The sequence below is a fragment of the Canis aureus genome, chromosome 3, assembly GCF_053574225.1.
Source record: "Canis aureus isolate CA01 chromosome 3, VMU_Caureus_v.1.0, whole genome shotgun sequence".
Taxonomy (NCBI): Eukaryota; Metazoa; Chordata; class Mammalia; order Carnivora; family Canidae; genus Canis; species Canis aureus.
In genome coordinates this window covers 12,811,681-13,063,404 of record NC_135613.1, presented here as the reverse complement: position 1 = coordinate 13,063,404, position 251,724 = coordinate 12,811,681, and the positions used below count along the sequence as shown (strand labels likewise).

General features: G+C 40.2%; 2 protein-coding genes, 1 long non-coding RNA gene and 4 pseudogenes across 6 annotated transcripts; 3 read left to right on the top strand and 4 right to left on the bottom strand.

Annotated features, from left to right (window-relative positions):
• The first annotated feature begins 35,026 nt into the window (after positions 1-35,026).
• Positions 35,027-75,837, top strand: RFWD3 (ring finger and WD repeat domain 3). Of its 4 annotated transcripts, XR_013375400.1 has the most exons (15): positions 35,074-35,182; positions 36,412-36,558; positions 38,591-39,113; positions 45,881-46,083; positions 51,399-51,469; positions 53,297-53,488; positions 53,588-53,679; positions 61,994-62,108; positions 62,623-62,851; positions 66,471-66,621; positions 68,354-68,530; positions 70,169-70,383; positions 71,428-71,639; positions 72,572-72,695; positions 73,434-73,574. XR_013375400.1 is itself a non-coding variant. In XM_077890467.1 (14 exons), exons 3-14 carry the CDS (start codon positions 38,593-38,595, stop codon positions 73,575-73,577), a joined length of 2,322 nt encoding a protein of 773 aa, XP_077746593.1. In that variant the 5' UTR covers positions 35,075-35,182; positions 36,412-36,558; positions 38,591-38,592; the 3' UTR covers positions 73,578-75,837. The 4 variants fall into 4 exon arrangements, 3 of the variants coding, with proteins under 3 accessions (XP_077746600.1, XP_077746593.1, XP_077746604.1); XM_077890467.1 differs by lacking the exon at positions 72,572-72,695 and having other exon boundaries at positions 35,075-35,182; positions 73,434-75,837; XM_077890474.1 differs by lacking the exons at positions 36,412-36,558; positions 72,572-72,695 and having other exon boundaries at positions 35,027-35,182; positions 73,434-75,837.
• Positions 75,838-95,440: 19,603 nt separating this feature from the next.
• GLG1 (golgi glycoprotein 1) lies at positions 95,441-243,907 on the top strand. Its single transcript, XM_077890457.1, has 26 exons — positions 95,441-95,929; positions 187,225-187,257; positions 197,269-197,355; positions 201,057-201,272; positions 207,002-207,205; positions 208,045-208,116; positions 209,051-209,234; positions 211,672-211,886; positions 216,396-216,517; positions 217,938-218,039; positions 219,832-219,985; positions 220,751-220,888; positions 223,310-223,396; positions 224,687-224,749; positions 225,477-225,590; positions 226,586-226,674; positions 227,472-227,589; positions 229,541-229,633; positions 231,854-231,991; positions 234,489-234,612; positions 235,487-235,629; positions 235,819-235,920; positions 236,650-236,757; positions 238,541-238,661; positions 239,257-239,363; positions 241,405-243,907. The coding sequence occupies exons 1-26, from the start codon at positions 95,468-95,470 to the stop codon at positions 241,570-241,572; spliced, it is 3,564 nt and encodes a 1,187-aa protein (XP_077746583.1). The 5' UTR covers positions 95,441-95,467; the 3' UTR covers positions 241,573-243,907.
• On the bottom strand, positions 121,725-122,506 carry LOC144309356 (proteasome subunit alpha type-2 pseudogene; annotated as a pseudogene).
• Positions 130,189-130,477, bottom strand: LOC144311584 (large ribosomal subunit protein eL36 pseudogene; annotated as a pseudogene).
• On the top strand, positions 177,720-179,768 carry LOC144304867 (STING ER exit protein pseudogene; annotated as a pseudogene).
• Positions 190,558-190,671, bottom strand: LOC144311654 (U4 spliceosomal RNA; annotated as a pseudogene).
• On the bottom strand, positions 234,493-251,028 carry LOC144309387 (uncharacterized). The gene is made up of 8 exons (XR_013375393.1): positions 250,256-251,028; positions 249,873-249,922; positions 249,563-249,788; positions 248,849-249,138; positions 248,435-248,503; positions 246,977-247,831; positions 239,914-246,554; positions 234,493-239,761 (listed from the first exon to the last, which is right to left on the bottom strand). It is a non-coding gene; the product is annotated as an uncharacterized LOC144309387 (long non-coding RNA).
• Positions 251,029-251,724: the final 696 nt, after the last annotated feature.

Below are 251,724 nucleotides of genomic sequence, written 5' to 3'. Positions count from 1 at the left end.
AGGCCCATAGACATTAGTTTTGTTTTTTGTTTTTTGTTTTTCGCGCTGTGCTTGTACTTCCAGATATGCCATCTTTGAGCATTTCTGGTCTGACCTGAAGAACTGCCCTCTTAACTCCACTCTGTTCCATTCCTCCATTGGCTCTGGCTTTGAACTTTGCACCATTTCTTATTGTGCCCAGCACAATGCCCAACTTGTAACAGGCCCCAATGAATGTTAGTCTTGTCTCTGTCAGATCTCTGGCGGGTTACACTGTTGGATGAACAGGTGCCTCTCCACCTGTTCCCTGGCCTCTGCTGCCCTCTGGTGACACTATGAGGCTCTGCCCCTTGTAACTGCCCTCCCAGTGGCTGTTTCGGAATCAAATGTCTGTGGTTGTAAAATTCTAGCCCTTTTCCACCTTACCTGTTCTCTTGACTTACCATTTTGTCTCATCGACTGTTCTTGAGGGACATCTAGAACCATGTGTATGGATTTCCAGGTCTAATTTTCCAGGAAGATATGATAGTTGCTGAAATTTGACTGGAGCTTTCATTACAGTGAGGTGATAATGGCACAATGAATACATTTTATCTTCTAAGAATGCTACAAGTTGAATGTGAAATTTGGAAAATGCCAAAACTCTCATCTTCACTCCATCCCAAATACCTTATAAGCTTGTAGCAGGGAGAAGGAAGAAATGATTTAAAAAGAAGAAGGAGGAGGTGGGGGAGGAAGGAGGAGAAGGAGAAAGAGGAATCTTGTTTTGGCAAAAACATAAAGGTGGAATCCTGTTATCATTTAGATTAGCCCTAAAATGAGAACATGGATGTGGTAGTAAATTTGGAAGGCGATTGCAGGTATAGTGGAAAAGTTGGGAAGGATTAGAAAAGGAAAGTGGGGTGTCACATAAGGATGAGTATGTGAGGTTCCCATGCCGATTCTGCAGGGGCATCCTGAGAAGCATACAGAATACCTACCAGGATTGTCCACCTAAAGGACAAAAGGCTGGACTATTTATCCACCAGCTTCCTCTCCTGTTGGTTGAGGATGGTATTCAGGGGTGTCAACTCCCTCCTCACTTATGAGCTGTCCTGGCACACAAGGCGACCAGATTCTTTAGCTTTGACAAAGGTCCTGGAGCAAAAGCAGGAAGATGGATGAGTGCACTTCAAGAGGACTGCAGTTAGTACAAATTGAGCAAGAGCTTGGTAGGAAATATCTGCAGACCTGTGGCTGAAATTAAAGCTGAGACAGTATTCAGACAGAACCTTCCACCACAACTGAAGTTAAGACGAGAGGAAGACAGAAGGGATATGACAAGGATAACCATAGGTATCTGCCACAAAACCCCCCTTCCCAGGACCTTGCCTGCATGGAGAAGAGAAAGGAGAATATAGAATCACAAGCATAGAGAGTCCTTAAGGAGCTCTGAAGGCTGAATTTATGCAAACTGCATGGTCTGAAACACCTCAAGTCAAAAATTTAGCATAAAGTAGTCCTGGCTGGTAAAACCTCAAGGCTCTCAGAAGGATTTACAAATTTCTGTGGAGAGCTGCAACATCAATCATAGACCTCAAAAAACTCCCACAGATAAAATTTCAAGGACTATAAACTCACAATAAAAACAAATCACACAAGGGAAAAAGGCCCCATGAGTAAAAGCTGGTAGAAACGGCATGTCAGAAACATGCTCACAAAGACATCAAACTTTGGAATTATGAGATGTCCTAGTTATTTCCTGTTCTTCAGATTCACTCTGCATTTTTCCCCATCCCATTCTGTACCCTATGCGAACTGCATCAGTGTGTGTTCTCTTGTTTATTGGCTGCAATCTCCTGCAAGAGATTGGCAGGATAGAGAGGAGTGGGGTCCAGGTATTCATTCCTACAGCTCTTTCATTTTTTTCAGCAATATTTTGTACTTTCCCATGTACAAGTTTTTTCATCCACTTGGTCATGTTTATTCCTAAATAATTTATTCTTTGGACTGCTGTCCAAATGGAATTGTTTTCTTAATTGCCTTTTTATATTTTCATGACTGAGTTATAGAAACACAACTATTTTCTGGTGTTAGTCTTGTATTCTAAAACTCTGCTGAAGTCATTTATTAGCTCTAGTAAAAAAAATTTATAGATTATTTGAGTTTTCTATGTGTAAGATTATATCACCTGTGAACAGAGATACTTCTACATCTTCTCTTCTAGTTTGGATGTCTGTATTTTTTTTTCTTGACTAATTGCTCTGGATAGAACTTCTGGTAATATTGAATAGCCATGGTGAGAATGGACATCCTTGTCTTGTTCCTGATCGTAGGGGAAAAGCACCCAGTATTTCACTATGAGGTATGATGTCAGCTGTGAGTTTTTCATAAATGTCCTTTATCATATTGAGGAAGTTCCCTTCTATTCCTAGTCTGCTAAGTGTTTCCATCATGAAAGGGTGTTGAGCTTTGCCAAATGATTTTTTTTTCTTCCTCAAGTGAGATGATTGTGTGGATTTTTCCCCCCTTTGTTCTATTAATGTAGTGTATTCCATTGACTTTAATATGTTGAACCAACCTTGCATTCTTGGAATAAATCCCATCTGGTGACAGGTTATAATCCTTTAATATGCTCTGGAATTCAGTTTCCTAAATTTTGTTGAAGAGTTTTGCATCTATATTCATCAATGATATTGTAGTTTTCTTTCTTGTGGTGTCTTTGTCTACCTTTGGTATTAGGATAAGGCTGGTCTCCTAAAATGGGTTAGAAAGTATGCTCTCCTTTTCTATTTTTGAAAGAGCTTGAGAAGGATTGTTATTAATTCATTTTTTAAAGATTTATTTTATGTATTTGACAGAGAATGCAAATAGGGGGAGGGACAGAGGGAGTAAGGAGAGAGAGAATCCCAAGCAAACTCCCCGCTGAGCATAGAGCTTGATGCAGGGCTTGACCCAAAGACCCCAAGATTGTTACCTGAGCCAAAACCAAGAGTCTGATGTGCAACTTACTGAGCCACCCAGGCATCCCCTGTTAATTCATTTTTAAATGTTTGGTAGAATTCACCAGTGAAATCATCTGACATGGACTTCTCTTTGTTGAATGGGTTTTGATTCTGATTCAGTCACTTTACGTGTTATAGGTCTGTTCAGATTTTCTATTCTTCAGTCCTTTAGGTAATTTGTGCGTGTGTCTAGGAATCTGTCTCTCTCATTTAGATCATCTAATTGATTGGCATACACTTGTTCATAGTAATACAGTACTCTTATTTCTTTTCTTTATTTGTGGGAAGAATCTCTAACACTAGATTAACCCTTTTGACAAGTTATTGAGTGTACAATGTGTTACTGTTGACTATAGGTACACTGTAGTATGGCACATCTCTAGGGCTTATTCATCTTACTCTACTGAAACTTCATGTTCCTTAATTAGTAACTCCCCATTTCCCCCTTACCCCAAACCCTGACAACCACCATTCCATTCTCTGAGTCTATGAATTTGACTATTTTAGATACCTCATATAAATGGGGTCATGCAGTACTTGTCTATGACTGGCTTATTTCACTTAGCTCAAGGTTCATCCATGAGGTTGCATGTTGCAGAATGTCCATCTTTTTAAGGCCCAATAGCATTCCACTATACCATATTTTCTTTATCCATTCATCTGTCAATAGACATTTACGTTTTTTTCACATCTTGGCTATCTGAATAGTACTGAAATGAACATAGGAGTCCTAGCTCTTTGAGATCCTGATTTCAATTCTTTTAGACAAGTACCCAGAAATGGGATTGCTCCATCATATGGTAGTTCTACTGTTAATTTTTTGAGAAACCTCCATACCGTTTTCCGTAGTGACCACCATTTTGCATTCCCAATAGTATGCAAAGGTTCCAAGTTCTCCACATCTTTGCCAACATTTCTTGCCTTTTTTTTTTTTAAATAACAGCCATCCTGACAGGTGTGAAATAATATCTCACTATGGTTTTGCCTTGCATTTCCCTGTGATTAGTAATGTTGAGCACTTTTTCATATACCTGTTAGCCTTTTTTAGAGAAATATCTATTAGAGCCCCCCCTTTTTATATGTATATTTTTTATTGGAGTTCGATTTGGCAAGATATAGTGTAACACCCAGTGCTCATCCCGTCAAGTGCCCCCCTCAGTGCCTGTCACTCAGTCACTCCATCCCCCCACCCACCTCCCCTTCCACTACCCCTTGTTCATTTCCCAGAGTTAGAAATATCTCATGTTTTGTCACCCTCTCTGATTTTTCCCACTCATTTTCTCTCCTTTCACCTATAATCCCTTTCACTATTTTTTATATTCCCTATAAGAGTGAAACCATAGAATGATTGTCCTCTGATTTACTTACTTCACTCAGCATAATATCCTCCAGTTCCATCCATGTCGAAGTAAATGGTGGGTATTTGTCCTTTTTAATGGCTGAGTAATACTCCATTGTATATATAGACCACATCTTCTTTATCCATTCATCTTTCGATGGACACCGAGGCTCCTTTCACAGTTGGGCTATTGTGGACATTGCTGCTATAAACATCAGGGTTCAGGTGTCCCGGTGTTTCACTGCATCTGTATCTTTGGGGTAAATCCCCAACAGTGCAATTGCTGGGTGTAGGGCAGGTCTATTTTTAACTCTTTGAGGACCCTCCACAAAGTTTTCCAGAGTGGCTGTACCAGTTCACATTCCCACCCACAGTGCAAGAGGGTTCCCCTTTCTCCACATCCTCTCCAACATTTGTTGTTTCCTGTCTTGCTAATTTTCACCATTCTTACCAGTGTGAGGTGGTATCTCATTGTGGTTTTGATCTGTATTTCCCTGATGGCAAGTGATGCGCAGCATTTTCTCATGTGCTTGTTGGCCATGTCTATGTCTTCTTTGGTGAAATTTCTGTTCATGTCTTTTGCCCATTTCATAATTGGATTGTTTATTAAAGCCCTTTTTAAAAAATCAGATTACTGTGGTTGTAGAAATTCCTTATATATTTTACAGATTTACCCCTTATCAAATATATGATTTGGAAATATTTTCTCCCATTCCATTGGTTGCCTTTTCACTCTGTTGGTTGTTTCTTTTGTTGTGTAGAAGGTTTTTAGTTTAATATAATCCCACTTTTTTGGTTTTGTTACCTGTGTTCTTAGAGCTGGATAGATGAAGTCATCTGCCAGGATCAATGTTACAAAGATTTTCCCCTATGTCTTCTTCCAGAATTTTTATAGTTTCAAGGGTCATGTTTAATAAGACTTTAATTCATTTTGAGTTGATTTTTGTATATGATATAAGGTTCCAATTTAATTCTTTTGCATGGAGGTGTCTGGGTGGCTCAGTTGGTTAAGTGCCTGCCTTCAGTTTAGGTCTTGATCCCAGGATCCTGGGATACAGCCCTGCATCGGGCTCCTCTCTCAGCTGGGAGACGGCATCTCCCTCTCCCTTTGCCTGCTCCTCCTCCTGCTTATGCTCTCTCTTTCTCTGTCAAATAAATAATCTTAAAAATACTAAAATAATAATAATTCCTCTGCATGTGGATATCCATTTTTCCCAACACTATTTGTTGAAGAAACTATCCTTGCCCAAGTTTGTATTCTTGGCACCCTTGTCAAAGATCAGATGACTGTATATATGTGGATTTATTTCTGGGCTCTCTGTTCTGTTCCATTGGTCTGTATGTTGGCCATTATTCAGTACCATAATGTTTTGATTGCTGTTGCTTTGTAATATATTGTGAAATCAGAAAGTGTGATACCCACAGTTTTTTTCTTCTTTCTCAAGAATAATTTGGCTATTTGTGGTCTTTTATGGTTCCATATTAATTTTAGACCAGTTTTTCTATTTCTGTAAAGAAAAAGACATTAGAATTTTGATAGGGATTGCATTGAATCTGTAGATCACTTTGGGTAGTGTGGACATTTTAACAATATTAAGTTTTCTAATCCATGAACATAGTATGTCTTGCTATTTGCTTAGGCTTTATTAAATTTCCTTCATTAATGCTTTGTAGTTTTCAATGTACAAGTCTTTCATTTCATGAATTAATTTATTCCTAAGTATTTTTTTTTGGTGTGATTGTAACTTGGATTGTTTTCTTAATTTTTTTTCAGATAGTTTGTTGTTAGTGTATAGAATACAATTAACTTTTCTTTTTTTTAACTTTTCTATATTGATTTTGTATCCTGTGACTTGACTAAATTCATTTATTCTAACAGCGTTTTTCTTTTTTCTTTAAAGACTTATTTATTTATTCATGAGAGACACACAGACAGAGGCAGAGACATGGAAAGACGGAGAAGCAGGCTCCTCACAGGGAGCCCGATGTGAGACTCTACCCCCCAACCTGGGATCTCGCCCTGAGTCTAAGGCAGTCCTTAGGTCACAAAAAGTCACTGTCCTCTAACAGTGTTTTTCTTAATGGAGTCTTTAGGATTTTCTACATATAAGATATGTTGTCAGGACACCTGGGTGGCTCAATGGTTGATTGTATGCCTTCAACTCAGGTCATGAGCCTGGGGTCCTGGGATCGAGTGCCACATCGAGCTCCTCACAGGGCGCCTGCTTCTCCCTCTGCCTGTGTCACTGCCTCTGTGTATCTCTCATGAATAAAGAAATTTTTTAAAAAGTAAGATCATGTTGTCTACAAACAGGGACAGCTTTACTTCTTCCTTTCCACTTGGATGCTTTTTATTTCTTTTTCTTGCCTAATGGCTCCAGCTAGGATTTCCATTACTATGTTGAACAAAAGTGGTGAGAATAGGCATCTTTGTTTTATTCCTGATCTGGAGGAAAAGCTTTCAGTTTCTCACCATTGAGTATGATCTTAGCTGTGGGCTTGTCATAGGTGGTCTTTAGTAGGTTGAGATAATTTCCTTTTATTTCTAGTTTGTTGAGAGTTTTTATCATGAAACAATGTGGAATTTTGTGAAATGTTTTTTTCTGCATCTATTAAAGTGATCATATGTTTTTATTTTTTATTTTTTTAATGTGATGTATCACAAAAACTGATTTTCAAATGTTGAACCATTCTTGCATCCCAGGAATAAATTCTACTCGGTCATGGTATATGATCCTTTAAAATGCTGTTGGATTTGATTTGCTAATATTTTATTGAGGAATTTTGCATCTATATTCATCAAGGATATTGCCTCTAGCTTTCTTGTGGTATCTTTGGCTTCAGGGTAATACTGGCCTCCCGCCAAGGAAGGTGCAGAACTTGGGGAGAGTCCCATTGGCCCCTGGAGGAACTGGCTTGGGGGTATTGTCCAAGCAGAAGCAGCTCCTGACAGAGGAACTCCAGGTTGTCAGTGGGAAATTACCGAGATAGATGGTTCCAGTTCCTAACGACGAATGCCCTCTTACTTTTCTGGGGACCATTTTATTGACTGACTGATTGATTGATTGATTGATTGAAAGTAGCCTCCACGCCTAGCCTGGAGCCCAAAGGAGGCTTGAACTCATGACCTTGAGATCAAGGGTCAGATGCTTAACCAACTGAGCCACTCAGGTGTCCCTCATTTATTTATTTTAATCCTGGTTGTCTCCACTAACTTACTCTTTCAAATAAGCTTTAGGATCATTTGTTTTCAATTACCAAAATATACCATTGGGAGTTTTATTGGAACTACATTAAATCGGGTTTACATTTAGGAAGGATTGCCAGGTTGGTCTTTTTGTTTGTTTGTTTTTGTTTTTTACATTTTTAATTTTTTTTTTTCCAGCGGAGCGTCAGGTTTAATGGTCACTCTAAGGGATATCGTACATCTTTCAGAGCCCAGCACACACCCCTGCCCCTCCTTCTGCTGAGGGAACAGCCAGGTGTCCTCAGACCCAGGCTCTGTGAAGGGGGGCTTGCCCCCGAGCCCCAGCTATATACAAGAGCTGGCCCAGAAAGGGCACAAGCCCGCAGTTCACTGGCTGCTCAGAGCTGCGGGGGTCCCCGCCCCCGGGACCCAGCCCAGCCACCCCGCAGAACCCTATGCACTGGGAGAGTGCTGCAGACCTGGGCGAAAAGCTGGAGCTGAGCCACACTGCAGCACTGGGGCGGAGGCTGCTGGAGGCCGGGGAGCAGGCAGGACCCCCCTCGACCCAGAACCTCCTCCAGGACAGTGCAGACGCGCCCCCTCCACCGCTGCCCAGGTGCCCCCGACATTTTTTAAATTTAAATTCAATTTGAGGTTGGTCATTTTTAATCTCCTTTCCTTGAACTTTGTTTTGTGTAGTTTTCCTCATACCATGCTTGTAAAATTTGTTTTGCATTGCCCCTTTGATGAGTGGAATATTTTTTCCCATTATCGTTTATGGTTAGTTATTGCTGAGGTATAGCTTTTGGATGAGGCTGGAGCTAGAAAGCTGAAATACACAAATTCCTCGAGCAGCACTTTCACATCTGCTTGTGTGTCCACTGGACCAGAAAAAGGTGTAAATCCCAGTGCCCTAATGAGTCCCAAGTAAATGACCTTGAAGGAATCTGCTTAGCAACTGGGAATAGCTGGGTAGCCCAGATCCACTGAATCTTTTGAGATAGGCCCTAATACCTATTACTTCCTTTGCTATATCAGTATAACTATGGCAACTATGATACACAAAAGTGTATCAACCAGGTTGCTTATTTGGTTTCACTTCTGCTAGTTTCTTACTCAGGTTTTAAAGGCAGATTTGGGTTTCAGACCAATTACCTTTACCAAACTGTTATTCAATTTATAAAATGGCAATAATACTTGTCCTACTTACTTCATCTAGCTGTTGAAACTAGTTTATTTTAAATTTAAATTCAATTTGCCAAAATACAGTATAACACCCAGTGCTCATCTCATTATGTGCCCTCCTTAATGCCTGTCACCCAGTTACCCCATCCCCTCCACCCACCTCCCCTTCTGCAACCCTTTGTTTGCTTCCCAGAGTTAGGAGTCTCTCGTGGTTTGTCTTTCTAATTTTTCCCCACTCAGTTTCCCTCCCTTGCTTATTGTCCCTTTCACTATTCCTTATATCTCACATATGAGTGAAACCATATGATAACTGTCTTTCTCCAATTGACTTATTTCACCTAGTATAAAACCCTTACTATGGAATAACAGTTCCATCCATGTTAATGTAAATAATAGGTATTCATCCTTTCTGATGGCTAATAGTCCATTGTGTATATATGTGTGTATGTGTATATGTGTGTGTGTGTGTGTGTGTGTGTGTTTATACACCACAATCTTTATCCATTCATCTGGATCATCATGGTTTCTTCCACAGTTTGGCTACTGTGGACATTGCTGCTATGAACATAATAGGGGTGCAGGTGTCCTGTTATTTCACTGCATCTGTATCTTTGGGGTAAATACCTAGAAGCACAATTGCTGGGTCATAGGGTAGCTCTATTTTTAACTTCTCGAGGAACCTCCACACTGTTTCCAGAGTGGCTGCACCAGCTTGCATTCCCACCAGCAGTGCAAGAGGGTTCCCCTTTCTCCACATCCTTGCCAACATTCGTTGTTTCCTGTCTTGTTAATTTTAGCAATTCTCACCAGTGTAAAGTGGTATCTCCTTGTAGTTTTGATTTGTGTTTCCCTGATGGCAAGTGATGTGGAGCATTTTTTTCATGTGCTTTTTTGGCCATGTGTAGGTCTTCTTTGGAGAAATATCTGTTCATGTCTACTGCCCATTTCTTGACTGGATTGTTTCTTGGGTGTTGAGTTTGATAAATTTTTTATAGATCTTGGATACTAGCCCTTTATCTGATATGTCATTTGCAAATATCTTCTCCCATTCTGTAAGTTGCCTTTTGGTTTTGTTGACTGTTTCCTTTGCTGTGCAGAAGGTTTTTTGTTTTTGTTTTTTTGTTTTTTTGTTTTTTTTATCTTAATGGAGTCCCGATAGTTCATTATTGCTTTTGTTTCCCTTGCCTTTATAAATATATCTTGGAAGAAATTGCTGTGGCCGTGTTCAAAAAGGTTACTACCCCCCCCCCAAAAAAAAGGTTACTACCTGTTTTCTCCTCTAGGATTTTGATGGATTCTTGTCTCACATTTAGATCTTTCAACCATTTTGAGTTTATCTTTGTGTATGCTATAAGAGAATGGTCCAGTTTCATTCTTCTGCATGTGGCTGTCAAATTTTCCCAACACCATTTATTGAAGAGACTGTCTTTTTTCCATTGGATGTCTTTCCTACTTTGTTGAAGATGAGTTGGCCATAGAGTTGAGAGTTTATTTCTGGGTTCTCTATTCTGCTCCATTGATCTATGTGTTTTTGTGCCAGTACCAAACTTTCTTGATGATCACAGCTTTGTAATACAGCTTGAAATCAGGCATTGTGACGGCCCCAGCTTTGGTTTTCCTGTTCAACATTCCTCTGGCTATTCAGGGTCTTTTCTGGTTCCATACAAATCTCAGGGTTGTTCCAACTCTGCGAAGAAAGTCCATGGTATTTTGATAGGGATTGCATTGGATGTATAAATTGCTTTGGAGAGCATAGACGTTTTCACAATATTTATCCTTCCAATCCATGAACATGGAGTGGTTTCCCATCTCTTTGTGTCTTCCTCAATTTCTTTCATAAGTTTTTAGAGTACAGATCCTTTACCTCTTTGGTTAGGTTTATTCTAGGTATCGTATGGTTTTTGGTGCAATTGTAAATGGGATCAATTCCTTAATTTCTTTCTTCAGTCTCATTGTCAATGTATAGAAATGCAACTGATTTCTGCGCATTGATTTTGTATCCTGCCATGTTGCTAAATTGCTGTATGAGTTCTAGCAATCTTGGTGTGAAGTCTTTGGGGTGCTCTGTATACAGTATCATATTATCTGTGAAGAATAAGACTTTTACTTCTTTGTGATTTGAATGCTTTTTATTTCTTTTTGTTGTCTGATTGCTGAGGCTAGGACTTCTATTACTATATTGAACAACAGCAGTGAGAGTGGGCATCCCTGTTGTGTTCCTGATCTTAGGGGAAAAGCTCTCAGTTTTTCCCCATTGAAAATTATATTCACTGTGGGCTTTTCATAGACGGCTTTTATGATATTGAGATATGTTCCCTCTATTCCTACACTTTGAAAAGTTTTAATTAGGAAAGGATACTGTATATTGTCAAATGTTTTCTCTGCATCAATTGAGAGGATCATATGGTTCTTGTCTTCTCTTTCATTAATATGATCTATCACATTGAGCGATTTACAAATGTTGAACCAGCTTTGTATCCCAGAGTCGTGGGATAAATCCCAGTTGGTCGTGGTGAATAATCTTCTTAATGTAGTGTTGGATCCTATTGGTGAGTATCTTGGTGAGAATTTTTGCATCTGTGTTCATCAGGGATATTGGTCTGTAATTCTCCTTTCTGGTAGGGTCTTTTTCTGGTTTTAGGATCAAGGTAATACTGGCCTCATAGAATGAGTTTGGAAGTTTTCTTTCTATTTCTATCTTTTGAAAGAGCTTTAGTAGAATAGGTATTATTTCTTCTTTAAATGTTTGGTAGAATTCTCCTGGGATGACATCTGGCCTTAGACTTTTGTTCCTTGGGAGGTTTTTGATGACTGCTTCAATTTCCTTACTGGTTATGGGTCTGTTTAGATTTTCTATTTCTTCCTGTTCAGTTTTGGTTTCCAGGACTGTATCCATTTCTTCCAGGTTGCCTAATTTGTTAGCATATATTTGCTCATAATACATTCTTTTTTTTTCAAGATTTTATTTATTTATTCATGAGACACACACACACACACACACACACAGAGGCAGAGACATAGGCAGAGGGAGAAGCAGGCTCCACACAGGGAGCCTGATGTGGGACTTAATCCCGGAACCCAGGATCACGCCCTTGGGCCAAAGGCAGGCACCAAACCACTGAGCATCCCAGGCATCCCTCATAATACATTCTTAAAATCATTTTTATTTCCTTGGTATTGGTTGTGATCTCTCCTCTTTCATTCATGATTTTATTAATTTGAGTCTTTTTTTTCTTTTTAATAAATCTGGCTAGGGGGATCCCTGGGTGGCGCAGCGGTTTGGCGCCTGCCTTTGGCCCGGGGCGCGATCCTGGAGACCCGGGATCGATTCCCACATCAGGCTCCCGGTGCATGGAGCCTGCTTCTCTCTCTGCCTGTGTCTCTGCCTCTCTTTCTCTCTCTGTGACTATCATAAATAAATAAAAATTAAAAAAAAAAATCTGGCTAGGGGTTTAACTATCTTATTATTTCTTTCAAAGAACCAGCTTCTAGTTTTATTCATCTGTTCTACAGTTCTGGGTCTCTATTTCATTGAGTTCTGCTCCAATCTTTATTATTTCTCTTCTCTTGCTTGGTTGAGGCATATTTGCTGTTCTTTCTCCATTCCTTTAGATGTAAGTTTAGCTTGTGTATTTGAGATTTTTCCAATTTTTTTGAGAGACGCTTGCATTGAAATGTACTTCCCTCTTAGGACTGCCTTTGCTGTAACCCAAAGATTTTCAACAGTTGTGCTTTCATTTTCGTTCATTTATATGAATCTTTTTAATTCTCTAATTTCCTACTTGACCCATTCATTTTTAGTAGGATGCTCTTTAACCTCCAAATTTCTTCTTGTTATTGAGTTCTGATTTCAAAGCATTGTGGTCTGAAAATATGCAGGGAGGGATCCCTGGGTGGCGCAGCGGTTTGGCGCCTGCCTTTGGCCCGGGGCACGATCCTGGAGACCCGGGATCGAATCCCACGTCGGGCTCCCAGTGCATGGAGCCTGCTTCTCCCTCTGCCTGTGTCTCTGCCTCTCTCTCTCTCTCTGTGACTATCATAAATAAATAAAAGTTAAAAAAAATTAAAAAAAAAAAGAAAAGAAAATATGCAGGGAATAATATCAATCTTTTGGTATCAGTTGAGACCTGATTTGTGACCCAGTATGTGATCTATTCTGGAGAAGTTCCATGTGCAGTTGAGAAGACTGTGTCCTCTGTTGGATTAGGATGGAATGTGCTATATATATCCATGAAATCCATCTGGTCCAGTATGTCATTCAAAGACCGTGTTTCTTTGGTGATCTTCTGCTTAGAAGATCTATACTTTGCTGAGAGTGGAGTGTGGAAGTCTCCTACTATTAATGTATTATTATCTATGTGTTGCTTTACTTTGGTTATTAATTGGTTGATATAATTGGCTGCTCCCACATTGGAGGCATAAATATTCATAATTGTTAGGTCTTCTTGTTGAATAGACCCTTTAAGTATGATATAGTGTTCCTCTTTATCTCTTACTACAGTCTTTAATTTAAAATCTAACTTATCTGATATGAGGATTGCTTCCTCAGCTTTCTTTTGAGGTCTATTTGCATGGTAAATGGTTCTCCACCCCCTCATTTTCAGTCTGAAGGTGTCTTTAGGTCTAAAGTGAGTCTCTTGTAGACAGTATATAGATGGGTCTTGCTTTTTCATCCAGTCTAATACCCTATGTCTCATGACTGGAGCATTTAGCCCATTCATGTTCAGAGTAACTATTGGAAGATATGGATTTAGTGTCATTGTATTACCTGTACAATTCCTGTTTCTGCAGATTGTCTCTGTTTCTTTGGGCTCCCTCTTCGCTTACAGGGTCTTCCTTAATATTTCTTGCAGAGCTGGTTTGGTGGTCACATATTCTTTCAGTTTCTGCCTATCTTGGAAGCTCTTTATCTCGCCTTCTATTCTGAATGAGAGCCTTGCTGGATAAAGTATTCTTGACTGCATGTTTCTGTCAAATAATACCCTGAATATATCATGCCAGCCCTTTCTGGCCTGCCAGGTCTCTGTGGATAGGTCTGCTGTTAATCTGATATTTCTATCCCTATATATTAGGAATCTTTTGTCTCAAGCTGCTTTTAGGATTTTCTCTTTATCTCTGAGATTTGCAAGCTTCACCATTATATGTCAGGGTGTTGATCAGTTTTTGGTGATTTTGGAAGAAGTCCTCTCTATCTCTTGGATATGAATGTCTGTATCCTTCCCCAGATCAGGGAAGTTCTCAGCTATGATTTGTTCAAACATACCTTCTGGTCTTCTCTTTCTCTCTTATGTCCTCTGGAATCCCAATAATACACATGTTATTCTTTTTCATATTATTACTTAATTCTTGGAGCCTCTCCTCATGGGCTCTTAGTTGTTTTCCTCACCTTCCTTCCTTTTCATCAACTTGTATTCTATGTTACTTGCTCTCTCTTCCACCTCATTTACCCTAGCTGTTAGAGCATCCAGTTTAGACTGCATCTCAGCTAGGGTATTTTTAATTTCACCCTGATTAGATCTCATTTCTGCAATAAGAGGTTCTCTAGAGTCTTTTATACTTTTTAAAGTCCAATTAATTATTTTTTATAATTGTTATCCTGAATTTTATCTCTGACATATTACTTAAATCCATTATTAGATCTGTGGCAAAGAGTGTTGCCTCTGGTTCTTTCTTTTGTGGTGAATTCTTCCTTCTGATCATTTTGTCTAGTGCAGAATAGCTTGCAAGGAGTAGTCACTTTTCTATTTGTAGAGTTTCAGCTGTTCTTTCTTTACATCTCAGGTTGAATTCATAGGTGTTCAGGATGGTTTGAAAGTTGCCCAGGTAATTTGGGAGACCAGATGAAACGAGGACCCCTACTCTTCCACCATCTTGCCTCTTGCTGAAATTAACTGGTTTCAAAGTCCTTTGCAAACTTTTCCATGGCCTTGTGCTTATTTAAATGCAACCTCTCTGAACTTCAGTATCTTCATCTATAAAATGAAGGTAACTGTGGTAAGTTCATGGTTCCAAAGCTTTTAGCATGTGGTGGGTGAATAGAGAGATTTATGATCATCATTATAACCATTCATTACTGAACCCAGTTGCCTTTAGTTGCAAGTACAGCAAACATGATTCAAATCGGTTTAAACAATAAGGAAGGTTATATGTGTCATATCCTCTGTCCTTTTTTCATCCCAGCTGCTGTCTTTGTCTTGTCAACATGTAGAAGATCCTCATATATTATGGAAATCAATCCCTTATCAGCTTTAGATATTTCAAAGGTCTTTTCTCATTATATTAACTGTATTTTAACTTTTCCATGGTGTCCATTATCAAACAGCTTAAATTTTGATGTGTTTTAACTTACCAGAATTTCACCTTAATATTTGTGCTCTTTTTTTAACTTTTATTTTTTTTAAGATTTTATTTACGAGAGAGAGAGAGAGAGAGAGAGAGAGGCAAAGACACAGGCAGAGGGAGAAGCAGGCTCCATGCTGGGAGCCCAATGTGGGACCTGATCCCGGGTCTCCAGGATCACGCCCCGGGCTGCAGGTGGCGCTAAACCGCTGCGCCACCAGGGCTGCCCAATATTTGTGCTCTTAAGGTGCCCTTCCCCACCCCTAGTGTGCAAATGGAGTCTAAATTTCCTTCTCTTGATTTTATGGTTTTATTTTTCACATTTAGACTTTAATCCTCCTGGAATCCATCTTTGTATGTGATAATGTGCAAGGCCTCATTTTATTTTTATCCATAACAGTCCATTTTCTTGACACTATCCATTAAATGTCCTTCCCCATTGATTTGTGTGCCACATTTACTGTATATGAAGTTTCTATTTAGACATGGATCTGACTCTGATCTCTCTAATCTGCTCAACTGGTCAATTTGCCTGGCTTTGCACCCAAAACACAGTGTGTTTTGTTTTTGTTTTGTTTTTTATTGTAACTTTGTAATCATTCTCAATAGCTAGTAAGACGTCTTCCTCCTGACTCTTCTTTCTCAGGTTGACTCAGTTGAGTAAGCATCAGAGGAAATTTCATCACACTCTTCAAAACACACACTGAGATTTTCATTGTGATTGTATTATTTTTAACAGCTTTCTGAGGATATCATTTACGTACCGTAAGATTCACCCATTTAAGTGTACAGTTTAATGGCTTTTAATACATTAACAGAGTTGTGCTACCATCACCATAATGTAATTTTAAAACATTTTTATCATCCCCAGAAGAAACCCTATGCCCATTAGCAGTCATTCCCCACTTGTTCCCATCCTCTCCATCTCTAGCCCTAAGCAACCACCAATTTGCTTCTCAATAGAGTGGCCTGTTCAGGCATTTCATATAAATGGAGCAATACAGTGAGTGGCCTTTTGTGTCTGGTTTCTTTCACTTAGCATGATATTTTCAAGATAAATTTATGTTGTAGCATGCATTGCACATGCTAAATCTGTTGCCAAATATATCCAAAGGATTCCACACTCTGTCATCAGTGACCGAGCTCAACATGGCACCAGTTCTCACCTCAGGGATGCTGATAGTCCCTCACACATCACCCAAACATAGGCAGGCATTACACTAAGGGTTCTCTCAGGCACCTTCTAGTCCCGAAATCCTAGTTTCCCCTTTTACCCTCATAGAATAGTGAGGCATACGTTCAATAATGAGACCAGAATCATGAAGAAATTTGATTATCCCAAAATCCTGTGACTATTTGGGATTTGCATTGATGAAATGGGTAAAGGGTGCTTCTGGGGTTGGTCAGGCTTCTTTCTGGTGGTCTGTCATATGTCTTATGTGTTATAGTGCATTGCATTTTTCAAGAATAACTGGAAAAGGATAGGATCTATACCGTGTTATTATTATCACTCTCTTTAAATTTTTTTGCATTCTAGGATACAGGTTCCCATCTTCTTTCAGGAGAGGAGGACTTGAATTTGGCTTTAGCCTAAGGACTAGTTTGCACTAACTTGGCCAAGTCTCTTCCTGCCAGTCCACTGGAAGCCAAGGGGGTTCTTGTTCAGTGCTGGCCTGGAGGATGTTTTGTTATATATATTGAAACATATAGGGGATCCCTGGGTGGCTCAGCAGCTGAGCGTCTGCCTTCCACCCGGGGCGTGATCTTGGAGACCTGGGATGGAGTCCCACGTCGGGCTCCCTGCATGGAGCCTGCTTCTCCCTCTGCCTGTGTCTCTGCACCTTTCTCTCTCTCTCTCTCTTTCTCATGAATCAATAAAATCTTTAAAAAATAAATAAATAAATAGGGACACCTGGGTGGCTCAGTGGTTGAGCGTCTGCCTTCGGCTCGGGGTGTGATCCCAGGATCAGGGATCGAGTCCCCCATCAGGCTCCTTGTAGGGAGCTTGCTTCTCCCTCTGCCTGTGTCTCTGCCTCTATGTCTCTCATGAATGAATGAATGAATGAATGAATAAATAAATAAATAAATAAATAAACAAACAAACAAACAAATAAATAAAAACATATAATGTTTTGTTGCTATAAAACATTATAAAGCTTTAAAAAAATTATAAAGCTGACTGGCCAGGAGTGCCTGGCTGACTCAGTTGAGAGAGCCTATGACTCTTGATCTCAAGGTTGTCAGTTCAAGGTCCACGTTTGGTATATAGATTACTTAAAATCAAGAAAGAAAGGAAGGGAGGAAGGAAGGAAGGAAGGAAGGAAGGAAGGAAGGAAGGAAGGAAGGAAGGAAGGAAGGAAGGGAAAGAAAGAAGAAAGAAAGAAAGAAAGAAAGAAAGAAAGAAAGAAAGAAAGAAAGAAAGAAAGAAAGAAGGAAAGAAAGAAAGAAAGAAAAAGAAGAAGAAGAAGAAGAAGAAGAAGAAGAAGAAAGAAAGAAAGAAAGAAAGAAGAAAGAAAGAAAGAAAGAAAGAAAGAAAGAAAGAAAGAAAGAAAGAAAGAAAGAAAGAAAGAAATTTTTTTTAAAAAGCTGACTGGCCTGAACAAGGAATCTCCCTTGATCGTTATTAGTGCAGATCAAACCTAAAAACCAAATTAATCTGTCCCCTTACCAAGAACCTCATGTGTCAGTTTCTTTTTAAATTTTCTATTTTAATGTGGCTGCATTTTCTCTCTTCATATGGCCTCTTCTGCTGATTATTATTATTATTATTATTGCTGCTCTTGTCTACAGAGAGAACAGAGCAACTCTTATCTTATTCCCTCTGGAAGTTTCTCCACAGCCTCCAGTGACCTGATTTGGGAGCACAGAATTCCAGCCTACAGGAAAGCTTCCAGTGTTGTTTATTCTCCGAACCATGGTTGAGGGGACTGACTCACTTTGTATGTGTCAGTTATTTCTGGCTCTACACCCAGTGTGGTGTCCAATGGGGGGCTTGAACTCATGACTCTGAGATTAAGACATGAAATCAAGCGTTGGACACCTAATCCACTGAGCCACCGATGCGTCCTATGTGTATCAGTTTTTTTTATCTCAGGCCCATGACCTGAGACCTCGACTTCTGGCCCGAGCCCCTCACCAGTCCCCACAGCCTGAGCATCATTCATTCCTCCCACACGTCTTTACAGAGCTCCTTGTGAGCACTGCGTGAATACAACAGACTCTATCTTCTTGGGGATACAGTTGAGTGGGGGAAACAATATGAAAATAACTAAGAGAGGAGTAGAATTATGAAATGGCAAATAAACAAATACTACAATGAAGAGGTTTGGGAAAAAAAAAAAAAAGAGGTATGGGAATTCTGTGGGTACTTGACCCATTCAGGGAGGTTGCGGGGCAAACCATGTGAGACAGAGATGGAGAAGCACAGCAGAGCCAAATCTGTCCTGTAGAGAGAGGGAGGAGGGCTGCAGAGAATAGGGCCTTTGAGTGAAGCTAGGCCTTCAAATGTTTGGTCCCTTTCCATGAGTGAACCTGCCCCAATTCTCCAACATCATGGAATCCTCTGAACTTGGGACCCTGAGGAACTACTGGTTTAGGAAAGGGACCTCATATTTGCTGTGGGCATTGTCCTGATCCTGAGGGCAGCCATAGGCTTGTAAGGTAACAGGTGGAGTGAAAGGATGCTAAGAACAGAATAAGTCTGTCTCCCCTACCGATAATCCTAGAGATGATGTTGCCTCCCTTTCCATAAGTGGTTTTGATTACTTATTCTGATTATGACCCCTTAGGCAGGAGGGAAAAGGAGGCTTAACCCAGGGAGCACCAGCTCACAGAATTGAGGGTGGAATTTAATGTCTGTGGCTGTTCTTGTGGAGTTAGGGCTTGCTCTTAAGGTTGCCAGATTTGGGATCCCTGGTTGGCGCAGTGGTTTGGCGCCTGCCTTTGGCCCAGGGCGCGATCCTGGGGACCTGGGATCGAATCCCATGTTGGGCTCCCAGTGCATGGAGCCTGCTTCTCCCTCTGCCTATGTCTCTGCCTCTCTCTCTCTCACTGTGTGCCTATCATAAAAAAAATAAAAAATAAAAAATAAATTAAAAATAAATTTAAAAAAAAGGTTGCCAGATTTAACAAATAAAAATACAAGATACCCAGTTAAATTTGAATTCCAAAGAAGCAATGAATAATTTTTTAGTATAACTATGTCCCAAATATTACATGAGACATACTTTTGCTAAAATTTCAGATATACACAGTTTCAGATAATACATAATTTTTTTAGTAAAAAAAAAAATTTAATGATTATCCAAACTTCCAAATCAACTGGATGACCTGTATTTTATCTGGCAACTTGACCTACTCTCACATGCATATTCTATGGTGCCTCTAGCCCAAGGATCCCAAAAGGCCAGTCACACATAGACCACTTACATGGATTTTAACATATCCACCATAGTGCCAGTATGATGATGAATATTTTTCTTTAAATGAGCTCACTTTGGGGATGCCTGGATGGCTCAGCAATTGAGTGTCTGCCTTGGGCTCAGGGCATGATCCTGGGATCCAGGATCAAGTCCCACATCGGGCTCCTTGCAGGGAGCCTGCTTCTCCCTCTGCCTGTCTGTGTCTCTTCCTCTGTGTGTGTGTGTGTCTCATGAATAAATAAATAAAATCTTTTTTTAAAAAAAGACTATGAAAGTAATAAGCATAACAAAACAGCCCCATGGGTAACTGAGGCAGTTAACTATTTAATGCCCACAGTGGGCCCCACAGGCAAGGTTGCCAGACTTAAAAAAAAAAAAAATGATCTCACTTTTTAAAAACCTAAATAAAGTAAAAGAAAATGGTATTTTCTATTACTACTATAATTTGGAAAACAGAATAAGTGGCCACAAATGAAACCAAAACCATGTTATTAAATTCTGGCTGGATGATGCTGCCTGCCCAATAGTTCAGACCCACATTGTCTTTGTGCAAAGGAAATATTAGCAGATTTAAAGAGGTTTTAAAGACACCTGACACCAAACTGAGACTTTCTCCTTGAAAGAGAGACTAGAATAAATTGAAGGGAGAACAATTTTCTCTCAGTATCTCATCTTACTTGCCACTTATCCCATATGTTTGACAATACTGTCTTGGCTATTTACTGAAATAAAGTTTATTCTTCTTGACTCTCTACACTAGTATGTGTTTGTTTGTTTGTTTGTTTGTTTGTTTTGCACTAATAGGTTTTATGGGAAGTAATTTTCAGGGCACCTGGGTTGCTCAGTGGGTTGACTCTTGGTTTCAGCTCAGGTCGTGATCTCAGAGTCATGGGATCAAGCACTGCATCAGGCTCCACACTGGGTATGGAGGCTGCTTGAGATACTCTCCCTCTGCCCCTCTCCCCACTCATATTGTCTCTCTGAAATAAATAACAAATATATTTTAAAGATTTTATTTATTTATTCTTGAAAGAGAGAGAGAGAGAGTCAGAGACACAGGCAGAGGGAGAAGCAGGCTCCATGCTGGGAGCCCGACTTGGGACTTGATCCCGGGTCTCCAGGATCATGCCCTGGGCTGAAGGCAGGTGCTAAACCACTGAGCCACCCAGGCTGCCCAATAAACAAATATTCTTATAAAATAGAAGTAATTTTGGACTGCAAGAGACACTGTTAGTACCCCATCCAGGGAGCCTCTCCGCTAGCTCTGCATGCTCAACCCCCAAACTGCATGCTTTGCTGCTAGCTGAAGGCTGCCATCTACAGAGGAATATCCAAGAGCACTGAAGACCCTTTGCCTTAATGGATTTTATGTTCATAATTTCATATTCGTCTGTCGCTGTCCCAGGCCCCCTCGCCTTCGGCCCATGGCCATTGAACATCTGGTGTAAGTACATAAGTCCAGCTCCTCTGCTTCATGCAGAAACAAGCCCTGAGGGGTAATTATCCCCCAGAAGTCCCTAGTGGATTAGGCTGAGGCTAGAACTTCACCTGAAATTACACCGCTTGATATTTTCTCCTCCTCTGTGCTGCATCCCTGACTCCTTTGCCAGTTTCCCCTGGGAATGGAATACCTTCTTGATAAATCACTTGTACCCAAAACCTTGGCTCATGATCTGCTTCTGGGAGAACCCAGCCTAAGTCCCACAAATTGGGATGCAGGATCACCATTAATTCAAAGCGCTTACCACCTACCAAGTTGATGGAAACCTCAGATTCACATTCTGTTTCAACTAGAAGGCTTGTAGGCATGTTCCAACTGTCCAGCTGTGCTTTAGAACTCTTTGATCTGTCCAGTGCTTCCCAGGCAGAGCCCCAGACAGGCACCTTCATCCTGCCCTGCCTAAAGTGACCTCTAGTATCAGGTCGCACACACTTCACAAGGGTCACCACTTGTCCAATGGACACTTAAGTCGCATCTTAGGTCTGCTGAATATCATGCACATAACTGTCCAATCTTGTTGCTGCAACCTGCTTTCCCCATCAATCCATGGATAGTTACCAAGAGGAAGGCATGATGCTACCCAACCTTGTTATCCTGTAATGACTGTCAAGCCCCCCAAGAAAGTCTGTGCAGAGGTCACTGATGCTCCTTGCCTTTCATTGTGTCAGATTGCACCATTTGGAAACACCTGCAGAACAGCATAGCAACATCAGGAGCTTGAGCCTGCTGGTAACTGGTGGCTACAAAATGAAGGTGAGTGTGGCCTTCCAGGGGACTCTTCGACTTTGATGTGTGTGACTAATGCTGGGAGAAGGATGCACGTTTCCCAGAAAGGCTGTGCCTGTTTGTTTCACTGCCTTCACCTTAGAACTGGGCTCACCTCTACACCTGCCTGGACAGCTTTCCATGTGCTCACCACAGGACAGACTCAATCCTGCCTGCTGTTCTGATGGCAGTTCTTCCCACACTACCTACCTAGCAGGGATGGGCTAAGAGTCATTTCCACTGAAATGTCTGGACACTTCTGTGTCCCTGCAACACCCTCCAGTGGATCTTCTTAGGCATACAGACTCACGGGACTACCATAAACCACATTTGGCATGCAGGGTCACATAGAAGGGCATCATGCAGGATACACAGCTTGCCAGCACATCCCTCTCTCCTGTGGGGGTCCCTACAGCTGTCCCCACTGTCATCCAGGAGATATTCTCTTTGCTCTTGCCCCAGGTACTGCAGAAAGAGGCTCCCCTCAGGTGGGTGTGGGGCCATACAGGCCTAGAAGACATCTGACCCACAGGAGTCAATATTCTCTTAGAACAACTCTGTGGGCATAGCTTCAGGTGTCCCCACAAGGTGTGTGTCATAATAAGAGTTGCCAAAGTACCCAGCATCCCTATCATTTCTTTATAGTTCCCATACCCTCCACCCCCACTCCCCCATTCATAAGCAATTTACCAATCAGTGATCTTTTTTCCTCATCAGTAATATTACTTGGGAGCATAGATAACCATCATCTTTATCAGGTTCCCAGGAGGATGGAGCTTAAAAATTACTTGAAGGTGAGATCCTCATACAGAAGAAGAATAGGTTTTGTTAACCTGATGTCTACAATTCCCAAATGCTAAGAGAATATTTTCTTTGTCATCCACAGATGGCTTGTTTTCTTCTAGCCTTATGAGTGTCAGGGACAGCCCTTAAATAACACAAGGCAGGTCTTTCCTGACTTTTTTTCAAAGATTTTATTTATTTATTCATGAGAGACAGAGAGAGAGAGAGAGATAGAGAGAGGCAGAGACACAGGCAGAGGGAGAAGCAGGCTCCTTGCAGGGAGCCTGACGTGGGACTCGATCCCGGGTCTCCAGGATCACCCCAGGCTGAAGGCGGCACTAAACTGCTGAGCCACCTGGGCTGCCCTCTTTCCTGACTTTTAAATGCCTTTGTCCCTTGCCAGTGTGATAGAAGTGATTTCAAAACACCGTGTCTACCAGTGTGATAGAAGTGATTTCAAAACAGCGTGTCTACACCACTACACCACCGTGTCTACACCACGGTGTCTACACCACCAGCTTTGTCCTCACCACCCTGGAACATGTGCTACTCAGCCCTTCATCTCTGATATCTAGCACAATACTAGATGTTTATAGTTTATAGATGTCAGAGGATGTCAGTGCTTAGTAAATGTGTGAATGAAAGGTGGATGAGCCATCTAAGTGCCTACTCCTTTTCCTGGGACCATGCCTGCCTGCCTTCCTTCCTTCCTTCCTTCCTTCCTTTCTTCCTGGCTGATTTTGGGGCTGGCAGCCCTCTGACTGGTGCTGCTAATAACCAAAAAGAACATTAGTTGTGCTGTGGCTTTTTGAAAATCATGGTGTTGGCCAAGAAGGGTCAACAGGGTAACTCATAGTTGTCAGATAACATCCAAAGGAACAGGCTGGCTGTCCTGTAGGGTCAGATAGAACAGAGGGGATGAGGAGATGCCCTCTGTCATTGTTTCATTTGCTTCTGAGAGAAGGCAACCCACATAGTGGCTCTCTGTACCCCTGGTCACCCTCACTTAATGGAGTTGAGTCCTCATCCGAGGAAGTCCTGGATCTAATATAGTCATACTAGAACAACGACAACTCATCAAGTCTTATGGGTGCTTTATAGCCACTATCTTAACCAATCCACATGGCCCCATTTCGCTAGAGAAGAAACCTCTTTGTGTTCCTCGTGGCTGCTATACTATAATAAGTAAAATTCATAATTCCAGCCACTAGAGTGGCCACACAGACAGTAAACACCACTGGCAATACACCCCATAGATAAAAGAGTGTTCCTTGATAACCATGTGTAGCACCAAACTCCTGCTTTCTATCCCCCACCCAAGATGGTGCTGTTTCTGCAAGTCCCTGCTCTATCTAGCTTGTAGGATTTCAGTTGAGCAAATCACAGACTTCCATCAGTTGAGAAATTAAGAGGAAAAAAAAGCAAATAGAGTCAATTCTGCAGCATACTTCTCACCTCAGATACTGGAAAATGTGTATAATAAAAATGTCATAAAAGCTGAAATCTACAGGTATGTCCGTGCACTTGTGAAGATTCTGATTCAGGTGAACAGGGCAGGAAAACCCAAGTCAAACCCCACCTCTGAGGACCACCATAACTCAACTCTGTTGAATGGAATTGGTTGGTGATCAGAAAATTCAGAGTTTTCTGGAAATAGAAGAGCATGGAAAAAGGGAAATTGGTCATGGTTGTTCAGTTTCTTAGTTTTCTTTCGACTTTGAAATCGTTCCCTGGGAAATCATCACTGAGAAGATCCTGTTTGAAGGTAACAAGTATGAAGGCTGGTTCAGATGGTGCTGGCTTTGGGTTCCCCTTCTAGTAGACTAGAAATTCCCATCAGTGCTGTCCTGGGAGCTTTGTTCTTCAATGTGGGCAACTGCCTGGGCTGGTTGAGGGGGGTCACTGGAAGCTCTTATTTCTTCAATACTTAAAGTCTCTAGTTCTGATGCCAGCCATCACCATCCAGAGAGATCTGTCAGTGCCAGAACAACTTTGTAAGCCTCCCATGCTATTGTTTTCATGCCAGGCTGTGATTCTAAGATTTTGCCACCTGGTGTCAGTGGACTGGCACCAGAAGCCACTGGTTGATAACTGCCCTTCACAGTTACAGGGGATTACTGATGATTACTGGGCATATGAGTCCTCCAAGCAGCCCTCTGTTAAATGCGGTGGGGGGGCAATTTTCTGGTCTAAAGAGCAGGAGGCACAGGTGTTATTTCACATTTGTGAAAGATTTCCTTTGAAGTTTGCAACCAGGGGTGGTTTTGCTTCTTGGGACATTTGGTAATGTCTAGAGACATTTTTTATTTTCACAATTTAGAGGAGGTAGGGTAGGGTTGAGCATGCTACTGCCATCTAGTAGACAGATGCTACTCAACATCCTACAAGGCATAGGAGAGCCCCCCTACAACAAATTATCCAGCCCAAATATCATTAGTATAGGAGTTCAGAAACCCTACCCTAAGGTCATTGCTTAGTCCAAAGTAGGTTGGAAAGTCAGTATATATATGTATATATATATATTCCTTCCCTCCCTCCCCCTTTGTCTTTCTTCCTCCCCTCCCCTCCCCTCCCCTCCTCTTCCTTCCTTCCTTCCTTCCTTCCTTCCTTCCTTCCTTCCTTCCTTCCTTCCAGAACCTTGGATAATTTCCCCTACTCAGACTTTCATCTCACCATGTTATTAGCTGCTTATCCTTAGTTCCCTTACACCATCCATCTCCCTAGGACAGTCTCCTTCTCCCACTAGATCCACATCTCTCAGGCTTTCCACAAAGCTCCAGACACAAAAGAGCATTCCTGGATTGCGGAAGTGTTTCCATTAAAGTTACTACAGAATTCAAAGGCACAGAATATGTTTTCCTTATCTTTATAGTGATATATATCATACTGCAGCAGTGTATAAAATGTATATGTGAAGTTTCTTTTTTTAAAAATCCAAGTAAGGGGTATTTGGGTGGCTCAGTCAGTTAGTGTCTGCCTTTGCCTCAGGTCATGATCCCATGGTCCTGGGATCGGGGCTCCCCATCGGGCTCCCTGCTTAGCTGAGAGTCTGCGTCTCCCTCTCCCTCTGCCACTCCCCCTGCTTGTGCTCATGCTCTCTCTCTCTCTGTCAAATAAATGAATAAAATCTTAAACATATATATATAAAATAAAAAATCCAAGTAAAGGAATATCACTCATCCATTCATTGGTTAAGGAATAGAAATAAAATTGCCATTAACTCAGAAACCACCTATGTGTTCCTTGCCTTTCACAACGCTCTCCTTTCCTCCAAAGGTAATTGCTGTCCTAACTTTGGTTGTAAAAAATTTATTTATAGTTTTACAACCTAGATATATTACACTATTTGGTTTCTCACATATGAGGACTTTTGATAAATGATATCATATTATAATCATCTAGAACTTGCTTCATTTGCTAACCATTATGATTCAACATTCATCCTTGCTAATGTGCTAGTTTTAATTCATTCATTTTCACTGCTCTGTAGTAAACCATTAAATGACCAAACTTATGACTTACCTATCCCACCACTGATGAACATGTTAGTTGTCTCAGTACTTTGTTCTTAGGAGCCACACCCCTTTAAACATTATTGTGGGGCAGCCTGGGTGGCTCAGCGGTTTAGTGCTGCCTTCAGCCCAGGGCGTGATCCTGGAGACCCCAGATCGAGTCCCACATCAGGCTCCCTGCATAGCCTGCTTCTCTCTCTGCCTCTTTCTCTCTCTGGTCTCTCATGAATAAATAAACAAAATATTTTTTAAAAAAAAAAACATTATTGTGTATACATTCTGGGGCACACATGTGATAGTATCTCAAGTTACAGACCTAGAGGTGGAGAATACTGATTATTGCAGATGGAATGACTTGAGGAAGGAGATAAAGAAACAGTATCTAGCCTTTTGAGGCAGCTCTCCAAGGACGTCATCACTATCTACAGAAGTCTCTGACATGACAACTGTCTTTCAAGGCCTTCTGATAGGTGGGTGGTCCACTGGGAATCATTCTAACAGACGGTAGCTCATTCCTCAGCCTTCTCCCATCCCTACTTTTTGGAATGAAAAATCAAAATCATGGCCTGGCTTCTATCAGGAACCTCCTCTTTGCCACAGAGCAGAAGAGCAGACTCATTGGTGCTTCCCAAAGAATTAGCCTTTAGGGGAAGCCTGGTGGCTCAGCGGTTTAGCGCCGTCTTCAGCCCAGGGCGTGATCCCGGGTCTCCAGGATCGGGTCCCACATCAGGTTTCCTGCATGGAGCCTGCTTCTCCCTCTGCCTGTGTCTCTGCCTCTCTCTATCTGTTTCTTGAATAAATAAATGAAATCTTAAAAAAAAAAAAAAAAAAGAATTAGCCTTTAGGATGGACAAGAAGCTGACAACATTTTCTACTACGTAGCTGACTCTCCTTTGTCTTCTTCCTTACTCTTCCAGGCTCCAACATGTGAGTTTACCCCTCCCACAAGTTAGTTGTATTTTAAAAGTTGACCAAGTAAGAAGGAACCTGATGAGTGCAGATGGTGGTTTAGGCTCCAGTCAGACCAAGGGGAATGCAGTTTCTACATTATCATGCAGTGTAGAAATGTCTTTGTGTTTTTAGCTGGGCTCTCAGCTCCCTGCTACTGTCTAACTTTCTGTTTATTCATTCACAGAAATCTTAAAGAAATGATCTTTTACAAAGCTATATATTGAAAGGGAAACTAAGGAAACTAAGGAGTGTCCCTGGAGGCATGAGCTGGGCGTCCTTCTGTCTCATATCCTTTGGCATGGAGTTATTTGTGGGTGCAGAGAGGCAGCATTTCCTTTTTACAAGCAGAAAACAATTCCAGTCATGCAGAGTCCATCCCACTCCAAAGGATAGGGTCAAAAATACATCTCTGTTAGTAACCGTGATAGATATTTTACAAAACATATCCACACCACTTGGCAATGTGACTTTCCTATCAGGAAGTGGGGTCAACAGCCTCATCATTGGAATCTGGGCTGGCAATGTGACTTGCTTTGGCCAATAGAATGTAGAAGAAATGACAATATGCCAGTTCTAAGCCTAGCCCTTCAGAAGGCCTCACAAGCTTCCAGTCCTCTTGGAATCCTGAGCAGCCATGAACAAACTGGGCTAGTGTGCTGGAAGATGAGAGACCACATAGAGAGAGACAGCCTGATGCAGCTGAGGTCATGAGACTGGCCAGACCAGCAGCTTTCACATGAGCAAGTCCAGCTGAGACCAGAAGAACCACACAGCCAAACCAGCTCAAATTGCCCACATTCAAAATCATGAGCTAAGTGAATTGTTGTCTTAAACCACTGTTTTTAGGTGCATTTAGGTGCATTACACAGGGTAGTAACTGAGCAAACATTGTTCAATCTTTCTTCTTGCCCATAGAAATGGGTGCCAAACACATCTGGATACATTTGGCCTTGTATCTCTGACCCGAACCTAATTTCCACTATCATGTCAAAGAGCTCTGCTACCAGAGACTGCAAACTGGTTGCCTAAAGGGTCTAGGGAGGAATCTAAATGAGTGAGTTGAGCCTGAAGGGGCTTCAGTGAACAGATGAACTTTATGAAGAAGGACAGCCTCCAATCTACTCCAGCCTATTTTTATTACATAGGAATGGGATTCCAGTGTTTTCAAAGCTTTCTATTTTGCCCCCCAAAAAGCTGAAAATTCATATTTTCCTGTAAATTGTTCATATTTTTTAAAAGATTGGCATCTAAGAATTATTTTAATGCTGAAGAGGACAAACACAATATGCCAGCCTATGAGATTTCAGATTTTAAGCTCTACCAGACTCAGATGTATCTCCTGTGCCTCCTGCACGTGGCCCATTTGTTCTGAATTTTTACACCTTTGCTCATGGGATATGCTTTACGAAGGGTACACTAACACCTCTACATGTTGCTTTTTTTTTTTTTTTCCAGGACTCATCCCAACTCTTTCAACAGCAAATGTGCTGGGCATTGTTCCAATCACTGAAGAAACAACAGACAAAACACATTTGGAGCTTATATTCTAGTAATCATCTCTGGGGAATAAAATTATGGCTTATTTCTATTTTTTAACTTTTTACTTATTCTTGATTTTTAAAAAATCCAGAACATATTTTTTCTATAAATAAAAACATGGAGAAAAATATGACAAGTCAAACACCTAAAATTATCATTTTGGGGATGTCTGCGTGGCTCAGTCAGTTAAGCATCTAAAACTGGATCTTAGCTCAGTTCTTGATCTCAGGGACATGAGTTCAAGTCCTCTGTTGGGCTCCAGGCTGGGCATGGAGCCTACTTTTTTTTTTTTAATTTTTAAAAAAGATTTTATTCATTTATCCATGAGAGACACAGAAAAAGAGAGAGAGAGAATGGCAGAGACCTAGGCAGAGGGAGAAGCAAGCTCCATGCAAGGAGTCCAATATAGGACTCGATCCTAGATCCCGGGATCATGTCCTGAGCCAAAGGCAGAAGCTCAACCGCTGAGCCACCCAGGTGGCCCTGGAGCCTACTTTTCTTTCTTTCTTTTCTTTCTTTCTTTCTTTCTTTCTTTCTTTCTTTCTTTCTTTCTTTCTTTCTTTCTTTCTTCTTTCTTTCTTTCTCTTTCTTTCTTCTTTCTTTCTCTTTCTTTCTTCTTTCTTTCCTTTCTTTCTTTCTCTTTCTTTCTTTCTTTCTCTTTCTTTCTTCTTTCTTTCCTTTCTTTCTTTCTCTTTCTTTCTTTCTTTCTTTCTTTCTTTCTTTCTTTCTTTCTTTCTTTTTTTTCTTTCTTCTTTCTTTCCTTTCTTTCTTTCTTTGATTTTATTTATTTATTCATGAGAGACACACATAGAGAGAAAGAGAGAGAGGCAGAGACACAGGCAGAGGGAGAAGCAGGCTCCATGCAGGGAGCCCGACCTGGGACTTGATGCCGGGTCTCCAGGATCACGCCCTGGGCTGAAGGCGGCGCTAAACCGCTGCACCACCGCGGCTGCCCAGGAGACTACTTTTTTTAAAAAAGTATTCTTTTCGAGAGCTAATCAGGTACTACTATTTTTATCTTTAAAATCCTTTGTTGTCTTTGCTGTAGGAGTGCAACAAAAGTCTTTGTTGTAGATTTATTATTTATACTCTGGCAGACCCACAGGCCGAGGGGGAGTCACTGCACAACTAATGGAACTTAATCTTCAGCGTCCTACTCTTGCACAGGGTATCTTCTAAGGCCCTGTACCTAATTTTTTCTCTAACATTATTTTTTGAAAAATTTCAAATGCACTGAAAAGTCAGTAGAATTATATTCTGAACACCAGTAAACCCCTCACCTAAACTCTACACCTGGCAATGTACTATATTTAGCGCATACTTACCCAAATACCCAAGCCTCTTTGTATACTTTTTTTTTTTTTTTTTTTTTTTGAGAGAGAGAGAGAGTGCATGCGCACATGCTAAGCAAGAGTAGGGGAACCAGAGGGACAGGAGGAGGGAGAGGAAGAGAATCTTAACCAGGCTCCACACCTGGTATGGAGCCAGTCACGGGCCTAGATCTCACAACCCTGAGATCATGATCTGAGCTGAAACCAAGAGTTGGACACTTAACCAACTGAGCCACCCAGGAGTCCCTAATCCATTCTAATTTTCATGCATTTAAAAGAAAATATCAAATATCAGTACACTTTGTTTCTAAACACTTCAGCATTTCTGTCATGAACTGGGGTTCAGTGATTGTTTATGGGGTTTTGTGGGGGAGGGTGGGCAGCTAAATTTTCCATGTTGTGAAATGCACAAATCTTAAATATATCACTTGATGAGTTTTGCCAAATGTATACACAAACGAGTAATCCAAACTCCATCAAGATAGTAAACGTTATCATGCCAGAAAATTCCATTATGCCCATACAACCCACTCCACCCCACAATTCTGATTTTTAACAGCATTTTTGAGGTATTATTGTCACACAAACAATAATACTTAATGTGTACAATTTGGTAAGTTTTGATGTATCTTTATACCAGCACAACCAGCATAACAAATATACCCATCAAATCCCAAAGTGTCCTCATGCTCCTTTAAAATCACTGCCTTCCACTCCCCCCACCAGGCAACCACTGATCTGCTTTCTTTCACTATAGATTAGTATACATTTTAAAGTTCTATATAAATTAAATCATATGGTGTACAAAAGTTTGCTTTCTTTTACTCAATATAATTATTTTGAGATTCATCCCTGTAGTTGCATGTCTTGATAATTCATTCCTTTTGACTGTTGAAAATGTTTGCAATGTATGGATTTAACATAATTTATTTTTCACCTGTTGATGAAAAGTTGAGTTGTTTATCATTTTTGGCATTTACAAATAAGGCTGCTATGAACTTTCAGGTGTCTTTATTTGAACATATGCTTTAATTTCTCTTGGGTAGGGCAGCCGCTGTAGCTCAGCCGTGTAGTGCTGCCTCCAGCCCAGGGTGTGATCCTGGAGACTGGGGATCGAGTCCCATGTCAGGCTCCCTGCATGGAGCCTGCTTTTCCCTATGCCTGTGTTTCTGCCTTCTTTCTGTGTGTGTGTCTCTCATGAATAAATAATAAAATCTTTAGCAAAATAATAATAATAATAATAATAATAATAATAATAATAATAATTTCTCTTGGGTAAATAACTAGGAAAAATAGCTGGATCATATGGTAGGTGTACATTTAAAGAAACTGTCAAACTGTTTTTGCAAAATGGTTGTGCCATTTTCCATTCCACTGGGAGTATAGAAGAGTTCTAGTCCTCTATATCCTTGCCATCATTTGGTATGGCCAGGCTTTATAATTTTGGCAATTCTAATAAGCACATGATGAGTGGTATCTCACTGAGCCTTTAGTCTGCATCTCCTTAATGATTTAATAATAATGTCAAGTAGCCTTTCATTTAATTTGTTTTCTATACCTCTTCTTTGGTGACGTGTCTGTTCAAACCTTTTGCCCATATTTAAATCTGGTTGTTTTGTTTCGCTATTGAGTTTTGAGAGTTCTCTGTGTATTGTGGATACAAGCCCTCTTTCAGATAAATAATTTGCAAATATTTTCCACCTGTACGCAGTTCGTCTTTTCATTTTCTTAACAATGCCTTTTGAAGAGTAGAGTTTTTGCCTAACCTAAGGTCATGAAGATTTTCTCCTGCTCTCTTCCAGAAGTCTTTTTCTTTTTAAATTTTATTTATTTATTCATGAGAGACACACAGAGAGAGGCAGAGACATAGGCAGAAGGAGAGCAGGCTCCCTGCAGGGAGCCTGATGCAGGACTCAATCCCCAGACCCAGTGATCACGACCTGAACCAAAGGCAGATGCTCAAACCCTGAGCCACCTAGGTGCCCCTCTTCCAGAAGTGACATAGTTTTAGAATTTACATTAAAGCCTATGATCTTTTTGCTATGGGAATCAGCAAAAGGACTTCAGGATGACACTGTTCTGGTTGTCAATATTTGGTGTCATTCTTTTCCCCCAAACTGTTTTGAAGCTCTGCATTATTTTGCAGTTTCATAGATTTCCTGCACTTAAACAAAGACGTTTTCATTTGAGTCCAGCTACCTAATTTTGCTATGCAAAAAAATGATATCCAGGGGTACCTGGGTAGTTCAGTTAGTTAGGTATCAGACTCTTGGTTTTGGCTCAGGTCATGATCTCATGATCGCAGGATAGAGCCCCCGACCGGCTCCAGGCTCTGCTTGGAGTCTCTTGAGATTTTCTTCCTTTCCCTCTGCCCACCTCGTCCCTCTCTAAAATAAATAAATAAAATATTTTTAAAAATAAAAACAATGAGATCCAAAAATGGGCAGCACCTTATAGATATTAAGCTGTTGGTTGGGGGAGGAGAAAGAGAACCCGGGTGTCCTGAAGTCCTATCAAGTTGTATTATCTGGGGCACTATTATATGTATCACAGCACTCCCCTTACTGTATTTCTTATTATGGTCATTTATGGACTGTGCACCATTTCTCAAACTGTTCCTCTAAAGTGGATAGATGTTAGCTGTAATATCAGCACCTCAGACAGTCCTGTCTGACCCTTCAATTGAAAGTAACTTTCCGGGATCCCTGGGTGGTGCAGCGGTTTAGCGCCTGCCTTTGGCCCAGGGCGTGATCCTGGAGACCCGGGATCGAGTCCCACGTCGGGCTCCCGGTGCATGGAGCCTGCTTCTCCCTCTGCCTATGTCTCTGCCTCTCTCTCTCTCTGTGTGACTATCATAAAAAAAAAAAAAAAGTAACTTTCCTAAGCACTTCCCGCTCATGTCCCTCTGCTTTGCTGTTTTTATGATACTTACTACTTGAGATTATCTAATTAATTCTTGATTATTGGTTGATGATTTGCCTCTCCTTAGGAAAATAGAAGAGTTTTTTGTTTTGTTTTTCTGGCTTGTATTTTTATTCTGTTTTTAGGGGTGAAATTCCCACCTTTTTTTTTTTTTTTAATGATAGTCACACACAGAGAGAGAGAGAGAGGCAGAGACACAGGCAGAGAGAGAAGCAGGCTCCATGCACCGGGAGCCCGACGTGGGACTCGATCCCGGGTCTCCAGGATCGCGCCCTGGGCCAAAGGCAGGCGCCAAACCGCTGCGCCACCCAGGGATCCCCTCCCACCTTTTTCTTTAAAAAAAAAAAACAAAAAAACAAAAAAAACAAAAAAAACCCTCTTATCTCCAAACATCATTTATTATGCTAATTCTTTTCTTTTATTGAGAGAGAGAGCGAGCACATGAACACGAGTGGAGAGCAGAGGGAGACGGTGAGAGAGAACCTTAAGCAGATCCATGCCCAGCACGGAGAGCAGCGCTTGATCTCACAACCCTGTGATCATGACCTGAGCGGAAATCAGGAGTCAGACCAACTGAGCCACTCAAGTGCCCTAGAAGTTCTCTAGGTCAAGGTTTTCTCTGTCTTATATACCATATCCATATTATACAGACCAGAGCCAGGATTATAGTAATTGTTGAACAAATATTTGCTGACTGAATGAGTGAATGAATGATGGTACTCATAATGGTAGAGGAAAATTAATGACTTTCCTCAGAGCCTGAGCATAAAGTTTTCCACTAAAACTCTCTTTTGGTATCTTTTGTTTAACTTTGATAATTCTTTCAAATTTTACATTTGAAATTACATTCAGGCCTTAATTATTATCATCCAGTATAGAACTCATTAGTCATGTCTTTTGGTGGAGAAAAAGAAAAAGACATCCATCCAAACACCTCTTCTATGAAGTAATTCTTAGTGCATTTTTTTGGTCTTTTTACAAATGAGCCATTAGACATGTTGGTATTTAAATAGTCACCCATAAAAGTGGGAATATCACCCCCTAAAATGGGACATAGCCAACACCTTCTCCCTCTAGCTATATATAACTCTTGGAAGTTGGAGACAAGACTATAAATTTCTGGCGTGTATCTTTATTCTGTTTCTCTCCTAGCTAATAAACATGGCCATTGGGTGAATGAATATCAGAATCATTTAGAAACATCCTGTATACTTCTCACAAAGTAGCCCTTCCTGTTTGTCCAATTTATTTACCTTGTGATAATTTACCTATTTTTATTCATTTTTTTTTCAAAGAATCACTCAGTATGTGATGATGTGTTAATGCATTCATTAACATGGGAAGCAATTCAATATATATTTTAAGATTAAAACACTATCCCAACCTATAACACTATCCCAACCAATCTAAAATAGATTTAGATAGATGAAGATTTTAAACAAAACTTTGTTTTAAGTTGATGACTTCTCTGGATAGAGACGATTTTTCTATTTTGCTTCTCTGTACCCTTTAATTTTTCTCCACTGAACATGCAGGATTTATATGAGTGCAGACGTTTTTCATTCTATAACATACATGTTTGTGTACAAAAGAAAGTTTCGTTTCTCCTCATATTATACACGCCAGGGCTTAGTAGCAGGTTCCTTAGATGGCACCAAAGGAAGAAAAAAATAAAAATGCTAATACCGACTTTAGTGGCAGTTTCAGAAGAGAAAATAATTGAATTATCCATGACTTTCAATTATTTATGCCCTCCTCTGCCATCAATTCCACCGAAAATTGACAGCTGAGTAAATAAAATGTTGGCAATGTGCAGTCTCTGCCTGAGGTTTAGATTTTCTAGGTCTTCCTGGAAGTGGGATTTCGACTTTCAGTGAGATTCCTCAAAAATGTTTGCTGTTAGGTCACGTGACGATAGTTTATAGTAGCAGGCAATTTATTGCAATGGTTTTGGGGATTAAAGACATGGTGTAGGTCAGTTGTTTTGCATGAGCTCTTCAACGTCTGGAGAGGATATACAAGAACGCGATGGTCCCACGCCGCAGGCTCCCGAAAGATCTTATCCTTACAACTTTCTCCCGCCAGAAAGTTCAAATAAAGAGTGGTGAAACCCTGGTTCCGCTTTCCTCCTTGTGGGCTGGGCACCAGGTGACTGACGCAGGGTTCTACCAATCGTCCGAGACCCCGTCACACGACAGTTTACGAAGGGCCAGCCAATGAGAGAGCCGCTTTTTCAGGGAGCGGCGACCAAGAGAAGAAGAAGAGAGGCTATTGGCCGCCGTCCAGGACTGCTGCCCAATAGGAGCAGGCCCCGCCCGCGACTCAGGCGGGCCGCATGAGATGCTCAGGAAGTGGCTGTTGGCCCGGGTCCCGGCGAGCTGTTTCAAAGAAGCGGCCGCCTCTGCGGCGATTTGGCAAGCCCCGCAGCGCCCTCCCAGCCCCAGGTAAGATGGGCGCTTGCCTCCGTCGGGGCCTTGGGCCTCTGGCTCCAGAGTAGCTTCCCGGGCGGGACTCGTGGTTGCGGGGTCTGAGAACGCCCCACGAGCGGAGCCGCGCGCGGGCACGGACCCCGGCGGCCTGGGGAGGTTCGGCTCCGGGTTGCCCAACCGTCGGGCCCGAGGCGCCCGAACCCGAGCTCTCTCGGGCTTGCTCGGGGAGGCGCCCGAGGGGGGGGGAGGCCGCCGCCGGCCGCGCTCGGGGGAGCCCAGCCTCCCACTCTTCAAGTCCCAGCGCTCTGAGCTTGAGCGCCCATTCCTTGCGCTGCTTTCCGGTTCACCGAGGAACCCGCTCTTTGTCACCCAGCTTCATCTCCCAGCGACACTGTGGCGTAAATACTCTTATTATCCCGGTTTTAGAAGCCAACAAGATGAACAGAGCGGCCAGGAAACCCGCCCAAGGTGCCGCGGGTGGTACGCGCCGGGCGGGGGGCGGGATTTGAACCGAGTGGGCTCGCCGAGGTGTTGGGGGGCGGGGGCGGGCCTTAGCCGGTTGATTGGCGGCCGTCGTCCCGCCTTTTGCGCACGTCGATCTGAGTAACAAAGCTTGGAACGGTGACGCGGTGGGAGGTTACTGTTGGAGCGGCCACTCTCGCTGCCCGCGCTTGTTTGGCGCGAGGAGGTCAAGGCCGAGGCTGCTCGAGATCGGCTCTCTGCCTTATTGTTCTAATCAGAACTGACAGATGATGGGAAGAAATTTCCTGTCTAATATTTAACCATGTGAAAAGTGTAGAGAATAATAAAAAAAAAAAAAAGAAAAAGACCTGTGCACTCAACATCTAGATCTAACAAATCTTGGCCTTGACCTTTTGCTGTAATTATATAATTGCATCCTTTAAAAAAAAAAAAAAAAGTATATGTAGTTGAAGCCCCATGTGTATCTCTGAACTCTCCTCCAGAATTTATTTTTCATGCTTGTTTTGTACTACTCTTGTATATTTTTAAGTCCAGTTAATAGCATGGTTTTGCATGTTTCTAAGTGTCCTAAGAATGGGATTGTAGCAGATTCCTTTATATAACCTGCTTTTTTCTGTTTGATGTAATTTTGGAGAAAATTTACTGTGTTGGAATTTTTTTTTTTTCCTGTGTTGGAATTCTTAATGGGAAGAGAGCTTATGGTTCCATCTTGACCAAAGGTTTTTTTATTATTATTATTATTTTTAATTTATTTATGATAGTTAGAGAGAGAGAGAGGCAGAGACACAGGCAGAGGGAGAAGCAGGCTCCATGCACCGGGAGCCCGACGTGGGATTCGATCCCGGGTCTCCAGGATCGCGCCCTGGGCCAAAGGCAGGCTGCGCCACCCAGGGATCCCTTGACCAAAGGTTTTGTTTTACTTTCTTCTCTACTTTCTGAGTTCACTTTCTGGGAGTTCAGTTCATCAAATGTCCCACATTTTAATTTTATTACTGCCTTTTTCAACTGTCTCTTACTCTGCTTTGTGGAAGAGTTCCTTTATCTTCAAATCTTTCTGGTAAATATTTTATTTTGACTGTCATGTTTCATTTCCAAGAGCTCTTTCTTGTTTTCTAATTTGTCCTTTTTCCCCCTGGCATTCTTTTCTTCATAAGTTTGGGGGAGTTTTTGTTCTGTGTTTGGGTTTGTGTTTTTGGTTTTTGTTGTTTTTTGTTTTTTACAGTTTTTCTTGCATTGTTTTCCCTTCCAAGTTTCTTCTGTTTGTCTGCTTTGGTCTCTTTCTCTCATATTGGAGGCTTTGCTCAAATGTCAATTGATCCTTGCCTATTTGTTTTAAAGGGGGGAGCCCCTCCCTCCCCTACAAAGCTGATTGGGAGCTCTGTTTGAGTGGCTAAACCATATATAACAACCATTGGGCTTTTACTATTAAAATGGTACTCCTTGACTCCTACTCCCCAAGGCAAATAGCAGGGTATTTTATTTATTTATTTATTTATTTATTTATTTAAAAGGTTTGTTTGTTTATGAAAGATACAGAGAGAGGCAGAGATTTAGGCAGAGGGAGAAGCAGGCTCCATGCAGGGAGCCTGATGTGGGACTCCATCCCAGGACCCCAGGATCATGCCCTAGGCCGAAGGCAGACGCTAAACCGCTGAGCCACCCAGGCGTCCCCACATTTATTTATTAATTCATCCATTCATTTATTCATTCTCCCATATGCTAGAATGTAAAATCTGTTACACAGCTTTATCCTGTCATCACCTCTGTAGAGTATCTGACTACTTAACAGGTATTTAATAAATATTTCTTGAATGGATTAACATAATGGAATTAGAGACAAGAAACAAATAATGAAGGGGACATGCCAGGCCCTTGATAAGTATGTATGTATGTATGTATGTATTTATTTATTTATTTATTTTGATAAGTATTTATTAAATGGGCTAACAAATAACATTAGAGATGGGAGACAAAAAAGGACAGAGCAAATAAAGTTTGGTCAGCCTTTTTGGACAAATTAGGTAAATTTCAATTTTGAGTTAGTATTGAGTTAATTTTGCAACTGTAAAAGTGTCCTTTCTCTATTTATCCTTTGTAACTTGGTGCTGTGAAGTTAAATATTGCCTACTAAAATCAAATACAGGGGGATCCCTGGGTGGCTTAGCGGTTTGGTGCCTGCCTTTGGCCCAGGGCGCGATCCTGGAGTCCCAGGATCGAGTCCCACGTCGGGCTCCCGGCATGGAGCCTGCTTTTCCCTCCTCCTGTGTTCCTGTGTCTCTGCCTCTCTCTCTCTCTCCCTCTCTCTCTCTGTCTATCATAAATAATAAATAAATAAATAAATCTTAAAAAATAAAATACAGTATTATATGCATTTGTTTTAGTGAATATCTGTGATTGGGTCACAATAAAGAGCTGCTAGAGGTCTGGGAAATTCCTTTCAAACACAAAAGTTCAGTCTTATTATTTCATAGATCTTTCTGTTTTAGAAGATAGTGCTATGATCACATGCCTTTTTGTTTTCAAAGGGCAAACTGGTTAACTAGTTATAAGTACTTGTTATGGAGAAAAAAGTTACTGATTACCAAACACTTCTGACTTAAAGAGAAGGTTTTAGTTATTTATTTTAAGATTCTCAGTTTTGTCAAGAATGATTTTTTTAAAGATTTTATTTATTCGTGAGAGAGACAGAGAGAGAGAGAGAGGCAGAGACACAGGCAGAGGGAGAAGCAGGCTCCTCGCAGGGAGCCTGATGCGGGACTTGATCCCAGGATCTTGGATCACGCCCTGAGTCGAAGGCAGATGCTCAACCACTGAGCCATCCAGACGTCCCAAGAATGATCTTAAGCAGAAGTTCTAGAAGACTTAGATATAATTATATCATGGACATATAGCATGTTTTATCTATTTTACTGATACTTTTTATGAATGTTACTTCCCCAGTGATGGCTCACGAAGCAATGGAATATAACCTTCATGGGCAGTTAGACCATCATGTTGCAGAACAGCCTGTTCCTGCTGAAGTGGTCATCAGCCTAGAGGGACCACCCGTGCTCCAGGCTCTACCTGCAGAAGTGGTCATCAGCCAAGAGGGACCACCCGTGCTCCAGGCTCTACCTGCAGAAGTGGTCAGCAGCCAAGAGGGACCACCCCTGCCCCAGCCTGCTCCACACGTGTCTGTTGGCCTGACAGAGGAAGGGGAGCTGTTGGGAGAAGATCGTGTGGAGAGCATTAATCCAGGAGCTTCGGAGGAGCATAGTCAGCGATCTCGTGTTAACCCCCCTGTCCAAGTGTCTTCATTGGATTCGATGAACAGCTTCATCAGTGGGCTGCAGAGACTTCATGGCATGCTGGAATTCCTGAGACCTCCATCAGACCACAACGTGGGACCAGTGAGATCCAGAAGGATGAGAGGATCTTCACGCAGGTCAAGAACTACAGGGTCACAGAGGACAGACAGTACCAGGTAAAAATAATGTTAAAAATCTTGGGATTCGGGATCCCTGGGTGGCTCAGCGGTTTGGCGCCTGCCTTTGGCCCGGGGCGCGATCCTGGAGTCTCGGGATTGAGTCCCGTGTCGGGCTCCCAGCATGGAGCCTGCTTCTCCTTCCTCCTGTGTCTCTGCACACCCCCCCCCCCCCCCGGGTGTCTTATCATAAGTAAATAAATAAATCTTTAAAAAAAAATCTTGGGATTCGTGCCAGATTGGGACTATGAGCCCAGTGCTGCCAAGGTGTGGCACTATGACTTTTGGCAAGTTATATGGCCTTTCTGAACTCCCAATTCCTCACAAGTCAGGTGAAAATAAAAGGTGCTTGCCTTATTTACTCACAAAGTCATTGAGGGATAATTTACCCTGATGTGCTTTGAAAACTAGGTGGTAGTTTATCAGCAACGGTTTCTATAGGGGCTGGCACTTCTTCAGATCATTTGCATATGAAAAAAGTATATTTTGACTTAAAAGTCCACACTCCAGTTACCCAGGTTCCATTGTTCATTGGCATTCCTTGTAACGATGCAGTAGACTTTGGTGCAGTAGACTTTGGAAAACCGGCAGGCTGGACTTAGAGAAGCCTTGTGAAAAGTAAAATGTGAATTAATTTAGGGCTTATCTGACTAAGTGGGGAAACATTCCAGCCCTCCTCATCTCAGAAGGTGTTGCAGAGTTGAAAATAATTTTCTTTCATAGTTTTTCATTTGAACTTTTCTCTGAAAGAGCTTAGCTATATCAAGTCTTGACATGGTTATTTTTATAACCACCAGCTATGCCTTGCCTGTTTTTTAACTTCATCCTGCTTTATTTAAAATACTTTATTTCTTTTTTTTTTTTTTTCCATTTTTTTTTTTTTTTTTTTCATTTATTTATGATAGTCACACAGAGAGAGAGAGAGAGGCAGAGACACAGGCAGAGGGAGAAGCAGGCTCCATGCACCGGGAGCCTGATGTGGGATTCGATCCCGGGTCTCCAGGATCGCGCCCTGGGCCAAAGGCAGGCGCTAAACCGCTGCGCCACCCAGGGATCCCCCTAAAATACTTTATTTCACATTTGGCCTCCTAAATGTTTTCATAACGTTTTAAGAGATTTAACACCATGTTCATTTTATATGCAAAGGAAATTGGACCCTGAGAAAGCCTTTTGTTCAGGGTCAAGGTCGAGTTGATAAGGGAACCTGGATCTGACTCATTTTCTGTGCAGGCAGATAGAGGACACTTCAGTCACATCCATTTGTTTTCTTAACATTATGAAAATAATGAGACAATACTAAAAAGCAGTAACTAGGCCATCTATTGACTATGTCTTGGAAATAAGAAAGCCAATAGAATAATTTGTGTTCTGACTAGGGTAGCTCTGGAATTGGGATTGTGCCTTCTGATCCTCGATTCAGCATCCTTTTCCATGGATTCTGCTGATTGCTGAATGGAGGAGGGAGATGGTGCTGCTTTCCCTCTGGATCTAGTCTCTAGCCTGGTCAGTTCTGGATGTGACCTCTCAGGGATGATGTGCTTAGTCATGTGTTGATAAGAGTTTCAAGGGCATGTAACTGTTATTTTAAGGCATCATTCCCTCTGATTATGAAGGCAGAATAAGATTTCATGTTTGTGTCCTAGGTCAAGGTACCCTGTAGCAGAGTTTGGGAACCCTTTCAAAGTGTGTGGGCTGAGGGTTGAGAGTGATGGCCCCAGGAACTGGCTGACTGCCAAGAGACCTCACCATATTCCTCAGCCTTGGTTGTTCATATACTCATCCATGGGGAGAGGGGAGTCGGGGCGGAGTTGATTACTTCTGCGGGAGACTTGGGAACCCACTCATAGGGGTTTAACACTTAAAAAACAGTTGCCAGTTTACAGAGAGAACTAGAAGTGCCACAGGGATCAAAGTCTCTTTCTGGCATGGGCAGCATGATTCTCCTAAAAGAAATTTCTGATTAGAGTCTAGTCTAGAAGCTAGACTCTAATCAGAAAATTGCTTGATGCATATAGAATCTGTGCTCAGGGGGATCCCTGGGTAGCGCAGCGGTTTGGCACCTGCCTTTGGCCCAGGGCGCGATCCTGGAGACCCGGGATCGAATCCCACGTCGGGTTCCCGGTGCATGGAGCCTGCTTCTCCCTCTGCCTGTGTCTCTGCCTCTCTCTCTCTCTCTCTGTGTGTGTGACTATCATAAATAAATAAAAATTAAAAAAAAAAAAAAAAAAGAATCTGTGCTCAGGGACTGGTCTAGATTCTAAATCTAAATTACAGAATTTAGTTGTTAAAGGATATCAGTTGAGCTATTTGACTGACAGTTGTATTTGTCTCTACCAAAGGAATAAGCCTAAAGGGCTAGAGATTGTGTGGTTCAATGAAGAAAACATGGATTCTGGAGCCAGATAAATGTGGCCTTAAAACTTTTTTTCCCCTAAATACTGTGTTGTAAGCAAATTCCACACTAAATTCACAAAAAACAGGAGCTTTTCCTAGTACTGATTGCTTTTTTTTTTTTTTTAAGATTTTATTTATTTATTCATGAGAGACACACACACACACAGAGAGAGAGAGAGAGAGAGAGAGGCAGAGACACAGGCAGAGGGAGAAGCAGGCTCCATGCAGGGAGCCCGACACGGGACTCGATCCCAGGACTCCAGGATCATGCCCTGGGCCAAAGGCGGCGCTAAACCGCCCAGCCACCCAGTCGTTCCACCTACTGAATTTCTTTTTTTTTTTTTTTTTTTTTTTAAGATTTTATTTATTTATTCATGATAGTCACACAGAGAGAGACAGAGAGGCAGAGACACAGGCAGAGGGAGAAGCAGGCTCCATGCACCGGGAGCCCGATGTGGGATTCGATCCCGGGTCTCCAGGATCACGCCCCGGGCCAAAGGCAGGCGCCAAACCGCTGCGCCACCCAGGGATCCAACCTACTGAATTTCTTAACGTGAATTCTTCATTATGGTGTTTGGCACTTAATCACCTGACAGACCCTTTCTGGGTCAGGTGTTGAGAGCCTGAGCCAGGGGGAGCAGCTTTTGCCTCAGACTCCACTGAGAAGCCAAAGTTGGGGGAAGCTGAGTAATGAGATATTTTTCCAAACAGCTTCTCAGCCAAGATCACAAACACCTTTCCTGTTTCTTTGTTTGAGGCTGCTTGATTCTGGCTGTCAGCGTCACTCATTCATCAAAAATTTCTAATATTCCACTATGTGAGAGACTGAACTTTGCCTGGAGATATATTGTGAACAGGACAGATAAGGGTACCTGTTCTCATGGAGCTTATGGAATGTAGGACTACTGAGGGTAAGCAAGGGGCAAGAACTCATTATACTATTATTTAATTCAGAGATGATGAGTGCAGGCAAAGAGGAGGATCTCTTGTTGTGAAGGTTGCACTCCCAGAGAGAAAACCTAGGTCTGTCTCCTAATGATGATAGTTCCTCTTTCCTTTGTCCCCACCTGACCTTGGAAATGGCTTTTGCTATATTAATGTTAATTAGTGGGGTTCTTTTAACCACTTAATTATTAACCAGTTTCTATGCAGCATGCTCATTATGCATCTCAGTAGCCTAATGAATGGCTTAACTTTAGTCTGGATTTCATTTGATTAAAATGACCTTAGGAGATACTGTTCTTATGTGCTTGTTGTCATGGTAGTCATAGCTGCTATTAGCACACAGTTGCCGAAATTAGCTGGTAAACTTACTTGTTAGCATTTTTTAAAAAAAGAAAACCTGACATCAGCAAAAAAATAAAGACCTCCAAAAAAAAAGAGCAAAGTTTATAAGACTCTGGAAATTAAGTAAATGCTTAAAGTAATTCAGGGAATAAATGTTAAAAAAAAACAGCTGAACATCAGAACAGTAAGCTTCAGGCATTCCCTGTTCCCATATCGTTCTCCACCTCGATGGTAACTGTGAAAACCAAGTGCCTGACAGCCACTTAGAGGGAGTAGATTGGGATTCGAGCTCCTTCAAAGCTTCGTTCCCAGAGAATTCTCTTTCTTTGGTTTCCTGGAAGATCCCACTTACAGAGTTCTTTCTGACTTAGCACTCTTCCCAGTCTAAAAAGCTGAAAGCCTTTTCCTCAGGCTGCCTGAGGTTGTGCAAAACCACGGGGGGAATCTAAACTAAAACATTTAAAAGGAAAAGCTGAGAAATGAGATCTTCATGGAGTATTGAAAAGCTCTGACATATTCTTGGAAATCTAGAAGGCTGCATACATGTCTAGGGCCGTGTACAGCTGTGCTCATGCCCAGGAAAGACCTAAGAAGGCACTAACTTCTCAATCCTGGCTGATCTTGGGGCTCTGCACAATCAAGAAGAATTGTTGCTTGTCTGGCTAGTTCCTGAAGGTTTGCCCCAACATACACACACAGGTCAGAATGCATTTGAGTGGCCTGTTCAGAGGTTTGTTTGGTTTGTTTGCTGAAAGAGAGCACTTGTGTTTGGGGATGGGGAAGGGCAGAGGGAGAGAGGTAATCTTAAGCAGGCTCCACACCCAGCATGGAGCCAGATGCAGGGCTCTAACTCATGACCCTGAGAGCATGACCTGAGCCAAAATCAAGAGTCAGACACTTAATCACCCAGGTGCCCCCAACCTGTTCAGAGTAATAAAAAAAAAAAAAAAAAAAAGGTAAGAATTCTGTGTCATGCAGAACTATCCCTCAAATATGAAGGAACAATGAGGCATTCTAGGATTAAAAAAAAAAAAAAAAAAACACAACCCAGAATTTCTTTAGAGGAAACCTAACCTACAAGAATTACTAGAGTCCTTAAAGAACAACCCCCCCCCAAAAAAAGAACACCAGACATAAATTGAATCCACATGAAGAAATAAAGAGCACTAACAAAGATAACTACGTAAATAAATATAATAGAAAATACACATGGGTTTTTAATTTGTAATTTTTTTTCTTTCTAATTTAGAAAAAGCAGCATAAAAAAATAACTGTAGGGTACCTGGATGGTTCTGCCTGCTAGGTGCCCCTATCTGTGTTTTATTTTAAAATAAAAAGGTTTTAGGGGTGCCTGAATGGCTCAGTTGGTTAAGTGTCTGCCTTCAGCTCAGGTCATGATCCCAGGGTCCTGGATCCAGTCCCTCATGGGGCTCCCTGTTCAATAGGGAGTCTGCTTCTCCCTCTGCCCCTCCACCCTGCTCATGCTTGCTTTCTCTCAAAATAAATAAATAAAATCTTTAAAAAAAAAAAAAACTATGAACCTGTGTTGATGGACATAAATTCAGCAAAAGTGAGGAGGGAATGGAACTATAAAGATATGTAGTAAAAAGTGAAAATTAAAATGGTGCACTTGAAAGTAATACAAAAGAAGGCAATAATGGAAAAATAAGGCAGGCACTAAACCACTGAGCCACCCAGGGATCCCAATATTTTGTAATTCTTTTTTTTTTTTTTAATATTTTATTTATTTTTTCATGAGATACACACAGAGAGAGGCAGAGACACAGGCAGAGGGAGAAGCAGGATCCATGCAGGGAACCCGACGTGGGACTTGATCCCAGGACTCCAGGATCACGCCCTGGGCTGAAGGCAGTGCTAAACTGCTGAGCCACCCGGGCTGCTCTATTTTGTAATTCTTAATTAGGAAGTATGTTCTAAAGTATACAACACCTTTTTGGTTTTGTTTTGTTTTGTTTTGTTTTGTTTTTTTAAGATTTTATTTATTTATTCATGAGAGACAGAGAGAGAGGCAGAGACACAGGCAGAGGGAGAAACAGGCTCCATGCAGGGGGCCCGACGTGGGACTCGATCCCGGGTCTCCAGGATCACACCCTGGGCTGAAGGTGGCGCTAAACCACTGAGCCACCCAAGCTGTCCCACCTTTTTGGTTGTTAATATTGTATGTCATTCTGTACCAGAAGTAGGGTGTGGTTGATTAGCTTGGATGTGAGAGAAACTGTGGAAAGGTAGTGGGTGTGGTTAAAACTCAGCCAGCCAGAAGAGACTGAAGTGTTAAAACTGTTCCCAGCTCTTCTCATCTTGAGGTAGTTTTTGATTTCATGCTGTTTTTAACCTTAATTTGACGTTATTTAAACATAAAAAGAAAAATAGTGTTTTAAAATAAGAGGTAAAGGGCAGCCCCAGTGGCGCAGCGGTTTAGCGCCGCCTGCAGCCTAGGGCATGATCCTGGAGACCCTGGATCGAGTCCCACGTCAGGCTCTCTGCATGGTGCCTGCTTCTCCCTCTGCCTGTGTCTCTGCCTCTCTCTCTCTCTCTCTCTCTGTGTCTTTATGAATAAATAAATAAATAATCTTTAAAAATAAAAAATAAAATAAGAGGTAAAGCAATGATGATTGAAGCCAGACTTCATTTTTGTCCCAGAAGACCTTGGTCTTGCATTGTTACAGCAGCAGAATCCTGTGAGGCTGTATTTTATATTTGATCAACAGAGCTCTTTTTCTTCTCGTCCTCTCTCTTTCAACCACATAATAATACCAGTAGACAGATTGCTGCATTACGTTCTTTAAAAGATATCGACACATAGCCAGAAGCCAGTAAAGTAGAATTTGCTTTTAGCAAGAGTCAACCTCCAGTGTGGCTAATGTCATAATTGAGTGGATAAGAGAATGTCTAGGCCAGCCAACATCTGCCTAAAAGTGCTATTTCTGCATCAGTTTTCAAAGGCAACATTCAACAGTCTGGAGTTGGGTTGAAATAACTAGGATTTACCTTCAGATTGCTGTGGATTTTTCTTGTGATTATGGTCCATTGTGCTGTAATTCTGTTTTTACTCTGCTTATATATAGGTCCAGAGCACCATTGGATGCCTACTTTCAAGTGAGCCGGACCCAGCCTCATTTGCCAACCACCTCCCGTGATTCAGAGACCAGAAATCCTGTTTCTGAAGACTTGCAGGTCTCAAGTAGTTCCAATTCTGACAGCGATAGCTCCACAGAGTTTGAAGAAGTTGTTGCCCAGGCAGAGGAGACTAGAGATGCTGTTTTAGAAGGTGAGTGTTTGAGCAGCCTGGGTGGCTCAGCGGTTTAGCACCGCCATCAGCCCATGCATGGCCTGATCCTGGGGATCCAGGATCGAGTCCCATGTCTGGTTCCCTGCATGGAACCTGCTTCTCCTTCTGCCTGTGTCTCTGCCTCTCTCTCTCTCTCTCTCTCTCTCTCTCTCTCTGTGTGTCTCTCATGAATAAATAAATAAAATCTTAAAAAAAAAGGAAGGTGGGTGTTTTATTCACAAGGCTAACATCCAGGAAGCTTAGCCTCCAGAAAGCTGGAAACACTAGGCTTGTGTTTTGATACTTTACCGTTTCCTCCTACATGTCCTAGATTCTGCTTTATGTACCCTCCTTGGCCATAATATGTATGTACAGGATTTGCCCTAACTTGAAATTTAGTGTGATTTGTGACCTAGTGCACTGGTCACTTTGTAATGGCATTTTCTATCCTCTTGCATTTTCTTTGACATCCAATAAGGAAGTAGCTTCTTTATTTAAAAGAAAAGTTTTGTAAATTCAGTACCCTGTCTAGTCTGCTATTTGTGATGTCCTAGTATAATATATATTTTGCAAGTAGAACTTTATTTAGCAGTAGTGGGCAGAGACCCCTAGAGCATATGCCCTGCTTACCCTCTGATACCCTAGATTGTGATCTTTTCCCATTGAAAGGAACCAGGACTTCTTGGAGAAATGGCTTTCCAAGCTTAGGATAGGAGACAAACAAGGCAAGCCTACAGCACTTGATTGTGTTAGAAAGCAAGGAAGCCATCTCTCAGAGCGTCATCATGTCTATAGGTATAAGAGCAACCTTGAAAGGGCTCCTAGTGGCCTAAAATGGGACAATTTAAACTTCAAAACAAATAATGAATGTACTCTTCAATTATGGATTGAAATTTACGTTGAAATGATACATCAAATCTGTGGAAAATCTATAAATTCATAATCATGTACTTTTTAAAAATCTCATTTATCAACATCCTATTAGAGCCTTAATCATTACTCTGAAAACTGGTAAATTAAACATTTATTCTGTTTTTTCTGTGTGAATTGTATTCAGGAAAACCAAATAGTTGATGAAGGAGGGGGTTTGTTTTGTTAAGACTTTATTTTTTGAGAGTAGTTTGAGGTTCACAACAAGACTGAGAGGAAGGTCCAGAGATTTCCCATATACCCCTGTCTCCACACATGTATTGCCTCTTCGTTATCAGCATCACTCACCAGAATGGTGCATTTATTACACAGAATATTCACTCAAAGTCTGTAGTTTACCTTAGGGTTCACCTTTGGGTTATATATATTATGGATTTGAATAAATGTATAATGAACTATCCATCATTATATAGGGTATTTTCACTGCCCTAAAAATTCTCTTTGCTCTGCCTATTCATTCCTCCCACCTACTCCCACGGAAGTTTTTTTAAATGAAAACTCCCAGCTGATTAATATTGGAGCAAGATTGATAGAAAAAAGTCATAATTTCATGCATGTAATGAAATTATGTATGTAGGCAAAGTAGATCCTAAAACCATTAGGTTGAAAGGTTGATGGGGGATCCCTGGGTGGCGCAGCGGTTTAGCGCCTGCCTTTGGCCCAGGGCGCGATCCTGGAGACCCGGGATCGAATCCCACGTCAGGCTCCCGGTGCATGGATCCTGCTTCTCCCTCTGCCTATGTCTCTGCCTCTCTCTCTCTCTCTCTCTCTCTCTCTCTCTGTGACTATCATAAATAAATAAAAATTTTTAAAAAAGAAAGAAAGAGAGAGAGAGAGAAAGAAAGAAAAGAAAGAAAAAGAAAGAAAGGTTGATGGGATTCCCTTTAATTGAGGGGCCGAGCTGATATCACCAGACCTTATATGCAATCAGAAATATCCAAAGGGTGCCTAACTGGCTCAGTCAGTGGAGCATGCAACTCCTGATCTCGGGGTTGTAAGTTTGACCCCCATGTTGGGTGCAGAGATTATTTAAAAATCAAATTTAAAAAGAGAAGAAAAAGAAAGAAATATCCATAGCACTTAGAAGTACTGTTGCTGGGATCCCTGGGTGGCGCAGCAGTTTAGCGCCTGCCTTTGGCCCAGAGTGCAATCCTGGAGTCCCGGGATCGAATCCCATGTCGGGCTCCCAGTTCATGGAGCCTGCTTCTCCCTCTGCCTATGTCTCTGCCTCTCTCTCTCTCTCTCTCTCTCTCTGTGTGTGTGTGACTATCATAAATAAATTAAAAAAAAAAAGTACTGTTGCTGCCCAAAAAAAACCATGAATCTACTTAAGATTCTAGATATAATAACCAGGCTGCATAGTTTATATGATGTAGAGGAACAGGTAAATAATACCTCAAAGACACAACCATTCAAACCTAAAGTGTGGGACATTCTACAAATGGAACATCTAGAAAAAGATGTAAATATGTATGAAAATCTAGTGTAAAGGGAATATCTCAAATCAGAGGGGAAAAGATAGACTTCAATTAGAACTATTTTAAAAACTAGATTGTTAACAGGAAAACAAAACTGCATTCATCTCTCATACTAAAAAATAAGATATAAGTGGATTAGAGACCTAGTGTAAAAAAAGAAGCCATCCTGGTATTAGAATATATATGTGATAAAACCCAGAAGTAAGGAGTACTTTGAAATTTAGGGCAGCCAGGTGGCTCGGTGGTTTAGCACCGCCTTCAGCCCAAGGCCTGATCCTAGAGATCTGGAATCGAGTCCCACGTCAGGTTCCCTGCATGGAGCCTGCTTCTTCATTTCCTGTGTCTGCCCCTCTCTCTCTCTCTCTCTCTCTCTCTCTCTCTCTCATGAATAAATAAAATCTTTAAAAGAAAGAAATTTAGAGGCAATACAAGAAAATTGCATTAAAAAATTCTTTTTTCGTTTATGACAGCGAGCCAGTGTATATACTTTATGATACCACTTACATAAAATGTCTAGTAAGGGCAAGTCTATAGAGAAAAAGTAAATTAGTGGTTGCCTATGGCTGTTGGTGCAGATGGGAAATGATTCTAAATTGACACGAGAAATCTTTAGGGAATGGTAGAAATGTTTCAAGTTGGATTGTGGTGATGGCTATACAACTCTGTAAATTTACAGTAAATAAAAGTTAATATATGAGGAAGCAATCGGTCATATCCAGGATGTAGAGATTTTACAGGACAAATGACCAGATTTCTCAAGCAAATCAAGGACAAATGAGGTGAATTTTAATTTAGAACTTATTCATCAACAGACATCATTAGAAGAGTGAAATGGGAATCCATTGACTGAAGGAAACATAATACATATATCTGAAAAAAGGCTTATATCTACAATATGTAAATAACTTCTACAGCCTTAACAGAAAAATTGGCACAAGATTTGAAAAGGTACTTCCAAAGGAGAGTAGTCAAATGGCCACTAAATACATAACAAGAAGACTTCATCAGTCATCAAGGAAATACAAATTAAAACCACAGTGTGGTAATAATATGCATCCACTAGTAGAGCTAGAATTCAAGACTGACAATATCAAGTATTAGGGCGAATATAAAGCAATCAGACCTCTCATACACTGTAAATTGGTACAGACATCCAGATGGTATCCTTACAGACTCATCTGTACATATAAAGCCTACAGCTCAGCAATTCTACTACTAGGCATGTAACCAAAGAAAGGAATATACGTATTCAATAGAAATGTACAAGAATGTAACAACATTATTTGTAATGGCAAAAAACCTCAAAACTACCCAAGTACCGATCAGCAATAGAATGGATAAATGTTATATAGGTACACAATAAAACACGATACAGCAGTGAAAATAAGTGAACCACAACTCCATGTTAGTAGGAAAGAATATTATGAAAATGTAGAGTAAAATTAGCAGATACAAAAAAGTGGATAGCTCTAAAATGCTGTTTATTTGCAAAAACAGGCAAAAGTCAATAGATGGTGCTATAATTTAGTAAGGTAGTCACCTTTGGTGGGTGCAAATCATCTCCGCTGTACTCCCCAAAAGTAAGGAGGACATAAGGTATAAAAGGCACTCTTGGGGGTTTTGGTGATGTTCTGGTTTATAGTTCAGTTTGTGAGAATTCACTGAACTGAATACTGAGGATACACGTTTTTGTAGGTTTTGTTGGTTTTTTTGTTTGTTTTAACAGTTTAAAGGGGCTCCCACTGGCCTGTGATGGGATCCTTTGAACCTTCAAAAGCAAAATGACTAAAAATTAAAAATCACCTCCTTGACCTTTAGTGGAGGTTTTAAAAGGTTGATAAGGAACCTGATAGTCCAGAGGTGAAACTGACACCACCAGAACCCAGTATGAGCCTCCTGACATGCTGCAGGCAGGAGCATACAGCCAAAGAAGTATTCTTGCTGTCCTTCTTCTTGCCAAAAAACAATTGAATCCACTGAAGCCCCCAGATTTAACTGCCAGTCTATAGGAAATAGAGGTGATAGAACAAATGAGTGAGCAATACTTCAAGGAGCAGTCAGTCCAGTCTGAGATACAGGGCATTTCATAAGACTAGTGACCAGACACCCTCCAACAAATCAGTGACAAGGAAGGGGTGAAAATGGAAACGGGTGCAACAATGAAGTTCGTCAAGTTCGTCTTGCTTAGATTCTGACAATGCCCTGTACAGAGCAACTTGAAGACAACTGGGGGGGATCCCTGGGTGGCGCAGCGGTTTGGCGCCTGCCTTTGGCCCAGGGCGCGATCCTGGAGACCCGGGATCGAATCCCACATCGGGCTCCCGGTGCATGGAGCCTGCTTCTCCCTCTGCCTGTGTCTCTGCCTCTCTCTCTTTCTCTCTGTGTGACTATCATAAATAAATAAAAAAAAAAAAAAAAGGAAGACAACTGGGAAATTTTGAATATGAACTGGGTGGACATCAGACAGTATTAAGGGATTATTGTTATTGTCACTCGTTTGGTATGATAACGATAGTGTTCATGTAAAAAAGAAATCCTTATCAGTTAGTATTACAAAAATTTTTATAAGTGAAACGACATTTTAGAGTTTGTTATTAAGCATTCCAAAGGAAAATAACGGGGCGGGGGCTTAGGAGAAGATTGGTGGAATAGTGATTTTGTTGAAATTAGGTGATGAGTACTTGTGTACTTGTACTGTTCTGTCTACTTTTATGTATATTTGATGAAAAAATCCAAAATATGTTAAAAAATAAATCCACTATTACTAGGGGAAATTTACAGCAATATTACCAATTAGAAATGGAAAACTGGGGTTACCTAGGCCCTCCTGCTAGCCTCTCATACCTGACTTCTGTCTTTTTTTTGTGTGCATTGCCTATCTTATCATTTCTGGAAATGACTTGGCAGAGCAAGTAGAAGGTTCCTCAGCACAGCAAGAAGTTACCTGTATCAGTGGAGGAGAGACCTTCCCCAAACAGGTAATATGAGCATCCTTTTAAATGAAATGTTTGGATTTGCATTTAAAGAAGAGGCTGCTGGCAGCCCCAGTGGATTAGCGGTTTAGCGCTGCCTTTGGCTGGGGGCATGATCCTGGTTCCAGGATCGAGTCCCATGTTGGGCTCCCTGCGTGGAGCCTGCTTCTCCCTCTGCCTGTGTCTCTGCCTCTCTCTGTGTTTGTCTCTCATGAATAAATAAATAAAATCTTTAAAAAAAAAATAAAGAAGAGGCTGCAGGCTGAAATGGAAGCTTACAGACTTATGTAGGCAGGAGGTCAGGGGAAGTCCAATCCAGTTTACTCATTTATGTGGCCACTCCTCATGGGTTTAGAAAGGCAGGGATAGATTGAGGATAACTGGTCCTGCCTACCTAGCAGTTAGGTTTTGATTAAGATAGTGGATATGAATGCAGTTTCTGAAATACCTGGCAAAATACAATTGCTATGTGTTACACAGCTTTTATTTACAAAGATAACACATAATAATCCTTAATATGAGAGTTTATTTACATCACCTGTGGACTCGGCCACTCTCAAAACATTGACCCACTTTTGATGTATTTCTGTAAGGCCTCTCTTTTGTTTTTTTCTTCCAGAAAAATTTTGTGTGCATGTAAATTTGTGTACATAAATGTACAAATTTACACAAAAGGAATCATATTATACCTTGTTATCAGTACATAAAGTTGAATCTGTCTTTTTTTTTTTTTTTAAGATTTTATTTATTTACTCATGAGAGACGCAGAGAGAGGCAGAGACACAGGCAGAGGGAGAAGCAGGCTCCATGCAGGGAGCCTGATGTGGGACTCGATCCTGGGTCTACCAGGATCACGCCCTGGACTGAAGGTGGCGCCAAACCGCTGAGCCACCCGGGCTGCCCAAGTTGAATCTTTCTTATTAATCACTACATAGGTTCAATCATATAAATAAGTTTTTAGTTAATTCTTACTTTGTTGTGTACACTATACTTGTTCTTTCTTCCTTCCTGCTTTCCTTCCTTTCTAATTTGTTTTCCTGGTACAAATCAAGCTGCACTAAGCATCTTTGTACAGTTGTCTTGCAAGTATTTGTGACTATTCATGGGATAAATTTCTAGCAGAGAGATTGCTCTGTGAGAGGACAGATAGATGTATTTAGTTTTGATAGGGAATGTCAAATTGCCCTTTGGAAAATTTGTGTCACTTTCTTACCTGTAGCAACAATATAGAAGCATTCCTCTCTGTTCCTTAACCTTCAGCATTGCTTGGCGTCATCAGACATCAGTCTATACTGTCTAATAAATGGTCTCTTACTTTAATTTGCATTTTTTAGTTATAAGTGAGCACTTATGAACCATTTATAATTTTTTGTGAGTTCACTGTTAATACCCTTTCTTTGCTTTTCTGGGTTTCTTTTACGTGTTTTCTATTCAAGTATTTTATAACTACTTGACTTGATTATGAACCTAATTTTGAATATATAACAAACCCACTCTTCCTTGTTGTTTATTATCCAGGTAACTTCTAGATTTGTTTTATGTTTTTATGTCTTTGTAAAGATAGCTCCTTTTCTTCGTTTGAATGAAAAAAAAAATCCCAAGAATTTCGTAAGATCAAAGGGAAGTAAATATTTCTATAGCTTGTATGAAACATTTAGCCAGGTGCATTTTACAAAGAATAACAAGTGATTTGGAGGTGTTGGGGTTTTTCCATAGTGTTTTCCATTGAGATTGTGTTTTTGCATGGTTTTATTGATTTGATAGAGCTGTACATCCTCGTAAAAACTGATTTTGTATTTTCTCTAATGTGAATATATTCTGGTTTCCACCCAGTCTCCCCAGAAGACGGACCCCCTTCTACCTTCTGTTCCTATGGATGATGAAGAAGGGGACACTTGCACAATATGCTTGGAGCACTGGACCAATGCTGGGGATCACCGCCTCTCAGCATTACGCTGTGGGCACCTCTTTGGGTATAAGTGCATTTCTAAGTGGCTAAAGGGACAGGCACGAAAATGCCCCCAGGTGAGAACCATAGATAAAGACTGAGCATATGTACAGTTGACATGTTAAATCAGGAGGATTCCTAGACTCACGCTAATTTTATCTTGTTGTGCTCTTTAGTGCAACAAGAAAGCCAAGCACAGTGACATCGTCGTTCTTTACGCCCGAACCCTAAGAGCTCTGGACACTAGTGAACACGAGCACATGAAAAGGTAGGTGGAAGAATTTACCTACCGGGCAAATTCTGAAAAGGAGGTATGAATCATTCTTAATGTGGTTCTGAGGCTTTATTTGGACTGTGATGGGGGATCTCTGGGGATCACTGGCAATCTCTCTCACCTTGTGTTTTTTTTTTGTTTTTTTTTTTTGTTTTGTTTTTGTTTTTTTTTAAAGATGTTATTTGGGCAGCCCGGGTGGCTCATTGGTTTGGCACCACCTTTGGCCCAGGGCATGATCCTGGAGTCTCAAGATCAAGCCCCACGTCGGGCTCCCTGCATGGAGTCTGCTTCTCCCTCTGCCTGTGTCTCTGCCTCTCTCTCTCTCTCTCTCTCTCTCGAATAAATAAATAAAATCTTTAAAAAAAATGTTACTTATTAGCGCGCGCGCGAGAGAGAGAGCACACGAGTGGCAGGGAGGGGCAGAGAGGAAGAAGCAGACACTGAGTGGGGAGCCTGATGCGGAGCTCAATCCCAGGCAGGACTCCTGGATCATCACCTGAGCCCAAGGAAGATGCTTAACCAACTGAGCCACTCAAGTGCCCCTCACATTGTGATTTATAATACATATCTGATATCTTCTGAAGGAGGTCTACATGGTTTGCTCTCCGTGCATTAAAAATGAGGTTTTAGGGGCACCTGAGTAGCTCTCTGATCAGTGAGGGGCCTACTTCTCCCTCTCCTCTGCTCCTCCCCACCATCCCCCTCCCGCTTATGCATGCCCTCACTCTCGAGTGTACTCAAATAAATAAAAAATGAGGTTTTAGGGTAATAACTAATTGTAACTTTAGCTAGCTCAATGAACATGGGCCCCGGGCTTATTGAATATATACCTGAGATCTCAGCCATAGAATGGGGGAACCAACCTAACAGTGAAGTTGATTCACAAGAAAGCAGAGTTGAGAAGTGGAAAGATAGATTCCTGGCCCTCAATTCAGCCATGCCTGAAGTTAGACTCCATGGATTTCTCAGTTGTATAAGTCAGTACATTGATTTTTGATTTTAATTTGCCAGCTTAAATAAAATTTTTATCATATAATCTAGGGAGCATTGACCGATATTTCATCACATAACATTTTCATTCTGGGGAGACTGACACCTGGGTCATGGAAAACTCATTCCTTGAAAGGAGGGGAAGATAAAAGAAGGATGATAGATAGCAGACCATGCCACCTATTCCTTTTTGTGTTCTGTACTTCTGACAAGCCTCAGCTTTCAGAGCCTGAGTGCTGTGTGCTGACTGGGACAGGTAGATTCAGAAGGAATAGAGCAGCTGTTCCTTCTGCAGGAGCACTTAGCTATCCTTACCAACTTAGAATCAGCTCTGATACTTAACCTGGCAGTAACATAACCTGGGAAGCCAAGACCAGGGTGTCTTTAGCCCTCCCCAAATGGAAAGTCCTAGTGAAACCTACAGCCCTCCAATAATACCTCACACCTGGTGTGGGCAGTAGACCCAAGCAGAACAATTCCTTGGAATTTTTGTAGCTTTTTCAGATGTCTTCTCTAGGGATTATATTTACTGTGTGCCTCTGCTTCTAAATACCATGAACGTTTAATAGGGATTTCTTGTCTTACTCTTTGACAAATTATGACGACTTGGAACATTTTCCAAGTCTTAGTCTCCTCTTCCCTACAATAGACTTAATCAGACCTTAAACAAAACAACAACAAAAAAAGAGGATCTGGCACATTACTTAAGTGTTGCCATATGTTGTTGCTCGTGTCCCTAAGCCCTCCTACAATAGCACCCTACGCGGAAGATTCATGAGTGAAACTTTGCACATGTAGTACAATGTAAGAAATTCTCAGGATTTTGGAAGCCAGAGAACAATCGCAAATAACACTGTTTAAAATAAACTTTTAAGAACATTAAAAATAAAAATACCCACCAAGAGAGTACAGGGACATAGATTTTTTTCACAGTGCCGCTGGTAAGAATATACACCGACACAACTATTTAGAGAGACCCTTGGCACTGTGTTTCAAAAGCATTTAAAAGTAATTCTAGGGCAGCCCAGGGCGTGATCCTGGAGCCCGGGATTGAGTCCCACATCAGGCTTCCTGCATGGAGCCTGCTTCTCCCTCTGCCTGTGTCTCTCTGCCTCTCTTTCTCTCTCTCTCTCTCTGTGTCTCTCATGAATAAATAAAAGCTTTAAAAGAAAAAAAAAGTAATTCTACTTCAGGCATTTATTCTAAAGAGATGATTTGTGAAGAAATGTGTGCAAAGACTTCATGAGGGGCACCTGTCTGGCTCAGTTGGTGGAACATGTGACTCTTAGTCTCAGGATTTGTAAGTTCGAGCCCCATATTAGGGAAAGAGACTACTTAAAAATAAAATTGTTAAGGGTACATGGGTGGCTCAGTTGATTAGACATCAGGCTCTTGGTTTCGGCTCAGGTCATGATCTCATAGGTGGAGAGATTGAGCCCCATGTCAGGCTCTGCACTCAGCAGGAAATCTACTTGAGATTCTCTCCCTCTGCCCCTTCCCTCTCTTTATGTGCACACACTCTCTAAAATAAATAAATAGGGACACCTGGGTGGCTCAGCAGTTGAGCATCTGCCTTTGGCTCAAGGTGTGATCCCAGAGTCCTAGATCAAGTCCCACATCAGGCTAAAATAAAATAAAATAAATCTTTTATTTTTTTTAAGATTTTATTTATTTATTTATTTATTCATGAGAGAGAGAGAGAGAGAGGCAGAGACACAAGCAGAGGGAGAAGCAGGCTCCATGCAGGGAGCCCAACGTGGGACTCTATCCTGGGTCTCCAGGATCAGGCCCTGGGCTGAAGTCGGTGCTAAACCGCTGAGCCACCCGGGCTGCCCTAAAATAAATCTTTTAAAAAATAAATAGGGGAACCTAGGTGGCTTAGTCAGTTAAGCATCTCCCTTTGGCTCAGGTCGGTCCTGGGTTGAGCCCTACATGAAGCTCCCTGTTTGGCGGGGAGTCTGCTTCTCCTTCTGCCCCTCCCCTTGCTTATGTTCTCTCTCTCTCAATCTCTCAAACTAATAAATAATAAAATCTTACTTAAAAAATTTAAATAGGAACACCTGGGTCGCTCAGTGGTTGCGTGTCTGCCTTTGGCTCAGGGTGTGTTCCTGGGGTCCCAGGATTGAGTCCTGCATCAGGCTCCCTGCAGGGAACCTGCTTCTCCCTTTGCCTGAGTCTGCCTCTCTGTTTGTCACGAGTAAATAAATAAAATCTTTAAAAAATAAATTAATTAAAAATAAATAAAAACACAATATTTATTTCATGAGACTTTTCATTTAAGCATTGTTAATCCAAACCAAGAGAATTCATCGGTTGAGTAAACTCTGGCATAAACTGATATTAAAGTGCACATAATATTTTGTCATGTGAAAGCACATTATGGTGATTGTTTTTGCAAAGTAGAAAAAATACAGGTAGTCACTGAATAGTGAAATTACAGATGGTTTTAATTTTCTTACTTATTTTTTCTCATTTGGCCTAACAGATGCTTATTTGGTCCAATAAATATTTAGTATTTTTACATGGCAGCTGTGTGGAGAGGTTAATTTTGTTGAAAATGCTGACTTTGTAGGCATGGTTGTTAATATATGATTATATTTAAAACTTTGCTGATTACTCAAAAAACTCTCAACAGAGTCCAGGACCAATTGACCTTACAGGTGAATTCTACCAAACACTTAAAGAAGAGTTAATAGCTTTTTTTTTTTTTTTTTAAGATTTATTTATTTGTTTTAGGAGGGATGAGCAGAGGGAGAGAGAGAGAATCCTGAAGCAGACTCCCCACTGAGTGTGGAGCCTGATGCAGGGCTTGATCCTAGGACCCCAAGATCATGACCTGAGCCAAAATCAAGAGTTAGCTGCTTAACCAACTGAGCCACCCAGGTGACCCAATACCTAATTCTTCTCAAACTTTTTCAAAAAATAGAAAAGGAAGAAAAATTTCAAATTCATTCTATGAGTCAAGTGTCACTCTGATACCAGTACCACATAAAGATACCACCAAAAAAGAGAACTACAGATCAATGCCTCTGATGAATATAGATGTAGAAATTCTCAACAAGGTATTAGCAAACCAAATCCAACAATACATTAAAAAAAAAAAAAAGAGGGGATCCCTGGGTGGCGCAGCGGTAGGCGCCTGCCTTTGGCCCAGGGCGCGATCCCGGAGACCCAGGATCGAATCCCACGTCGGGCTCCCGGTGCATGGAGCCTGCTTCTCCCTCCGCCTGTGTCTCTGCCTCTCTCTCTCTCTGTGACTATCATAAATAAATAAAAATTAAAAAAAAAAAATAAATCATTCACAAAGATCAGGTGGGATTTATTCCCAGTATGCAAGGGTGGTTTGTTATTTACAAAGTAATGCAATACATCATTTCAGTAAGAAAGAATAAAAACCATATAATCATTTCAATAGATGCAGAAAAAGCATTTGACAAAATACAACATCCATTTATGATAAAAATTCTCAACAAGGTAGATTTAGAGGAACGATACCTCAGCATAGTAAAGGTCTTCTATGAAAAACCCCACAGCTAATATCATCCTTAATGGAGGAAAAAGTGGGAGCTTTTCGCCTAAGTCAAAACAAGGATGTCCACTCTCACCACAGCAATCAGACGAGAAATAAATAATAAAAAGGTGTCCAGATTGGTAAGGAAGAAGTAAAACTATTAGCTGATGACATGATACTATATGTAGAGAACCCAAAGACTCCACCAAAAAACTACTAAAACTGATAAATGAATTCAGAAATTTGCAGAATGAAAAATGAGTGTACAGAAAATCTGTTCCGTTTCTATGGAACAATAATGAATCAGCAGAAAGAGAACTTAAGAAAACGATCCCATTTACAATTGCACCAAAAATAATAAGATACCTAGGAATAAACTTCAAGAGAAAAACCTGTACTCTGAAAATTATAAGACATTGATGAAAGAAATTGAAGATGACACAAATGGAAAGATATTCCATGCTCATGGATTAGAAGAACAAATATTGTTAAAATGTCTATACTACCTAAAGTAATCTACACAGTTAATGTAATCCCTATCAAAATATCAACAGCAGTTTTCACAGAACTAGAACAATCCTAAAATTTGTATGGAACCATAAAAGACCCTGAATAGCCAAAGCAATCTTGAAAAAGAAAAAACTGGGGCAGCCTGGGTGGCTCAGTGGTTTAGCACCTCCTTTGGCCCAGGACATGATCTTGGAGACCCAGGATCGAGTCCCACGTTGGGCTCCCTGCATGGAGCCTGCTTCTCCCTCTGCCTGTGTCTCTGCCTCTCTCTCTCTCTCTCTCTCTCTCTCTCTCTCTCTGTGTCTCTCATGAATAAATAAATAAAATCCTAAAAAAAAAAACTGGAGGTATCACAATTCTAGACTGAGTTGTATTACAAAGCTGTAGTAGTCAAAACAGTATGGTACTGGTACAAAAATAGACACATAGATTAATGAAACAGAATAGAAAAACCAGAAATGAATCCACAATTACATGATTAATTTTTGACATAGCAGGGAAGAATATGCAGTGGGGAAAAGTCTCTTCAACAAATGATATTGGGGAAAACTGGACAGCAACATGAAAAAGAATGAAAACTGGATGGACCGCTTTCTTACATCATACACAAGAATAAACTCAAAATGGATTGAGGACCTAAATGTGAGACCTGAAACCATAGAAATCCTAGGAGAGAGCACAGGCAGTAATTATTCTGACATCAGCTGTAGCAACATCTTTCTAGATAGGTCTCCTGAGGCAAGGGAAACAAAAGCAAAAATAAACTATTGGGACTACATCAAAATAAAGCTTCTGCACAGCAAAGGAAACAACCAACAAAACTAAAAAGCAACCTACTGAATGGGAGAACATATTCGTAAATGACATATCCAATAAAAGGTAAGTATCCAAAATATATAAAGAACTTACATAACACATTAAAAACAAATAATCAAATTTTAAAAATGGACATGAACAGACATTTTTCTAAAGAAGACATCCAGATGGCCAACAGACGCAAGAGAAGATGTTCAGTATCACTCATCATTGGGGAAATGGAAATCAAAACTATAATGAGATATCCTTCACAACAGAATGGCTAAAAATCAAAAACACTAGAAACAACAGTGTTGGTGAAGATGTGAAGCAAAAGGTACCCTCTTGCAATGCTGGTGGGGATGCACACTGGAGCAGCCACTGTGGAAGACAGTATGAAGGCTCTTCAAAAAATTAAAAATAGGGATCCCTGGGTGGCTCAGCAGTTTAGCGCCTGCCTTTGGCCCAGGGCGTGATCTTGGAATTCCGGGATCAAGTCCCACATCAGGCTCCCTGCACGGAACCTGCTTCTCCCTCTGCCTGTGTCTCTGCCTCTCTCTCTGTCTCTCATGAATAAATAAATAAAATATTTTTTTAAAAATTATATTTGGGGTACATCTTCTAGCTAGGCTTGCTCTAGCTTATTCATTCTAACTTCTGTAGAGAGTTATAGTTCTCTTAATTTAGAATTTCCTTGTATGTGTTTTGTATTGGTGGACAGTTAAGTTGGTTTCCAGTTTTCGTTCATATAAGCCATGGTGCAGAGAGATGGGCAAGATTTACTTCTTTCTTTTCCAAATTATTACAACACCCCCCCCCCCCCGAAAATTTCCAGTGTATTTATTGAAAAAAATCCACAGAAAGTGGACCAGCACAGTACAAACCCATGTCGTTCAGGGGTCACCTGTACTGATTGTTTGCTGGTTGTGTATATTGCAAATAGCAATATACATAGCATTATTTTACAATAGCCAAATTGGTCTGTGGCTTATCTCTGTTTATGTTATCTTTTGTTGAACATGAATTTTTAATTTTAATATAGTACTGTATCTCTTGTTTTGGGTTTTGTCTCCATTTCTGCAAGGTCATAAAGATATCTAAAGGTCTTTAGAATTTTTGTTTTTATGTAGGTTTTAACTTTTTTAAATCTAATTTTGTGGATAACCAGGTATTGTAGCATAATTATTAAGTGATACGTTCTTCCTGTGTAAGTTTTCATTGCTACCTCTATCATAGATTAAGTTTTTGTATATGAATGGACTACTTTTAGGTTCCGTGGTCTCTTTGTTAGCTCTCGCCCCAGTATTCTGAAGTTATAATTTATTGTAGCTTTAAAATACCTCCTCCCACCTTGTTCTGCAAATTGACTTTAATATTCTTGGCATTTTGCTCTTCCATATTAATTTTAAAAATAGTTTCCTAAGTTCCTTTTAATGCAATTTCAGTCAAGATTTCAAAGGGAACTTCAAAAGTTGATTGAAATTGATTGAAATTTTTAGAGTAACTTGAGAAGTTCTATCTTTGTGATTTCAAATCATTCTAGCCATGAGTATTATGTAATATCCTTCCACTAATTCTCTGTCTCCTTGTGCTTTTTACAAGTATACCTTGTTTCATAAAGGTCTTGCATGCTCTTTAACTTTATTCCTAGGTTGCTATTGTTAGAATTGCTCTTGTGAATGAACTTTTTCTTATTACATTTACTAATCAGTCATCTGGCATATGGGAAGTGCTATTTTTTTTAGTAATCTTTATGCCCATCATGGGGTTCAAACCCAACAACCTTGAGATTGAGGGTCCTGTGTTCCTTCAACTGAGCCAGCCATGGCCCTTATCTAATTTTCTTGATCTTAATTCCAGTACCTTGCTAGTTTATGGCTTCTCTTGAACTTTCCAGTGTTCCCCCTTTGCAGTTTTCATCTTTTTCTGAGTGGAAATCTTTTTTTTTTTTTTTTCCCTTTCATATTTTGAAAGTGTCTTTAGGTATATGCAAATTTATAATTTTTGTTCTTGATGAATGTATTTTTTCATTGTGCATTGTTCCTTTCAACTTCAGCTTCATTTTTGTAGTTTTATTTAATTTCAGTATCTGATGAACAGAGCTGGTAGCTTATTATTTTCTTTTAATCCAGTGGATAACCTTGGTCTTCTAATATGTCATTTTACTCTTAAAATTTGGTACTAACTCAAGCAGTGGGCTTGGCTCTGTTCTCTCAATCAGCATTTTTGCATTTTTAGTCTCATTTCCTAGTAAAAGCCAAACTCCTGGCTATAACTGCCGATGTTCATGCTGAATCCCAGTGACTTGTGAGTTCAGCCCTGCGTGCTACTTTTTTGTAGTGTTTCTGGATGTGAGAGATTTTTCTTTTGTTACATTTTATTCACCATTGTGACTATTTACAGCATAACGTGTGTATCATAGCATGAACTTAATCTGATGTCTTGATGAGAAGTGTTCTGTAGCCCTCCTAATCTTCTCCTGTTGTTGGCTCCCTCTTCTAGTTCCTTACTAAAGGAGCAGATGCTAAGGAAGCAGGCGGAGTTAGAATCAGCACAGTGCCGGCTCCAGCTTCAAGTACTCACTGACGAATGCAGCAAGCTTCATAGTCGTGTCCAGGTGAGTCTGCCCTTTCTAATCCAGAGAACTTGGAGATAGGAATGGCAAAGGGATCTAAATACAACTTTGGTTCATCTCACATACAAGTAAGAATTTACCAAGTTTTTCAGGAAGTAAGCAAGACTAACTCTTGATTCTGTTTTTGATTAAGAGCATTTGTCTGAAGCGTATACACTTTAGGATCAATCCTGCAATTTGAACTTTTAAAAAATTAAACAGCCCACTGATAATTCGAATTTTAAGTCATTTTACCTCCCTGAATGTACCAATAGAATGAGGGCTTTAGACAAGGTGCCTAGTAAAGACTTTCAGCCCTAGTATTTTATGATCTGTGCTCTCTTTAGTTCAGCTGCTTGTTAAAATACTGTGAAAACTGCAGCAGTGCTCTGGAATTCATGTCAACATTTTTTCCATGTAATAGATAAGAAATGTCCCCATGTTAAATGAAGGAATTATACATGAGGGGAATAGCAAATGGAAAGGCTTCACATTTACAAAATCTTTTTCGTTTTAGGACTTGCAGAAACTTATCGTGCAGCATCGGGAGCAGATTTCACAGCACCCCAGGGGCTCCCAAGCATGTTTCCCAAACTGCTTGCCCTCCAGCCAGAGCCAGCACAAGTACCATTTCCAGAAGACCTTCACAGTGTCTCAGACAGGAAACTGCCGAATCATGACATACTGTGACACTCTGAGCTGCCTGGTGATGTCACAGCCTTCCCCTGAGGCCTCCTTCCTGCCAGGTGAACAATCCAGAACCTCAGCTTTCATGTTCATTGATCTCCTTAATTGAGACTTCACTGATCTCCTTTTTTTTGTAGAATCCAGGACTCACTAGTGGGTGACCACTGGCCATGGCCCACCAAATCAGCTGTTCTAGTCTGTTAATGCAGATGTAGCACTCTTAAGGTGCTACAAAGATATCTTTAGTGTCCCTTGGTTTCATTCTGTAAATATATTCACTAAGAGCTCAGAAATGCTAGTTAATAACTGTGATAAAGAGAAGATGAGGTACTTGGAAGCATGGGTTACTGATATCATCCGAGGAGAAGAACATCCCTATATGTCCTGTTAAAGTCACAGATTGATGGGGGCACTTGACTGGCTTAGTTGGTAGAGTATGAGACTTGAATTTGAGTCCCATGTTGAGTTACAGGGTTTACTTAGAAAAAAATTTTTTTGATAAAAAATAAATAAATAAAGTCAAAGATTGATTTTAGACTAGAAATTTTTAAGATTTTTTTTTAAAGTAATGTCTGCACCCAACATGAAGCTCATACTTAGAACCCTGAGATCAAAAGTCACATGCTCTACTGATTGAGCCAGCCAAATGCCCCTAGACTGGAAATATTTTTAAAAACACTATCCAAAAAAAAAAAAAAAAAAACCACTATCCAGGGATCCCTGGGTGGCGCAGTGGTTTAGCGCCTGCCTTTGGCCCAGGGCACGATCCTGGAGACCCGGGATCAAATCCCACGTTGGGCTCCCGGTGCATGGAGCCTGCTTCTCCCTCAGCCTATGTCTCTGCCTCTCTCTCTCTCTCTCTCTCTCTCTCTATCATTAAAAAAAAAAAAAAAATACTATCCAGAGGTGCGTGGGTGGCTTAGTTGGCACAGCATCCAACTCTTGATTTTGGCTCAGGTTGCAGTCTCGGTCCTGGGATTGAGCCCCACATTGGGCTCTGCGTTCAGTGGGGAGTCTGCTTGGGATTCTCTCTCCCTCTTGCTCACTTGTACTCTCGCTCGCTCACTCGCTCTCTGTCTCTCTAAAATAAATAAATCTTCAGAAAAGAAAAGCAAAAATTATTATCCCAAGGGCTAATTCAAGTTGAAACAAGATTTAATACTTATTTTCAGTAGTATTCAAATTGACAAATTCTAAATAAAAGAATTTGGCAATGCATTGATTAAGAATTGATAATAATACGGGGATCCCTGGGTGGCGCAGCGGTTTGGCGCCTGCCTTTGGCCCAGGGCGTGATCCTGGAGACCCGGGATCGAATCCCACGTCAGGCTCCCGGTGCATGGAGCCTGCTTCTCCCTCTGCCTGTGTTTCCGCCTCTCTCTCTCTCTGTGTGACTATCATAAACTAAAAAAAAAAAAAAAAAAAAAAAAAAAACAAAAAAAGAATTGATAATAATACGGTAAATACTAATTTTTTTCATGTTTGTGCTTTTTAAAAAGCTTAACTTTAGATTGTCTTAATGTTGAAAACCAAATCTCATATGCCCAGTTAAATCATTCTAATTGTTGTAAATGTTTCTTTCCACGATCTTTAGCGTGTGATTTCTCCCAGCTGCAGGTCCTTTGGCTTCAGCCTGATTTCCTTCTTACCCACTTACAAATTCCATTCAAATGCTTCAAAACTGTGTCCTGGGGATCCCTGGGTGGCTCAGCGGTTTAGCGCCTGCCTTTGGCCCAGGGCGTGATCCTGGAGTCCCAGGATCGGGTCCCGCGTCAGGCTCCTGGCATGGAGCCTGCTTCTCACTCCTCCTGTGTCTCTGCCTCTCTCTCTATGTCTATCATAAATAAATAAATGAATGAATGAATGAATGAATGAATGAATGAATGAACGAATGAATAAATGAATAAGTAAATAAATAAGTAAATAAATAAATCTATCTATCTATCTATCTTAAAAAAAAAAAACCTGTGTCCCCCTAAACTTAGGTATATACAGGATTAAAAGTAGATTCCTAGACTATTGTGTATTTTTCTGTTTACTGATAGCTGGGAGTTGAGAGAAGCTCTGGTTAAGGGGAACATAAAAGAATTGTTTCGCTGAGTGAAGTAAGTCAGTCGGAGAGGGACAAACATTATATGTTCTCATTCATGTGGGGAATATAAATAATAGTAAAAGGGAATATAAGGGAAGGGAGAAGAAATGTGTGGAAAATATCAGAAAGGGAGACATAACGTAAAGACTGCTAACTCTGGGAAACGAACTAGGGGTGGCAAAAGGGGAGGAGGGCGGGGGGTGGGAGTGATTGGGTGACGGGCACTGGGGGTTATTCTGTATGTTGGTAAATTGAACACCAATTAAAAAAAAAAAAAAGGCAATTTTCCAAACCAAAAAAAAAATTGTTTATAATGTTTCTATTCCCATCCACATCTTTAATAAAAGATTTATCAAATAAAACCTTTCGTATAAACTGGGAAAATACTTACTTTTTAAATTGTTCTCCCAATTGAGTATGATCTGTTCCTTTTTCCGTAATACATCTATTCCACACAGCATAGCTAGCTCTTGAAAGCCTTTTGGTACTAATATATCTTTGTTTCCTTTGATAATTAACTAGGTCAGTATTCGTGTTCCTTGTTGATTGAAGGCCTGTAGTTTCCCTGTTTGTCTCTCTAGCTCTCCTAATTAATTCTGTTTCAAGAGAAAACACAATAAACTTTTCTCACTTTGTTCCCCAGATAGGCTGAAATGTGACTCAAGGCTATCCTGAATTCTAGGATTTGACAAATTCTGTTTGTGGATAACTTGAATAATAATAGATACTTAGTAAAAATAAATACATTATCAGAGCCTAGGAAGAGAAGAGAGTAACAAATAAATTAAAAAGGACAAGTTTGGGGGGGAATTTTTTTCCCCTTTGGAATGCTGCAAATTGATTAGAATACTTGAAGTGTCATCTGTTTTTATTCCATTCAGATAAATGCCATTTCTTGACCACCTGACATAGAAATCACATATCTCTATTCCTTATTGTTCACTCTCTCTGTATCTTCACTGGCTGTGGATCTCTATATTAATAGCTTTATTGAAATAGGACTGACATGGAATAATTTGCACATATTGAAAGTATATAGTTGGATGAATTTTGATATATGTATATACCTCTGAAACCATCTCCACAATCAAGATAACATACCTCATGGCCTTTATAATCCATCTCCCCCATCTGCCCTTACCCCCTCTCCTCATCCCTAGGCAGCCACTGATCTATTTTCTGTCACTATACATTAATTTGCATTTTTTAGAATTTTACATAAACACAATCATACATAATCATAATCATTTTTTGTCTGGCTTCTTTCAGTATAAAGTTTTGGAGATTTGTCCATATTATTGTGTATATCAATAGTTCATTTCCTTGTATTGCTGGGTAGTTATTCCATTGTATGTTATATACATGTACGTATAGTGGTTTACCCATTCACCTCTTGTCAGATATCTGGAGTGAAATATACTTCTTAAAATAATTATGACCTTGGGGAATTTTTATTTTCTTCGTTTAACCAGCTGTTTTCCAGGAATTTAGATGCCAGGAAAGCTGAACAGAGAGCTACTTGAAAAGGTAGTTTACTTTGCCTTAAATTGACTTTCAGTGATTTCATGCTCTCTCGTCATTGGCAGGCTTTGGCGTTAAGATGTTGAGTACTGCCAACATGAAAAGCAGTCAGTACATTCCCATGCATGGCAAACAGATCCGAGGACTGGCTTTCAGTAGTCGGTCCAAAGGCTTACTACTCTCGGCTTCCCTAGACAGCACTGTGAAGCTAACCAGGTGAGTGCCTCAGGGAGGAAGATGGGGCCTGGGCTTTTAGTGTTGAACTGCATAGAAATATGGCAGTGTTTCCGTGTTAAGATGGCCTTAACTCTTTTTTTTTTTTTTTTTGGTCTGAGGCGTTGTCTTCTGAGATCCAGAGTCATTGAATTTTTTTTTTTAAGATTTTATTTATTTATTCATGAGAGACACAGGCAGAGGGAGAAGCAGGCCCCATGCGGAGCCCGATGTGGGACTTGATCCCGGGTCTCCAGGATCAGACCCTGGGCTGAGGGTGGCACTAAACCGCTAGGCCACCCAGGTTGCCCAGGGTCATTGAATTTAAAATGTATTGCTTTTCAAAGTAGATACAATAGGCTACAAAACAGTATATGCAATGCCCTGTTTCTTTAAAAATGATCTGTATCACAACATACATCTTAAGCCAGGCAGATGAGAGAAACACCCTAGAGATGGTTGAGTGACAATATGGAGGGAGCCTTGGTACTGGGCACCACGAGGTTACCTACCAGCTTGGAACTGCTTATTCCTGGTCTGTTACTGGGATCCTCCTGCTAAACAAAAATACTCTCCAGGAGCTTACTGTCTTGAGGTGTCGTGATTTCTCTCTCATCAGTAACCCTCAGTTACTGTATTTTATCCTTCATGTGCCCTGCAACTGCTATGACCCAGATCTGAATGTGCTGAGTGCCTTCATCTTTTAGAAAGTAGTTCTGATCAGACATCTGATGGTTGGCTTCCTGTTCTGCAGTTAAATCTGAGGCACATCATGATATCACTATCAGGCCTGATAAGCCTTCTGACTTTTTAAGAATGCTTCAGCTTGGGACGCCTTGGTGTCTCGGCGGTTGAGCTCCTGCCTTCAGCCCAGGGCGTGATCCTGGAGTCCCAGGATCGAGTTCCACATCGGGCTCCCTGCATGGAGCCTGTTTCTCTCTCTCTGCCTATGTCTCTGCCTCTCTGTGTGTGGGTGTCTCATGAATAAATAAATAAAATCTTTTTTTAAAAAATGCTTCAGCTTAGCCCCAAAACTCAATATAACATTGTTTTATATTTATGTATGTGTTGTGTTTTTTCCTAGTGGTGTTAAAAAATAGGTGAAAAAAGTGCAGGTTAAACACCAAAGTGACATTAATGACTACCTCTGGGTAGTTATGGGTAGTTAGTTTTGTTTTTCTTGTAGGTATATTCTAATTTTTTAGCGTTGAATATTTTACCATTGAATACCTGTATTATAGATAATTATGGAGAATTGAGGTAGAGTGGGGAATGTGCTGTTTAAATACCTTTTTAACTTATTTTATTTTCCTTACATTTCAAGAGGAAAACTTACATCCCCCAAAACAAATAATTTGTAATTAAAAGGGGTTACTAGGCAATCCCTAGAGAAACTTAGAAATCCCAAAATAGTTTGGATGTGTGGGTATGTTCTTAAGATTATCATTGGGGGCATCAGGGTGGCTCAGTCAGTTGAGTGTCTACCTTTTGCTCAGGTCATGATCCCAGGGTTCTGGGATTGAGCCTCACATTCAGCTTGCTGCTCAGCAGGAAGTCTGCCTCTCCCTCTCCCTCTGACCTCCACTTCCCCCCCCCTTTGTGCTCGCTCTCTCACTCTCTCAAATAAATATCATCTGTTTTTTTAAAAAGATTATCAGTGAAATGATAATTTTTATATCTTTTTATATATTTGATTTTCTTAATGCGTAATTGTAAAACTCTTATATCTCCACAGCCTAGAGACAAATACAGTGGTCCAGACATATAATGCAGGACGTCCTGTCTGGAGCTGCTGCTGGTGTCTTGATGAAAGTAATCATATGTATGCCGGACTGGTCAATGGTTCGATTCTGCTGTATGACCTTCGAAACACGAGCTCTCATATCCAGGAGTTAGCACCCCAGAAAGCCAGGTAGGGAGCCACTTACTTTTCCCTGTAGGTAGCAGCTTTCTGTTGGATATGAATCCTCTCTTTTGAGAATGTTTACATTTGGTCAGAATTTCTCACAGAGGGCAGTTCTCTGAGTCCAGTGATGTCTTCTCATTTTGGACTCCCTAAGATCCTTTGTATGTGTTCATGATATTTCTACATGGTAGAAAGTCCTAGTACCAAGTACAGCCAGGTTCATACAGTCACTCATCACCCAACATGGCAAAATGAAGTCAGATCTGTGTTCAAAACCCAGTTCTACTGCATAGGAGCTGTGTGACCTTTGTCACGTTTCTTGGCTTGTTAGAGCTATTGCAGAGGAAGAGATCAGTAAAAGGCCTATAAAAAAAAATGATTTAAAACTTCCCTAACCTCCAGCTAAACAAACTTGGTCTAAAGATACCATGTTACTATGATTTATCATTTATAATCCAGTTACAGAATTGGGAGATTTTTAGAGTCAGCCCAAATTCTGAGGATGGGTGGCCACCTGCACCACTATGACTCTTCAGAATGTGTTGAGTACCATTTGGGTGTAATATTCTCCTAAAGGCATAAATTTCTCAAAAGGAGAAGTGGTGGAGTCTGACTTAGGCCAAAATGAGAAGTATCTTAAAAGAGATTTCTATTTCCAATGTGAATATATTTTGAAAGGGGGGCAGGGAATCTAAACAGAAAAATACCACTATAGTAACGATACAGTAATTGGTTACTAAACCTAGGCTCAGCACTTTGGAGTCTTTTCATTTGGGTGGGGTAGACTCATGCTACCCCAGTTATGCGGGCCTGAAGACAACTGATGTAAACTTTTACAGATGTCAACTCCTAACAAACACGCTAACTGCCATTGATGTAGAGGGATCCAGACGGAGTAGGCAAGAACATGGAGCAAATAGCAAGGAAAGGGTATTTGTATGTAATGTTCATTTCTGCTTTAGTTTGCTTCATTGTGATAGGGCAATGAAAGAAAGCAGACCAAGTGACCCCTTTGGCAACTTCAGCAGAAGCAAAGTTCATAGGAATATAGTGGCAGGCTAATAACTTCTGAGAGAATTCTTGGCATACAGTTCTGGTCATATGCTTGCAGAAAGAGATTTAGAATATGTCTAAAGAAACAATCTTGTTTCTGAATTAAAATGTGGTTGCTTCAGGGACACCTGGCTGGCTCAGCTGGAAGAGCACATGACTTGATCTTCGAGGTCTTGAGTTGGAACTCCATGTTGGGTGTGCAGATTACTTAAAAAGAAAAATGCAATTGCCTCAGGCTATATTTTAATTGAAGGATCTGTCAGCTATAGCTCTTTATTAGATGTGTGAGCTGCATTTCCTTTTTTTTTTTTTTTTTTCCTGCGTTTCCTTTCTGACTTTACTTATGTCTGTGGCCAACCCCTTTACCAGAAGCTTCACACCAGTCAAGCTTCTTGGATTTATGATCTTGTACTGTTAGAGTAGGTTGGTAGTTTTGATCCAATGTCAAAGGATAGTGACCCACAGAAGGTCTTTGTTTAACCTCTTCTGTAGAGGTAGGACTGCTCGGGGGCTCCTGACACGGGTCTGGAGTCTGGAATTGTACAAGTACTGGAATGTGAAACATAGTTTTCTTTCTTTCTTTCCCTCCAGATGCCCGCTGGTGTCCCTATCCTACATACCCAGAGCTGCCTCATCTGCATTTCCATATGGTGGGGTGTTGGCTGGAACTTTGGAGAACGCTTCCTTCTGGGAGCTAAAAATGGGCTTTTCTCATTGGCCTCATACGCTGCCCATGGAGCCAGGGGGCTATGTAGACTTTCAGACAGAGAGCAGCACACGGCACTGTCTTGTGACCTACAGGCCCGGTGAGTGTTAGGATGTCCTGGTCGGACTTTCTGTGGTTTGTCTGGGAGCACATTGGTTCAAGGGAGAGAGAGAGAGTTTGCCCTGCCCTTCAGGTAGCACCAAGAAACCCCTCACAGACTAACAGCTCTTGCTACTGCATTCAGGATGGTGGCCCCACCTACGGGATAACTGGGTAGCTCAACGGTTGAGCGTCTGCCTTCGGCTCAGGTCATGATCCCTGGGGTCTGGGATCGAGTCCCACGTCGGGCTCCCTGCATGGGTCCTGCTTCTCCCTCTGCCTCTGTGTCTCTCATGAATAAATAAATAAAATCTTTAAAAAAAAAAAAAAAAAGATGGTGGCCCCACCTTCCTCCCTAGATCCTTCCTCTGCTCCTCACTTGTGTGAGGAATCCACCAGGTACTCTGTGGAGTGAGCTGGCCGCTTTAGGAGCCCCTGTAATTTAGAACAGTCATGAATTCAAGCCAGTGAGTCACCCTCAATGCAATTTTGTCTTCTGTTGCCCTTAAGGAAGATAAAAACCTGAGCCAGGGGTTTGGCAGGATATAGTGATTTCACTAAAAAGGATAGCTTAGGGGCAGCCCAGGTGGCTTAGCAATTTAGCGCCGCTAGCGCTGCCTTCAGCCCAGGGCGTGATCCTGGAGTCCCGGGATCGAGTCCCAAGTCGGGCTCCTTGCATGGAGCCTGCTTCTCCCTCTGCCTGTCTCTCTGCCTCTCTCCCTCTCTCCCTCTCTCTCTCTCTCCCATGAATAAATAAATAAAATCTTTAAAAAAAAAAAAAAAAAAAGGAAGGCTTAGGCTCAGAACTATTTCCCCCATAGGCAAAAATCTATTGGAAATAACTTGCTTTATCTTAGCCAGGGGTTCTGAATTTCATTTGTGCTGTATTATTTTGTTCTTGTTATTATGGTTGCTTTGTAGCTCTTCTTGTTGGTTTAATAAATTGTGGCTCTTCCACTCAGTCTGTAAGCATCTGCGGTTCAGGTACTTCGTGAATTTCTTTGGATCATCCCCATGGAGCAACATTGATTTCTCTGTCTCGTAGATAAAAATCACAACACTTTACGAAGTGTGCTGATGGAGATGTCCTACAAGCTGGATGATGCTGGAGAGCCAGTCTGTATCTGCCATCCTGTACAAACGTTCCTTGGGGGACCCACTTGCAAACTACTGACCAAAAGTGCCATTTTCCAAAACCCAGAGAATGATGGCAGCATCCTGGTGTGTACTGGGGACGAAGCATCAAATTCTGCCTTGGTGAGCCTATTATCTTTTTATATAGAAATGTGCAGAGCGGGATCCCTGGGTGGCGCAGCGGTTTGGCGCCTGCCTTTGGCCCAGGGCGCGATCCTGGAGACCCGGGATCGAATCCCACATCGGGCTCCCGGTGCATGGAGCCTGCTTCTCCCTCTGCCTATTTCTCTGCCTCTCTCTCTCTCTGTGTGACAATCAAAAATAAATAAAAATAAAAATAAAAAATTAAAAAAAAAAGAAATGTACAGAGCAGAAAGCCAAAGTTCTCCATAATTGCACATTTCTGTGTGTGTGTGTGTGTGTGTGTCTGTAGGATTGCTTATTTTTATCCAAGTCACACTTTACATACTGCTCTGTAATTTGCTCTTCTTCCATTTAACTTTCTAGCATAGATATCTTTTCATTTTAGTATCTATCGATCCACCTCATTCTTTTTTACATGAGCTATAGTGTTCTATGGGCTGCCTTATGAATCTTTTTTTTTTTTTTAAGATTTTATTTACTTATTCATGAGAGGCACAGATTGAGAGAGAGGCAGAGACATAGGCAGAGGGAGAAGAAGGCTCCCTGCGGGGAATCTGATGAAGGACTCGATCCTGAGACCCCGGAATCATGACCTAAGCCAAAGGTAGACGCTAAACCACTGAGCCACCCAGGCATCCCCCAACTTATGAATCTTTAAAAAATAAAAATAATAAGGAACTACTGAAACACCTATAAAATAATGGATTCAGGGAGGCCTGGATGGCTCAATTGGTTAAGCATCTGCCTTCGGCCTGGGTCATAATCCTGGTGTCCTGGGATCAAGCCCCGAGTCCAACTTCCTGCTTAGCAGGGAGCCTTCTTCTCTCTCCCTCTTCGGCTCCCCCTTCTTGTGCTCTCACTTTCTCAAATAAATCAAATCTTTTTAATAAATAAATAAATTAATTAATTAGTTGATTCAGGTACCAGTTTCATCAGTTCAGGGTGAAACCAACAGATGAATGATTGATGGGGAATTGTACAGTGGAAGAGTCAGTCTGTCGTGACCTGAACACATTGATCAACATTAACCTCACTGTAAGTGGGTTAACAAATAATTTGCCTCTTAATATAAGACAGTAAGAAGCTCATGGCGCCTTCTATAAAATGCCCTTGAACCTAAATCTAATGAAGCTTTGGAGCATTGCTGACTGATAAAGTTACACTAGCCACATAAACACTTGAAATGTGATTAGTGTGAATGAAGAACTTAATTTTTAAATTTTAATTTAAATGGCTTTATGTGGCTAGTGGTCACCATATTGGATAACACCACTATAGAATAAGGGTAAAATGACATGAAGTAAGCAAAATATATATAGATATAGATATAGATATAGATATAGATATAGATCCCTTCCATCAAGAGTTGCAGGCATCTTGATGGAAGGGCTGAATGCTAGGCTTGGTTCCTAGATCCTCTCATGAGTAGACTCTTTGCTAATTACAGTGGCAAAGGCCACACCTAAACTATGCTGCATATCCTGGCTTTGTGAAGGTTAGGGACGGTCTGGTTTACTACCCAGGCAGTGCTCTCTGCAGCTCTTTGAAAGTTGTCTGATGGGATTAAGGGGGGCACTTGGGATGAGCACCAGTGATGTATGGAACTGTTGAATCATTGTATCGTATACCAGACACTAATATTACACTGTATGTTAACTAACTAGAATTTAAATAAAAACCTTTAAAAAACCCACAAAGTTGTTTGATGATAAAGCAAGCAAGTCCCCCAGGCTGAATTGAATGACTCCTGACCCTTATCTCTGTCTTTTTTAGCTGTGGGATGCTGGCAGTGGCTCGTTGCTGCAGGAACTGCAGGCTGGCCAGCCTGTCTTGGACATCTGCCCATTTGAGGTGAACCACAGTAGCTACTTGGCTACCTTAACAGAGAAGGTGGTCCACATCTATAGGTGGGAGTGACCGTGTCTGGAACTTAGCAGGCATGCTGCCGGTTTATATCAGATGTTTGCTAGCAGCTAGAAGCCCTGACCAAGATCTCTGCTTATTACCTGTGGTCTAGAACTTCTGGGATCATGATTCCTTTGGGTTGATGTAACTCTAAGACTCCAGGTCACTGAAACACTACAGATTGTATAATTGCAGTGTCCATCGAAAAAGTGACGGGTACTCCCATCTACATTATTCATGTCTTGGGTTAAAATCCTTCGTGAATCTGTTGGGAAGCTCTATTTCTGATCAGATGTTCTGCTGGACCTCATTTAGGATATGAGTGTACACCAAGCATTTTCTGAAGGATGTGACACCCGCCTAAGTGGTCTTGTCACTTGAGCTCTATGACTTGGGAATGAATGCTTATATCCCAGAAGGGACTAACCATCTTCATGTTGCTTGGATGCACTATGGATGCAGAAGAGTCTTCAGTTGAACACAAGAGGGCACTCTACAACCTGGTGAAGAATTTGCTCTATTTCTGACCTTGTGTGTTGACAACCTTTTAGTAACTTGGTCTCATCTCTGCAGAAGTGTGTGGTAGAACACATCTGGTCTGCTTTGTGGCAGCAACAGATCTACTCCAGATGTGCAGTGCCAGGATATTGGCCAGGCCGGAGATGGAGGCAGCTGATAATCTTACAGACCCTTTCCTAATGCTGAGTGCATTAAGTTCATCACATTGTAGGAGCCAAGGAAAGGGACCAGTTGTTTGAGCAGTAGAGAAGCCTCATTTTTTCTATGTAGCGTGGCACTTCGTGATTGGTTTTATATAAGCGAATGCCCTGAAAAACCACTCCTTTTCCCTCACACTAGGAAAAGATGAGTGATATGTCAAAGCTCTTACTCGAGTCTCCTAGTAAAAGAGATCAAGAGCAAAGGGCTAACCAAGAGAAGCTTACAAAAAGAGAAGCTGCTTAGACCACCCCTGAAAACAGGAGAAGGGCATGTCTCTTCCCTTTTGAAAGAGTTCCTGAGTAGAGCCAACCTCTAAAAGTAAGAGGTCTATTCTTGAGCGTCTTTAGAGTTCCCAGGTAGAGCCTTCCTCATGTGAAACGGATGTTTGGCTTTAGCTTTCTCTGATATGCCTCCCTTCCTAACCTTTTTTAAGAAGTGTTGTTAGAAAAATAGTTATGCTCAGGAAGATAATAGAGGTTGGAAGCTGGTGTGGATTGCAAGGAGAAGCCCGCCAGCTCTTATTCCAACCGTGGACTGTCCACCATCGCGAGCTGCACTTCTCTCCAGTAGAGGGCTCACTTATGTCTTTCGCTTTGCCTACCTCTACTCTGCTAAGCCACAGTCCACAACAGAACAGGCCTCAGGTATGGGGGTCAGTGCCCTGTTCTTAGAAACAGTATGGCCCACAGTGTGACTTTCTTAAATAATTGTTCTGGAAATGTTATTTTTTTAATTTTAAAACAGTTCCGGCCTGGCACCTCCTGAGCTATTGCCAGCATTTCTCACCAGCCAAGGGGTTATTGCAGTAGATTTCCCCAGAGTTCCAAGTTATAGTCGTGCCTTTTAAAGAATGTCCTCCTATTTTAATACATCTTTCCAAAAGCCAGTTTCCAGAGCCTGGGAAAGAACTTCCTTTTCTCAGAAGAGATAACTCCTTTCAATATGTTGATTCAGCATGACTACCGGGGCCTAGAGCATCAGTGGCAGAGAGGGATTTGGATTAAAGAGCAGAACTCCTCTGGTTTCAGAAGATTGTTAGAGACGATGCAGTTGGCTGGGACAAAACCTGGAGCGGGTTTAGGATGAGACTCGGGCTGAAAGTACACTCAGCTGATGCTGATCGGCTCCCCTGAGCATAGGAACCAAGGGACTTGTTACCACAGAAGTTGGGTGAATCTCAGGTCTTGCCAATTCTTGCATTCCTCCAGTAAATGTGAGTGCTTAAGAAACAAATTGATGTAGCTTTTAACTGATTTCTTCAAAGGAAAAGACTTTGCCCCCAGCCACCCTAGCCCTGCTCCCTTCAGCCTGCAGGGGAGGACGTCTGGAGACCCCAGCCCTGGGCTCTCATGCAGCGCCAGGCTCTGCCCCAACATGTTGCCTCACCCCTGTCTCTAAGGTGGTTTTCCCATTTGAGAGTTTGGAGCTAAGGAGACTTAAAATACCTTGTACCTGCTTTGACAAACAAGGCCGTGGGATCTCTGTTCATGTTCTGTGTTTTAATGTTTGTGTACATGTTAATATGAAAATAAAGCATTTGCCGTGTGTATGAGCTCCTGGTGTCTTGTCTGACTGCCAGAGGTGGGAACATGTCTGCCTCTTGGGAAAGTGGTACAATCTCAGCCTGGGAGACTCCTTCATTTCATGCAGTACTGGGTCTGAATTACACAGGATGGTCTCTGGACCTGAAGTAAACATCTTATTTAAATTGATGAGATGATTTAACTGGCAGTTCTCTTCTGTTGCTAATGCGAAACTGTGTGTTTGCTTAAGAACTTGCCTACGTTGGTTATTTGTCTGTTTGCTCTTAGATCCAAGGGGATTAATCTTGGAAACTACATTTCCCAGACTCCCTTCGCCCACTGGCTTCCTTGGTACTTTCTTTGAATCCAGAAAACTAATGTGGGAGGAGAGGAGTGGAGGGGAGAACTTACCCTTTTATTTCTTTTAGTCTTTGGCAGCACAGGACAGTGACTGCAGCGCTGGGCAAGCATGGACTCTGGGTTCCTGCTCAGCACAGTTCTGGCCTCTTGCCTCGGTGTCTTTGTTCTGTTTAGTTCAGGAATTTCTGTGGCCATAAATCATGGTTCTGGGATTAGATGGGAAAGGCTGAAAATGCTTTCCAGCTGAACAGCGAATGGGGTATACTAGACTCCAGGAGGACTGTGCCGTTGTCCTGGGGCCTGGTCCTTCAACAGCAAATGACTGACACGGGTCCCAGGGTGGAAGGAAGCCCCGTGTTAAAAACCCAACGCCATATTTTTCTTTCCCACAGTACTCATTTCCCATGTCCGATTGGCTGCCAAGTGAAATCCTGGAAACAGACATTTGTGTGTCCTTGTCTTTTAATGAGTCAACTTCGATGTGTTGGTAACAACTGCTTCTATTTATCCCCTAAGTCCCATCCTGATCTATTGGTTAGAAAGCAGGGTGCGGAGTTGGCTGAGGGAGGAGCCTGCTGTGGAAATGGGAAGTGAGGATGGATGCCATGGACCCTCACCATCGCCCTGAAAAATTAACAGTAGCTTTATCCAAACATGGCTATACTAAGCAGAAGGGCTCACCTAGAAGCTGGACATGGGCCGAAACTAATAATATCTGGATTTGGTTAAAAGGAAATGTTCCCCATTGAGAGGAAAACAAAGGAAGTTCAGAACTTCACTTAACAGATGATTGGGTAAAAAGACCTGGAGGTTTTCTGTTATGTAAGCTAAGCTCTGTGAGCTGCCAGTGGTTCAATGGACTGTGGGTTAATGTAAGTGGGGGCTTGGCAGACCACTTGTTCCTGGAATGAAGGAGGGAATATCTGCCCCTGGATAAAGACCCTGCCATCTGATTAAAATGCCAACACTACGAAAAAATAAAATGCCACCATGAGGTTAAAGCAGCACTTCCAGAAAGGTCCTGGTAAATTCCAAGACTTGAGCTCTAGTAGGGATGTTAGATGTTGGTGTGGTTCCACTGCTTCTCTTAAACATGGTGTAGAAAATTGGCTGTTTGGGGCACTTGTGTGGCACAGTGGTTGAGCGTCTGCCTTCGCCTCAGGGCGTAATCCTGGGGTCCTGAGATTGAGTCCTCCCCCCAGGGGGCCTGCTTCTCCCTCTGCCTGTTTCTCTGCCTCTCTCTCTCTCTTTGTGTCTCTCATGAATAAATAAATAAAACCTTGAAAACAATTGATTGTTAATCAAGAGGTCCTTGTTCATATCTGTATGCCCCCCTCAAAAGAAAAACCAAAAGATTATTAGATTAGCCAGCAACAGGCAGGAAGAAATGAGGTTCTGATGTAAAGGGTATTGAGGACAGGAGGAGAAATTGTTCTGGAAGCTTACGTCCTTTCAAATGCTAAAACCTAGCTTGTACCCCAATGGAACCTCTAGAACTGGCCCGGACACCAGGTCCCCTGATGAGGACGGTATCCTAACTGCTGAGAGTGACTACTCCACTAGGCAAACATATGCCCCTTTCTCAGTTCACATGAGTCACTTTCCACTGGAGTAAAGGAAAGGAAGCCTACATTACCAGATGCTAACATTTAAGTCTAAGACCCCTCTTCCCAAAAAAGGACATGAAATTCATTTGCAGGAAGGACTACAGTTTGTGCAACATGGCAAGTTGTTGTAAGGGAGGGAGGACATCCGAATGTTGGTTCGTCTCTGGGTCTTAGATTCTCATAATCACTGACGTTTCTGCAACAGACATGTTCAGGTCCCTTAGCTACCTAGTTTGGGGGTGCCTGGAAGCATGTTAGGACATTTTTCATCCCTCAAGTCCTAATGGTGTGGTACACATTTTGTATGAAAGTAACGCTCAGAGAAGTTACAGGACTTGCCCCAGTGCGGTGGCCATGAAAATGAGCCGCTCACAACTCCCACCGATGGCAAGCCTAACTGCTTCCTGTTCGAGCTGCTAAGCTCTGAAAACCCGTTAGTGCCTCCACAGCAAGACCGCCCTTCCCAGTGACTGAGGATGGCAGGGATACTGAGGCAGGCCCATTTCTAGGAGGAGCTGAACTCCTGACAGGCTACTTTAGCTTGAGGAATCTCCCATGGCCTTAGCCAAACCTTTTTTTTTTTTTTTTTAAGAGTTAATTTATTTCAGAGAAAGAGTGTGTGCATGGTGGGAGAGACTGGAGGAGAGAAAAGAGATGAGAGAAGCAGACTCCCCGCTGAGTGCAAAGCCAAGCACAGGGCTTGATCCCAGGACCCTGAGATCATGACCCGAGTAGAAATCAAGAGTCCAGTGCTTAACTGACTGAGCCACCAGGCGCTGCCTTAGCCAAACATTAAGAGTGGAAGTGCAGGCGGGGCATCTGGGTGGCGTAGTGGTTTAACAGTTATGTGCTGTTAAGTTTATTTTTTATTTAAGTAATGCCTACACCTAGAATGGGGCTCAACCCACAATCCCAAGATCAAGAGATGCATGCTTTTCCCACTGAGCCAGCCAGGCTCCCCTATCCTATTTTCTGGGTTTTTTTGTATGGTAGCCATCCTACTGACTGTGAGGTGGTAACTCACTGTAGTTTTGATTTGCATTTTTCTGATGTTATTAATGTTGAGCATCTTTTCGTGTGCTTATTGACTATTTGTGTATCTCCTTTGGAGAAATATTCAAGTACGTTGCCCATCTTTTAATTGGATTGTTTGGGTTTTTGTTGATGGTTAATTCACTTTTATTGTCTGCTTCCTGGCAAACCTAGACTGCTTCCTGGCAAAACTAGATGTAGTGCTATTAGTATTCCAGAAAATGGGATGATGGAACCCCAGAATAAATAAATGTAGTGCTATTAGTATTCCAGAAAATGGGGATGATGGAACCCCAGAATAAAACTTCAAGAAGCCAGGAGGCCACAATTATCATGATTACTAGCAAGACTGAAGAGGTAACCAAGGGGCCAATCAGCAGGTAGTTGTGGAGTGGGTTACTAAAAGATAGCATCCCTAGGGGCAAAATAGACTCAGTCAACAAGGGTGATTTTTAACATCCATAATCAAAAAAAGCCCACAAGAGTGGAGGAACAGGAGGCCAAGGGTGGCCATCACCGGGAAGTCATGCTCCCATGCTGTTTCTAGACCTGAGCCAATTTTCAGATCCAGAACCCATTGATGAACAAGTAGCTGGGAGCCTAGGAACAAACATCCTGCAACACCATGGCAGATACATACCACGACAGTGATTCCCTCTGTCCTTCCCCCAAAGAGATTTATGGCCATTTACTTGGGTGACCATACACTGGCAAAAGGGAAACAACCAAATATTTTGAGGCGAGTTGGACACTTGGTCTGAGTTGACACTGACAGAGACCAAAAGCATCATCAGCTCCCTAGCCTCTGGGGGCCAGTGATGAATGGAGTCCTGGCTAAGGTATGGCTCATAGTCCCTCCACTGGATATGTGGATGTACCCGGTGATCATTTCCCCAGTCCCCAAATATATAACTGGAAATCTAGAATAAAAACCACATTGTGTTTCTGGCCTGGGCGGTAAGAATTATAACAGGAAAGGCTAAGTGTAAACCTTGGAAACTGCTCTCATCACTGGCCAAAATAGTAAATTAAAAACAATGTCTTATTGGGGGGATGGAGGATGGTGGAGATTAGAGCCACCATTAAAGACATGAAGGATGCAAGTGTGACCCTGAGTCAGGGTGAAAAATATTCCTAAGGAGTGGAATTGTAAGCTGTACTTTGACTTTCCACTTTGTATAGAAGGACAAGTCGGGGACACCTGGGTGGTTCAGTGGTTGAGCATCTGCCTTTGGCTTAGGACATGATCCTGCAGTCCCGGGATCGAGTCCCACATCGGGATCCCTGCATGGAGCCTGCTTCTCCCTCTGCCTGTGTTTCTGCCTCTCCCTTTCTGTGTTTCTCATGAATAAATAAATAAATAAATATTTTTTTAAAAAAAGGACAAGTAGGGACGCCTGAGTGGCTCAGCAGTTGAGCACCTGCTGGTTGGGCCCAGGGTATGATCCCGGATTCCCAGGTTCGAGTCCCACATGGGGCTCCCTGCATGGAACCTGCTTCTCCCTCTGCCTGTGTCTCTGCCTCTCTCTCTCTCTCTCTCTCTCTGTGTGTGTGTGTGTGTGTGTCATGAATAAATAAATAAAACCTTAAAAAAAAAAAGGACAAGTGGTCTAAAGTGAGATTATATAAAGGTTCCTGGGTGGGGTTCAATGGCTTGGTGGATGTGGATGAATTATATGGAAGAAGGCATACCATGTAATTTTTATCATATGACAATGCTTACCAGAAAACCTACACCACGGAAGAGGTCCTGAACAATCAAACAGGCAAGATGACTAGGTCAATTCACAGCCAGTCTTCAGCCCCTGCAGAACTTGACATGCTGGGTGCATGAACAGATTGGCCATGGTGACAGAGATGGAGGCAAGGTATGGACTCAAAGTCCATATGGAAGAATGGATTCCCACTTACCAAGCCTGCCTCTGAATGTCCACCTTGTCAGCAGTAGAGACAACACTGGGTCTCTGATATGCTCTACTCCTAGAGAAGATCAAGCAGCTATGTGCTGTTAAGTCAGCTACAATGTGCTCCTTCCCTCCGAAAAGGCCAGCAACTCATCCTTAAAAGGCCAGATCCCTATTCTGGGTATGGATTTGCCTTTCTTGCTCTCAGAACTTCAGCGAGCAGAATGCCTGACTGAGGCACAGATTGTCACACAGTATAACATCTCACCCAGGGGACCCACTTTATGGTGAAGGGATTGCAGAAGTAAACCCTTGACCATGGGATCTGCTGGTCATATCATTTACCACACCATCCAGAAGCAGCCAGCTAATGGAATACTGGTAATGACCTTTTTTTGTTTTTTAAATCTGTTCTTTTTTTTTTTTTTTTTTTTTTTTAAGATTTTATTTATTTGGGAGAGAGAGAGAAAGCACACCAGCAGGGGGAGTGGCAGAGGGAGAGGGAGAAGCTGGCTCCCACTGAGCAGGGAGCCCGATGCAGGGTTCTATACCAGGACTCTGGGATCACGACCTGAGCTGAAGGCAGACGCTTAACCAACTGAGCCATCCACCCAGGCACCCCTGGTAATGATCTTCTAAAGGCACAGCTGAAGCACTAGCTGAGAAGCAACACTCAAAGAACGGGGTGCCATTCTTCAGGATACAGTATTAAATAAAAGACCTTTATTTTTTTATTATTTATTATTTATTTATTTATTTATCTTTATAAAAGACCTTTATATGATGCTGTTACCCCAGAACAGGTAATCCATGGGTCCAGGAACCAATATGGGGAAACAAGAGTGAACCCACTTACCATCACTCTCGATGATCTGGGTAATTTTGTGCTTCCTACCCAGCAACTCCTGTCTCCACATGGTTGAAGTTCCTGTGTCCCTATTATAGGGAGTACATCTTGCCAGAGGAGACACCAAGGGTCCTACTGAACTACAAGTTATGACTTCAACTTTAGGACCTTGTGCCCAAGGATCAGTAGGTGAGAAGAGGAATCACCAAACTGGCAATGGAAACTAACCCTGATTAACAGGAGGAAGTAGGGCTGCTTGTGCATAATGGGGGTGGGAAGAAATTCCCAGGTAGTCCACTCAGGTGCCTTCTGGGTCCCCTCTGTAACTATAAACAGACATGTGCAACAATACTACACCAGACTGAGAAGGGTGTGATGACCAAGAGTTCAGACACAACCACCACCAACAACCACAACCACCACCCAGCAATGAAGGCTTCAGTCACATTATCAGGTAATCCACCAAGACTTCTAAGGTGCTAACTGAGGCTAAAAGTAATTCAGAATTGAGAAAGAAATGGGTGACTACTAGTTTCAGGCCCGAGATCATTTGTGATGATAGATGTTACTTTATCCCACGAATCTCCCTCATCTGAGTTTTTCCCTCAGAAAGAAAGATCCATTGAAACTATGGAGTAGGGGCATCTGGGTATTCAGTGGTTGAGCGTCTACCTTTGGCTCAGGACGTGATCCCGGGGTCCTGGGATCAAGTTCCGCTTCTCCCTCTGCATATGTCTCTGCCTATCTCTCTGTGTCCCTCATGAATAAATAAATAAAATATTTTAAAAAAGAACTATGAAGTAGCTGTTCACCAAACTAATGTAGAGAAATAAATCTGTGGGATCCAAAGGTTAGAATATCATGGTCATGAAAATTTGCCTCTCACTCAGGTCTCCAACTGTGAACATAGCGTTGACCAATCTTCCCAGCTGCTGTGCTCTGAAATCTGCCACCTTCACTCTGAGGCCACATTCCCCATGGCTTACTCCCAGCCAATGAGTGGGTGTGGCGGAGGTGCCCAAGCCGGCTCATTCCTGGGAAGTTTTCAACCTAATAAGTCTCTTCCATAGCTAATCCTGTCTGGAGAATGCTTTTTTTTTTTTTTTTTTTTTTTAGGTCTTATTTATTTAGTAACCTCTACACCCATTTAGTAACCTCTACACCCTACCCAACATGGGGGTTATTTAGTAACCTCTACACCCATTTAGTAACCTCTACACCCTACCCAACATGGGGCTTGAACTCAGGATTCCTGAGATCAAGAGTCACATGTTCTTCCGACTGAGCCAGCCAGGCATCCCTGGAGATTGCTTCTCATAGAAACCAGAATAACCCACCAGTAGGCAAAATGGTGGAGTAGATAATGAAACCCAGACAGCCTATTCCGGCTCTCCTAACCTACAATGCTATCCCTCAGCATGAAATAGGAAGTGTTCAGAAATAATTGCTGTATAAACAAACAAATACAAAAATGACATGTTGATAAGCAGTTAATTTTCCCAGGGAGGTTGAGACTTTTGAGATGAGTATTGAGGGATAAGAAAAGAAGTTTTAGGATGAAAGTGTTAGAACTTCATGGGTCAATGTTACTTCTATTTGATCTTGAAATCTTGGGTACACCAAAGGTCAGAAGGCTGCCCGGGGAAAAGGAGACCACCCATGCAGTCCTACACGAGAGCAACTGTTTCCAGCGACCCGCAGGAATCAGTGTTGGTTTGGTTGTTGGGAAAAGCATACTCCTGGCTACTGTAATTAGAAATATTTGAAAATTGCTCCAGGTGATTCAGCTGCACAGTCAAGTTTGGAAATGTATTGCTGAACTCTGGAAGCTGCCAAAGTCTTTAAATCAGAGTAAGAAGGGGCGGGGGAGTGCTCTGACCAATCACCTCCTTTCACCTTGCTGGCCCAAACAGCAGGTGCGAGAGCAACTGGAGGGCTTCCTGGAAGTAGGAACTTTTCAGATGTTCAGCAGTAGGAGAAGCAGCTCGGCCATTTCAGTAAATCCTCACTGATTGCCCTCCGCATACACAGCACCATGCTGAGCACTGTGCAGGTGTTGTGAGGGGGTTAAGACTCCACCTTTACTAACTCTTAATTGGCAATTAAATCATACCCCTGCTGAAACTCTCCAAGAGCGTCCCATTGCACTTAAAGTGGACTTAAACTTCACGCAATTGTTTTTCTATTTATCCCACGTGTTATTTTATTCCTACCCCTTTTGTCTTCTTTTTTTTCTTAGAGATTTTATTTATTTATTCATGAGTGACACACAGAGAGAGGCAGAGACATAAGCAGAGGGAGAAGCAGGCTCCCTCCAGGGAGCCTAATATGGTACTCAATCCCATGACCCAGGGATCACGACCTGACCCAAAGGCAGATATTCAACCACTGAGCCACCCAGGTGCCCCCACTTTTTGTCTTCTTTTGGATTAATCATGTGCTTTTTATTCCAGTGGGTTTGCTTTTTTCTTCTATTAGCTTTAGACATACACATTCTTGTTGTGTTCTTTTAGTGTTTACCCTGGACTCTAAGGCCTAGAGAGCACAATCCACGTCCTAGATTATATACTATGTGAGTTATATAGCTCACTGTTACATCTGTTATAAATCCCTCATTATCATTGTTTATAGCAAAATTAATTGTCCACATATTTATTCCATCACTGCTCTTTATTCCTTCCTGCAGTCCTATGCTTCTGACGAATTGTTTTCCCTCAGCCTAGAGTAGGGTAGGTCTGCTAGCAATGAGTTATCCATCTTAGCTTCAGCTTGTCTGAAAATGTCTTTAACCTTTTTTAAAATGGCTGCAATTGGGGGCACCCAAGTGGCTCCGTCAGTAAGTGTCTGCCTTCAACTCAGGTCTTGATCCTAGGGCCTTGGAATCAAGTCCCACGCTGGGCTCCCTGCTCAGCCGGGAGTCTGCTCCTCCTTCTCCCTCTGCCCCTCCCCATGCTTGTACTCTCTATCAAATAAATAAAATCTTCCCCAAATGAATGAGAACATATAATGTTTGTCCTTCTCCAACTGACTTACTTCACTCAGCATAATACCCTCCAGTTCCATCCACGTTGAAGCAAATAGTGGGTATTTGTCGTTTCTAATGGCTGAGGAATATTCCATTGTATACATAAACCACATCTTCTTTATCCACTCATCTTTCGGTGGACACCGAGGCTCCTTCCACAGTTTGGCTATTGTGAACATTGCTGCTATAAAATCGGGGTGCAGGTGTCCCGGTGTTTCATTGCATCTGTATCTTTGGGGTAAATCCCCAGCAGTGCAATTGCTGGGTCATAGGGCATCTCTATTTTTAACTCTTTGAGGAACCTCCACACAGTTTTCCAGAGTGGCTGCACCAGTTCACATTCCCACCCACAGTGTAAGAGGGTTCCCTTTTCTCCACATCCTCTCCAACATTTGTGGTTTCCTGCCTTGTTAATTTGCCCCATTCTCACTGGTGTGAGGTGGGATCTCATTGTGGTTTTGATTTGTATTTCCCTGATGGCAAGTGATGCAGAGCATTTCCTCATGTGCATGTTGGCCATGTCTATGTCTTCCTCTGTGAGATTTCTCTTCATGTCTTTTGCCCATTTCATGATTGGATTGTTTGTTTCTTTGCTGTTGAGTTTAATAAGTTCTTTATAGATCTTGGAAACTAGCCCTTTATCTGATACGTCATTCGCAAATATCTTCTCCCATTCTGTAGGTTGTCTTTGAGTTTTGTTGACTGTATCCTTTGCTGTGCAAAAGCTTCTTATCTTGATGAAGTCCCAATAGTTCATTTTTGCTTTTGTTTCTTTTGCCTTCTTGGATGTATCTTGCAAGAAGTTACTGTGGCCGAGTTCAAAAAGGGTGTTGCCTGTGTTCTTCTCTAGGATTTTGATGGAATCTTGTCTCACATTTAGATCTTTCATCCATTTTGAGTTTATCTTTGTGTCTGGTGAAAGAGAGTGGTCTAGTTTCATTCTTCTGCATGTGGATGTCCAATTTTCCCAGCACCATTTATTGAAGAGACTGTCTTTCTTCCAGTGGATAGTCTTTCCTCCTTTATCGAATATTAGTTGACCATAAAGTTCAGGGTCCACTTCTGGATTCTCTATTCTGTTCCATTGATCTGTGTGTCTGTTTTTGTGCCAGTACCACACTGTCTTGATGACCACAGCTTTGTAGTACAACCTGAAATCTGGCATTATGATGCCTCCAGATATGGTTTTCTTTTTTAAAATTCCCCTGGCTATTTGGGGTCTTTTATGATTCCACACAAATCTTAAAATAATTTGTTCTAACTCTCTGAAGAAAGTCCATGGTATTTTGATAGGGATTGCATTAAACGTGTAAATTGCCCTGGGTAACATTGACATTTTCACAATATTAATTCTGCCAATCCATGAGCAGGGAATATAAATAATAGTGAAAGGGAATATAAGGGAAGGGAGAAGAAATGTGTGGGAAATATCAGAAAGGGAGACAGAACGTAAAGACTGCTAACTCTGGGAAACGAACTAGGGGTGGTAGAAGGGGAGGAGGGCGGGGGGTGGGAGTGAATGGGTGACGGGCACTGGGGGTTATTCTGTATGTTGGTAAATTGAACACCAATAAAAAATAAATTAAAAAAAACAAATAAATAAAATCTTTAAAATAAAAATTTAAACTATATTACTATATTAACTATAGTTAAATAATTTTTTTATTCAGGTGAAATTCACATAACTTAAAATTCACTACTTTAACCATTTTTAAGGGTATGATTGAGTATTTTTTTTACTGTATCCACAGTCTCCTGTAACCATCACCACTATCTGATTCCAGAATATTTCCATCACCCCCAAAAGAAACTCCGTAGTTTTCAAGTATCCCCTTCCCCCATCTCTTGGAAACCATTAATCTACATTTTGTCTCTATGGATTTGCCTGTTCTGGATATTTCATATACATGCAATCATATAGGGGCACCTAGGTGGCTCACTCCCTTAAGTGTCTGCCTTCAGCTCAGGTCATGATCTCAGGGTTCTGGGAGGGGAGTTTGGGCTCCCTGCTCAATGAGGAGTCTGCTTCTCCCTCTCCTGCTGCTCCACTCGTGCTCTCTCTCAAATAAATAAAATCTTTAAAAAGAAAACTAAAAAAATAAATGCAATTATACAAGAGGTGATCTTTTGTGTCTGGCCTCTTTCATCTTGGTTCATTCACATTGTAGCACGTATCAGGACTGAATTCATTTTCATGGCAGAGTAATATTTCATTGTATGGATATACCACTTTTATTTATCCATCCATCAATTCACAGACATTTGGGTTGTTTCCACCTTTTGGCTATTATACATAATGCTTCTATGAACACTTATGTTTCTGTATGAACATGTATAATTTTGGGGATGCCTGGATGGCTCAGTGGTTGAGCATCTGCCTTTGGCTCAGGGCATAATCCTGGGGTCCTTGGGATCAAGTCCCTCATCAGGCTCCCTGCAAGGAGCCTGCTTCTCCCTCTGCCTATGTCTCTGCCTCTCTCTGTGTGTGTCTCTCATGAATAAATAACTAAAATCTTAAAAATAAAGAAGTGGCTATTCAAATATTTTGTCCACTTTAAAACTAGATTATTTGGAGGCACCTGGGTGGCTCAGTTGGTTAAGCATCTGACTTTGGCTCAGGTCATGATCTCAGGGTCCTTGGATCGAGCTCCATGTTGGGATTCCCCACTCTGGGGATTCTGCTTCTCCCTCTCCCTCTTCCTTTGCCTCTCCCCCTGCTCTTGTTGTCTCTTAAATAAATACATAAAATATTTTTAAAATTGAATTATCTGTGTTTTTATTATTGAGTTGTAAGATTCTATACATATTCTGGATGCAACAGATATAATTTGTAAATATTTTCTCCAATTCTGTGGATTGTCTATTCACTATGATAGTGTTCTTGATGCATAGAAGTTTTACATTTTGATGAAATCTAAGTTATCTGTTCTCTTTTTTTGCTTGTGCTTTGGATATCATATTTAATTTACCTTCATTTATGAAGTACATCTTCCCTGGGTATAGAATTTTAGGTTAGCAATAGTTTAAAATTTTTTCTTTCAGTATTTAAATTATGTCATCCTACTGTTTTCTGACATTCATAGTTTCTCTCTCTCTCTCTTTTTTTCCCAAAGAATTTATTTATTTATTTGAGAGAGAGAAAGAGCAAGCACAAGCAGGAGGGGGAGCAGAGGGAGAGGGAAAAGCAAATTCCCCACTGAACAGGGGCCTAACACGGTGCCAGATCCCAGGACCCTGAGATTATGGCAGAGCTGAAGGCAGATGCTTAACTAACTGAGCCACCCAGACACCCCTGGCTTCCATAGTTTCTACAGAAAAGTCAAATATTAGTGTTATTGTTCCTTTAGAGATAATATGTCTTTGTCTGCCTTTCAGATTTTTTATCTTTTTGATTTTCAGCAGTTTCATGATGATGCGCCAAGATGTATTCTTTGTGTTTATCTCTTAGGGTTCCTGGAACTTCTTGAATCTATAGGTTGATATCTTTCATCAGTTTGAGGAAATTCAAAGCATGTCTCTTCAAATATTGAGCTATACCATTGTCTTTCTCCTCTCCTTTTGGGATTCTAGTTATATATGTACGTTAGAACTTTTGACTATGTCCCACATATCTCTTCCACTCTGTTCTTTTTAAAAATCTTTTTTCCTTAAAATAAAATAAAATCCAAGACACCCAGCTGACTGAGGCACCCAGGTGTCCCCCTTTTGGTTTTCTATTGACCTGTTTCCTGGTGATAATTCTGTTTTCTGCTATATCCAGTACCATAGACTAAATATTTGTGTCCCCCAAAAATCATGTTGAAATCCTAACTCTAATATGTCTGTCAGCTTTTAAGATTTTTTTCTTTCTCTTTTAATGAGATGGATCTCTCATGATTGGGAATAGCATCCTTCTAGTAGAGACCCCAGAGAGCTCCCTAGTGACTTTATGTCATGTGAGGTTATAGTAAAAAGACAGGGCTGTCTATGAGCCAAGAAGTTGGCCCTCACCAGACCTGGAATCTGCCAGCATCTGGATCATGAATTTCCCAGCCTCCAGGACTGTGAACAATAAATTTCTATTGTTTTAAGGCACCAATCTATGGTATTCTGTAATAGCAACCAGACTAAGACATCCTGTTAAAATCATCTAACAAATTTTAATTCTGTTCTAAAATGTCCATTTGATTATTTGTATAGAATCCAATTTTCTGTTGAAATACATTTTTTCATTTATTTTTTCTTTTCTTCTCTTTTTAAAAAAAATCCTTAAAGGTTTTATCTATTCATGAAAGACACAGGAAGAGGCAGAGGGCGAAGCAGGCTCCATGCAGGGAGGCCAACGTGGGACTCAATCCCTGGTCTCCAGGATCACACACTGGGCCGAAGGTGGCGCTAAACCGCTGGGCCACCTGGGCTGCCCTCTTCTCTTTTTTTAAAAGTAATCTCTACATTCAGCATGGGGCTCGAATTTACAACCCTGAGATCAAGAGTCACATACTCCACCGAGTGAGCCCACCAGGTGCCTTTATTTGATATTTTATTTTCTATATATACTAGTCGCAGCTATTTTAAGGTCCTTATCTGATTGAGTTCAATATCTTTGAATCACAGGGAGTTTGTTTTTGTTGACTTTTTAAAAAATTTATTTTATTTTTTATTTATTCATGAGAGACACAGAAACAGAGGCAGAGACACAGGCAGAGGGAAGAGAAGCAGGCTCCATGCAGGGAGCCCGATACAGGACTTGATCCTGGGACCCCAGGATCAAGCCCTGGGCTGAAGGCAGACACTCAACCTTGGAGCCACCCAGCCGTCCTATTGTTGACTTTTTTTTGGTAAGATTTTTTTTTTTTTTTTTTTAAGTAGTTTTCAGGATCTCATGACCCTGAGATCAAGAGTCACATGCTCTACCAACTGAGCCAGCCAGGTGCCCACTGACTTTTTTGTTCTTTTTGGCTTTAATTATTCAGCTCAGTTTTGTTTGTTTTTAGCATGCCTCGTAATTTTTGATTCAATGCTGGATCATGCAGATTAAAAATTATGGAGACTTTCGATGACATTATCTGTTTCCAGAAAGATAATGTTTTCTTCTTGTAGACAAAGTCCTGGTGGGTCACTGACCCATTGAGGTATGTTTTAGGCTTTATTAGGGTTAGACTATTGTAGTTTTTGCCTTTTATTCTAGGGCAGTATCTCCTCAGGTGGTGTCCTTTCTCCTGGGGTGTGACTTTTGTTCCCAGGGAGTAACCCTTCTGAGGCCTCAGCTTAGAGCCTGGGGTGTTTACCAAGGCCTATATGCCTCAGCAGGGTTTAAATTCTAACTTCTATTTCCCGGAGCACACAAGAGGCTGCGGAAAACTCTCGATTTATTGCTCTCTCAGCTATTATTTTCTTCTGGGTTTGCAGAGTCTATCCCTATGCTTGCACAGCTTAAGAGTCAGCCAGAGACTTGAGAGAAATTTATTCACAGATTTTTGGCTCTTTCTCTGTGGTTTTCTTCTCTCCAGTCCCAGCCATTTCGGGGGGCTCTCCACTCCTACCTGTGTGTTTTCGGCCCGATGAGATTGGTACTTTCTGCACGGGCTCAATTCTTTTGCACTACAATTTAGATAGTCCAACTCAGAAAACATCTGGGCTGTGTAATTCCCTTTTCTCAAAGAGTGCAACCCTTCATTTCCTGATTGCATTGGTTACTTTCTAACTCCTTTCAAAGATATTTTATATATTTTGTTAGCTTTTATGTTTTTCTTTCAATGGAAATACAAACTCTCTGTTTAGTGTCAGAATTCTCCTTCAGGGGACACCTGGGTGGCTCAGGGGTTGAGCGTCTGCCTTTGGCTCAGGGCGTGATCCTGGAGACTCGGGATCGGGTCCCGCATGGGGCTCCCTGCATGGAGCCTGCTTCTCTCTCTGCCTGTGTCTCTGCCTCTCTCTCTCTGTATCTCTCATGAATAAATAAATAAATATATCTTAAAAAAAAATTCTCCTTCACTTACATGGATATATATGGCCTAAAGGGCCCTCTCTCTATGATCTGCTCCCTGGCCAGTTCCTGATTCTTTCTCCTTCCCTTTTTTCATTTTAATTCAATAATTTAGGCCTTTATTTTGTTGTTGTTGTTGTTGTTTAAAATTGCATTTATTGGGATGCCTGAGTGGCTCAGCGGTTGAGCATCTGCCTTTGGCTCAGGGCGTGATCCTGGAGTCCTGGGATCGAGTCCCACATCAGGCTCCCTGCGTGGAGCCTGCTTCTCCCTCTGCCTATGTCTCTGCCTCTCTCTCCATGTCTCTCATGAATAAATAAAACCTTTAAAAAATAAAATTGCATTTATTTATTGAGAGAGAGAGTGCAGATAAGAGGGGTGGAGGAAGAGGGAGAAGCAGACTCCCGCTGAGCAGGGAGCCTGATGCAGACTCAATCAATCTCAGGGTCCAGGGATCTTGACCTGAGCTGAAGGCAGACGCTTAACGCACTGAGCCACTCAGGGGCCTGATAGACCTTTATTTTGAGATTTTATTTATTTATTCACAAGAGACACAGAGAGGCAGAGACAGAAGCAGGCTCCAAGCAGGGAGCCCGATGTGGGACTCGATCCCGGGACTCCAGGATCACACCCTGGGCTGAAGGCAGGTGCTCAACTGCTGAGCCACCCAGGCATCCCTAGACCTTTATTTTGAATGCTTATTCCCACATTAGGGTCTTGAATTTGTTAATCTCTGCTTTTGCAACCTTTTGGCTCTGGTCTAAATGTTTGTGTCTGCCCCTAAATGTACATGTTGAAATCCTAAGAGCCAATATGACTGTATTGGGAGACAGAACCTTTTGGAGGTGCTTAGATCATGAGAGGAGAACCCTCATAAATGGGATTAGGGTTTTTATCCCAGAGCTCCCTAGCCCCTTCCACTATGTGAGAAAACAGCAAGAAGTCAGCAATTTGCAATCAAGAAGAGGCTTCACCAGAACCTGGCCATGCTAGCACTCTGATCTTGGATTTCCAACCACCAGAACTGTGAGAAACAAATGTCTGTTGTTTATAAGCCACACAGTCTGTGGTATTTTGTTATAGCAACCTGAGCAGGCTAAGACAACTTCAGATCCAGATTTTTTACATGGCTGGCATCTTTATGGTGATTAGCTCTTAGTTCAATTATCACTCAGAAAGTTTTTCCCCAGCTGCCTTTATTTTTTTTTAAATTTTTTTTTTAAATTTATTTATGATAGTCACAGAGAGAGAGAGAGGCAGAGACACAGGCAGAGGGAGAAGCAGGCTCCATGCACCGGGAGCCCAATGTGGGATTCGATCCCGGTTCTCCGGGATCGCGCCCTGGGCCAAAGGCAGGCGCTAAACTGCTGCGCCACCCAGGGATCCCCCCAGCTGCCTTTATATAAAAGCCTCTCCCTACCTCCATCACCCCATATATCTTATATTTTCTTCATAGCACTTAAATGGTCTGAAATGATCTTGTTCTTTGTTTACTGTCTTATTGTTTATCTCTCATATAAGTTAATTTTTAAAAAATATTTTATTTATTTATTCATGAGAGTCACAGAGAGGCAGAGAGAGAAGCAGGCTCCCTCCTGGGAGCCCTATGTGGGACTCGATCCTAGGCCCCTGGGATCATGCCCTGGGCCAAAGGCAGATGCTCAACCACTGAGTGACCCAGGTGCCCCTCATATAAGTTGATTTTTGAGCAATGCCTATCATAAAAAAAGAAAGATAAATAGACATCTATTGAGTGAATCAAGGAAGTCAGGATCAAGAAACAAAAGGTACAGGGATGCCTGGGTGGTTCAGCGGTTAAGTGTCTGCCTTTTGATTAGGTCATGATCCTGCATTCCCAGGATCCAGTCCCACATCAGGCTCCCTGCAGAGAGCCTGCTTCTCCCTCTGCCTGTCTCTGCCTCTCTCTCTCTCTCTCTCTGTCTCTCATGAATAAATAAAATCTTAAAAAAAAAAAAAAGGTACAATAAAGGGTGAAATGAGTTCATAGTTTGGGATAGTCTTTTTTTTTTTTTAAGATTTTATTTGAGAGTGTGAGCAGGGGGAGAAGCAGAGGGTGAGAGAGAAGGACAAGCAAACCCTGCATTGAGTGCAGAGCCTGACCTGGGACTTAATCCTAGGACCCAGAGATCATGACCTGAGCTGAAACCAAGAGTTGGTCACTTAATCACCTGGGCCACTCAGGCAGCCTAGAGATAGTCTATCTTATATTGAAAAGTCATTGTGGCTGGGAGACCAAGTTAGGTCAGCCCTCTTCCCACTGGCTTAGGGGTTTGTATCTTAAATAAAGTCTAGACTTGCCTGACACAGACTGAACTGGCGAGGTTCCCAGATTTCTCTGGGTTTTCTTGCTTCTTGGTCATTGTGATTTTAAGATAGGCACATATACTCCTCCTTATCTCCAGAGGCAATCTGTGGCTGGGTTTAGGGTTTCCTCAGAGCAGGCTGACAGATAGGCAACTGCTGGCTTCTCTTAACAGATTGCCAAATTCTAGCCTTAAACTAGTTTATTTTAAAATTGTTTTAAACATTTTATTTATTTAATCTCTACATGCAATGTGGGCCTTGAACTCATGACCCTGAGATCAAGAGTTGCAACCTCTTCCAACTGAAACAGCCAGGCCCTTCTAGCCTTAAACTACTTTGTTTTTTGTAAAGATTTTATTTATTTATCTTAGACAGAGTGCAAGAGAGCAGAGGAGGAGCAGAGAGGGAGGGAGATAATCTCCAGCAGGCTTGCACTGAGTGCAGAGCCTGATCCCAGGACCCTGAGATCATGACCTGAGCCGAAACCAAGTCAGTGGCTCAACTGACTGAGCCACCCAGAAGCTCCCTTAAACTAGTTTAAAATAATCTCCCATTTGTTGTCTAATCACATGCAGACCCACTATTGAAAATTAATGGCCCCTGGTGACTTTTCAACAACTTCTGGTAATGTCTCTAGCCTGCTGACTGACAGTTTACCTAACCCATTTATCTGTTAACGAACATGTATGTTTATCTGGTATACTCTGTGCTGCCTTAGTCAATGCTAAAGTTTGGCAGCAGCCTCAGGACCATTTTATGGCAGTAGCAGGAAGGAGTGTTGGCAGAGATGCCAATGTACCCTCATTCCCAGAGATAGAGGCCTGCTGTCACTTATAGTGGGCAGTTTGTACCCCTAGAATATTCTCAGTCATCCTTTATGGGGTGTTCGAGTCCCCACCTGACTTTTTTTTTTTTTTTAGATTTCTTTATTTTATTTAAAGATTGTGTTTATTTATTCATGAGAGACACAGAGAGGCAGGGACATAGGCAGAGGAGAAGCAGGCTCCTTGCAGGGAGCCTGACGCGGGACTTGATCCCAGGTCTCCAGGATCATGCCCTGGGCTGAAGGCAGACGCTTAACCGCTAAGCCACCCAGGCATCCCTGATTTCTTTATTTTAGAGAGTGAGCGTGAGACAGTATGCAAGTGGTGGGAGGGGCAGAGGGAGAGAATCTTCAAGCAGACTCCTGACTGAGCTTGAGTGCAACATGGGGCTTGATCTCATAACCCACAAGATCATGACCTGAGATGAAATCAAAAGTCCCATGCTTAACTGACTGAGCCACCCAGGTGCCCCACCCCCTTGACCTGACTTCTTAGACTCTAGTTATGTCTGATCTTATCTTTACTACCCATTTGCAGGTCAGGACAGAAGAAGTTGCATTTCTGAACACAGATCACCAGTTGGAGATTATATACTCCTCGCTGTCCTTATTCTTCAACATGCGGTATTGGGAGAATCTGCTCAAAAGTGCACAAGGGCAGTGGGAAGCCACACAGATCCTAGTCCCAGGCTGGCAGAGTTCATTCTGGGTAGGTCATTTAACCCTGCTGTGCAGAATTGGTTACCATCACTGTGCCATTCCTCAGTTGAATTAGAATCCAACCGAGGCCTGATACAAGGTTCAAATGATGCAATGGATATGAAGACCTTTGAGAAGGTATCACTTCTCCTAGGGAGAGAGAGGGGACACAGATGTGAAGTGAAACAACCAATCCCTGCCTAACATGCTGAAGACGCTGCATGCAGGTCACCAAAAACAGCTCCCCAAGGTACAGACTTAACCTGAGACCACAAAGACCAGTTCTCTTATTTTCTTCTCCTCTTTTAAACACGAGGTTAAGTTCTGGTCTACAATCAGGACTCCCGCACAAAAGGCTTCCCAGTTTATAAATAATATAGGCTATAACTTTTGGAGTTCTCTATTGTGGGCTAGGCACTTTGCTCATTATTTTTTCTAATCTTCACAATTTAGAGTTCCTCCACTTTTTCACGGGACGAGAAGGGAGAGGTCCAGAAAGTTAAAGGACTTGCCTAGTCTGCAGGGCAGCAAGAATTATAACTGGGTCTTTTCTTATTCCGGAACCTAACCATCATTCAGTGCTGCCTTCCTCCCTGGGTAAGAAAGATTCTGAGGCAGGTGCAGAGCAGCAGGGAGAGATGCAAGAAGAGGATCTTAGATTTCGGAATACACCTGATCGTGTAGAGTTCATCTCTACACACAAAGTTTTTTGGTTTTGCCCTCCCCCCGCCCCATCACTGAACAGACGACATCCTCTCCCAGCCATCTTGGTTGTGGCAATCCCAATTCCTCTTCTTTTTTTTTTCTGTGACGACAACCGAGGGATGAGGCAAAGCAGCCCAGCCCAGGCTTTCTAAGGAGCTCCAGCAATCGCCCCCGGGCAAAGAGCCTCCGGGGCCCAGGGCGTGGGCCGTTTCCAGCACAGCCTGCTCCAGGGCTTTGCTCCGGGCTCCCGGGTCTGCGCGGGTCGGGGAGGGGCTCAAGCTGGCCCCGCCGGGCCCCGCCCTCGGCCCCGCCCCCTCATTTAAATACGCGGCGCCGGCGGGTGCGTCGAGCTCGCCGCGGACCCAAGATGGCGGCGTGTGGACGTGTACGGAGGATGTTCCGCTTGTCGGCGGCGCTGCAGCTGCTGCTGCTCGCGGCGGCCGGGGCCCAGAAACTCACGGGCCAGGGCGGCCACGGCCAGGGCCAGGGCCCGGGGGCCAACTTTCCGTCCTTTGTAGGGCAGCCTGGAGGCGGCGGGCCGGCCGGTCAGCCCCTGCTCCAGCTTCCTCAGTCATCTCAGCTCCAGCACCAGCAGCAGCAGCAGCAACAGCAGCAGCAGCAGCAGCAGCAACCGCCTCAGCCGCCGCAGCCGCCTTTCCCGGCGGGTGGGCCTCCGGCCCGGCGGGGCGGAGCGGGGCCCGGCGGGGCCGGCGGGGGCTGGAAGCTGGCGGAGGAAGAGTCCTGCAGGGAGGACGTGACCCGTGTGTGTCCCAAGCACACCTGGAGCAACAACCTGGCGGTGCTCGAGTGCCTGCAGGACGTGAGGGAGGTGAGGAGGCGGGCCGGGGCCGGGAGGGCCAGGCCTGGTGCGGGCCCGAGGGTGTTGCCGGCCTTGGGAGCCGCTGACGCGGGCCCGCTGCTTCTCTGTCTCCCTCTGTGCGGCGCCCGCCCCTGCCCTGCGTCCCTAACCAGCTCCCCCGCGCCTTCCGAGACGACCCCACCGCCACTGCCACCCCTCGTTCGCTCGCTGGTGCGGGGTCTGAGACTTAGACCCTGGCTCCTGGCCGCCGCCTGCGAAGGCCCAGAGCGTGTTTATGTTTGCTCCGGTCTTTTGTGTGATGCTCTAAGCACAGTGGCTCCTCGCCGAAGACCTGCTTAGAATTTGGCTATTTGTTCGACTTGGACAGTTGGCAGCAGCGCTTTTAAATATGAAAAAAAAAATGGTTGGCGTACTTAAGCTGTTAAGAAATGATCTGTTTATTGGCAGTAGGTAACGTTTGTTTAGGTAACTCGGGTTCTGTTCTGACGTGTATTGTAGTCAATACCGAATTTACTGTCTTTACCCCATTCCTTTGTAATTCGCGAATTCTTAGTATCCATAGGGTGTTGAAACTAAGGTGTGTCTTTTTTTTTTTTTTCTTTTCTTCCCCTTAATTTCGTTTGGTCAGTTTGTAGTGAATCTCAAGTTTAAGCTATTACTCCGAATAATTTATAGAGTCCCACAGCTTGAAAAGTTGGGACACTAGTCGAAGCGGTAATACCTATGCAGTATTTGTGATTGGATTGTGGGATCTTGCCTTTCTGATGTCTGAATATGATTTTAGTATACCTTTTACTGAAATCTAGATTTGATGTTCTTTATGTGATTCAGCTAAGTGACGTGTCTTCTTTAGGTTTAATGCTGCAGGCATATTTGACAATTCTGAAAGTTTGGGAGCAAATCTGGTAGGGTTGTAGGGGTTTTCTTTTCTTTTCTTTTCTTTTCTTTTCTTTTCTTTTCTTTTCTTTTCTTTTTTCTTTTCAGGATTTTAGGTGTATAGAATTAGACCTAAAGGTTGACAAGTAGAATGAAACTGCTGCTTGATACAGTTTTGTTTGGGAAATTGTATCATCAGTTGTCTAAGGTGTTCATGATCATGGGAAGGCCACTGATTCGTAGAAAATTGCTAGTCTTGGCAGTACTCCCCCCTACCCCCCAGCACTGTGATACCTGCTCTAGTATTCCATACAGAGCAATTCACAAGAGGAAAAATAAAACATAATCAAAATACAAAGAGAAAGGAAATTTTCTGAGCCAACAGAAATGTGAGGCCACAGATGACTTCTCATCTACAACTTGAAGACTAGAAAGATAATCCATTATTAGTCTTTATTCAGCTATTTCTCTAGTAGATGCAGCTAAGATTCTTAACTGTTGGGCTTTTTGAAATTTACTGTTTGGTCTTTCTAGGATATGTTATAGATGTTGTTCCCTCAAAGTAAGACCTTAATATTGGTGACCAAAAACCTTGTTAGTGGTTTGTGGCAGAAATAGGATGTTATTATTAGGGAAAGTGGCAAAAAGTGGCCAGTTCATAGAGTACATGACTCTTTTCTTTGTATGCATTTGGGACATTTGGAAACCTCCACTTACAGGAGCAGGCTTCCTTTGTCATGCAGTAGAAATGTGTAGCAGCGTATGTAATCCATAAATAACAGATTTGACCACTTTTGGAGTCTGTTTAATTTTGTGGGTACTATCTTACATTACTTAGTGCAAAGCACCTGGCTTGAAAATGGAGTCCCTGCTCCACAATGGACTGTAACATTCTTAGCAAAGATATTTTTTCAGTAACTACATTTTTCCTCCTTTATGGAGATGAAGGATAAACTCTCAGGGTAGTTACTAGGCCCTATATTTCCTTTGTAACTTCCCAGAGTACCTAATTAATTGCTGAGACTCAGTAAATATTGACAACAGATTGAAGATGAATAAACTAATGAAGTCAGTTTTATGCTCCAGAGGAAGAAAAAGTGTCAAGTAAATTGGAAGTGGGGGTATTTTGGGGAGCAAGGTTTCCAAATTTACAATTTAATTTTCCTCTAATTCTATATACATGAAAGTTGAAAAAGTACCACAAACAACTGTGTATATCCTTCAGCAGGTGGAACTATTTTTTTATTTAAAAAAAATTTTTTTTAAGTAGGCTCCATACCCAACGTGGGGTTCTAGCTCACAGCTCTGAGATCAAGAGTTGCATCCTTTAGGGATTGAGCCTGCCAGGCTTCTGAAGGTGGAGCTATTTTTAAACTACTCTTCTTTTCTTTAAAGAAGGCAACTGCCTGGGTGGCTCAGTTGGTTAAGCATCTGCCTTCTGCTCAGGTCATGATCCCAGGGTGCTGGGATAGAACCCCATGTCAGACTCCCTGTTCATTGCTGAGCTGGGAACCAGCTTCTCCCTCTCCCTGTGCTGCTTCTGTGCTTTATCTGTTAGATTAATAAAATCTTTAAAAAAAAAAAAAAGAGGGCAAAAGGACATTTTAATCCACTTAGTTTGAGAATTAGTTAAATCTGATCTGTGTGTTTGAAAGAACATACCTTAATTAAAGAAACTGCCTTCAAATGTGCCATTTGAAGTGAAGTTATGGAACATATTTTGTATTTGCTTTTTGGTTAGTAGTACTATTTGATAGGGAAGTTGATATAACGTGGTTCTTTACCCTTTTGAGTTTTCTTTTGTTGTTTGTTCCCTTTTTCATCCTTTTGGATACACATTTGGAGAAGACTGCTCTCTGTATACGCAAAAAAAAAAAAAATAATGAAAAGGCAAAGTATGTGAGTATTTAAATGGTAGTATAGTAAACATTTTTTATTTTGAAACAACATGAGGATATAGTATGTTAGGTTAAGTCTTAAGCTCAAATGTTTTAAGGTTCTCTCTACTGTAGTTTCCAAAGTTATGTAGTAATTTACTTACAAACTTTATTTGAAGATGTTTATGGTTGTCTTGAATAATTTCAGCTGATATTTTCACGTTCTCTAATGCATCATATGCTAACAAATTAAAAATCTATGTGTAAACTACAGTATATATGGACTATAGTTCACAGCTTTTCTCCTCAGTCACTTTGGCTGCTATTTTGAAGGTTATGTGTTATTGAGAGATTTTTTTTTTTTTAAACCTCTTCAGATGAGTCATGCTAGTTATTTATTTATTTATTTATTTATTTATTTATTTATTTATTGTCATGCTTTTTAAAAGGTCAAGTATACCCAGTGGGTCCACTGTTAAATAGTAGATGAAATAGCAGTAATGATGGGAATAGTCCTGGTTATACGTGCATTTATACGTTATGTGTGTTAGGTATACATACATGTATATACATATAGAACTAGTTGTAGTGCTAGTCATGAAAAATATGACAAGAATGTATAAAGGTGAAAAAGGAAAAAATACCCTGGGCTCTTTTACTAGGTGGAGGAATAATAAACCAAAGAAAGATAAGATACTACTGTGTAGTTACTATTTAATAAAGAGATAAGACACGCTTTGTGTTGAAAGTAATTTTAAAATACTTTATTTTTGGCTGAAATGACTGGTATTATCTTGTGTTTAGAAGTTTCAGATGGAGACATTGGTTTCTTGGGAGAAGTTTATTCATGATACACAGAGTTTTTCTTAGTTTTTTTGTTTTGGTCTGTTTTTGTTAGGTTTTATAACAAAAAAAACTTTCTAAAATTGAAAATTTCAAGCTGCATAGAAGTAGAAACTATGGGGATCCCTGGGTGGCGCAGCGGTTTGGCGCCTGCCTTTGGCCCAGGGCGCGATCCTGGAGACCCGGGATCGAATCCCACATCGGGCTCCCGGTGCATGGAGCCTGCTTCTCCCTCTGCCTGTGTCTCTGCCTCTCTCTCTCTCTGTGACTATCATAAATAAATAAAAATTAAAAAAAAAAAGAAGTAGAAACTATGGTGATTCTCCATATATGCATCAGTCAGCTTCAGCTGTCTGCATTTTTTGTTCGTTTGGCACAAGAGTTGAGAGACTGGCATATTTTTATTTATTTATTTTTAACGATTTTATTCATTTATTCGTGAGAGACAGAGAGAGAGAGAGAGCGAGAGAGAGAGAGGCAGAGACACAGGCTCCATGCAGGGAGCCCAACATGGGACTTGATCCTGGGTCTCCAGGATCAGGCCCTGGGCTGAAGGTGGCGCTAAACCACTGAGCCACCTGGGCTGCCCCAAGATTTTTATTTTTATTTTTTAATTTTTTAAAAAGATTTATTTGTTTATTTTTGATAGAGAGAGAGAGAGAGGCAGAGGCACAGGAGGAGGGAGAAGCAGGCTCCATGCCAGGAGCCTGACGCGGGACTCAATCCCGGGACTCCAGGATCGTGCTCCGGGCCAAAGGCAGGTGCTAAACCGCTGAGCCACCCAGGGATCCCCAAGATTTTTATTTTTAAGTAATCTCTACACCCAACATGGGGCTTGAACTTACAACCCCAAGATCATGAGTCTTAACGCAACTGAGCCAGACATGTGCTTCTACTCTATTCTTAACCTTTCATTTGACTGTATCCTAAGATGAGGTTCTGCCTGCACTATCTATATTATCTCATTTAATATTCTTGATAGTCCTATGAGGTGAATATCTTTGTTGAGAAACAGACTCAGAGAGATGAAGTAATTTGTCTGATTTTATGTCCTAAGTGGTAGACCTGGTATTCAGCAAGTTCTTTGACTTCAAAGACCATACACTTTGCAGCCCACCATGAATGGTTGCAGCTAGGGAAACTGGAATGAGACTGTTGAGAACCCCTGGCTAGCCCTTCTAGCTAGGGGTTCAGAAATGGACACAAAATGAGAAGAGTTACCTGGAATTAGAATCCTCTTTTGTTCACTACCCAGAACAATTGGGCAGCAGCAGCTCCTATACACTGGAATACTGTAGATTTCTCAGGAAGATAGACCAGCATTATTAGACAAAGCAAATTGAACTTCTAGCTTGAACCCATCATGAGCAAAATTTCTGTTTAATGAAAATATTTTTCAAATCCCATCTTACCTGAAGCAGGATTTGTATTAGTATAATGGAAGAATTCAAATACATTTCCCTACTGTTTGTATTGAGTCCATGCAATAGCACAAAGAGTGAACTAGGACTAGAGTTGGTACTGCCATTAGCTAACCATATGACTCTGGGCAAGTCTTTTTACCACTCTGAGTTTTGGTTTCCTCTGTATTAAATGAGAGGTTTGTGTAATAGTATAATTTCGAAGATCCCTGTTATTTCTTTTTTTAAAGATTTATCAGAATGAGAATGAGCGAGAGGGAGGAGCAAAGGAAGAGAGAGTCTTAAACCGACTTTGTGCGGAGCACAGAGCCGAACATGGGGCTCGATCTTAAAACCCTGAGATCACAACCTGAGCTGAAACCAAGAGTTGGATGCTTAACTGACTGTACCACCCATGCGCCCAGTAAGATCCTTGTTGTTTAACCTGTACAAGTTTCCTATATTCCCTGTACATAGTTTTTAGGATTTATAGGTGTATCATCTCCTGATACCTTATTTGTGGGAGGAAATAGTGATATGAATAATGCAAATGGCAATTAATCCAAACATTGTTTGGCTTTAGGATATGTTATGATTGTTTTGTTTGAGCCGATGTGGAATTTCCTTCAGTGGTTGGAAGCAATCTTACCACAAAAATCAAGGCATTATTGATCTCTTATTATGAAAGAACACTAGTGCTTTAAGAGAGCAGCACTGTTTACAGTTGGTTTGATAAATGAGATTGTGATCAAGAAACAATTATATAAGAGTGTTAATCCCTTGGTGTCATACAGACAGTAGATTGTTAAGGGCAATGAAAAGAGCGCAAAATGAGGATTTAGACTTGAGGGGAATCCAGCTCTGCTACTCTTAGCTTAAAAGTTTTTCTCCCTTGAGTTGTGACTGTTTACTTTAACCATGTCGTAAGTGAAAATATACATGAATTCTTGAGTTTGATATGCTTGTTATATTTTTCTAATATCCATTAAAATAATATGGTCATTAAGGTATACAATACTAACACTATCTGAAATTATCTTTCTTACCTTCTATGGTACATGCTTTAGAAAATACCAAAGCTGGATTATTGTTCTTTCTCTCTCTCTTTTTTTAAAGATCTTATTTATGTATTCATGAGAGACACACAGAGAGAGGCATAGACCTAGGCTGAGGGAAAAGCAGGCCTTCCTGAGGGGAAGCCTGATGTGGGAATCGATTCCAGGACTCTGGGATCGTGACCTGAGCCAAAGGCAGATGCTTAGCCATTGAGCCACCCAGGTATGGATTATCTCTTAAGAGCCTTCTAGCTCTGATACTTTGTGATTCTTTGATCTTTAAGAATACAATTATGTGCCAGAGAATTACAAATTAAAAGCACAGGTGAAAAGGGGAGATACTTTAGGAGATGTAGGGGGTTGTACTGACTAAAATAAAGTTTGAGAAATTTTTCAGAGTCCAGATTGTAAAGGGTCTTACAAGTACCACAAGCTCATTCTCCAAGTAAAGCCCAGAAACAGGATGTGTTTTTATCCCAACCTGAGATAAAAATATTCCTGTAGATAATTGAGAGTTACCTATAAAGTACCTCTGTCATTGATGAGAAATACTTTTCTGAGAAGTCTCTTAATAGAGTGCTTAACAGTGTATAGTTGCTTAATTATTCATTGTTCTTTGGAAGAAAATAAAATACTTGAACAGTCCAAAAGCTGAAATGGTACATTCCTCTTCTGTACATTTCTCCTAATGTGTTCAAAACCAATTTAGTCAACAACAATCCAAAAGAAAAAATCTTTATGCATTTATATGAGATAGTTATATATTTGAAAAATAAGCAATTAAAATGGCTTATAGGATATTATGCAAATTAATTTTTCTTCCTTCAGCTAGCATTTACTGAATACCTACTCTGTGCAAGACTGTGCTTAGTGTTAGAGGATATAAATACATGATAATAGTTAGCATTTATTGAAGACTTTTCTCTGTGCCCTGTGCTAAGGAACCATATGCTTTCTAGGCATTCTATCTCATTTAATCCTATAAGAAATGTATAATGATAATTATTATTATTTAATGAGGAGACTGCTTCAGAGCCAGTAAGTGGTAGAATTAAGATTTGAAAGCAAGTCTGTCCAACTACAAAATAGCTCATTCCTTTTCCTTCTATCTCTGTGGTAGTCCAGTGTCGTAGCTGTTGAGCATTTGAAGCATGAGTAGTCTGAATTGGGATGTGCTGAAAGTATAAAAGGCACACTTGATTTTCAAGACTCTGTACAGGGATGCCTAGGTGGCTCAGCAGTTGAGCGTCTGCTTTCAGATTAGGGTGTCATCCCGGGATATGGGATCCGTGATGGAGTTCCATATCGGGCTCCTTGCAGGGAGCCTGCTTCTCCCTCTGCCTATGTCTCTGCCTCTCTCTCTGTGTCTTTCATGAATAAGTAAATAAAATCCTAAAAAAAAAAAAAATAAAATAAAGGCTTAGTACAAAAAAACAAATGTAAGAAATCTTACTAAATTTTTATATTGATTAAATGTTTAAATGGCAGTATTTTGGATATATTGGGTTAAATACATTATTATTATTATTTTTTTAAATTTTTATTTATTTATGATAGTCAGAGAGAGAGAGGCAGAGACATAGGCAGAGGGAGAAGCAGGCTCCATGCACCGGGAGCCCGATGTGGGATTCGATCCCGGGTCTCCAGGATCACGCCCTGGGCCAAAGGTAGGCGCTAAACCGCTGCGCCACCCAGGGATCCCTAAATACATTATTAATTAAAAAATATTTTATTTATTTATTTGACAGAGAGCACAAGCGTTATTTATTTATTTATTTATTTATTTATTTGACAGAGTGGCAGGCAGAGGGAGAGGGAGAAGCAGATTCCCTGCTGAGCAAGGAATCTGATGCAGGGCTTGATCCCAGGACCCTGGGATCATGACCCGAGCTGAAGACGATGCTTAACCAACTGAACCACCCAGGCACCCCTTAAATACATTATTAAAGTCAATTTTACTATTTATTTATTTATTTATTCATTCATGAGAAACACAGAGAGAGAGAGAGAGAGAGGCAGAGACACAGGCAGAGGGAGAAGCAGGCTCCATGCAGGGAGCCCAAAGTGGGACTTGATTCCGGGTCTCCAGTATCACACCCTGGGCTGAAGGCAGGCGCTAAACCACTGAACCACCCGGGCTGCCCTTATTATTTTTTTATATGACTACTAGAAAATATAAATAATGGATGTGGTTTCCATTTGTTTTCTAGTGGACAGCACTGATCTGGAAGAAATAAATTAAAATTATTAATATAAGTTATAAAATAGTAAGTACCATAGAAGGATAAATTAAATGCTGTGGGCATATGCTAGAGGAAATGGTTAGGATCAGAAAAAAACCTCTTAAAAAAAAAAGAAAAAAAAGAAAAAACCTCTTCAGAACTATTCATCCTTGTTCATGTCATGAAATTCTTTTTTTTTTTTTTTTTAAAGATTTTATTTTTAAGTAATCTCTGCACCCAATGTGGGTCTCAAACCTACCCTCTGAGGTCAAGATTGCATGCTCTACTGACTGAGTCAGCCAGGTACCCCCCATATCATGAAATTCTTAATTTAGCTGCCTTAAAATGCTTCCTAATCTGGCATCTTCCTCATGCTTAATTTATGAGTTGTAAGGGGTTCTCCTTCAACTTGAGAAGAGCAATACTCATAAAACTGGATGTCAGTAAGTGGTTCATCTTTATTTGGTTGAGTTATATAAATTTGAAACTTACGAAGGAATCTCTCAAGTGGTGGCCCTCAGAACTGTGCCAGTGCTAACTCTTGTATCTGCATTAAAATAGAGTGTGGAGGAACAAGAAGTGTGGACTGGAATCTAAAAACAATGAATTAAGAGAACCAGACATCTGTTTTCATTCAGTTTTAATAATCTTACTGAAATTAGAAAATTATGTTAGATTTAGATTGAATGCATAGTATTTATAGTAGCTTCTTCTAATGAAGAGTTAAATAACATGTATAACTCTTTGTAGGGGGAGGAATCATAGTGAAAATGGGTGCAAACTTAAATTCTTAGATCTGTACACTTGTGAAATAGAACAGACTCTTAAATTGTTTTTGTGTTCCTTAAAAATAACAAATGTGATATATTTTTAGAATCGTGAGATAAACAGTGAATTGAAATGATTTGGAAGAAAAATTAACCAGGAGAATGTGCATATATAAGTCAATTCACATGCAAAGTAATAACAACAAAGAAGGAAAGAAAAAAATAACCTTTAAAGAAAGATACAGAAGGTATTTAGGAATGATTTCATTTGTAACTTAAGTTGAAACTAGAAGGAGCCTGTAAGTCACTTAACAGATTTCCCAAAAGTCGTCCTGCACTGTCCAAATCAGCTATGTAATGTGATAAACAATTGAACAGAAACTTCAAGGAGGGAGAAGAGGATGTAATGGAAGGTTTTAATCATGAACAAATCTGCCTTCTGTTAATTAGTACCATCTACTGAGCACACTTATTAAGAAATAAAAATCAGAATTACAGTCCTGGATTCAAATACCAGCTCACTTATCACTTGCTATTGCCTTGGACAAATTTATTTCTTCAACCTTTCTTATCTGTAAAACTGAGATATGAAACCTCCCACAAGGTTATGATGAGGATAAAAATTGTTTAAATATGTAGACCATGCATCACATTTCATTTGCCCATAAATGGTCTTTCCCCTCTCTTTCTCTTTGTTGTTGCAGATTAAGTCATTCAAGATAAGGTTTTGTGTTCACTGTGTTAAGAGAAATGTGAAGTGAATGTAATGTGCCACATACCTTTTATGTAATATAGTACTTCTTAGACTCCTTAATGAAAACTTTAGTTGAATTTACTTGAAGAGTAAGATCAAGATCATTTACAGTCTTTTTTTTTTTTTTTAAGTTTTCTTTCAGGATTTTATTATTTTTTTAAGTAATCTTTACCAGTGTGGGGCTTGAACTCACGACCCTGAGATCAATAGTCGAACACTTTTCTGACTGAGCCAGCCAGTGCGTGCCCCAAGAACATTTATAGTCTTTACTGAGTATTTAAAAAGTGTGTACTTTGAGATTATGGAGTGCAGAGGAGTGAGTTCTCTGGGCACAGGAATTCAGTTCTGCCAAATGTTCCTTAATTCTCTTGGCCTAAATGATGCCTAAATTTGGAATATACTGCCTATCAGACAAAGGAAAGTCCCGTTCTTAAATAGAAGAGGAAAAGAATTAGTTCTTGTATTCTGAAGACAGCATTACTTAATGCAGACCCTCCCTCTGTAGAGCAGAATGACTAAGAACATAGCTTTTTATTAGCTGAGAAAAAGAAGGCATTGATTCTATTTGCCCTTTATAAAACCAGATAAATATTAAAAAATCACTGAAATTTTCCTGAAGATTGGTAACTTTTCAGAGGAAAAGTAATGTTATTTTGTAACATCACTTTTTGTAACATTGTAAAAGTAATGATATTGCTAAGGTTGAAACATTCTGTCCTGTAAACAATCTATATTAAAGTATAAATACATAAATTAGTCATACATTAAGGATAGTATAAAATATTTTCAGTATGCAAGCCTTCTTTCTGAGGTAAATAGGTAGCAGAGTTAGTTGTGGAATAGTTAAAATTCCACGGTCTCATTATTAAAACTGATTTGATTTATTAGGACCTCACTGTTTGCCATGCGCATAGATAGAGGTTTTTGGTGCGTCTGGTTGTTGTTTTATCATTATAAGAAGTTTCAAGAATTTATACTATTGTATATTGATTTCCAACTTGAAAGTATATCTAAAATAGGAAAAATGAGAGCAGTGCAAACAATCAGACGACATTGATGTGGTTCCCTTCCACTTATAGACAAATTTACATTCTTTAGTGGGATGATCTCTGCTTCCTCCACCTCTACCTCCTGCTAACTCATACAGCATCCTGCTGTCCTGTGGCCCCTGCCTTCCCTGGCATGGTGTAGTAGTGTAGGCTTCCAGAGAACACCTCCTTACAGCTTGTGAGTTGACAGAGTTTTTATGTAAATAATATTTGTTGGTAAATATTTTATATTCAGTGATTTGTGAATTTTCTGCACCAGCATATTGTTCAGTATCTTTCCCTGTGCATAGCCCAGTGCCCCTCTCTCCTTCCAGTTCTTCTTTCAGCATTGTTTTCTGGCTACGTTGTTTTTATTAGATTGAAACATAAGAATTACCAATATTTGATCATCTTTGACTTTTAAAGGCAGCAGTTGCATGTGGTTTAACCTAATAGTTCAGATTTTTTTAAGGTTTTATTTGTTTATTTGAGAGAAAGAGACTTTGAGACAGAGCATGCACAAGGGGATGAGGCAGAGAGAGAGGGAGAAGCTGACTCTCTGCTGAGCAGGGAGCCAGACACAGGACTCGATCCTAGGACCCCCAGATAGTGACTTGAGCTGAAGGCAGACACTTAACCAACTGAGCCACTGGGTCACCCCAATGGTTCAAATTTTGAGTAAATAATATATGTGTTTGCAGCCATTCCATTGTTTACTTTTTTTGTATCATCTTGAAATCTATAGCTAAGAGTGGGGAGATAGGATGAGTTAGTCATTTTAGTGGAGAGCTTCACCTTGGGAGTCTTCCTGAAATTTTTTTCCCCTGAGCTTTTTACTTGGTTTATCTGCCCCCAGGACCAAAAAAAAAAAAAAAAAAAAAAAGAACTAGTCTAGTTTTCTTACACTTTTACTTATCATTTGTAAAATATTTACTGAACACTTACTGTATGGGTTAATTAATAAGCAAGGTTATTTGGCATAAAAAGGTGACCTGAGAGATTTGTTTCATATAAAATAACGTGTCCCCAGAAACCTTTCTTAACTCTTGCAGTAGCGGAAATATGGAACCAGGTTCAAATATCAGAAAGGACCTTACCCAAATATACTTGCTTTTTAAAAACTAAGTATTGGCCTAACAGTCTTCTCCCTAAATATTTAATTAATCTGAATCAAATAAGTTGCTATCCATATGTGATTTATAGAATCCTTTTTAAATGTCATTTCACTCTTGATAAAGTACATGGTAGATAGAATAGATATCAGCCTTATTTTACAGATTAAAAAAAAATGAATTAGATAGATTGCGATTTGCCCAAGTCTCATAAGTATTGAGAAGAAAAGCTTAGACTCCAACCCAAATCTTTTTAAATGTAAAGCTTGTGTCTTTCTGTGTTATCACATTGCTTTTCTGATAACTTTTTTTTTTTTTTTGCTTTTCCGATAACTTTTACATTTACATACATACTTTCATTTTGGTTTTTGTTAAAATTTTTTTAGATTTTTTTTTTTTTTTTTTTTTAATTTGAGAGATAGCGAGTGAGAAGGCACAAGCAGTGGGGAAGGGCAGAGGGAGAGGTAGAATTGAGACGTTCTTTACCCTCTCCTCCCTACCAACCATTGTTTTCTTTCCCCACTCTGTTTCATTTTGGATAATTATTATTGCTGTGTCTTTAGGTTCATTGACTTCAGTGGTTTTCAGTTTGCTCTTAAAGGCATCTAGTATATTTTTTATTTTTGATATTTTAGAGAGTTATTTTTTTTTTTAATTTTTATTTATTTATGATAGTCACAGAGAGAGAGAGAGAGGCAGAGACACAGGCAGAGGGAGAAGCAGGCTCCATGCACTGGGAGCTCGACGTGGGATTCGATCCAGGGTCTCCAGGATCGCGCGCTGGGCCAAAGGCAGGTGCCAAACCGCTGCGTCACCCAGGGATCCCTAGAGAGTTAGTTTTAAGTAATTTCTTAACCTAACATGGGGCTTGAACTCAAAACCCTGAGATCAGGAGTTATACATTGTACCAACTGAGCTAGCTAGGTGCTGCTTCCTTTATACTTTTTTTCCCCCCTCTTCTTCCTTTATAGTCTTGAGTATATTTATAGTGGCTGTTTTAAGGTCCTCATCTGCTCAATCCATTAGTTGTCATTTCTTGGTCTTTTTCTTCTGATTAATTTTTCTTTTTGTGGTCATATTACTATTTCTTTGCGTATGTGGTAATATATATTTTTTTAAGATTTATTTATCTTAGAGATAAAGTGCCTACTTGCAGGACCAGGGACAGGGAGAGAAACAGACTCCCTGCTGAGTGCAGAGCCACCAGTGAGCCTTGAGCTCACGACCCGAGATCATAACCCCAGCCAAACCAAGAGCCCAGTGCTCAACTGAGCCACCTAAGCACCCCTACATGTATAGCAATGTTTTTGTATAGTAATTTTTTATTGGATATTTGCTACTATGCATTTTACATCTTTGAGTGCTTAATTTTGTTGGATTCCTTTAAATAACGTTGGATTTTGTCCAGCATAGAGGTTATATGCAGATCATTTTGAGCCTTTTGAGGCTTGCTGTTAAGTTTTATTAGGGTAAGTCCAGAGCAGCCTGTGGTATGTGCCTAATTTTTTTTTTTTAAGATTTTATTTATTTATTCATGAGAGAGAGAGAGAGAGAGGCAGAGACACAGGCAGAGGGAGAAGCAGGCTCCACACAGGGAGCCCGACGTGGGACTCGATCCCAGGACTCCAGGATCACACCCTGGGCCAAGGGCAGGCACTAAACTGCTGAGCCACCCAGGGATCCCCTATGCCTAATTTAATTCTGCTACTAAAATGTGACTCTTCTGGGATTCTACGCAATGTCCTGAGTTATATGAGGTCTCTCCTTTCAGGCTGGTGGGAATGACTACTCCCTTCCTTGTGTAAGCATCAGAAATTATTTGATCTATTTGCTTTTGTGTTTTATTTCAAGGGGATCCCTCTGCAGATATCTCAGGCTCTTTGTGTCGCTCTTTTTTCTAGTACTCTATCTTGCAAATTTTAGCCATCTTGAGTCCATTGAACTCTGAGAACACTAGATTGTTTGGGCTCCCTCCTCCTGTGCTGCAGCCTAGAAACCACCTCTAGGCGATAAGTTGGGGTAATCATAGGTTCACCTTGTTTGTTTCCCTTATCTTAGGTAACATAAGCCTATACTGCCTGTTGTCCAGTTACTGAAAATTATTTCATGTATTTTGTCCAGTTAATTACTATGGGGGCAATTCGTGTATTAATTGTAGTAGGGTTCACCATCGCTTGAATTTTAATTTCTGACCTATCAAGTGGGATTAAATGGGGAAAATTTGTTAGAAAAGGAGATCCTGAATTATTTATTAAAATTGTAAATAGGGGATCCCTGGGTGGCTCAGCGGTTTGGCGCCTGCCTTTGGCCCAGGGCGCGATCCTGGAGTCCCACGTCGGGCTCCCGGCATGGAGCCTGCTTCTCCCTCCTCCTGTGTCTCTGCCTCTCTCTCTATGTCTAAATCAATCAATCAATCAATCTTTAAAAAAATTGTAAATATATGTATATATCTTTCGACCCAACAGCCCTACGTCTGAAACTATATGTAACAATATGATCAATGTGTAGGAAGTATTGAGGCTTTTTTTTTTTTTTCCGGTAATAGCAAATAATTGGGAATAACCCAACATCCTTCAGTAAAGGAGTGATTAAATATATGCATCTATACAATGAACTATTGTATTGCTATGGACAAGAAGGTTTTTACATCAGGTATGGAAAGATCTCCAAGATCTATTATTAAATTATTTGCTTGCGGGCAGCCCCGGTGGCGGTGGCGCAGTGGTTTGGCGCCACCTGCAGCCCGGGGTGTGATCCTGGAGACTGGGGATCTGAGTCCCATGTGGGGCTCCCTGCATGGAGTCTGCTTCTCCCTCTGCCTGTGTCTCTGCCTCTCTTTCTCTCTGTGTCTCTCATGAATAAATAAATAAAATCTTAAAAAAAAATTATTTGCTTGCATTAGAATGCTCTGGAAGGATATAGAAGAAACTAGGCTAATGGAGGATAAAAATGGGTAGAAAACTTAACACTATATTCTTTATATTTTCTATTAAAAAATTTGAGCCAATTAGATGTTACCTATTTAACACTTAAAAAAATTAAGATAAAGAGACCTTTTTTCCCCTACGTTGACAAAACTACTTTAGCACAAGAGTGCCACAGGTATAATTTCATTATATGTCAGAGAGTCAGCTTCTCTGGCTTGAGCCAAGCCTTTTACTAATTTAGGAGGTAAAAGATTTTCTTTCAGGGATGCCTGGGTGGCTCAGCGGTTGAGTGTCTGCCTTCGGCTCAGGGCATGATCCTGGAGTCCTGGGATTGAGTCCCACATCGGGCTCTCTGCATGGAGCCTGCTTCTCCCTCTGCCTATGTCTCTGCCTCTCTGTGTCTCTCATGAATAAATAAATAAAATCTTAAAAAAAAAGATTTTCTTTCAGTTAATGTATTATTTAGGGCAAAACTAACTCCCCATAGTAAATCCCAAAATATCAGTAGCTTAACACAAGAGAAGTTGTGGGGAAATGATCAGCCATCTGGTGATCCAGAGACCTTGCTTCCTTCCATTTTATGCTTTTGCTTCCTGGTGGTATTGGAGTCTTCTGTTTTCATGCTGGAAAGTCAGAATCCCTGCCTGTCTGCTGCCCTTTTTTTTTTTTTTTTTTATCTTTATTTCCCTCCCTCCTCTTCCTCCTTTTATATAACTCATGTACCGTAAAATATACCCTTTCAACCACCTTTTCTTGAAAGCCCTGGCCCTGAGGTGATGTACTCTTTCTTATTCACATTCATTGGTGAGAATTTTTCACATGCAACACCTGGCTAGCTACACGTGGGACTGGGTGAGCATTCCCAGTGATAGTTTGGCACTATGAAAAGAGGAACACACAATTCTAGCAGCTAGCAAGCTCTCTTGCAGTTTGGGCAAGTCAGGTCAAGTTCATGTGCCAGCCTTTGATTTGTCACAATAAGAAATAACTTTCAACAGATGAATGGATAAAGAAGATGGGGTGTATATGTATGTATACACACAAACGCACTGGAATATTTCTCAGCTATCAGGATGAATACCTACCATTTACGTTGATGTGGATGGAACTGGAGGGTATTGTGCTGACTGACACCGTGGGGCTGCCCCAGATTTTTTTTTTTTAAAGATTGATTGATTGGGATCCCTGGGTGGCCCAGCGGTTTGGCGCCTGCCTTTGGCCCAGGGCGCGATCCTGGAGACCCGGGATCGAGTCCCACATCGGGCTCCCGGTGCATGGAGCCTGCTTCTCTCTCTGCCTGTGTCTCTGCCTCTCTCTCTCTCTGTCTGTGACTTAAATAAATAAATAATAAATAAAATATTTAAAAAAAAAAAAAAGATTGATTGATTGATTGATTGATTTGAGAGAGAGAGAGAGGAGACAAGGGGAGGGGAGGGGATGAGACGGGAGGGGATGGAAAGGACAAAGGGAGAGAATCCAAGCTGACTCCCCGCTGAGTGCAGAGCCCAACTTTGGGCTTGATCCCAGGACCCATGAGATCATGACCTGAGCCAAAACCAAGAGCTGCTCGGTCAACCAACCAAGCCACCCAGATACTCCCTTTTTTCCTCAGTTTCTAAAGACTTTTTTTTACAGTTGTCTGTTTCTGGATGTGTCCTTTCCATTATTGTAAGTATCAGTTCATGTAATCTAAAAGGAATTCCAGATGCTTTAAGATACACCAAACCTTCAAAAAAAGAAAAAAAAAAAAAAGATATACCAAACCTGAGAAATTAAGCTTTCTCCTGAATGGCAGACCCTGCAGCTAGGCATGGCAAGCCAAATTGATGTATGTTAGAACTTTTGCTATTATACTGAGAGTTTAGCAATGCGATATGATGGTGATTTATAGATTGCATTGAGATGGTGATAGGTTTATTCTTTAAGTTAATTAGAACATAGCAAGTAGAATAGCAAAAATGGAGAATAATTGTTACCCTGAGCCCATATCCTCCATCACCCAAAATAATTGTTTAATAATTTAGTCATAATAATAATAATTTGTATAGGATGTTGTTAACTTTTTGAAATGTCTGTGTTTAGTTTACTTAAAAAAATTCCAGGGACACCTGGGTGGCTCAGCGGTTGAGCATCTGCCTTCATCTCAGGCCATGATCCTGGGATCCAGGATCGAGTCCTGCATCAGACTCCCTGCAAGGAGCCTCTGCCTATGTCTCTGCCTCTCTCTCTCTGTGTCTCTCATGAATAAATAAATCTTAAAAAAAAAATTCCATTATTTTGTTTCTCCATTGGTTGAGTGAGACCAGTCTTTTGTGATGATAAATTAATTCCATTGAATGCTAAAGTCTAGACATAGGTTTACTCTTGCTGTATGGTGCCTGTATTTTTTGGGTTCAGAAGTTGGCTGTTAGCTGGAGGGTTTTTTTTTCCCCCTAAAGACTTTATGTATTTATCTGAGAGAGAGAGAGAGATAGAGAGAGAGAGCATGAGCACAAGCAGGGAGAGCTGCAGAGGGAGAAGGAGAAGCAGGTTCTCTGCTGAGCATGGAGCCCAATTCAGGGCTCAATCCCAGGATCTCAGGATTACAACCAAGTCAAACTCAGATGCCCAACCAGCTGAACCACCAGGCGCCCCAACCTGGAGATTTCTAAGAGTCAATTTAATAGAATTGGATATATGTTAAAATGCTGTTGGTAATGAATCCTTTTTGCCAGAAGGACATTTATTTATTTATTTTTTAAAAAGATTTTATTTATTTATTCATAGAGACACAGAGAGAGAATGAGAGGCGAGACACAGGCAGAGGGAGAGGCAGGCTCCGTGCAGAGAGCCCGACATGGGACTCAATCCAGGGTCTCCAGGATCACACCCTGGGTTGTAGGCGGCGCTAAACCGCTGTGCCACCGGGGCTGCCCCCAGAAGGACATTTAAAATATAGGGTCCTTGTTTATTTTTTCTTTATTATGTGGTTAGGTTGTAAACTAGAATACTTGTGAAATGATACTACTTGTTGAGGCAAACAAATTCATGTGTTTATTTTTTAAAGATTTTATTTATTTATTTGAGAGAGAAAGAGAGAGAGAGTGATCGAGTAAGAGAAAAACATGAGTGGGGTGGGGGGGAGGCAGAGAGAGAGGGAGAAGTAGACTCCCGGCTGAGCAGGAAGCCTGAGGCAAGGTTCCATCCTGGGACTCCAGGATCATGACCTGAGCCTAAGGAGCTGCTTAATGGACTGAGCCACCCAGGCACCCCTGTGCTTTAAAAACCTTACCTAAGGTTAATGGTAAGAACTTAGTGATAGAGACCTTTTGCTATGAGGTGCCTTTACTATTTGGTTTAACTTGAGGGCCTAGACTTCTTGCCTGTATTTGCTTTAAGCTTTTATCCAAAATAATTACATTAAGTACCATTTTTAAAAACATTTATGCTGCGGTATCATTCTTTTTTTTAAACTATTTTACTTTTATTTATTTATTATTTTTTTAATTTTTATTTATTTATGATAGTCACACACAGAGAGAGAGAGAGAGAGAGAGAGAGGCAGAGACACAGGCAGAGGGAGAGGCAGGCTCCATGCACCAGGAGCCCGACATGGGATTTGATCCCGGGTCTCCAGGATTGCGCCCTGGGCCAAAGGCAGGCGCTAAACCACTGTGCCACCCAGGGATCCCCGGTATCATTCTTAAATCCTTTTCCTTCGTTTCAATTTTGGGCAAATTACCTATTATCTCTGGGTTTAATGTAACACTGGTGTTAAAACACAGAACAGTTGGATTCTTTTTTTACTTCTTTTTGAAAAGCCAAATTGGAATTCTTTTTTTTTTTTTTTTTTAATAAAACAATTTATTTTTTTTTAATTTTTTTTTTTTTTTATTTATTTATGATAGTCACAGAGAGAGAAAGAGAGAGAGGCAGAGACATAGGCAGAGGGAGAAGCAGGCTCCATGCACTGAGAGCCTGATGTGGGATTCGATCCCCGGTCTCCAGGATCGCGCCCTGGGCCAAAGGCAGGCGCCAAACCGCTGCGCCACCCAGGGACCCCCAAATTGGAATTCTTTTTAAAAATTTGTGGTAGGGGTACCTGGGTGGGTCAGTGGTTGAGGGTCTGCCTTTGGCTCAGGTGGTGATCCCAGAGTCCTGGGATCAAGTCCAACATCAGGCTCCCCATAGGGAGCCTGCTGCTCCCTTTGCCTATGTCTCTGCCTCTCTCTGTGTGTCTCTCATGAATAAATACATAAAATCTTAAAAAAAATTGTGGTAAAATTCCCATTGTCTTTTTTGAATTTAGATATGATGTGAGGATAGGTTTATTTTATAAAGTTAGAGGAGTGTGACTGTTACAGTGTTTTTTTTTGTTTTGTTTTTAGTAGTGTTTAATCATGAACTGAGGTCCATTTCATTCTCTAAAAGCAGTAAATTTAGCAAAACTATTTGATAGTATTCCTCTCCCTGCAAAATTTTTGTGTGATATTTGTGGTTTTCTAGTGGTGTGGCACCTGCCTGTCTAATGTCCTCTTGTTTGTTTTTATCTTAATCTAGAGAACTTTAATAAGAAGCAGCTTTTTAGTTCAGGAGGTTCTTTGCATTGAAACATGAATAAAATTATGCCAGCATGGAATTAAATCACATAGAAGGTAGTGTAAGTTTTAAAAATAAAGAATCTTTAAAAATTTTGGTGATTTTTTTTTTCTCTATAAATCTTAACTGTATATATTATGAAAGATCCACCTGGGGAAAATATTATGCTTACCATTGGAATACACAGTTTAAATTATTGGATTAAAAAATGAGAAACTAAGCCACTGTATTGTGTTACACACTATATTTCATAAAGATTTTAGTATCATAGTATAGTGACACATCATGGTCTACTTTCTTTTTATTTTTAGATATATGTTTTGTATATTTTATTTTGTATAGAAATAACTTTTTGAAAAGGAAACATGCAGTTTCTTAATGGTATATTATTAGATTTTTTGATACTGAACTAGTTTTCATCTGTTGTTTTAGATGGTATATTTTAATTTGCCATGACTTTTCTTAGTCTATCATAATTAGAATTTAAGGACAAATTTAAAAAATGAAACTTTTCTGAAACTATGACCAATAAGAATGTTATAAATAATGATGTTAATCATATCTTCTAAGAAACACATCCTAGGAAATGGTTTGTAAATCTATTGCCAACAAAACTTGGTTCATTAATGTTAGGCATTTGTGATGCAATTCATCGTAACATTTGAAGGTAGTATTACTGGTGGTGGTTTACAAGGAACTTAGAATAAGGAGAGTCAAGAGAAGAATCAGTGTTTTTCAAAGCCATGACCAGTGGGAAGGGCTGCCTTGAGTAGCTGACATTAGTGTTTATGGCAAATTGAGCTCTTCAGTGAAATGTCTGCTTAGTTTAGAATTGTTTTTGAGAGAGATAGGAAGTCAGTGAAGATTATTGGCATCGCATGGTAAAATAGTTAAGGAAATTATTCTTGTGTGCGTTGTGGATTGAAGTAAAGAAAATCTGAAAGAGCACATTGAGTGAGCTGCTTTTGTAATTAAACGATGAAGTAAAGACCTGGACTATAGTGGAGTAGTAGGAGATGGGAATGGGGTTGATGGGAGACTCATTACTCAGGAAAAATTTAGATTGCTTTTGTTCATTTGACAAACTTGGATATATATTTACTCCATGTCCCAAGCTTAATGACAGATGATAGGAATATGGTGATTATCATACCCCTCACCTCCCACTCTGAAAAGACATGATCCCTACTCTTATGGAACTTACCATCTAGTGGAAAAGAGGTAGCCATTAAAGAATCACATACACACAAGTCACAAAATAAATGGAAAATTATAGCTATGATAAGTGCTGTGAAAGAAAATATGTGAATATTTGGCTATTCAGAGAGTCAGGAAATGTTTTCCTGAGAAAATGATGATGGAGCTGAAGGAAGAGTGGAGTTTAACCAGGTGACAAGAAGTCAAAGTTTAACTGCTAGGCTACCTCTAAGAATATATAATTCTTAGCTTGTGTTTAATTTGAAATGACAGCCAGGTATTTCAAGCAATTTCCAGTAAGAGGTTGTAAATTTGGAACTAAATCTTGAACTGAACCTAAGTTTTAGTTATTCAACTTAAAAGACTATAGTTGGAGGTATGAAATGAAAGTGGTTGAGGCCACTTAAAGAATGTGTAAGTAGAAGAGTATGATTGCAAGGACTGAGCCTGGAGAATGCTCACAATTGAGGGTTGGAAAGAGGCTTGTGGAGGGAATTATAGGGAACAGAAAGAGTGGTTGACAGTTAAAAGAAGATTTAGAAGAGTTTAATTGTGGAAGCCAAGGAGGGAAATTTTAGTTGTGGGAGCCAAGGAAAGGGAAATTTGAAAGGAGTTAGTAGTAATCACTAGGGTACATAGAATAATAGTTAAGGTTGATGACTGAGAAAAGAGCACAGTTTTGGTAAAATTGAGATAGAATAGTTTCTATAGAACCTAAATTTGAACTACTTGAAACTATTTTAGTCTATTTCAGGAGTTTGATAGTGGTAAGAGGTGAGACTATCTGGAAGGGAGGATGTTCCAGTTAAAGATTTTTCAAGATTAAGGAAATCTATTTTAGTTTAAAAGAAGCCAATAGAAAGTGATGGATTGGAGATGCTGAGGAGGAAGAAGATGAATATAAATACAAAGGAAGAAAGGAAGGGAGGAGATTCAAAATAGTTTGGTGACAGAAAACTTGATTTATTATTAGTATTATTTTTTCTTGGAGAACTTAAATTACATTTAAATTTAAATTTCACAAATCTGGGATCCCTGGGTGGCGCAGCGGTTTGGCGCCTGCCTTTGGCCTAGGGCACGATCCCGGAGACCCGGGATCGAATCCCACATAGGGCTCCCGGTGCATGGAGCCTGCTTCTCCCTCTGCCTGTGTCTCTGCCTCTCTCTCTCTCTCTCTCTCTTTCTCTCTCTCTCTGTGACTATCATAAAAAAAAAAAATAAAAAAAAAATAAATTTCACAAATCTTACCATTTCCCAAGAGAGTTGGCATCTCAGGTTGCTGTGATCCACAGAGTAAAGATTATTCTGCTTTTTGTCCTTTTCTCCTTCCTCAGAACTGCTTAATTCTGAAGTCAAATTTCAGCAAAAGTAAATAGAGATGTTTAGCTCTGTTGTCCAAAATTACTGTGTAATTGCTTTCTATATTGTCAACCCTGTCAATTAATATTGCAGGGTTGTTTTATTAATATTGGGGTGAAATCAAACACTTAGGGCTTTGTGCCCCACAAATAATGTTTAGTAAGCCTGGATGACCTCTAGGAAGGTAGATCAGAAATGACTTAAATGCCATTCGGGAGGTCCAGAATATTTGGGAAAAGGACCATAAGTAGTTACTCTAAAGAAGAATTGTAGCTTCAGATATGCAAAATGTCAGGATCACTGAGTGAACATTCTGGGGACACTTGGTTGGCTCAGTGGTTGAGTGTCTACCTCCAACTCAGGGCATGATCCTGGAATCCCAAGATCAAATCTCACATCGGGCTCCCTGCATGGAGCCTGCTACTCCTCCCTCTGCTTATGTCTCTACCTGTCTCTCTGTCTCTCGTGAATAAATAAATAAAATCTTAAAAAAAAAAAAAAGTGAACATTCTGGATTTAACTAGAAGTTTTTCACACCTGATCTTAGCCAAAAAGCCAAGAAATGACAGAAGTTTGTCACTACATTGTATAATACCTGAAGTTTATCAGTATGTCACCTGATGTTTTAAATATATATATATATATATATATATATATATATATATATATTTTTTTTTTTTTTTTTTTTTTTAAATTCACGAGAGACACAGAGAGAAAGAGGCAGAAGCAGAGGGAGAAGCAGACTCCATGCAGGGAGCCCGATGTGGGACTCCATCCCAGGACTCCAGGATCACGCCCTGGGCTGAAGGCAGGCACTAAGATGGGTGCTAAACCACTGAGTCACCCAGGGATTCCCATCTGATTTTGTTTCTTTGTACAACACCTGACTTCTTGGGCTCTTGAGTATATGTCCTTGCTTGCAGCAACACAATGTTGCATTCCCAGTTCCTAGACCAGTGCCTCTTTACATGCTCAATAAATCCTTAGTGGAAAAACAAAGTAATTTTTTTTACTGGCTGTGAGTAATTGGAAAATTATTTTCTCTGCCACTAATGCAAACAAGGAGTATCTTGTTTTGTATAGTTTATTTTCAAACTTGACATCTATCCTGTTTTTTGTTTGTTTAGAGAGAGAGTGTGTGTGTGAGTGTGAGGGTGGGGGCAGAAGGAGGGAGAAAGAGAGATTACTAAGCAGGCTCCATGCTCATCGCAGAGCCTGTCACAGGGCTCAATCTCAAAACTTAAGATCATGACCTGAGTCTGATAACGACTGAGTACCCAAGAGCCCCCTATTTGTTTTATTTATTTGTTTGTTTGTTTTTTATTTTATTTATTTATTTCCCCCTATTTGTTTTATTGTCGTACCAGCAGCGTACAAGTTCAAGAACAACCTAAAACTATGCCATCCATTTTTCCCCATTTTTTTTATTGTGATAAAATACATACAAATAGAATTTAGCGTTTTAACTATTTTTAAGTGTTCAATTCAGAATAGACTAAATACATTTACATTGTTATTAAGCTATCAATCACTGCCGTCCATCTTCAGAACTTTTAATCATCCCTAACTGAAACTCCCTAACTCCCCATTCTGCCTCCCTCCAGCCTCTGGCAACCACCATTCTTTATGTCTCTGAATTTTACTCCTGTAGTGCCTCGTGCCTCTTATAAGTAGAATCATAGAATATTTGTCCTTTTGTGTCTGGCCTATTTCTCTTAGCGTTAATGTCTTTAAGGTTCATCCGTGTTTGGCATGTAACAGAATTTCCTTATTTTTTAAGGCTGAATAATCATTACATTTTTACAACACCTAGTGTTTATCCATTCATCTATTAAACACATTGTGTTGCTTCTGCCTTTTGGCTATTGTGAATCATATTGCTAGGAACATGTGTGTAATAGTATCTGAGACCTTGCTTTCAATTCCTTTGGATATATAGTCAGAAGTGGAATTGCTAGATCATAAGGTAATTTTATTTTCATTTTTTTGATGAATGGGCATACTGTTTTCCATAGTAATGGCACCATTTTACATTACCACCAGCAGTGCACAGAGTTCCAATTTCTCCACACCCTCTCCAACACTTATTATTTTCCGTTTTCTTTTTTTTTCATTTTTAAAAACATCCATTCTAATGGATGTGAAGCGATATCTTACTGTGGTTTAGATTTGCATTTCCCTAATGATTAGTTTTGTCAGGCATTTTCATGTGTTTATTGGCCATCTGTATACCTCCTTTGGAGAATTGTTTATTCAGGTACTTTCCTCATTATTAGTTGGGTTTTTTGTTATTGAGTTGTAGGAGTTTGTTATGTGTTCTTGATATTAACCTCTTATCACATAAATGATTTGCAAGTATTTTCTCTCATCCCACAGGTTGCCTTTTCACTCTGTTGATTGTATACTTTGATGCACAGTTTTTTAATTCTGATGTAATCCGGTTTATCTGTTTTTGTTGTTGTGTGTGCTTTTGGTGTCATAGCCAAGAAATCATTGACAAATTCAGTGTTATAAACTTTGCCTGTCCTCTCTTCTAAGAGTTTGCAGTTTTAGCTCTTACATTTAGGTCTTGGATCCATTTTGAGTTAAATTTTGTACTTGCTATAGGGTAAGTGTACAGCTTTATTCTTTTGCATGAGGATATCCAGTTTTTCTAATACCATTTGTTGGAAATTCTGTCCTTTCCCCATTGAATGGTCTTGCCATCTTTGTTTAAAGTCATTTGATCATATATGCTAAAGTTTATTTCTGGGCTCTTTACTCTGTTCCATTGGTCTATGTGTCTTTATGCTAGCACCACAGTTTTAACTATTGTAGCTTTGTAATTAGTTTTGAAATCAATAAATGTAAGAGAGCTCAAACTTTGTTCAAGATTGTTTTGGGGCGGCCCTGGTGGCTCAGCGGTTTAGCGCCACCTTTGGTCCAAGGCGTGATCCTGGAGACCTGGGGATCAAGTCCCGCGTCGGGCTCCCTGCCTGGAGCCTGCTTCTCCCTCTGCCTGTGTCTCTGCCTCTCTCTCTCTCTCTCTCTGTCTCTCTCTGTCTCTATGAATAAATAAATAAAAATTTTTAAAAAAGATTGTTTTGACTATTCAGGGTCCTTTGAGATTCTATATGAATTTTTGGATGGATTTTTCAAAAAGCATTACTTAGATTTTAATAGGGATTGCATTTAATTGTAAATCTTTTTGGTGGTATTGGCAATATTGTCTTCCAACCTATGTACATGGGATATCTTCCCACTTATCTGTGTCTTTACTTTCTTTCCAGAATGTTTCGTGGTTTTCAATGTACAAGTCTTTCTCCTCTTTGGTTAAATATATTCCTATGTGTTTTTTTGATGTTATTGTAAATGAAATTGTTTACTTAGTTTCCTTTTAAAATCATTCATTCCCCTGAGTTTTTGACCTCAAGCTTGACCACACCTAGCCTGGAGCAATTGTCAGTTACAATTGCTATGTTCCTCTGGATGCTGGCTCCAGCGATGGTTTTCTTCTCCTGGGTTTTAGCATCCAGTAAGCTGTGATTCTCCGTATTTGCTTGTCTCTCCAATTTTTGGCAAGAGTTTGCCCTATGACTTGAGTTCTCTTCTGGATCTAAGAAGAGTTAATTTATAGTTAGTTCATCTTTTCTTGTGAGGATGGGAGTGATGAGAGTGATGGTTTCTTTTTATTGTTATTGTTTTGTTTTATTTTGTTTTTTTTTTTTTTGGATTTAACAGTTTATTATGATTTATAAGTATCATTTTAAAAACATCAGTCCATTAAACCATGTAGAAATAAGTATGCAAAAAGTCTGCAAAATAAAACATACTTTAAACATGTTTAAGTAGAGGGATTATCTGAAATTCCAGATTTTTCAGTCACTTGGTTATTATGCTATGGCAGCCAAGTAATCCTTAACTTCAGTTGAAGTGAGCCTTCTGAATCCAGCTTCATTGCAGATTCCAACCTCTATGTTGTCTTCTGTCATTTGCCCTTCAAAGCTTTCCTTTAGGGTTAATATGGCTGTATGAATGGCATCTTCAAGTTCCAGGTCTTCATTATATCTTTTCTCAAGGAAAGTCTTCCCATTCACATAGTTCTTTCCCATTGCTGTGGCTTTCCAGGCAAAGTAAGCTCCAGATGGATCTGACTGAAATAAGTAAGGTCGCCCCTCATTCCAACCACAAATTAGTAGGGAAACTCCAAATGGATGAACACCACCTGATTGAGTGTATTCTTGCATCACTGAAGCTACTCTCTGTACCAGCTGAGCTGTGGAAATGGGTTCTTGGTAAACAAGATAGTATTGCTGAGCAAGTTTTTGAGCTCTGTGCACAAGCACTCTGTAATCTGGGCCCATGTCACTATACACCAGGCCTGTGTGCTTGGTTAATTGGTTCTACTTTGTGGACACCTCACTCATCATACAGAATAGATTTCTGTTTCTTCTCAGTTGCTAATACCACACCATTTGCAGCTTTAATTCCCACTGAAGGGGCTCCTCCAGCTACAGCAGCCAAAGCATATTCAGTCTGGACAAGTTTACCAGATGGGCTGAATGTAGTCAGCGAAAAGCTGTAACCGCGCTCCGCCATCTTTACCTGGAGTCGGGAGTGATGGTTTCAAAGCACTTTATATATTGGCCCAGAAGCCAGAAGTTTTCTAGGCTCTCTTACACTTTTCTAGTTCTAGCCCTGCAATCACTCACTTCTCCAAGGAATTTTCTTTCCTTTTAGTGGAGAATGATATTTAGAAGCCAAGATTCAGGTGCTAGGTGTGCTCATTGCTTCTGAAGTTATTGCTTCAGCAGGCAAAGCAAGAAAAGTGTATGTGTGTGTGTTTGTATTTACATAAATACATTCGTATGTACATATACATATCCATATGTGTGTGTATATACACATAGACATCTAATCATATCTGTATATATAGACACACATGTTAAAAAGTGATTTTTTTTCATTTCAATGCCTCTGATACCACAGGATTCATTCTAGCTTTCTCCTTTTCCACGTTTATAATTTCCTTCTGTCACATAATAGGATATTAGGAAAACGTGGTTCCTATTATCAAGTTATTTATTTATTTGCTGAATCTGTAATAGACTTAAAATAATTTTAGAATGCTAAGCTATGCCATTGTGAGAAAACAAACCTCCTGGGATTCAGTATTTGTTTACAGCTCTTTTTGTCATTAGACTGAGTATATATAGTCAGAATACTGTTTTCATGAACCTTTTTTTTTAAGATTTATTTATTTATTTATTTATTTATTTATTTATTTATTTATTTATTTATGAGAGAGAGAGAGGCAGAGACACAGGAGGAGGGGGAAGCAGGCTCCATGCCGGGAGCCCGATGTGGGACTCGATCCCGGGACTCCAGGATCGTGCCCTGGGCCAAAGGCAGGCGCTAAACCGCTGAAACACCCAGGGATCCCCTTCATGAACCTTTAAAGTTATCTCCCTCCTCTTTACTTCTCTATTCTTCATGATTATGCTCATTTGAAATATAGTTAGGTTAATTTTCTTTCCTTCCCCTTCCCTTTCTCTCCTCTCTTTCGTCTTCCCTTCCCTTTTGGGAGAGAGGGAGCAGGGGCAGAAGGAGAGGGAGAGAGAATTTTAAACAGGCTTCACACTCAGCACAGAGCCTGATGCAGAGTTCCATCCATCTCATGACCCTGAGATCACAACCTGAGCCAAAATCAAGGGTGGGGCACCTAACAGACTGAACCATCCAGGCACTCTTTTTTTTTTTTTTCTTCTTTTAATTGCATTTTTGCCATCCTTCAGTCTTACTTTAAAAACTTTGAGTCCGTAAAAATAACATGGTTTTAGGGGCACTTGGATGGCTCAGTTGGTTAAGCATCTGCCTTTTGGCAGATCAGGTCATGATCTCAGGGTTCTGGAATTGAGCCCCACATCTCATGCTCCCTGCTCAGTGGGGAGTCTACTTCTCCCTCTCCCTCTGCCCTTCCCCCTGCTCATGTTCTCTCTCCCTCCCTTTTTATCAAATAAATTTTTAAAAAATCTTAAAAAAAAAACATTCTGAATTGCCTTCCTGCTATGCCTTTTATCCCATTCCCATCCCTCCATTCATTGCTGCACATTCTCTGGGTAGCCAGTCTGTTTATAATTTATACTTTGTTTATGTACAAGTGAGCAGATACTGTGTATTTTCTTGTTTTTCCTTCATTCTTACCCAAAAGTTAGCATAGTTGATCTCTTTTGCACTTTGCATTTTTTCTTTTTTCTTTTTTTTTTTTGCACTTTGCATTTTTTCATTTAACATTATATCTTGGAAATCACTTTAAATCAATTCATAGAGATCTTCCATTGTTTATTCAGCCACTTTCCTATACATGAGTATAAAAGTTATTTCCCATATTTCACAGTTAGGAACAATTCTACCCTGAAATGCCCTGTATTTAATGTATTTTTATATTGTTGGAGGTACTGTTTCTAGAAGTGCCATTTTGTTGGCTTTTGTTACTGCAGCATCAGAATATAAGTTCCAAAGCAAATTAAAATTTTTTGAAGTTTTGTACAATTTATTGTTCACAAGCAGTTAATTTTTCAAAAACCTATTAATAGATGACTCCCAAGTACTGCTACTGGGTGATGTAAACTGGCTGAAAAATCTCACTATCTGAATTGCTTTAGAAGCTAAACACGCAGAAAATTTGAACCAGGAAGACTCTCCTATCTCAGGAAGTTATGTTCAAGTTCATTAACTCACTTTAAGTCACAAAACATTATATACTATTTCATAATTATTTTTCTTAATTAGTTCTTAGTTGTAATTTTTGGGGAAAGGTTGTCATGTATATCTCTGCAAGTAATATGAAGTACATATTACAAGTACATACTTGTTAGAAAAAAATCTAGACATATATTAACAAGACTTAAAGTTTTAAAAATCGGTGCTTGATTTAAAAAACAAAACCATCACAGCATTTATTGTTAATATGGCTTTGTTTCTCAAGGACTTTTCTGTGTTGAACTGTTGCTTTTCTTTTACCCAACTCTTAGATCTCCTGTTATTCAGATAGGCCTAGAAAAGCCTCACTGGGGTTTTTTTTATCTGTACTAAGAGCAATGTTTTCAATTTAGTTCTTTGATTTAGCATCTTTAGTAGCCTTTCATTTAGGTCTGTGTTTTTAAAAAATAGTGCAGCATTAGCTTCAGCTATTTTGGAAGTGTTATGCTAATACCTTTACATAAAGATCTCTTGAGTTTTTAAAATAGTTCGTGCATTTAATTTCTCACATCATGGTTATGTTGTTAGTACTCAACTAATACTGGGGCAGCCTTGAACCCTCTGATTCAGGATCCCATTGCATTTATGGGGATTATTAAGAGCTAACTCTTAACATAGAACTTTCAGGACCAGAATACATTTACCTATTTTTAACTAGTTAAATATTACTTAAATGCCTTGTAAGATGAAAAATTGTTTCAAAGGTCTTTTCTTAAATCTTATTCTAACTGGAGGACTCAAGATAATCTATGTAAATGGTATTTGGGAAGAATTTAAGAAAACAAAACCAAACTGTTATCTCTAGACTAGGTAATTTTTTGTACTGAACCATAACACAGCAGAATAGGAATACAAGTTCAGAAAATGCTCACATATTCGCATAGACACCATACGTCCTGGCAGGCATATGATTATTGGAGTAATACATACATAGTTTTAATACATGGTTGTAGAAGTCAGAGTGCTACCAGGTTTATAATAGAAAATGGTAATCTATTTTAGCACTTCCCACTTTTAGCTCTTTTAGCTCTTTATTCTTGCATTTATTTAATTTTTAAGTAGAATACTTATGCTGTCTTTTGGTTTTGTAAAAATATTACACATTATTGATTTCTTACAAATGATTTACATTTAGTCTTTATAAAACACACTTCACAGTATTTACTCTGAAATTGAACTTCATAGAGCAAGAAATCCTACAAAGCTAAAGCAACATCTTTTGTATTAGTGCTGCCCAGTTTGTACTTGATTATAAAAGGAAAAATAAATTCATTGGTGAGTTTTATATAAATGATGTAGACTCTGCTGCACCACAGACAGTATTCAGACAAGTCTGTAGCTGTAGCATATGGCATTAATTGGCTGACTTCTGCAGAAAGCTTTTACCTACTTTAATGAGATCAATTTTGGTCCATTTCCTTTTTGTCTCTGATTCATCAATCATGAATCATCAACATACTCATATAAGTAAACAGTTTTTTTAAAGAGAGATCAAACTCGTTGCTACTTAGATCTGATTGGTTAAAAAAACAAAAGCAAACAAAAAAACCAACCTAAAAGTTGTGTTTTATTCATTCTTTCTGTTTTAACAGAGAACAGGGAACAAATCTAAGTTCTTGCTATAAGAATGTTTTGGTGTGAAGTCAGAATACTTAAGAGTATGACATGTGATACCCTTAGTTTGGTATTTTACAATTTTCATCATTGTATTTGAGATTCTTATTACAGATTACAGTGTATGAGCTGTGTTTATTTTGCACTGCTGGACAAGTAAACTTAACTTTGCAAACAAAGGTCTTTGTTAGAAAACATTTCTAGAGGGACACCTGGGTGGCTGAGCGTCTGCCTTCCACCCAGGGCGTGATCCTGGAGTCCCGGGATCCAGTCCCGCATCCGGCTCCCTGCATAGGGCCTGCTTCTCTGTCTGCCTATGTCTCTGCCTCTCTCTCTGTGTCTCTCATGAATAAATAAATAAAATTTTAAAGAAAAAAAAAACGTTTCTAGAGTCTACCTTTGGGGATTTCCTTTGTGATTCAAACAACTTATCAGAATAGGTTTACTTAAAATTTGTGTGAATGGTAGTTTTTAAATTGGGAAATACTTTCATCTAAATAGAAACAGCTATGGGTATAGTTTGACAGATTTTTCTGAATTGGTATTCAATTTTAAAATTTCTTTTAATAACTCTTGAAAACATCATTTATATAAAACTCACCAGTGAATATATTCTTCCTTTTATAAGCAAATACATATTGGGCAGCCCTAATACAAAAGTTGTTGTGTTAGCCTTGGCATTTTCCTGATTTTAGAGATTAATTTCTCTTTTTTGATGTTTATCAGAGCCTGTATGTATAGGCTTTGCTCTTTGCAAAGTGAATAGGATAATCCTCTGAAAGTTATTTTTTGTGCATTTTTATTGAAGCCCAGGGTTGTGGAGGGTTGGGTCCTATGTATAGAGTATGATAGAAGTCATTAGAAAAAATGATTTGACCTCAATAAGATCTCAGTGTCTATTTTCCTGAATTAGACTTGGTTTCTCCGAGAAGTAAAAATACGAAATAGTTCTTCAGCCACTCATTTAGGTTCCTATGCATAAATAAACAGAAACTTGTCAAAGATTAGATTTTTTTAAAAAAGATTTTATTTATTCATGAGAGACACAGAGAGGGGGAGGGGCAGAGAGAGGCAGAGACATAGGCAGAGGGAGAAGCAGGCTCCTTGCAGGGAGCCTGATTAGGGACTCGATCCCAAGGACCCCAGGATTATGCCCTGAGCCAAAGGCAGATGCTCAACCACTGAGCCATCCAGGCATCCCCAAAATTATATTTTTAAATGAAGAGAATAAAAAGTAAAATTTTTCTTCCTTAAGCTTAATTGATATTTTTGGCTTAGTTCTTGTTAAAACATTTTGGAAACCTGTTAAATTAAAATCTGGAGTAGATCTGTTCTCATTTCCTCAGCATCCCTGTTTTATGAAGCACCCATTTATGCCCATTTATATCTTAGACTAGAAATTAGCAATCTATAGCCCATGGGCCAAACCCAGCTCACCAGCTCACAGCCTGTTTTTTTTTATGTTTTTGGAGGGAAGAATAGTTTTTACATTTTATATTAACTAATTAAATTAATTAAGATTTTATTTATTTTTTCATGAGAGACAGAGAGAGAGAGAGAGAGAGGCAGAGACACAGGCAGAGGAGAAGCAGGCTCCATGCAGAGAGCCTGACGTGGGACTCGATCCGGGGTCTCCAGGATCACGCCCTGGCTGCAGGCGGCGCTGAACCGCTGCGCCACCGGGGCTGCCCGGCTGAGAGTTTTAATACAGTAGACAGCTTCTGGCAAAAATCCCATGGTTACCTGGTTATAATGCTTTGTTATTTATCATATTTTATTGACTGTAAAGTGTACTTTTTATTTTTCACCTTAACATCTTGAAATCAGGATCCATCTTAAATTCCATGACATAGTTATGATTGGCAGAGTTTTTTCCTCCAGTGATAGATGAAATAATGGTGCATCTTAAAATCAATACGGTATGGCTTTTGTATATTCTACTCATTGATAATATCTCTTAAGTGCTTCGTTTTCTTATTCCTTATGTTAATTCCACCCCTTCTTAATTTGCTGTTAGGCCATAATTCATTATTTTGGAAATCTTTCATCATTTAAGGGTTTGCTTTGAGAGTTATTTTAATTCTGAGATTGGTGTATTGATTTAGATCAAAGCACCATCAACCATATCTAGTCAACAGAACAATTTAGGAAAATGAACAGTTAACATAGAGTGTTTTGAATAGCATACTATTCTGATCTGTTACTGGTTGCAGATGGCCTGGGGCTGGTCTTTAATATTAGCTACTATTTTGCTAAAGAGACTGTAGAAGAACATTAACTAGAAAACCTTTTTAGCTTTAGCCTTAGCTAAGACTTTCTTGAATGCTTGTAACTGGGAACACCTTATAGTAATACCTGTTGATGGAAAATCGGCAGCGGCGTGGTCTTAGAGTCCTGGGATCGAGTCCCACATCGGGCTCCCTGCAAGGAGCCTGCTTCTCCCTCTGCCACTGTCTCTACCTCTCTGTGTGTGTCTCTCATGAATAAATAACTAAAATCTTAAAAAAAGAAATTAACACAGTAATTGTTTTAAGACCTTAAGTATCTCCTAATGTGAGCCCCTTTGTATTAACAGAGAGAGTATGTTTTTAAAATCTTATTTCAGAAGAAAAATCAGAAGTCAATAATTCAAAAAAAAGGCAATCCAAATAGCAGTGGAAAGGAAGTCGGAATTAATGCCAACTTTAAATATACAGGCATTACATTTTTTAATTTAAGTTAGTGATTCAAGCTGTAGTTGCAACCTGGGGTGATTTTAAACTATCAGTACCTGGATATCTCAGGTAAATTAAATCAGAATGTCTGGGAGTGGTTGCTGACATTGAAATTTTTTAGTTATTGTATTACAAAAGCAGCTGGTAGTAAATTTTTTTCATTCTATTACTGTATTACAACAGCATTATTTTTATAGATTTACCCATGTACTTAGCCCCTTCTTTACTCCTCATGCCTTCTTGCATCTTTGATCTTCCATCTGGGACCACTTTCGCTCTGCCTACAGTACATTCTTCAGTACATCCTTCCTTTAGTGAGGGTCTCCTGGTGGCCAGCTGTCAGGTTTTGTTTGTCTGGAAAGGTCTTTATTCTACCCTGTTCTTAAAAGATATTTTTGTTAGGTCTAGGTATCAATTATCTATTTCTGGGTAACAGACCATCCCAAAGTCAGTGACTGAAAAACAACAACTGGTTCCCCATGTATCTGTAGGTTAGCAGTTTGGGCAGGGCTCAGTGAGATGGCTTGTCTCTGGTCTACATCGTATCAGCTCAGCTTATTCATCTGTAGTCACTTGTCAGGTCAGCTGGGGGCTGGGCAGTCATATGTCTGCTGTTCTGCTATAGAAATGGCAAGTTCCAATGCACAAGCATTTTTCAAGCTCATATTTGCTGATGTCAGAGCAAAGGAGAGCAAGACCAGTGGCCAAGATTCCAAAGAGTAGAGGAATTAAGACTCTATTTCTCAATGGGAAGGGTGGCGATGTCATATTTAAAGGAGTGTGGAGTGTGTGTAAAGAAATGGGAGAGATTTATGGCTTAAAAAAATCTATTACAGTATATAGAATTTTAGGTTGGAATATTTTTTCTTTTTAGCACACTTTCTTCTTTCCACTGTCTTTTGACTTTCACTGTTGTGCTATTGAGCAGTCAGTTCCTGTGGCTTCTTTTCAGATATTCTTTGTGTTTTCTCATTCATTATAATTTGTCTAGGTGTGAATTTCCTTTTATTTGGCTTTATTGAATTTCTTTTGATTTAGTGTCTTTCATCCATTCTGGAAAATTCTTAGCCATTATCTGCCTCTGTCCCACTCTTTCTGTTCTTCTTTTAGAACTTCACTTAACAGAAAACTTCTTTTTCTTGCTGTTTTCCTATGTTAATTTATTTCTGTGAGGGTTTTATTATATACAGAGTGGGGAGAGGGCTCAGTCTTTGGCAGCTGCTTTCCTCTTGGCAGCCAGGACTTCACTCAGTTCCTGTTTGCTTTCTCTTGGCATGGATGTGTGTCCACTTTTCTTGATGATCTTGAGGGCATACTTGTCCTTGGAGATTCGAACAGCTCTAAGGTAGTCTCCTTGTATGAGCAAAGCCACATAACTCTCCGATCATGTCCCTTAGGAATTTGGTGTGCATGGTGAGGTGTCCACGGTGGTGGCTGTGCCTCAGCTGGCTCATGTTTTGGGTTGTGTGGCCCTTCTTGAGGCCTGTGGCCATGGATCATCACAGAACTATGGTGGCTGTTCTTCAACCGCTGCTGCGGTGTAAGGCTCTGCATTAATTAATTTCCACTTCTTGCTACATTCTGAATAATTTGTTTGACTTACCTTCTAGTTTACGAATTTGTTCTTCTATTATATCCAGCTGCTTAACTCTACTTTTTTTTTTTAAAGAATTTGAGAGAGAGCACAAGTTAGGGGAGAGGGTAGAGAGAGAGGGACAAGCAGACTCCCTACTGAGGAGGGCTTGATCCCAGGACCTCGAGACCATGGCCTGAGCTAAAGGCAGTTGCTTAGCTGACTGAGCCACCTAGGCATCCCTCTTTGCTACTCTTTTTAAAACTAAATTACTGGGACACCTGGGTTGCTCAGCAGTTGAGCATCTGTCTGCCTTTGGCTCAGGGCATGATCCTGGGATCATGTCCCACATTGGGCTTCCTACATGAAACCTGCTTCTCTCTCTGCCTATGTCTCTATCCCTTCCTCTGTGTCTTTCATTAATAAACAAATAAAATCTTTTTTTTTTTAATTTTTATTTATTTATGATAGTCACAGAGAGAGAGAGAGAGAGGCAGAGACACAGGCAGAGGGAGAAGCAGGCTCCATACACCGGGGGCCCGACGTGGGACTCGATCCCGGGTCTCCAGGACCGCGCCCTGGGCCAAAGGCAGGTGCCAAACCACTGCGCCACCCAGGGATCCCAATAAACAAATAAAATCTTAAAAAAAAAAAAACCAACTGGGGATCCCTGGGTGGCGCAGCGGTTTGGCACCTGCCTTTGGCCCAGGGCGCGATCCTGGGGACTCGGGATTGAATCCCACGTCGGGCTCCCAGTGCATGGAGCCTGCTTCTCCCTCTGCCTGTGTCTCAGCCTCTCTCCTCTCTCTGTGTGACTATCATAAATAAATAAAAATTAAAAAAAAAAAAACAACTAAATTACTGTAGTTCATCATTTTTTCCCTTTTTTATTAAAATATAATTTACATGCAGTAAAATTCACTTTCATGTGTGCGTGTGCATGCAGTCTTGTGTTTTAATGCATGCATAGATTCATTGTCTATATATCTATGTGTTTGCCAATATCACACTTTTTTTTAAAGATTTTATTTATTGAGAGAGCACACATATGTGAATGGGGGAGGAGCAGAGGAAGAGGAAGAGAGAATCTCAAGCAGACTTCATGTGGAGTGCAGAGCCCAATGCAGGGCTCCATCTCAAAACACTGAGATCATGACCAGAGCTGAAATCAAGAGTCAGATGCTGGGGATCCCTGGGTGGCTTGTGGTTTGGCACCTGCCTTTGGCCCAGGGTGCAATCCTGGAGACCAGGGATTAAGTCCCGTGTCGGACTCCTTGCATGGAGCCTGCTTCTCCCTCTGCCTGTGTCTCTGCCCCTCTCTCTCTCATGAATAAATAAAATAAAATCTTAAAAAAAAAAAAAAGCAGCACAAGTAATGATAAACTGGAATCTGTTAGAGATGTATTTGAAATCTGAGATCAGGGACACCTGGGTAGCTCAGTGGTTGAGTGTGTCTGCCTTTGGCTCAGGTCGTGATCCTAGGGTCCTGGGATTGAATCCTGCATTGGGCTCCCCCAGCAAGGAGGAGCCCAGTGCAATCCTGCTTCTCCTTCTGCCTGTCTCTGCCTCTCTCTCTGCGTGTCTCTCTCATGAATAAGTAAATAAAATCTTTAAGAAAAAAATCTGAGATCAGTATTTACAAGATGGATGTGTTCTGGGTTTGTCATTGACAGCTGATAAATAGCTAGCTATTTATACTTTAGCTGATAAATAGCTAGCTATGTATACTTTCAAACCTAGGAAAATATAGAATAACTATTTGGGTGTACTGTGTTAAAAGAATATTAAGATTTCTAGTAAAGTTTTCTGCTTTTACCATATTCTGCCCTAAATTCTTCATGAAGTAATATAAAAATAGTAAATAATCATTTACTTAATATTTTTCCTAGTATTCTGAAGGTTAAGTATAGCAATTAGGATTGTTCTGTTATTAAAAAAAAAAAAAAGGATTGTTCTGTTATCTCTGTCAAATAGTTCTGGTAACTGATATTTTTAAAGATATGTTTGTCTTTCTGTTCTCATTCAACATGTCTTATTTTGTAGTATGTTTATTTTTACTGTATGTCACTCATTGTCTTTTGGGAAATTATTTGTAGGAATGATTTGGTGCCTAAGATAAAAGTGCTGTTTTTCAGAAAAGGATTTTTATTTGCTTCTGTCAGGCAGTTCTGACCCCTGCCAGTCCAGGACCACCTTAAGTCATTTTCATAGTCTTGAGGTTTTCTGAAATGGCCAGACAATGCAAATCTGTGGAAGGGATGGTTTACTTGTAGTTTTTCCTAAAAGTGTAGCCTTTTGAGATTCCAACTTAAAGGAGGAACATCTCTTATTAGACTTTCCACCTTGGGCAGATCTTTGTTTCTGCCCACATAGCCCTTCAAAAAAGGAGGCCCCATTTTGATCAGTTTAGCAAGACTCTTCAAGGCAAAAATAGATTTTGAGTTTTCCTGTTTTTGGGTATCCCCCTTTCAGCAATGGCTTGACAATATCTATAATATTGTTATTAGCTGTTAGTTGCTTTTAAGATTTTTTAATCTTTCACCATTTTTAGTTGATTATAATTTGAGGGTCATTCCAAATAATCCAAACCACCATTACAAGAAATGGATTACCATGTCTTTTTTTTTTTTTTTTTTTTAAAGCTTCCCTATTAGTTTACATGTATACTAGGTTTAGGATACTATTGATTAAGCAAATAGAAGATATTTGTAGAACTATAAGAATTAAATAGGTGGGGGGTCACATTTTAGGAGCGAGAGTCCAAGAGTCCTTAAAACCATTGAGTGAATACCATTTACCTCATCGTAGATGGAACTGGGGGTTTATTATGCTGAGTGAAATGTTAATCAGAGAAAGACAATTATATGATTTCATTCATATGTGGAATGTAAGAAATAGTGAAGGGGACCATAAGGAAGGAGGGGAAACAATGGGGAAAAATCAGAGAGGAAGACAAATCATGAGAGATTCTTAATTTTGGGAAACAAACTGAGGGTTGCTGAAGGCGGGAGGTGAGTGGCAGGATGGGATACCTGAGTGATGGGCGTTAAAGAGGGCATGTGATGTGATGAGCATTGAGTGTAATACTAAATGATGGCAAATTGAATTTAAATTTTAAAAGTTAAAAAATCATTTGGTATAATGTTCATTTCAGTTTATTTTATTTATTTTTTTTAAAGATTTTATTTATTCATGAGAGACACAGAGGAGAGGCAGAGAGACACAGGCAGAGGGAGAAACAGGCTCAAGGCAGGGAGCCCCATGCGGGAATCGATCCCAGGTCTCCAGGATCACGCCCCAGGCCAAAGGCAGGCGCCAAACCGCTCAGCCACGCAGGGATCCCTCATTTCAGTTTAAACACGCACATCAGACAAAAACTTGATTTTCTTCAGTTAATAAAAGGATGAAACCAAATATTTTTGTTATCTTTGGGGCTTTTGAGTTGGACAAATATATTTGTGGTTGTGCTTACCAGTATGGAAAATTGAGGCTTGGTATGAAAAAAAAAATATTACCAAAACCCTTATTAATGGCTGCTATAGTGCCTGGATGACAGAATATGACCCACCCCATACTCATGAGCTGTGACATGCCTAGTGGAAATGTAAGGTTCAACTTTTTTTTTTAAAAAAGATCTATTTAAGAGAGAGAGTGCACGTGTGCATGTACACACAGTAGGGGGGGAGGGGCAGAGGCAAAGGGAGAAAGAATCTTAGGCAGACTCCATGCAGAGGACAGAGTCCACATGAGGCTTAATCTAATGACCCTAAGATCACGACCTGAACCAAAACTGAGAGTCAGACGCTTAACTGTGCCACCAAGGCACCCCTAAGGTTCGACTCATATTAACCTTATTTTGAAGGAAGCTTACTCTAGTAATTTTTTATTTTATTTATCTATATTTATTTTAGAGTTCAAGGTTGTTTTTTGTTTGTTTTTTACAATGAGCTATTTTTCTAAATTACCTTATATGTAGCAAAGCAATTGTAATTTGACATTCTCCAGTCTAAATTGACAGGTGAGATGTGAAAGGATGTCTAGATATCTAATTATTTTGTTTCCTAAAGACTTTTTCCCTTCCACTAAAAACAAACAGGTCTTTCATACCCAGTTATTTTCTGTTACATTTACACACTGGTATAGCCAGGGAAATGACAAGTTTTTTCTAAACACTTAACAAGGAGCTTTGCTTGCTACTCCTCTTTAAGAATGTGGTTTATGGGTGCTTGGGTGGCTCAGTGGTTGAGCATCTGCCTTTGGCTCAGGTCATGATCCTGGGGTCCTGGGATTGAGTCCCACATCAGCCTCCCTATAGGGAGTCTGCTTCTCCCTCTGCCTGTGTCTCTGCCTCTCTCTGTGTATCTCTCGTGAATAAATAAATAAAATCTTTAAAAAAATAGAATGTGGTTTATTATGTTGCTCTTGACTATACAAGCTAGGAATTAAGGTATTTAAGTATTATAGGAAGGTCATATATTTTAGTAATTTATAGTAGGCTGTTGCTATGATTCTTGGCTTTGGTAGTCTCAAATTAGATGTCTTTTCTTGAGCAGCAAAATAAATGGTTTAGAGCAGTGCGTCAGAGACATGGCAGAAAGTAGATCAAATTGGTGTGGTGAATAGAAGCTTAAGAGCAGGAATTTATGTTCACAGTTATATTGAATCTTGCAATTGACAAAGGCAAAAGAAGAAATTAATTAATGTAGTTGTGCCATAAGGAGTGAAATTTTTGCCCTTTATGTGATTTGACAACTCTGTGTGCCTTGTAACATGTTTTAGTTTATTATGCATTAAAGTCAATACTGATGTTTACATTTTGCACAGTGAATTAATTATGTTGAGGATCATTGTCAGCCTAGATAGTCACTATAAGTCAAGTTGGAGTTATTCCAAACATTGAATAATTCACAATGCTATGAGTTGAAAAATTGAGTGTGTTAATATTTATTAGATTATAAACATTAAAAAAATATTTTATTTATTTATTCATGAGAGACACACAGAGAGAGGCAGAGACCTAGGCAGAAGGAGAAGCAGGTTCCATGTCGGAAGCCGGATGCGGAACTCGATCCCGGGACTCCAGGATCATGCCCTGAACCAACGGCAGATGCTCAACCTCTGAGCCACCCAGATGTCCCTAGGCTATAAATACTTTTTATATATTCATGAGAGACACACACACAGAGGCAGAGACACAGGCAGAGGGAGAAGCAGGCTCCCTGCAGGGAGCCCGATGTGGGACTGGATCCTGGATCCTGGGATCACGCCCTGAACTGAAGGCAGATGCTCAACCTCTGAGCCACCCAGGCGTCCCAGCTATGAACATTTTACCACATTTTTACATCAGTGATCCAGCCCCACTTCTGTTCCTGTACTTGTCTTTTTAATACTTTTTTTTTTGTTTTTCTCCTAACTCTTGCATCTTTATAGTAGTTGCTGCATCAACAACCAGCAGGCACAAAACTGTTTTTTTTGTTAGTTTCATTTCACAGACCTATCTCCAACGAAACAAACATGATGACTTCTTTCCAGGGGTACTTAGATGTCATCAGCTTCTGGGTCTTCCAGAGAGACGTTTTATTTTTAATAGTCCTACAAAACTCATGTGATTTGTTCTGCTATGAGACTATCATTGCAGATATCGTGTGGGATTTCAGCATTATATAGGTTTAGCCAGAGATCTGTTACTAGAATTTGTGTAATATTAAGATATAAACTTAGTAGTTTGCCATCTGCCCATTAAAAAGTAGATGAGACTTCAAATAAGCAGGTGAAAATTTAGTAACTCTTTTAGGCCTTACTGAAGAATGTAATTTAGAAGGCAGAGAGATCCCATGGTGATTAGAAAATAAGTGATACCAAAGTATGTCATGTTACTTTTGGAAAATTAGAAGTTGTTCTTCAGAATAAACAGACTGTAGAGTAATATGCTTTAATGTCTTAAAAGTACTCTGTTTCTTTTTCCTGTATCATCTTAAACTTGACTGAGTGACTTCATTGCACTTAGCATTTACTGTGTCTTTATTTTTAAAGAAATGCGGTTGTATTTGGAAAAAAGACTTTTTCTGTGTTGTCATTACTACTTTAAATAAACATGGGCTAGACCAAAGATAATAACATTATTCTAATGTTTCCTTCATCTTTGTTTTATCCAAGTGAGATTTAAGTAAGAAGTACATGTTCCTCACTAAATCAGTTAGGGGTTATGATTCTTTTGTGGTAACAGGAAGCCCTATCCAAACTAGGTTAAGCTAAAAAGAGAATTTGCTTCATATAACTATAATAAGGAAGAACACTGGCTTCGGGCTTAGCTAGATATTAGAGCTCAGCTCTTAGCTGTTTTCATTTTTCTCTTCCCTCTGCTTCTGGATTGGCTTCCTTCATAGCCTCTAACTGGCGGTGAGGTAGCCAAAGTAGCTCTTATCCCTACTCCATCTGTGCCAGCATTATTTGCAAATGTTTTATTGTTTATCACTAAGTCCCTAAAACACTTAGGAATGTTACATGTATAGTTTGAAATTGAAATCATTTGATTTACCTTCCCAAGAATGAAGTCCCACCTGAAGTGCTGGAACAGAGTAGGATTAAAAGTGGGAGAGACAAGCAGGAGCTCACTGTGTGTAATAGGATTTGAATATTAGAAGCAGTGATTTTTGTCTTTGGGAGTTTTAATTTCTGAGGTGACCCAAATCCAGGATCAGTCCTATGTCCTAGGAGACTGTAATGTTTTTACTTCACTTCCTTCATTAGAATACTACAGAGATACCTGTCACTTCTCTTAATTTCTCATTCTGAAGAGCTGGCATCACAAACACCACTGAACCACTCTGAGCTAGGCTAGAGATGAGGGAGATGTTCAAAATACAGGTGACTTACTGTGTTCTTTCCACTGAAAAACAAAGGAGACAAAAAATTCTCTCCATCTGAAAGGCAAGTCCAGGAGTCCAGTGCTCTTGTTTCATACAATGAATTATAACTCTCAGCTGTTAATCAGTCCTCAACAATAAATTTGAGAACTTGTTAATAACGAAGTTTTAGTGTTTTGCTGATTTAAACAGTTTTTAACCTCTATGCAATCATATCTCTATATTAAAAATAAGAATTTAAAACCCTTTCCAGTCAGAAATGTTATTAGCATTTTATAAAAGCAAGGAAAAGTAAATGACATTTGGGGAGCTCACACTTTATTTCCTCAGCAAAAATAAACACTGTCCCCTTCCCTGCCCCCCCCCCCCTTTTGTCCTACCATCCTTTATTTCTTGTGTTAAATAGTTGGCAAACCATTACTACATTATCTCCTGCTTGCAGGTCAAGAGACAGGATTGGGTCCCTGTGGTATAGTATGTCATTTTATTTTTTTTTTTATTTTTTATTTTTTAATTTATTTTTTATTGGTGTTCAATTTACTAACATACAGAATAACCCCCAGTGCCCGTCACCCATTCATTCCCACCCCCCGCCCTTCTCCCCTTCTACCACCCCTAGTTCGTTTTCCAGAGTTAGCAGTCTTTACGTTCTGTCTCCCTTTCTGATATTTCCCACACATTTCTTCTCCCTTCCCTCATATTCCCTTTCACTATTATTTATATTCCCCAAATGAATGAGAACATATAATGGTTGTCCTTCTCTGACTGACTTATTTCACTCAGCATAATACCCTCCAGTTCCATCCACGTTGAAGCAAATGGTGGGTATTTGTCATTTCTAATAGCTGAGTAATATTCCATTGTATACATAAACCACATCTTCTTTATCCATTCATCTTTCGTTGGACACCGAGGCTCCTTCCACAGTTTGGCTATCGTGGCCATTGCTGCTATAAACATCGGGGTACAGGTGTCCCTGCGTTTCATTGCATTTGTATCTTTGGGGTAAATCCCCAACAGTGCAATTGCTGGGTTGTAGGGCAGGTCTATTTTTAACTGTTTGAGGAACCTCCACACAGTTTTCCAGAGTGGCTGCACCAGTTTAGTATGTCATTTTAGTCAAGATTTTCTCCTATGGAAAGTTCAGAATACTAGGTTTTGGAAGACTATTGAGGAGTCTGGATTCTTAGACTCCCTACTTCTTTTTTGAGGCAAAGATGTTTTCTTTCCTTAGCTTCTTAGTTATTGTTTTGGAATACTTTAAATATTTTCTTATCTGACATTTACATTCTTCCTGTGATTTTATGTATTTTTCATTCACATCTTAGGAATATGTGTTAGGTTTAAAATGACATATAAATATTTCTTTTGGGGGCACCTGGGTGGCTCAGTCGGTTAAGCATCTGCCTTCGGCTCAGGTCGTGATCCCGGGGTCCTGGGATCGAGCCCTGCATCACATCACGCTCCCTGCTCATTGGGGGGCCTGTTTCTCCCTCTCTTTTCCTGCTGTTCCCCCTGCTTGTGCTCTATCTCTCGCTCTGTCAAATAAATAAATAAAATCTTTTTAAAAAATAAATATTTCTTTTTTTTTTTTTAAGATTTTATCCATTTATTCATGAGAGACAGAGAGAGAGAGAGAGAGAGAGAGAGAGGCAGAGACACAGGTAGAGAGAGAAGCAGGCTCCATGCAGGGACTTGATCCCAGGTCTCCAGGATCATGCTCTGGGTTGAAGGTGACACTAAACCACTGAGCCACCATGGCTGCCCTAGACTGTTTTTTATTTCCTAGCATGAAGACTAAACTGTGGTGGAGAAAAATTTTGTTGTATTTTCTACTTCCTAGCAAATATTTATTCACTTTCTATATTCTATGTACAAAACCAGAGTCAGAAATACTGTTTCTGCCTCTGTAGACATTTCTGTCTCATACAGTATGACTGTGACATGAAAGGCAGATTGGAGCACAAGAACACATGGAAGAAAAAAAAAAAGACCTGCTCAGGCTTATTTAAATCATCTAGAAAGTGAGGATGGCCTGGATTAAAGGAATAACAGAAGAAAAAGAGATCGACTAAGTCTGAATAACAGTGAAAAATGATGACTTGGGAGAGCTTGTTAGTAAGATATGGGACATGCAAAAGTAAAAGGAATCAAAGGTAAATCCACAGTCCCTTTGAGTATAAGGAGGTTGCTCAATGCAGATGCCATTCGTGGTAGAAAGGAGAACTGACTTGGGGACAGAAATTAATTGTATTAAACAAATAAATGGAGAGAAGAGACAAATCTGTATGGAATAGCAGATAATTTATATAGATACTTCTCCCTGTAGAGATAGAGCTTAACTCGCCATTTCCCCTTCAGTATGGGCTGAACTTAGTTATTAGTTAATTGCTTCCAAAGAGTAGGCTGTGGGAAGGTGGATGGGAGTCATTTTACAGTGCAGAAGCCTGGCAGACACTCCCTTAACCAGGTGATCAAAGTTGCATCATCGATGATGTCATATTTATATCCTTTATCCCTTTGATATGATGTGTTGAGAATGGCAATTCCTCTCCAAAACTTACAAGCTCTGAGAAAAATATCACATAAACTTAAATTGAAGGATAGTTGCAAATATCACATAAACTTAAATTGAAGGATAGTTTGACCAGGCTACCTAAAAACTCTCAAAGTCATTAGAGAACACAGAGGCTAAGGAGGTAGAATGACTAAATCCTGGATAGAATAATGTTTGACCAAATATCTGGGTACCCTTTGGCCTAGTCAAGTTGATACATAATCTTGTGTCACTGTCTAAAACTAAGAGAGGATAGAGGTTAAAGAGGATAAAGTATTAAGGAGGAGAGAGTTGTGTCTTACACAGCTAAAACTGCAGAAAGCTTCAAGATGGTAAAGAGATTATTTTTAATGATAAAAGCCACATGAAGTAGGAAATAAGGAACTGTAGGCAGATTCTTTATTTAAAAAGTGAAAGGAAGATGCACAGTGACAGCATGGATAATAGAATTCACTTAAAATTTCATTGTAGGGGATCCCTGGGTGGCTCAGCAGTTTAGCGCCTGCCTTCGACCCAGGGCGTGATCCTGGAGTCCCGGGATCGAGTCCCACCTCGGGCTCCCGGTATGGAGCCTGCTTCTCCCTCTGCCTTTGTCTCTGCCTCTCTCTCTCTCTCTCTCTGTCTATCATGAATAAATAAATAAGATCTCTTAAAAAAATTTCATTGTATTTTAAGATGAGATTCATTTTTTGAAGGTGGTTATAAACATTTTTATCTGCCCATAGGACATCCTTTTCTTCTGACTACTTCAATCTTCTAATACCTGTAGGGCCAAAATAAATAACTAATATATAAAACTTTCCTCGATTTTGGGGGGGGGGGGTGTAAAAGAAGCTTAACAGCCCCTCCAATCAAAAAAAGCAGATTCTTCACATCCTCTAAAAATGTCTTGAGATTCTCACGTATTCAAATTTATGAAAGTGTATCCATAGAAACATGGGTGAAAGCCACATAGGTTAAATCAGACTTATATATTATAAAGCAGGTGTTCAGTGAGCTAACCAATATTATAAAATTCTAAATTGCTCTTATCCTTTTAGGTTATAGTCTTCAATAAGATAGTTCAAATATTTGTATACATTATTTTATTTTATTTTAATCTTTTTATTTATTCATGAGAGACACACACAGAGACTGGGGGGCGGGGGAGAGACACAGGCAGAGGGAGAAGCAGGCTCCATGCAGGGAACCTGACGTGGGACTTGATCCTGGGTCTCCAGGATCACTCCCTGGGCTGAAGGCGGTGTTAAACCTCTGTGTCACCCAGGCTGCCCCACATTCTTTCATTTTATTATCTATACTTCATAATTGAGTACATGAAACACTGGCTTAAGAACAGAAAACAATTAAATTTGAGATACTTCTTTTCGCTAATTTGGTACTTGCACCTCTCCTTTCTTCCCTAATCCTAAGGATTCTATTAATTTCACAAAGATGCACCTTAAGTGTTGATAGTACCAAAGGTGAAATATTGGTGGGCAAGTAGAACCTTAAGTAGAACTTAGTAGTTCAGAAGTTTGTCAGCTGGCAAAGTCGCCGAGCACACACAGTCTGCAACAGGGGACAGACCACACACAAGATCATTCCTTCAACTTTAGGAAAAGTAGCTCTTCTGCCTAATCCATAGAAACAAATACAGAAAGCCAAGTAAAATGTAGGGACAGAAGAATATGTTCCAAAAGAAAGAATAACAAAGGACCGCAGGAGAAAAACTAAATGAAAGAGAGATAAACAATATGTCTGATAAAGAATTTAAAGTAATGACCATAAAGACACTGGGTTAGAGAGAAGAGTGGAAGAACTCAAGGGGACCTTCACTAAAGAGATAGAAAATATAAAAAAGAACCAATCAGTTAAAGAACACAATAACTATAATAAAAAGCACAATAGAGGGAATCAACAGATTGGTGATGCATAAGAATGAAGCCATGATCTGGAACACAAGGCAACGGAAAGCATGCAAAAAGAGAAAAGAATCTGAAAAATGAGGATATGTTAAATGATTTCTTGGACAACATCAAGCAAGTGAAGGGCTGGAAAAGCATTTACTGTGCAAGTGGAAGCAAAAGAAAAGCCAAGGTAGCAATACTTATGTCAGACAAAATAGACTTTAAAACAGAGACTGTGGGATCTCTGGGTGGCTCAGTGGTTGAGCGTCTGCCTTCAGTTCAGGTCGTGATCCTGGAGATCCAGACCCGGGATTGAGTCCCACATCGGGCTCCCTGCATGGAGCCTGCTTCTCCCTCTGCCTCTGTCTCTGCGTCTCTCTCTGTGTGTCTCATGAATAAATAAATAAAATCTTAAAAAAAAAAAAATGAAACGACTGCAATGAGACAAAGAAGGGCATTACATAATGGTAAAGTGATCAATGCAATAATATCTATAACAATTTTAAGTATCTACATACTCAACACTGGAGTAACTAAGTACATAGAACAAATTAACATATAAAGAGAGAAATGGATGGTAATACAATAATAGTAGAAGACTCCAACACCCCGCTTACATCAATGGATGGATCAGGCAGAAAATCCACAAGGAAACAGTGTCTTTGAAGGACACGTTGGACCTGATGGACCTAAGAGGTCCAGAATATTCCACCCAAAAATAAACAGAATACACATTTTTCTCGAGTGCACATGGAGCATTTTCCAGAATAGATCACCTTAGGTCACAAAACAAACCCCAACAAATTTAAGATTGAATCAAACCATGCATCTTTTCTGATCACGATGGCATGAAACTGTAAATAAATCACAAGAAAAAAACTAGAAAAGGGATCCCTGAGTGGCGCAGCGGTTTGGTGCCTGCCTTTGGCCCAGGGCGCAATCTGGGAGACCCTGGATCGAATCCCACGTCGGGCTCCTGGTGCATGGAGCCTGCTTCTCCCTCTGCCTGTGTCTCTGCCCCTCTCTCTCTCTCTGTGTGACTATCATAAATAAATAAAAATTAAAAAAAAAAAAACTAGAAAAAACACAATACATTGAAGCTAAACACATGATACTAAACAACTAGTGGGTCAATGAAACAAAGAAGAAATAAAAAAAATACATAGAAACAAATGAAAATGGTCCAAATCTTTGGGACACAGCCAAAGTAATTTGAAGAGAGAAATATATAGCAATATAGGCCTACTTCAAGAAACAAGATAAAGCTCAAATAAATTATCTAAACTTACACATAAAGGACCTAGTTAAAGAACAAAGAAAGCCCAAAGTGAGTAGAAGGAAGGAAATAATAAAGATCAAAGGAAGAATGCTTGGGTGGCTCAGTGGTTGAGTGTTTGCCTTTGGCTTGGGTTGTGGTCCTGAGATCGAGTCCCACATTAGGCTCCTGCACAGGGAGTCTGCTTCTCCCTCTGCCTATGTCTCTGCCTCTCTCTGTCTCTTGTGAATAAATAAAATTTTAAAAAATCTTAAAAAAAAAAAAAAAAATCAAAGCAGGGCAGCCCGGGTGGCTCAGTGGTTTAGTGCTGCCCTTTAGCCCAGGGCGTGATCCTGGATCCTTGATCCCAGAATCAAGTCCCACGTCAGGCTCCCCGCATGGAGCTTGCTTATTCCTCTGCCTATGTCTCTGTCTCTGTCTCTCTCTCTGTCTCTCACGAATTAATAAATAAAATATTAAAAAAAATCAAAGCAGAAATAAAGGACATAGAGACTTAAAAAAGAAATCAATGAAACCAAGAGCTGGTTCTTTGAAAAGATAAACCAAATTGAAAAGACTAATCAAGTAAAAGAAAAAGGACCCAAATATATAAAATCAAAAATGCGAGGGGAAGTAACAGCTGACACCACAGAAAAACAAAGGATTATAAGAAAACAGTATAAAAAATTATATGCCAACAAATTGAATAACCTAGAAGAAATAGGTGAATTCATAGACACATAAGATCTTCTAAAACCGAACCAAAGAGAAATAGAAAATCCAGACAGACCAATTACAAGGAACAAAATTGAATCAGTAATCAAAAAAATAAAAATCCAGGTCCAGATGGATTCATAGGTGAATTCTACCAAACATTTGAAAAAGAGTTAGTACCTATTCTTTTCAAACTATTCCAAAAAAATAGAGGAAGGAAAGCTTCCAAATACACTCTACAAGGTCAGCAATACCCTGATACTAAAACCAGACAAAGATGCCACAAAAATGGAAAATTACAGGCCAACATCTCTGATGAACATAGATGCGAAAATCCTCAACAAAATATTAGCCAACTGCACATAAATAAAAAAGATCGTTTACCATGATCAAATGAGATGTATTCCAGGGATGCAAGGATGGTTCGGTATTCAGAATAAATCAATCAGCATGATACAACACATTAACAAAATGAAAGATAACAATCATATGATTATCTCAATAGATGTAGATAAAGCATTTGACAAAATTCAATATTCACTTATGATAAAACCTCTCAACAGAGCATGTTTAGAGGGAATGTACCTCTACATAATAAAGGCGATATATGAAAAACTCACGGCTAACATCATCCCCAGTGGGGAAAATCATAGTTTTTCCTCTAAGATAAGGCAGAAGGAGAAGGATGTCTACTCTCACCACTTTTATTTAACACAGTACTGGCAGTACTAGCCACAGCAGTCAGACAAAAAAAAAAAAAAGAAACAAGAGGCATTCATATTGGTAAAGAGGAGGTTAAGCTCACTATTTGCAGATGACATGATACTATACATAGAAAATCCTAAAGACTTCACTAAAACAACTACTAGAAGTAATAAAGTCAGTAAGTTGTAGGACATAAAATTAGTACCCAGAAATCAGTAGCAGTTGTGTACACTTGTAATGAAAGTAGCAAAGAAATAAGAAAACAGCACCATTTATACTTATGCCAAAAAAAAAAATATATATATATATCTAGGAATAAACTTAACCAAAGGAGATGAAAGACCTGTCTTCTGAAAAGTATAAAACATTGATGAAAGAAATTGAAAATGATGTGAATGGAAAGATACTCCATGCTCACAGATTGTAAGAATTAATATTGTTAGAATGTCCATATTACCCAAAGCAATCTACAAATAGTGCAAACCCTGTCAAAATACCAACAGCATTTTTCACAAAACTAGAACAAATAATACTAAAATTTGTATGGAACCGCAAAAGACCCTGAGTAGCCAAATAGCCAAAGAAAGAAAAACAAAACTGTAAGTTTGACAATTCAGAATTTTAAGATATACTACAAAGCTGTAGTATTCAAAACAGTATGGCACAAAAATAGATATGTAGATTAATGGAATAGAATTGAGAGCCCAGAAATACACCTATTTATGGTCAATCTATCACAAAGGAGGCAAGAATACACAATGAGAAAAAGACAATATCTTCACTAAATGGTGTTGGGAAAACTAGACAGCTACATGTAAAAGAATAAAACTGGATCACTTTTTGACACCATACAGAAAAATAAACCCAAGGTGGATTAAAGACCTTTATGTGAGACCTGAAACCATAAAAATCCTAGAAGAGAACACAGGCAGTAATTTGTCTGACATAGGCAATAGCAGCATTTTTCTAGATATGTCTCCTATGGCAAGGGAAAAAAAAACAAAAATAAACTGTTAGAACTATTCAAAATAAAAACCTTTTATATAGTGAAGGAAGCTGTCAACAAAATCAAAAGGCAGTCTACTGAACGGGACAAAATATTCTCAAATTATATATCCAAAGAGGGATTAACATTCAAAACGTAAAGAACTTATATAACTCAACACCAAAAAACAACCTGATTAAAAAAAGAGGAGGGGCACCTTCCTCAGTTAAGCAGCCAACTCTTGGTTTTGGCTCAGGTCTTGATCTCAGGGTTCTGGGATCAAACCCTGTACTGGGTTCCCAGCTCAGTGGGTAGTCTGCTTGAGACACCCCCCCCCCCCCCCCCCCCCGTCTGCCTCTCTCTATCCCTCCCTGCCTTCGCTCGTGTACACTCTCTCTCAAATAAGTAAATAAATCTTTTTTTCTTTTTAATGAAGAGATGCCTGAATGGCTCAGTTGGTTAAACGTTCAACTCTTGATTTCAGCTCAGGTTATGATCTCAAGGTTATGAGATCAACCCAGGTCAGTCAGCTCTGGGCTGAGTGTGGAGCCTGTTTAGGATTCCCTCTCATTCTTCGTCTCCCCCTTCTCCCTGCTCGCATGCACTCACTCTCTTTAAAAATTAAAAAAAAAAAAAAAAAAAGTAAAAATAAAAAGAGCAGAGGACTCGAATAGATATTTTTTTCTAAAGAAGTACAAATGAACAATAATCACATGAAAAGATACTCAACATCACTAATCATCAGGAGAATGCAGAACAAGAGATCCCTTTACATCTATTAAAATGGCTAGAATAAAAAAAAAAAAGAAGAAGAAAGAAAAGAAATAACAAGTGTTGGCAAGAATGTGGGGGAAAAGGGAACCCTCATGCATTATTGATAGGAATGTAAATTGGTGCGGCTGCTATGGAAAACAGTATGGAGTTCCTCCAAAAATTAAAAATAGAAATAATATAGGACCTAATAATTCCACTCTTGGGTATTTACCCAAAGAAAATGAAACACTCGTTTGAAAAGATATGCAGTCTTATGTTTATTATTATTATTTGCAGTAGCTAAGATAGAGAAGCAGCCTAAGTCCCATTGATAGACAAATGGTTGTGGAAGGTGTGTTATACATAACACAATAGAGTATTATGCAATGATAAGAAAGAATGAGATCATACCATTTGAGACTACGTGGATAGTTCTAGAATATATTACTCTAAGTGAAATAAGACTGAAAAAAACAAATACCATTTGAGTTCACTCATAAAATCTTAAAAAAAAAAAAACAACCCTAAGTGAATAAACAAACAAAAAAAGAGTCATATGTATGAATATGACTGATGGTCATATGTTCTGATGGTTTCCAGAAAGGAGGAGAGAGAGGAGATGGGCAAAATGGGTGCAGGGGAGAGGGAGATAACAGGCTTCTAGTATGGAGTCATGGGGATAAAGGGAACAGAACAAGGAATGTAGTGATATTTAATAGTCATGTATGGTGATAGGTGGTAGGTACAGTTGGGGTGAATATAGCATGTATAAATTTGTTGAATCACTATGTTGTACACCTGAAAATAATGTAACACTGTTTTGGCTATACTCAAAAATTATAATTTGTATTCCTTGCATTAATAAAAAAGTTTGTTAGGCGGTAAACACAAAACAGGAAGTCAACGTTTAGAACCCTCTTTGTTGGGACACGTGGGTGGCTCAGTTGATTAGACATTCCATTCTTGATCTCAGCTAAGAGTTGCGAGTTCAAGACTATGCTGGGTGTGGAGCCTATTTAAAAGTCTCTGGCGTGTAAGTATATATGTATGAAAATCAGACAAAGTTGAAGACCATCTGTAAATCAAAATGCAAGTCTTTTAAATTCTTAACTACCCAGGGTTTTATTGTTTTATTGCTTTTTTGTTGTTGTTCTAAGGTTTTATTTATTTGAGAGAGAGCAAGAAAGACTGTGAGCAAGGGGGAGAGGGAGAAGCAGGCTCCACACTGAGCAGAGAGCCTGCTGCAGTGTGCTCTGCCAGGACCTTGGGATCATGACCTGCCAGACGCCCAGCCAACTGAGCCACCCAGGCACGCATCCCTATTGTTTTTTTAAAGTTAGTACATATTTACCATTTTAATTTGTTCTTCATTCAGCACATGTTCTTTCCAGATAACTAGTATATCTTCTAAAACGGAGTCATTTTACTTCTTTAGTATAGGAGAGACTGATTAAAGGCTCAGGCTCAAGACAGGACAGTTTCTACCAAGGAACCAAGGCTACTGTTTGTAGATAATTACACTAGACTTCTTTTTGGATGCTTCTGGGATATAGTCTACTTACCAGGATCTTCAGCCTTCTTTGCTTCTTGTTATCTGTTAAGTTTTAAGTTTTAAAATTCCTCACTCAAGCATTTGACCTGTTTTTCTACAGTGTTCATAGTTGTTGTTTTTTTTAATTTTTATTTATTTATGATAGGCACACAGTGAGAGAGAGAGAGGCCGAGACACAGGCAGAGGGAGAAGCAGGCTCCATGCACCAGGAGCCTGATGTGGGATTCGATCCCGGGTCTCCAGGATCGTGCCCTGGGCCAAAGGCAGGCGCTAAACCGCTGCGCCACCCAGGGATCCCTTTCTACAGTGTTCAAACCTGGAATAGTGTCTATGCCCAGGGTTTTAGCCTCTCTGTATCTACAATTTGTATCCACCATCCAATCACGCCCTCTTAGATGAGTGATACTCTGGTTGTTTTCTAGACCCAAACAGAACATCTTGCCTATTTTCATACATAAAAACCTCTATGATTAAAACTTGCCTTAATTGGGAGTCTTACTGCTTTACGTCAGCTCACTTATTATATAGTAAAATGCATAACTGTCCAGTAAATAAAGATGCATAAAAATACAGTGAAACCCACAACCTCATAGTATGTAGTTACAGAAAAGTTTTTTAATCATTCTGGATTGAAGAATCTTCTAGTTTTGCTAACTATGCCAGTTTGGAGCGGGAGTGGAATTGGTCAGTGGGAAAAGTAGATTTGCCCTACTGATTCAAGTATGAAGCATCAATCTTTCTCTTCTCAATCTAACGAAGTTCTTCACTGTTTCTCAACACTGGAAATCTGAATACATTTTCTTCCTTTTTTTTTTTTTTAAGATTTTATGTATTTATTCATAAGAGATACAGAAAGAGAGGCAGAGACATAGGCAGAGGGAGAAGCAGGCTCCTTGTGGAGAGCCTGATGCGGGGACTCCATCCCAAGACCCCGGGACCACCACCTGAGCCAAAGGCAGACACTCAACCACTGAGCCACCCAGGTGCCCCTGGATACATTTTCTTTATGAGAATCCAATTCAGTTAATTAAAGTCATATTACTAGAATTGTTCTTATCTGTTCATTTAATATAAGCAGCCTACATACTGTTAGACTGTTAGTTTTTTTTGTTTTTGTTTTTTAATATTTCATTTATTTATTCATGGGAGACACACAGAAAGGCAGAGACAAGCAGAGGGAGAAGCAGGCTCCCCACAGGGAGCCTGATGCGGGACTCCATCCTAGGACCCCAGGATCACACCCTGAGCTGAAGTCACAGTCAACCACCTAGCCACTCAGGTATCTCTAGACTGTTAATTTCAGCTAGCCTTTACTCTTTGGCTCCAGGCTTTAGGTTATTTTGTATATAATCTGCGTGTTCCATACAAAAGTTGGTTATATTAAAGTGCTTGAGTTATTCTCAAACTAAAACAAAAATGTTATGGATAGAAGTCTGTGTCTCCTAGTAAAAGACTTTAAACTTTCTAGTAAAAGATCTAGTATTTAAAGTCAAATTTTATAAAATGATGAAATGAATAGGCTTTTATTGTTTGTTTCTAACATCTTGCTTTTCTCCTATAGGACTGTTTTTGCTTTCTTGTAGTAAAAGAGATTTTCAGTGGTTTAGGAATTTGAAATTGACTCTTACTATAATATAGATGAATTATCACTAGCTTGTAATTGTTCCTGAATAAACTAGTGACTGATTTTTCTCCCTGGAAATCGTTTAAATCCTGGGCTAATTGTTTGTGAGCCATTGGCCAACCTGTATTCAGTCTTTATTATAAAAAAAAAAAAGCATAAAAACAGTTGCAGATCATTTGAGAATGGGATCACATTTATTTATTTATTTTTCTAAAGACTTTATTTATTCATGAGAGACATACAGAGAGAGAGGGGCAGAGACACAGGCAGAGGGAGAAGCAGGCTCCATACAGGGAGCCCGATGTGGGACTCGATCCCAGGTCTCCAGGATCAGGCCCTGGGCCAAAGGCGGTGCTAAACCACTGAGCCACCTGAGCTGCCCAGGATCACATGTTAAATGTACTGATGGAATTGATGATTTATTTTATTTTATTTTTTTTAATCTTTTTTAAAAATTTTTATTTATGATAGTCACACACACACAGAGAGAGAGAGAGAGGCAGAGACATAGGCAGAGGGAGAAGCAGGCTCCTTGCACCGGGAGCCTGACATGGGATTCAATCCGGGGTCTCCAGGATCGCGCCCTGGGCCAAAGGCAGGCGCTAAACCGCTGCGCCATCCAGGAATCCCGGAATTGATTATTTAAAGGAAACTTGTGCTAAGTTTTAATTTGGATCCTTTCATAACACGAGTAATTGACCTATTTTAAAAATGTTTTGTCAGTCTGGAACAAAGCCACTAGACAAAGACAAGATTATGATCGGGGTGGTTGTGACTGGTACCCAGTCCAGTTTAAAAGAAGGAAAAGTTGCAATTTATGAACAGTTTTTAAAACCACTACAGCGATCATTTGATCAGCATGTGACAATAGTCCATCTGGTTAGTATCTCCTAAGCACAGCTATAACTAATTAAACTTTTTTTTAATTGATGGATTTTTTACATTTTACCACAGAATCCTATAAAATGAAGGAAATTACTTTTTTTTTTTTGTATTAGCATTTCATCTTTGAGTATCAGTTGGTCCACTGTTGAGCAGAAAGTGAGTTTAAGTGACAAATAATGGTATCATTGAATTTGCAAGTTGAGGAAATGAATTAATAAGATACATCCATTAAAAGATGATTTTATTCACACATTTTACAAAATTTCTGTCTACAATAGTTCTTTTCCTGGCTGTTCATTTTCACCATGATTTAATGAAGTCTCGTTTGACTTTAAGTGACCAACTGATATTTAGCAGCACTATATTGAGAAAAGTGCAGGAGCCCAGCCCATTTATTGAAGAAATCCTGTCTTAAATACTTTTGGAACAAAGTAGGGTTTAAATACGTAATGCTGAGGAATTTAACAAAAATTTATTTCAGGACTGATTTTGTGTGATTTTGACCTTACTATCTCCTGAGGGTAGCTGTTCTGTGTTGAACCACCTGGTTTCTAAAGACTTCCTCCTCAGGTTTACCATGGTGGTAAGCCATGTTGCCATGGTTAGGAATGTTAAATGACTATGCTTTGGTTGAAGATTTTTATTAATCCCATAATCTAGATTGATAATTTGTATCTTTGTATATGTGAGTCCTGCTGTTATCACATGGCTCCTTCTATAAAAGAGTTGTTTGCCATTATGGACTTTGGATATACAGTGAAAACTCAGTAGCCACAAGAAGACCAAAATCATGGCAGTGTGAGAACTGGAGTTGAAACTGTTGTGAAGTCTATCCCTATTTTAAAGAATGTTCCAAAAAATTGTGATTTATTTAACAAATGTTGTTAAACTAGAATCTGATATAGTCAAATTTCAGGATAGCCAATTTAAAAAAAATTTAGAGAGCACATGCACATGTGCAAGTGAGTGGGGGGAGGGGCAGATGAAGAGGGGGAGAAAGAGATATAAGCAGACTCTTTGCTGAGCACAGAGCTCCACATGGGGTTTGATCCCAGAACCATGAGATCATGACCTGAGCGAAAACCAAGAGTTGGCTGCTTAATTGACTGAGCCACTAAAGCACCCCCAGAATAGTCAAATCTTGAAGAAAGAGATAAAACAGGGATTCATGACTCAACCATGAGCTAAAATACAAGTTACAAGGGAGAGTTTCTCTCTCCTAGAAGAGGAAGTAAAAGCTGAATTTAGTGAGGTATGTAGGAGAATGGAGAATTCTTTCTAAATCATAGCCCACACTGTACTGAGGGTATGGCTGAGGTATGGCTGCGCAGACACTGTAAAGGCCACTCCTAGGAAGCCACTTCTATTCCTTTGGGTCCCTGTTGTGCTTGAAATGACCCAAGCTAATTTTGATTTTTAAAAAGGCAGTTGTAGGGTAGCCCTGGTGGGTCAGTAGTTCGGTTTAGCACTGCCTTTGGCCTGGGGCCTGATCAGGGAGACCTGGGATCTAGAGTCCCACGTCGGTCGCCCTGCGTGGAACCTGCTTCTCCCTCTGCCTGTGTCTCTGCCTCTCTCTCTCTCTGTGTCTCTCATGAATAAATAAATAAATAAAATCTTTTTAAAAATTTAAAAAATAAATAAAAAGGCAGTTTTAGAGCAGCATACTGATTCACCTCATACACACCACTTTCACACTGGTGAATTTGTGGCATATTTAATTTTTTTTAAAATTTATTCATGATAGACACAGAGAGAGAGGAGAGAGAAAGAGGCAGAGACATAGGCAGAGGGAGAAGCAGGCCCCATGCCGGGAGCCCGAAGGGACCTGATCCTGGGACTCCAGGACCGTGCCCTGGGCCAAAGGCAGGTGCCAAACCGCTGAGCCACCCAGGGATTCCCCCATTTGTGGCATATTTAAAAGGAAACAAGCTTCTCTTCCTATTTTTTAAGAGTGTGGTATGATAAAAAATACATCTGGTCTTCATCCCTAGATCCAGGCACAGAGCTCCTAAAATCTTTGGAATTTCCTGAATGCTAGGAATTCTTTTGTTACTTGTAACAAGCCTACTTCCATTACACCTGAGTTTCTGTAAATGAGGTGATTTAAGGTGGGGCCCCTAGATGGGGCTGGTCATCTGAAAGACCAAGAAATTAGAGCATTGGAACTTTCTGTCCACCTACCCACCTCCGAAAAGGTCGTGGGGACAGGTGGCTGGAGATTGAGCTTCATAAAAGCTCTTGAACTAGGAGACCTGGGGAGCTTCTGGGTTGGTGAATGTATCAAAGTTTTGGGAAAATGTTTGGAAGCCCTGTGGCTCCTCCTCCTCCTCCTCCTCCTTTGCCCTTAAGCTTATTTTCCATTTGGTTATTACTCAGTTGTATCCTTTATAATGAACTGGTAAATGTAAATAAAGTGTTTCCCTGAGTTCTGTGAGTCAGTCTATCAAATTACACAGCTTGATGAGGGGAGTCTTAGGGCTCTCAAATTTGTAGCCAAATCGGACCAAAGTACAAGTGTCCTTGGAACTTGGGACTCCTGACTGGCATCTGAAGTGAGGACAGTCTTGTGGGACTGATCCTTCAACTTGTAGGGTCTCTGCTAATTCCAGGGAGTCTAGAATTAAAGTTTTTGACACCGAGTCAGTATAGGAGAATCTGAGAATTGAGGTCATGAAAAGTGAGCTCTGCTTTGCTTTTATGGATCTTTAGTAGATATTAAAATTTGCATTAAAAAATAATACATGGATAAATCTGGTAAAAGAAAATAAAGATCTAACTAAAGGGAGATAATCTTCCTAGGTTTGGAAGACTTCAGATTCAATTCAATGCAATTCCAATCAAAATCCTAGCAGGCTCTTTTTTGGCGGGAGAAGGTAGGGAGTAGAAAACTGACCGGCTGAGTCTAAAATTTATAATGCAAGTGAACTAGGAATAGTTTTAATAACTGAAAAGGAAGAATAAAATTAGATGTTTTGCATTACTTGTGTTTCATTATAAGAATATAAAGCAATTAGGACAGTATGGTGCTATCAGAAAGATAAATTTATAAATCAGAGGTCCATAAAATGGCTATTTTATTTTTTAAGATTTTATTTATTTATTTGTTTATTTATTTATTTATTCATTCATTCATGAGAGACACAGAAAGAGAGAGGCAGAGACATAGGCAGAGGGAGAAGCAGGTTCCTCACAGGGAGTCTGATGTGGGATTCAATCCCAGGACCCCAGGGTCACGACCTGAGCCAAAAGCAGACATTCAACCACTGAGCCACCCTGGTTCTCCATCTGTGTGTTTTATAAAGAAACTTATATTGGAACAAGGCAAAACCTGTTAGTTTACATATTCTCTAAGGCTGGTTTTGACCTGCAATTACCAAGTTGAGTATAACAAACCAAATATGGCCCCTTAGCCTAAAATACTGTCTGTCCCTTTAAGATCAGTGATTCAGAACAGGAAGTCCTTAACTAGGACTACATATTATGGTGTCTCCTGATCTGACTGGGGCCCCCCAAATGTGGTGCGACCTGATGGAGTGGAAGCTGGAGGTGCAGATGGTGAAAGAATTCACTTGAGGTATCCCAAGGGAGTAGTAGGCAGGATGGCAAAGCAGAGATTGTCTATAGTGAGGCAGTGGTTGGGCCTGTATTTAAGGGGAAGGTGAAAAGGTACGGGAACATATGGAATATTCCTTTTTTGGTAACTGTGCCTGGTAGTAAGTAGCCCTTTCGTTAATTAGGGCATCTGAATATTTTCAGATGGGTCACCTGAGGGGCCTCTTTGTATTCAGCCAGGGAATTATGGTGGGCCCCTTTGCCTTGATTTAAGTTTCTACTATTCAAGCCTGTTGCCTAAAAGCAGCCTTTACACATGTGTGGCCAAATAATTTTGACAGAGGTGCCTAAAGGGAAAGGTTAGTTGTGGTAGCACAATTTGATGAGGAGTCTATTATACGGGAAAAAAGTTAATTTCAGCCTGATCTTAAAACCTTTACAAAAATTATCTTGAAATGGATCATAGACCTAAACTAAAACTTTAAGAATTCTAGAGGAAAATATAGAATTTTTAAAATTATTATTATTTTTTTATTTTTTATGATAGTCACACAGAGAGAGAGAGAGAGGCAGAGACACAGGCAGAGGGAGAAGCAGGCTCCATGCACCGGGAGCCCGACATGGGACTCGATCCCGGGTCTCCAGGATAGCGCCCTGGGCCAAAGGCAGGCACCATACCACTGCGCCACCCAGGGATCCCCTAGAGTATTCTTCATTGACTTGCAATAAGCAGATTTTTTTTAAGATCCAAAAGCATTAACTATAAAAAGAAAAAAATGGATAATTTTCATTTCATAAAAATTGACAGTTCTGCTCTTTAAAAGTCACCATCAGGTATGCCCAGGTGGCTCAGTTGGTAGAACATGTGACTCTTGATCTTGGGATTATAAGTTTGAGCCCCACATTGAGTGTAGAGATGACTTTAAAATATAAATACATGAATATCACTATCAAGAAAATAAAATGGAAAGTGACAGACTAGGAGAAGATATTTGTATCTAGAATAAATCAAAAAGTCTTTAATAATAAAACACCTCCAGGGATGCCTGGGTGGCTCAATCAGTTAAGCATCCAACTCTTGGTTTTGGCTCAGGTTGTGGTCTCAGGGTTGTGAGATGAGCTCCACTTCAGGCTCTGCACGTGGAGCCAGATTAAGATTCTGTCTCTCCCTCTCTGCCTCTATCCCCCCTCTGTCTCTCTCTCTGCCCGCCCCCCCCACTTGTGCATGCATACATGCTCTCTTTCTCAAAAAAAACAAAAAAAAACCCAACCAACTCCATTTTTAAAAATTAGAAAAAGATTTGAATAGTGCTTTACAAAAAATATTAAAATGGTAACTTATCACATGCATAAATTCTGTATATCATTAGTCATCAAGGAAATTCATATTTAAACGATGAAATACCACTTATCCACCAGAATGGCTAAAATTAAAAACACAAGCAAGTGATAAGGAAGTGAAGCAGCTAGAGCTCTCATACATTGCTGGTGGTGGTAGGGTCTAAACTGACATAACCACTTTTGAAAACTGTTGAGATTATCTTATATTTCAACATATACCTAATGTATGACCCAGAAATTCTAGCCTTAGATAGAAATGAAAACGTATTCACATATAAAGATCTGTACATGAATGTTCATAGCAGGTTTTTTCATAAGAATCCAAACCGGAAATACCCCAGTTATTTGTGGGTGAATGGATAAACAAATTATGGTATGCTTATACAACAGAGTAGCACTCAGCAGCAAAAGGATGTAAATTAGGGATATACACAATGGCATGGAAGGCCTTCACAGACATTTTATAATTGAAAGTGGATAGACATAGAAGTGATTCTATTAATACGAAATTTTAGGCAGATAGGCAGATGTTTATCTACTTTGATAGAAGACAGACCATGAGTTGCCTAAGGAAGGGGTGGGGACAGAAGAGATTGTAGAGGGGCACAAGTGAACTTTGAGGGGGATAAAAATGTTCCGTATCTTGACTATTGTGATTACACAGATAGATACATTTGTCAAAAGTCATCAGCCTGTGTGGTTAAAATGTGTGAATTTTATTATTATAAAGTATATCTCAAAATTTATTTTAAAAAATAATTGAAATGTGATAAACAATATCTCTTCCATAAAAATAACTTCATCATGTCCATCCCCTAATTGAAATCTTTTAACACTTTCTCATTGCATTTCTTTCTCTTTCTCTTTCTCTTTCTCTTTCTTTTCTTTTCTTTTCTTTTCTTTTCTTTTCTTTTCTTTTCTTTTCTTTTCTTTTTTCTTTTCTTTCTTTTCTTTTCTTTTCTTTTCTTTTCTTTTCTTTCTTTTCTTTTCTTTTCTTTTCTTTTCTTTCTTCTTTCTTAGATTCAAGCTGACACAAGTGAGGGGAGGGGAAGAAGAAGAGGGAGAAGCAGACTCCCCACTGAACTTGGGGCTCAATCCCAGGACCCTGGGATCATGACCTTAGTTGAAGGCAGTGGCCCAGCTGACCCAGGCACCCCTCCCATTACACTTCCAATAAAATCCAAACTCCTTCCTGACTTCCTTTTGAATGCATTTTCTGCTACTTTACTTCCTTCTGGGCTCTTTCCACACCTGTTGTCTTTAGCTGCTCAAACTTGGCCAGATTCTTTCCAATATGATGTTCCCTTTGCTTAGAATGCTCTTGCTACACCTTACCTTTCCCCTGCTTTTGCATAGCTGCATCCTCTCCTCAGAGCTCAGCTTAAAGGACATCTGCACAGAGATTTTCCTGCCCTCCCCAACTAAAATAAACTTTCCACTGTTAACTCATTATTCACTAATTTGTTTCTTTCACAACAAAATTAGCTGTAATTTTAGCTGTCTGCCTATTTTTTCATTACCTTAACGCTCTCAAATGTCAGCTCCTTGAGGGAGTGCCTATGATTGCGTCATTCAGCACACATCTCCAGTGCCTACACCAGAAGAAATGAAGGAGTGAACATTGTTCTTGAAGCCTGAAATCTCTCTTCCTTCTCCTTTGTGGAAGTTCCCCCTCATCTTTCAAGGCCCAGCTCAAATGACAAATATTCTTCAAAGTCTCCTTCCAGTACCGTATTTAATTCCCCTAAGAATTATTTTCCTTCATGTACAGGCTAGTGTTGGTCAGATGTTTTCAAAACTGGTGAAGGAACTTAGAACCAAAGCATAGGTTGAACATTGGTTTAAACAGAGTTCATATCTTCCAAGTCAAGACACTTGAAGGAAAACATAGTAATTAATCCCATAGAAGACAATACTGAGTCTCAGGCAAATGTTGGATATGCTTTTGATTGTTCAGGAAAATTTTTATATAGCCTATTTTCCACGTTCCCAAACTAGGTCGTAGCAGTGGCTTAAACTGTATATACTTCAAACTTCTTTGGTTAAAAATTCTTCAGGAGGAAAGGTGAAGAAGGACTGTAGAAAAAGAAAAACTGGAAAGATACTTTACATTTTCTTCTAGTTGTAATTACCTTCTTGTTCTAGACTAGCTTCTATTGTGTCTACTTGGACTAGTGCGTAAAATCTTTAATAGCCTGCAGGTGAAAAAAAGTACTTTATTTTTAAATCTTTTATTTTATTTTAAGTAGGCTCCGCACCCAGTGTGGGGCTTGAACTCACAACCCTGAAATCAAGAGTCACATGCTCTACTGACTGAGCCAACCATGTGCCCTGAAAACAAATATTCTAAAGAGATATCTTCTCTTTTCTCCTCTTCCTCTCCAATAAGTCTCTGGTACATGATTCACCTCATACATTTGAAAACAACCATATGACATCATTATAGCCTTTAGTATAACATTTAAAGGCAATCCACTGACCATCAACACACACACCTGTACACAAATTGACCAACTCCACTTTAAAGTTGGTCTTTTTTAATTAAAAAAAGGGGGGGGGGCACTTGGCTGGTTCAGTAGGTAGAGCATGTGGCTCTGGATGTGATAATCAGGGTTGTGAGTTCGAGCCTCACCTTGGGTGTAGAAATTTTTAAAATAATAATTAAAAAAAAGATGTAGCACTCAAAGGAATTTCTTATTTCTTGTCATCAGCTTCTGATTAATATAGTTCTAGGCATTAATAGTCTCAGGAAATTATAACAGCAAGTATAACAGCAAGCAAAAATTGTTAAATTGCTTTTCAGCAATAATAATCTGTGTTTGGCATACTTGGTCTCTCTCTCTCTCTCTCTCTCTCTCTCTCACTCTCTTTTTTTTTTTTTTTAGATATATTTATTTGAAAGAGGAAGAGAAAGAGAATGCATGGAGAAAAGGGGCAGCAGGAGAGGGAAAGAATCTTCAGCAGATTCCCCACTGAGTGTGGAGCCTGACTGCTCGATCTCACAATCCTGAGATCACTACTTCAACTGAAACCAAGAGTCAGATGCTTAAACGACTAGGTCACCCAGATGCCCCTGCAAACCTTTTCTTAAATCAAAAATCCTTAGTGGTTCTTAAACTTGAGCATCCATTGAATCACCTGGAAGCTTCATTAGAAGGCAGATTTAGTAGATCTAAGGTTGAGGGCCTAAGAATTTGCAGATGCTGGTGTTGATACATTTTGAGAACCTTAGTTGCTTGTACGAATGTTTCTACATATTTGGGTTGGCTAGACCAGAGCTCTTTTTAGGTGAATGTTACTTGCATTTACAATTCACCCTAATCCAAATCACCTAATCACAAATCTTAATAATTTGTGTTTATTGTTAGGGAATATGTTGGGTGGGCAGGAAAATGGAGTTTTCACTTGTAATTTTATTTTTATTTAAAAATTTTTTTATAAAGATTTTATTTATTTGGGGATCCCTGGGTGGCGCAGCGGTTTGGCGCCTGCGTTTGGCCCAGGGTGCGATCCTGGAGACCCGGGATCGAATCCGACATCGGGCTCCAGGTGCATGGAGCCTGCTTCTCCCTCTGCCTATGTCTCTGCCTCTCTCTCTCTCTCTCTCTGTGTGTGACTATCATAAATAAAATAAAAATTTTAAAAAAAGATTTATTTATTCATAAGAGACACAGAGAGAAAGGCAGAGACACAGGCAGAGGGAGAATCAGGCTCATGCAGGGAGCCTGATGTGGGACTTGATTCAGGGTCTCCAGGATCAGGCCCTGGGCTGAAGGCAGCGCTAAACCGCTGAGCCACCTAGGCTGCCCCTACTTGTAATTTTAGATTCAGCTTAGTCCTTATCTTAAAATTTTTTGCCTTATGTAAAGCAGTTCATAAAACCCATTTTATTTCAGGGCAAACGAAAAGCTATTTTTATTACCTATAATTAACCTAATTCAGGAGAAAGGAACAGGCTTGGGGAAAAGGCTAGCATTGACATAAGTGTGGAAGCTCAAAAATTGCCTTTCTGAAATTAATATTACCAGCCTCAATATAGCATTTGAAGTTTTTTTTTTTTTTTTAAATCCTGGACCCAATTATTCCAAACTACGGCTGCACTTGTAAGGGTTAAATAGTTTGTTGGATTCAACATGAGTATCTCTAGGCTTGTTCTGACTTCAAACATTAGATCATCTTATTTGAGTAGTTGGAGGTGTGTTACTGTGCTAAAACTTGTAGAAGTGGCTAGAGAGAAATATAGAATCCATTGTATTAATGAACGGTCTTTAACCTTCTCACATCACTGCCCTTATTTGTTGTTTTCAAAATGTAGTATTTCAAAAACTACACATTGTACCCTTATATTTATAATATAACTATAGAGTTTCTGTTTAAATCCTTTAAAAATGTTATTTTCAGAGAATAGCTGCTAAGCTTATTCCCCAACTCTTGACTTTTGTTTGTGTCTTTGTCTGATTTCAAAGACTGAGAGCTGTTACCCAGTTGAGCCTTGAATTACAAAAGTCCAATATTTGAAATCTTAAAAAAGATCTTTTTTGGTTAAACAATTCTTAATGTTTTAAATTTGGGAATTATCACGTTTCATGGCCCAAAATAGCACATTGGATTTTTGGCAGCTTCTATCCTGCCCATGCCAATAGAAGCAGCACCATATGGTATAACTGCTGTTACACTAGGAAACCCACACCCTGTGGAGACACTGCCTGGCATGAAGCAGAGCCGCTGCTCTCCATGTGCTTATCTTTTTAAGTCAGCATATTGGCCAAGATATAATAAGATTCCAGGACATCATGGTATCCTATCAGTTGAGTCTTGCAGCTCTTTTTCCCACCAGCTTTAACGTTGGCCACATTATAAAAACACATACTCAAAACTTGATGGAATTTCTTACCCATCTTCAGAAAAAAGCTTTTGAATGACTATTATAAGAAAGGAAAGGATTTACTTTTTAGGACACAATTAGTACAGTCAGTTTAGTACCCCTTGCAGTGCTAGTACTCAACAGCTGTATGTTCTCTGAATAATAATCTCACCTTCCTCCCTGACCAAATATCTGGAAGGAAAATAATTCACAAATATTGATCCTAGGTGTGGGTGTAAGTGTTGGAAGGTGGGCTAAAATTTGTAGTTCTGTGTGATGGAAAAAGTTTAGAACACGACAAATAGAAGGAACCAATTGCTGTCCTTCCTGCTCTCACTTCTGTGTATTTTGTCCTTTGTTGACTAGGTGTATGTTTTCCAAATAAGTGCCCTCTTCTTGCTCTTTGTCTGTTCTGTGCTAGAACAGTCATTTAATTCATTGTGACCTTCATCCATATGTTTCTCAATTGTATAAAATTACTATTAAGCCTTTTCAGTATAAAATTAGCTAATTCTCTGGAAAATAAAGGCACACAGGTGGGCTTTCTTTTTCTTTTTCTTTTTTGAAGATTTTATTTATTTACTCATGAGAGACTCGGGAGAGAGAGAGAGAGAGAGCAAGAGAGATGTAGAGGGAGAAGCAGGCTCCATGCAGAGAGCCTGATGTGGGACTGGATCCCAGGACCCCAGGACCACACCCTGGGCTGAAGGCAGGCGCTAAACCACTGAGCCACTCAGGGATCCCCAGGTTTTCTTTATCATGTAGTTTTTTAGTTTTCAGTAACCTTGTTTAGTTATTCTTGAAACAAACATAAGCACCTACTGTGTACTAGCTATACTAGGCACATGAATAAAAAATGGAATAAACAAAATTTCACCCTCCACAGAAAAGTATAATACAGTTAAAGGATTTTTAAATTTATTCACTCATTTTAGAGAGAGAGCAAGCATGTGTGCAAGCAGGGTTGGGGGAGAGGTGGAGGGAGAGAGAGAGAGAGACCTGAAACATACTCCGTGTTGAGTGTGCAGGCTGACTCAGGGCATGATCTCATGATGGTAAGGCCACAACCTGAGCAGAAATCAAGAGTTGGATGCTTTAAAAAAAAAAAAAAAGAGTTGGATGCTTAACTGACAGCGCTACCCAGGCATCTCTGTAATACAGTTTAATCCTTTATTAGAGATATATACTATGCTTGTATTTTGAGGCAGCTGATGAAATTATACTTTCTAAAAATTCAAAAGAGGGTCACCTGGATGTCTCAGTGATTGAACATCTGCTTTGACTCAGGGCATGATCCTGGGTCTGGGGAGCGAATCCTGCCTTGGGCTCCCTCTGGGCAGCCTGCTTCTCCTTCTGCCCCTGTCTTCTGCCTCTCTCTCTGTGTCTCTCATGAATAAATAAAAATCTTAAAAAAAAAAGATACAAAAGAAAATACTACATTTCAGCATTACAGAGAAGTGCTTATAAGTGTTATTGCCTGGTCTGTCAAAAAAATGCTTAAAGCTCAGAATTATAAGCCTGGTTCAAACTAAACGATAAATAACTGAAAAAATAAATATCTCTTTAAATATTTGATGCTATTTCTAAAATTTGAATATATAATGTCATGTGTGATTTTTCAAACAAAATTTGGGGAAATTATATTTTTAATTTGCATATAGTGGAATATCTTGTTGGTAAGGCAGATGCCTTATATTTAAATATTTTAGAATAAGAATCTATAGATATTTTACCTTGTGACGTGCTAATAGGAACATGGTTTAAGTCAGTGTTTTTCAGTAGGAATACTTTGGGCAGTCAGGGGGGACCATTCTTCATTGTGCAGTACTATCCTGTCATTGAAGGATAGTTAGCATACTTAACCTCTCTTTATAATTTTTTTGTTTATATAAAAAGTTAAATGCCTGCTTACAACTGTTTGGCCCAGTAACATCAAGGTGGCTTTTTTTTTTTTTTTTTTAAGATTTTATTTATTCATGAGAGAGAGAGAGAGAGCACGCGATTGAGATTGAGAGGCAGAGACACAGGCAGAGGGAGAAGCAGGCTCCATGCAGGGAGCCCAACACAGAACTCGATCCCGAGTCTCCAGGATCACACCCTGGGCTGAAGGCAGGCACTAAACCACTGAGCCATCCAGGGATCTTATGCTTTTTTAAAAATTAAGCCTTAAACATAGATTCTTCTGGCTTTTATCTCCTTTCTCCCTTATATTTTAAGGAAAGTTTTCTACTTTCTGTAGAACAAAAGTATAATTTACAGTTTCATTTCTCACAAAACAAAATTGCTATAACAAATTGAATATCTGGGGCAGCCCACCGGCTCAGCGGTTTAGCGCTGCCTTTGGCCCAGGGCATGATCCTGGAAACCCGGGATCGAGTCCCACGTTGGGCTCCCTGAGTGGAGCAGCCTGCTTCTCCCTCTGCCTGTGTCTCTGCCTCTCTCTCTCTCTCTCTCTCTGTGTGTTTGTCTCGTGAATAAATAAGTAAAATCTTAAAAATAACCATACAAATTGAATATCTGTTTGTAGTGGTTTGAGGCAATTAGATGGAAGCAGTACCACTGTTTGTATTTCCTTTTACAAAGAGTCAAGTTCCTTTTTATTCTTTCACTTAGCAAATTTTACTTGGATAAAGAGCATTTAAAATTTTACACAGAATCTTTATTGACTTAGACTTCTGGGGCACTCAGATTGTGAAAACTGACTGGAATTGGTGAAGAACAGAGGTACAGATTTGTTAGACTCAGTAGGAGCTAGCTAGCAGGCTTTCTTTTCCTTTCCTTAAGCAGCTGTTGAGAAACTAAGGAGAGGGGTTTTTCTTTCTGTTTAGGAGATGGCTTTCCTATGATTTCTCTTCTGAATTATTTTTCCATTTGTTATCTTGGGGACATAATCACATTTTGCTCTTTATTTTTATTTTTTTAAAGATTTTATTCATTTATTCATGACAGACACAGAGAGTGAGAGGCAGAGACACAGGCAGAGGGAGAAGCAGGCACCATCCAGGGAGCCTGACGTGGGACTTGATCCTGGATCTCCAGGATCACACCCAGGGCTGAAGGCGGCGCTAAACCTCTGGGCCACCGGGGCTGCCTTAGAAATTTTTAAAAGGATGTATATGAGGGGGAAAGTTTAAAAAGATAACATTCTAAAAAAAAAAAAAAAAAAAGATAACATCCTCATGAGGTAAGTCAGCTTATCAGAAGTTGTCTTTTTTTCCATTCAGATCTAACCCATTGATGTTTATTCATATTGGATTTTTTTTTCTTGGTCAGTTCTAAAAGCTTCATTTGAAGCTTGAGCAGTTTCTGCCAGGAGAATTGGATTTTTTTTTTTTTTTTTTAATTCATAGAGATGCAGAGAGAGAGAGAGAGAGAGGCAGAGACACAGGCAGAGGGAGAAGCAGGCTCCATGCAGGGAGCCTGATGTGGGACTCGATCCAGGGTCTCCAGGATCACGCCTTAGGCTGCAGGTGGCACTAAACCGCTGCGCCACCAGGGCTGCCCGAGAATTGGATTTAAATAGATGATGGTGATGAATTCCTTCAGACATGTGCAGAGGAACTCCAGAAGTGTAATAACCTTTTTCTTCTCTCTCCTAGTGCTTTTCCATTGAGAAACCAAAATAGTGAGCTTCATTTTCTGAGAGTGGTGCTCTTTGATCTCTTTAGTAATATCTTGTCCTGTCCAGCTTGAAGCCATTGCATAGTTTTGGTTTTAATTTGGGGCTGTGTTAGAGAATTGATGTTAAAGTTAAGAAGCCTGAAAAATAGACTCAAAAGGAAGAAGTTGGGGAGTAGCTGTTTATTTCCTTGTGACCCCAGTGATTGAGGGCTTGCCTTTGGAAGCCTAGAGATCAGATAGAGTTTCTGTCAACCAAATAAAAAATGTGTATAGAATGCTAGTATGTGCCTGGTATTGTGATGGTTCAAACTGTGTGATCACTGCCATCCTGAAACTGCCTTCAGTCATCTTTTTTTTTTTTTTTTTTAAAGATCATTTATTTTATTAGAGAGAGGGAGGGAGACAGGCAGGCAGAGGAGGGGCAGAAGGAGAGGGAAAGAATCTCAAGCAGACTGCACTAAGCACAGAGCCCATCATGGAGCTCCATGCCACAACCCTGAGATCATGAACTGAGCCAAAACCAAGAGTCCAAGGACCAACTCACTGAGCCACCCACGTGCCTCATTGCCCTCAATTATCTTATAAAGAAAAATACTGCCAGAGAGGGTGTGAATGTTTTGTGATTAGCCAAGAACTTACTTCATTAGGATTTTAATGTTTAAAGGCAGAATTTCAGGATAGTCAAAACTTGTAGCCAAATTACTGTAGCAAAGTTATTTGTGCCATTGCCTATTCTGTGATGTCATGGTTGCACCAAGTAAGAATTAGAACATAGATTTGAAATTCTTATTCAGTTCAGAATGAATAAGGTGCCCTGTGGCAGATATTTTTAGAATGGAGGAGCAGCTCCAAGGCTTGCTGTGATTCAAGTTCTCATTCAGATACTGATCCTGAATATTGACTTTAAGGATTGGAATCTTTCATCCTGAATTATTAGTTACTCTTGTGTTCTGAAAATGTAAGTTTAAGCTGTCATCAGTAGATTAAATCAATACATCTCATAAGAACACAACTTTTTGTATCAGAGACAATTTAAATGATCCCTCTATTTAGAAGTGGATATTTTTCAGATATAAGCTGTTGTGAGTTGGTAGTTATACTATCAAAATTGTCAGAGGGCTTCAGAAAGGTATGAGTCTATTATTTTTAATAGGGGAAAGGTTTGAAAAAAATGTGTTTTTCTCTTTTCACCATAGTTCAGATTCAGAGAATTCTAATGGCAAAAGATGAGATTAATGATTGGCTTCTCCCAAATCATAGCATAAATTAACTGGTAGAATAGGAATTGAATTAACAATTTCATAGTCTTACCTGGTCAGTTACTTTCCTTACTATGTGAAAAAAGAAAGCTGAATATGAAAAAAAAATTGAATTTTGTCATAAGTAGAAACTGTAGCCTTAAGCCAACACGCAGATGCATGATACTTTTGTCTGATCTATTTTGGTGGCGGTTAATGATGTAAACTATATCTACTTAATCTTAAATTCTAAGGCAAGGATGATTAGTCATCTCTGGAAAAAGAATCTGCTGCTTATCTTTTCTGTTTTTGTGTTTCTGAGACTTATGTATAATTCTATTAGGGTATTAGTGAAACAAGGAAAAGATAACTTGAAAAGATAACTTACATTTATAGGAATTTTCTTGTGTTTTTAAGTTTTTTAAGATTTTATTTATAAAAAAAAAAGATTTTATTTATTTATTCATGAGAGACACAGAGAGACGCAAGAGACACAGGCAGAGGGAGAAGCAGGCTCCTCGCAGGGAGCCTGATGGGGGACTTGATCCCAGGATCCTGGGATCACAACCTGAGCCAAAGGCAGATGCTCAACCACTGAGTCACCCAGTCATCCCTCTTGTGTTTATTTTTAATTGAGGCACTACCCCTAAGAGGGCAGGGGAACAAAATAAAATCAGAAAAACTTAGAAATTTTTAATGGCCCCAAAATGAACCAGTAAGAGACTCTATCTTATCTTTTGAGAGTGCAAGAACCAGGATGGGGAGGGAGAGAGAATCTTCAGCAGACTCCACACTGAGCACAGAGCCCAACAAGGACTGATCTCATGACCCTGAGGTCATGCATAGCCTGAGCTGAAATCAAGAGTTGGAAACTAAACTGACTGAGCCACCCAGGTAACCCAAGCGACTGATTTAAACCAGAGAAGCCAGCTTCCCATTCTTATACACTGTTTCTTTGTCTGGAAAGCGGGGATAATTTTAGTAACCAGTTGAATAAATTATTTTGATAAGTCATGGATAATGAGATAATTTATTCAGTGGAAGAACTTTTGGAAAGAAAGGTATTAATGCATACTCTTCTGAAACTTCATTAACTTGCTCTTAGGCCAAAATTATCCCATATTTATATTTTAAAATGTGTATTTGCTCATTTTTAAAAAAGATTTTATTTTTAAGCAATGTCAAAATCCAACTTGGGGCTCAAACTCAGAACCCCAAGATCAAGAGTCGCACGCTTCTTTGGCTGAGCCAGCTGTGTGCCCCTGTGTATTTGCTAATTTTCAGATAAAGTTTAAACATTAAAGTAACAGCTAAAGGTTTTTAGTAAGTTAATTAATTAAATAAAATATTCTTTTTTTTTTTTAATTTTTATTTATTTATGATAGTCACAGAGAGAGAGAGAGAGGCAGAGACATAGGCAGAGGGAGAAGCAGGCTCCATGCACCAGGAGCCTGATGTGGGATTCGATCCCGGGTCTCCAGGATCGCGCCCTGGGCCAAAGGCAGGCGCCAAACCGCTGCGCCACCCAGGGATCCCTAAATAAAATATTCTAAGGTATCTTAGTATGTCCTACGTTTTTATTTTATTTTTATTTTAAAATCCATCATGGATTATATAAATTGGTTTGTGTATATGTGTCTGAATTCCTTATGTTTTTTTTGAATTCCTTATGTTAATGGCATAATTATCTATCAACATTTATGGTGTTACAAGATTCTTTTTTATTATTTTTATTTTTTGTGTTATAAGATTCTTAATCAGACAAATGATGCAGAGTAGACATATAGAGTGTACAGTACTGTTCACAACTAAAATGTGTATATTTTAATTCACAATGTTTTATTTTGTGGATTTTATTTAGTATGTATTATAGAAAGGGTAGGTCTCATTTAAATACTTGAAGCTTGGGGATTCCTGGGTGGCTCAGCGGTTTGGCGCCTGCCTTTGGCCCAGGGTGCAATCCTGGAGTCCCGTGATTGAGTCTCACGTCGGGCTCCCGGCATGGAGCCTGCTTCTCCCTCCTCCTGTGTCTCTGCCTCTATGTCCATCATAAATAAATAAATAAATAAATAAATAAATAAATAAATAAATAAATAAATCTTTATAAATACATACATACATACATACATACTTGAAGCTTTTTTCTTGTATACTGAGGTAAAAATAAGGAACATAGAAAATCCAGGTAGATGGGTTAAAAAAAAAAAAATTCCTTGGCACCAGAAGCAAGATTTTTAGAGAAAGAGCAACCCAAAATTGACTTTCTACTAACCATCCTATCTCCATCTTCTTTTTTCCTTTTAAAATTAAAACAAAGATATGTTTTCTGTTATTAGAAATCATCTCTTGCTTCTGAATAGGTATATAAATTGAATATATTCACCTAATACAGAGAGCCTTTCCCCAGTCAAGTTCTGTGATATAAGTAAGATTTCTCTCGGAAAAATGATGTTGTAAGATTTCTCTTGGGAAATGCTTGCCTGCTTTTTGTGGCTCACTTAGGTTATTCGGTCTGTCCTCTTTCTGTAGTCCATTAGGCATTTCATTTGTATCACATGTTAGAATTTAAAATAATATCTTTGAAACAGAAAATTTCCTCCAGTCATGGATCTTTATCTGCTCTATTTCTGGTGTAGACCATTTAATGATTCATAGACCTTTAATCAAAGCCCTGGATTTTAGACGTTAAATTTCCCAATATTCTCTGAAGAATAATTGTGATCATCAAAATTTTAAAGATACTGTTGTAAGAGTGTATTTGGAAGAATTATGGTAGTGTACCTCTGGACCTCTTTTGCACTGATTTATACTACCTGTTTACAGTTGGCTGTCAAGTGATTTGAAATAATAAACCCAGATGAATGCAATATGTTTAAATTGAATTGTCAAAGTCATTGATCTTGCTTATTTATAAGTTGACCAGTTGGCCACAAGTAAGATTTATTTTCACAGAATGAATCAACTTGAGTTTGATGTGATATGAGAAGTGCATTGACTGCCAATGGTGGGCTAGAAACATTTCCCGTGATTGAAAAAAAATGATTTTTAGATGGCTATTAGCCTTGGTCTATTTGCATATTCAAAGATAACTGGATCTTGGGATCCCTGGGTGGCGCAGCGGTTTAGCGCCTGCCTTTGGCCCAGGGCGCGATCCTGGAGACCCAGGATCGAATCCCACGTCGGGCTCCCGGTGCATGGAGCCTGCTTCTCCCTCTGCCTGTGTCTCTGCCTCTCTCTCTCTCTCTCTGTGTGTGACTATCATAAATAAATAAAAATTAGAAAAAAAACAAAAACAAAAAAAAACAAAGATAACTGGATCTTAACAGTTGGATTTAAATATAAAGGCTCTTAAGAGCCTTAAAACTTGAGTGAACAAAATCAAAACTTTAATCCTCTGATATTTACTTAGAAACAGCCTAAATGAAATTGAAAATAGGTATCACTTCTGGATTTGTTTATGGATACTAGATGGAGAGATGAGGGTAAGAGGCAGGCGGAAATTCCACACTTATTTGGGCTAATAAGCAAACTTGATGAAGTCCTTTAAAACTGTTCTTTCCATTGGGATAAGATTTTTCGACCATAATTTCCTAAATTAATTTATGCCTTTACTACACTTTATTCTAACGTATTGAACTATCTATCTATTTATTTTAAAGATTTTATTTATTTATTCATGAGAGACACAGAGAGAGAGAGAGGCAGAGACATAGGCAGAGGGAGAAGCAGGCCCCACGCAAGGAGCACTATGCGAGACTAGTTCCCAGGACTCCAGGATCACGCCCTGGGCCTAAGGCAGGCACCAAACAGCTGAGCCACCCAGGAATCCCCATAATTGAACTATTTAAATTGAAGTTGCCTTCCTGTAGGTAAGAGTCTACAGATTTATAAACTTAATCCTGGAGTTGAGGTTTAAAAAGAAAACCTCTATTTATTTTATTTCCTTTTTTTTTTTTTTTAAAGAATTTATTTATTCATGAGATACACAGAGAGAGAGAGGCAGAGACACAGGCAGAGGGAGGAGCAGGCTCCACGCAGGGAGCCCGATGCAGGACCTGATGCGGGACCCTGGGACCATGCCCTGAGCCAAAGGCAGATACTCAACCGCTGAGCCACCCAGGTGTCCCTATTTCCTTACTTTTAAGATTGATTTATTGATTTATTTTGGAATTAGGGCAGTACAACGTTAATACTCTTCTAGAAGTATAATATTTATTGTATGCTTACAGTGAGCACTCATAGGTGCTTTAATATGTTTTGCCTTACTCATTCCTACATATGTAACAAATACTCCCATTTATAGATAAGGAACTTTAGGCTTACAAAAGTTAGATAATTAGTCCAGCTAGTACCTGAAAGAACCTAAATTTCATCCCAGTTCTCTCCAAAGTCTGTGCTGCATAACCAGTCCTACAGACTGTATAGTAATTAGTGCCAAGAAATAGCTGGGAATGGGGCACCTGTGTGGCTCAGTGGTTGAGAGTCTGCCTTCAGCTCAGGTCATGGTTCCGGGGTCCTGGGATCGAGTCCCACATCGGTCTTACTGCAGGGGACCTGCTTCTCCCTCTGCCTATGTCTCTGCCTCTCTCTGTGTCTCTCTCATGAATAATAAATAAAATCTTTAAAAAAAAAAAAGAAATAGCTGGGAATGTCCTTTGTTTCCATTACTTGAGGTGAATGTTCTTTACATGAGAAGTAATGCATATTTAAACCATTGACATACCTTATGAAGTGTTTTAAAACAGTAATTCTAAAAGGACCTGCAACTGTTCCACATATCTCCTTTCACTTCTCCCAGCAAATGACTCCCTTTCTTTACTTTGACAACTCTCTGTAACAGTATTTCCCCTTCCTCAGAAAGATAGTATTGTTTTATGGAATGATTTTTTTTTAAAGATTTTATTTATTTATTCATGATAGAGAGAGAAGCAGAGACACAGGTAGAGGGAGAAGCAGGCTCCATGCCAGGAGCCTGACACGGGATTCGATCCCGAAGACTCCAGTATCGCGTCCTGGGCCAAAGGCAGGTGCCAAACTGCTGAGCCACCTGGGGATCCCCTGGAATGATATTTGATAGGCAACCACTTGGAGTCAAAATATGTTGCTTTGTAGTTTTCCATGTATTCCAACTGAAGCGTTGGGAGTTGGGACTTATTCAGGTCATATGGGGATCATTGGCTCTGTTGGAATACCATTAAAAGTATTTTCTTGGTCGTTTGTTCTTTGCGCTTTGGTTTCAGAGTCAAATCAGTTTATTTTTTTTTTTTCAAATAATTTTATAATAGAAAATTACCACTTTAAAAATGCAAAGATGTGATTTGGAGATTATGAACAATTGTAAAATATTGCATCTTTATTAATGTTTACATTAATCTATCAATATTAAAAAATCTATCAATATTTCCCAAAGTGTTTAATTGATAATCATTTCAGCATTTATAGTTTAATGCAGTGGTGATTGTTGACATATACTTAGTAGTACCTCATTCTGTCAACTCTAGATTGATGTTATCTAAGTAAGAAAAAAATGTGGGGGGATCCCTGGGTGGCGCAGAGGTTTGGCGCCTGCCTTTGGCCCAGGGCGTGATCCTGGAGACCTGGGATTGAATACCGCATCGGGCTCCTTGCATGGAGCCTGCTTCTCCTTCTGCCTGTGTCTCTGCCTCTCTCTCTCTCTCTCTCTTTCTCTCTCTGTGTGACTATCATGAATAAATAAAATCTTTAAAAAAAAATGTGGGAAACTTCTAAAGATTTTATTAGTTTACATTACGTACATTACTAATGTTTGTATACACCAGAAGATTCAGTTTTTAAAATAGTCAGTTGAGTTTTTCCAGTGGAGTCATCTCCTTTGGACCCTGGTATACTTTCCTAAATTTCACCAATCTGTTAATAAAGCAAAGCTGAATTTATTAGAGCTTAATATAGAAAGGAGAATACTACCTTGACAGGAAGAAGTCAAAATTGGGATATTTAGATGACTTTGAAGTCTGAGATCAAGTGGCTTCAAACGTCTTTTATTTTTATTTATTTATTTTTTAAGATTTTATTTATTCATGAGAGACACACAGAGAGAGAGAGAGAGAGAGGCAGAGACACAGGCAGAGGGAGAAGCAGGCTCCATGCAGGGAGCCCGACGTGGGACTCGATCCCGGGACCCCAGGACCAGGCCCCGGGCTAAAGGCAGCGCTAAACCGCTGAGCCACTGGGCTGCCCCAAAGTGTCTTTTTTTTTTTTTTTAATTTTTAATTTAATTTTATTTATTTATGATAGGCACACAGTAAGAGAGAGAGAGAGGCAGAGACACAGGCAGAGGGAGAAGCAGGCTCCATGCACCTGGAGCCCGATGTGGGATTCGATCCCGGGTCTCCAGGATTGCGCCCTGGGCCAAAGGCAGGCACTAAACCGCTGCGCCACCCAGGGATCCCCCAAAGCGTCTTTTAAAAAAGGGAACTGATTGTGATTAGACAAATTTGTGATACGATAATTTAGGATTGGTGGACACTTCAAAGTAAAGATCTTAAAGCAATCCATGATACATAAATATAAAACATAAATATGTTTTTAAAAAGATTTTATTTGGGATCCCTGGGTGGCGCAGCGGTTTAGCGCCTGCCTTTGGCCCAGGGCGCAATCCTGGAGACCCAGGATCGAATCCCACGTCGGGCTCCCGGTGCATGGAGCCTGCTTCTCCCTCTGCCTGTGTCTCTGCCTCTCTCTCTCTCTCTCTCTGTGTGACTATCATAAATAAATAAAAATTAAAAAAAAAAAGATTTTATTTATTTATTCATGAGATACAGAGACATAGGCAGAGGGAGAAGCAGGCTCCCTGCATGGAGCCTGATTCACAACTTGATCCCAGGACCCCAGGATCATGATCTGAGCCAAAGGCAGACGTTCAATCACTGAGCCACCCAGGAGCCCAATACATAAACATGTTAGATAAGGAAGTTGTTTGCTCAGGTGATAAGACTCTTGACTCTAATAAATTAATGTATTGGGAATTCCCTGAATCAAACAATGAAGTTATTCATTGATTTACAGTTGGTCTTTCTTGGACAAAGATTCCCTGAAATAACCACTATGTCATGTTTAGCATAGGTGGACTACAGTCTTACCTTATCTTGACAGAGTTGGTCTTAGTTATCAGTCCCTTCTTACGGTCCTTCTTCAGCCCAGACTGGAGAGTGAAACATTATCACCTAGAAATATGATCAATCCAGATGTAGACCACTATTTTAAAGAATCATGGTTGCATATCCAGTTTCTGGTAGTAGTTATTTCATCTGTGCATATATCAGCTTTTCTTTTCTTATTATGAGATGTTCATTTGTTTGTTGGAGCATCTGATCCATCATTTAAGACTCTGGAGATTATGTACACTGAACCTCCAACAGGAGAGAGATGATGATCAGAGTTTGTGGTTCATTTCTAAGCCAGGAGCCTAGTGGACAAATTAAAACAAGAGAACAGATCTCATTAACAGTACACAGAGCCTATAGATCTATGTATGGGGCTATCAGCCTGATTACTTAATTTCATGATTTCTTTGTCTAGTTCCTGTTTTGATCTGTGAACCATAGCATGTAAGATTTCCCCAACTTTCTGCGTACTTACAAAGTGTGTTTGAAGAGGATTGAGGATAGTAGCAAACAGTCCAGAATTTCTATTGAGTAGTTAAGGCTTCAGATCTCAAATTGAGGCCTACTTCTTTCTTTTATTGGTGTTTTATGATAAATATTCATAACACAAAATTTACCATTTTAAAGTGTACATTTCAGCTCTGAGGCTTACATTTTCTCTTTCTTGAGAGAAGTTACCAGTCTTATTTATTTTTTTTTTTTTTTGGAGGAAGAAGGGGACCAGAGGACTAGAATGAACCCTGATTCAGCATCAGTTTACCAAGCTAACAAGTACCTGTCCATTTTGCTGTTAGTAACCAACAGGCTTTTGTATCACACATCAGTACCAGTCATTAGGGATTACCCAATGATCAGTTCCTTTTTTTTTTTTTTAAGATTTTATTTATTCATGAGAGACACAGAGAGAGAGGCAGAGACATAGGCAGAGGGAGAAGCAGGCTCCCTGCAGAGAGCCTGATGCGGGACTCTATCCCAGGACCTGGGATCACCCCCTGAGCCAAAGGCAGACACTCAACGGCTAAGCCACTCAGGCATCCCGTCCAATGGCCAGTTAACCAGAATATTCCTGTAGGCTTGCTAACTTTTAATACATAGTTTTGTTGTCATTCAAAAGAAGTTAGATGCCAGGTAGGAGAATATAAAGTGGAGAAATTATCAAGTAGATAAATGGTTAGAGCTGATAGGGAACCAGAAGATTTACTTAACATTAAGTAAAAGACCTATGACCATGAGACAGGTATTAAATACATACCATCTTTTTTATGTGACAGTTTGACTACAGACTATCTCCTGAAAATGGTCATTAACTGTTGTTTCACTGGAGGCAGAAACCTTTCCTAGATGTGACATGACGGAAGATTTTAGATTTGGGGTTTAGAATGGAGTTATAAGAGGCTAAAAGAGTTTGGGTTCTTGTGTTGGGGTGCTGGTTTTGTTTTTGATATTTGAAGGATTATATTTGTTTTACAGCTGTGTTTTCAAATCTCAAAACAATGCTCAGGTATGCTAGGTTTTCCCAGTTCAGTTTTCACACAGATTTAATTTTTTTCTGGATTTGATAGCATTTATATGGAGCCTTAAGATTTTCATTCAGTTAGCAGATGATTCTGTGACATTGAGCAGATGACTTCCCCATTTTGGACTTAAGTGAGGGGGGGGTGGCAAATGGTACAGGGGTAGTTGGGGAAGTAGTTTTGGACTACCTCAGTGTTCAGTCTGCAGTGCCTCAGACTGTCATGAGGAGTATGGAGGAAGTTCCCCAAATTTGAAAATCTCTCGGATGTTTTGCTAAATTATGCTTTTAATTCTTTGACCTTCTGATGATTCTGTGAGCTTTAGGACATAATATCCTTTATAGCTTTTGGTCAGGACTATGTACAGGAGTTTCTACAGGTTCTGATAGCTGTATTTATCATTATCTTTAACTGTATTCGGATTTTCTTTTTATATTAGCCTGCTATTTTATGTTTACCTTTCTCCATTTCTGCTGTTGTTCAGTAGGGATTACTTTTGCCCATTCAGTTTTTTGACAGGACTCTCTTTCAAGAAGAGACTATTTGTGTAAAACTATTTGCTGCTTCTCTGGCACTTTTCAAGTCCATTGATGCTGAGGTATGAGGTACTGTTCTACTTCTGTTGTAACTTATCATTTCCATATTCATATGGTCTTTATCTCTCTCATCTAACCTCATGTTTGTCCTGCTGGCTCCTGCTTCAGAACTTACACATCCTTCAGAATTACCCAGTTATTCTCTTACTCAGATGGAAGGCCAGTCCCCAAATCACAGCTCGTCTTTTGAGAAGCACAGTCACTTGACTGGGTTATACAGTTCTGCGCATGCTGGCTGCTCAGCGCTATTTGCTTCTCTTTAGGCCAATTAAAGTAAACCGTGCACTAGCCACTGGTTGGTATGGAAGAAATGGGATATTTTTAGATATTTGAGTATGGTGCATAAGAAATTATATCTCATTTTGGGGCCCTTTTTTGCATCTTGTAATTAAATGCATTTTTTTGTTTTATCTTTTCAAAAGTATAGAAGTAACATAAGTCAGAATAGAGGTACTGAGCTACATTGACAGAATCATTCCAGGTTTACTGGGATTAATAGTATTAAGTATTAATAGTATTAAGTCAAATGCCTGTAAATTTTCTATTTTAATTTCCCACTTTGCATTTGGCTGTAGTAGCTATTGCTTTGACAAATTTGGACCTGCATTTAGCTGTTCCAAATCAACTGAGATGACAAATAAAGAATATAAAGGATGCCATATAAAAGTTGATATTCTGTTCCTTACTCATACCATGTCTTTCGAAGAGTTTTGATTTCACCTCTCACTCTAACACTCCCAAAGAGTTGACCATTTGGGGAAAACTAAACCATAAAATGGTTAATGTGCTTTTCTTAGAATAGAACTACCACTCTGGAGCTCTTAAGAGGGCCAGATTGCTAATTGCCATGTCTCAGAGAGTATAGATTTCTCATACCTCCCTCCTCTGTCCCCACTGTCCCTTTGAAATAGACTGCAGAAGAGAAAGAAAATAGAGAAATATGGACTGTATCGTCAGACGCCTTTAGTGCCTCCATCATGAAGATGTATTCCAAGTATTTTCAAAAGTGTCTCTTTTTAAGTTTAAGCTGGGATTATCTTTGATTTTTTTCCATTTTGCACAAAATTCAAAAAGTATAGTGAAAATACATTTTTAATGTATTCTTTCAGAGATAATATGTACATACAGTTAAATACGTGTGTCATGTATTTTTGAGTTCATATTCTTTGCATGAATTATGGCCTACTAGAAAGCAATAATGTTTCTTTTGAGGCTTAAATGATTGGATTATTTGCAGAGAATGAAAGGCTAGTACTCTTATATTTGCAAAGGCTTCATCTACTTGTAGTAGCTCCATGAGGTAGGTAAAGCAGGATTTATCTCTGTTATAGACATGAAATTTAAAGCCTAAAGAATAATGTGACTTGATCAAGGGTGTTACACAATGAATATGCAATGGAAGTAGAATCACAACTCTTGTCTTTTGGCTCCTAGTCCAGAGTTCTTGCCTCTGAAACATGATGATATAAGAAGATCTATTATACTGTGTCTGCTTTTATGAGGTATAAAAAACACTATGAGTAGCTATTTTAGAAGAATTTTGATACCATGTTTTTGTAGTAGCAGTATAGTAGTAGTATTTACAGCTTCATGGTTCAGAGCAAGTATGGCTTTGTGATGAATTCTCTACAAAATAGTTTATTAATGCAAGCTACTTTAGACTGAATGATAATGCTCTAGGTGTCACTCTGATAACATAGGCTCCAAACTGACTTTATCCAGGCAACTAGGCAGTGAAAAATAAGGCCTTTTATCCCTTTACAGCTGTGTGCCTGCCATGGCTGGGAGCCAAGCTGATGGACTGACCTGTTGAACATTCTTTCCTTTGAGGTGAAAAGGGAATCTGGCCAAGTATTTGATAGAATGCTTGACTGTTTCCTTCACCCATCAGTGAGGTCAAAATTGTTCCCACCATCACCAAACTGCATTCTAGATTTCTAAGTCATCTCCTACGGAGAAAAAAATGAGTGATAGGAGTAACTTTTCCCTCCCTGATGATTCTACGCTCTCAGGCAGAAGATTTAGTCCCAGAGAATCTCATTCATTCACAATGGGGAAATGAGACAGAATATTTGTAAGGCCGTAATTGGATTTTAAAATGCTTGTCATTATAAAACAATCCCTTCATTTCTTGAATATTGGGCAGTCCTCAGTAGGAGGTTGATGAAAAGGTTGGGCTCTTATGTGAAAAGAAATAAACTTCAAACATTCCTTTGAGGATAGCCTATCTCTTATAGTTTATAGGTATCTCTATTTCTAATTCATATAGTGAAATAAAGGGAAAATAGGGAAAGAGTTCACATTATTTCTTATGGTAGAGAAATTACATGTTTTTGTAATTTACATTTTTAAAATAAACTTTAAGATTTGTAAAACAATAATCCTATGTGTATCATTTTGCCATAATGTGATTATGAAGTTTTTGTTCAATAAGTAGATCACTGTATCCTTATTTGGTATTTTCCATTTCCTGTTCTGGGCAGAGAAGATGATAGATTATATTAATTTTATATGTTTCCATTTAATCAGTTTAACTAGTTCTAAAGTTTTCTGTAAAAAATATATGTAATTTGACATCTCAGAGTAAATTTTGGGGCATGGATTCCATCCATCTTCATGGATATGGATTATTCGGTTATTGAGTCAAGAGTTGCTCAATTTGTTGTTGTTTGTTTTTTGTCAGCCATTAAGTTCAGTTATTAGCCGGATTGCTATGTGTTTTCGTACCTTGAGGATCAGAGTATAACTTCACTGAAAATGAATGAATTAGTACTTGACAGAGCTGAAAGTCTTGCCAATATTTATGTGTATGAGTCAAGTATGCTATCTGAACCAAAAGCAGAACTATTTGCTAATTCCCACTATAGTGTGTATGTTACGTCCTTTTACTTTATTAGAACTAAAGGGTATTGAAGGTATTTTTCATTTTAAAGGTACAGATCAGTCTTGACCTCAACATAGCCCCCTTACTGCCCTGTACTTAAATGAGACTATCCAAGAAGCAGGGCTCTAATTTGTCTGTGTGTGTGTGGGGGGGGGGTGTCTTTTTTTAAGATTTTATTGTTTTTTAAGAGAGAGAGTGTTAAAAAAGAAAAAAGAGAGAGAGAGAGAGTGTTAGTGGGGTGGAGGGACAGAGGGAGAGATAGAATCTCAAACACACTACCCACCAAGTATGGATCCTGACAAAGGGGTAGGGGTGGTTTCATCTCATGATTGTGAGATCATGACCTGAGCTATCAAGAATCTGACACTTAACCAACTGAGCCACTCAGGTGCCCCTGTCTGTGGGGGGTCTTCTCTTTTACCCCTTTTAAAACTCAAAATGTTCTTAAAAAAGAAACTAGTATACATTATTCTTTATTTGGGCTTGCTCCTCTGTGCCTAAAGAAGTGTCCCAGGGAGTGGTCTTCATAGATGCTTGGGACCAGGATAATGGCAAGGAGTTTTTCTGTCTACCACTGGCTGTGCAGCCAGGTGATCCTGGTGCTGGCCTGTCAGACAAATTGTCCATGAGGCCCTGAGATTGGTTCTGTGTGATTGATACTGACAAACATGCCCACAAATTTTGTAACAGGGAAGATGAGGAAACTGTATCTTCAGAGGCCCTGAAGGTATTGAGCAATAAAAAATACAGGAAGAAATATGCCAAGTGTGGACTGCCACTCTTCTGCCAGTCCCAGGAAGCATGCTCCTGTGACTTTTACTGTGAATGGAGCAGTAGTCAAGTTTGAGGTTTTTAGAAAACGGATATTTATGCTCAGAAACAAGAGTCTCCTAAGAAGTGATAATGACCAAATAGACTAAAGACATGGGCAAGTTCAGCTCTGATACTGTGTCAACTGTGGATATGGAGGAAGAGGAGATTGAGGCTAGGGAGCTAGTTGCTGACTCCTGCACACAATGCTAAAACGACTGAAAAACAACTGGAGCACAAAGTCCTGAGTAAAAGACAGCTGCAAGAGCTGGCTCTACTGGAAGCCAAGAAAGCAAAAATCAAGGGAACTTTCACAACCAGTTCAAATGATCAGCACCTTTCTTCGAACCCATACTGGAGGCAAACAGTTAATCAGGAGGAGAAAGAACTTTTTCAGGACTACAGGATCTGGCTCAGCAGAAGACTTCACATTGCTTCCCATTGATTCTCCTGTATTCAGCAGGATCTTTGCATCCAGATGATCTGCTTTCTAGGGATGGATTTTTCTAAATCTTTCTGTATATGGATCTTCTGTACTATTTTTTGTCTATTTGGTGTAAACTTCTTCAGCTGTGTAGAAACCCTATGAATAGATCAGTGCTTAAGTATCTCCAGTTTCTAAGGTAGCTGTTCTTATTCCTTCTTCAAAACAAAAATGTTTGAAGATTTGAAGAAAAAAAAAAAAAATAGTGGTGACAATACAGTATTTACCAGCTATTACTCCACCCACCTCCTGGGGAAGCATGTAGGTAAATAACAGTAAATTAAATTACTACTCTCTGCACTATGTTTAGCATAACATATTAATTTGGATTATGGGAAACCAGTATTGGATCAGCATTGAGATTTTATTAAAATTTGTATTTTTCTCACCATATATTAGAAGGCATTAAATACATAAGCCTGAGAATGGCCACCATAGGGTTCTTCACCTTCTCACTCAGGTCTCTGCCCTCTGCACAGAATGTGTTTTTCCAATTCCTCCCACACCCTAGTGTTCTTCTGGCTTGCACAGTCCCATCTCATTTGGCTCAGCATACACACAGCATCACATCACCAGATCACAATCTCCTTTTAAAGCTCAACTCAAATGTGCCCTCCTCCATTAGACCCCCTCTGACTTTCTTTCTATCATCCTACTCACTGGCGGTAGGAAGGGACTTTTTTCATTCTTTAAAATATCAGGCCCTCCCCGTCACCCCAAACGCCACTCTTTTTGTGGTGGTTACATATAGACTCATGTTTTGCCTACCACACTAATTTACTTGGGAGCCAACATCTATAATCTGTGTCTCATACCCTTTTTAAAAAATCTCCCACTGGACCTTTATTGTAAATCCTTTTTGAAAAGATGGTTGAATGTTAAAGAATCCCACAAAAGCACAACTCTTTAGTAAATCAGACAGAGCATTGTTGGAGGGCACAAAGCCTATGTTGATCACTGTCCTTTTGGATGAACAGTACTTAGTAGCAATCCCTGGATACAAATGAGAAAAATTAATTCTTACTGAGCCAGAATAATGCACTAACAGGTTACGAATCTGACAGAGAGTTAAGATTTGGTGCACTTACTTGGGGAAAGTTTGCCGAGACTAAAAGACTGTGTTTGTTACCAACTATATTATGTTCCATTTGCTTTTTTTGGTGACCAGGAGGGGGTTGTTTGAGTCACGTGAACAAATGAATTGCTCATATGATCGGCACTTTACTAGGTTCTTAATGAGTAAACTCCCAGAAGAAGAATCTCCTACTACTACTACTACTGCAGGAGAGTGTTTCTAATTACAGGCAGACATTCTCTTGTTGTCCAGCCTTCAGATTGTTGCAAGGCCCTAAAAGCACTGGTATTGTTGACATTTTTTGTTTGTTTTCTCCCAGATGATTAATAAACAGAATCTGTTTTCGTTTAACTTAGTGCCAGGTGTGATCTTGTGGGTAGTTCGATCTGACTGTAGAATGTTCCAAATTTTAGACACAATCCATCTCCCAGGCATTTCTGTTCCAGAAACTGAGGTAACTTCCAAGTTAGTTTTGTGAATCCTTTCATTTCTCCTGCCAGACTCATTAACTCAGCCTGTTCACCTTGGGAAAATCATAGTTCAGACTTGTACTTTCTGTAAAAACCATCCTCTTAAATGAATGTGATAGCTGACTTAATTGAAAACCTTGAGACTCAAGTTTTTCAGTAGTTTATTCTGAAACCTGTTTGTTGTGCTTTGACCAGGAGAGAATGATTAAGATAAAGCACTAGGAAACCCATAATCATAATATGCAAATTACCTACATTAAATGACATGGAAATCAGTAAATACCTCTATTTCTGTATTCCACATCTCAAATCTTATAGACTCCTAAAGCTGCAGATAATCTCAACCATCATAGACCACTGTTTCTTAATTTTTAGGTGTCTTATGGGTCTTTCTGAGATCATGATAGCAGCTGTGAATTCCCAGAAAAATATACACAAAAGTTTATATTCAGTTTCAAGACAGTTTCATTCTTAAAGTCAGTTCATGATCCCAGGTGAAGAAATCCCTTTTCTGCCCTCCTCAGGGGTCTTGAGGAGTTAAGTGATACACCCAAAGTCATACAGCTTTTGTAGCTGAATATTTCTGTGAGTCTGTTGTCCTTTTTCTACCATTGTATCCCTTTAGTTAAAAACCCGTTTTGGGGGATCCCTGGGTGGCTCAGCGGTTTGGCGCCTGCCTTTGGCCCAGGGTGCAATCCTGGAGCCCCGGGATCGAGTCCCACGTCGGGCTCCCTGCATGGAGCCTGCTTCGCCTTCTGCCTGTGTCTCTGCCTCTCTCTCTCTCTCTCTGTCTATCATGAATAAATAATAAATAAAATCTTTAAAATTAAAAACAAAACCGTTTTGGGGATGCCTAGATGGCTCAGTTGGTTAAGCATCTGCTGTCTGCTTTCTGCTCAGGTCATGATTGAGCACCACATCCTGCTCAGTGGGGAGCCTATGTCTCCCTCTCCTCCCACTTGTGCTCTCTCAGTCACTATCTCCATCTCTGTCTCTGTCACTCTCTCTCTCAAATAAAATCTTTTTTTTTTTAAAGCATTTTGAATTACAGAGCTTAGAGGAAGGACTTGTGGTTTTAAGCTTTGAAATCAACTATTCGTCTTTTGCTTACCCCACGAGGAGATTAAAGTACAGTAATACCCAAAACATTTAAATCATTGATTCAAAAAGGCCAAGTGAACTACGCTAACTTTTGTTATAACTTCCTGTGGTTATTGTAGGGCCGATGTGGATTTTGTAGTTGATCTAATTACTCCAGCAGTTTCTTAGCAGGGCTGCCTGCATCTAAATGTATCATGTAGCTGTCAGATCATTCTAGAGCACCTGTTCTGTTTATTCATCCTGTCTTTCTTTTTCTTGCACTTCCTGAAGACACACCCCCACCTCCCACTCCCCACCCCCTGCTATCGTTTTGCTTAGTCTGACCTGTGGAATCTTTTTTGGGGAGGTATGAAGCTGAAATCATCACAGTGAACATTAGTTGCCATTCATTATCATTATTTAAACTCTAGTTTTGTTGTGTTCTACAAGTACGCTTTGATCACATTACTGAGTTTCTCTGTATTTCAATATCTTCATCTATAAAATTGGACATAATACCATTTATCTTGCAGTCTGTCCTGTAAGAAATGAAGGTAGCACTTAGCTTAGTTAAGTGCCACATTTTCCCTTTTCCTGCTACCCATGACATTCCTTTTTGGAGTTGCCAGGCAGATGTGTCCAAGCGCACAGTGCTTATCTTCTTTACAGTGTTACTGCCACATTGCTTGTTCAGCACTATCTGAGCTCCTTCTCAAGTTTAGTCCTTGCTGTGTTGGGTTGGGTCATGTCACATTCTTTTCTTTTTTCTCTTTCCTCTATTCATAATAGTTTCTTTATTGATACTAATATATGCAACTTCAATCTTTTCTATAAAGTTTGGTCATTAAATTAACAGAAAGCCTAAAATAATAATAGTAAATTAACAGAAAGCTGGGCAGCCCGGGTGGCTCAGGGGTTTAGCGCCACCTTAATCCCAGGGCCTGATCCTAGAGACCCGGGATTGAGTCCCACGTCGGGCTCCCTGCATGGAGCCTGCTTCTCCCTCTGCCTGTGTCTCTGCCTCTCTCTCTCTCTCTCTCTTTGTGTGTCTCTCATGAATAAATAAAATCTTAAAAAAATTAATTAATTAACAGAAAGCTATTTATGAGGCTTTTCAAAAATTTTTCTCCTCCCAGTTCCATTGCCAAGAGGACAATTACTTATTTCCTTTTTTTTTCAAATTTTTTAAAAATTTATTTATGATAGTCACACACACACACACAGAGAGAGAGAGAGAGAGAGAGGCAGAGACATAGGCAGAGGGAGAAGCAGGCTCCATGCACCGGGAGCCCGACGTGGGATTCGATCCCGGGTCTCCAGGATCGTGCCCTGGGCCAAAGGTAGGCGCTAAACCGCTGCACCACCCAGTGATCCCACAATTACTTATTTCCATGAGGAAGCACTTGATGTAAGAGTACTTGATGTAACTTGTAAGTTACTTGATGTAACTTCTTTTTGAAGTTCAGAATTCTATCTCCAAAGTGATGGAGAGTGGCTAATAATATAGCAAAGCTCAACTTCTAATTTGAGGTTCCACAGTCGAGGAGCCAGCTCTTTGTCTCTAACTTGAAGGGATGAGAGTGAGGAGAGGTCTCCTAAATTGGTTGCAAGGAAGGTTTCATGTTCCTCTGTCTTGATCATGTTCTTTTTTATCATTTGAAAAATTACTATATATACCCCTAGTATTATAGTTATTTATAAAATATTAATTATTCTACTATATATTATAAAAACATGAAAATATAAATTAAAAAAGCTTTTTTAAAAAAGAGATTCTTTTATTTTCTTCTTGAGCCCTAGGGATCATCTAACCTGCATCTTCTTTGGAAATCATTCTTTTGTCTAATCTTTCAGGCCTGTCTCAAGTCCCTATTCTTACTTAATTTCTTGACTTCACCATTTTATCTCTACAACTGGATTGTAAACTACCTGAGTTAGAGACAGTATCTTATCTTTCTACTGTATCCCACAACAATGCTTTGCACAGTTTTGGGTACATCATGATTATCCGGTATTTACATGTTGATTCATCTCTTGGCATCATTTCAGAGTATTTTTCATTGATTGTTAACAAAAGCCAAAAAAGGGCTCAGTGGTTTAGCGCTGCCTTCAGCCCAGGGCCTGATCCTGGAGACCCGGTATTGAGTCCCACATCAGGCTCCCTGCATGGAGCCTGCTTCTCCCTCTTCCTGTCTCTCTCTCTCTCTCTCTCTCTCTCTCTCTCTCTCTCATAAATAAATAAATAAATAAATAAATAAATAAATAAATAAATAAATAAAATCGTAAAAAAAAAAAAAAAAGCCAAAAAAAATTCAGCCTTATTCTATCTTAGTAATTTTGGGTTTTATTCCCCATACTATTCATCTTCTAAGATTAAAGATAATCAAGCCTATCTGCGTTTATAGTTTTGCAGAAATAGATATATACTATGTCTGATGAAGTGATTTGATTGGGACATTACAGGAATGGCACAGTGATGAGAATCAAACCTCTGTCAGCACCCACATCTGTTTTTGGTTCTTGAGATTTTTGTCTTTTAGTGTCTTATCAAATGGCTGAGTGCCAAACCATCGCGTTTTCTCTTTATACTTCTCTAGAGTTACTTTGTGCTAGCATTATTCATGTTCCTACTGTTTGGGTATGCTACATTTTATATTTTACAGATAGGTCTCCGTTCAGTTCCTCTGAACGTCACTATGCCCTTTGATTCTAAAGACCCTTTTATATTTCTGAAATTATTTGCAATTACATGTAGAAATTCTTCATAGCTGTTCAGCCTATGAGTCTCAATGGCTTAACATTATACTTTGTTCTTATGGCATTCCTACATTGGCATCTCTTTCTGGAAAGAGACATTAAAAAGAAAAAAAATAAGACCAGTTTGTCAATTACAAATTAAGTTGACAAAAGAGACAAAAACTAAACACTGGTCTCTAAATATGCAGTTCATTTGTGTCTCCATGCCTCACGTCATTCCTTCATAAAAGGCTGCAATACTCTACTTACTAACATAATCCACTAAATTAGATTGTAGCTGTTATCAATTGCAGTTTAAAGGTTTTAGAATTTTTATTACTTTATTTGCTTGATAGGTATATTACTCATTTTTTTTTCTTTGTAACAAACTCCCTCAAAATTCAAGTGTTTATAATGACATATATTTACTTTTCTTACCCATGGCTCTGCAGGGCAGTTGGGATGGCTCTGCTCTGGGCTCCAGGTTAGGTTTAGGTCTGCTCCACATGTCTCTCCTTCTTGTACTAGCAGCTATCTGGATGTGTTCTTCTCTTGGGGAATGGCAGGAGTGTGGGAGTAAAAAGCTAAACGGGCCCAAGCACATTTAAAACCTCTTCTTTTGGGATCCCTGGGTGGCGCAGCGGTTTGGCGCCTGCCTTTGGCCCAGGGCGCGATCCTGGAGACCCGGGATCGAATCCCATGTCAGGCTCCCGGTGCATGGAGCCTGCTTCTCCCTCTGCCTGTGTCTCTGCCTCTCTCTCTCTCTGTGTGACTATCATAAATAAATAAAATTAAAAAAAAAAAAACCTCTTCTTTTATGTCTATGTAAAATCCCGTTGGCCAAAGCAAGTCAGAAATCTAGCCCCATATCATTGGAGCAGAGTGTATACTTGTTGCACAGCTTGAGGTTGTGCAGAGTTACAGGGCAAAGGTTGTGGGTATCAGATGCTATTAGAGAGAAGTAAAGGGCAGCCTGGGTGGCTTAGCAGTTTAGTGCCTGCCTTTGACCCAGGGCGTGATCCTGGAGATCTGGGATCAAGTCCCATGTCGGGCTCCCTACATGGAGCCTGCTTCTCCCTCTGCCTATGTCTCTCCCTCTCTGTGCCTCTCATGAATAAATAAATAAAATCTTAAAAAAAAAAAAAAGTAAAAAATAGAAATAATCCAGTCTACCACTGTAGGGAAGCAGGCCACTAAAACAGTCATTAATTTACTAATGTAGATCCTGTGAACCATAGACATGACAACACTGTTTTCCATAAGTAACTTACATATTATGTAAATACCTTATTTTGAAAATGCTCCAATGCTCTGAATTTCTTTACAGAATGCTCCTTTTTTAAAAATTATTATTTTTTTAAGTAGGCTCCACACCTAAAGTGGGGCTTGAACTTATGACTCTGAGATCAAAAGTTGCATGCTCTACCAACTGATCCAGCCAGGTGACCCTCAAGAATGCCCCTTTAATCCAAAGTTATTATTTAGTAGAAATGAATACTGGTAGAGATGATAGTGATATTAATTGGCTTTTTTGCTTCCTTTGAGAAAGAACAAAAATTGCTAATTGATTGGAACAAATTTGAGAGATAGATAAAAATGGAATAAGGTAGAAAACTGCCTAAACAAAATAAAGCATTCTTTTTTTTTTTTTTAAAGATTTTATTTATTTATTCGCAAGATACAGAGAGAGGCAGAGACATAGGCAGAGGGAGGAGAAGTAGGATCCATGCAGGGAGCCTGATGTGGGACTCGATCCTGGGACTCTGGGATCATGCCCTGGTCCGAAGGCAGACGCTCAACCACTGAGCCACCCAGGCAACTGGTAAGAGATGTAAGATAAGTGCTTGGAGTTGAAGTGGAGGGAACAGAGTGAAGCTAGCTTAACTCATAGTCTGGAGGCTTATTTCTGAGACTCAGAAAGCCTCCCCAGAAAGTCATTAAAATATGTTTTTATTTAGACAAGTAGGGGGACAGTCCACAGGTGATGTGTTGTAATCTCATGATTACCCAACAATCTAGTGAAAGTCAGTTTTAATATTTTATAAGTAAGTACAAAAATGAGTTTGTATATTAGTGTCAATGCCCACTAAATTCTGCAATGGAATTAATAGTTCTCTAGAAAACCTTTTCTTTCTGAAGTGATGCTAATAGTTGTGGCTGCTTAACTTGTTAATATTTACTGTTTTCTTTATTGCCTCGTCTTTCTCCTTGAATAGAGACATTTTTATTTTGAAAACGGCACCTTTTATTAACTGCATTGGTAATATTTCATAGATGGTATGCAAAATTCACTTGCTTTGGAATGTTATGGAAACTCAAAGAAAATGTGTGTCTTCTTACAACTGTATCTTTTTTAAGTATGAACAAGGAAACTAAAGGACATGTGTATTGCAAAGTTATGTAATATTAAACACAACCTAGTCTACTTTTTATTTTATTTATTTATTTATTTATTTATTTATTTATTTATTTATTTATTTATTTTTAAATTTATTTATGATAGTCACAGAGAGAGAGAGAGGCAGAGACACAGGCAGAGGGAGAAGCAGGCTCCATGCACCGGGAGCCCGATGTGGGACTCGATCCCAGGTCTCCGGGATTGCGCCCTGGGCCAAAGGCAGGCGCCAAACTGCTGCGCCACCCAGGGGTCCCTACTTTTTAAATTATGGAATAAAAAGTTCATTTTACCTCTGGTACATGTACCTGACTTTGCAGAGTATATGCAGTCATGGGAATATAGACAGACAGACAGACAGACAGACAGATAGATAGATAGATACAGATATTCAATTGCTGTTTTGAAAGAACTTCCTATTTTAAATTACATACTTGCAAGACTGTAGACTCCTAATAAGTTACATTGAGTTCCTCTGTACTCATCACCTAGCAGTGGTGACATCAGATTAGTATGTATGTGTTTGAGAGAGAGCGCATGATGAGCAGGAGGAGCAGAGGGAGAAGGAGAGAGAACCTCAAGCGACTCTGCTCAGTGAGGAGCCCAGTGTGGGGCTCAGACTCAACACTGAGATCAGTTGCTTAACCAACTGTGCTACCCAGGCACAGAGATTAGTTTTTAAATCATTAACAGACCTTTTTTCCCCTCTTGAATAAACCTGGGGTTTTGTTTTTCTAAATATCTCACTTTCTTTAAAGAAAGGACACCGTATTGTGCTTGATCTTCTTTAGGTTTCAGAATTACCAAGTGTCTTATAAGGATCCTCATGTCACTATTGCTTTGTTCCTTTAGTACTTTCTTTTCCATTTTCCCCATTTTCAGATTGATTGGTAAGGGAGTGTGTCTCATCTACTTTTTTGGCATGTTTTCCTCTGGAAATCTAAAAGATACATAAGCTCCATTTTATTTCTTAAACATGTTCAGTTAAATATTCACATTTCTTATTTTGAGTTTATTTTGGTGGTATTTGAAAACTTGGGAGTTTTTTTTTTAACATCATCTCTTTTTTTTTCCTTTTAGCCTGAAAATGAGATTTCTTCAGACTGCAATCATGTAAGTATGGATTTTCCATAACTCACCATCTGTGCTTTATATATATGGCAGATTCAGGATGTTTTTCCTGTTGTTTTGGGAAACATTATGTCTTCTTAGATTCTCTTAATCTTAACAAGGATGATAAACCTTATTTAAGGACCATGGTAAATCTGCAAATACCCCTCCACTCTAGAAACAAGCAGATTTTGTCAAATATTTATGTACTTAAGCTTAAATTTTACTTCAGTTACAGTTACCATATGAAAATAATTGTTTCTCTGCTTATTAAGCTTACAACTTTATTTATTTTTATTTTTTAAAATATTTTATTTATTTGAGAGAAAGCAGGTGTGAGAGAGAGCATGTAAGTGGGCAGAGGGAGAGGGTGAAGTAGACTCTCGCTGAACAGTGAACCCAACTTAGACCTCAATCCCAGAACCCTGGGATCATGACCTGCTTAACTGTCTGAGCCACCCTGGTGCCTTATGTTAAAAGTTTTATGTACGCATATACTCTAGAGATAACTAGAATTAATTCATTAAAAATCATAAATATCAGGGGGCCTAGATGGCTCAGTTGGTTAAGCATTTGCTTTCAGCTCAGGTCATGATCCTGGGGTCCTGGGATCAAGCCCCGAGTCTGGCTCCCTGTTCAGTGGGAGTCTACTTCTCCCTCTCTCTCTGTCGCTTCCTCTGCTTGTGCACTTGGAGGCACTCTTTCTCTCTCAAATAAATAAATAAAACCTTTAAAAGATCATATATATTTATCTGTATTCTGTAAAGTATAATGTTAAAAGGAAGCTGATGATGGGGATCCCTGGGTGGCTCAGCGGTTTAGCGCCTGCCTTCGGCTCAGGTCGTGATCCCGGGATCAAGTCCCATGTCCGGCTCCCTGCAGGAACTGCTTCTCCCTCTGCCTGTGTCTCTGTCTCTGTCTCTCTCATGAATAAATTTAAAAAAAATTTTTTAATTAAAAAAAAAAAAGGAAGCTGATGTGAAATCAAATCTGTGCAAAAAGTACTGGGTGCTTTGGTAGAAATCTATATAGTGTACAGAGGGGACACAAAAGTTAATTTTTGCCCAGGTGGGATTGATGTCAGGCAAGATTTAATAGCGGAGATGGTACTTGAGGTGGGTTATATTCTTTCTTTCTTTCTTTCTTTCTTTATTTATTTATTTTTTTTTTTTTTTGAGGTGGGTTTTAAAAGAGGAATTGTTGTATCTGACAATACTGAAAGAGGTCTCTATCAACAATTTAGAAGGTAGTTTAAAGGGGAGACTGCCAGAGCAGAGAAGAAGGCTAACTGTGTAGATTGACTACTTATTCTAATGAATGTGTAGATAGGTCAGAGACTTTTTTTTTTTAAGATTTTATTTATTTATTCATGAGAGAAACACACAGAGAGGCAGAGACACAGGCAGAGGGAGAAGCAGGCTCCATGGGGGGAACCTGATGTGGGACTCGATCCCATGACCACAGGATCACGACCTGAGCCAAAGGCAGATGCTCAACCGCTGAGCCACCCAGGCATCCTTAGGTTGGAGACTTAAAGTAAAACTAAAACCACAAGAATACTAGAAGAAAATACGAACATAGATTTTTCTTTTCTTTTTTTTTTTTTTTTTTTTTTTTGAGATTTTTCTAAACATGATACAACTTTAAGAAATATTTTTAAGGGATCCCTTAAATCTTTAAATCCTTTAAATCTTTAAAAGAAAAAATATATTTTTTATTTTTATTTTTTTAAATATATTTTTTAAAAAAAGATTTAAAAATTTGATTGCATTAAACAAATTCAAAAGACTTGAGATTTTTCCTTCAAAAAGTTGTGTAAATTATGAAAAAGTATTTGCAACACCGATTTAAAAAAAGGACTATGTGTTTTTATTTTTTGAGAGAGAGAGCTTGAGTGAGCAGGGGGAGGGGCTGAGTAAGACAGAGAAAATCTTTTTTTTTTTTATAGATTTTATTTATTTATTCACGAGAGACACACACGCACAGAGAGATAGAGAGAGAGAGGCAGAGACACAGGTAGAGGGAGAAACAGGCTCCATGCAGGAAGCCTGATGTGGGACTTGATCCCGGGTCTCCAGGATCAGGCCCTGGGCTGAAGGCAGCGCTAAACCACTGAGCCGGGACGCCTGGGTAGCTCAGTGGTTGGGTGCCTGCCTTCGGCCCGGGCCGAGATCCAGGATCAAGTCCCACATCGGGCTCCCTGTGTGGAGCCTGCTTCTCCCTCTGCCTGTGTCTCTGCCTCTCTCTCAGTCTGTGTCTCTCATGAATAAATAAATAAAACTTAAAAAAAAAAAAACAAACACTGAGCCACCTGGACTACCGGAGAGAAAATCCCCTCCCACCCCCGCCCTGAGAAAATCTTAAGTAGGTTCCCCACACAGCGTGGAGCTCAAGGCAGTGATCAGTGTCATGACCTTGAGATCATGACTTAACCTGAAACTAAGAGTCAGATGCTTAACCAACTAAGCTACCCAGGTGCCCCCAAAGGACTATATTCTTTAATAGAAAGTGCTGTGAGTAAACATAGGCAACAGGTATAGACTATTCACAGGTAAAGATAAAGATGTCCAATAATCAATGAAAATTTGATTCTCTCTAATAATTAAAAATGTGAAAATTAAAAGACAAACAGGTGCACTGTTTTCATCTATCTGATTAGCAAACAAAAAATTTGATAAATAAACAATATTAAAAAATATACACAATATTCATGGGAATGTGGGGATTTACACATTCTCTAGCCCACTAATCAGCAAACTGCTACCCATTGGCCAAGTCCAGACCACTGCCTGTTTTTATGCATAAAGTTTTATTGGAACATACCCACGCCCCCATTCAGTTACATACTGTCTTTGGTTGCTTTCCATACTACAACAGAAAGGTTGGATGGTTTCTTTCTTTCTTTTTTTAATATTTTATTTACTTATTCATGAGAATACACAGAGAGGAGAGAGAGAGAGAGAGGCAGAGACACAGGCAGAGGGAGAAAGAAGCGGGCTCCATGCAGGGAGCCTGACATGGGATTCAATCCCGGGTCTCCAGGATCAGGCCCTGGGCTGTAGGCGGCGCTAAACCACTGAGCCGCCAGGGCTGCCCAGGTTGAATAGTTTCAACAAAAACTGTAGATCCCTAGAATTATAAAAGATTTTGCTTTTGGCCTTTTGTAGAAAAAGTTGCTAAACTCTGTTCTAGCCTATGAATAAGAATATAAGTATGAAAAACTTATTTGTAAAGCAATCAACTTAAAATGTTTACATACTTTGGCCTAGCATTTTTACTTTTAAGAATTTATGTGTAGTTCTACTTAAAAGAATGGATTCAAATATGTCTAGAAGAGGTTATTTGTTATGCCATTATTAGCAATAATCGTGCCTTGGATAAACCTCATTGGGTACAATACTGCCACTGTGCAAAGCTTGATGTGGCGTTATTATAAAGCAAAAAATTAGAGGGAAAAAAACCTCAGAATCCACCAGTAGAGTAACTCTGGTCTAGGGAAATCCCAGAAAGCAGATAATCTGTGCCCTAGAACTCCTAAAAGGCTGGAGAATAAGAAGGATTTGACACTGCTCAAGATGGGGACCAGTAGTAGAAAACAGGAGAATTGATGTCCTTAAAACAGAGAATATTAAGACACAGAGGGAAGACCATGTGAAGATACAAGGAGCTGATGGCTCTCTTTACAAGCCAAGGAGAGAAGTCTCAGAAGAAATCATTGCCAACCCCTTACTCTCAGATTTCTAGACTCCAGAATTGTGAGAAAATAAATCTCTTGTTGTTTAAGACACCCAATCTTTGGTATTTTGTTATGGCAGCCCTAGCAAACTAATACACTTTTGGGTTGGAATAAGATGCATTATATTTTCCCATTAAAATTAATGGAACAAGGGATGCCTGGGTGGCTCAGTGATTGAACATCTGCTTTCAGTTCAGGGCGTGATTTCAGAGCTCTGGGATCAAGTCCCACAAGAGGCTCCCTGCAGGGAGCCTGCTTCTCCCCCTGCCTATGTCTTTGCCTCTCTTTCTGAGTCTCTCATGAATAAATAAATACAATCTTTTCCAAAAAATAATGGAACACATTTAAAATATTAAACAGCTTTCCACTTAGTAAGTAGTTCTGGAATAAATTCGTGTTATTAAGCAAGAGATAAGATTACTTATGAACAGTCTTTGGGCCAATAAATTTGAAAATGTTTACACAATGGACAAATTCCTAGAAAAACAAATTTATCAAAACTAACACAAGAAGTAGAAAATATGAGGAACTTATATTTATTTAAAAAAATGAATCTGCAAATATAAATATTTATTGACTGGTTGGCTCAATTGGTGGTGTATGCCATTCTTGATCTCAGTGTAAGCTCAAGCCCTGTGTGGGTGGTAGAGATTACTTAAATAAATAAAACTTTAAAATTTTCTTTAAAAAAATGAATCCATAAATAAAAATCTTACCATAAAGAAAACTCCAGAACTAGATGGATTTATTGGTGGAAGGGAAAAATAACAACAGTTTTTATTTGCTTATTTATTTTTGTTAAGATTTTATTTATTCATTTGAGAGAGAGAGAGTGCGCACACTCAGTGGGGAGTAGAGGGAGAGGGATAAGAAGAATCTGCGCTCACTGGAGAGCCCAGTGCCGGCCTTGATTCCAGAACGCTGAGATCATGACCTGAGCCAAAGTCAGATGCCCACCCACTGAGCCACCCAGATGCCCTAACATCAGTCTTTTAAAGAGTTAAAAAATGTGGAAATATTTTTCTGTTCATTATGAGGCTAACATAACCTTACTATCACCTAACAAGGATATAACAGGTTTTTCTTACCTGGGCCAGGGTCACTTGTGAACCATAGATGAAAAAATGCTAACCAAATTAGTAGCAAACTATCCACTAAAATATAAGAAGGGAAATACATCAGGACTACATTGCATTTATTGTGGAATTGTGAAGTTAATTTCACGTTTAAAAAGTTAATAAAGGAGAAAAAGTTACGTCGCCATCTCAAGTACATTAAAAAGCAGTTGTCTAAATTCAACTAGTTTTTACAGTTTCTATCATAGGAAATTTTCTAACAGTAATTAGACTGAAGACTAAAGAAGATTAATAGGTAAAAAAAAAAAATCATTTGTGTTCCTACTAACCAGCAATGAGTGATCTGAAAATGAAATTAAAACATTCTGTTTCATGGATTGGAAAACATAATATTGTTAAGATGATAATACTCCCCAAGTGGATCTAGATTCAGTGCCATCCCTATCAAAATTTCTGCTGACAACTTTGTAGAAATTGCCATGCTGATCCTAAAATTCATATGGAAATGCAAAGGTCCAGAATAGTCAAAAGGATCTTAATAAAAAGAACAAAGTTGGAGCATTCATAATTCCTGATTTCAAAATTTACTATAAAGCCACAGTAAAATTCATTAGCTTCCTATTTCCTGTAAGATAAAATATACATTTACACATTCTTTAATGTGAGCTCTGATACTCAATGTGATCTGATCCCTGCCTGCAACCCAGAGCCTTATCTTTCATACCTCAACGCAGCCATTCTGAGCTATGGATGTCCCTAGAAGTTATAAAGACTCTTTCTGTCCTTTCTAGCTTTGTGCTCCTATAACCCCAACCTCCTTCAGTTCACCTGACAAAATTCTTTCTTATTCCTGGGGATTGAGCCTAGTATAATTTGACCACTACTGCCTCCACCTATCCCTCCTCCACATTCTTTTGTATTCCTTTAACATCTTCCGCATGCATTTGGTATCACATTTATCACACTATATTTTAATATTTTTATTGCTTATTTGCTCCCCAGTCCAACTCTTTCGTCTTTTGGCTCCTGTGGTTGAGCTCCTTGAATGCCGAAACAGTGGCTTTTTTTCTTCACCCTTTATTTTGTTACTAGCAGGATTCCAGGGTATAGTAGTTTCTCAAAATGTGTCTAGAAGGGGGAAATGGGTAGGTGGATGGATTCATAGATGAACATCTTGAAGTTGAAATACTTTTGCTAACCAATAGCACTTTTTGTCAAATTGCAATTATTTTTCTTAGTCAATTATAACCACTCAGGAGGGGACAAGTATCAAATATGGTATAAGTAACCAACTCTCAAAAATCAGGTGTAATGTGTGTTTATGTTTTCTAGAGGAAAAGGTACTGGTGGCAACCCATATTGAATTCCCTTTTTACTTCTATTCCTGAAAGAATAATAATACATTACTGGGTCATATTAAAACTAAAAGACCAGGAAGTAGATTAATGGTTGCCCAAGGACGGGTGGAGGAATTTTAAGAAGTGACACAACAGCTATGGGGTTTCTGTCTGGGGTGATTGAGCATGTCCTCAATTAGACTGTGGTAATGGTTGCACAACCTTATGAATATACTGAAAACCACTGAATTGTAAACTTAAAATGGTAACTTTTATAGTATATGAATTATATCTCAAAAAAAAGTGAAAAGTAAAAATGAGATGTTCAAATTAAAAATTAAAGACATTTCAGAAGCTCTAGGGATCCCTGGGTGGCGCAGTGGTTTAGCGCCTGCCTTTGGCCCAGGGCGTGATCCTGGAGACCCAGGATCGAATCCCACGTCGGGCTCCCGGTGCATGGAGCCTGCTTCTCCCTCTGCCTGTGTCTCTGCCTCTCTCTCTCTCTCTCTGTGACTATCATAAATAAATAAATAAATAAATAAATAAATAAATAAATAAATAAATAAATAAATAAGCAAGCAAGCAAGCAAGCAAGCAAGCAAGCTCTAAGTGATTACCTAAATGACTTTGACAGAAAATAAATTTCTAGTCCATCACAGGATGTCTGAGTTTGTGTTACAGTGAGGAAGCACTCTGTGATTTGTATTTTATATTTTTTCTGTCATTTGTTGCTGTTTACTCTAAATCCTTGAGCTGTCAGAGAGCTTCTCTTTTTTCTTCCTTTCCTTTCCTTTCCTTTCCTTTCCTTTCCTTTCCTTTCCTTTCCTTTCCTTTCCTTTCCTTTCCTTTCCTTTCCTTTCCTTTCCTTTCCTTTCCTTTCCTTCCCTTTTTCCTTCCTTCCTTCCTTCCTTCCTTCCTTCCTTCCTTCCTTCCTTCCTTCCTTCCTTCCTTCCTTCCTTCCTTCCTTTTTATGAAAGAAATGTCACTGAGTCAGCTACAGATCACTTAATAAGGAGGAAATATTTTATTTTTTTTTATTGGAGTTCAATTTGCCAACATATAGCATAACACCCAGGGCTCATCCCGTCAAGTGCCCACCTCAGTGCCTGTCACCCAGTCACCCCCACCCCCCGCCCACCTCCCTTTCCACCACCCCTTGTACTTTTCCCAGAGTTAGGAGTCTCTCATGTTCTGTCTCCCTTTCTGATATTTCCCACTCATTTTTTTCTCCTTTCCCCTTTATTCCCTTTCACTACTTTTTATATTCCCCAAATGAATGAGACCATATAATGTTTGTCCTTCAAGGAGGAAATATTTTAATCTGTCTTTGGTTTAATGTATACACAGAATTAGAATGTTCTTAATTTTAAAAGAAGAATGTTGCTTTAATTTTAAAATACAAAATTCAAGGGTGCCTGGGTGGCTCAGGTCATGATCCCAGGACCCTGAGATTGAGCCCCACATGGGGCTTTCTGCTCAGCAGGGAGTCTGCTTCTCCCTCTCCTTCTGCCTGCTGCTCCCTTGCTCATGTTTTCTCTCTCTCTCTCTCAAATAAATATAGAAAACCTTTTAAAAATATATAATATAAAATTTAATCATCAGGTAGTACTGACTTAATTCATAGATAATTATAAAATCTGTTCAAATTCTAACCTTGTCTTTGAATCACTGGATTCATCTTTGCTTGTGAGGAGCATGGAGAACCGAGATTCCTTCAGCTTTTCCTATATCCATTCTCAGTTTGACTTCTCATGTCCTATGGGTTGAACTTGTGACTCATCATGGTATAAGTTTGTTCTTTTGTTCATCTGTTTAACATATTTGTTGATGCCTGTGTATTCCATCACTCACTCTTCTAGGCACTGGGCTGAACAAGGCAGAAGTCCATCCTCTTAGAGCTTTTGTTACAGATGGTGGCCAGATTCTACTCCTTCCTAAAAATTCACTTATTGAGGATAGTTGATGGCTTAGAGCTTTAGGCAGACTTTTGTGGGAGGGGGAGAAGAAATCCTACTCTTCCTTCACATTCTGTTTATTCACAAAGTTTTCCTCAGTACTATACAGAATTAAGTGCCTATTTTTGTGTTGTTCCTAACACAGGTTATATAAGCCTCTATTCTACTTCTAAAAAGCGGATCTGGTCATGTCACTCCCTTACTTTCCCTTCCATTACTTTCAGGTTGAAGTTCAGGCATGACTTACAATGGCTTTCAGAGTCAGTCTTCTGCTGGACTTTGAATTCCTATAACATGTCCTGTTTCTCTTTCCATACATGCTGTGAGCTTCCATACATGCTGTTTCATTTACCCAAAATGGTCCTCTCCCTACCCCTTTACTGTGGCTAGCTGCTAATCATTCAGGTCTCATCTAAGATAGCACTTTCTCTGGTATACTTCACTTGACCAAACCCCCTAGCACAGTCTGGGGTACTCCTCCCCTATACTGCTGTGATTGTGATACTATGTATTGCCATTTAACCAAATACACTACTTACCATTCACTAGAGCCACCACTGGATAGTATAGTCTTTGTCTTTCTCCTTTTGTTTTATCCCTCAGTTCCTAGTACAGTACATACTCAACATTTTTTTCTATTTTCTCTACTAGCCTATGTAGACTTGAGTTGAGACTGTGTGTGGTATAAGTGCCAAGCAGATATTTCAGCGAACCAGGAGTGATTGATTGTATTGTTTAGTCTTGGAGTATAGCAGAGAGAAAGACTTGTGAACTGCGTCTCCCTCCCCCAATCTCTTCATGTTTAGCATCCTACAAAGTCTCTGCTCTGTCTCTCCATCTGAGCCAAGTATAGGGGCTCATTTGTGCTACTTTTTTAAAAAATATTTTATTATTCATGAGAGACAGAGAGAGAGAGAGAGGCAGAGACACAGGCAGAGGGAGAAGCAGGCTCCATGCAGGGAGCCCGATGCAGGACTCAATCCTGGGACCCCAGGATCGCCCTGGCCCGAAGGCAGGCGCCAAACCGCTGAGCCACCCAGGCATCCCCCTCATTTCTGCTACTTTTCAGAAATAGAATCATACATTAAAAATTTTTAAGTAAAGCTACAAAAGCTAATATTCAGCACTCTCCTGTGGATAGTAATGGCTTAAGACAGTTTGGGGTTTAAAACATGTTAAAAACATTTGTGTAAAGTAGACCTTATGGTGTATGTGTCAAGACAAAGGAGGTTTTGTTTTGTTTTGTTTTAAAGATTTTATTTATTCATGAGAGAAATGGAGAGAGAGAGAGGCAGAGACACAGGTAGAGGGAGAAGCAGGCTCCAGGCAGAAAGCCCAACGTGGGACTCGATCCCCAGTCTCCAGAATCATGCCCTGGCCTGAAGGCAGCGCTAAACTACTGAGCCACCCAGGCTGCCCCAAAGGAGGGTTTTAAAGGAATGAAGATAGATATGCCTGGAAACTAGACTCTGGGCATCTCTCCTTCATAAAACTGATCTATGAAAGCACTGTGGACTGTGAAATCTGCAACTAACCCCACTAAATCTGAGCTTGTGGGTTAGACTTTCTGGTTTAATAGAATTTAGCTTGTACAACCTTATGAATGTTTTCTCTGAAAACCTTACCAGGGACTTTAATGGTAATTTTTTTTCATGGGTTTAAAAAAAAAAAAAAATTGTCCTTAAATGAAAAAAGAAGAAAGTATGCCTGAATGATAGTGTTTTATTTTGCTCTGCACATTTTCCCCTTTTATCTCTAAACACAATGACATTTTTATCTCACTTTTTATTAACTGAATATGCTTTATCTGACTTTTGTATAATGGACTTTTATCACTTAAAATAACTATCGATGAAAAATTCCGTTCTATTTAACTGAAGTTTTTGGTTTTTTTTTTCTCTTGTACCTAGTTGTTGTGGAATTACAAGCTGAATCTAACAACGGACCCCAAGTTTGAATCTGTGGCCAGAGAGGTTTGCAAATCTACCATATCAGAGGTAGGTTGTGAAAGAATTTTGTGAGTATTTAATGGCATCTGTTGACCAGACCAGCCATTAAGGGGAGAATGACTGACTTAGTTACTTTACTTTTCTTGGAATTCACATCTGTATTGGCTGAGAGAGAGGCCGTGGTGGCAGGCAATATAACTAGCCTCCTTTTTGTTGATATTCACCTACATTTATCCTAGGATGCCGTTGATTCAGACACATTGGAAATCAGGCTCCACTGGTCCCCAAACAGAGGACACAACTGCTTCTTTCATCAGTGCTGTGCTCACACTTTTTGCAATCTGCTAGTGTCTGAATTATATCAAAATGATCTCCCCAAGAGGCTTATAAATGTTTCTGAGTTATGCAGTTGGTTTGATTGAACCATAGAGGCATATGCTTCAAATAATAGGAGTTAACATTAAAAAGGTTTGTGAAGGAATCATACATGTTGTTGTAGATAGATGTTGAATATAAAAACAAAAATAATTAATGAAAATGTATAGCATTGTATGGATGCTAATTGGGGAAAAATTTTCAATTGGTTTATTGTGAACAACAAATAATATTAGTGAAAATTGTGATAATTGAATTTTTTTTTAATTTTATTTTTTGGAATCAGTGATAAATTCCAAAAAGCCAGAGATCTCTGCATACCAAAGTATAGAATCACAAAGAACAGTTGCTATTTTTACCACAAGGTTAATTCTACATCTTGCAACACATAGCTAAGTCTTCAGTCTACCCCACTGATGACTTGAATTCAAGACCACATTCTTAGGTCTTAAGAAAGACCTTTTTCGGGATCCCTGGGTGGCTCAGCAGTTTATTGCCTGCCTTCGGCCCAGAGTGTGGTCCTGGAGTCCCAGGATCGAGTCCCATGTCGATCTCCCTGCATGGAGCCTGCTTCTCCCTCTGCCTGCATCTCTGCCTCTCTCTCTCTGTGTCTCTCATGAATAAATAAACAAACCCTCAGTTTGTTCCTCATTTAAATCATTATGGGACCTTGTAGAACGTGTTTTCTTCCTCAGACCTCCTAATACTTGATCTGATACATTTTATTCTTTTAAAGCAGTGATGCTTCTTCATATTTACTTTGGGGCTCCAGAATAGAATAGCATATCTTTGAAAATACTGGCTTCAGCTTTAGTATTCTCCACCTCATATTCCCCTCACTACCTGTATGGTTAGGTGTATACAACAGTTTGATTGTCATGTGGAAATTTAGCTCAGAGTCTGTGCAGATTCATCAGAATAATTTTGCTCTTTACTAGCTTATAAAAGCTATATATATGTATAACTGGTTTTCTTGTAATATTTATGTAATGGTGATCCTCTTATAACCTTTTGGGGTGTTGTGGTTTTGTAAAAGATTTCAAGCAAAAATGGGAATTTATCCCTCTCTAGAGACAGATTATTCAAGAAAATTAAATATCAGGAAGAACACAGTTACCAATAAATGTTTTAATCGATATCTCCTTCCTATCCTCTTTCTTGTAATCCTACTTGCAAAGAGAAAAACAGCATCACAAGAATACCTGCAAACTACAAACCAGACTTGTATTTACTCTCCATCACTGAGCTAAATACTGCTGACTTTCCTCCTGCTTCATGTCAAAAATAGAATGATGTCAGCATTTTTCTAATGACACCTTATGAATTTGCTCCCCAGCCACTTCAGAGTTTACTGCCATTCATGGACATCTTGATGACTTAATGATGTTTTTTGCTGTTAATCATAGAAATCTTCCTTCTGTTCTATTAAGCCTCTAACAAATAGAATGGTTGAAAGAAAGCATAAACTTTTATTTCAAACACTACGCCCTGTTGTAATTGGTGGTAAACTTAAAATACAAATAGGGGGATCCCTGGGTGGCGCAGCGGTTTGGCGCCTGCCTTTGGCCCAGGGCGCGATCCTGGAGACCCGGGATCGAATCCCACATCGGGCTCCCGGTGCATGGAGCCTGCTTCTCCCTCTGCCTGTGTCTCTGCCTCTCTCTCTCTGTGACTATCATAAATAAATAAAAATTGAAAAAAAAAAATACAAATAGGTACTGTATCTCTGTGTTTCAGTAAAATCTCAAGTGATTAAAGCTAAATATACAGTTAATTTTCCCACTGGGGCTCCAATTCAAAATGTGCTGCTAGTTTTTCTTCAAATTTGTGAACTATTGATTGCCCAGTATAAGAGCTATATGAATAGTTGCACTTCACTAAGTTTCAAAACCCAAGTGTCTGCCACTAGTTCTGTGTTCTTATATGGGGTTTTGGTTTTCTCAGTGGTTGAATTACAAATGCTGAGATTTTTCATGCAGCTATTCCTCCTTTCACTTTTGAAACTCACCTCTGCTTTGCTCAAAAACAAAACAAAAGCCCTTTTCCTGGAAATACATTTTTTGGGACATGTTTAAAAAAAAAAAAAAAAAGGCTCAAGGTTAAGTCGAAAGAGTTGCATTCATCTTGATTGTTAAAGATCTCTGCTGCCTCTTAAAGCCAGAGTGAGAGACTGCTTAAATTCTCAACTTTGCTTCTTGAAAAGTAAACATAGTTTTCTGTCTTGAACTGAGTGTTTGACTTGGTCTGGATATGATACAAGAGTTAGGCTTGAAGCTTATAAGATAATGTGTGTATATTCTTCACCTAGCACCTTTTGGAAAGGGAAAGTATATTTGTTTTGCTCTCTCTACCTATTTAGGATAGGTAATGTAATAGTGGAAAATGGTCACTATTGATTTTAAAAAGCCAATAAAACATTTTCTTCTTGTTTATTTAAAAAATAAACATTCACATATAGGCCCCTTACTCTTGTCAAAACTACCATTTCTGTTTTTAATTTCTTCAAATGCAATAGAATTTTTCCAAACAACCTTCCCTATCTTATAATTCAAGCTTACAGCCTGACAAGTAGATTTTACTTTTTTTATGCCTGAATTTCAGCGTTTTTTGGCTAGTTTGCTTCATTAGCACTTGTGGTTTGGGATGCACTTTGCAGGAACACTAACCATATGGAATTACTGTGCTTGATCCACTGGAACATGTGTCTAAACCACCCAAATTGGATTGCAGTGGCCTTCCCCTTCTCAGGCTTCTTGCCAGACTGAGCTGAGCATCACTTTAAACATGTTTCTGTTCCAGACCACAGTGGTGAAACCGGGATTCTATCAGGTTCAAAAACATGTCTAAATCCACAGTTAATTCAGAGCATATTAATGTCATATCAAGAAGTAGTGTTATGCCTTCCCATCTCCCTCCTTTTGGCCATTAGGTTTACCTAACAATAATAGTTTGCTATGTAGTTTGGCTTGGGACATGCCACTAGACTTCAGTTCTACACCTGTTTTCCAAAACTGTGTCCCAGATTATGCTCCTCGCTGTCCATTGCATTCTTTGCATGGATAAAGGGACTTCTCAATAAAACCATTTTAAAGCTATAGATGTTAAAAGCTCTTTTTAATTATATCTCAATAAAGCTGAAATTTTAAAAAATTGTTGCCAAACACATTAATCAGGTATTTCCTAGATTCCACAGCAATCTGAGTAGGCATGACAGTATTTACTTTAAAACGAATGTGTTTCTAAGTGCTTTCCTCTTTTTTCCCCAAATATAGATGGGAAATCAATAAGAAAATGTTAGACATTATCTCTTTTGTAAAAGTTGTCTGATCCGAGAATAAAATACTTGTATAAAACAGCCACTTTCTTTGGAGCAGATTAAAGAATGTGCTGATGAACCAGTTGGGAAAGGTTACTTGGTTTCCTGCTTGGTGGATCACCGAGGCAACATCACTGAGTACCAGTGTCATCAGTACATCACCAAGATGACAGCCATCATTTTTAGTGATTACCGTCTAATCTGTGGCTTCATGGATGACTGCAAAAATGACATCAACATTCTGAAATGTGGCAGCATTCGGCTTGGAGAAAAGGTATCTACTATATTTATACTAACTTTACCAAATGAATGAAAAGTTTTGTATAGGGGCACCTGGGTGGCTCAGATGGTTAGGCGTCTGCCTTCAGCTCAGGTCATGATCTCGGGGTTCTGGGATTGGGCCCCAATTCAGGCTCCCTGCTCAGCCCAGAGCCTCTTCTCCCTCTCCCTCTCCCTCTCCCTCTCCCTCTCCCTCTCCCTCTCCCTCTCCCTCTGCCTTCTCCCCACCGTTCATCCTCATGCTCTGTCTTTGCCTCTGTCTCTCTCTCAAGTAAATAAATAAAATCTTTAAAAAAAAGTTTTGTATAACTGGCATGGGAAAAATTTAGGGCTGGAGATGTCCTTAAAGTGGAGGTCCAGACAGCCTCAAGATCTAAGGCTAGTGGACCCGTGAATGTATTTCATCTTTTTGTGGTATTTCAGTACAGCATAGGAAAGCAGAGGAATTAATGTCACCCAAAAGTAGTGTCATCTTCAAAATATTAAACCAGTTGCTGGTTACCTATAGTGTTCCCTGGCAAAGCATTTTGTTGTCTTGTGAGCAAAGTAGTTGGGGTAGAAGAGACTTGAATTTTCTAAACTTTCTCTGCATATACCTCATTGCTGCTATAAAAAAATTACTTAGTAAGCATACTGATATAAAAGAAGTTATTTAAATATTAGAAAAGTTTAAGATTATGAAGGTACTTCTGACTTGTGAGCAAAAAGGTACTCTATAAATATGATCTACAGCTATCTTTATCTCAGAAGAATTAATTTTAGTAAAGACGAGAATGAAAATAACTATCTAGCTGACTTCTTTCTTAATTATGTGTGGTCTTACTTTTGTTCTTATGAGTCTGTTGTCCATAAGGTCACAATGGAGGTTTGGTCAGGTTTATTCTGAATTTGTTGGCTCAGCAAAATGAGTGAAACTCCTGAGAAGTAACAGATGCTGGGGTAGAGGTGGTCTGAGGCATATTTCTGGCGTCAGCTATTAGTTGCTGCTGCTCATTAATCGGCTCTTTAGGAAATATGAGGGAAATTAAAACCTTTTTGTCTTTTTGCCCTCTATTTGTTCATTGCCCCATGGTTTGCTGGCTTCCATCACTGACAAAGGGGGCATGGTGTTGAATGCTAGAACTGCACACACCAGTCCAGATGACGGTTTTAGTGCTGGTTATTGTCTGGCTTTCACCAAGTATCCTTTCCTTCATACCAGCATAGGGCTCTGGCCCTTTCATAGGGCACCTCTGAGTCGGTCTTGAGAGCACTGTGAACTTGGCATAGAGCTTTTGGCAGCTGAAGAAAGACCAGTTTTAATAAAGAAGGGAGATTTCTTCCTTGCCAGCAGACTCTAGAAATGGCACAAAAGCACTTAAGCTACTCTAATAATTCAGGAAGCTCTTCTGACTTTATTTAGGGTGTTAGAGATCATATCCAATTCCATATCTCTTTTTAAAAGCTTCACATAAGTGTTCCAGACATATTTTTTAGGAATCAGTGATGACACTTTTCCATATTTGTGATTACAGTTTACCTCTGTTTGTAGTAGTTTTTCCCTGTTGACATCAAGATAATCGCTGGTTAGGTTCCCACTAGCAATCTGAATTGTCACTATAAAACCTGCTTTCAACTGCACATATGAGTTATTAAGTCTCAGAGCTTGAAATAATCACGGAAAACAGTAGTACCAGCAGAGCTGGAGAACTGGATGGTGAGAATTATTTGCCCAGCTTTGTTAAAATAACAAAAACAAAAATGTTCCTGTGGATCATCAAAATGTACGTTTTTGTCATGTTTATCTTTTGCTATACCTACCTATTAGGGTGAATTTCTGTTTATACCAATCCTCTATCCTAGCTTGAAAGGCTAGGAGGATATTAAGATAGATTCATGCTTACACTCCTGAAAAAGCATGTTCCTTCCTATATACTTCACTCTGGTGCTACAGCCAAGTTTGGAAATGGGGAAGGCATGTCCTCAGACCCTCTTGGCTTTTTAAACTATAGTTTATTTCTCTGAGGTCAATTATTTAGATATGCAAATTATCCTGAAAATTAACGAATCAGCTTCTGGCTTGTCAATTTGAAATTTGCCACTGAAGCTTACAAACTCTTCTGTGATTGGCTTTGATCTGACTTCCTCCCAAGGTCAGAGAGGGCTAATGGCTAATCTGTTTGTACCCTGCCTCTGTATGAAATAGAAAATGATGTCAAAACTTTGATTTTTAAAGAAAATGTTAATGTAAATTTGAGAACAAAGACTATATGTTAATAAAAATTTTTCTAAATAAATAGAGTTAAAATGAAAGGGCAGATCTTCAAAAGTTAAAAGTATGAATTATTTCATCTGAAGAAAAAGAATGTGAGATCCAATACAGACACTTAATTGTGGACATGTGCTACATTATTACTACTTTTAGACTTTTCCCTCAGTAGTTACATAATTTTATCATTCGCTGCTCTTAACCAGCTACTTTGAATAATTTGGATAGTCTTTTTTTCTCTTTATGTAGTGAGGAAGACCACAGAAGACACCAGAAACATTGAGATGGAGAGTGGTTTATAGCAGAGATAAAAACTGTGAGCTCTTCCCTACCTTTTTGAGATTTAGTGTTATTTTCTCTGTTCTTTAAGAAAAAAAAGATAAGGTTATGGAGAAGAAAAGATACTACCTTTATCAAATTGCTAAAACCTGATCAAGACACTTAGTAGTTTTAAGACAGACCTTTATCTCACCACAGAAGTCCATTTAAGTCCATTTACAGGATTATTTATTCCTATGTCAAGTCTATATGTTAATAACTTAAACTTTTTTAACCTGAGTAATTTTATTTTCCTGTAGATAATGTGCCAATGTGTAGTTTACTTCTTTTGCTTTTGGTCTTATTCAGTAATTAGCCATGCAGTCTTCTTTGTCAAATATTTGAATACATTTCAATTATATAACTAAAATGGGCTGAACTGAAAAAGCTCAGAAACTCGACGGAACTGAGAAAAGTTCTTGAAATATGTTTATTTGAAAAAAATCATCTAAAATTACAATGAATGAGGGATCCCTGGGTGGCGCAGCGGTTTGGCGCCTGCCTTTGGCCCAGGGCGCGATCCTGGAGACCCGGGATCGAATCCCACGTCGGGCTTCCGGTGCATGGGGCCTGCTTCTCCCTCTGCCTGTGTCTCTGCCTCTCTCTCTCTCACTGTGTGCCTATCATAAATAAATAAATAAAATTTAAAAAATAAAAAATAAAATTACAATGAATGAAAATATCTAATGGAGTTGATGGTATGGCCCAGCACTGATAGGTGCTACAATTGCTGTAATTATAATTAAATCTTAGATTCCTTAGGGGATCTCAAACCACAATGATGCTGCCTTTATTTAGAGGCAAATGGAACCATTAAGAAATATAATAACCCTAAATAGATAATCTTACTGGTGGCACATTTAAAACAGTTACAAACCCTAAGATACAGCGAAACACTCACTACATGGAAATCATTTCTTTACCCTGCGATGCCAGGACTAAAGGCTAAATCTAAATCAAGAATTGACAATCAGATTATTATTTTCAACCACTTTTATATTTTTAAGACTTATTGCTAGCAGCCATCTAAGTGTGTTATCACGGGCTACTGAACTTTGGTATAGGATATTATTTTGTTGTAACTAATAACTTCTTATATATAAGAATAACTTCTTATATACTGTAATATAAGATAACTTCTTATATACTGTAAACTTCTTATATACTGTAAATAGGAAGTGGTATGTTTCTGTTGAAATGTTTATTATCAGGGGATCCCTTGGTGGCTCAGTGGTTTGGCCCAGGGCATGGTCCCAGAGTCTCAGGATCGAGTCCCACGTCAGGCTTTTTGCATGGAGCCTGCTTCTCCCTCTGCCTGTGTCTCTGCCTCTGTATGTGTGTGTGTCTCTCATGAATAAATAAATAAATAAATCTTAAAAAAAATGTTTATTATCATAGGTTTGTTTTTCCTTTGGAAAGTGGAAACAAGCCTTTCCTAAGTGGGCCATAGTTAGACAAACTTGAGTGTCACTCATAAATTAGGAAGGAAAAATAAGGGATCCCTGGGTGGCACAGCAGTTTAGCGCCTGCCTTTGGCCCAGGGCGCAATCCTGGAGACCCGGGATCGAATCCCACGTCGGGCTCCCGGTGCATGGAGCCTGCTTCTCCCTCTGCCTGTGTCGCTGCCTCCCTCTCTCTCTCTCTCTCTCTCTCTCTCTCTATCATAGATTTAAAAAAAAAAGGGAAGGAAAAATAAGCCTCGTTCTGGATTTCTGCGGTTTGTGTAATTTCTTCTCTCTGTCCTTATCTTTTTGTCACTTCTCTCTCAGAGTTTTGTTTATCTTGTTCAGAATTGCCCTCCAAAAAACCTTTTTGGTCCTCTCAGGCTTTTATGCATTAGATAGAATCATAGAGCTAATGAGCAAGGTTCAGGTACAGATAAAGTATAGGAGACATGAGAATCTGCTAGTAGAGCATGCTTCCTAATCTTTTTTGGGTCAGCAAACCTTTTGAAAATTTAATGAAAGCTCTGAACCCTCCTCAGGTACAACAAAGTAGAAGAAAAACTATACAATTTTTTTTGTTGTTGAATTGAAGTTTTCCTTAGAGTAGATGTTTCCCTGCCTGGTTTTAGGAATCTTTTTATTATGTACAGATGATTTCATAGACATAGTATTTTACTATAACAAGATAATGTGGGATCCCTGGGTGGCGCAACGGTTTAGCGCCTGCCTTTGGCCCAGGGCGCGATCCTGGAGACCCGGGATCGAATCCCACGTCGGGCTCCTGGTGCATGGAGCCTGCTTCTCCTTCTGCCTATGTCTCTGCCTCTCTCTCTCTCTCTGTATGTGTGACTATCATAAATAAATAAAAATTTTTAAAAAATAACAAGATAATGTGTGTATGTGTAAATAAGAGCATATACTTCCTGCTGCTTTGGTTTGCTGTATTTATGGTTATACCTCTCAAGTTTTTTGAAGCATGTCTTCTGAGTATAACAGATTGGGGCTCTTGAATAGAAAATATTTAGGAGAAATATCTCATATTTTGAGTGAATGAGTGCTTGTGGTTGCTATGGGAATGATGCAATGTACAATTAAAGATAATTGGATGGTTTTAAGAAAGCTCAAACGTAGTTTGTTATAAAGGGTGGTAATCTCATTAAATCATATTAAGATAAATCCCAAACATCAAAGTGAATATTATACTACAAATTGTACATATCGGGGTCTTTGTGGACAGTACGGAGTAGAAAAATGAGAAAGAGGGTCTCTGTAATGCCTTTTCTCAATGGATTTTGTGGTTTGTTGTTTTTTTAACTTGACTAAAAGCGATTTTATTGGAGAAATACCTTTCACCCTTAGAGGTTGATGAACAGATTTCTTTAGTGTTATTTCATTATTGACATGAACCATGAACAGAGCATTGGGCTGATGTAAATTCATAAGATTTTTCTGACATTTTAAACCCAAAGATTTTAGGTTTCTATTTCTAGTGCTAACTTAATTATACTTAAATCTCCCAGGATCTCTCTTTCCATTTGTAGTATGCAAATATTCTTTTCTAACAGAAGACTGTTCACATTTTCTGTGACTTCCAGAGGGTGATAGGTTCCCACCTGATTTCTCAGCAGAATATCCATAAGCCAACTATATATTGAATTGAGAGTTGTTGTTTTTTTAAGCAAATGATGTTTGTTAATACCCTTGCTTTTTTAGGATGCACATTCACAAGGTGAGGTGGTATCATGCTTGGAAAAGGGCCTGGTGAAGGAAGCAGAAGAGAGAGATCCCAAGATTCAAGTCTCTGAACTCTGCAAGAAAGCCATTCTGCGGGTGGCTGAGCTGTCCTCAGATGACTTTCATCTAGACCGGCATTTATATTTCGCTTGCCGAGATGATCGGGAGCGTTTTTGTGAAAATGTGAGTCAGCTCAGAAGCTGTTCTTCTCTTTCAAAATATTTTTTAATACTCTAGTCCAAAATAAAAGAAACCAGCACACTCTCTTATGTAGATAAGGCATGAAATGGAAGGTGGAGTTGTTCCTAGGATAACAGAGAATGATGTTGGATGTTTAGCCTTGATGATTTAACATCTAGTTAACAGTTGGTTTCTGACAGTTTCCAGACATTATTTTTTTTACTTTATCTCAATTTCAGTTCTTAGAAGTCTATGTTATTTATATACAGGAGTCCTGTTTTACCAGGGAATCCTATTCACACCTATCCCATGGCTAAAACTGCCATATTACATGTTATATGATTTTGGCCACAATGAACAAAACAGCAGGTGGCTAACTTTTAAAACTAAATCCTTGATTACTATCTGCAGACCATACAGAAAACTTGCTAATACTTTTAGATAGAATAATCTATCCTTTCAACAAAGAGCTGAGAGCAGCTTGTGTATACTCCCACTCTCTTGTTTTGAATTAGTAGCTTTAACCATTAGAGCCACTGATTATGAGTTTTATTGACTCTAACATAAAATCATAGTCTCACAGACACTTCTTTTGGTTCCCTAAGTAACAGTGTATCTGGGAACAAATGACGAATCATGGGAAAATTTTTCATCTTTCCTGTGATCACTGTTTTCTTCCAAAGGCTACTAAATGTCATAAATGATTGAGCTATTTGTTTAAAGGTAATCACATTTATAATAATTTAACAGAAAGTTCTATGTAAGATTGTGGATAGTGCCCAGCATAACTCCTTAGCTAATTGTTATTGTCCTCATCATCATGTGTATGTTCTATCTTACAGACACAAGCTGGTGAAGGCAGAGTGTATAAGTGCCTCTTTAACCATAAGTTTGAAGAATCCATGAGTGAAAAGGTAAGTATTACTTTGAAACAAACTGATATGTTATTAATTTTTTAAAAGTTTTCTTAAATTCTCTCAATATTCTTTTAAACTTATATCAGAATGTAAATGACTGATAAAGCTTACCCTTTTCAGAGACGAGACACTTGGTTTTTAGTAGAGAACCAAAGCATACTTTGCGTAAGCCAAGAAAATGAAGCTTTGTGATAGCTAGACATTGGGAAGCCAGTTAGAAATCGATTTGGGGAGTAAAATTGGAGAATTATGTATCACAGTCACACTGAAGTCAGCCCTACATACTCAGGAAGCTTAGGCTAACCAAACCAATATGCTCTACAGGTAATTACCTACTTAATTTTTCAGCAGCTGTCTCAGTAAGCATTCTCATTACTGTTAGTCCTCTGTGCCTGTATAAATGTAAGAATCTTTTATGTCTTTTAAAAAAATTATTATTCTTGGTTTTGCTATCCTGCCATTTACTTTCCTATGCAGCTGAAGAAATGTTTCATTCAGTTGCTTATATCATTTACTATCGAATAATTATATTTTAAAAGCATAGATATAACTTGCAGAGTGTTATGTCAGCTGCCACTTTGATTCTTGAGAACTCGACTTGAGGGACATTGTGGATATAAAAGACTACTTTGTCAAGTCACTGTATTAGAGCCCACCAAGACTCATGTGCGTAGGACAGCTTCTTTGCTATTGCAACAACCAGCAACCCAGGGTAGAATTCCAGGGCTTCCCCATCCATTTACCCCTACCTCTAACAACACTAGTTTCACACACTTGTGTTCGAGTCTAACCAAATTTAAAGTAGGCATTTTGGTGACAGCTGCAGTTTTTGACATAGTTGGCCATGAGCCCCTGCTGGTCTTAGAGGTCCCTGTGAACAGCAGAACTCCCTGAGTGCTCTTACAACCCTGTTGCTGCAATCTTTATTCAGTGTCGAGAAGCACTGACGACCCGCCAAAAGCTGATTGCCCAGGATTATAAAGTCAGTTATTCGTTGGCCAAATCCTGTAAGAGTGATCTGAAGAAATATCGGTGTAATGTGGAAAACCTTCCACGGTCCCGGGAAGCCAGGCTCTCCTATCTTCTCATGTGTCTGGAGTCAGCCGTGCATAGAGGTAAGAGTTTATTTCTCTTTATACTTTTCAGTCCTTTTGGGATTCACATTCTAAAGCCTCTTGCATCTGTAAACATTACTTTCCTCCTACATTTGCTCTTTTGAGCGCACCTGTACCTTACGACTCAGGAACCTTTCTTTATAAAATATAATTCCAGGAACTGAAGGCTTGGTGTCCTGAAGCCTTGTTAAAGGCTCTTTCTCTTAGCTTAGCAATCTCCAATTTTTTTTTTTTTAAATCTAAGGTATATTTCTCAAATCCAATGATTTTAATTTTAAAACACATATTCAACATATTTAGGAGAGTCAGGGTAGCATAATGATTTTTAATATATGAACTTTGGAACAGAGAGGCATAGCTTTCAATTAATGATTCTGTCATCAAATTGACTGGTTGGATGGCCATTGTTTACATTTCTTAATCCCTCCCCAAATTCATTTTTCTTAACTATAAAACAAAAATAGTATTTATAGTGAAGAGTTCTTACGAGGATTGAATGAGGTTATTTGGAATAGCAGTTAGCATTCAATCAGTGATAGGTACTGTTATTGTTATAACACTGATGATTTTAAGAAACTAAATAGAAACTTTTGAGTCCAAAAGTCAACCCCTGACAAAGGAACCAAGAGGGCTTATAGAAGATCAAAGTTGTCTTTCTTAAAATTGGCTACAAGCTGTAAAAAAGAAATTCCTTGCTCTTATTAAATAAATAGTACTGGGACAATTGGTTAGTGAGTAAAAAGTTAAGTGAAAAACAATCTCTAAATAAACACTGAACTTTTCGTGAATTTTTTTCCCCCCAATATCTAGATAGTGTAAAAACTCCTAAGCTCAAAAGCAATAGAATAGCAACCACAGACAGTGCATGGTCTTGGACTGAATACCAAACAAAGGATATTTTGGAGATAATTGGAGAATGTTGATTATGGTCTGGCCATTAGATGAAATTGTCCTAAAATGGAAAAGTAGAGATCGTTGACTTGTAAAATACTGTAAAACAGTATGCATAATACTATCTAATTTGAGGTGGGTTTTTTTAAAGAGTTAATTTTTTTTTTTAAGATTTTATTTATTTATTCATGAGAGACACACAGAGAGAGACCTAGGCAGAGGAAGAAGTGGACTCTCTGCAGGGAGCCCGATGCAGGACTCGATCCCAGGACCCTACGATCATGCCCTGAGCCGAAGGCAGACACTTAACACTGAGCCACTCAGGTGTCCCAAAGAGTTAATGTTCTTAAACTGCAAATTAACAAGAAAGACTAAGTGAATATACATCCAAAGGCTGTATACAGATAGTTCAGAAAAGTCACACAGATTGCGATTATTAAAAAGACTGACCATATTAAGTGTTGGTAAGGATTTGGAAGAACTGGAGTAATGAACACAGCTGGTGGGAAGTTAAAATAGTACAACCATTTTGGAAAATAGTTTGCCAGTTTCTTGAAAGTTAAACATACATTTGCCATATGACCCAGCAAAGGCATATGTCCATATAAACTCTTATACATGAAGCCTCATAGCAACTTTATTTATAATAGCCTGAAACTGGAAATGACCCAAATGTCCATCAACAGTTCAAGGGGTAAGCACATTGTAGTATATCCACATAATAGAAAAATATTACTTGATGATAAAAAGGAATGAACTGTTGATACATAGATGAATCTAAAAATAGTTATGCTAGGAGAAAGAAATTAGACAAAGAAGTGCATGCTGTATGACTGTATTTATATCACCTTCCAAAAAACTGGAAACTGGTAAACTAATCTGTAGTCATAGAAAGCAGATCATTAAAAAAAAAAAAAAAGGCAGATCATTGGTTGATGGTGGAGAGGGAGGGAGAGATTCTCAAGGACCACGAGAAACTTTTGGAGTTAATGAATATGATTAATATCTTGATTGTGGTCTTGGTTTCAATAACATTTACATATGTCAAACTTCCTCGATCGTATGCTTTAAAAATACAGTCTGTTTTATGATAATTACATCTCAGTAAAGCTGTTTTTTAAAAGAAATTTCTTAAGTTTTCCCAGGTGACATTTTTAGCTCAAAGAAGGAGCCTGGGGAGGCTATAGTGAATATTTGAAATGTAGTTTTTTCCACAAGCTGTAACTCTGTAACCCAGTAGGGATTGTTCTTGGCTCTCATTGTTATCCCCATAATTATCTTATTGATAAGACTTTCATTGGTACAGCATTTGCATGATTAATAGTAAAAAAAACTATATAATGCAGAACACTGTCAAGATAAAACCCTAGTCTCTGAAGTCTTAAACTCATTTTATGCTGATAAATACTCTTTCTGTATTCTAAGCTTTTCAGTCTAGATAATAGTGTATGTTGTATTCTGGAGGAAAATGTGTACTTTTATATGTGGTGATATCTGATAGTAATGCTCACCATCCATTAATGTTGTGACTTGAATCCTAACTTAGGGCGCCAGGTGAGCAGCGAGTGCCAGGGGGAGATGTTAGATTACCGGCGCATGCTGATGGAAGACTTTTCGTTGAGCCCTGAGATCATTCTGAGCTGCCGGGGGGAGATCGAACACCACTGTTCTGGATTACATCGGAAAGGGCGAACTCTGCATTGTCTAATGAAAGTAGTTCGTGGGGAAAAAGGGAGCCTGGGAATGAACTGCCAGCAGGCGGTAAGGAAAAATTTTCTACCACCATTTTGAGTGTTACATTTCATCAGCTGAGGAACCTCTTCCTGATACTGTCCCAGCTTCCTTTATCTGAATCATCAGTGACATCATGGTGAACATTGAGTACTAAGAACCAGGCAGAATATATTTCAGGCATATATTCATAAGAACATGGAATTTACTGCAGAGCAGAAGTCTGAATTCATAAACAGTAAATGGAGCTATATGTAGTTAAAGAAATAGATAAAATGTATTGTTTACTGGAGTTTTTAAAGGAAAGGTAACTTGCCTAGAGGGAATTTCTAAATTCAGAACCAAGGCAAACTAGGTTCTGGTAAATCAGAAAACATCTTCCACCAAAAGAGGATTTTCCTATCTCTATAGTTTTGTTTGAGTTGAGGCTGAAAGAGAGTTGTAATGAATTGAAATTTTCTAAGAGTTTCTTTTTATTACTGATGTGCAGCATACCATAAATACCTGGCCTGAAGGATCAAGAGAGCATTTCAATTTCAAAATCACACCATCTTTCATATTACAGTAGGACAACTATGCATGGAAGGGGCTTTCTCTGTCCCCAAACTCTACTGTAAGTTCTATAAAGATATTGGGAAAAAATTAGTGCACTTCTTGGAAAGATAAAGTTACTCTTTTTTTTCTGTTCTAAGATTTTACTGATTTGAAGGAAAGAGAACACACGAGCATGAAAGGGGGAAGGGCAGAGAGAGAAGGAGAAGCAGACACCCTGTGTACCAAGTTCCCAATGGCAGAACTTGATCCTAGGACCCTGGGATCATGACCTGAGCTGAAGGCAAACCCTTAACCAACAGAGCCACCCAAGTGCCTCTAAGATAAAAGTTCTTTTTGCTCCAGAGTTCATGAACAGTTGAGTAACTACGGATCAGGGACATAATATAAAGTTAACAAAATACGTAGATGCAGTGCATCTGTTTCATTACCATTGTCCATATTTATTATTTTTTTTACTAAGAGTCTTTGAACAATTCTCAGTACCAAATGCAACAGTGGTACCTTGTACAGTGTATCCCATACATCCTTTAGGATGCACAAAAGATATCATTTAGCTTTGTATCCTAAATTAGGGAATTGAGACTTTTCTCAGTGAAACTTTATAAAACCACAATTCAGTCTTTTATTTTATTGGCATTTTTATTAAAAATTGAGTATTTCAGAAAATCAGAATTTTACAGTCTGAAACTAAATTTCCATGGAATCTTGATGTGTAATAAAATTTCATCTTAACCTCTATTACTCACCCTGACCCAGAATAGACAGTAAATTGTACATCCTATAGTAGAAAAAACGGACAAATATAGCCTCTTCTCCAAAATTCCAAACCCGGCCAAAAGGAAGGCTTCTATAATCTACTGTGGCTTTAGTTGGCACAGTGTAGTTCTTTAGGAGCAGTCCTTGCTAGTGATTGTCCTAGGAAACCTCTGTGACAATGTGTGTGCCTGGGCCTCCGACTCAAGAATGAATCAAGACAACCTCTATTTGCATCTCGTCCTTTTTTTTTTTTTTTTTTTATTGGTGTTCAATTTACTAACATACAGAATAACACCCAGTGCCCGTCACCCATTACATCTCGTCCTTAATGTGGCATATGATGGGGAAGGAAGTGGTCAGGAATAAACCTGTCTTTTCACTGAGGCTACTCTTGTCCCAAGACATACAGAAAAAAAAGAAAATAAATTGGTTTAACTTTATTTCATGGCATCTACCACCCAGGGCTTTTTAAAATTTAGTTTATTAAAAAGAGCTAGTGAGTCCACTTGAAAGATAAAGACCACTCATCTCATCCTTTGTGCCTAGAAGAAAAGTAAGTTCTAAACCTAGAGATTAGTCTCAAATAATGAAATATGTGGTTTTGCCCACATTCATTTTAGCCAGGTGGTTACACATGGACCATGATTTTTAGTCTTTGCTCACAAATATTAAAGAAGTAAATGATCCAAAGGGAGAATATGGTCCTTAGTCATCTCCTACTATATTATCCATTGTCAGTCGAGTGGAAAATATTTTGAGATAATTTAAGTACATATCTTTCTTTTTCAAAGTTCTCTTCCTTGATAGAGTACATTTCCATGCCTGTCAGTGATTGGCCACTAATTTTCCCGGTTCTCTGCTTGGTGATGCTTTGACTCAGTGATCTCTCAAAAATAGTAAACTGTGAAACATGTAGATACTTTTTATCTTAATGAGTACACACTTCTCCAAATGCACCATAATTTTGAACTTACTAAATTCAGTTAGGGCTGAGTGAGTCTGGGCCCAGTCTCTCCCTGGCCAGAGATGACTATGCAGAGTATTCTCTAGACTGATGGTTTCTCAGAAGCATTTTCCAGGTTTTTCCTAGACAGTCAGGGGCTGGAATGGATATATAATAATGTAGCAGTTCATGTTCTTAGTGTTTATTTCCCACACAGCTGCCCCTGTATTCCAGAGCAGCAGTGATCCCTACAGCTGTTAGCCCAGTAGAGTCTGTAGAGCATTCATTGTCTCCTTTCAGGAGTTGTTCATTGTGAATTCTAAAGGTTTGCCTCTCACTTGTGGGTATTTAATTGATAACAGTTTTGGCAGAGAGTTCCAGATTCCCATGATACTTACAACTTCCCTCTGAAAAAGATGTAAATATTTTGGTCTTTGTCAGCAAACGTCATTACTGAAACTTGTAGTAATCTATCAACCAACCACAGCATTTTGTAGCTTCTCTAAATTGCCACCAAGAACTGGTATAAATAATTTCCATTGCAGAATATTGGAAATCTTTTTCATTCATCTTAATTTTTGACTTTAGAATACACAGAATTGGGATTTTCTCTATTTCCTTTTGATGCATGTTCTCTGATCAATGTGTTGTGAGGTCATTGCTTTCATATGAGTCCTTCTGGGATAGTAGGTCATGTGTATGAGGATCAGAGAAGGCTCTACTCCAAAGGCTAAATCTGTGACACAAAATGGGCTCTTTTTCTTTAACTTGGAAAAAAAAGGGACCCAAAGCAGAAGGACTATAGTTTTCAAATTTGCTTTCTGTTATTTAAAATTCCTACCCCAAAACACCATCTGCTATCTATCTGTACTAATAATGATCTTTTATGTACATAGAGTGCTTTGCTGTTTATATAACCTTCTCCTATAATTACTCTTTTCTTGTAATCCTCCTCAGTTCATGAAACTGTAACTGGAGGTTAATCATGCCCATGTTCTCAGAGCTAATATCTGGCAGAGCCAGAACTATTAATAGAACTCAGGTCTTCTGATCCTTAATTTAGAGCTTTTTCCTCTGTGCCTAACTGCTTTCTCCTCAAAGACAGAAAAAAGAAATAGAGGAACATCTTCTCATGCTCTCATTTTATTCCATGACAAAGGATGGACCAAGCAAATGTTAAAAAAAAAAATACTCATTTTCTTTTCTTTTCTTTTTTTTTTTTAATACTCTCATTTTCAGCTGCATAATGACAAGTATTTTTCTGGATACTTATAATGAACAAGCTCTGATTTACCTCTTGGTTGTATAAGATAATTGAGGAAAAAGAGAAATTAAAAGTATTGTGTTCTTGGTTTTTGTAATTGATATTGCAAGTTAAATGAAATCTCACCTGTTTTTAATAATGTGGAGCACATGTTTTTTAATGCCAATTTATTGGCAGCAAAATCTGTATCCTAGATTTTTTTTTTTAATTTTTATTTATTTATGATAGTCACAGAGAGAGAGAGAGAGAGAGGCAGAGACACAGGCAGAGGGAGAAGCAGGCTCCATGCACCGAGAGCCCGATGTGGGATTCGATCCTGGGTCTCCAGGATCGCGCCCTGGGCCAAAGGGAGGCGCTAACCCGCTGCACCACCCAGGGATCCCTCCTAGATTTTTTTTTAAGGTTTTATTTATTTATTCATGAGAAACACACACAGAGAGAGAGAGAGAGAGAGAGAGGCAGAGACATAGCAGAGGGAGAAGGAAGCTCTGTGCAGGGATCCCAATGCGGGACTCGATCCTGGGACTCCGGGACCATGCCCTGAGCTAAAGGCAGATGCTCAACCACTGAGCCAACCAGGCATCCCTATATTCTAGATTCTTATGACCAAATTAGGTCTATGACTGGAAATGTCTTTTATTTATCCTTCTTCACTCAAGTCCGGCTTGGTTGTGAATGTCAGATTTAACAATCTGATTAACAAGCAGGCAGATGTGAAGGAAAAGGCAGCCTTTATGTTGTAAAGACCTGTTACTATACAAATATCCGTGGATGGTCCAGTCAGGTAGGCAAGCAATCTCCACAGTGGCTAAACCAGAAAAACTTGCACTCAAGACAGAGAAACAAGTTGGAAAGTATTTGGCAGGCATGAGTTATCAAGGTTGGCCACTGACAATTGTAGTACCTTGTTAAGAGACCACTGTGATATACCAGATTGAGTAACTATTTGAAGAGATGACATTGCTCCTCCCTGATGTGTAAGTGACTTTCTTCTTCTTCTTCTTTTTTTTTTTAAATCCAGCTGCAGACACTGATTCAAGAGACCGACCCTGGTGCAGATTACCGCATCGATAGAGCTCTGAATGAAGCTTGTGAATCTGTAATACAGACAGCCTGCAAACACATAAGATCGGGAGACCCAATGTAGGTTATCTTAAATGTGGTATTCATATTGTGTTTTCTTTGGCAGTGTAGCATCAGGAACATTCCTTTAAATGACTTTTGGATGGTTTTAACATCTTAACTGGAATTCTGTTAAATAGAAACACATAGATATTTCTATTAAAACTAGTATTGGGATTGAGACCTCGGCTCTGCCTCATTGATGATGTAGATACCTAGACCTAGCATTGTGACTGACAGTTTATTGACTGACTGAGCATGTATGAGCCTGTACATTAGATCACTGAATAATTCTGTTTGATGGTCAAATAAAAACGAGAGAGAAGCATTCAGGAGAAAGTGACACATACTTTGTCTCTTTATTTTCATCCTTAAATGTATACATTAGCTATTTGATAATTATTAAAAATTAATTATAGTTGAAGTAAGAAATGTTGTGGTTGGAAGATATAATCATGGACAAAATGAACTCTCAAGTTGCATCCAAGATTTAGGAAAGCTATAAAATACTTGAATCTCATGCAGTAGTTTTATTCCATATGATGCACAAACAACTCTTAAAACCAGATTACAAGTAAAGAACAGGTTTCCCATTCTGCAGAAATCTTTATAGCCTGCAGCCAGCAGTACCCAACGATAAAATGAATGCAGTCCATGTTTGTCATCATGCTGCTATGCATACACTCCCGCTGTTCATGCTGTGGCAGGGGATTTTAAAAAAGGTGTTCTTCTTTAAAGCTTTTTGTGAAGTTAAAAGAGATAGACAAACACAGTGAAGACTAATGAAAAATATTTACCACCATAAAAAATAACTGCATCAAACATAAGGGGTCAGGGGAGAACTGCTACAGCTAAAAATCATTTGAAGATATTGTCAATTAAATGCAATATGTGGACCTTTTCTGCGAGTTCTGGTTTGAATGAACATATAAAAAGATGTAAGATAATTGGAAAAAAATTGGAAACTAACAGGATATTACATGACATTAAGGATTTTTAAAATTAATTTATTTTGGTGGACTGTGGTATTATGTTCTTTAGAGAAACATGCCCAAGAATTTATGAACAAAATGATATAGATTTGCTTCAAAATATCAGCAAGGGGATGTAGAATTAAAACAAACTAGGCCATAGGTTGATAAAGCTATGGGAGGGGAAGGTGGCTGTTATGATTCTTTACCTTTGTGTGTGCTGGAAAATTTTCATAATAAACAGTTAAAAATAAAACAGCTGCACACAGAATCTTATGCAAACTGAGTCCTAAGTGCTAAGTGGCCCTGAAGTTGACAGAAAGCATAATCACTATTAGACTAAGTTAGTTTGAATTATTCTCAGAAAAGTAAATCCCTGACTGCCCTCAAAAAGCTCAAGGGCTTTTTCTAGGAAATACTGATGTGAGAGTTCCAAACCTGTTACAATTTCACTCCTGTTTTATGCCCAGGATCCTCTCATGCCTGATGGAACACTTATACACAGAGAAAATGGTGGAAGATTGTGAGCACCGTCTATTAGAACTACAATATTTCATCTCCCGAGATTGGAAGTGAGTATTTTGAAGCCAGAGTCAAGTGTTAAACCTCAGCCTCTCCTGTGTAGTCCGTATATCCTGTATGGCTTGAAATAATCAGTAAGAACATGTTTTTCTTAAGTTCTGGGATGACTGACATGCTCTGATCCCCTGAAAAACCTTTCTTGCTTTCAGAATAGTTTCTAAAAGCTGAGGCAGCCTCTGCAGATGCATCCCCAGGTGTCCTCATTCACTACTACTTTGGAAGTCAGAGTCAAATGTTTCTGATACCACAGACATCCATCCTCAAAGAACTTGGGCACCTGTGGGCAGCAAAGATATCTTCAGATATGTCTCTAAGCAGATAATAGTGCCCTTTTATTTTTATTGATTTGTACTGGATGTGGGAATTTGCTTTTATTTCTTTAACTATTCAGAGTTATTGAATTTTCTATCTTAAGAGGCTCTTATCAATAACTGACAACTTGATTCTCTAATTCTCTTCTTATACTGTTAGCCAAAAAAGGGGGAGAATGGGGATGAAATAAAAGAAGGATCTGTGTTACAGTCAGAATCACTATAACTTACTGCTCCAGTGCCCTCCTCTTCCCATGTTTAGTTTGCCTTTCTACCCCAAGGCAACCAGTACTCGGCCACCTGGGAAGCTGGCTGCTCCTCCTGCTCCCATGGGAGCTCAGCTGCTTCCTCACTCAGTTCTTTTAGCCACTATAGGTTTCTGGCAATTGAATATGTTACCCACATATTTTACTGGAAGGAGATGATTCAGAAGATTCCGTGTATTTTTTATAAGATTTTATTTATTTTTATTTTGAGAGAGAACGAGAGCATGCGTGCACAAGCAGGAGGAGGGGCAGCGGGACAGAGAGAATCTCAGGCAGACTCCACACTGAGCACAGAATCCAGCGTGGGGCTCGATCTCCCAACCCTGAGATCATGACCTGAACCAAAACCAAGAGTCAGGCACTCAACCAACTAAGCCTCTAGAGTGCTCCAGATTCAATGTATTTTTATTTCTCTTCCCTCAAATTAGCCTCGGAAAGGACTACAGAAAACTGTGTGGGAATTTCACTGTACTTTCTCAAGCCATCTAAACCAAAATAATAGAGTTTACTGAGTTTATTGCCTTAATCAAAAATTCCTTCACCCATTATCAAAAAACACTTCACAGACTTAAAAGCTACTCATTAGGTATTAGCCTTTCTCCTCACATTCAGTAACTCTACCTCAAAGTTGACATTATGATATGGATAAAATTAAGCCTCCATTGGTCTAATCTGGAGAAGCAGCAGGCTCGTTGCTTTAATCCACTGTCTCCAGAGTCGAAGTTAAATATCAAAGTATCAGGGTTTTTTGTGGGGTTTTTTGTTTGTTTGTTTGTTTTGTTTTTAGTTAATAAGCATATTCAGGCAAAGTAAAAATATAACTGCCTTACCTGGCATGGGAAAAAGAAGAGGAACAGTTTAACTAGAAGGGAAGTCAAGTGAGAGATTTTGTTCATCTTGGTATTTCCTGATCTTACTGAATCTCTTATATCAGGTAGGATTGAATTTCATTCACGCTTACCGAATCAGTATTGAGTGAAGAATTGTGAATTGCTTGGTGACAGCTATAGCCCTTATGGTCTCATTTCAGCCAGGCAAATTAGTGCTGAGTCCACTGTAATGAAGTGCATCTTACATAGCCAGTATGGCCTCCTTGAGGTGGGATTAAAGCCTCTGCACCAAGGTCAACAGACTTCTACCAGTTGACCACTCTATGTTCCTGAAGAACAAAATTCAAGAATATCTTTTCACTCTTAACGTTATAGGCTGGACCCTGTCTTATATCGGAAGTGCCAGGGCGATGCATCTCGTCTTTGCCACACCCATGGTTGGAATGAAACCAGTGAACTTATGCCTCCCGGAGCTGTGTTCTCTTGCTTATATAGACATGCCTACCGCACTGAGGAACAGGGCAGGAGGGTATGCACTCTATATTGACTTTATTTCTTATCAACCATTTGTTTTTTAATTAGTTTGCTGTGTATCATTCTGATTTCTGTCATCATAGGAAACTATATTAGTAAATCTGGCAAGGAAGGGTTACTGCACTACTAGAAACTTCATCCACTGAGTGTACATAGAGTTGCTTCATCTGATTTTACATTTTCAACAAAGTATTTCAACAAAATGTCAGCAGACATTTCCATTTTTTTCTTTAAATTACTAAAATCAAAATGACAAATAGACAAGTATTGCTGCCCTGACTTCATTTAGCTTTAAAGATACACTGAAACTCTTAACCAGGATAAAATGGTTATTAGGCTTGTTCCGAGTTTAGGTAAATTGGAATCCAGTGTTCATGACCTAAGTGTGTGTTCTCTCCTGAACTGGACTGGCATTCTACTGTACATTCATGGAGCAGTAGCAGATTAGTTTTGCTAAACCAAAAACTCTAACCTAATCTGAAGAAAGCCAGTTCACTTTTTATCCAAGTACTCTGAGAAAAAGATGTTTCATATGGTATATTAGAAAATGTTGAATGTATAATCTCATTCCTAGAGGTATGGATTTTTAGAAGCCTACTAAGAAGATTTAGTCCTCACTCTGGGAAGAGATTTGGGGTGTAGAGTTTGTACAAAAAACTATAACATTATTAGTTTCCTGGCAACAGATTTCATTTATATAGTGTCTTTTTGTTTTGGTTCTAGTACTTTTAAAGTATTTTGCTTATTCTTTTTCATATAGTTGTCACGGGAGTGCCGAGCTGAAGTCCAAAGGATCCTACACCAACGTGCCATGGATGTTAAGCTGGATCCTGCCCTCCAGGATAAGTGCCTGATTGATCTGGGAAAATGGTGTAGTGAAAAAACAGAGACCGGACAGGTAGCTGACATAGTATATCTGACATAAAACTGTTTATCTTATGGTGGTAGTAATAATAATAATAATAACAACATTCATGATTAATATTTTATATAGAGTACAGCAGTATATAATGCATCTCTATTTTGTTAGCATTATTTCTTCTTCATAAGAAATTCTAAGAAAAATTTTCTCTTTGGTCTCTATATCAGGAATAATTATACTTTTCCAGCAGTTGACTGGTTTATATATTATGGTTACTATATTTTGTAAATGATTATTATTTTCCCTCTTTGTGTTGCCTCTTTAAAAACTTGGCTCCAAAGGTATGGCCTGCCTCTAGCAAGTATATGAGATTTTATGGTAGGCATCTAGGTTACTGCTAGTTCCATCCCACTTTCTTTACTGTAATTTCTTTAACTATTTTTTAACTTGTTTTAAATTATTGTATTACCTTTTTTTTCTTTTCTCACTTTTATAAGGTACATTAAAGTCCTTTTGAGGGAAGGCAAGGTATAAACATAAATATATATAAATACTGGCATGTGTGAATAGTGTGCATGCCTTACAGTAGTCCTGCAAAATATGAAGGAATGGGACTTATTTTTCCCATTTAGTGATTGACAAAATTTAGGTGAAGTGTATTTATAGGAGTGAGGTGTACTGACTTCTTTACCTAATACTCAGGTCTAATCCCAGCCAGACACCTGGTCCATTGTCTTATAACCTTTCCATATAGGAAAGTATAGAGAAGAAGCAGCCTCCAAGAATTACAAGGATGCTGTGAATAGTTCCTAAAGATTTTGTGCTTGATTTAAAAAACAGAAAAGCTATATTAATACATTCTAACAAATTAAGTTAGGAGGTGGCTTCTGTCTTAAGGCAGGGAAATGAAGCAGCGAGGAATAACTGCTTGTTTAAAGCTCCAGTAATACTAGAACAAGGTGTGAATTCAGATTTCCAGGTTCCACTTTTACTGCTACAAAACACCCTCTGGGATTAAACCACCAACAACTCACCACGACAGGGATTTGGGCATTTTTTAAGAAGCAGCATGACTCACTACTCAGATTTGTTGGCCCTGGCAATATCATTTTCAGCAGTCTGCTTCCTGGGCCTGCGGCAGTTCTGTCATGTTTATTGTGGGAAAATGCCTGCAGTGGAGCTTTCTGCTGCCTTTGTCTAACGAAACAAAGGATATGGTTATATGGAATCCCAGAAAACAGTTTTCTTTCATACCCTCTTCAAAGTAACATTGAGGGGTCACCTGGGTGGCTCAGTGGTTGGGTGTCTGCCTTTGGCTCAGGGCATGATCCCTGAGTCCTGGGATCGAGTCCCACATCGGGCTCCCCTCAGGGAGCCTGCTTCTCCCTCTGCCTGTGTCTCTGCCTCTCTCTGCATCTCTCATGAATAAATAAATAAAATGTTAAAAAAAAAAAAAGTGACATTGAGAAAACTGCACTGTATTGCAGCCCATCACTGTGAAGCTCCTCTTAGGAAAAAGGATTCTGTGAATGGGATTTTTCCCTTAGCTGTTTTTCTTACTCCAAAGTTTTATGCATTTCTCTTCATCCCCACCCTTTGTGGCTGTTGTATAACTCCTATAACCCTGCTCGTCCATTCCTATTTTGGTTCTAAAACAGAGATTCTTGCAGAATACTAAGTTAAACTTGATCCTTTAATAGAGCCATTTGCTGAGAAATAGCTGTGGATATATTTGGGAAAGTGAGCTTCTTTTCTACTTAAAACCTCTAAATTACTAAAAGGAATAGTAATGGATTGATGCTATAAAGTCACTCTAGGTCAGGTTCCAAAGCCCAGAAAAGATAACTTTTAGATGCCCAAACCCTAGTGTGCTCACCTACTTTGCAGTTTTCCTCAGGATCCTTCTGTGTGGGGTGGGGTTAGAATCCCAGATTTGACTTGCAGAAGCCATCAGCTCTATGATGTGTTTTGGACCCTGGGTCCCAACCTACTTTGCTCACGAAGAGTCTTAAAATATTACGTGTCTTTCATTGTGAATCTGTTGTTTGATGATTATCTACATGCAGATTTAAAATGGGTGCAAAGATACCAAAATGCAGATAAAAAATGGAATGGCAGGTTGTTGATGGAATGGAATAAAGGCCTGATAAAATTTTTAGACTCTGGGGATGTCTGAACATTGACTCTTATTGGACTTATCGATTTGGCCTTCTGGATTTGCATGGCTATTGTACCCCCTTGACCCTCTTAACCACCCTGTTACATCAAGTACATATCTTTTCAACAATCTCAGTTTGGGGACTCAAATAAAGCTTTAGTGTTTCGTTCAGTGAAGTAGTTTTAGAAAGAAAAGATAAGGAGGACACTGAAAAGGAAGTAGACACTGTTCTCTTGAACAGCTTCCCTTGTTCAATTATGTAATTGAAAAATGCCAAAGGAATGCTTTCTTATTTGCAGGAGCTTGAGTGCCTCCAGGACCACCTCGATGACCTAGCTGTAGAGTGCAGAGATATAGTTGGCAACCTCACCGAGTTAGAGTCCGAGGTAAGCAGCTTGCGGCCAAAAGATAGCAGGTGTCCTGTCTACAGCCTGTCCTCTTTTCTCAGTCCTGCCCTTTCTTGGCCCCCGAAAGAACCGATTCCTTCTGTTGGCTTTGCAAAGAAGTATATTGTGTTGCTTCCTGAAACCCTTTCCTCATATCTCCCAAGAAACACCCTACACACTCAGCCCTTTGGTTTTCATCATCAATTAGAATTATCACAGTGATTAGACCAATCTGTTTCCTCTCCTTTAAGAAAAGATAGCAACTGTGCTTCGGATCTCTTAATCATATGCAAGACTAAAGACTAGTCCAAGTATCCCTATTCCTGTTCTCTTATTTTAGCTCTTTCAATTAGGTCATCTGGTCATGTATGTGTCATCAATAAAAAAATTAAAGGCTGGGACTTCCATTTGAACGTGGGAGACCACATTTAAATACATGTGTTTATCCCTGTTTCATCCTGAAACCCATAGAAATATTAAAAAAGAAATTAGAAAGTCTCATAAGCATAGACATGTTATTTAGAAATACAGAGCATTGCTGGGAAGGGAGCAGCTAATGTTAAAATTGTCTTGTGGGGGCAGAAATCAGGGAAACGGGGGATTGCTCTTTTTTTATCTTAAGCCTTTTAGAACCATTTGGTTTTTTTGAACCATTTGAATTATCAAAATTGGCAATATGTAAAATTATATTTCCCAACTAGTCTTTTTTTGCTTTCTATTTTTCAGAAGTCTGTTGCTTTCTTTCATTTTCTGTCATCTGCCTTCTCCTGTTCTCATTGTCCTATGGGCTTTTGAGGACATTCTAGGGTGTGGTCCTCTTTAAAGGAAGGTGTTATTTCAGCAGCTAGTGCTGCACAGAGGTTACTGTCTGCTTAAAGACATTTGTGTATGTTCTGCAGAGGCAGTGGTTTGTCACCTGTTAGGAGCTTATAAACTAAAGAAATATCAGTTACCCATATTTTCATTTTGAACTGCTTCGCCATTTGGAAAAATGCCAAATGCTAAACTCTAGTATTACTGTTTAATGTTTTTTTCTCTGCACTTTTCTTAATTCTGCTTTCTCTTTTTTGCTCAGGCTCAAGAGCTATCTCCCTCTAGAGAAACTTGCCTTTCAGAATATGATGGAGGAGCAATTCTGTCTGTGTTGGGACTGTCTAACCCAAAGCTAGAATAGCTCCTAAGTGTACATCTTAGATTACTTGCCCATCAGTTGCTACTGATTTGGAAACACAAACTGCCACCACTAACTCTTTCTAAAGCAGAATTATTAACGTGCTTAATCTTCTACAGGATATTCAAATAGAAGCCTTGCTGATGAGAGCCTGTGAACCCATAATTCAGAACTTTTGCCATGTAAGTAATGTCTAGAGAGACAGATTAGCAGCAGAACCAAATTCTCTGGGACTTTGGCCCTCAAGTATATTGCATTTACCTCTGTCTGCAGCATGTATGACTCCCAAGTGATAGATTGACAAGTTAGAGTTGAAAATGTAAACAAATTAAGAGGGGGTCCCACCATCCTGGGAAGTCTTATCGGATTATGCTTGGTAGGTGCCCTGGTGTGTGTGGTTAGCAGCATTTGTTGAGACGCCCTTCACAGAGGACAGAGGGAGGCCCTCCTGAGCACGGCTGAGGTGCTTCCAATACATGAGCTCAGGGTTTGTAGGCAGCAATAATAGCTTCTCCTTGTAAATTGAATGAATTCTGTTACCTTATTACTTTATTCACTTACTGAACTAGCTAAATTGTGGGGATAGAACCATAAGGATCTGACCACCAGGAGGCAGTGTTAGGCATGATCCTGAAGGCTGGTTGCTGGCATCATGAGGGGAAAAGAGCGAAAGGCCCCGCCCAGTACATGTTCTTGTTGGAGCTTTGTGCAGGGCAACTTGCTGTGCAACCTCTAGTCCACTGAATGTTTATCCTCATAATTTCTGAGGCTTATTTTGATATAATTTATGATTTATCATGTTGAGGAAGGCTCTAGAATCAGTCTTGTTTTCATTTTTTATGAACTGGGGTGCATGATTTGTTCATTAATTGTTAGAAATTAAGTATAAGTGTGTACTGCATTCCCCAGGACGTGGCAGATAACCAGATTGACTCTGGGGACCTGATGGAGTGTCTGATTCAAAACAAACACCAGAAGGATATGAATGAGAAGTGCGCCATTGGAGTCACCCACTTCCAGCTGGTTAGTAACGCCAGGCAAACCCTTCCTGTCTTGGCTGCTTAGATAGTTATAAATTCCTTTCTCTTCCAGAGCATCAGAGCACCTCTTCTGTGAAAATCATTTTTTCCAAATATATGTCCTTTTCTGGTTCTCAAAAAATGTGGTCTTTATCCACTATGGCCAGGCACAATGGTAGGCTCTGGGAATGCAGTGCTAAATAATATGGAGTCTCTACCCTTAGAGAACAGGCAGTCCAGTGGGGATAGAGATGAGTGAGTCACATTGCTTGCTTTTGTAAGATATGTTAGCATTTGCTTACACAGCTAGTATCAGCAGTGCCTGCTGTTTTGTGTTACTTCAGTGCAGCAGCCCAAATATCTATCAGTACACTAGGCCCTAAGCCTTTTTTTTCTTAAATCATACTACCCAGGTCTGGCATCCAAATAAGGTTAAACTGTACTCTTCATAGTTGGCACAGATTTAAAGGAAGTGTTTCTGGTAAAGCAAGTACTTCCTTCCCGGGAGGATGAAATCTGTCCTTTGTGTAAAATTGACCTCTTCTCAGGGCCTACAGCCTATCTGGCTGCCTTTACTAAATGATATCAAGGACCTCTGGAGTGTGGACACTGGAGACAGTGGGCAACAAACAAAGCCTGCCCAAGTCAATTCTATGTCTCTTATTCTAGTGAGAGAGACACAAAAACACAGTTACAAATAAACACAGTCTCATGTGGGCCTATGAAGAAAAATAAAGCCCTGTAAGAGCTGAAGGGTGAAGGAGAAAGAAGACTTCAGAAGGAGGTGTTTAAATTGAAGTGCCAGGGAGTGAGGAGCAGACCATGGTTGATTGATGGCAGGGGAAGGGGAGCGCTTGTGGCAGAGAGAGCAGCGTGATGGGAATGGGAGAATTGCAGAGTGCCTGGAAGGCAGGCTTCAGCACTCTGCAGTGTTCCCTAGCACTACTGATTGGAGCTTGCCACAGTGTTGCTGAGTTTCTTTCTCATCATCTTTTTCAGGTACAGATGAAGGATTTTCGCTTCTCTTACAAGTTTAAAATGGCCTGCAAGGAGGATGTGTTGAAGCTTTGCCCCAACATAAAAAAGAAGTATGTAGCTTTTAATTGATGCATTCTGCTTCCCTAGAGTCTGGACAGATATCCGGTGTTCTGGTAGGATTAGCCTCAGAAGCCTGCACTCTCCCGCAGTAATGTGACTGAGTACTTGGACTGTGTGGCCAGGTCATCTTGCTAGCTGCCTGGAGCCACAGGGGGCGCAGGTGGTTCTGACACGGAGAACCCAGAGGCTAAGGAAGCCGTTTTAATGTTCCCAGCTTTGGGCTGTCTGAGGGAGCAGATCCAGACTGTGCATGTGCACTTAGAGAAGTAAGGTACAGTGTGAATGAGAACTTAACCCACTTCCCCTCGACGTCATTCCATTATGTCAGCTCTTCAGGAGAGCAGCAGGGGCTTTTACTGAGTTTAGAGGTCTAGTGAAGAAACAAAAACTGTATTCATTTAAGAATTAGGTCTCAATGAGAGAGTGATGAGCTCTTAATAGCATGGCTGTCCCAGTTCTTCCATCTTAATCTTCATCAAAGACATAGCCCAGAGTTAAGAGCAGCATTCCTCTCTGGTCACATGTTTTTAACAAAACAAACATTGAACTGTCCTTGCATACATGTCCCCTCTCTGGCCTCCCTGCCAGGCAGGAATGTAGCCTGCCTTCAGACGTTTGGAACTACTGCTTTTAGCACTCCGTGAACACAGTGAGACTTACAGAGAAGGTATTCAGAAGCAAGTAAAGAGGTCCTGCACTCTGGGGTGGTGATCTGGTCCCTGCCCCAGCCTAGCTCTCTGCTCTCATGTGGCTCCAGCCAGTCTCAGCCTTCTCCTTTCCTTGCCAGGGTGGATGTGGTGATCTGCCTGAGCACCACCGTGCGCAATGACACTCTCCAGGAAGCCAAGGAACACAGGGTATCCCTGAAGTGCCGCAAGCAGCTACGGGTGGAAGAGCTAGAGATGGTAATGCCTCCTAGCATGGCCTCTGAGCCCAGAAACACAGGGGCAGGATCTAGAAAGTTGGGTGAAGGGTGAGGGCAAATTGGAAGATTTAAGCCACTATTGTGATTGTTAAGACTTGGAGCCTTCCACTGAAATTTTACCATGTGACAGCTTGTTGCTTTACTTTTCCTAACCAATAAAATGTTTTTACCACGTGTAACTGGAAGTTCAACTATAAGGCAGGCTCTAAGCATGTGATACAATCATTGCATCAGTAATGCCCTCAAGAGGGCAGCCCCGGTGGCGCAGCGGTTTAGCGCCACCTGCAGCCCAGGGCATGATTCGGGCTCTCTGCATGGAGCCTGCTTCTCCCTCTGCCTATATCTCTGCTTCTCATTCTCCCTCTATGAATAAATAAATAAAATCTTTAAAAAAAAAAAATAATGCCCTCAATAGGGACACCTGGGTGGCTCAGCAGTTGAGTGTCTGCCTTCACCTCAGGGTGTGATCCTGGGATCGAGTCTTGCAACGGGCTCCCTGCATGGAGCCTGATTCTCCCTCAGCCTATGTCTCTGCCTCTCTCTCTATGTGTCTCATGAATAAATAAATAAAATCTTAAAAAAAAAAAGCCCTCAAGGATCAAGGGTCTCTCCCTATTGTCTCTGCTGTTAACAGCACCAGCTTAATTATAAGGCTGGTTTCCCTCATAATGGCCACCTGCAAACAGCTGGGCTACTTGCTGCAACATTTGTCTCCAGCAGCAAAGTATAAAGGGAAACCTCCCTTCCCAACAGCCCATAGCAAGATCCTTCCCTCAATAATATATATATATATATATTTTTAATAATATATATTTTTAATTGTTTATTTATTTGAGAGAGCACAAGCCTGGGCGGGATGGGGGTGGGCAGAGGGAGAAGCAGACTCCCCACTGAGCTGGGAGCCCGATATGGGGCTTGGTCCCCTGATACCAGGACCCTGGTATCATGACCTGAGCCAAAGTCAGATGCTTAACTGAGCCACCCAGGTGCCTCTCCCTCAATTTTCGTCTACCAGTTTGAGAACTTTGCCCACTCCCTGACCAATAGCAGTCTCCAGTCTACAGATCCTAAAGTGACACAGTTGTTGGCAAGTCAGCTGCAATGTGTACTGTAAGAGGAAACTTCTTACTTTACTTTTGAGGTTAAACCATGTTAAGAAAACAGCTAAAAGTATGTTTAATATATTCTGTATTGTGAATCACACTTCACCTTGTTTTAAGGAAAAACTAGTAATGAATACTGAACACCAATAATATCACAAAAGTTCCATTACCAGATTTTCCTATGGGGCGGGAGTGATTCAATAATTATGTTTAAGTGGAGCTGCCTTAATGTCCTATTATAATTAAGACTTTGGGTCCCTAGCTTTGAACTTTACTCTTCTGGTAAAATAGTAATAATAAAAGTAGAACCCTATATTTTACATAATGGTTTTAACTTTCTAAACTGGTTTCCACATCATATGATTTAACATCATTTCACAGGGGATCCCTGGGTGGCTCAGCGGTTTAGCGCCTGCCTTTGGCCCAGGGCGCGCTCCTGGAGTCCCGGGATCGAGTCCCATGTCAGGCTCCCGGCATGGAGCCTGCTTCTCTCTCTGCCTGTGTCTCTGCCCCCCGCCCCTCATAAATAAATAAATAAATCTTTAAAAAAAAAACAAACAATAACATCATTTCACAGCAGTCCTGTGAAGGGGCCTGGACAAGTGACAGCATTTTGTTTTGCAAAGAAAGTCCATCTAGCTAGTTAATGGCAGAATTGAAACTAAATCCCAGATGTCCTTGTACTAAGGTAGCCACACTGCTGCTACTTTGCTATGTAAAAGTTGTGATCACTAGACAAGATCCAGTCAATACATGAGTGTATAGAACATTTGACATCTCCAGTTTAGAATAAGCTCGCTTTTCTCTGCTGGTTCCCTTTTCATGCAGACAGAGGATATCCGCCTGGAACCAGATCTGTATGAAGCTTGCAAGACCGACATCAAGAATTACTGTTCCACTGTGCAGTATGGCAATGCTCAGGTAACTGTTTTTATTTTCTAATTATGAAAACGGGAAGGTGATATTTTAATAATTCTTTGCTGGTGGGACCTCCTCACATTCTATCCAGCCGAATCATCCCCTCCTTAAGCCATACCAGACTTCTCCCAAAGGAAGTTCCTTACCTGCATTCCTCTTGATCTCCTGTTCATTGTCTTCCCTTTATCAGGTTACCTTGTCCTTCCCCACCATGTCCACCTGAGAAGCTCTTCATGATCCTTCAAATGCCTCCTCCTCTCCATAGCTTTCCTAACACCATGCACCTCCCTTACTCTGTGCCCATTGCATGGAAGTTCTTAACTAGTTCTTATTCTTATGTAATAATCACCTGGGAAACTTTGTTTCTTTAATGCACAGAACAGGGCCCTACCCAAAATTGTCAGGAATGAAGTACAACCAAGTGATTTTTTTCTTTTAATGTTCTTCCAGTGACTCAACTACCTTTTCTAGTTCAGGGCATCCCATGGTGCTTTAGCCTTTGGGATAGTAGCTTTGTTGTCTTCTTATATCTGTTATTGCTGTTCCAAAGTCTGCTGTCAATTTCATCCTCATTTCTGTGCAGAGCATCTCCTCTGAGTTTTCTCTTTAATACCCATAATTCTGCTGTGATGTAATCATGGATGGAATTTTTTTTTTTTTTTTTTAAGTCTCTTTAGCTTGGGACACCTGGGTAGCTCAGCAGTTTAGCATCTGCCTTCAGCCCTGAGCATGATCCTGGGGTCTTGGGATTGAGTCCCACATCAGGCTCCCTGCGTGGAGCCTGCTTCTGTCTCTGCCTATGTCTCTCTCTCTCTCTCTCTCTCTCTCTCTGTCTCATGAATAAGTAAATAAAATCTTAAAAAAAAAATAAAAATAAAGTCTCTTTATCCTACTTGGCTCTTTCAGTCTTAAAATTCATGTTTTTCTTCAGTTTGAGGAAGTTCTTAATTACTGGTTTTTCAAACACTGACTTTTCCTTCCTTCTAGAACTCAGACAGTTGGAACATCTGAATCTGCCCTCCATGTTTCTTAACGTTTTCTTTCATACTTTCCATTTCTTTGCTGTATGTACTGCATTGAGGTGTAATTCCTCAGTTCCACTTCCCATCTTATACGTGCATTCTTCAGCTCTGTCCATTCAGAGACCACCTGTTTCCAAGATCCATGATTGGTTCTTCGCACAACCATCTGTTCTTGATTCTCATTTACCATTTCTTTCTGTATTGTCCTGAGGATATTAAATATATTTTTTTGGGATCCCTGGGTGGCTCAGCGGTTTAGCGCCTGCCTTTGGCCCAGGGCGCAATCCTGGAGTCCCGGGATTGAGTTTCCACGTTGGGTTCCCGGCATGGAGCCTGCTTCTCCCTCCTCCTGTGTCTCTGCCTCTCTCTCTCTCTCTCTCTCTCTCAGAAATAAATGAATCTTAAAAATAAATATATTTTTTGATTGCTCTATTACTTTTACTCCTTTCAGTTACTTGGTGATTCCTAGTTGTGCCTTCAAGATTTCCTAGAAGTCTTATGACTTTGTTTACAACCCTAGTTATTGCAGCTCCCCATCCACTTCTCTTCTTTATCATTTGTTTATAATATCTAAAAAGTTGGTGTAGGGAAGGGCAGATTTCAGGATACACTTTATTCACTATCTTAAAATCCATCATGTGGCATTTTTATGCTTTTATGTTAACCCACTTGTCTTTTTTATTATAGTTATTTGTTTATAAAAACTTGCCCTGTGGGGTTATATATTCTTCAGGGATAAGGACTGGGTCTCATTCATACCTAGCATCTAATGCTCTATTCTCATGTGGTAAATGGTGAGTTGAACTGAACCTCTTGGCTTGTGCCTACTGTCCAGTCAAGGGCTGTTGCTCCAGAGAAAGGTAGAGAGGCAAATATGTGCTCCAAAAGGAATTCTTGACAAGGAAGAGCTAGAAGGCAGAAGAAACCAGGAATCCTGAGTAGGTTTCCTTCCTTTTAGACTCCACTGCAGCCTGCTCAACTCATCCATTATTTTTATACAGTCTGGTTCACTGTTAGCCATCAAGCTGTGAATCTATAAATGTAATTCTCCTTGCTGAGCAAATTCTGATTCCTGTTGCTTAGGAATTAGGAATGGAATGAAAGAGGGGGAGTGCATTCAGGACTGAAGGCTACAGTCAGAGCACATGGATTATCAAGCTCTGGTACACCCCCTAACATGACCATGATTCTTGTGCCCTAGATTATTGAATGTCTGAAAGAAAACAAGAAGCAGCTAAGTACCCGTTGCCACCAGAAAGTTTTTAAGCTGCAGGAGACAGAGATGATGGACCCAGAACTAGACTATACGCTCATGAGAGTCTGCAAGCAGATGATAAAGGTAAGGGATCCAAAACCAGGGGGTAAGCACAGGGTAATTAAAAATAACATCAGGAATCCCTGGGTGGCGCAGTGGTTTGGCGCCTGCCTTTGGCCCAGGGCGCGATCCTGGAGACCCGGGATCGAATCCCACATCGGGCTCCCGGTGCATGGAGCCTGCTTCTCCCTCTGCCTATGTCTCTGCCTCTCTCTCTCTCTCTCTGTGACTATCATAAATAAAAATTAAAATTAAAAAAAAATAAAAAAATAAAAATAACATCAGCTTCTTTAAACTTCAGAGCAAATTTGTGTAATCTTTCCATTCAACCTTTTTTATACAGATGACACAGTGGTTCTCCTAGTGTGGTCCCTAGACCAGCCACATCAGCATCACCTGGGTACTCAAATGCTTGGGCCCACCTTGTATCTACTGATTCAGAAACTCTAGGAGCGGGGCTGTGAGGTTTAACAAGCCTTTCAGGTGATTTTGATGCAGGCTCAAATTTGAAAACCACTGAGCTAAGCTAACTGACCTCCCTTTTACCTAAGGCCCAAGTGAATAGATAATCAGTGAATATATGATTAGTCTTTTAGGGTGGTTAGTGGTAGGTATACTGAGAAAGCCACCACCAAATGTCCTGATCATCCACCTACCACAATCAAAAGGCTTTTCTGTTCTACGAGTTCTTTTGTGTCATACACTTCTCCAGTAAACATTCTCTGCAGCAGGGCTGACTTGAGAACCTAGATGCCAGTTCCTGGATCTATCCACATAAATAAAGAGAGTCAATCTAAGATTCTGATGCCTTGTTTAAAATAAAATGCTTTATTAAAATCAACCTAAAAATAAAATAATACTTTAAAATAAAATGGTACTTCTTGGGCACCCCATGTGGCTCAGCTATTTAGCGCCACCTTCAGTCCAGGGCCTGATCCTGGAGACCCGGGATCGAGTCCCATGTCAGGCTTCCTTTTTTTTTTTTTTTTTTTTTTTAAATTTTTTTTTTAATTATTTATTTATTATGATAGTCACAGAGAGAGAGAGAGGCAGAGACACAGGCAGAGGGAGAAGCAGGCTCCATGCACTGGGAGCCCGATGTGGGACTCGATCCTGGGTCTCCAGAATCGCGCCCTGGGCCAAAGGCAGGCGCCAAACCGCTGCGCCACCCAGGGATCCCCCCATGTCAGGCTTCCTACATGGAGCCTGTTTCTCCCTCTGCCTGTGTCTCTGCCCCCCTCCCCATCTCTCATGAATAAATAAATAAAATCTTTTTAAAAAGTGGTACTTCAGGGGATCCCTGGGTGGCTCAGCAATTTAGTGCCTGCCTTTGGGCTAGGGCACAATCCTGAAGTCCCGGGATCGAGGCCCACGTTGGGCTCCCTGCCTATGGCCTGCTTCTCCCTCTGCCTGTGTCTCTGCCTCTCTCTCTCTCTATGTCTATCATGAATAAATAAATAAAATATTTTAAAAAAAAATAAAGTAAAAAGTGGTACTTCTTACTCTATCAGATACCAAAGAGAATTATGAAAATTAGAAGTATCTTTCGCTGGGCCTGGTAGATTTGAGTCCCAGGGATCCCTGGGTGGCACAGCGGTTTAGCGCCTGCCTTTGGCCCAGGGCGCGATCCTGGAGACCCTGGATTGAGTCCCACATCAGGCTCCCTATATGGAGCCTGCTTCTCCCTCTGCCTGTCTCTGCCTCTCTCTCTCTCTCTCTCTCTCTCTCTGTCTGTGTGTGTGTGACTATCATGAATAAATAAATAAAATCTTTAAAAAAAAAAAAAAAGATTTGAGTCCCATGTAAAAGCAGAAATATCAGACTCTGATTTCAGGGCATTGTGTAAGATTTTGATGACTTTTATAAAAATCAGTCAGCAAGCCACGTCAGCAACCTGTATTAAGATATCAGTAGACTTTAATTAGCAGATAGACTGTTGATTAGCACATAGAGATGGAATTTATTATTAGTCCAGAATGGATCTCTCTTACTTGAAGGATATTAACAAGTGTTCAGGGGCTAGCCACACAGTTTAGTAAGATTATAGCCCCTATAGTTAAAAGATGAACTAGACCAGTCCTTTCCCCACATTACTGTTGACATTGACTCGTGGGTGATTTTTAAGTTTCCCATTGGGATTGGGTAGATAGGACTTGTGGGTGACCTGGCCCACCTGGTACAGTGTTATGTTCATACTTAAACAGTATATAAGATCAGGAGATGACATGTAATATAACAGCCATGTATGTACAGATTCAGTCCTGTGCAAAATAGGAAACAGTGAGGGTAGCAGAACCATGAGAGATATAGTAGAGAATAGATGAAGAAAAGGGAAGTTGAGGCTGGGTGCGTATACAGACTTAGCTGTTTCTCTTGTACCAAGTGATATCTTCAAGCCTGTTCTGTCATTAGAACACCAGTAGGTGAAAGAATGATATGGATGATGTTAATTGCTGTATTTAAATAACTACTTCAAATAAATAAACAAACAAATACTTATGTAAAACTTTATTTCTTGCAGAGGTTCTGTCCAGAAGCAGATTCCAAAACCATGTTGCAGTGCTTGAAGCAAAATAAAAACAGTGAATTGATGGATCCCAAATGCAAACAGATGATAACCAAGCGCCAGATCACCCAGAACACAGGTAACGTCGTGGCCTGGCTTTCCTGGTTCCAACTGAGTATGGCTCCAGTGGAACTGAGTTGATATATACCTCCCTCATTAAACTACAGGAGTTTTGTTGTATGTGGATTTTTAAGGGTAGAATAAGCAAATTGACTTCCTTCTTCAAAGAGTATCTGGGAGATCAGAATGAAAATCATAGGAAGGAGGAGACAGGAGTAATAGCTGGAATTCTTTGAAAAGTCTAGAGATTTAACAAAACTTCGTGCATGGGGTGGGAGAATGTATGGGTCATGTCTTTTAGAACAGAGAAGTTTCTGCTCTGAGTTCCAAGACTTTGTAACATAGTGGGTATTCTCACTCAGTGTTTTCCAAAACATCTGTTATGGGGAAGGTTGGGGGTGACTGCTTGATTTTTGTGAGAACTACTACTGGTACCAGCAGACCCTGCAGAGCTGCTGCAAAGGAGAATTTCTGGGGTCTTCGTCTCCACATCTACTCTTTCATTAAGTTCTATTGCTGGTTAAAAGCAGCATAGTTAGGGCAGCCAGGGTGGCTCAGTGGTTTAGTGCCGCCTTCAGCCCAGGGCGTGATCCTGGAGACCCAAGATCGAGTCCCACATCGGGCTCCCTACATGGAACCTGTTTCTCCCTTTGCCTGTGTCTCTGCCTCTGTCTCTCTCTCTGTCTCTCTCTCTCTCTGTCTCTCTCATAAATAAATAAAATCTTTAAAAAAAAAAAAAAAAAACAGCATAGTGAGAGCTCAGCCAGTGTTGAGCAAATAAATCAGTGGTTTGTTGTCGTTAACATAAAGTGCCCCCTTTTGAAAGGTAAATCTCTAATATTTGTGAATCAAGGTGGAATATTTTATCATGCACTTCTGACTTTCCACTCTAGATTACCGCTTAAACCCTGTGTTAAGGAAAGCCTGTAAAGCTGACATTCCTAAATTCTGCCATGGTATCCTGACAAAGGCCAAGGATGATTCAGAGCTAGAAGGTCAAGTCATCTCTTGCCTCAAGCTGAGATATGCTGATCAGGTAAACTGGCTTGAACTCTTCACAGAGGTGTGTTTGGAGAGGCCCCTCTACTCCTGGTAGGTTTTTCTTTGAAAATCCCTAGCTTGCTCCTACTTTCCCAAGACCTTTTTCATACCTTCTCAAATCAGGGGCCAAATAAAAAGCTGAAATTGTCTGATATGCTGTGAAATCTCCCTTTGTCACATGTAGCGGCTCTCTTCAGACTGTGAAGACCAGATCCGGATTATTATCCAGGAGTCTGCTCTGGATTACAGACTAGATCCTCAGCTCCAGCTACACTGCTCAGATGAGGTAGGATTTGGGTATGAAGCTGGTTGTGAACAGAGCTGGTCAGAGAAATGTTTATTAGAGAAAAGTTCTGTATTCTCTTTCTCTTCAGTCTTAAAGACAGAAAGAGAAAATGCTCCTATAATAGCACTAAAGAAACACCTGTCCTTGAAAATTATTTGACTTTCTAGTTAGAAAAAGCCATATGGAGAACTTTGTTCAACATATGTCAATTTTAGGGGATCATAGCTAAAGATTTTTTTAAATGAAGCTTACTCATAAAGCTGTCCAAAGAAGGCTAAGTTTTTAAGCTTTGGTATGGTCTGTGTTTTAAAACCCGTGTGTCTGTGTGTGTGTGTGTGTGTGTGTGTGGCCAAATTGTGAGTCTGGGTTGACCTTGAACCTTTATAAAGCATTTGCTTTTAGTATTTCACTTGGCTATATTACTTTCGTCCTCTGTCGTCAAGTAGTAGCCTTCTTTGTGATCAGTCCTGGGACAGTCTGACTCAAATCTCAGGGTTGGCAGCATAAAGATTGGTACACTAACTGGTTTTTGACTCTGTGTACCAGTTCCTATGAAGGAGAATGGGGCCCAGCATTTTGTACAGGAGGGAAGGGAGTGAAGTCCATCAGGAATACTGTTTGAGAGGGTCTGTTTGTCCTTGTGGGAGGATCACCAAATCTACAGGTTGCAGAGACGAAGTTTCTAGTCAGATTAGAGGTGGCCTTGTGTTTTGTGTGTCTCCTGAACAGATCTCCAATCTGTGTGCTGAAGAAGCAGCAGCCCAAGAACAGACGGGTCAAGTAGAGGAGTGCCTCAAAGTTAACCTGCTCAAAATCAAAACAGACACCTGTAAAAAGGTAACCACCATAGATTAGCTTTTCCCCTGCCTGCTTTCACTCCTTTTTCTGACATCTCTCTCTCTCTTTTTTATTTTTATTTTTTTAATATTTTATTTATTTATTCATGAGAGACACAGAGAGAGGCAGAGACATAGGCAGAGGGAGAAGCAGGCTCCATGCAGGGAACCCGATGTGGGACTTGATCCCGGGACTCCAGGATCACAACCTGAGCCAAAGGCAGACACCCAACCACTGAACCACCCAGGCATCCCTTTTTCTGACATCTCAGTGACAACATCTAAACCTTCCGGCTCAGAATTACAAAACCTTAATTGGGTTCTTGACAATCACCTCTATAACTTAAGTATTCTTTCACATGTACTATTTGTGAATATGTCTCATCTGCATGACCAGACCATTGTTTAAGGGCACTGTGAATAGAGTGCCGAGAGCAAAATGTCAAGTCCAGGATATCAATCAGTACACTTACTGCATCCATTAAAATCATTTGAGAATTAGCATATAAAAACAAAGTTTTCAAAATATGACTGCTAAATATACATTATCTTACAAAATTGCAACAAGGTAATATATGTGATCTTTTTTAAAAAGCTATTTTTTTCTTAAAAAGTGTTTCATGATGTCATTGTTAAGCCAGTGTGACTGTTGGACACATCTTTTCATCTGCTGAAAGGCTTCCGATTATACATGGTCTGAGGAATGGGGGGACTTGGCGGAAAGCTAAATCCAGATATTTTCCTTGGACTGCGTTGTCATCAGATGATCCCATTTAACTTTGAAGAGGACTTTTTGAACAATATTTGATTTTTTTTTTTTTTTTTTTTTTAATTTATGATAGTCACACAGAGAGAGAGAGAGAGAGGCAGAGACATAGGCAGAGGGAGAAGCAGGCTCCATGCACCGGGAGCCCGATGTGGGATTCGATCCCGGGTCTCCAGGATCGCGCCCTGGGCCAAAGGCAGGCGCCAAACCGCTGCGCCACCCAGGGATCCTTGAACAATATTTGAGTTTTGGTTTTTGTTTTCTTGTTTTTGTTGTTGTTGTTCTACAGGGACTATAGTCTTTCTTTTGAGAGCAAACTAATTTTTATTTAAGAAAGCCTTTCTGGGGGCACGTGGGTGACACGGTGTGTGTTCTCTCTCTTTTTCTCAAATTAATTAATTAAAAAAAACATTTCTGGCCTGTCTTTACCTACTTTTTCATTGTGTATAAATGGAGAGACTGCAGAGCTGATTTCATTTCCATCATGATTATATTCCTCATGTTCAAAACATATTTAAACCCAGTAAGAATTGTACCTCCAGTAAAAGTTATGCTTCCTCAGTTTGTTTTTTTCTTTTGAGGATAATGGAGGTAATATGAAATATTTTGTAAACATTGACCTTTGAGAATTTTAAGATAGCATAAAATTTTAAGATGGCAGTCTTCTTATAAAAGTAAGAAAATAGCTATATTATAGCAGTATAAATACTAACATTTAGTATTTAATAATATGGCATGCCAGACTGCCAAAACCCAAATCTGATTTTATAATCCTCCACTTTACTTAGCACAGAGCTTTGCTTACACTAGGTCTCCAAGTGTATTTATGGAATTAAATCAGTTGCTAAAAAATCTATATTCTTTGCATCATCCCCACATTGCCACCTATCTCAGAGTAAGTTCTCTTGTTAACCCTCAACCTTTTCTCCTTGAACTTTTTTGTTTATATATATTTTCCAGTAATGGATCTGATGCATTTCCTCTATAAAGGCTCTCTACCATGATTTTCCCTTCCTAGGAAGTGTTAAACATGCTGAAGGAAAGCAAAGCAGACATCTTTGTGGACCCAGTCCTTCATACAGCCTGTGCCCTGGACATTAAACACCACTGTGCAGCCATTACCCCTGGCCGAGGGCGTCGTAAGTCACTATTCACTCTGACCCTCTCTGAACTCTCTCAGACTCTCTCTAAGAGCACTTAGAGCTGCTCTGTTCTGTAGCTACAGCTCAGCCACAAACAACATCCTCTGGGGGCTTGGTTGATGCCAGGACTAGGCTTTTGTGGCAGAATGAATTTAGGACTAATCCTGCAGGTTTGAACTGACCTAGCCATGTCCAGAGGTAAGGATTTGATGAAAAGGGAAGGTTGAGTTATTTATCAGGGAAGCAAAACGTAGTCATCATCATTGCCCTCTTCCCCTTTATCCAAACTAGAACAGCTTCATTGACTTTCCCAGTAGCCGTACTGCATGGATCCTGGGCAGATAGAAAGTTGTTTCCAGGCCAGGCATGCCAAGTAAAAATGAGAGAGGATTTAAGAGTCTCTGGGCAGCTCGCCTTGGAAGTTCAATATCATTCTTCTTCAAGTTAAATCTTGGGTCAAGTTTCCTAGAATGAATTTAAGTTTGTATAGCCTGTAAATCAGAATTGTCTGGTGGCGAGGTCCCCTTCTCCCCAAGCTTACAGAAACTTCTGTTCTGGATGATTTCAGACTCTTCTGCCTTTTCTTCCATAGAAATGTCCTGCCTCATGGAGGCCCTGGAGGATAAGCGGGTGAGATTACAACCTGAGTGCAAAAAACGCCTCAATGACCGGATTGAAATGTGGAGTTATGCAGCAAAGGTAATGACCAAGTGAATTACTTGAAATGGCCATCTTCTCAGTCAGTTCCCCAGATACTCCACCAGTCTTCTTGTCCTTGTGGCGAGACCAGCAGTAAGAGTATTTGAGAAGTCTCGGTGTCCTTGAAGCCTGCTCAGCTTCCCTGCACCCGCAGCCACCATCTCCTTTTGCACTGGTCTGTGTCTGCGGGCTTTCTCCTCATTGCTCATAGTCTTCCATGGGAAAGCAAGTCACCCAAAGGATGAGGTTGAAGCCAACCGTGCCAGGAGAACCCAGACATCATGCCCACGGGAAGGCAAGCAGGCTGGCCACTGCTGTCTTAAAGCTTGTTTTTCTGATTCCACACAGTGTTTGGGAGGAGCATATGTATGTGACACTAGCCCTGGGTCTTGGTGAGGCTGAAACAGGGGAATAATCAGGGAAAGAGACATCAGGACACCTGGCAAACTTGGACTGGGGGAGATTTTTCCTATAAAATCAGTGAGAAGAACAGTTCTTCTCATGTATTTATTGCTTTTTGGTGTATAAAACATACTGATGGCCGTATTACCTCACTTGAACCTTGAAACCCAGCAGGTTAATGAAGTGATGATTTCCTCACTTTATGGTGGTGGAAACTGTGACTTGCCTTAAGGTCCCTCAGTGAGAAAGTCAGGTTTCTAGATCGACACTCTTGGTATCACCTAACACCAGGATGGACATTTGGGAATGTCTTACATTAAGATAGTGACCATGAGAATAGCCCCCTCTTCCTTGACCAGTTCCTCCTGTCACCGACATGAAAGGTCAGGGGTTACAGGAAGGACCACGAAAAGTCTTCATACCTAGATGTAAGGGAAATGAAGGGAAGGGATCATAGCTGTCAAAGTAGCAAGCACATCCCTCACCCCTTTTTCCAAGTGAACATAGTTGGCTTGGAAGCCCTCAGTTAGGTGAGGCAACAGAGAGGTGCCCAGTCTCTTCCTTGCTTCCCACTTGCCCCAGTCAGTTGCTAAGCATCGCTGCAGAATGTCTCCACTGCTTGTCTCATCTCCGCAAATGTCAGTGCTCAGACTGTATTCATCCGAAACCTTCCTACTCTGCTTTGTGTGTATGGGATGAGCACATATACATCTCTGGGCAGACCCTCTCTGGCACCGAGGCTAAGGTGAGACCCAAAAGAGCAGGTCCCTGTGCACCCTGGGGAGACTTTCGGTCCTGAATCTGCTCTCGTGGGCTGCATAAAGAGAGGTCCACTTGAGAAAGCAGCGAGGACAACAGGATGAAAACTGGCTAGACTGCAAGTCCGTGACTGTGGAAATGATGCTGTGTGTTCTGCCAGCCTGAGTCACTTTCACACATTGTTTCTACTGGGGGCAATGCTCATGATTTAATGGTGAGTGACAAACAGTCAAGATACAGAACCAGCATCCAACACGGTCTCAACCATTCTCTGTGTTTTTAAAAATAAACCAGAATACATAAGAACCTGTGACATTGTACTAGTAGCCACCTCCCATCCCTTGGGCCTCTAGGTCTTCATCTATAATATGGGAGTAATCCACTTTCAAGGATTTGTATGAGGACTAAATGATTGAAAACATGTCAGTGTGGCACCTGGGTGGCTCAGTCAGTTGAACGTCTGACTCTTGATCTCAGCTTGGATCTTGATTTCAGGGTCATGAGTTCAAGCCCTGCCATTGGCTCCATGCCGGGCATAGAGCCTAGTTGGAAAACAAAACCCTGTGGGCCTCTCTCTCAGCGCCCCAGACACGGTGAGGTCTTCAGTGTAAGGGCTACTGTCAGGTTGGTGGTGGTGATTGCCATTATGAATGATATGAGACCCCACCTCTTTGTATTTTCTTAATTTTGTACAGTAGATATATACCATGTTATGATCAGGAAAAGGAATTGCAGCACTGTGTTTGATTTACTTGTCCCTTGTCCTTTCTCCCCAAAGAAGTGGCATCAGTTAAACTAGGAATTGAGAGAGGCGAGTTAGAACTAGTGCTGCCCCCAGCCCGGTTCTCTCTGAGGCCAATGCTGCTGTTTGTCCTTCCAGGTGGCCCCCGCAGATGGCTTCTCTGACCTTGCCATGCAAGTGATGACCTCTCCATCAAAGAACTACATTCTCTCTGTCATCAGTGGGAGCATCTGTATATTGTTCCTGATTGGTCTGATGTGTGGACGTATCACCAAGCGAGTAACACGAGAGCTCAAGGACAGGTAGAGCCACCTTGACCAGCAGAGGAACGGCCTGGCCTGTTGGTGCCCAGTGTATACAGCCCTCCTGTATAGTGTACCCACTCACCTCGTTCTTCTCGGAGGTGGCACCAACACCCGCGTTAGAGCAGCAGCAGGTATCCTCTGCACTGTCCCGTCTCCAACTTCGCCCGTGTCCATGGTGTCCTCCTCCTCCTCGACCATTTTGTGCAGCATCAGCAGCTGGCCGCTTTGGTTATTGCCTGGGTTGGCAAATTTGGGTTTACCTGCCCGTAGACAAGTCTCTCTCATACCAATGGAACTACCAATACTTCCAGAACCAACTTACCTGACCTGCAACTCAAATGATTTTTAAAAAAAGAAAAAAACAAACACCAAAAAAAAAAGAAATTTTTAAAGAAAGAAAAAAATGTATATAGTAACACATCTCCTCCAGGCTTGATTTGGGCAATGGGGTTATTTCTTCTGTGTGACTATAAAATGAAGGCAGGACTTTAGGGGAAAACACACACCCAATATGCTATCACTGGGATGTCTTGCTCATTTCTCAAAAGCACCTTTGGACCATGTGGGGGCCATGGACTTCACCGAGGAGTGGGAAACCACTAACCAGCCTGCTTTGGGTCTTGTTTTCTTCTGCTGAAATAGTGATGCCTTCCAGTTCCCACGTTAATAGAGCCACTGCTGGTCACGACCCCAAGGCCATGAGTATTTCCATGATCTTCTCACTTCAGTGAAGTAGAGCAAGCATGAGCTTCCCTAGGCCAACGGCACATGAGTTGGGAGGAGATCAGAAGTGTGTGAATCTGGTCAGTCGCTTGATCTGCATGGGGAGGCTGGACCCTGCATCCCCAGGAGCAGGATCCCAGGCATCTTCCCCCTCCAGGCTAGCACAGGACTCAGCCACACTTGGATTGACCCTGCTGAGGGATAGCAGTTATTCTAGAAGGCCTGTCAGGAGGCAATGACTACAGGAGGGGAGGGAGCTCAGGGCAGGGAGGAGGGGGCAGGGATTGATTCACTTTGCTTTGTGTTTCAGGCAACAGTGCAGGTCAGAGACAGTGGCTTATACAGATTTAGCGTGGTCTTAGGGTATGACTGGCAGTCCAACCTGACCCTTCTGTGGGCTCAAGGCCACCTTCCCAGACAAGCTCTCTTATGCCTCTTTGTGGAGAGGACTTGGAAAGTTAACTATGTTAAAAGATGGAGCTTTTTCTCCTTTTTTTTTTTTTCCTTTCCATTTACTGCGTACACCCACTGTAGTAGGCATTGGCTAAACATTGTACTTTAATGATTCATCAGTCTTTCCAGAATCTGAGCTTTATGGAAGCAGTCTTCCTGGCCATCCTCCCTCGTCTTTCCAGTGTGGGATGACAGGTTTGGAGTATAACGGGGAGGGGTGCAGGCATCACAGTGCAACCTGGCACACCTTAGTTTGAGTTTGGGGCGTGGAGTTATGGTGGCTGCACCAGAAGGCGGCATGTACAGTAGGAGATATATTTATATAATATATATTTTATTAACCTGTTAGACGTTCCACAGAGTATTATAAATCACGTGCCTAAAACTGTCCACATAGACCATGGCACCCTTCCTTGCCCTGGCCCTCCTTTGCCACCGTCCACGTGGGCTGCAGGACCTACACAACATTTGTCTCCCCTGAAATGTGTTCGATACAAAGTGGGTCAGATTGTGGATCAGTTGATTCAAATTACTCCTTGTCTAATCTGACTGACATATTTTTGAATACTGTGGTTTTCTTCTTTTTGTTGTTGCTACCCTTCCTGGAGTCAGGGGGTCCAGAAGCCAGCTGTATCCGACTGCATGGGGTACGTCCAGTCACCAAGGAGAGCTGCTAAGCTGCTTGGTCCCCTCTGTCCTGCTCTTAGGCTCTTCCTGGGATTACTCAGTCATAAAACTTGAAACTCTTGGAGTCTAGGCCACAGCCCCCTACTACCACCGTTGTGGAAATGATTTGGGCTGGTCCAGATGGTCCACCTCCAGGAGATCCCATCTGGGATGTGGAAGCTTGGGAAGGAGAACTGGAGATGTCATCTAAATGCAAGCCCCCAACTGATGTGTCTGGCGTGGTTTATAGGATAGAACAAACATTCACCATTTGATGAGTGTGCGGTACCATTCTCCATCTGTACATTCTCCCTCCCAGTGTATGTAAAATATCTCCATAGTTGAATGTGCCTCGACATTTTGGTTTTGTCTGAAGTGAGAGACAGTCTCATTAGTTGTCTGCAGCAAATCTGGATGCTTGAAAAGGAGTTTGATTCTTGAAATATTTGTCATCTTTAGAAATGGTCAAAATAAAAGGGATACTTCTGCCAGTATTTTCAGTTGCTTGTTGCTAGAAAAGCATTTCACCATCCTGCTTGGAATAGTTTCGTGTGGCTGGTTCTTGAGAGTCCCAGGTGGTGTCCTGAGCAGTGTTCTACCTCCAGGGGGCCCAGTACCTTCTGAACCTGCAGCCCAGCTGTATCCATTCTGGCCCTCATTCCATGTAACAGCACTGGTTCTGGGCATCTTGGGTCTGTCGTGCGTAAATCAGCTAGTCAAGGGTTAATCAAAAAGGAAACCATGGCCCTAGTGGAAGAGCCAATCTCTTCTGGTATCTAGCCCGTGAACAATAACAAACAGCCAATGTTGGGCCCTGGGGGGTGGGGGGTGGGGTGGTAGGGAGGGTGGGGGTGGGATTGGGTATTGGGGGATTCCAAGATCAAGACTTCAGGCACTTGCTGAAAATTACAGTAGCCAGGTTACTCATCTAGTCTTGTCCGTGCACTCACACATAGCTCCACAACATTCAAGAGGCACAGGAGCCTTCTCTCCTGGGCTGGGAGATCAGAAGTGCAGGCAGACTGGCAAGAACAGGACTGTTCCCTCTGAGTTCCTCTCATGGACGGTAGCTCTGGAAGTGAGACCCTTACCCTGGTGTGTCCCTGGCCTTCCTCAGGAAGAGTCTGCTAGCAAGATGTGCCGAGGTGGGAGCAGAGCAAAGGCTTGGGTTTGCTCTGAGTAGGAAAGCCTTCCTCCTCTGCATTTCCTGGAGACCCTGTGGTACTGCTCCCAGCTCTGTGGGTCCGTCAGCTTGTTCTGAACCTGCGCATCCTAAGAAGCCAGGAGATTCTGGTACTCAGCAGGCCTTCCTCTGTCTCCTGTCCTCCACTTCCTTTTCTGGGGGACAGTGAACATCTCCACTGGGGAAAGGGGAGAGGGAGATTCTGCTTCCCCGAGAGGTGACATGATCAGATCTCACTTCTTCCCATTTCCTGAAGTCATGTAATAAAAGAATCCAGTTGTAAAGAGGTCTGTATTACCCGAGGTCTGTATATGTTAAACATACCATCAGACAAAGCAGAAAGGAGCTTTTCTGCTGACTTCCCTCTACTTTCCCAAGAAAAGATTCACTCTCGTGTGTGAGTTTGATCTCTGGAAATGCCTCCCCTCCTCCCCACCTCCAGGCTGTGGCACAGCTTCAGCCCAAAGACCCCACTACCGTGAGTCATCTGGGAAGAGGTAGATTGCTTCATGGGGCCTCCTTTCTCAGCTGGTCTCAAGTTCTGAGAAAAGGCTTCACTTCCTGTTTCTTCCCCTTCCCCAACAAAAACTAGCCGCATTCCCTGGACAGCTTTGTTACGTCAGTGGATACAGAGAGCCACGGACGCCAGCCAACCCAGCCTGACATGTTTCACCTAGATTTTGCCACAGAACAAAAAGAAGAGGGCTTTTTGAATTGTGTGCATTTTGGTATATATTATTTGTATTTCAGAGTCTTGGGAATTTGGGAAACCTGAAAGATCCCTTTTTTTCCTCACCATTTGGACAGCACCTGCGTTGCTTTATCAAATGCAGCACTCCAGTACCCTGAGTTTCTCCTGGGCCTTTAGGGACGGTTCTCTTTCTTCACCTCTTCTCCCCTGGCCCCTGATTCCCAAGGGCCGTGGGGCCAGAGCTGATGTTCTGGCCTGCCTCTGTCTTTCTTACTGTCTCATTTGTCTCTGGTCAGCCATCTCTCTAGTACACTCCTTTTGGTCCTCTTCTCCTTAGGACCAGAGTCACATGTTAGGGCAGTGAGTTTGAAGGCAAATCCCCTTCCTGCCCCGACCTCAGACAACAGACAACTCATAGCAAACCCAGACAGACTCTTCAGAGTGACAAGCTTCCCCAAGCCATTTAGTGAGGTCACGGTGGAGCCCCAGGGACTGTTTGTCATCTAGAGCCTGGAGTGGGACTCTGCTTGGGCTAGTGGTGACAGGATCCTGATGGCAGGATCCCTCCCCCTTTCCCAAGATCTGTCACAACACACCGGTAGGGATGTTAGGATACGGGCAGTAGAGAAACCTCCCTGGGCAAGGAGAAAATTCAGATAGTGCCTCTATATTCTGTTTTTGCCTTCCCCCATCATGGAGTCGACACCTGGACCCCAGAGCCCAGCAGGCCTACGCCAGAGCCAGGGAGGTGAGACCAGGCTGTGGTGCCCGGGGAGGAGTGGCCGGCAAGAGTGCTGGCAGCAGGAGGCTTCATGAGCGGCTGCTCCTGGCTCCGTGTTCCCTGGTCAGTCCAAACGGGAAAACAGACTGGACAGCAGATGCTGTGTGAGATCTTAGGCCTTGAACTTTTTTTTTTTTTTTTAAGAAAGAAAAAAAAGTAAAATTAACAAGCCTCTTTTGTAAATGATTTTTCTTTCTATGTATAAAATCCCGGCAGTTCCTTGTTTTTACATGTTCATGCTGTGTAATTTTGAGATGTTACGGAGATCCTGAACATAATGTGCATTTTTTTCTGTACAGATGAAATGGGAGAATTTAATAAAGAGTTTGCAGGTTTTTACTTGTGAAATCTTCTCTGGTGACTGGGAGGACCCCTCCAGCTGTCCAGCTGTGTGCACTTCGGAACTTGATGCTGATGCTCCCCGCACTTGCTGGCGTCCTTTCTATCTCCTCAACTCAGTAGGTCAAGCAGAGTAAAACGTAGGACCTTCAGAGGAGAGCAGGAGGTCAGATCCAAGGTTTCCTCTCAGGCTGAGGTGTTGGGTATTAATTCACTTTACTAAGGTGTTTAAGCTGTATACTAAGGCTCCTTCCTGGGGAGAGCTCGTAGACGGGACCTGTCCTTACAGATAGGACACACTGATGGCACCAGTCTCTAGTGGCCACCTTCACACTGGGCCCAGAACTAGGCCACATTTTTTTTCCGTGCCCCACCCGGTCCCGCTGTTGGCTAGCCCTCGCTTCCCCATCCCAACAGCCCAATCCCAGGGCCAGTGACCTCTGTGACACCCTTCTGGAGCCTTCTGACTCCTCCTCTGTCAGCAAAGCAAATGTGTCGGGACATTACAAAGTCTTCAGCTAAGGAGTTGGCACCGTAACAAGGATTTCTCAAAGTAGACATGTGCATACCAGGATTGGAGTGCTGGGATGCCCAGTGAGAGCAGACTGGGGTGTCCTGAGAACTCCTCAGATTCATTTTCAGCAACTGCCACACAGATGGTGTAGTGTAGAGGCCAGGAGAAGGTGAAGTATAGAAGAAAGGAGGAAGAGGGCTTGGGAGTCTTGGGGTCTCAATTGCAAATACTCTATGTAGGAAGCCATGGGCAGCCATCACTCTGAATGGGAGGAGTTGGACTAGGTGGTCTTTAGAGTCCTGGAGAGGCTGCCCCACTGTGGTGTAAGCATGGGAAATGAGGCACCGGGTTCAGGCTCCTTGTCATTGGTATTCCCACAAAGGAGAAGTGGGTTACTTAGCTCTGCTGCACGTGGCCCCTCGAGGGAACACTACAGCAGTCATAGGGACAGTGCTGCCTTAGCAGTCTCCGAATCACCCTACTGTAAAATTCTGTGCGATCTTTCTAGTAAAAGGTCCTTGGCCAACTTTAATCCTCAGAAGCATTTGGCATCTGTTCTCAAAAGGAGGTAAGAATGAAAAGATTTTAACCAAAAAAGGGGAGAACCTTAGACCCCCACCTCTCAACTAGATGAAGAGTGAGCCGGCAGATGTGACCCGGCTTTCTCAGTAAGCAGCAAAACATGATTGTCTGCCTCTGGCATATGTGTGTCCCTCTGACTAGCCAGGTTGGCTTTGGGCTTATGACCATCAGGCTCCAGGCTGGCGTGACTGACCTGTGCCAGAATCTGCCGACCCTGTAGAGGCGTCCACTGGGAGTCTTGGTCCTGGGATCCCACCTCCCTTGCCCATAACAACAGCACAACAGTGTCTTCACAAATTATCTATATTTATGGAGAAATTTGGACAGTCTGGGAGAGAAAGGGGGAGGAAAAGGGGTCACAAAAGGCAGCAGACTAGGAGGAAGTTGGCTGGAGCAAGGAGGGAGGGTCTGGAGCACAGGCAGCCCCTTGGAGGACTTGGAATCTGCTGGGCAGAGGCTAGAGACTGTTTAGACTGGGGGTGGTAGGTAGGTGGGTGGATCTAAGCCCAAGAGAAGGTAAAAGCCTCAGCCAAGGGGCCACAGAGAGGTGAGGGCAGAACTGGGACCAGACTCAGGTGCTCTTGACTAGGTCTACACCCTTTCCAGCCAGAATCTGAGGGCTTAGCTCTGACTCTACAGTGTTCACGGGAGCTTCCCAGAACCTCCTGTGGGAGGGCCCCTCTGCTCTCTGACCTGAATACCCTGTGTTCCTGTCCTCAGACTGTTAGGACAGATTTCCTTGCATTTTAAACCCAGGTTCAGTGTCTGACCTAGCCTTCTAGACTCACTAATGTTCAGACTGTTCCAGTCATTTCTCTGCCCTGGCAAATAGTACTCAAAAAATGCTTGCTGAATAGGTCGTTGACAGTGACAAGTCATGGCTTTGCCCCCTGGGGGGCGGGGTCCCAGGTCAGCATCTAGGGATCCATACCTAGAGGAATGTATCCACTCTTCTCAGGAGTTTCATTCCAGTTCTCCGGTTCTGGGCTTCTCTTGCACCCTGGAACAGAGCAGATTCCCTTCAAGTGGCTTCCCCTGCTGTATCCCCCAAAGGAAATAAATAGACATTCGCCATGAGAGGATGTGGAAGCCAGGAGTGACAGAGCTGGTTTTAGGGCTTTAGGGACACCTGGTCCCCCAATGTCATTGCATAGGCTCCAAAGCCAAGTCCAGGCTTCACCCAGAAGCTGGGCCAGAGCCAAGGGTTCTTCATCACACACAGCAGTGCCTGTCTTGACCTTCCAGTTTGCTGGGGGGGGGGGGGGGGGGGGACGACTGACCACAGGGTTCCAGGTTGTTGCATCAGGAATACAAGAGTACAACCCCCAGGGTTCTGTGTACTCACACTGGCCACAGGGCAAGGGTAGCACAACTTGTAAGACTCCGCTCTGGTGCAAGCCTTGGCAAGTCACAGACATGCCAGCTGCCTCCCAGCACAGCTGCAGCCAGCTGACCACGGGATCCCCAGCTCCTCCAGTGGAGTCCTCTCCCTTCTGGGATTGGCCTCACAGGACCAGGAGACCCTCAGAGGGTCAGGGTTGTGTCCTAGCGCCACACAAAGTACATGGAAGGGAGGACCCGAGGCAGGGATGAACAGGCTCAGCTCAGGTGGCCAGAAAGGGGACTGCATCTTAGCTGCAGGGAATGAAGGGAAGAAGGATATTACCCAATACCACCAGCCTCTTCCAAACCCCTAGTCCTATTGCATCTCCTTCCTTCTGGGGCCTCTGGAGACCCTTCTTCCCTTCCTCTATGGCTTTCCCTGGTCTGTCTCAGAATCTGCTTTCCCCCACAGCTGGCCTTCTGGCCAGAATATGAGCTCTGAGCTTGTCCCTGCCACATGTACTTTTCACTCTCTGGGCCTCCAGTAACCTTACTACAGAGCAAATGAAGGGACTGGATTTAATGTTCTTGATTAGCTTCCCCTCTTCCCCTCATCCCTGCTGACCAAGGCTTCCTCCAAGGGGGCCCCACCATCTCCACCTTTCTACCCACTACCACCTATTCCATTGCAGCCCTACACACTAGGGGCATCAGACCCCTACTCTCTTGGACTCACCCTGATAGAGCAGACGGGTACCTTCTGCGAAGACATACTGGCCTGAAAACCACATGGCACAGTAGTAGGTGCCCTCATCATCAGGGCTGGCGTTGCCCACAGTAAGGAGTGCAGCATTCTTGACGGGGTCCATCTCTGCCAGAAAGCGAGGATTCACACCCAAACCATAGATTGGGAGAGTCCCTTCTCGCTGACTCAAAAGGGAGGTGGGACCACTCCCCATCACCTGCTGGTACCAAGACAAGACATGAGCCCTGACAGGGCTGCCCTGCACCACACACCAGATCTGAGGATTACTTTGTCCACTCACCACAGAAGACTGAGGCTGGAACAGAGAGGGTTGAGAGACCTCTGAGGCATCTAAAGAGGCAGAGAAGATAGTGACCCTCTCAAAACAACTTGATGGTCACTTATTAGACACTGTCAGCTCAGCTTAGCATATGGTCTTACTAGAGGGCTGACAATGTCAAAACTGCAAACCATCATACTCTGTGATCTGGTGATTTTATATCCATAAATTTATGAAAACTGAACTCATGTATATTGGCATATTTACAAAGGTGATTATTACAGTGCCTATTATAATAATGAGAAAATAAATATTATTAGAGGAAAGGTTAAATTTTTAAATAAGACACCCATATGATGCAATACTATAGGCAACCCCCCAAAAGGAAAACATAGAAATCTCACTTCTGGGTAGGATGGAGTAGTTGGCAGCCAAATAATACTCCCAATGAAAATAACTAGAAAAGCCAGAGGAACAGGCAATATTTCAAGTTTAGAGAGTTACAGAAGCAACAGCAGCCAGAAGAGTTAATTTGTGGAGAGGGGAGAACCGTGGAGATGCAAAGTGACAATTTTCGGCCACTTGGATTTGCTGACTCTGTCAAGAGGCTAAGGATCCAGGTTTTCCCTGGGCAGAAGGCTGCAGGTGAGACGAGAAATTAGCAGAGGTTTTTGTAGTCTCATGAGCTGGAGTAACAAAATTGAAGGCTTGAGAAGCCTCAAAGCTCAGGTTTCATATCATTTAGTGAAGTTGGAAATTTTATAAGATGGCAACCTTAAAAGCTAAGCCCAGACCTCTGTAAACCAGAGCAGAATTTTGCAGAGTCACAGTACAAAGATAAAAGATCAGAGTTCAACTTCTCTCAAAAGGAAAGACCCAGGATTTCAGTTGAAAACCCTAAAGGGGTAGGCCCTAGGAACAAGGCAAGTAAGAAGTAGATAGAACTGTTAAAACTGCATTCCAAAGACTTCCAACCAATTATAGAAGGAATTCTAGAATTAGAAAGCCACAATTTGACAACCACCATAGTAATAATTGCTCAGGCAAGAAGCATCAACAGATGATGAAAAATTTTGGACTTTATGTGTTTTGTTTTGTTGTTGTTGTTGTTGTTGTTGTTGTTTGTAGTAGCTCAATAGATTCTCAAAGTTCCTCCCCCAAATTCCTTGTTAACTACAGAGAGAAAAAAATCATAATTTATAGTGGAGAAACCCGGCAGAATTAATATCAGCAGGAAAGGGGCAAGTAGACATCATGTGCCTCCTGATTTAATGCATTGAGAACACAATCTCCTTTCTGTGATATTCCTGTCAAAAATGCATAGCCTGAGTCTAATCATGAGGAAACATCAGACAAACCCAAGTTGAAGTACATTCTACAGAATAACTGGCCTGTGCTCATCTATCATGAAAGGAACTGTTCCAGATTAAAGGAGACTAAAGAGATATGATGACTAAATACAGTGTGATCCTAGATTGGATCCTGGACAATGCTTTTTTTTTTTTCTCTAAAGATATTAGAGAGAGAACTGGTGAAATTTGTTTTGTTTTTTTTTTTTTTTTTTTTAATTTTTTTTTTTTTATTTATTTATGATAGAGAGAGAGAGAGAGAGAGAGAGGCAGAGACACAGGCAGAGGGAGAAGCAGGCTCCATGCACCGGGAGCCTGATGTGGGATTCGATCCCGGGTCTCCAGGATCGCGCCCTGGGCCAAAGGCAGGTGCCAAACCGCTGCGCCACCCAGGGATCCCGAGAACTGGTGAAATTTGAGTAAGATTTGTAGGTTAAATCATATTAATGTTGGCTTCTTGATTTTGATCATGGTACTTTGTTATACTAAGACCGATGGCTGACTTCTCATCAGATAGGATGGAA

Excerpts from the sequence above, each read along its gene's own strand:
- GLG1 (XM_077890457.1), top strand. The coding sequence starts at position 95,468 with ATGGCGGCGTGTGGACGTGTACGGAGGATGTTCCGCTTGTCGGCGGCG. Across the intron at positions 211,887-216,395 it reads GAATGAACTGCCAGCAGGCG|CTGCAGACACTGATTCAAGA; the intron begins GTAAGGAAAAAT and ends TTTTAAATCCAG. Across the intron at positions 235,921-236,649 it reads AGCTACACTGCTCAGATGAG|ATCTCCAATCTGTGTGCTGA; the intron begins GTAGGATTTGGG and ends TCTCCTGAACAG.
- RFWD3 (XM_077890474.1), top strand. The coding sequence starts at position 35,074 with ATGAGATGCTCAGGAAGTGGCTGTTGGCCCGGGTCCCGGCGAGCTGTT. Across the intron at positions 66,622-68,353 it reads AGCACTGTGAAGCTAACCAG|CCTAGAGACAAATACAGTGG; the intron begins GTGAGTGCCTCA and ends ATATCTCCACAG. Across the intron at positions 70,384-71,427 it reads TCTTGTGACCTACAGGCCCG|ATAAAAATCACAACACTTTA; the intron begins GTGAGTGTTAGG and ends TCTGTCTCGTAG.